Source organism: Diplotaxodon limnothrissa, linkage group LG8 (genome assembly GCF_057381915.1).
Source record: "Diplotaxodon limnothrissa isolate DT_005_m linkage group LG8, D_limnothrissa_male_GT1.1, whole genome shotgun sequence".
In the NCBI taxonomy this organism is placed as follows: Eukaryota; Metazoa; Chordata; class Actinopteri; order Cichliformes; family Cichlidae; genus Diplotaxodon; species Diplotaxodon limnothrissa.
In genome coordinates this window covers 20565269-20770158 of record NC_140603.1, presented here as the reverse complement: position 1 = coordinate 20770158, position 204890 = coordinate 20565269, and the positions used below count along the sequence as shown (strand labels likewise).

The window sequence follows — 204890 nt, the reverse complement described above, 5'->3', positions numbered from 1 at the left end:
CAACTCCTTCCATCAGCTCTGCATGAGCCATCGTGTTTCTCTTGTCAGGAGTTTTACTGAATTACATCTCTCTTCCCGGTTAAATGATGTTGTTTAAGTAATCTACAAAGTGCATGTGTGCCAAGCCCTTGTCTAGTGCTGTTCCAAGTGGTGATAACAAAAGATAGTGTGGTTTTTATCAGTTGCTGTTTCCACAGACCTTGTTTGTTTGCTTGTTTTATGATTTTCTGTCAGGTTTAGTATGATTTTATTTAACACTAACATTGAAGGGATGATGTTGATGTCAGCAGTACATTTATCATGTATTTGCTGCATATACTGTGTTATGTTTATTATGTTTTTTTTATTGTTGCTGCACAATTAAACTATACATAAACCTTTTGGGAAACTGCTCAACATCACCAAAGTTAGAGGGATGAGAATGGAAATGTTTGTGCTTGCTTGGTCCTGTAAAGACTGAAAGTGTGTGAGTGTGTGTGTGTCAGTGTGATTGGATGTAATATTGGTTTTAAAGATAAAGGAGAGGACAGTTTATCCATCACTGCTGTTCAAGAAGTGGTTTTCAAAGCAGTATTGGTGCAGATTTCTTTCTTTTTGCCACATTTGTTTTCATTTTAATGTTAAAAAAAGAGTGCTGTTCTGTATGCAAATGTATTATTTTTTAAGAAATGCTATCGTACTGTAAATATCATTGTGAATATTTTTGTATCATCTTGATAATGTTTGTCCTTCGATCATTAGTCGTCCAACTTAACCACATATGCTCCCAAACCAGCATACGGCTGTCTCGTCTCCACGCCGGGGCGTAGCCAGCCCAAGCATTTCATAAGCTATCGCAGGTCATCGTCGTTTCCCCCGAGTCGCTTTCCCACCTGTTCATGTCCTAATATTCGTTGTCCCCTTCCTTGCATCAGCTCAAAGTGCTTGTGTATCATCGTTTCAGTTTTCAGACGTTGCACTCAGTTCGAAGCAATATTTTCCCTCATGCTACGATGTATTGATTCAAAATGATCAATGTTGTCTGCTCATGAATTTATGTTGACCTTTGTCAGTGATGCTGAACAGTAATGGGTTTCGAATTATGTGGTGTCAGCTGGCTTTCAGTGTAATTAGTGAGCTATGTGAATATCATAATTGTTGCTAATTGTCAGTGGTATTTTAAAGATATATCACAACCATATTTTAAAGAAATTCATGATATTGTTTATATTTTTGTTATAGAAAAAATGTGGCTTTTTTAAAAAAGCATGAGACCATATACATTTTTATCCCCTTTGTTCTTGGTAAATTATTTTGTACTGGTTTTCTTATTAATCTGTAAGGCTAGAAATCCAATTTCTTTCAATTGTAGCATTGTGCTGAATCGACCATCCTGATTTCATGTACGCATTATTTTTAAATGTTATAAAAGGAATTTGTTTTTTCCTATTCAGAGCCCTAACTTGTTTCATATTTTAGTCACAAGGAAACATCAAATCAAAAGTCTGTGCTTTCAACAGTTCACTGGTGTGTTTTCATTCTTCGCGATCTGAATTGAAACTTTTAAACAATCCCACGGAAGTCTTTATCATTTCAATCTTTTTCTTCTTCTTTTCAAATTGGTGAAAAAGGCAGCACCCCTAATTTGTAGTTGCACAATCACAATAAAGGGACATTTCTCTGGGGGGGGGATGTTGTTTTAAAAGAAAAAACAGTTGAAAAAAGAAAACGAGTTAATAAAAAATTTAAAAATTTAAAAACAAAAAAAACAAAAAGGAAGGGCACGTTCGCTAGTTTGACCTGGAAAGGATTTTAAGACCAGGTCAAACATCCCAAGGATGCCTGTATATATGTAAATTAATATAGAGACATGTGAACAGAAATGTATTCATTTTCCCTGGGAATGTGCATTGTTTCTTCAGAATAATAAAAAGCTTGCAACCCCTCTACTGGAAGTGGCTGAATATGGAAAATGAAACTTGTTAGTTAGTGTCTGTGGGTATCGCTCAGCATTTTGTTCCCACTCTGTATTATACTTTCACCTCTTTTGTTACGGGAACTGGGACAGCAATGTTTTACATGTAATATTTAGCCTAAATGTTCTAGTCTGTCACCTGCATACTCTGAGGTGCTAAAGCTAAAAACTTAAAAAACAAATACATTTAAAAAATTAAAAAATACATAAAGCAAAACAAACAATAAAAAAAAAACGGTTACAAAGAAAACTGCTCGGAGATGAGGGAGAAGCACGGTGGGAGGGACGGGTCCAGAAGATTGTAACCAATCCATAGTTTGTACAATTTTTGATATCATGAACAGTTGGAAAAATTATACAACCTAAGGTGATTCATGCAATGTGGCCATTGTCTCTCTGTTTGTACATTGTATGTACAATCATTTCATATTCTAAACTGGTGAGAAAATAAAGGAACTAATTGTGATTTTTAGTCTTGCAGAACTGTATGTAGTTAGATGATGTGACAACCTAATATTTATCTAATAAATATGTATTCAGATGATACCTGTATGTCACTGTGATTTTGTCTTTTGTGCACTTGTGATGCAGTCTGCGAGACCTGTCTGACTCGTGTGCTGTTTACAAAAGCACGAGGTGTAAATTATGGATTTTTACTCAGATTTTCATTGAGTTGGCTCAAGGTCGCCTTGCCATTGAGTGAAAAGTTGACAAACTAATAATTACTGACACATCAAAGTAAGGCTCTCATGAATTGCAATCGCCAACTGAACATTTTTTGAGAATCAGTCAACAAAGTAATGGAATTATTTTAGAAAATATCATTATTGAACACTCTGTTACAGTCCTTTTTTTAAAAGTACTGTACATTTTATTATACTTACAAGATTGAAAAAGGAAAGTGAGAAGTTCAATTTCCAGTTCTACTGTATGTTGATACCAATTAGATGCCTTGTCATAGTTCTCCAGTGTGCAACTTCAGACCATACAGGTTTCAGTTTTTCAGACACAACTATTGGTTCAGTAGCTAATGTTGATTTGAATGTTATGCAACCATGCATAGGTCGATAGAAGTCACTCCCTAAACAATTATGATTCATAAGCTGCCAAAACTGGTTTTATCTAAACATACAACCAGTGACTGAATGTTCAAGAAATATACCAGGTGGGAAAAAGACCGTTGGCGTTAATGTGTAATTCCAGTCTCTTTTTACTGTGAATGTAACTAAATAATAACATTAACACACTACAAGCTAACATTTAGCATTTAAAAACTTCATTTAAAATGAAAAAGTCTTGAGGAGTTTATGTTTTATGTTTATGTTGCGTGCATAAACGGTTGTTCTGTCCTGTATGTAAACATGATAGCTCGAAAAGTTTAGAATTAATTATGTACAGAGGGTGTACACAGGGGGCAAGTCAACAATCCATTAAAATCCATTAAAAAAATTAAAGTTGACGAGAAAAAAAAAAAAAAAAAAAAACCCTTACAACCTTATAATTTTAACTAAACAATAATTCTTCTGAGGATGGTGTGTAATATCAACACAGATCAGGTATAACATCGAGACCACTAAAAAGGAGATGTGAATAACACTCATCTTTTCATCATGGCACCTGTCAGTAGATGGGATCTATTAAAGAACAAGTTGATGTGTTGGATGCAGGAAAAATGTGCAAGCGCAAGTATTTGAGTGAGTTTGAAAAGGTCCAGATTGTGATGAGAGGACTGGGTGAGAGCATCTCCTATAGTGCAGCTGTTTTGGGGTGTTCTTGATTTTCAGTCACGAAAGGGTCACGTACATGTGCTACCTATCTAAGCAGTGTTGCGGACAATACAAACCCTTCATGATTCCCTGACGGCTGTGGCCTCTTTCAGCAGGATAACCTGCCCTTGCCACAAAGAAAAAATAGTTCAGGAATGGTTTGAGGAACACAACAACGAGGCTGCCTCCTAGACGTCAATCCAGTTGAACATCATTGGGATGTGCTGGACAAACAAGTCCAATCCATGGAAGCCACACCTCACAACTTAGAGGACTTAAAGGATCTTGGTGCAAAGCACACCTTCAGGGGTGTAGTGGAGTACATGTCTTGACAGCTCAGGGCTGTTTTGGTAGCAAAACGGAGATCAACACAATATTAGGCAGGTGGCCATAATGTTACACCCAATCAGTGTATGTTTGTATTAGGGGGGCAACAATACTCGTATCGCTATTGAACCGTTCGATACAGTGCTTTCGGTTCGGTATGCATATATATCAAACAATACATAATGTTTTATTTATTTTATCAACTTTTCTTCTGACGATGCTGTCTATGTTGAGCGCTCAGTGGATCTGCGTTCGACTACTCCGCCTAGGCTGCACTGTCGAGTGCAGATCCACTGAGCGCAGCGCAAGCTAGCAAGACAGAAGCTAAGCTCGTTGCAACATGGCAACTGCCTTAACGCTACCCGAAAATGAACCTCCCCCACCCTCATTCAGATCTGGCGTTTGGCCAGTGTTGCCAACTTAGCGAGTTTGTCACTATATTTAGCGAGTTTTCACACCCCCTTAGCGACTTTTTTTCTAAAAAGCGACTAGCGACAAATCTGGCGACTTTTTCTGGTGTTATTGGAGACTTATTTATGACGACTTTTTGACGTGAAAGCGGGTATCGCTTTTACTCTCAACAAGCAGCGGGTGCTGCCGTGGGCACCTCGCCCGTTCCAAAGCGCTCACGGGCGGAGGATAGTCCTCCCCCAGCTGCTATCAGGGCAGAAGATGTTCACACCTATTCGTCCAAACTGCAAATGAATCGCGCATGAGCGAAGCTGCTGCTCCTGCACTGATTGTAACGCAGTCAGTTCTTCTTTTACTGTTATGCTGTTTTGTGGATCACGAGGTTTAAAACTACTTATAAACACATACACACACACACAAAGTAACTCCACCAGAGTGCCTATTTCGGGTCACAAAGGAGCAGGGTTGGAATTGTGACATTTAAAAAAACAATAATTGCTAAAATAAATGTAATCTGTAGTTCTAAATAAATTCTAAATGCATTTAGGACGTTTCTCTCTCCAACAACGTAGGTTACAATTATATTAGCATGACCAATTATGCAAATGATGACGTCATTTAGCAACTTCTAGCGACTTTTAATAGCGATTTTCCTTACTGAGGAGTTGGCAACACTGTTTGGAACTATCTTGGTTTTTATGTGAAGTATGACCCTGAAGGTAAGCGCGTCATGGACAAAAGTAAAACAGTATGTTGGATGTGCCACGCAATGCTCAATTGGTGGGAACTAGTGCGCTAGCGCAGTTAGCTTGTTAACGTGTTGACGCCGTCCAGCCCCACGCACGGGGCGATCCGCGGTAACTCGTTAACGGAGATTTGCGGCGTTATGGCGTTAATGTCATTTTAACGAGATTAACGCTGACAGCATTAGCGGGAACACAACGAATATGACTGCACATTTACACCGACATCATCCTAGTGCAAAGACAAGTGGAAGCAGACAAAAACAACAAGCACGCATGCTACAAACTTTACCCGAGTCATTTAGACAGCCGTTAGCACATGATTCTTCTTATGGGGACCTGATATGTTTAATGTGCTGCTGAGAATATAGCCCAGAAGAAGCGTATAGTATAGCTTTTATTTTGGAAAGAGCCATTCCTCTGTAATAAACTCTCTTTTCCAAAGATGAGTGCTTTCTCGATCAGATATATATATATATATATATATATTTATTTTTTAGTTGTTGTTTCAGCAACATTAAATTTAAAAACTGTACTTTTGAGTTAAAATATATATTTATAATTTTAATAAATGATAAATTAAAAAGGCATGCACATTTTTTTGTATCGAAAAAATATCGAACCGTGACACCAAAGTATCGAACCGAACCGTGAATTTTGTGTATCGTTGCACCCCTAGTTTGTATGTATGTATCAGTTTGCTAGTGTAATCAAGGTCAAAACAGGTACAGTTCAAACAGATATCAGGGATTTTAGAAAGCTGTATCCGTCTTTAGATTACAAACAGAATGCTGTCTTAGAGCAGCCACATACGGTCTCTAAGAGCAAGTGGATAATCGCTGGAAAACACCCACTGATCGTCTGAGAGGAGCAACTGACCAGCCAACAGGAGCAGCTACTTGTGGGGAAAATACACTTGAAGAACCACATTATGACAATTTACAACAAAATAATCTACAACATGTCTGATTTTCCATTCATTTTTTTATGTTTCATCAGTAAAAGAAATGGTGTGAGAAAACAGCAGCGTTATTAAGTGTTAAGAAAAATTCAACTGCCCACATAGTCTGTCCTTTATTAACATCGATTAGAAAACCTTGGTAAAAGTAACTTTAACAACATTATATTGCACAAGAAAGCAAACTTTAAATGCTTCTGATATTTGTGTAGCCCTAAATCTTGTGCAGTGGAATAACAGATACTTTTTTTTAGCTGTGAATGTTTAGATCTGAGTGTCTTTCTGCAGCTCAATAACACTGGGATTTTAAAGAAACAGCAGAACTGAACATTGTATTTTTGGTGGAACATTACTAGTGGAATATTCCATTCTGACAACTCCCTTGAGCAATGGCACAGTCTGACAGGCATAAAATAGTATTTTTGGCCCAATGAGGGGATTCCCAAAGAACTGTTAGCAAAAAGGTTGATGCATATCGGCATGGTGTGTAATGTGTAATTAAAATGTTTTAGGAATCTACAAAAACAGAGGACAGAATAAGAAGAAGTGCCAAGGCCTAAAAAAATATCTACAGCGGATGAATAGTATCTGAAAGACGGGTCCTTAAGAAATGGAGAGAACAAAATCAGCAGTGACCTGACACGAGACCTGAGAGATGCACATAGTCTACTGAAGAGCCATCGATCAGTCATTGCCTGATCTCTCCAAAAACCAGACTTCAATATTATTGAGAAAGAGCAGAACAAAAGGAAAAGAAGAGCCTTGGATGTCCTTCAAGAACTATTAATGAAGACCAGCTAAAGAAATTAACAGAAAGCTTGCCTACACTGTAAAAAAAAACATGCTGTTTTTACAGGAAAACCCTGGCAGCTGGGGTTACCAGGGACTTCCTGTAAAAACGCTTTACAGATGCAACTTGTAAATTGATTTACAGTGAATGAATCTCAGATTAAAACTGTTAAATCTACAGGAAAAAGAAGTTAATTTCACACATAGATGTAAAAGATACAGGAAATAGTGTATTTATATATCACAAGTAATAAATGCTTTTTGTGGATCCATAAACTGCAAAATTAACAGGGAAATATCGTACAAAGAACTAATTTAAAATGGTAGAACTACAGTGAAACTGTGCATATTAAATGGAGCTGCTCTGTAAATTATACATAAAATCTATGCTGAATATTATATGTTTTAATGTAAAATTTTAACCATAACCCAGCAAATTTCTTACTGCTACGCCTACACCCAAACATGCAAAAATACATCTTGAGAAAACACAAGAGAGGAAAATATCACTTTTGGGAAATTTATTTTGCAGCCACATTAGCAAAATGACAGCAAATGGATCCATTTTTCCAACTAACACAATATGCAAGGCACACAGCAACTACACAATTCAATCAAAATATAGGCTATAAAAGCTGTGGAACATTCCTGCAAAGCAAGAACCATGTTCATGAAACAAGCATTTGTTAGACCCTCCACCAGAAAAAGTTAACTAACCTGTTAAGACTTTAAAACAAAAAACACATATTGTGTCAAAAATGATCATAATCACCGTGCAACGCAACACGCACCCTGCTGTCACCACAACCATGGCCCTGGTCAGAAAACATCAGCAAAACCACGTGGTGAAACAAACCTACACATGTGGTCTAGAAACACTGCAGTAGCAGCATGTTGTTTTTTTCTTTTCTTATGTAAATAAAGAACATTCCTACAAAGAAAGAACATCTTCATGAATTGGCTTCATGCATTCGACCAGTAAAAGGTTCCAGTACACATTGTGGAACAAAATTAACAAAGTAAAACTAACAGTCCACAGAGAGTCAAGATTTAGGCTTAGCGCCACTCGTGGTCGGCGAGATCCTGAATCAGGGTGAGGACTCGAGGGTTCACACTGAGACGACGCTTTGAGTTTTTGTTCTCTACTTTGGTTCCTTTTTCTGGGTTTATGGAGAAGAAACACCTGTAGAATAACAATCATATAAAAGTTTATTAAGCATTTTTATAATTGATCAGTTAAAATACACGTACAAAGTAAGTAAAAATTAAGTATATACATATATATACACAGTCATGGCCATGACCACGTTCAAGACAAAGTATAACCAAAATGCTGTGGGGAAGTGAACAATGCATGGTCAAAAGTATTGGCACCCTTCACGAGTGTCTTCTGCAGTGATATGTCACACTTTAGCATTGTTAAAATCCAAAGCAAAGGTTATAGGTAGTCAGACGTCAGTTGACGCTTGGTCTAGCCCTGAGTCTCGGCCAGGCTTGGACCCGGATTCAGACTGTTAATGTATTTAAAAAAAACAAACAAACAAAAAAAAAACAACAACAAAAAACAGAAAAAAAACAACTGAAACCGGCTCCAAAGCCGACCGAGACTCAGAGCCAGACCTGGACTCGAACCACATCAAAGCCAGACTCCAGATCCCAGAGTCTCAGTTATGAGAAATAACAAAGCCATATTTGTTCACCTCTGAAGAAACTCTAAAGTGGAAGCCAGCTCAGATGGATAATGGATGTTGAAATTGTAGTAGCTCCCGAACATGAGGCACAGTGCAGAAATGAAGGAGGATATGTTTGTGCTGACGAGGTTCCGATCAACACTCAGCATGTATCTTCTTGAGGAATAGCAGGACTGTCCTGTGAACAAATTATTTAACAGGTTATATCAATAAACACGGCAGTCACATGACATTCTATAAAAAGTGCACTTAAAAAAAAAAAAGAAGAGAGAGCTATGAAACAGACTTACCACACACGATAATAGTGGGTGTCAGAGGCACTTGCTCCAGTTGTACCTCATCTGCCAGACATGTATCTTCAACACAGAGAAGCATGGACTCCTCCTTCTCTTCAAAGTAGCTGAGCAGAAGCAGGACCATCTCTTTCACATCATCTGAGCAGCCACTCTGCGGTCCCCGCATCCTCTGAAGCCTTGCATAAGTCTGAAGGAACACCTTGCTTTTGCTGACAGCAACTGTGGTCAAGTAGTCCAGTAGCCTTTTCCCCTTCAAATCCAAATTACGTGTGAATGTCTCTTTGAGGTCAATCCCAGTAAGTTCCTTGAAGTGGACAGACATGCCAAGTTCATCAAACCAAAACGGCCACTCCTCCCTAAGGCATTTGATACTTTTCCCCTGATTGACATGCAGACGTTGTGTGTAGTAAGTGGACTTCATTAGACTTTTTACCTCTTCTGGATTGGTGTCAGCTTGCTGGAACATCACCTTGAGTTTTTCCATCTTTTGCTGTTGGCTCTCTGGAGTTTCTTCAAGAGGCAGAAATTCTACATTCCATTTAATGCACCCGTATGTATCCTGCATGGCTGCTCTTTCTTCTAAAGGGATCTCGTCTGTGTGGTCTGAGTCAGTCTGATGTTTTCTTTTTCTTATTTTGGGTGTTGAAGTGCGCCTTACATTTTCAATTCTGTTCTGCAACTGTTTGACAAGTGAAAGGTAGCCTGCGCCAACAATCTCACCCTCTATTAAATCTTGCAGAGAATTGGGATATTTTGCCACCATTTTTCTTGCAACGTCAATTGAATGTTTTCTACCTACATGAGGGCATTTTTCCATCATCTCAGTCACAACAATCCGGACCATTTGCCTCCTCAGTTTTGGGCGAGGCCTTTTCCCCCTCTCAAGAAAATGCATCACTTCTGCAGGAAGTTTACTCCATGGAATTTCAAAGTTGTCATCCCATTGTGTGTCACATCCTGGGCTGCTGGAAGAGGTCGACGATAGACTTTGGGGTGAAAGTGAGAGCAATGACAGCGACTGGGTTGATGAGGCTTCCACAGATGATAGCGAGCTGTTCTCTGGAGTTTGGTCTTTAAATTACAAAACAAATACAATTATGATTCACACTGTATGTCTGTTCATGACCATCTCTGCTTTTGAGTTTGAATAGTTGTTTGTTGTTTTTACTTACATTTCTGTTTCCAAGCAGAAAGAAGCTTTCTTGCTTGTACAGGTCTTAATGCTGTCATCAAATCTGCCTCCGTTACGAAGCGTAGATCATCACTTGTCTCAACTCCAATGGACTGCAAGTGCTCCTCCAGGATGTTTTTGTTCACAGCTTGAAGTTCTGGTAGGACTTCCGTGATGGCGACATCTAGGAAGGTTCGCTCTGAGTCACTCATACTTGCACTGAAGAAGAAATGCCACATCCAAACAAAATAGAAAATCACATACAGTTCATACACTTGATGGAGCAGGGTGTGGATTACGTGACACTTATATTAATGTTAAACTATTTACAGTGAGAAGTGAGCTATTAGTTGGACATTATTTTGCCACAATACTATGCTTTAGTGGAATGACTCTGTATTCTTGAAGAATGTATGATACCAAAGGATAGAAATCAGGCAGGTCATTAATGTTGATACACTGTAACCCAAGACTGTCCTTTGTCACAGAATACAGATGGTATTCTGAGAGGAAGATGCCTTTGTGGATATCCATTAGAACATACACAGATGTGTCATTTTGAATCAAGATGAGTAGAAGTTCACCAAACTCCATACACTCGTCATTTCTGTACACAAGAAACTGTCCCTTTTTATATGCAGTGCCCTTGTACTGAATGTCTGTGGTAACTGTGGTATTGCTTTCTGAAAAAGCTAACTCCCTGACCGCATGCTGAATAGTGTCACTGTAGAGGTTGGGATAAAATGCACAGCTCTCCTTGACTTGCAGCAGTTCACGGCATTCTTGCCCTGCTAAAAGATAAGCCTGATACATCTGATGACGTGTTGACAAAGTTTGACAAATATTTTTGAAGCTTTTCAAGTGTCTGGCACATCTTTTGAAGTAACTGTGTTTACATTCAAACCTAAGCGTCCATAACCTCATCAATGGACCAAATTTCAACAACAGTGCTGAATAATGGCGCAAATAGTGGTGCTTGGGTTTTAGTTTAATTCCAGGAAACAACATCTCTCTCATCTCCAAATATTCTTGGATCAAAATGTCAGCGAATGCTATCTGGGACAAGGAAATGCTCTGAGCACAAATAAGATCCACAATGTCTTTCAACTGGAGAGCTAACTGCCATACTTCATCCTCATGGTTTTGTACTTTGTCACCAATCAAAACTGGCAGCAATCTCAAAAGGTTCCAGTTTTGAACGGCTTGCCCTGATAATTTGGATCCGTCAGGTTTGACAGTACATGGCTTTGTAAGTGCTTCGGATCCTTTATATTTAAACTGTTTAATGCGTCTGTTTAAAAGGGAGTATGTGAACCATTTTTTATTTTTTATAATGTTCTTCAGGTACAGTGCTAGATCATATGACACAACTCCTTCAAAGAGGTCATGACCTAGACAAGGTGGGAGACCAGGCTGGGATACGTGAAAAGACTGAAGGGTATTGAAGATGGAGTTTACCTTTATTCCTCTGACGTCTTGGATAGTTTCAGACTGGAGATCAGCAACAGCCGCGTCATATGTCTCTGGAGTGCGTGGAGGACCACAGGCATTCGGATCAGCATAAAACTCACTTCGTGTTACTTCACAGTACCTGCAAAAATATTGAGAGCAGCTGAAGTTTTCTGTAAATCCTCCTATGCAATGAGAACCCAAGTTGTCCCCAGCAATACAGTAAAGACCCCCTTTTACAGTTTCTCCATCTACATCTATTCCATCTGTCTCCAAAGATTTCAGATCTGCCAACAACTCTGAGAAAACTTTGGCTATTCCAAAACGCTTGAAGTCATTCTCAACACACAACAAGACTAAAAACATGTTATCTGTATTTGAACGCAAATGAATGGGTAAATTTGCTAATGACAGATAGACTGCAAGAAGTTTGTGCGTCTTTTTAGCAGAACCCAGGGGATTCACTACCTCAAATGAATCTTGGTACAAAATCAGTTTGAGGCTTTCAGGGTTTTCATTAAAGAACTGGTGACATTTGAAAATTTTGCCATCATATAAATCCTTAAAAATTTCTACATCAGGACCCCCAAACTGTTGTGACTGTGTATTCCTCCATAACTGTGACTCTAAAAAGCTCTTCAGGGTTTCTCCAACTGGTATGTAGTAAGCACATTTTTCTGTCATGTTTTCATCCATTCCCAATGGCACTTTCTTGGGTTCTGTGTATTTAAACATTTTTTTGAATGTTTGATTTCTGGTGTGTGTTGTTCCTAGTTGTCCCTGATGGCAAGCAGAGAACAAATCTGACTCTTTAATGCAGTCACAGATTTTAGTGACTGCTTCATCTGATAGGTTCATTTCATTTTTTAGTAAACAACTTACCTTATTAATTGTGTAGGCTTGACCCAATTCGTGCACATTCTGCATTTCCTCAGCAATACTCTGTATAGTAGAGGCAAGAATTAGCAGCTGTCCTTGCAGTTTAAGGTAAAAGAGACACATGTTTCTGAGATAAGAATGACTATCCTTCTCTGGCATATCCCTGGCTGAACTAGCAGATGCCATGGTTTCATGTGTGTTTTCTGAATATTCTGTACTGTCATTTGGGGGCTGAGGACGAGATTCCTTGTACATGTCATCAATACCATCTGGAGAACAAGCTTTATGCTTCCTACACATGTGAGAAGTAAATGATGACTTTTTTGTAAACATATGCTTACAACCACTTACTGGACATGACACAGACCTGCCCTCTGCAATATGATCGTTTAAGTGAGACACTAGCTCTTTCACTGTTTGAAAATGGCGGGCACATAATGAAACCGCACATTTTAAATCTGCAACAAGAGCTTTAGGAGTAGCTTGAAGTGCAGGTGCATTGTGCACACGATAAAAATGCCCCTTGAAAGCAGAGTACGTGGTGAATGTTTGGCTGCAATTGGCGCCAACACATTTAAAAATACAACAAGGCTCATTCTTATGCACTCTGCAATGTAGTACATAGCCTCTTAATGTGACCAATACCTTTTTACAAAAGACGCAGATGATCATTTTTAGTATTTCAAAAGTTTGCCTGTGCTTTTCAGCTGAACTAGCATGCTAGCGCTAGGTTATGAGCATTGGTCTAAATATCAACTGGTGCTTTTATCTCGAAAAAACGTCGCCAAGATATTGAACTTACCGTGCAGACTTTCTGACGAACAAACACAGATCCTCAAAAAACACTTGAAATCGTATGTTTGTAATTTGTCCTAACAACGTAGTTGCTGAAAGTTCGACGTTTTCTTCTCTAGTGCTGGCTCGTTAGCTAAGTTCGTGAACTAGGCGCTCTTCTCCTCCCGCCCTCACGTCATTATCCAATCAGAGACGAGCTTCAGATGCACATTCAAAATTAGGCGCGCTCAGTGCAACTGTGAGTGGCCTGAAGTAGCTTACAGCTCTGTGGAGATGAGGCACCATAGAGATCCTATGGGAGGCACTGTAAGTTTGTTTAGCCTTTAATAATGAGACATTGCTGACCTAACCCAAAAAAGTATTCTAGTCTAAGTATCACATTGCAATTAAAAGAAACATAAAGAATACAAGCATTATGACAGAAGCATTACTTAGTCGTTAAATAATAATTTCTTATTGGTTACCCTACAATAGGCTGCAAATAGCCCGAATGATTTAAGAAAAAAACATGATGTAAACAATTTTAATTGTATATTTTTATATAGCCTATAAATGGAGAGGCAACCTCTCAGGTTCACAATGACATCTTCTGTGAAAACATTTTTATTAGTCCTATCCATGACTTTGCATCATTTCATGAATCATGTTAAAAGTAGGCCCAGTACATCCATGCAGTTGTAAAGTGACTTATAGGTCATGTGTTTTTAAGAAAAACTGACTAAAACTGTGATTTTTACAGTATTTGCATGTCAAATTAACATGATTGTTTGGTTATGAGTATTACGGTGTTTCACTGTTTTTATTCACAGTATTTGTAGTTTTAACCAATAAATTTGATTATAATCACACATTCATGTTGTAAATATAACAGGAACATTCTGTTTAAAGGTTTACAATAATTCACTGTGATCGAAACAGGAAAGTTGTGTTTTGGGGTTTACTATACATTTCTGTAGGGGTTTTACATGGTTTTTATGTCAATTTCACTGCCCTTTTTTACAGTGTAGGGTAGTTCAGGCTGTGTTGACTAAAGGTGTTCATACCAAATATTGACTCTCAAGTTCAATAGAATTGTGCAAACTATGTTTTGCTTTATGTACAGTATTTCCATGCATGTTAGCAGTTTTGACTAAATTGCTGCTCCTGCTTTCCCATTTTACTTAAAAAATATAAAGAAGTGAGGGTTTGGTTGAGACTTTTGCAAAGTACTATATAAATAACTTATATTACTAATACTGATCAATTGATATCTGAGTAGAAGCTTACTGGTAGCTGGTATTTAAGTTCCCAAACCAGGCATACAGCACCTCTCAGTAGGTCACAAGATAAGTCTGACGTAATATGAGATGAATAATGAGGAGAGTAAAACAGTTTCTTTAAGAATAATTTGTTAAATTACAGTTATTTACTTGGATCAGTGTCAGATAAGTAAGCAACAGTCCTTTTTGGGTTATACCCAGTGTTGGTCAAGTTACTTGAAAAAAGTAAAAACACGATTTAGAACCTGAATAGGTGATAAAGCGATAGATCTTTCAGCCCTACTTTTTACTTCCCTACTTTTCTACTTTTTCTGCATAATCCATCATACAAAATGTAATCAAATGGAAAAGTCTCTTTTTAAAACTTGTTTTATTAGTTTTAATCTTTTAACTTTATGCATCAAGCAAAAATTTCATTATATGCAACATTCTCTGACTGGAAGAAATTTGTTTAATATTTAAACCTATTTTCTGCACATTCCAGCACATAAAATTAAATATTTTTTTGTGTTTACACTCAGTCTTTCAAATAAATGCAAGTGAAACACAGCAGAAAATAAATAAAATCAGACTCAGTGGTCCTGTTGCTCTATTTTCACCTGTAAAGCAGGAGTGGGGTAGGCGGAGGTTTGCCCATGCTCTCTCTGCACTGATATATTATCCATTGTTGATCTGCACACAGCTGTTGCCACGAACGTCGCACTCGCTTAAATTAGTTGGTAAGCCATTGTATTGTATTTAAAAGTCACATCATGTGTATAAGCTAACTCACAATTGTGCTGAATTACTTTGACTGCTGCAAACACCAATGAGATGTCCAAAAATGTCGCACAGGCTGGGTGGGCAGAAAGTCAATAACATTTTACTGAAACGCAACAAACAGGTTTTAAAGTAACTTAAAGTCTCTAATGAGCTAATGTTTAAAGTATATGTTCTGGATAATTCTAGCCATGGTCACGTGGCTTTTTGACACAGCAGCCATTTTGACACAACACAGTAAAACAGGTGTTCTAAGGGACGTTAATTAAGCCTCTCAACATCATTAGAGTAGACTATCCGGTTCTCTAAGCAAACGTCCCACTTCGTATTTGTAAGCTGGCTCTGGGTGGTTGCTGACATACTTGAAGGCAGTAGCTGCACAATATGACTTTTATTAGGATGCTGCATTTACCAAACAGGAAGAAATTCTGTTCTGTGGTGTTTACGGCCGCACGTTTGTGCAGCAGCTGCCCACCAGCTGCGTGCAAAAACCCGGTGGTTTACTTTGATATTGCTGCTGACAACGAACCGCTTGGCAGAATTAGCTTTGAGGTGAGTAGGTTTAAAAAAACAAAAACAAACAACTTTTACTTTGAAAATATGCGTTAAATCGCTGTGAGCCGTTTTCTTTTTATTTTGCAGCTTAATGCAGACGTAGTGCCAAAAACAGCAGGTAACTACTGTTTTCATCATTTGTTTATTTGTTTTAATCACAAATCACAGCAAAATGTCAAGAAAGTGCTGTTATCAGAGCTGAGGAATGGATGAGATGTTTTGTTTTGTTGGCTTCATAATTGTTTGGTCTATAAAGCAGCTGTCACAAATCCATTCAGGAGGACCTAAACTAACAGTAACAAGTCACTGTTCAAACATGAAAAATTACCGAAAGCTTTGTGTGTGTGTGTGTTTCGTCACCCGTGAGAAGGAAAAAATTTACATTTAGTCTATCCTGCAGAAAACTTCCGAGCGCTCTGTACAGGAGAACATGGCTTTGGCTACAAGGGATCCGTTTTCTTCAGGGTGATCCCTCAGTTTATATGTCAGGTAGGTTTGTTTTGTTTTGGGGGTAATTAATTTTCCCCCAATGGACTGTTGTGATATTACTACAGTGATGCGTTTTGTTTTTTAGGGTGGAGATATTATTTATAACTTTGGAGGTGGTGATAAGTCTATCTATGGAAAGAATTTTCCCGATGAGAACTTCAAGCTGAAGCACACTGGACCAGGTAATTATCCCCCTCTGTACACTGTTGCAAGTGAAAATGAAAACAATGCAGTGCTACTTATTGGTTTTCAGAAATTTCCAACTCTATAGTGCAAGTCACTTTGTCAGATTCAAATTTAACTTGGGCCATTTGTGTGCTTTTCTCACTCAAATACTTGAAAGCATATCAATATATAAGAAATGTCCATAACTTGAAGTCAAACAGATGGAGCCAACAGATTATGTGCATTTTCATTTAAATTGTAGGAATGTCCTGAGTTTCTTGCACATTTTTTTGTAAGGATTACACACGTTAGTCCTTCACTGTAACATTCACTGTCAATCTTTTTTCTTTTTTTAAACCAGTTTGCATTTTGAAAACTATTCACATAATATTGTTCCATTCTTCGTTTTTGTCTTGAGATTTCAAGGTCATGTTTATTTTTGTTTGTCACGCTTCAATTTACCTCATTGCTCAAAGTTACTGCCTAGTGAAATCTATAAAGAAGCCTTGTCTGCACAAGAAATTTTGCTCCCATCACTCTGGGAGGTCCCCACAAAGTTTGCCACCAGATGGCAACATTTTAACACTTTTTTCTAACATTGATACTTGAGTGTGCTAAATAATATAAGCTGTTGTGTGCACCTGTGCCACAAGTGGAAATACTTAGTATATTCAAGGGTACTTATTTTAATTAACTGGATATGAGTTTGTTAAATTTTAAGGTATCCTGTCCATGGCCAATGCCGGACCGAACACCAATGGATCCCAGTTCTTTATCTGCACCACTAAAACAGATTGGTACGTACTGACAAACGGAAACATATTTATAACAGCTGATACCAATGAAGCTGTGTATTTCATCCAAACTGGCTTTAATTCATATCACAGTGATATTCAGTAATGGCTTGAAGCCATTAATTGTAAGCAGTTTCTTTTTCTTTTAGGTTGGATGGCAAGTATGTTGTCTTTGGAAAAGTAAAGGAGGGAATGGATGTGGTCAAGAAAATGGAGTCTTTTGGTTCCAAGATTGGGTACACTTCAAAGAAGATCACGATCACGGACTGTGGAGAGCTCAAGTAGATTTAATGTGGATATGGTCATTGTGTAATTTCATTTCCTGGTGAATTTCAATAAAATGACCAAAGTGAAAGAGGTTGGCCTAGAGTGCTTCCTCTTTTGCTGAGTGTAGATAAATGTCACAAGTACTGTGAAAAGATTGGGGTAAAATGTAATTTTTGCCAGTGAGAGACTACTTCCAGCTGCAAATTAAAATTTGCATGGGCATAAAACTGAATGCACCTGCAGTCCAATCAGTTTGTGAGGTGTTCAGCTGCATGGTTCTCAGTTTGAGAACAGGGTGGGATGCACATTCTGGGGGGGTTTACATCAGGAATGGGCATCTGGTGTTTAAAAAAAAGTCTGCCATATCAGATATTGGCACTATGGCATCAACTGAGAGAAGCTTTTTATCTCTCTGCCTATAAAATGACCAGCTTTATCACGCTTTTGTACTTGGTAATATTCTGGTGGCTGCTCTTTGAAATTGAGAAGAAAAAAAAAAGAGCAAGAGAGAGACTGTGCATCTGCCCTATTCCACAGCCCCGCATTGCTGCAGGTTGCAAAACAATCTATAAACCAAAATCTAGCTTTTACAAACTCACTGTCCAAAGCTTTGCTGCTCCCCAGCTCTACTGCTGATATCGTCGAATATTTGCAGGTTTGCAGTTTCATGCACATGGCCAGAGGTCCGTGAATTAGCTAAAGACCTCTACTCTGACATTTGTGTGTATATTCTGCTTATAGCATGATGCATGTATAACATTTGGTTACATTACAGTGACAGCAACACACTCATTTCAAACAGTTTATTTTTTATGATTGGGGTTTTAATAATAAAATAGACTTTTTATCCTGGTGATGGGTGGGGATTGTTTATGGTAAGGCATTATACAAAAAAATAAAATAATTGACATGCAAAACTGATTAAATACTGTCTGCTTCACTTTACGAACTGATTGTCTCCAGTTTCAAATTTTAAAGTTTCACGTGGTGTAGATGTTTTAGATTTTGAATTTTCAAAACGTTGTTTTTGATTGGGCTGTAGCAATAGCGCATCTTGAATGATTCATTTTCATTTTAGACGAACTCGATATGGTGATCAGATGAACCATACAGACTACACAAACCTTTCTTTTACGTATGACATTAATGAAATGAGCAGCACGCAGCATAACACTACTACAACAACAACAACAATAATAATTTGAGTGCATAAAAAATCTCGCGTAATCTCGCGAGAAACGTAGCAGAGCTTCCGGTTGCGTAGTCAGCTTCCTCCTCTCGCGCATGTAAGCGTGATTGTAGGTCACTGTTGGTCCACCTGCGTTGAGTTATTGCATCACAGTGAGTTTATAAAGATGTTGCTTCTGTCAAACAGGATAAAGTTTTGCTCTTTAGCGTTTACAGCCGCGCGTCTGTACAGCAGCGGCCCAGCGGCAGCGAACAAAAACCCGCTGGTGTACTTTGACATTGCCGCTGACAAAGAGCCTCTTGGCAGAGTTACCTTCGAGGTGAGTAGGTTAAAAATAAGTGTTGACACTGCTTGTATTAGTTTGCATGTTAATGTTTCAGTTCGATGTCCTCACACAGTCGCTGATTTACTCTCCCCAGATTTAAAAATTTAAAAAAAAATGCCTTCTGGCTGCTTCTTTTTCTTTTGCAGCTCAACGCAGAAGTCGTGCCCAAAACTGCAGGTATCTGATGTTCTCTTCCTCCTTAAACACCAAACAAGCTGGAACGAGTATCTGATCTACTCAGACTTAAAGAAAAGATGATGGTGTACCTGAACTTGACTAAGTTTAACTTGACACACCAAATGTGTGTGTGAATCGACAGGTTGTCACTTTGATTATGTTAGAACAGTTTTTTTTTTTACTTTCTGCCAAAGCTTGCCTATTTGGTTTGTAAATCAGAAGAAACATTCTAAGAGAATAACAATGTGTTGTCACAACAGAAGATAAAAGATTGTTATTCACTTTTTTTATGTTAAACCTGAAAAACAGGAGATTGCCACATTTAAACTAGAACCACAAATTTAAAAGGTGAGACTCATGATCATCAAAAAGGCTGCAAATTTTATTCTGTTCTGTTGATAACTGAGCAGTTTGTGGCATTCTTACACTGTTACAGGCACACTTTTTCATCTTTTAGGAAGATTTCATCAGAAATATTTCAGGGTTGCTAATAAATATCGAAAAGTCTAAGAAAAAATAACTCTGCTGTTTAGGATTTTGCTTGTGCTTTATTCTAACGTAACTGTTCTGTCTACTGTGTGGATTCAAACATAAGAAGGCAGACACTGACATGAAGGCTCTCTTGCAGAAAACTTCCGAGCGCTGTGCACAGGAGAGCATGGCTTTGGTTATAAGGGTTCAATTTTCCACAGAGTGATCCCTCAGTTCATGTGCCAGGTAGGCTTTAATGTTTCTCTCCTTTTGTTTTCCTGTGTCCTATGAGGGTCCAATTACAGTCACACGTTTTGTGTTTTCAGGGTGGAGACTTCACGAACCACAACGGAACTGGAGGAAAATCGATCTACGGAAGGACGTTTCCCGACGAGAACTTCCAACTGAAGCACACTGGGCCAGGCAAGTATTTACATCATTTCAGTTTTTCCTTGGGAACCAAAAGGACGATGGGGTTGTACAAAACCAAATACACTCTTACAGGTTATAATACATTGCATCTAATATAATGCATACACAGCACAATGTGATATACTACACATGATGGTACAATCTCAGGCTACAGTGTTTGTGACTGGTGTTTTGCTGGTAGTAAATGGAGTAAATTGTAATTTTCCAGAGCAAAAATGAGATGGGCCATGACCAGATTAAATATGCATGCATCTCAAGTTAAATTTAGCAATTCTGTAAATATTATGGGTACTGTGATTGTTATTTATTTATTTATTTATTTATTTTTTTGTATCAATTTACTGGAAAATTACCCAATGCTGTCCTCCATTGTAATGTGGGATAGTCACATTTGTCTTCTGCCACCAGGTGGCAACATTTTAAATGGTGGATTTTCTGACGGTGATATTTGAGTGTGCTATATAATCAGTGTTGGGAAGGTTACTTTTAAAATGTATTCCGTTACAGAATACAGAATACATGCCCCAAAATGTATTCTGTAACGTATTCCGTTACGTTACTCAATGAGAGTAACGTATTCTGAATACTTTGGATTACTTAATATATTATCGTGCTTTTTACAACAACGTGAATGTACTATTGCTGTGTGATTTATTACTATTACTGAAGGTCCGTGACTCCGAACTGTAGTAAAGGGACCTCTGACTAATACGGCGGGGTCCCTGTCGGCTCATAGCCGAAAAATAGCTTTACTTTGTTGTGTGGGTCAATTTTTCTTGCGAGAGACAGAGAGAGGCGTTGAAAGACTGCTCCAGCGGAACTTATTGTTTTCGGAGGAAAACACGAACACAGCGTACAGTCGAGTCTTAATAGCTTACTTACAACTGGGCTCGTCAGGCACTCTTCTTGGCTGCAGTGGTTATTATTATATTTACATGTTTCCAGCTCCCGTTTTTCCTCGACGACAACTCGTACCTTTCCACTCGCCTTTTTCTCCCTCCTCGCGCTCACAGACACATAACGTGTATGGCAGTCCATTCTCCCTGCAACACGGACTACACTGCCCATGATGCTACATTCTTTAGAGCTATGCTTGTAGCATTCTGCCTGTTAGCTTAGCACAACAACAACAACGAAAAGGCGCTCTCTCACCCAGGAAACACACAGTCGCAGAAAGAGAGAGAGAGCGTCGCCCTGTAACCATGGCAACCGTAACGCTGCCGCCTGGAACGAAAGAACGTAGCTGTCAAACAAAACCCAAACAGTCCTGACCCGCGACAAAATGAAACAGGAAAAAACCGCAGTGTAATCCATTTATTTCAACAAAGTAACTGTATTCTGAATACCACCTTTTTAAACGGTAACTGTAACGGAATACAGTTACTCATATTTTGTATTCTAAATACGTAACGGCGGTACATGTATTCCATTACTCCCCAACACTGTATATAATATAATATAATATGTTGTGTAGATGTGTGGCTTAAGTGAAAATACGTACTTTAATGAATGAATTTGTTCAATTGTAAGGTATCTTGTCTATGGCCAATGCTGGACCAAACACCAATGGATCCCAGTTCTTCATCTGCACAGCTAAAACACAATGGTACGTACTGATAAACATAAAATGTAGGAGATGAAGCTAGTGAAGTTCTTCTTCATCAGTCTGTGCCTCCACCTAATAAAATGTGAGTCGATCAGACTCCTTAGGTGCTTCATGGATCATGTCATTATCCAGGGCAGCTATATTAAAATAAGCGTCTTCTTCATTTAGGCTGGATGGCAAGCATGTTGTCTTTGGCAGCGTGAAGGAGGGAATGGATGTAGTCAAGAGAGCGGAGTCTTACGGTTCACGGACTGGGCGAACCTCCAAGAAGATCACTATCACAGACTGTGGACAGCTCGACTAGACTCCGTGTGGACGTGTCCGTAGTCTCATCTCCTGCTGTAATTTCAATAAATGCAAGAGTGAAAGAGGGTCTTTCTTCAGTCAGCGAACAGGGTGCTATCTCTGTTTGCTGACAGATCATTTCAGAACATTTTTTGTTTAGGTTTTTGTGTTTATATGCTGTATTACTCAAGTAATGGCCAACACACGTGTTTGCTTTAAATGTGAACTTGATGGATCAAAAATAATGAATGATCCTAATATGTGACAAAGCTTGTGAATTTAGCAATATAAACTTGAACTAATTTTGCAAAAAAGGGGCATACATTTGTAAAAACAAAACCCTTTTCTAAACGTGATTTTTAACAAAGGTGTAAAAATTTAAAATTTCCTTAAAAATGAAATTTTGCACGTCAGCAAACTGGCTGAAATAAAACTTATTTCAGTAGTGCCTACATTTTATTGGAGATGTTGGGAAAATATTCTTTCTGAACTATCCTGAGGAGAAGTTCAGAAGCAGGTACAATTTGTATATGTAAAAAAAAAAAAAAAAAAAATACAATGAGGTACAAAGAGAGGAGCTATGGTATTGTATGAAGAAAAAAAGAGTGGCAGAAAGTGTATGTGGGCAACAAAGTGACTGAGATGTGATAGGAATGACATGAGTTTAACGTGAAGTTAGGATTCACTTCACTCTACATTGATCTCTTGTATATAGTGTAATGGACAGGCTGACAGATGTTCACAGAATGTGGAAATTTAGAGTTGTTAGGCAGGAGGAAAAGAGGAAGAACACACAGGCTTGGTGTGACAAAAGAGGATGCGATGGATGGATGGAGGCAGATCATTTTATTTTTTTAATTATAAGATTACCTGTGATTGTATTTGATGATACTGAAGCCATATATCAGTAAGTTATTCTCTGTAGTCCCCCCTCATGATATGATGTGCTTACATCCTTACTTGAGATGTAGAGATGAGATCAGAAACCGATCACGTTTAAATCAATTTTAATGCAAATATTTCAATAGAGAAGCATCCATCTCATGGGTTATACAAATGAAGGCACATTAAATTTAACACAGTTTACAAGTTAAAGGGTATTTCTGTTCCATACTCATTTATTAGCAAGTCCAGTGAAAAACACCCTGAAAAGCACCACTCACATGCAACCCTTCACTTATCACCGTTTGTTACATTCACTTTTTTTTTACTGTCACATGTTATATACTACATTATGACCATAAGCACTTTGGCGAGTCTTTTAGCACTGGGTGCCAAAATACAGTTGCTGTAAGTTACTATTAGAAAAATTTCTACACTGCATATTTAAAACTTTGGAGCCACAAACTACCTGACGAGTGTTTTCCCCATAAACTGTAGCACGTAGTATAAAAGAACTTAATGTTAGTTGACTAATATATTCCTTCACAAAGAGTAATATTCAACAAAATAGTATGGCTTAAAACATATATTAGAAAAATGATGTACCCACCAATACTAATAATACAGAGGACAAGGCAGATATACATTATTACTGCATAACCGTCTTGGTAGACTTGCATATTTTATACAAAAACATTTAAGTTATTTCTGAAATATACACACATGTAAAAGAACCTCTATATGAAAGCTGTTCCAAGAAGTTGCTCACAAGTGAAGAAAGTAAAGTTTCTTAATTCACAGTTGGCTCAAAGTTCAGACTTCAAATGAATATTCACATAATGAAAACCGAGTATCTTACAAGAACCCAGCAAACACAATCTCCACTGATACTACTGAAACCATAGTCAGAGGGTATTTCATGAAAGCGTGAGATGCATTACTGCACTATAGATGTTGTAGCTTTAGTAACTAAAATATAGCTGTCGTAGCTATGTGTGTTTCATGAAGCTTTGGAGCAGTGTGTTAGGCAAACTGAATGTGTTATTGCACTCGGCGGCAGTAGTAGCCAAGGACTTTGCATTTTTCACACAGGTGCTGCGGATGCTCTTTACTCTGGTCAGACACATCCAACCCATCCGGCTTCTCCAGAGGTCTCTGGAACAAAGAAACTGGAAATTAATGACCTGCATACACAGAAATTGCCAATTAGTCCTAGGTCCAAGAAAGACATGAGAAACAGACAAGCTATGCCATTTGTAAGCTTATATAAGGATAAGACAGAGGTATCTGCAGCTAATGTATCCAAAATTTGAACAATTCACCTTTTTAAAGTCAGTCCTGGCCTCAATGGTCAAGCTACAAAAAAGTGGATTTGATTGCATAGATTGAATACATGTAAAGATTTGATGTGCAGGACCAATGAGCTGTCCCAGTCTCCTGATGCCCTGTGTTCTGATGCATTACCTGCTTGTGAGGGTAAACGTTGATGTGGCACTTGATACATTCTTGTCCCATGTTGGCCCAGGAGTTCCCGCTCATCCACTTCCTCTTGCATTTTGGACATTTATACTCTCCAAAACACCTCTTTTTTCCCTGATAAGGGGTCAGGCCCTCGCCTTTGGGTCGAGCCTGAAAAGAAGAAAAATTATACATGTCTATCACCGCTTTTAACGGGGGAAACCTATGCAATGACCCATTTTTTCTTTGCATGGCAGCCAGTTCAAAGCTTCATGTAATTATAAAACATCCTGATAGCAGAACTGTTGGTGGTCAGGAGAATTTATCGAGAGGGTTTTTTTTTTTTTCAGCAATGGGATGATTATGTTTTGTCAAATGATTTGCTTTGGTGCTTTAACAATCCTAAAAGGATTGACTTATATTACAAAGTAATCTAATCAAAGGAAACTTATTTTAGAGGGATATTGTAGGAAATTACAAGACTCTTGGTTCTATGAAAGCAAACAGAAAAGTTTCAGTGGTTAATTCCAAAGATGTTAGATGATATTGTATGTTGTAATTTATTTGCTGGACACAAAAAGAATCTCAGCTTTCCCATTAGAAATGAACTCCCTCCCTCCAGCTGTGTTCCCAGGAGACTGTAAAGGAGGCCCTAGCCTGCGGAGGGACCAATTGGAGAGGGCTTACTTCTATAGGACAAATACCTTAGGCTATCAGTCATCCCTCCCAGCTGGCCACAATCCTCCAATCAGAACACAAAGACCTTAGCAGGGAGGAAATAAAACCCAGATGAACTCTGCACTGGTGTAACATGACAAAATTCTAAGCCCATCACCGAAAAGAAAAAAGAAAATCCTCTCGACAAGACTGGTTTGAATTAAAAGCATCTTGGATGAAAAGTAGGGCAAGTCAAAATTAAGATCGAATCAGGCCTGAATCCACAACAACAGAGAAGTTCACATAATGCTTTGCTTTTATTTCACCGCAGAAACATATGTCAGGTTCAAAGCTTCTCACTGATCATTTCCAATTTTATTCATTTCCAGGCCTTAATATGTGAAAACAGGTTGTGAAGTTCCATCAGCCAAATCTCTAACTGCTAAATGCGCTGTGAATCATTTTGAAGCATGTGTTTGCCTCATTCGGCCACCAAGGGGCACTGTAGGAGATCGCTTTTGATGCTTGCCCTTGTTCTCAAGCATACAGAGACAGCAGACAGATTATCGTTTTCCTGAAGAAGGAAACAGCTTTCACTCTTCAAAACAAGCAAAACAAACTCTACCTAAAGTCTGGAGCCCACAGGGCAGCGAGGGGCACTGCACACGCTGTAGTTTCCACTGCCCTGATCAAAGATGTCACACTGACAGCCAACAAATGAAAACACACTTTTGACCTGGAAGTGAATGGACACTCTCAATGGAAAGCAGGAAAGATTGACTGAATCCATCAGATCAGTGGGCCATTTTCGCATACATATGACACTGTATATACACACATCAGGCTGAACTCTCTTAGTAAGACTTTATTCTTTCTTGTAATTTCTTTAAGTAGGCTTCAGGAATACTTCTCCAGGCTATTTGAAGGACATTCAAAGCTCTTCTTTAGATGTTGGCTGCCTTTTGCTCTGTTCTCTGTGAAGATGATTGCACACTGCTTCAAAAATGTTAAGGTCTGGGCTCTGGGGAGGCCAATCCATGACTTACACTATCCCACTGTGTTTTTTTCTATCCAGATAAGCTTTTACTTTATTGGTAGCGTGTTTGGGATCACTGTCATCCTCAAAAATGAAGCCACTGACAAACAGATGCTTTCCAGATGGTTTTGCATGGTGGATAAATCTTTGAAAATACATTTCTGCGCTCTTCATTTCATCAGTTCTGACACAATCTCTAACACCACTGACTGAAATACAGCCCAAAACCAGAGTCTCCACCATGTTTTATAGATTACTGTTGACACTCACTGTTCCACCTCCTCCTTACATACTGATGCTGTTTTGAATCAGACATTTCAAATTTAAATTCATCACTCCACAAGACCTGTTGCAACTGATTTTCAGTCCAGTTCTTGTGTAATTTGGCATATCTCATCCTTTTCCGCCTGTTTCCCTTCCTTAAGAATGGCTTCTTGACAGCCCCCCTCCCACTGAGACCATTACTGATGAGGCTTAAGATTTTCAGTAAAAAGCCTGTACACAGTTGTGTCCATGTGTAAATAGTACGTGTAATTAAGTTACGCCTTCTTATGCCTTTCATTTCATTTAGGCAGCATTTTTACAGCAAGTTACAAGCCATTTGAAGTAATTGCCTTTGAAGCAGTTCCTGATATAGCACACAGCAGAAGCTATCTTCTCCTTCTGCTGTGTGCTATATCAAAATCTGCATTCCTGATATGTAGAAATGTTAAGGACTGCAGCACTACTAATATCAGCTAAGGCAGCTGGGTTTGGTCTTTGTTTGCAGAGGTTACTTTACTTCCATTGCCTGTGTTTTTTAGACTTGGTGCAGTTTCTGAGAACAATTTTCATTCAATTCAATTTTCTTTGTCATACACAGAAAATAAAACACATAGAAACAAACAGCAGGCCTAAAACCCCAAAACCTTTCAGTCTGAAACCACATGTGAGAAACTCTTTTAAGATAAATAAGTTGTGAAATTCATTTATTATGTGAATTATAACATATTCAGTTTCACAGCCAATACTTATGTTGTCTTATTTAAATTAGCCCCAGACTGCATAGAGGGATGTAAAGCCAGATTTGTAGGCTGCAGCAGATAAGCTTGGCCCAGATCCTTGTAGCCTGGTGAGAGAGACCCAGGAGGTGGCTGCCTCCCTCTGCCATCATCTGGAAACCATCAGGATAAACAATGGACTACTCCAAATCCCCCCCCCCCCCCCCTCCCCCGTCTCCATTCGCCAGTCCCTCATTCACTCTCCCCTACTCCCATACCCCCACGAGAGAATTCATCCTGGAGAACTCAGCACAGCTAAGCCGACTGGATACCATGTGGTCAATTACTCCACACTAACAAACCCACCACACTCTGTCCCTCACTGGGTTTAATTTGTGTCAGACCCCCACAGCATCCATGGAGAAGTCCAGCTGTTAAGCAAAGCAAAACAACACAATCATGCCTGGGCTGACCACCGCAGCAAAAGGTCGCCTGTGTTTTAAAGACTCTTGTGCTGATTTAAGAGATAGTTTTCATTATCTTGTGAAATCAACTCTCCAGGAGGGTTAAGAGCAACAAATGCCTCAATTCCCACGAGCCCCAAAGAGAGACTATTAAAACAGCTGCGTTTTTAAGAGGACAAATTTGATGGCAGCAGTAAACCAAAATTCAACTGGTTATGGCTTCTCAAATATGACGATGTGCTGCTTTTTAGTTTTATGTGATTATCAAACAAATATTTAGGGCTTTAGCAGCATTTGTCAAACAAAACTAATTAGAAGACATCATCTTAGGCTGGATTCTAGTTTGTTGAGCAGCTGCTTATTTTAAAAGTGATAACATTACGACGTGCCTACTTTTAAACCTGAGCAACTTTTACAAGGCTGTCTTTTTCACCATAGTGCATATTTTAAAAACTGAAACAAATGTTCCAATTCATAAATAATCAACACATCTGAGTAAGTTTGGATGCCCTAGGGGTTCACAGCTGTTATGAAGAAATAATGAAATAATAATTTAACATCTGATACATCAGCTTTAGTCCATCTAAATTAAAAAAAAAGGATAAAAACTCCATATAACAAACAAATATGCCACAGTCTTTTGCAAACCTAGTGGCGTGCCTACCACTTAAAATATAGGATGTGTCGACTTATGCACTGTTCTCTGAAGAATTGCTCTAACTTGCTTTACTTTGACTCGTTTTGAATAGATGAAGCTGTTTGGTTCGTGCGCTGCTGCTCTCACTGTGTCATAGGTCCTCAACTCAAAACTTCTATTCTCATCCCGAGTTTAATAAAGTTTTTCTAGCAGCTTCACCACGACCGTGGGCTCAAACCACAGAGCAGTGATTCGAGGAAATAAGATATCAGTCTCTTCCTGGCCAGTAGATGCTGACTTATGTCTTACACAATGGTGTTTCCTCTTTTCCAGAGCAAATCAAGGCCAAATGTTCCACTTACGGAAACATCAAGATGTCAAAAGATTCTTTTATGCAGATACAGCCCGAAGCTGTGATCTTTCTGCAAAGCTTTTCTACAAATGTTGCACATTTGAAACACAGAGTGGATGAACTTTTCTTTAATCCAACATGAATATGATTAGATACAAACATCTGGAGGCCAAAGAGCAGATGACTGGTTCTGTAGTGCTGTAGAGTTTTAATCAATCAGACCCAGTGTTGAAAGCACACAGAGCAAGGAGAATGATTATCACACAGACATATGGACATTTTCTATGCATCTTTCTCAAATGCAGGAGTCTGGGGGGGACCAAGCCATTTGATTGGTCCAGAATCTGACTGAGCTCCACTGAACTATAGGTATTATGTTTCTCAAAAGACTGAATGACAGGAACAGATGGTGGGTTGGAACAGCAAAATATGTCCAATTTCAGTTCAATATGTGTTTGAGTAACATTTAGGAAAATATTAAAAACATGGAACCATAATAAAAGTGATCTCTACAGCATTTTTCCTATATGTGTTCCTTAGCCTTGAGCCGACGATACTCTTTATCATATGAAGGCTATCTATCCTGAATTCCAGGGTTTCCCCTATCTTTTGCATCATCCTCAGCAGATGTTTAACCAGAAGTGCCAGGCAGGATATTGTGTGTAGATAAGACAGTTATCACCAGTGAAAACAAAAGGACCACAGCAACAGTAATCAGACAGGGTTACATGAGATTGTCCAGTTCAGCGTCGTTCACTTTATCCAGCCCAAAACGAATCTGATACTCACCTAATTTCAGTCAATTAAAAACTTTGTAAATATTGAGATCATCCTCCTGTAATTTCATTTTATAGTACATTTCTCAGAAGTACCAAATACAGTTGAATACTGTTTTATGTTTAAACTTTTGGTTTTTTGGTAAATGCATCATTGCCAAGATCAGAATGCTGACTGGCCTGTATGCCTGTATGCAAACATATAGATCTACGTCTAGCTAAAAGACTTTAAACACAAGCAAACAGCTGGACTGTGTTGATCCAAAAATAAAAATAAAACATCTGCCTATCATTAGCTTGCATGATAATTATTAACACTGTGTATCTTGTCTTACATCTAAAACTAGAAAGTGCAAACACAACAAATTAACATTATGTTAAATGTTGGACATATAAGTGGCGCAGCACAGACTAAAAAGACTGAGAACTAAAAATATGTTTATGTTCAAAGGCCAATGATCAGATCAAGAAGTTTCTTTTGTAATCTCTGCAACTAATTTTCAAAGCAGACTTTTCCCCTCCATTCAAGTGTGATTAAACTGTAACAGTAAAGACCTACATGCACTTCCTATGTTACCCAGAAGTTTGCAAAAACGGATGCAGTCATCTCAGTGTAGCTAGAGTTCGTTTGCCACTGCCCTGCACTGACAGAAAGGCGAGAGAGACAGAGATGACTCCAGCCAAGCAGCACTGTGCGAACAATACAGCCTGACTTCCTGACCTTTGGTTCCACAGCCCCTCTGCAGAAACAATGCTCTCCTTATTTATCACAGGCCCTTCCCACCATGCACCCATTTACTGTCAGCACTCTGTCACTTGTGTACTTTCTTTACTGTAAGCAGGTCGAGCTACTTAACTGGGATGAGGACATTAAAATGTGACCCTAAGTTAAAGGGAAAAACCACGTAAACCCTCGATGAGTACCTGTCGTTTGCTTGGAAATGTGAATCTTAAAGACAATATAGTATGAAGGATTTTTAACTTTTTTAAAACTATTTTTCTGCAATCCTAAGACATCAAAAGCATACTAAAAGCATACTAAACTTCAGTTGGCTAAAAATGCCTCAGATTCCAACCAGCGAGAACAAAAAGCAGTTTGTTGATTAGGCACAGCTTCAGACGAACGTTCATCACAACTTCAACTAAAGAGACCTTTTGTCATGGCGACAGCTCCGTAATCATCCCTTTGGGTCTGAAATACTAGCAACACATGATAAAATCTGACATCATTTTTCTAAAGCAGAGCAAGAGTGGCAAAAAGCCAGGAGGAAAAATGGTTTCCAGATTTTGCATAATTTAAAGAGTATAGCAATAAAGCAGAATCGTAAATATCTCTGACAATTCCTTTGACGTTTCAATCGTCTCATGAAGCAAGTAACCCAACGCTCCACAGTGCTGTCAGCACGATGTTAACTATTGAAATGCCAAATGGCAGCATTAGCATTTTCTCTTATACCTAAAACTTTTTATTTTTTTTCATTACCTGCCATGTATTTGTCGTATAATTTTAGACTTGATGTTCCAGAAAATGCTTTTAAGGCTTCAGGCACAGACTTCCTGTGTGGATCCTTCTCTCATCTTACTGAGCCATGACATCCTTTGATTCCTATCCACTGCAGCTCCACAAAATGTTCCCTGTCTCCTAGCGTCAGACTCAGCCTAAAGACTTACTCACAATACACCAAGGTACAAACAGATAATCACAACTTACAGATGAAGATTGTGACGCAGCTTATCTCATAAAAATTCTAAACCTCAAGTTGTGTAAAGCACAACGGCACAATAGTTACTGCTGCTTCGTTAGAGCTCCACTCGTAGCCTGTTGTGTTAAGTTTCTACATTTACCCACTTTCACTGGTTGCTACAGCTTCGTCCACAGTCCAAACACATTCCTGATTTGTATTTGTGGATCTGATAATGTATAGTTATCTTAATTTCTGTGTTAGCCCATGCTTTAGCATAACAGGAAGTGTTGTCAATATTTCTACCAAGTGTCTGTGGCTTTAAAGTGTGTGATTAGGACCTTCTTTGATACACTTAGATGAAGATGTGATTCATGACACCAAAGAAAAATACAGAATATACACCTACTTTTCATAGCAATTGGCAGGTGTTCACAGATGTGAATGTGCGAAGAGCTATAAAGTCACTGCACATGTGCTGTCAGCATTCCTTACATTCCTATATGGGCTGTATTCTGTGCTAGAGTACACTAATCTACCATGTGTTGGCAGAGTCAAGACTTTAGGAGAGAACGATCAAACTCGAGGGAGAAAAAAGAGATTCGTACTCATTGTTTTTGAGTGAAAGAATTGTTTGGAGAATGTGTTTGTTCCTTATATATTAAGAAATAGATAAGAAGTTTGATATCACTCTCACATTAAAACATGTAGGTCATCTGGAATGATAGCTTAATTTAGCTTAGCATAAAAAGAGCAACAATTGGTGTAGGGTAGAATCACTAGATTCCCTACCAGCTCCTCTAAAGCATAGTAATGCTATCTACAATGTTTGGTTTTTGCAAAAAGCATAAAACCAGTAATTATAAGCAGTTGTGTTCTTTTTGACAGCTAAACTGGCTCTCCCCATTTCCCGTCTTTATGCTAACACTGGCTCACAGTCTATAGTATTTCTATGCTACTAGCTTTACAGACATAAAGCTAGCAGCATTCCCATTCACAAGAAAGCAAATGGGTTTAAGCACACACCTAACAGGTATTTGTCACACAGTTTAAAAAAAAGGCTACCTTGTGTTATTAATAACATGCTTTAAATGTTTTATCTAATTAACTGTGATTTAGCATCGGTTAGCATAGTCTTGGTTCAGTGCAAAATCTCAGCCTAAAATCTTGGTAGCTGTTAAAAGGTGATCACATTGGGTTTACTATTTAATTAACTTTAACCTGCTTATAACTACTTCAAACCAACTTTTAACCCATTTTTATTTTTCCATGCTGTTTGTGCTTGAGGGTCTGCTGTTGCTCTCCTCATACTGGACTTTCCATGCACATGGAAAGGTGGGAAACTCCCAGAACGGAGCCAAATATGATTTGCTGCAAATGGAATAGCAATCTTCTTTTGACTTTTTCTGAAAGTCTCAAACTGCTATTGTTATATGTCGCCCCCAAAAAGAGATTGATATTCTTAAAAATATGTTTAACTTGGCTTTTCTGATAGATGGAACTTGACAAACACTAAAATAACTGAAACTGATCACCCAGTATTATAGTCTGTGGTATTATAAAAGGAGGTTGCTGCTTTCAGATTTTGCAAAAAAAAGCAATTTCTACTTTAAAAAAAAAAAAAAAAAAAGCTACCTAATCACTAGCCATGTTTGGAGAGGGATATCCTGTGTGACATGGTATTACAAGATATCTATCTATATATCGCTAGACAGAGAGTGTGTGTGTGTGTGTGATTCAGTTGGATAAGCAGAAAAAAGGATGGATGGGTGGATGGATGGATATATAGATACATTTGATTAGTAAAAGTTGACCTGCTATTTTAAATTCAAGTTTTTGCTTCTTTGTTTCTTGGACACATCCTGTCCATCAGTCATTTTATTATTTCTATTACACCTAACAAATGTCAAGCATTTCCTTCAGAACATGATCAATGGGGAACCACAGCTGCACATAAAGCACTGGTAATATTTCTTTCATGTTTGGAGTGGAGGTCGTGCCTAGTTCCACAGAAAAACCTATCATCTTTCATTAAGGCCAGCACTGAGATCCAATCTGGCATCTGCTGCTCATTACCAACCTGTGGTGGTACACCTAATTCAAATATGTGCTGAGGACTGTATTTCACACTAAAAAAAAAAGAATAATACAAACATAATACTCTAACTTGGAATGTAGAGTTTAAATTGAGTGCAGTACAATTGTGAAAGAATACCTAGAAATGTGACGAAGAAACTGGATGTGATTTGTTGGATTTGTCATCACATTTACTTTACAAATGTATTATTCATGCAGCACGTCACATGCGTTTGATAGACAGCTCAAATGAGCCACATATTGTGCAGCTGTTTGATGTAAAGTGTCACTGTGTGTCTCACCTGAGGGCAGTCTTTGATGTAGTGTCCTTTGTTGAAACAAAGGTGGCATAGGTAGTTGGGTGGCGGCCTTTTGCTGGGCTTCCGTGTCTCAGGAGACAGGGAAAGGTCTGAGAAATGGTCTGCCAGTGAGCTCAGGCCATCCACAATATTGTTGAGAGATCCATAAGGTGAAGTCCTCTTGTAGAAATTATTGTTCAAGCTCTGTCAGAGAAAAGCAACGCCCCCCACCCAAACAAATCATAATTATTTTTCCATTGATATGCGCTCTTAACTATGTCTACAAATGTCCGAAGCTCATAAGTAATGCCCAACATAACTTCCAAAAGGCCAAGGTAGTGTATTCAAATAGCTTCAAAATCAATCAAAACACAGAAATACTCAACTATCAGAGGTAAAAACTGTAAGATTTTTACTTTGGAGTTAGCAGATTTTGGCTTTTTTGTTTGACAGATGGTTGTTTAATTTTTGATTTTACTCATTTCATCAGTTTTAGCTCTACACAAGAGTGTTTGCCATATCCCCAAAACACAGAAAGTTACAGAAGGTTATTGTTGTGACTCTGCTATAAAAGAACATTTCACGGGGTCTGTCAGTCCATCACCCTGATTGATTCTCCTGTTTGTCTCCCTGACAGTAGCCAACCTTATTTGATTTCTGCAGATGTGCAGTCCTTACTGTGTGAACCAATAGTGTCCATTTCCTCATTAGAACAAAATGCCTTTGTCATGCATTCTTACAAATGGTTCTTCTGGCACGACATAATCAGCATCATTGTGCTTCTAGAGGAGATGGGTGCTATGGCACTGCAGGGCCAACCAACATGAAGAACAGCCTGCGGACACTGTTTACTCTGAAGGCATCGCACAATAACGAATTGTGGTCAGATGCACATGTGCTTTAGAGCAGTGAGATCTTATGCAAGAGACAGCAAACCACTAGATATCTTGGCATGCGTGAAGTTAAAGCACACACGCCAGATATGTGGAAATGTCTCATGTCTCAAGTAAAAACTTGTGGATTTAGATGTCAAAATTTAAAGAAAACATCACAAAGTACTCAGTTTGTTTAAAAAAAATCCTTATCTCTTTCTTCAATTAGTCAGTAGTTTATTAAGCACTGAATTAACACTGTATACCGCTCTAACCATGCAGAGGCCAAGGGGCTGGGGTGGCTAACTCTAACATTTTTGAAAGCTTGTGAGAGGTCTTTCTCAACCTACCATTCCCCCGTCTGGCTGACACCAGAACAGTCTGAACACACTCAGGCACTATATCTGGGTACAAAACGCATATTCATATGCTACCCAGCCACCGCAGGGCAACCCAAATGAAGGCATGCAGGTGAGGTTTGCAGTATGGGCAGCAAAGTAACCAAGGCTGAAATATCTGAGAAGAACATTCAGGGAGAGACTTGCAGCAAATAAATAAATAAATAAAGAATAACATTAAAGATAAAGATTTAATCCAAATACGGAGATAATAACCTGCCATCGCAACTTAATGATTGAGACAGCATCACATGCGTTCTACCTCACTGCTCAGATGGAAGAAGTTGTTGAGATAGTTGGAGCTCAGATCAGCTGCGCTGCGCTTGGAGGTGCTCACGTCCAGAGGAGAGGAGTCCGACTCGACTTTGAAGCCGTCAAAAGCGCTACTCGGCGTGTCTTGTAAGGACATGTAGACCCAGCTGAGAAGCTGCGCGGGCTGGTACACACCAGTCTCTACGGCAGACATCATGGTGTCTTCTGGAGGTCTGCGCCTCTCCTCTTAAAACAGCACCGTCAGAACCGCCGGTTTCTCTGGACAACCCAACTTCTTCCAGTCATCCCCCTGCAGCGCCTGACTGGGCGTAATCTCTGCGTGTGTTCACCTGGGGGAAGCCCTGGGAGGAGGACTCCACTAACAGGAGAGAAGTCACGGGAGGGGCTCGGTGTAAGTTTGAAATGGAAAGGCTGTATGGCAGCTGGAGGACTGGAGCAGCAAACAGGCAAGGACTCTGCGTTGCGTCACAGAGAATAGGAGGGCCAACATGAGTTTGCATCTCTTTCTGATTACCTTCGCTGGCATCTGTATTAAGAAGGGAACTTCTTTGTACTTGTTTAATCGTCTAAATATAACGCAAGTGATGATGATAATTTTTTTTAAAAAGCCACATTAAACTTATATGAGATTTCACATATTTACAAAAGTGCTTTATATTTCTTTTGTTTAATATCTAAACTTCATGTCGAGTTTTCAATTCCTTCATTCGTGAGAGTGTCGATAAACTTCTTCATGTTTACTATAATTAATGATTTCCAGATATAAAACGCACACAAAATTGCTTTGGTGTCAGCTCAAAGTGGATTTGAGCTGATGAAAAGCCCAGTGGATTATAATGAGGAAGTGGGCTGCTGCCATCTAGTGCTTCATACTGACTAATTCAGTAAGAAAGCTAAAATGTCGTGCTAAAACATGTAATAACCCCATGACTTGTAAAATAGTGTTGTTTTTTTATTGCCCACGCGTGTTTTTTTTTTTTAAATAATGTGTTTAACCATTCATTTTGGAGGCTCAAAATAATCTAAATTACGATCCAAATGAAAGGTCTGGGGATGTCCTACCCGCTATGATTCATGCTTTTTTAAATAACAATTTGTATTATACAAGAGGTCGTGTGGCCCAGAGACATGAAAATGGAAATTTAAAAAGTAAAAGTAAAAGTGTGATGTGGAAGCTTGGGGCATTTGCAGTGCATACACAGAAAACCCCTGTTTGCATAGATACACAGGTTTCATTGGGGGGGGTAGATTCATTATAAAACACTTTTTATTTACAATTAAAGCCAAACAATGTTCCAGTGCTCAGTGTGGAGAGAATGACACATCACAGCCCTCTGACTCAACAGTGGTCTCTATCTCCAGCGGTAACAACAAGCAAAGCAAAGGTTATTACTGCTAGACCCACCCACATTCAGGCTGGTCTCTCCCTGCCTGGCTCTTCCTGGATCTGACGCCCGCATCTGCCAAGTAAGTAACTCTAATCTATAGTTTTTTCCACTGCAATATATTTAAAACAAATATTTCTTTACGTTGCAATAAACAACAGCGAGGAACTTGCAGAAATGTAGCGGCTCATTTTGGCTGTTGACTTTTTTTTGTTTCGTTTAGCTTTGCCTGATCAAACAAACAGCCGTTTAATGGTGACGTTACCAGATAGCAACTAGCAATTAACTTTCTGCTTTGGGGACGTCACAGCGGCACGCTAGCGCTTGTAAAATGTATGTAAGGAATTAAAATAAATATTTTATTAGTCGCCCAGGCCGGATGCTACATGCTAAAGCAGTAACTCGGTTTGAAAGTGTTGTGTAACGTTAACGGACGGCTGGGTCGTTTCTGCTCTTCTGCGTCAGGGCACACGGTTAAATCACTTAATGCTTCTTACCATCACGAACGGGCCAAGGTTTTTATTATTATGCGTTTATCATTGAACAGTAAAATCATAGCTGGTTAGTTGAGAAAATGCAGGCCTGTGATGCTCTCACGAGTATAAGGACTTTGATTTTACTGCTTTTGACGTTAAAAGAGCTTTTCGACGTTCAAAGTCGAAACATGTACTACACATACAACAGTTAGTTGTTTTTAATTACTGTAGGAATTTATGTGAGTTCCCCCTCGCTTACGTATTTTTTCTGTTGCCTAACTGGTGGTATTTACTACGAGTGCCCGTAGCATTGTTTCAAAATACTGAGAAAATAAAACCTGAAAAGCAAGGGAGTGTCAGCAACCAAATGTTTTCCAAGAACTCATTTGTAACACACCCTTGGTCTTTCTGTTCAAACTAAAATCAGTAATTTCGAAAAATCGTCTTTTGTTTGGCTGTCGTTAACTTTTTAAGTTGTGTTTACGCACTTGTTCTTGCAAAATACATGCATTCCTTTTTAAGGAAGGAAGGTCTTTTATCGACACATTGCAAAATATGAACAGATAAAGAATAACAACGTAGTAAATAGGTACATTCATTGAAATTCAAGCATTTTTGTCTTCGTTTTAACTCACGAAAATCATATCTTTAGACATCTTTTTAAACTGTATGGACATTGCTTCAACTTCACACTCAAACTGTTTGATAGTTTCACTTCACAAACACAAACCCAAAATATTTTCCTGCTGGTATGCACAATGACAGTTTTGAAGTTACAGAAAGCATGCTTTGCATATAGCTCAGCAGCTCATTATCTTTTGCCCTGAACAAAATTTGTTCTGTTTAGAATTTCTTTGACATGCAGACTATAAGATTCAGGTATTAAACCACTCACCTTTCACTTAGCAGAATCTAATCAGCTTTGTCCAAATAACATTATTACTTATTAAGATTTGGCAACTGTTGCTTGTTCGCATTATTGAGGGTTTATATTATATTGTTTTCTGAGAATGGGGAAGCAAAAGTTGCACAGTTTGATAAACAGTGAACACATTGCAATGTCATTATCATATGACAGGGATACGGATCAGTGGAAGTGGTGAGAGACATTTAAACAATTTCCTATTGTCTTGGGGAAAATGTTTGTTTTGTTTCTGCTCTATATGAGATTTAACGAGCCCATTCAGTAAACATTCTTTAGACAAAAACATAAATTCCCTGAAAAAGTTTTACATAAAAACAAATATTTACACAGTGATAGTCTCCAGCTTTATTTCACCTCCAGGTTTTGAAGATGAGCTACCCAGGATACCCTCCTCAGTCTGGAGGATACCCACAACAGGCGGGAGGCTACCCACAACAGGCGGGAGGCTACCCGCCTCAACCAGGGGCATATCCTCCCCAAGCAGGTGGCTATCCACCAGCAGCAGGTGGCTACCCTCCTGCAGCAGGTGGCTACCCCCCTGCAGCAGGTGGCTATCCACCTGCAGCAGGAGGCTTCCCCCCACAGGCAGGCGGATACCCACCCCAGGCAGGTGGTTACCCACCAGCAGCAGGGGGTTATCCACCCCAGGGGGGTGGTTACCCCGCTCCAGCTGGAGGCTTCCCTCCCCAAGCTGGTGGATACCCTGCTCAGCCTGGAGCAGGAGGTTATCCATCCATGCCTCCAGCAGGTGAGGCTCCAAGAAGAAGGCATGACAGATTACATTTGTGAGGTACTATTCTTTCTTTAAGCCAATATTTTCTTTCAGGTGGAGGCTGGGGTGCAGCACCAGGTGGCTATGGAGCGGTATGTAAATTCTTATCTCACTCTTCACCTCTTACGTGTCAGCTCGCTAATACTATATGGACTGGCTCAGGCTAAATCTCATTTGTTTAAGTTTCCTTATCTTTACCATTCCCATCTGAACCTTATTTGTTTAATATGCATTTGTCACCATGTACTTAGCTGTCCCTTCATTTGCAGCCAGGAGGAGCTCCGCAGGGATATCCAGGAGGCCCTTCCCCAGGCCAACCCATGCCAGGTTACCCAGGAGCACCTGCCACTAACCCTTCAATGCCTGGATATGGAAGTGGGGGTCCCTCCAACCCTCAGGGCCCTGCCATGCCTGTAAGATGTGGCAGGTGCATGCTGTGGTATTTAACACAAATAGAATTACCACAGCATACACACTTGTTACTGTGTTGAATTTTATCATGTCAGATATATGTATAATTTATTTATATATGTGTTTATCATTTCTTATGCTTTTTAGACAGGGTACAGGGGTTCTATTAAAGACTTTCCAGGGGCTGATCCACTGAAGGATGTTGAAGTTCTTCGAAAGGCAATGAAGGGTTTTGGTCAGTAAAATATGCATTTGAGTATGCTAAACCCATCAGATATAATATTGTTTCCCATTAGCAGTTCATTTGCTCCTTCTCCTTTTACACATCATAAATTGATTCTAACAAAATAACATCTTGACAGGCACCGATGAAAATGCCATTATTGAACTTCTGGGAAATCGTTCAAAAAAGCAGAGGGTTCCATTGATAGCAGCTTATAAAACTACTTACGGAAAGGTACTTTCATAAATAATAATGCTTTTGTGACAGTTTTATCTTAGCTGACTTTGCAGTCAGATGTTTCTGTTTTTCTGCTTAGGATTTAACCAAGGATCTGAAGTCTGAGCTAACTGGAAACTTTGAAGATCTGGTTCTTGCCATGCTGAAGACTCCAGCACAATTTGATGCATCTGAACTCAGAGAGGCTATAAAGGTTGGAAGCTCATGCGGTTGTCTCAGTAAATGGTTTCAGTTTTGGTTTTCCTGCCCAAACCACAATATCTCGCTCATCGTGCATTAGGAAAATAAGTGAATGTGAAATGGCTGGCTGCAAATGAATGTTGATCGCATTCGCTATGCTTTTCTGTAATTGTTTTAGGGTGCAGGAACTGATGAGGCTTGTCTCATTGAGATTTTGTCATCACGCTCCAATTCAGAGATTCAGGAAATTGCCAGAATCTACAAAGCTGGTGAGTTTTAATGTTGTCTTTTCTACTTTTTATTCAAATTCTTGTTGGAAGACATTATTAAGACCTGTTTTTTTTTTATTTTTTTTATTAATGTAAGGGTATATTTTGCTTTAAGCTGAGCAGGCTTATTTGATCAACAGGTAAATAATGAATTCTGAAAAAGTCAGTGTCTGAAATGTCCTATGCAAATATTATGGAAATGAATATATTTTCCTAAAAAGCCCCTCCTTCCTTCCAGAGTACGGGAAGAGCCTGGAGGATTCTATTAGCAGCGACACGTCTGGACACTTTCGCAGACTCCTGGTGTCTCTCTGTCAGGTAGCATCAGCACATTTTGCTGGACTTACAAAGAGCTTTCTCATAAAGGGAAGTTCTGACCTAACTTCTGCACTGTGCCACATAATGTTTTTCTGCTCTCAATGCTACTTCCTTCTATTCTCTCTAGGGAAATCGTGATGAAAGGCCAAATGTTGACATCTCTTTGGCCAAACAGGATGCTCAGGTACTTGTTTAAAGATGGCTTCGTGTCCTCAACGCTCTCTGAAAGCAAATGCAAGCCATAATTATCCTTCTCCTTCTTTCCTCAGAAACTGTATGCAGCAGGAGAAAATAAGGTGGGAACTGATGAGTCTCAGTTTAATGCCATCCTGTGTGCTCGCAGCAAGCCTCACCTTAGGGCAGGTGTGTAGCTCAGGAAGTTTACTATTTTGTTTTCAGTGTCATAAATAGAATCGCTTTAGCACATATGCTTTTAAACCTTTAAAGAATTACATTGTAACTGTCATGCTTGTGTATCTTGTCTTTGAATAGTCTTTCAGGAGTACCAGCATATGTGCGGGAAGGACATTGAGAAGAGCATCTGCGGGGAAATGTCTGGCAATCTTGAGTCTGGCATGGTGGCTGTGGGTACGTTCTTTGGATCTCTTTTTTCCAAGCCTGGACCAAACTGAAGCGACTTTCCAAAGACATGCAAAAGCTTTAAGTATATATTAAAGCCACTGGTTGAGGTTGTTCTGCAAGACTTTCCTATAAATACTATGCAGGTGCAATACAGGCAGCTGTTTGACCTAAATACATGATTGAAAGCAAATGGTGGCAAGACAGACTGAAGACTACACATTGGTTTTTATGAGGCATTTTAAAATTAGAAACTGATTCTTCAATCTGTTAAATGTCAGCAAACACTTCTTGAGGGCTTTGTAGAATCAACTAAGTTATATTTCCAGCTGTATATTAAAGCTAGAAATATAAATGAGGTAAAGACTTAAACTGAGGAAGAGGATACGACACCCTCATTCACTGGCGACTTTCATCATAAGTGTTGAAAGTGTTTGACTGGCACCATAAGCTCGCCAAGCAAGCTCACAAGTGAAGTAAAGCGTAGTTTGTTAAATGTATATAGCAACTACAACATGCACTTACATTTCTAGGTAGGTATACGTCAGGGATCTACACCAGGTTAGACTTGACAGACCTGACACATTGCAACATTTAAACAGTGCTCGGTTGGTACTGTGGAGCCCACAGTCTGCTAAGAAAACGTCCTTCAAAGCCTTCACCAGCCTGAACCGTTTATGCAAGGCCCGATTGGTCTACACTTTTATGTTATTTACCTTAAATTCAGAACCTGCCATTTGAGTACTGCAGCAGAATCGAGACTCAGACGTGAGCCTGCGCAAACTGTAGCCTTAGTTTCCTGTTCTTAGCTGACAGGAATGGTCTTCTGCTGCTGTAGACCTGTAGATGCTGGAGATCTCATGTTGTTTGTGCTCTGCATTCATTAAAAATAACCAAGGTAGTAAAACCACAAATTGGGTCAGTTACACAACCTTATTGGCGGACACAATATAGTGCCAACTAAATATGTACAGAAGTGTCTCATGTTCCATCCATTCAATTTTCACGGTCTTTTCTTTTTAAGCGTGCTATGTCTTCTTGGTTTATATGTACAACAGCATCTTCTGCTCCTTTATTTATCTTTCATTTGACTTTTTTAGTGAAGTGCATCAAGAACACCCCCGGTTACTTTGCAGAGAGGCTCAATAAGGCCATGAAGGTACATCTGTTGTCTGTCATCCCTCGGATAATTAGTTTAGTGCTCTGATTTTGTGAAGAGAGAATGGAGAAGACATAAACGAGGTATTACATTGTGCTCACAGGGAGCAGGGACAAAGGACAGAACCCTCATCCGTATCATGGTGTCCCGCTCCGAGGTAGATATGTTGGACATCAGGCAGGAGTATCTGAAGACCTACGGAAAATCACTGTACACTGATATCTCAGTAAGTCCCACTGTTTTTGTCATTTTGACGATCAAAGCTTAATCACCGTGTGCTTGTTATGTGATGCGTTTTCTCTGGATTTCTCAGGGTGATACCTCTGGGGATTACAAGAAGCTGCTGTTGAAGCTGTGTGGAGGTAGTGACTAAAAAGCACCAAGACCCCAAAGGAGCGTGTCTCAAAAGGACATCATATACATCCACACTGAAACAATGTTATATGACCTTATATTCCGTTTGTTGCATGCATTTAGTGCCATTTTTCTGATTATTACATCAAATCAACATATATATTTTTGATTCTCTTAAATTACATAGTTTTTGCTACTGTATTGCATTTATTCATATTTTAAAGGTGCATTAATATATTTCTTTTTACACAAAAGGTTGAGTGGTAGCCAACAAAATGTGTGTGTGCCTGAAATTAACTAAATTACTGCAATGACTATATTACACAATAATATTTAAAATGTACTTTAGTTTGTAGGAAACCTATTTTGGGGTAACAGTAGAACTTCACAAAGTAAAAAGAAAGTAAGATCTGAAAAAGAGCTAGTGTGCCATATGACAAATTTTTGCAATCCATATAGAAAGAAATATTTAGTACAGCGCTTTGTGAATGTATTGCCAAGCATTGCAACTGTGTGTACCTACTTACAAAGGTGTATGTTATTATTGTATATGCATATGATCATATCCCAATCAATCAATCATTCTCTGAATGTAAGAAATAATATTTGCATCTCTCCTGTAATGGGTGTTTGTTTTAGTTAACTGAAATTTAACTCTTGCTTCCAAGTCTATGCAAATTAGTTTATTGCCAATCAACATTTATTTGCCTTTCACTCAGTGCTGAAACGCCAAAGCCTAAAGACAGATCATATTGTGCCGTTCGAGTAAGCCTGTGGACCTACGCAATTATTTTCTTTTGTTTTGTCTAGCAAACATTCGATAATCTTAGTTGTATGGCTACAGGAAGTTATCCATATTCTGTTTCTCAATATTTTGTTTAGTCTTTCAACAGTGTCCTTTGCTGATTTGTATGCTTTACTGCCAGCAGAGGGCTCTTAGTTCACACAAACAATTCACCTCTGTAGAATTGATCTGCCTGAACTAACTTTTGCTGAGTATTTCCTGCACTAACTACTTTGCTTTGTAACATAATAATTGTCAAAATTCAGTGGATGCCTTAAGAAAAAAAAAAGGAAAAACAACCACCTTTGATTTCAATAAAAAAAAATTTGGCACATTTTCTTTGTGAAATGGGATTGTGTGTTTTGCATGAAAAATGACTGCGTGTGGATTTTGTGCTCTAAGCAGATGCACAATGAACGATTTGCATGTCAAAGCCAGTCTCATTTGCACCACCTAGGTCTGTATTACAGCGAGTGGGTAAGCCCCCTCCACCTCTGAGCATCATGAGCGGCAGCCTCTTGTCAAAAGGTGTGAATAATGTGGCTTACATAAGTTCTGTTTGTGCGTGCGTGTTTGCTTTATAATCTGAGAAGGGGAGAGAAATTCATTCAGGTGTGCTTTGAAGCTCAAGTGATATGGAGTGGAGCTTCATAGAGCTTTTCTCAAGGCTATAAATAGTGTCCATATTGGAGACACGGGTGTCCTAAAGTTGTCTTTCTGTTGTGTTCAGTGGCCTCGAAGTGCAGCCTCAGAGGGGATGTGTTCGTGAGACAAATAGCTTCTTTGCAAACCTTGCTTCTTGTACACTTTCTAACTTTTCATATACACCCGAAATGAAAACAGTCCACCAGCCTGAGGACAAAGAATGATAAATATTTGATGTTGGCATTTGTGTATTTTCTCTCTAGCTAAGATTTTGCACTGATATCTCGTGAAAGATATAGGTCAAAGTGAAATCAAACGGGGGAGAGAGGAGGGCTTCCATTTAGCTTGCTTTTACTTTAAGAGGAGGACAGAACACTTCCGTGATCCTGATTTCTAGACAAAGTGCTTTAATTATTAACTTGTCGATGTGATGGCATAGTGGATGATGCACTCTTTATGGAGCTTGGGACACAAAGACGTCTGTCCACGTCACTGGGCCAAGTGGAAGGTGCAATAGCTGTGAAGAGCAGCCTGAACTAGGCCTTAGCCTGAGGCTTTTTTTCTTATATTACTTGTAATGAAATTTTAAGAGCTTCTCTTAAAACTTGTAATATCACAAAACAAAGGTCTCAATAAAGGTTTATTTCAGACGCAGTAAATCTGCAGTTCATCACCAGCCTTTTAATACTATCATATAAACAATCAGTGTGAGTAAGTATTGAGCAATTTCTTTTTTTATTTGCAGTGGATTTTCTCCAGCCATCCAGTGAGGATTGTGCAGCTAAGTGACATTTGGTTGCCAGGGACCTAATCCTGCTTTAAACTTCATGAGTGCATATAAGCAAATTACAAACCCAAGGATTAGATGAACAACACATAATGAGATGTAGCAGCAGATATCACTATCCAGCATGCAGAGTGGCAGCCTGTGGGGCTTGAGGCTCTTCCTCTGATTTTTGACAGAGTGAGAAAATAAATCCTGTCCAACCATATGCTTTTATTTGTGTGTCAGGAGAAGCAATATACCAGAAGACAGCGTAGAACTCTATAAATTGCTCCCACTTAATGTTAAAAGCAAATGCAAGATTTCAGTGTTTTGAATCTGTTTGATGCTTTTAGGAATTTACATAATTCCTAAACATTGCAACTTGTTTTCTTGGTAAGCGGTGAATAGATTTCCCTGCAGGGAAAAGAAATTAGTGCTGTTGTTACATAATTGTTAAAGCTGTTTCGAATTTAAGAGGGGAAATGTATAGGCACACTGTGTACCACGTTAAGCTTTAGCAAGCTCTAGCTAAGAGTGAAAATCCTCATAAAGGGAATACGCTCTAGCTCTATGTTTAAAAAGTACTAGCAATTATCATAAACAAGCTTTAAGTAGATTTCCACACATCTCCAGTTTAGCTGTGAACACATATAGATATAGACATATAATCTTACATTTAATATTGCTGTCTGATTCTAAACAATTTCGTTTTCGTAAGGATTTTATCTTTTTGTGACGTCTCCCTCCTTTGAGACCTGATGGATTATGTGGAGCAGAATAAAGCTTGCAGAGCGGGGCAGTTGTGTCAGGGGACAATCCAGATGAGAAACAGGCAACTACAATCTGGAGGTATAATCTCCTCACAAAAAAGAGAGATCAAATCATGAAATAAGAGCTGCTAGATTTCCCTTGTAATCAAATAATAGCCTATTCAGATGCCCACAATGTATGTGTGGGATTTTCTGAGCAGACTGGGTTTTAAGAAGTCAAGCAATGTCCGATTTGTAATCTAGTAATATTTACATTTAAAACTGCTTAAGTGTTAAATGTGTTTGAATTTGCATCCATAAAATTGCTACCTAATCATTAGCTGTGTTTTGGAGAGTGAATCACTGTATTACATGGTATGACTTGATGTGATAGTAGAAACATATGATAAACTCTTATAAAATGTACAACAAAGTCATAATAAGTGTCATCCACTGTATCTAATACAATGTGTGTACTGGCATATAGTTATTTTATTTTATTAAAACCTTCAGCCAGTTAGTAATTATCATTAGAATAAATAATAATAAGAAAATTCGGAGGAGAAGATCATCTGGTAATTTTGTGATTTTAGAGCAGTGCACAACCTTTCATCAGTAGGTTTTACTGTAGAGATGACCTGTGATCAGTGACTGTTTCACCAAAAGTACATTTGTCGGCCAGAAACAGTATTTCACTAGAAAAACTGAGAAGTGAAAAATGATCTTGTTCAACAGAATATATATGATTTTATTTTATCACCCTTCATATTCTTCTTGCTGCACAAGAGGGTTAAGGAACCACCAGTCACAGAAATATCTCTGACTTTTTGTCACCTATGAAGACAAATTTCATTAGACCCTGAGAACCTCATGTTATCTTTTGTAAAGGATGCTGAAAGAGTCATCAAAGCTTCCCAACTAAGGTTTTAAACAGTTTATATACTTCACTTAATACAATTACACTCTGGAAATGTTTACGGTTGATTCTGTTATTTCTAGACTTGATATACAACACTTTATGAAACCACTGGGTGGATGAGGAAATGGTTCATCTAAAGCTGGAAAAGAATAAATGCTTACCCAGCGCTCAGTTAATAATTTAATAGTAACACTTTGTCATATAATCACTGCTATATAGATCTCTATATAGCAAAAAAAATTAAGCTAAATGCCTGATATTGCAACTGTGTAGACTATAAAGGTGACTTCTTAATTTAACTATGAGGTCTCCAATATCATCAATCACATCCGAAAACACTAGGGGAAGTAATTCAGGAAGTCTCTGGTACATAATGAGCTACATAAAAGGTCAAAAACCAACAATGAATGACCCTTGAACAGCGCTGTATTCAAAACAGACTGAAAGCACGTCACTGGTTCAGAAATACTTCTCATTCTTAGCAAACGTTTTTCTTGGTGGACGTAGTACGTCCACCAAGAAAAAATATCTAAACTAGATTTTTAATTGTTTACATTTTTAAATATTATGGATAAGATGTAAAAGAGTGACCAATACAAAGGTTTGTAGCAATACAAAAGCCAACATCTTCCATGGGTGTGCATTAGTGCACATGATATGAGTTACCTGCAAATCTGTGCAGGTTTTGCTGCCCTACTGGCACTGTGGTCTTTTTCAGGGAAGACCTTGGTTATTCCACTACACTGTGCATGTACTACAGAAGCATGATCAGCAGTTAAAGTCTACACCAGTCTGCTAGTATTCCAACAAACACTGAACATATTTGGCACACTGGGAAACTAGTTATACAACAAGGGAAGTACAACGCATTTTTTTCTTTAAAATAAAGCAAGAGTTTTCAAACATTTTCTTTCTTAACAAGAAATGATGCAACACAGGAGTAAAAGTCCAACACTCTCGAAAGATTTTGGCCCCAAAAAGTAAAAGCTTAAACCTAATACGTTATATTATTACACTTATTTTGCAATTAATTGTGGGGTTTATATAATTTGCATCATTTTAGCTTTTTGGGAAGGGTGTGTAAACTTTCAAAAACTGGGCATAATAATGAAAATTAAATCGTCCTCAGCTAAAAAAATAAATAAATACTTGTGAGTGAAAACAAGCCCGTCAGTATTGTTTTAGTGTGTTTTTATTGGCATTCTTGAATGCCTTCCACATAACTAACTCACACAGAAAGCGCAAAACCAGTATTACATAAGTTGTGGTAATAATTACAGCGGTAATTATAGCGGCGGGAAGCCAGGTGCGTCTAAAAAAAAAAGCCCCGCCCACGTTTACCTTAAATGTCCATTGCACGGAAATATGATTGGCACAGGGTTACAGCTGCTCGAACGGTGAGACATGGCGGAGTTTGTAGTCTGACTGAGAGCGCTCCTGGAGAGTTTCCACACTTTTCAACATGACTAAAGAACTTGATTTGACGCCGAGGTTGTTTCCGTAGCGCAGGCAAAGCGGGGCTTAAAGAGGCAGAGGCGTCATTTTTCCGAAAAGGATAGAGAGCGGCGGTTGGGAAAATGTGTTGTCATCTTCATGCAGTCAACAGCCTTGGGCAACAAATATGGCTACTTCTTGTGTATCCGTCAATTCGGGTTGAAAACCGTCCTGACTGGGTCGAGCGGGGTAGTTTCGCAGAGTCACGGCAGTAGCCCGAAGTTAAGTTGACTACCAGAAAGATTAAAAGGCTGGGTTTGTCCCGAGCTGGTAAACAGCGGACGAGCGAAGCGGAGAGGAGATGGAGCCCAAGCACAAAGAGTTGTTGGAGAAATGTTACCAGAACTTGGTGGAGTCAATAACAGATGCGGACAGAGTTGTGGACGCGTTGGCTCACTGCGGGACCCTAAGCCAGCCAGAGCGCTACGAGCTGGAGCACAACTGCACCTCCAACTCGGAAAAAGTGGACCTTCTGCTGAAGCTACTAATGAGTAAAGACGGGGACCATTTCGCAGAGTTTTGCACTGCTCTGGAGACAACACACCCTCACCTGCAATCTTTATTGCTGGATGGCATTGGACCAGTGGATCATACGAGTGGTGAGAAACAATTAAAGTGTTAACGACCTCCTAATTAAATTGTTATAAGAGTATAGTGTTTATGAAGAAGGGGCGACGTGTCAGAAGTTAGGGCTTTATCTAAAATACAGTGAAACGGTGTGTTTGGGCCCCTTGCTTTTGATATTGCTTATGATCCAAACTGTTTTCGATCCTCTCCTGAGCATGATCTAACAAACATTAGTGCTATTGACCTTATGACAATTTGATGAAGGGCATGACTTTTCCTTTGGGCAAGACTTTTCAGGGCACAATCATGTGACCTGATGCCTATTTACACTCTCACTACTGTGCTTGTTTCATTTAGCATGTCACCAAAAGTACAGCCTGCTAGCTTTTTTTGTGAAAGCATTTAATGGACCTAAAAAGACTCAATCAATGTAGGGAGGGACTGACTGTGTGTGGGAATCAATAACCCACTATCATAGTCAAACGAATGAGAGATGAATCAAATGCGTTTTAGTGCGCACTGTGCAATGAATTACTCGAGGGGGATATAAACTGGAGAATAAAGGGCATCAGTTTGATTTGTTTTTGGTGTAAAACTAACTACAGTTAAGATTATGTCAGCACCGGTAAGTAAATTACCTTTTTAAATAACTAATTGTACGGTCTTTACAATGTTGCAACTTAAAGGCATTCAGCAAACTATTGTTTTATTATAAACTTGTGAATGGATTCAAAATTGCCTTTGTCCACCTACTGTAATACTCCACAGCAGATGTATAGAAAATTAGTTTCTCTGTGGATTTGTCAGTATAGTATAGTTTTACTACTAACACGATACTGTATAGTGTAATGGTATAGTGCTTGTGGAACTGAAATTATTTCAGAAGTATGACCCCTGGCAAGGAGTTTCTGATTGATTCAGTTCGTCTGGTTTAGTGGCAGGTTTATTTAAACATTATGGATGGATTGGGACTTTTAAGTGATAAATTTTTGGATTTGATACACGTATGACACCAGATGTTGCAAGATACTGCAACATTGGATTTGGGATGCACTGTCTTGATATTCTTAAATATCTCAACCTAATTCAGATGCAGTTGTCCTTCCGAATCTGAATTAGCTGGATGATAGAGTAACTTTTAAGCATTACCAGAAACACAGGATCTCAAAACTCTTTTATTTATCAGTGATCAGATACACTTTTTAGAGAATATTCATCCTGCCTGCTCGGGATACATTAATATATGGACTGTTGGCTTGTCTTAAGAGGTGAACTAAAACTGCATCTTACACAACATTTAATGTTCCAAGGTATTGGGGGTTCCACCTTCGACCCTTATTATTTAACCCTTAAGTTTATCTAATGGTTACTAAATATATCTTGAAGTAAGGATAAGCCTCTGAGATAATATGGTCTCATAATGGCACAAATCGCAGATTAGTTTATAATAACTTTGTAATAGTTCTGTTTTCTATGTGGATAATCACCCTTTTTCTAACTAAGTGATAAATACATGCATGTGATTTTATTCACAGATAAATCCACAAACTATAGATATACTCTCTATTTTTTGTGTTCATCATAAATCTCTTATTGCATTCTTTGTATGCTGAAACAGTAATGATGTATTCTCTGGACTTTACCTGACATCTTATGCAATAGCATAATGCATGCACTCTGACATATGACCCTTACTCAGCACTTCTGTTGCACTTTGACATTTGAAAAACAAACAAACAAAAAAAGGAACATCCATCCAGTTGCTTTCTTGTTTGCTATCGCGTCATACTCAGTTAGCTACCAGGTGTTAATTATGCATTATTTTGGCATAATTCATAAGAGAACGCAAGCTGGACACTTCTGTTAGTTTTTCTGAGCCTTCTCATTTTTGCGCTGCATTTCACAATTGTGCATTGGGTCTAGAACTGAGTACTGATAGGCACTCTAGTTCCAAAGAGCTTTGTACATGAGCATGTTCTGGGCTAGTCATAGTAGTGTGCAAATCCCCGTTGGTAGTCACACAGGACACAAATGGGCTGAGCTGTCTTCTGCTACTGGGCAGACAGGTTCCTCCACTGTGTGGCCAAAAGACGGGCCTTTCCAGAGAAAAGCAACCTATGTTTTTACATAATATGCACCATCAGGAGCCAGTTGCAGTAATTGACAAGTCACCCCAAAAAAATATGAGAGCCACATGTTGGTAAACCCTGCCTGTTCAAATGCTTATAACATGAATGCTAAATATATCCTTTAATCACTGACCTACAAAAAGTTCCACATGATGTAAATATGATGCCTATAGTACCGAACAGGGTGTGTATCGCCCAGGGCTTGGTTGTTTGTTTGTTTTTATTTTTTTGTTTTTTATTTTTTTAAATAAAGATACTTTGTAGTTTCACATAACTATAGCTCTAAGGCCTGCCAGCGGAGACCTTTCTGTTTAGATTGTTCTCATCGTTTCTTAAGGAAGAATAACACAATGGCTGTACATTATAAGGGTGTGTATCATGGGAAGTTTTGCTTTGTCACTGCAAAACAAGAGCAGGTGTTTTGCAGTTAGCGATTAACGAGTGTTATGTAGCTCGATTTCTTGGTTTCGTTCTAGATTTTATTAGGCGGAAAGAAGAGAATCTAGTTGTCTCCAGTGGTTTTGAACTGTTGACACAGAGGGTAGTTATTGCAGAATCGGTGACTCATTAACTTTATACCACAGTACATATCAGAGTGTACTTATTTATAGAAGTAGACTGTAGAAGAAAACTGATGTCTGTGTTCGGCATGCTTTTCAGTCTTCTAACATCTATCTCGCGTAGCAGACTTCTACTTTAATTAGAATAGCTTCTCCGCAGGGACATATGTCATTGTTGCAGTACCATCATAAATGCATATTGTGGTATTTCAAATAATTTCTTTCCAAGTCTTTCACATGTATCTCCAGAGATGAAGTTAAGTGGGATCAAGTAAAATTTCATCTGTTGCTTTGCTACTGACAGAAATGTCTTTTTTTTTTCTTTTTTTTAAGTTGAATGCTAATTGGTTTATTTGTCCAGTTAAAAGTTTGTTTACAAAGTATTAAATCAACTGAAAGGTTGTTTGGACAGAGTGATAATAATCTGTGTTCATGTATGCAGAGGAGCGCTGAGTTTTCATGGTGAAAGTTTAATGTCTGAGTTTATTTTAGAATAGAGTGTGAACAATTTAGTTATGAGAAACTCCACTGATATGAAGGGAATTTAGATAAAGTCAAATTTTTACTTAATTAATATATTTTGTATTGTTTAAGGATGTGTTGTTGGCTCATTTGTTTACTGGTAACATTTTAAAATCAGGTCAAAGACTTGGTGGGCATACTGGGATATTGAACAAAGCAGAGTGACTACAACATTAAAACCTGTGCTTTTAGTGCTATATAACTGTACCATGACTGTGCTATGATACTGGAGTAAATAAGTAAGCCCAACTTAACCATTCTGTTGACAAAAAAAGGGCCTGAATTATATCCCTCATTAAAAGCTGTATTTTATGGTTTTCTGAAATTCAATGTTGATGGACAACACTCTGATCTATTGCTTAGAAAGTAATCTTCCCCCTTTTGTCAATTAATTACTCATTATATACAATATTTAAGTTAGAGCTTTAAGATGCAAGTAGAAAAATGCATAATTCTTTTAATGGAAAGGGGTAGCATTCAGAATATCTTTCATTTATTGTTAGTGGCACATAGTACCAGATGTGATTTAAGATCAGCACTTTACGTTTGAGCGACTGTTCTCACGTTTAAAAGAAATGTTCAAGTTGAGAGTAAACTCCTACTAAAGACAGTCTTCCCACTTTCCGTTTGTTCTTGAGAAGTGGTCTTCTTATACCATAAAATTGTGTACAGATGATCAAGTGGCTGTGACCGTAACTACGAGATCAACCTAAATGAAATGCTTAAGTGGGCAGGGTCAGACCTCAGGTCACATGACTTCCACGGAGCAGAAAAGTAAGTGAGTTATGACATTCTGCACCTTGCCTATTGAGGCACTCTCTGCTCAGAGTCATGGGAAACTTAAGCTAGAGTGAGAACAAAGAGAGCTCAAAGAGAGATCGGTCTCTCCTTTTTCTTTCTTTCTTTTTTTTGTCCTTCAGTGGGAAATAGAGGGTTGAGCCATGTTAGCTGGGCTCCTCATAGTCTCAACTCATTTAGTTAGTGGGAACACGGCCAGTCAGGGGTTGATTTAGAGTAATGGGACGTGGGTAAATAGAATCGTTTGTCATGCTCTAAGTCTACACTAGACTTTACATCAGGAGTGGAAGCTGCTGATGTAACTGAACTATAAGCTGGTCACTCCATAGCAGCGCAGTAAGATCTCAGGAAAGGTGCACTGCTGGCTGTTTGATCAAGCAGTGTGCAGTCAGGCATCAATAAAATTCTAATCCTTCTTGTAGAGGATAAATAACCACGTTTGAAACAACTTGATTAACAAAATATAGTCAATGAAAAAACCTATTGCTAAACAATTCCTTGCTCTACTTTTACTGTAATTTATACAGTCAATGCCCTCTTATATTTTATCAATGTGTGCTTTGTGAGGGATATGACAATTTCTAGCTAAAGATTAATATTTATTGGCTGATTTTCATATGTTTGCATTTTAATACAGATCCCTATTACCATAGTTTTTCCATCTTTATCCAAATATACTGTCATAAACTTGAGCATTTAACATGCTAACTGAGGCCTGTAGAGTCGGAGATGTACCTCAGCATTGCACGCTCTGACCTTGGGCTGAATTTGCTGAGAAGTCCACTTCTGGGAAGAATTAAAATGTTTTCATTTTTAAAAGTGTACCAGTTCTTCATCTCACTGCTTTAGAACTGTTGGTAGTGAAAACATGATGTACTGTAGCAGATAAATATTGGCCACTCCCACTGATAAATGGCATCTTATTTGGCAATATACTGAAGGCAGTCAACACATCTTTTGTTTTTGCTTGTTTTCTTAGAAAAGGTGACAGACCAGATAGTAACTTAATGACAACATTTCTAATTGACTTGACCATTTGTGTAACCATTTGTTCCTCTGTTGTTGTAAAAAGCTAATTGTTTCTTCTGAATCTGTTGTGAAAATTGCACACTCTGGTAGATCGTGACACACACAGATTGCATCAGTTATTTCCCTTTTAAATACTTTTCTCTTTTAAAATCTACTGAAGAATTACTTTTACATTGGTGTGTGTGAAATAACATCATCTTCTTCATATTGTTCAGTGGTGTACATAAAGCTTCCTTTCTGTAACGTTAATTATGAATCACTGTAAGCTATAAAAGAGGGCCTTTCACAAGGGGGGGACTGTGTGATGTTGTCAGAGGAGATAAAAGGAGAAGCTCTAAGGCTGCAGCCTCTTTGGGGCCCTGGCTAGTATGTATTCAAGCTCCCTGCCCAACTGGTAATTAGCTACACTCTGTCAGCCCACAGGCCCGTCATCCCAAGTTGGGGAAAGTCCCACCTTATTATTCCTCCAGCTGGCTTTTTTCAGTAAAGGCTCCCGAATGTAACCCAAGCTGCACTGCCTTGATGTACCATACAATGCTGGAGATGATCATCTGACCATAAAGCAGACACGGTCGAGTACGCTTAGACCTGACTTTAATGTTTCTGTTCATGCTGCAGGGTCCACTTACAGCGTCTTGTCCACCATGCCATCGGACTCAGAAAGCAGCAGCTCTCTCAGCAGCTTAGGTGAGTGTGGTACTCATGATGACTAACGATTTAAGGTAAAGATGGGTCCAAAAAATCTTCTTTGGAAAAGGGGGGGGGGAGAAAAAAACAGTTGTTCTGAGGAACCAGACGGCTTCTAATTGTTTAGACTCTAAGCACATGCAAGTGATTACACAGATGTGACAAGGATTTAAAAATACACACACGAGAGAGAGATCTGTTTCTACTCTAGAAGAGAGGATTGGTCTGTGCTGTTGAAGCTGAACCAGTGTTTATCACTACGTTTATTTTTGTGGTATATTCAAAACTGAATGAGTAGATCAATGATGACAGACAATATTTAAGTGACTTTGGCTAAACGATTATATAGATTAAATAAAATAATGGTCAAGCTCTTTACCCATAACATAATCATGAACTTGTATGTTTGTAATTTATTTCTTTAGCCAAGTTTGCAGCTCAGATGAACATAGACTACATTTTTACTGAAATATAGCTATACACTCTAGCTGACATAAATAAAACTGCACTGAACCCCGTCACTCGCATCATTTGAACTTTGCGATCGGCACAAGCCACCAGTGACATGCTGACTCACACAGGTACTCCTGCTCAAGCGTCCTCCCCTCCACCTGCCCACATGGACAGCCACCAAGTGAATGAGAAAATGGAGACCATTCTGTTAGAGTTGAGACAGGTGACGCGTGAAAGGGATGAGCTACGCAAACGTCTCGCCCTCTCTTCACCTGGAACCACCTTTGATGACTGCAGGTAGTGTTTTAGTCTCATTCTACAGCCTGTTTTCCAACACATTTGCAGAAAAGCAGAGCAATCTTGTTTCTACCTGCACTCTTTAGATAGAGGTATTTTGCATTCTTGAGAATTTAAAAGCCCTGCCAAAAAAAGCAAGAGCTATTTGACGTAAACTTGTGCTCGTTTTGTTTTAGAGTTGAGCATAAGATGTGAGGATACAGTTGAACTTTCTCTCTTTCCTTACGCTCCCAAAAGTACAAAGTTTGCATGTTTATCTCACTTATGGCTCTCACATTGTCCCATGTGGCATCTCAGAACTTGGTTTTTGATGCAAGTGTGTTTCCCTGTTTCCTGCTCTGTGAAATAGACCGAATGCAAAAGCAGGTCATGACTATGAGCGTCTGAAGCTGCAGTGTATGAAGGCAATGGCAGACCTGCAATCCCTGCAGAACCAGCATAGCACCACCCTGAAGAGGTGCGAGGAGGCTGTGAAGAAAGCAGACTTCTACCAGTAAGTGGAAAGCCTACTAGGGGACTTTGTAAATTTTTTAACAGCCGGTGCATTTGTGCTGTATGCATTCAAGCTCAGCCTGCAGCATTTTTAGCCAGTATTCTGTTCTTCCTCACATATTCACAGCAGATTGAGTAGAACAGATTTTATTTTTGCAAGTGTGATAGGGATGAAGCCTTTATATCAGTTCAAAATCTCAGTTAAGCTATAAAAATCCCAACAGGTCTTCTTCAATTTGATTTAATCTTTGGGATTGTTTGAGGGCGGGGGGACTATTTGTATTATTTAGTAGCAGGGCAAATCATACATTTCTGGCTAAAGGTTGAGGGAAGAGACTAGAATATGCTCTATAAGTATTATCCTTTTGTAAAGAGTTCACCATAAGCATGCTCTGTAATCAGTATGTGAATCCTGTGTATGCGGCACAGCATCTTTGCCGTGAGGATAATGCTGCGAACGGAGCATTTGGTGTCTAGTGAAATAAGCTGTACTGAGTTGACATGAAGGGAAGGCTAGTCCATTTGTATGATTTTTAATGATGCCATACAGCCTCTGAAGTGTAGGGAACCAACATCTGGCCCCCAATGCAAACAGACAGATGAAGGATTATGTCCGTGTTTAAGCCTGTACTTTTGCGTCCTGTTTGCACATCAGAGAGAGTCTTTATTTATCAATGTCCTCTCTGCCTCTGTACTCAACCATTCACTCTAAGCAGCATGTTTTTGTCAATGGAAAATCACATTCATGTCTAGCAGTTTTAACATTGTACTTAAATTAGTAAGTCGCTAAACACTTAACCATTAACCCTTAGTAATTCTGAAGAATTTTAATTAGTCCTATTAGTGATTCATGTTTTAGAAAATTTCAAGTTAAAGCTTTATTACATAAGAGGTGCGGTTTTTGTTTTTTTTTTTCCTATTAATGTTAATATAGTGACAGGAAGACCACAACAGCCCTGTGGCTTTAAATGAATGAATTAATTGTTTTTAGTGACAGCACGGTGGTGTGATGGTTAGCACTGTTGGTGCTCAGCAAGAAGGTCTTGAGTTTGACTCCACCTCCTGTCTGAAGGGCATGTTCTCCCATGTTTGCATGGGTTCTCTCCGGGTACTCCGGCTTCCTCCCACAGTACAAGAACAGGATTAGGTTAATTAGTGATTCTTAATTGCCTGTAGGTAGAACACAGTAAAACCATCTGTGAAAGTTAACACACAAAAAACAGTTTGTGAATGTGAAATTATGTCAACACGGGGTACTTCGTGTAATTTAATTTTTAGGTAGTTCTGAAATGATTAGTTTGACCACAAACTGCAGCAGTTAATCATTTCCAGTTGCAACAAAAGATTTGTATGCAAACTGTTGTGCTGGCTACTTCAAAACCTGCTTCGAGTTGGGTGTTCCAGTTAAGGAGATAAGACTGACGTGATTGTGCTGGAAAGATGACACCAGAAGAACAATATGTAATGAAATCCTGAAAGAAGAGGGCAAACAACACAAGAGGAAGTGGAAAGCACCCACAGAAATCTCATCAACATGATGTATCAATGGAAGAAGGCCAAAAAGGAGACTAAATTGCTCTTGACTAATAAAATATTTTTTTTAAAAAGAATCATAAAAAACAAAAAGATGGTGCTTACGTCTGTGAGAATAATCTGTAGACCAGCAGTAAGGCATGGCAGAAGAAGCGTCATAGTTTGGGACTGATGTTCTGCTTCAGGGCTAATATACCTTGCAATCATTAATTTATGCAGTTTACTTTGAAACTGCACCGAGAAATTGTTCCAGGAGAATGTCAAGGCAGCAGTTTATGACCTGAAGTTTGTAAGAGTTTCGGTGATTCAGCAAAACAATGGCCTAAAGCAAATCAACAACAACAGTAAATCATGTCCCAGTGGCCAAGTTAGAGTCCTGACCACAAATCAGCAGAGCTGCAGTGACATAACTGGCTACAGCAAACATTTCAGATGTTTTTAAGAAGCTGCTTTTAGCTACTACATTCAAGTATTAACTTACTTTCTTCATCCTACACTGTGGCTAACTGGTGCGATCCAAATGACGTACGTGTGTGTGTGTGTGTGTGTGTGTGTGTGTGTGTGTGTGTGTGTCCCCAAATATTTTTTGATTTATGATTTACTAGCTGAATATATGTTGCCAGAGACACAGTAGATGGAGATGTATATATTCAGTGCTGTAAATGCTGATTTTAAAAATCGCTGGCAGCACCCATGGTTTGATTGTACCCATTCTGCTATCTCCACAGTACACTGCACAGCCGTCTGGTGAGCGAGCACACCCAGCTGAAAGAGGAGCTCGAGGTGCTGAGACAGGACAACATCCAGCTGGTCAGGGAGCACAACCATGTGAAACAGGCCTGCGAGGAGCTCAGGAGGCTGCATGATGATGATCAGAGGGAAGTAGCTGATATGAAGATGCTACACCAGCAGGTGCCTGTGTAATTTTTCAGTTCTGTCACCATTCATGCTTAAAAATGGGACACAAACAACATACAGACACAAAAATATAAATGGGTATATACTATCTAGACACTTGCAGACACCCCTTTCCATCTCTAGTTGGCCGCTGACATAAAATCAGTTGGATCTTGACATTTGAGATGGACATTAATTTGCTCTTGTCTCGGTGACCATTATGTCCAAAAGGACAATGTTGTTCAGACAAATGGGGTCAGACAAGCTCTGTCCTCTCCATGTCTCCATCCATCAAAACATTCTTTCAGATTACAAAAATGACTTGACCTGAGTCTCTCACCATTACTCAGTCTGACATTCACCGTGACTGCAGTCACAAGACCATATCATTAAATGTTAGCAATGCCTTATATAACCATGGAGAATGTGTATAACAGGGCTAGTTGATAGCAAGGATACGTTCCCCATTGTCTCTAGAAGTCATGTCATCATTGCATAAACTACTGTTCAGCCTCAGTCAAATTAGGAGTCAAATTAGTTTTAAGTGATGCCAGCCCAGAGAAGACATTTATTGTACAGTTGTTAGATTCCAATTACATACTATAATTTTTCATGTCTAAATGTGTCCTGGTTTGTCCGTTTTTGGCACTCTGTTCATGATTTGGATTAGATTCAATAGTAATTTAAACGTTACAAACAAAATATTTGTAAACATGAAGCCAGACTGAGTCCATTGGATCTCATCAGTGCTTAATTAACTAAATTAACTTAATTAACTTACTGGTAGCAAGTCAAAAAGTTTATTCAGCTGATTTGACAGCAATTCTGTCTGTCAGGTCGACTGTACTTATTGTACATTTGAGCGTCTTCATCTTTTAGCTGTGGTTGCTAATTGGTGAAACTGTGGTAACATTAATCACTGTTTCGACCACAGTCTCCTGCGATTGCTTCCTGTACAGTTCCCACAGAACTAGTAAAATTGAATGGCAATACATTTTTAATGGTAGTTAAGCTTATCCATTCATGCTAAAAGCATGTAGTATACCCCAGTTGCTGCTTGCATCAGAAGCAGACTGCCCTATAGGATGTTAAGAAGCTAGACAGAAGCTAGATACAAGTTATCATCTGGTTCACTACAGTTCAAGTGATATTTCAACAGTTTAAAGTAACATTTTGTTTAATCTCCACTGAAACGGGTAATTAAATGATTTAGGCACTTCACTTTAGATTTATATCAAACAGCACAACATTTCAGCATCTACAGAGTTGAAAAGTATTCCGGATAACTTTTTCCAAGTGACTGCATCAGCTCTTATCTTGATATAGTCCCATTATTGCCCTCTAATTCGTTAAATAACCCGACTTAATGCTATTTGCAGGTAATGAGAGAGGGCTCCTCTGATGTCCTTAACAAACTCTACGACACAGCTGTGGACAAGTTGGAGGCCGTGAAGAGTGACTATGAGACTCTGAGGAAGTGCTACAATGACAAGTTGGCCAGTCACAATGCCGATTTGAGTCGTTTGGACCAGGCTGAGGAAGAGAACCACCGGCTGCAGAAGCAACTCGACATGCTGCTGAAACAAAGAGATGCTGCCATCCACTATCAGCAGCAATACTCTTCTTCAATAAGAAGGTAAAGCTGGAATTATTAGGTCTACAAAGCCAGCAGGGCTACAAACTTCACACAAAAACTGAGCAACTGTTAAAAAACTAAAAAGCAGTTGCAGCAAATTATACTACAAACTGAGTACTTGAGTACAGAGCCAAAGTCAGATCTGCACAGTGCTTAAAATGTGCTTAATCCAAGGCAGATGAAGCTTTGCGGATGTCCTCCCATTTATAGTTTTCTTTTTAGATGCTTAAATTCCACATTTGATCAGTCTATGATCTTATTGTTCATGATTTTAATGTTTTAAGCACAAGACAGAGTAGAAATGTTTACCCTTTGGAAATTAATAGAGGCATTGAATCCACTGCATTCCTTAATCCCTGCCTGATGCAGGTTTGACAACACCCACCAAGAACTATCCAAGGCCACAGCCCACAATAAGGAGCTACAGCGAGAGATGGAACGGCTGCAGTCTGAGGTGACGCGGCTCAAGACCCAGCAGCTCAAGGCGGCAAAGGACAGCGAGAAGTACAAGGAGGAGCGGGACTCTGTGATCAGTGAATATCGCTTGATCATGAGTGAGCGGGATCAGGTGATCAAAGAGGTGGACAGGCTCCAGACGGGTCTGGAGATGGCAGAGGCGAAGCTAAAGAGCACTTCGTCAGAGAGACGGGTGGCCAGTGAGGAGCTGGAGGCTCTCCGACAGGTAAAAGCTAAAATGAGGGATCATCAGTGAGAACTGAAAACGGTTAACCATTTCACAGACGGGATCAGAAAGCACTGGAGGAATAACTATTGTGATAAGAGACATTTGGAATTATACATGCACTATAAAGAAATTAATTTCTTCAGATTTACAGGGCTCCTTTTAATTTAAGTGAAACTGTTAATGAAGAATGACCATTTGCGTAACATCTGTGTCTTAAATATCTCTTGTCGTTAAACTGCTGAAGTCATTCTTTTTGGCAACAGTCAAAGGTTTAGGGTGGCTAAAAAGTAACCACGTCATGATCACTGCTATTAAAACCCACAGTTCAGGAAGAGAAATTTGGTTATGCTTTTTAACTCTTCTGTGTAAAATGAACTTGAGAAGCTCTCCAAAATAAATACATAAAAAATCCTTTTAAGAGGAGCAAAATTCTTTAGTTCTTCATCTAATAGGAAGTTTGTCTGGCAGCATATCTTTGTGCTGAGATAAGAATGTATTCCTCCCCAAGGAGGGAATTCCAGAATCACAGCGATGTAAGAAACACGTCGGCATAAAAGGAAATGTACAACAATATGCAAATCATATTAAAATATTCCAAAATTCTCAAGGTAAAAATTTAAAAAGATATAGAAATTTACTTTTTTTTTTCTTTATTTTCTTTATTATTATTATTATTATTATTTTTTTTTTTTTTTTTTTGATGAAGGAGCTGGCCTCAGCGCTGGTGGACAGGGACCGAGCAATCTGTGAAAAGAATGAGCTGCTGGAGAAATTCTGTCATGAGGTCAAGGACAAAGCTGAGGCCCAAAAGGAGCTGAACCAGGCCTGCAAAGACATCGAAACAGTGCGTGAGGAAAGAGATGTGGCCCGGAAGGAGAGGACAGAGGCCATCATCCAGAGGGACCAGCTGTTGCAAGAGTATTACCAGGCCAGACAGGTAGCCAGACGGACAGATGATTTATCATCACAAATGGAGGGATTGGTTTATTTCTCTGACAGTAATCCCTTCATCCCATCTCACATAGTAGTAGTTTTTTATTTTATTTTATTTTTTCTTCAATCGGCTGGCTGGTTTCTACATATTGATTTCTGTTGAGAAATGTGTACTCACCCATCATTCTGTTTGCAGTGATTGTCAGATTAATTATAAAAGTCAGGGATGCCTACATTAGGAAATTACCAATAATTGTAGTGACAGGCCTCACCCTCACTTCCAAGTACACCAGAAATCTGCACTGCGTCAGAAATGGATTGTTAAGCAAAACTGTAGACTGAAATGGAATTAATGCGACAGTGTATCTAGTGCAAGCGCTCTAGATACACCATCAGACTGAGTTTTACATTTGTTTTATTATATCTGGTTTATATACCTAATCCAGTCTATGGCTGTTTTATACATCATAGATGGAAACTACATCTTAGTTTACAGAAATTTGTTTTTGGATGGATGGAGTCAGCTAAGTTGAAAGTTTTGTTTCTTAAAAAAAGCAACAAAATGTCTTCATAGCTTGTAATTAATACCTTGTATTTAAAAAAACCAAAAAAAACCAACAAAGCACTTTATTTAGTCTATTGATTAGTGTACAAGCAGAAAAAATAAATGATCTATTCAAACAAACCTTTCTCACAGCAGCCATTCTGGCTGCTGCTAGAGGTAAACACAGGTGATACTAATCACATTAAAGCTTCACCTCAATAGAGGACAAGATTCATTATTCTAATTTGTAACATCTGTGTTTGTGCCATGTCAAGTCAAAATGACTGCTGTCAAACGGGTATTTGCATCAATGAGCTTTCAAGCTTAACTCGCACCAAAATTATGTAAAGCTGATAATTAAAAACATGTGTTGAGTATAATATTACTGCAAAGTTAGTGTACAGAGTGGGTGAAAGATGAAAATACTTTCTTATGACACACATTTAGAGGAATTTGCCACATGTTATCAAATACCATATTGGACTAAAAGCACCTTCACTTCTCCGGTGACATTTATCACCCATCAATTTGATCTACTCCTGCAGGAACAGGACTCTGCCACCATGAACATGGAACGAGCCACCAAGGAGATCGAGATGCTGAGGAAGCAGTATGAGGCCATTTCGCAGGAGCTGAAGGAGGCCTTGCAGGAGGCTGAGGTCGCCAAGTGTCGGCGGGACTGGGCCTTCCAGGAGAGGGACAAGATTGTAGCAGAAAGAGAGAGCATTCGGTAAGAATTTTTAAAAAAAAAATATAGATGTAGATGCATGTCATTGCGAGGAGGCTTGGGCAAAAATAGTTTGCGTGTATTTTATGTGACACCTGATGACAATATGTGCATCACTCAGTACACTGTGTGACAACCTGAGACGAGAAAGGGATAGAGCTGTGAGTGATCTGGCAGACGCTCTGAGGAATCTGGATGACATGAGAAAGCAGAAGAACGATGCGACGCGGGAACTCAAAGAACTAAAGTGCGTCATTTCTCCCAAAAGTTGTTTTTGAGACAGATAAATGTCTTGTGTTCTATTTTAGGTAAACTTGAATATTATTCATTGATTTATATTTGTGTTAAAAGTGCTTCTCTTCCTTAATGATCTTTTGTGCCACCCAGTGGATGAATTTTATTTACACAGGACAGTTCAAATTACTTTGAAATACTTACTGAAGAGCTACATATTTCATGTTTCCTGCAGAGAAAAGTTGGAAGATGAGCTGGAAAAGGAAGCAAGATATCGTCAGCTGATGGCCCACAGTTCACATGATTCAGCCATAGACACTGACTCAATGGAGTGGGAGACAGAAGTTGTAGAATTTGAGAAGCACAGAGTAAGGATCATTTAGAGTTTTCTTTTTTGTTTTTTAAGAAATGTGATTTGCCTTTAGAGAATTGCACTTAATGAATGAACTAATTCAGAATCAAAAAATCATAATATTCCTCGTGATTTTTCATTTTTGCAGGACATGGATTTGAAAGCACTTGGATTTGATCTTGCTGAAGGGGTAAATGATCCCTATTTACCAGGGGACTGTGGTGTATTTGTAACTAAGGTGGATAAAGGAAGTATTGCTGAGGGAAGATTAAGGTAACTGTCACTTTCCTCCTCAGTGTATATAAATGTTTTGATTTCCCTTTGTCATTTGACACCTGAGTTTTGGTTCTAATAATAAGCTTTATTTGGAGAATAGAAACACATTTTCATATTTTCACTTGTAAAATTTAGTATGCAGCACTCAGAAAATCAGATTTTTGATACATGTCAATTTACACAACACATCATAGTTGGCTTCTCTTTCATTATTATTATATTCTCTCTTATTTCTGTTCAGGGTAAATGACTGGTTGCTTAAAATAAATGACGTGGACCTGACCAATAAAGACAGGAAGCAGGTGATCAAAGCTGTGTTGAGTGGTGAGGGCATGATTAATATGGTGGTTCGTAGAAGAAAGTCACTAGGAGGACGGATCATCACTCCAATCCAGATAAACTTAGCTGGACACAAAGGTCAGCTTCAATTTCCAAATAAGTAATAAACTTCACCGTTATAATGTCTGCCTGACAAGCTAGTAATGACATTAAAGTGCAAAGTATTTGCGTTTAATTATCTGTATATGTGATGGTAATTGGGGTGTGTTTTTTCTAATTGTTTTTCCTCATAGACAGTGGACTAGGTTTGGAAAGTGGAGTGTTTGTTGCCACATTGGCTGCTGGCAGCCCAGCTGCTAAAGACTGCAATCTCACTATTGGTGACAGACTGTTAGCTGTAAGTATGATCACTGAAAAGTTTATCATTTGTTTGATAAAAGCCTGTTTGTTATCAAGAGATGGCTGTGGTCTCTAGTGCCCTCTACTGACCACATTCAAGTTGTTTTAAGACAAGCACAACTGCAGCATGTTCCAACTACTTGCCTTCAAAGTACAGTGTTGAAACAGAGGAAATTTGTTGTGTATATGTATACATTTCATAACTTCAATGAACATGAAGTAATGCAGCCAGTTTCACTGTTATATAGAGAGGATATAATGGAGACTGTGGGCTTCCAGTGAGGCTGACCTCCGAGATGAAGTAAAATCTGACATTACTAAAAATTCACTGGAGGTACCAAAATATCAGCTACAATACAAAGATGCTCACAGTACACTGCTGCACACTATTAACATAGTTTTGTAATTTTCATATGTCAGATAATATAAAATCTGTCAGTTAAACTAGGATTAAATGTTAGTGAAAGTAAGCTAGCACATTCCCAAACTTGCCCTTGTCACACAAACCATACATACAGGCCATAACACAATTATATAGTCTACTTATCTTTTGATTTCAGCACTCTTATGTTGGATAAAAAAAAATAAATAAAAATAAAAAAGTCATGACTGGGAATCATTTTTGGCTTGACTATATTTAAGTTTTAGACCACCATATATGTTACACTTTATTGGTCTGGAATATGCCGGTTATTCCAAACGGCTTCCATTATGATCTGAATCTGTCTTTTATATTGTAATTTGTCCTTATGCTATAATTTTATCCCTGGCAGCTTTAACACTGCCCAGGACCCAAAATTCATTAATAGACCATCATTTGCTGATAGTCTTACATCATGCACTCTATCATAGCTGGCTGCTTTGATATCAGTATCAGTAACTGTACTGAATATGCGTCTAAGCTTCGTTTTTGGGAGGTCTCACAATCCTACTTAAGTCCTGAATTGTCTTGATGTCCTACCTACATGTTTGAGACAGGGAATTCAGTATGATCTCACTTTATTATTAAAAAAGGCTTGCATTATTTACAGGAATCTGATATTTTAAAAAATTAAAGTACCTCCATAATCCTAATCAAGGAATTTTTGGGACTTGATTACTTTTAAGGGCAGGTGGCCACTATTTTTGTACCCAAGTACACATCAGCCATCATTTTAATGGTTAATGTTGTGTAATGAGGATGCGCACACCTCAGATACCGGTAATCTAAATTCTAACCATAACTAGCACATTTGCAGACGCCATTTCAAGATGGAGTACGATGATGATGATGTCTAGGTAAGTAGGCTCTTATTTATGGGACTTTTTTTTTTTTTTTTTTTTTTTTTTTTTCCTCAGATCAATGGAATTGCGCTCGATAACAAGTCGCTCTCTGAATGTGAGTCTCTGCTGAGAAACTGCCGAAATTCTCTCAGCCTCTCCCTCATGAAGGTAAAAACTCCGTAACCCAAACACATACAGATTCTCACAACTGTAAAATCACATACTGCTGTTTCTTCTAATAGACTCCCAATAGTCAGGCTTTATGCTAGTTGTACAATGCTTACTTCGTGCAAATGCTCATTGGGTTAATAGACAATGCAAAGTCTTCTTAAACCTTAATTGCTACCAGTATCTTTAATTTTTAAATGCTATCTCAAGTTTGTGGTTAAAAATGTCAGCGATCGTCCATTTCATCGGAAGCTATTTATTGCATTTAAACTATTTTAATGTATATTTATCAACATTTCTTCCTGCACAGTTCTTTCCCCAAAGCTGTTCTGGGCAGAGTTTATATGAAACTTTGAGAGACTCTGAAAAGAACCCGCGACTCCAGTCCTGTGAGGGCCACACGAGAAACTGCAGAAACTCTAAGCACAATTGCTCCACACAAACTGACATTTGTAGCTGTGACTTTGGCAGCAGAGGGGAGGAAGCCTGCAAGGATACCGGTGACTCCCTGAATAGCAGCAGTGGCAGCACTCACTCCCACCACAAACCCTTTTCCAATGGTTCCCCGCATTCCCGTTCCTTTTCTGCCTCACATAGTCCTTCGGAACCCCACCCAGAATTCTGCTACCGGAGGCAGGACCTCCAGCATCGGCCTTTTACCTTCACCCCTCTTCTGTCCGACTGCAGCTCACCACAGGCTGCTGTGGACCGAGTGCAGAGCTCGCCAGTCAAGCCCAGTGGAGGCACATGGCCTAAAGTCATAGTGGGAACTGTTTCAGAGTACACCCAACTGTCCATCTATAAGAAGCCCAAACAGAGGAAGTCTATTTTTGACATGAATGCTTTCAGGAGACCTGATGCAGCCCAAAAACTGGACTACATGTCCCTGTCTCACTCACCGCAGAGCTCAGTGTCTGAATCTGCTCAGACACCCCCCACCCCACCAGCAAGGAGCGACTCGTTTAGGTTCAAGCATCGGCAGCAGAACAGCTCCGCGTCGGACTCCACCATTACCACCGGCACACCACCAGCATCCCCTGCCCAAGCTACGAATCCTAAGGACAAGGGAGAGGTGGGAAACCAATGCTATTTCAATGATGGCCCTCCAGGAGAGGCCAAGGGCAGCTCCAAGAAACCTGCTGAGGAGGAAGAAGAGGAGGAGAACCGGTACAGGACAGAAGTGCAAGGAAAAAAGAGATACCGGCCAAAATCAGCACCAGCACTACGTCGAAATGTGACTCCATTGCACATTCCTGTTCCTATTCAGGTAACTGAGTATTTAAAGAACATGTTGAGGAATTTACTATTTGACATTTTTATAGATGCTATGGTTTGTGTTATTTTGTGTCCCTTATTTCCTCAAAAATTAAAAGGCTTACAAGCTGTACGTTTGCTCCTTGCAGGTACAGAGTTTCTCTAACGATGAACACTCCCCAGAGCCAGTGGACTTGTTACGTTTCTCTCCTATACGAACCAATCGGTACAGCGTACAATATGCACCCAAAAGCTACAGTAGTATTGCATCACGTAAGTTATGGGAACAGCTTAATGTGTTCATTTTTTTCCATTTTTTTTTCACATTTCCAAACACTGCATGGATCACTAATAATAAAAATAGAAAGTTGATTTCGATTTGTTGGGGTTTTTTCTATTGAACTAATAAAGGCTTGATATTTATAGGATGGAAGTGTCACATAACTACTACTTGTTGATGTCTAATCCCACTATTTGTCCTCCAGACCCTGCACAACGAAGTTTTGCCCCTTGCCCTGCTGTGACGGCTGTCATGAGGAACCCTGTCTACACAGCCTGGAGCCATGAGGTCCAGGCCAACAACCCTCCTCCAGCTCCCAGCTCGAGCAGTCATCCTCATACACACACAAGGTGTTCTGTCAGTCTTTTCAACATGCACGAGTCCAACTCTTCTTCACGAGCCTTTTTACTGTTGTGAATCCTAAAAATAAATCTTGTCATTTTGCCATGTGAATATATGAATTAATGAGTATACTTATTTTGCATATAGTGTCAAGTAAAATTTTCTGTTTCAATCACACCTCATTCACTGCAGACATTTAATAGGAAGAAGGTAGCTGAGTCGACTAAACCACTACAATTTGTCGGTGAAACAGAACTCTCAATTCCAGGTCTTTGAATTGACTTAATAGAGTTCACCCATGATTAATTGAATTATTCGACAGGTAGAGTATCTTCAGTGCTGTTTTTGTCTGTTAGACAGATAATGCAGCAACTAGTCAAATACAACTTGGTGGAAATGTGGAGCAGGGACAAAGAAAGCCACCAGATTTTGGGACAGAACCAGGTCAAGTCGTTAAGAAATTCTGAGCTAGGTCATCGGCCTCGTTGGAGAAAAGTGTTCTCCAAATGCTTTTTAAGTTTACTTTTTTCCTTGTTACAACATCTTGAAATATCTATATCTGTTAGAAAACTGATATTTTATCTCAACTGTTAGACTGTCTCTTTTGAAGCAGAGAGAGAGATTAATTAATAATTATTCTGTATTCTTTTTTTTGCTGTGATTGTATTCTGCATACTTCTGGTTTTTGGTGCATTAGTTAGAAATAAAAGACAATTTCAGATGTTGTTTTTATATATATATATATATATATATATATATATATATATATATATATATATATATATATATATATATATATATATATATATATATATATATATATATATATATATATATATATATATTTTTAACAGTTTATTTTGATGCTTACTGCAAAGTAGACATTAGTTCTAGTAGTACTGTTTTTCATTTTAACCACAGATTTGCTAAATCCTGAATGGTGTATTTATAGCAGCGAAACAACTGTGCCCCAGATCTCATGGACAGATGGCATGTAGCAAATTATATCTTGCCCTGGATTGAATAATTGACTGCCGGGGGACTTACGCAGGCCTTTTCTTTTTCCTCCCCCCCCCTCTACTCTAGCCCCCAGCATCAAGGTCGCCTCAGTCTGGACCTCAGCCACAAGCGCACTGGAAACCCGACTGAGCGGAGCTGCAGCCAACCACCACACAGTACGAACTCCTTGCCCTGCAGCAACAGAATGAGTATGTATGGTGCCCTAGTTTTATGGTAATCACGACATGTTTGAATAATGTTGTTTACATTTTTCTTAATTCAGTCCGCACTTATTTAGCCCACTATTTATCACTGCTAGCAAAACACCTAACTGGCGTCGAGTTGCATTGTTAGCAAACACTGACTTCTGTGACACAAAATTATTTAACTTTAATTTTACTCTTAAACTCATTATATTTATGCAATGTCAGTTTTAAATGCAACTCTCCTGTAATGAGTTAGAAAGTCTTGTAGCAGTTTAATTGGCTCAGGAGACGATGGTGATTAACTGGCTACTTCAAACATTTGCTCTGTGGTAAATATTTAGATTAGCAGTGTCGGGGAAAGGGGCTTATCACAGTTGTTCATATATTTCCTGGGGAATTCCCATATCAACATGGTTGGATACCCTCAGTTGTGTGAGAAAATGTTTCTTGTTTTCTTTTTTTTCCATTATGGGTCAACTGACCCTTTTAATAAATTTCCTGTTTTTTTTCTTAGGCACCTCTGGTACTCAATTTAGAGCAGAACGGATTAAGATCCCTCCAATTCGTTATCCTCGCGCCACTGGATCTGACAAAGGTACTGTTCAGTCTGGGAGCAACATCTACTGGTACCAAATGTTACTTCAATTTTTTAATATCCTCTGTCACTCCAGGCTCGCTTACACATTCGGAGGGTAGCAGCCCAACACCTCCAATGTCCCCTGTCAACCTGGACACGTCGTCTTTCACTAGCAGCCAATCGCAGAGCTCCATTTCCACCCAACCTAGGATATCAGTCAGCCCTGCTTCAATTGGTGACAGGCGAAAGGAAGGGTAGGCCAACCGAATCCTCGTCATTGTCCGAATCTTTATCCCACCATGATTCAGCACCACAAGACATGTTTTCCACCATTTGTCTGTACTTTTTGTCTGGTTCATTGTGATTAAATGCTTGCAAAGCAGTAAACAAAGCCTCAAGCCTCCATCCAACACTGTCACCACAATCGATCATTTTATTATCTTCACTTTCTTCTCTGCTGCTGAGCCTTGTAACTTGAAATCTTTCTGTCTTTGTCTGTTTTTATTTTTTCCCTGTCATTCTGCTTCTCAGATTTGTCTCTTACTGCACTTCCTCTGTTAGACCTCCACTTGGAATTAAGCCCAAGTTCTTCTCTTTAAGAAGCTCGAGGTTTGTCTTGTGCTGGTAGCACATACAGTATAAGCACTGTCTGCAGGACTGTTGGAGCACAGATCTTATCATTCTGCCTACACTCTGCATATATAAATGTTACAGTCTAGACTCACTTTGCAGCAGCGGTGCTAGATTCTTTTGAATGTTTAATAATGGCAGTAATGAAATGGATGTGTATCCTTAGGTCGTCATCTTCTCTGCTCATTATTTATTCAGAATGCTGTTAAATGTTGTATGATTGCATGACATGAAGTGGGATTTGAAAATGCACGCTTGCCACATCAGCCACAACATTAAAACCTTGTTCTTGGTACAGTGTGCTACAAAAACAGCTTGGACCATTAGGTGCACAAACATAAGACCTTTGGGCGTGTCTGGTATTGTCAGACATGAGGCTACAGGCTCAAGCATCAGATGCTTGATCAGATTGGGATTTTGAGAGGTTGGAGGCCCTGACATTGTCCAGTTGGGGACTGTCATTGCCTTCATATGGTGCTGCTGTTTTTGTGGGTGGTATCAGCCACATACCAGGATTGTGATTACTGTTATTTACTTTACCTGCAAGGGGTTTTTAATGTTGTGGCTGGTACGTGCATATTATTGTTTGAACAATACACATTTGTGTGAAAAATGTCACATGATTCGGTGATTATTTGCATACATGACATGCATGATAGCATGCAGACTCATATTGTGTAGGAAAACATTAGATTGAAGGGAAGAGCTTATTCTAATTTTTTTTTTTTTTTTTTTTTTTTTTTTTTTTTTTTTTTTTTTTTTTTTCCCTTCCCCAAAGTTGCATGCTTGCAACTTTTCTATAAGATGTCAAAACACATAAATGTTCTTTCTTTTTTTTTTCTCCTGAAGTCCGTACCTGGGGGAGCCACGAAATGTGACGGTACAGAAGGGAGCAGAACCGCTTGGTATCTCCATTGTGAGTGGAGAGAATGGCGGAGTGTTTGTGTCCAAAGTGACAGCAGGTAGCATTGCTCATCAAGCTCGATTAGAGTACGGAGATCAACTTCTTGAGGTACATTAGCTACTTTACTGCATATCCATGATTTATCTTTTTTTTTTTTTTTTTTTTTTTTTTTTTTTTTTTTTTCCTGCCTCTAATGAATCCCTTCTGTTTCCAGTTTAATGGAATCAACCTTCGCAATGCCAATGAGCAGCAGGCACGGCTGGTGATCGGGCAGCAATGTGACACGGTCACCATTTTGGCTCAGTATAATCCACACATGTTTCAGCTGGGGATTCACTCTCGTTCAGGGTAAGAGGGAGACGAGAGCTTAGCAGTGCCCTTTTCTGTATAAAGCACAGTATGTGCAAAGCAAACGCATGAGTACACAATCGTAAAGACTTCATACTGTAGCACAGGAATAAGAAATGGGTTATGTAATTATGATTAACAAATATTAACACTAAAAAGGAGATGGCACGAATGTGCTATAACAGTAAACAAACCCTAAAGTGTATTCTCTAAAAAACAGTTATTTGGACTTTAGGGTAAAATATTAAATGATTAGAAAAGATTCTGACTTTGTTTCTCATCTTTTTAGTTCTCGGATGGAATCCATCAGCAACCAGCCGTCACCCCATGACAGCGGAGCCACCACACCGGACAATCACTCCACTGTAGATTTACTGAGTGAGCAGGATGAAGGCACGATTACTCCTGCATCCAAACAAACGACTCCTGCCACTAGTCCACACATCTCCTCCAGGTAGTAGCTTTATATCTGCTTTTATGTTCGCTGGGTTGATATGGTGTTTTAATACAGCCCTTTAAAATAGACTTTGAATCTACTGGTCGAACTTCTTAAAATGTATTTTTCTTTCAGGCTTCCTGGTTCAAATCCACGCAGGGTTCCAGAGTATCGGTTGGTGAGGCTGAAGAGGATCCACGTGGAGCTGGGAGTTCAGATCTGTGGAGGGAACCTTTATGGCATCTTTGTGGAGAGTTTAGATGATGACAGCCCTGCTAGGGGTCCTGATGGTTTACTGCCTGGAGATTTGATGCTGGAGGTATCTTTCATATTTGTCAATAACTGTGACGCACCAAAGTTGTCATGTGTTCAATAAAAAGTAAGTTGCAGTAGCTGTAGTGAAAACAATACTGGACATAATTGTGTGATTTGTGTACCTGTATTATAATGCTCTGAGGCTAGAAGAAAAGCACATTAAAGCAGGTTTAGACATAGAATCTGACTGCTTTCTGTCTTATAGATGATTGTCTTTATAGTTTTAATTTATTTATTTATTTTTTAAACAGTACAATGGTGTCAGCATGAAGAACAAAACTAAAGAAGATGCTTACCTGGAATTGTTGAAACCAGCTGAAACGATCACCTTCAAGGTCCAGAACTATGCAGACAACCTTGATGCAGTAAGAGAGAGTACCGGAGATGGATTTTTCATAAGGTACCCTGAATATTTATCAGGCCACTGAAATTAAACTGCTGAGATGACATGAATATTGTGCCTCTTAATTTTATGTTAAACAAAATCCAAAATGGAACCTAACCACCGGGAAATGGGCAGTAAAGTTTGGGAACATTGAGCTAACAGAACAGACATGTTTTGGTGATTTGAGTGTCAGGTCAATAACTCGTTGAAGCTTGTAGAGTATAGCTTGTAAGACTTGTTTTTCCATTATAGTCTGCAAAGTTTTGTTTATCATGCCATTGACATCTTCCCCAACTACTTTATTCATATTTGGCAGAGCACTTTATGAGAGAGTGGCAGAAATGGAGCAGGAGCTAAGCTTTAAGAAAGATGACATCCTTTATGTTGAAGACACACTACCAAATGGTAATTTTGGCTTCTGGATGGCCTGGCAGCTTGATGAGAGTGCACAGAAACTAGAGAAAGGACAGATTCCAAGTAAATACATGTAAGTACAGTGTAAGAATTTGTGGTTTTCTGATTTAGAAAATCTGTTGAGAAATTCTACATTCATCAAACTTTAATGTTAAAGAACATTAGTTTGATAGCATGTTGATATGGATTGAAATATTATCTCCATAAGGATGGACCAGGAATTCTACAGAAGGCACAGCATGGCTGATATGAAGGATGAAAACGGCACTAGCAGGACGCTGTCTGCTGCTGCTCGGAGGTCATTCTTTCGCCGGAGGCTAAAGCACAAACGGAGTGGATCCAAGGATGGAAAGGACATGACGGCTTTGGACGCCATTAGCACAGATTCTTTACCCATCACAGAGGGTGAGAAACTCTCTTCTAAACACAACTTTATTTAAAAATGCACAAAAGACACATAATTGTATAAGAAAGGTTGATTCTGGAATAAGCACATATTTGGATTTTCTTGAGCGCTTACTTCACCAGCATTGCATTATACTGTCGTCACATTGTTAAACTTACAAAGGACTGTTTGAAATCAAAAAGTTCACAGTGAATACAGCAGAATCTGATTATTGTATTTCACACACTCCTTCACAAGAGTTGGACGTAAAATTACCCACAAATCTGTTCAACCACAGGCAGATTTGTCAGAGGTTTGAATGTGGAGCACGCTGCAGAGGCTTGCTCACTTTCTAAGCATCCAAGATTTAATTTACTGGATATAGTCTTGACTTCAGTCAATTTATCAGACTTCACACAGCTGCATCTGGAGGTGCAACAAACATAATTACATTTCATCACAGACACCACAGTTTTACCAAATAAATTTTAGTCTTTGGTGTTTAAAATAGTTACCTTTAAGTGTTTAAAGAAAAGTTCATACATTTATTTTTTTTTTTAATGAAAACCTTTTCCCAATTAAGCCTAATCTCTAAGACTTAATAATGCTCTCAAGTTTGAAAAGTTCAGATTTTATTCTTTAGGCTTGATACTAGATAGAAACTGCTACTTTGAATGTCCCTATTAACCTTACGTGATGATTTGTGAGGCAGATCTCAGGCATGAAGATGTGTTTATATAGCTGGATTTTTCTTGAAAGAAACTGAAGCTTTCACATAACACAGAAACCACGGTTAAAATGAGCAGCAGTGTCTCTCTCCTGTTATGCCTTTGGAATAAATTGCTTTGGTTTATTCCCTGCACAGACGGCGTGAGCCTCATGTACCAGCGGGTTCAGAAGGTGGAGTACTCTTCGCCTCGTCCAGTGCTGATCTTGGGTCCATTAGTGGAGGCCTGTAAGGACATGTTGGAGAAGGAGGCTCCTACCAAGTTCTGTCGCTGTTTGCCTGGTGAGCTTCTGATTTGTGTGAATTTATACATGAAGGATGTGTGTGTCCATCAGACTTGTGTTATTGCGCAAGGGAGATTTCACTGAGAGCTACCTAACATGAAACTCAAAGATCAGAGAACTTGACGTGTATATTAAAATAAAAAATGTTGCTTTTTTTTCTTTACTTTTAGAAATTATGAAGGCATCTCAGCAGGCAATAGAGCGTGGAGTAAAGGATTGTGTGTTCATTGATTACAAACGGAGGAGTGGGCATTTTGACGTGACAACAGTCGCCTCAATAAAAGAAATCACAGAAAAGGTAAATTTAAAATAACCTTAATCTGCACTATTTATTGATTTGCTTGTCCAGAAATGACACATTTATGACCCTGCACCAATAGCAGTTGTATCTTGAAGTTTATGCACTGCTGTCTTTCCAACTTTTCTTACAATCTTCAGAGGACTTTCAGCTGAATTCCAAATAATGCAATACAGCCAAACTTCCAAACTGATTAAAATAACTTGATTGGCTACATATTTTCAAAGAACCTTTATTTTTTTTATGTTGACATTTATGTTGTTGTTGATATCCCATAAACTGCTAGAAGTCTTTAAACACACAGAGCGTGAAAATAAATATTTTCTGCAGTTTTTTTTTTTGTTTTTTTTTTTTTTAAACATCTCCCATTTCTCATGTTGTCTTCTCTCATAGGACTGTCACTGCTTACTTGACATTGCCCCTCACGCCATTGAACGTCTTCACATGGTTCACATCTACCCAATCATCATATTCATCCGCTACAAAAATGCCAAGCAGATAAAGTGAGTAATTTCATGCCTGCTTTGACTTTTAAAATATTTTTTTTATTTCTACCTGTCAGACATGTTGAGCATGCTTTGTGTTGTGGTACCAGTTTTGTTTACCCAGTTATTTGTCAAGCTCCAAACCTTGAACAACATACAGAGAGAACTCATCCAAAGCTTTTGCCTCTGGAGGCTGTTTCTGAGAAGAAAGGGGAAAATGTGGGCCATAGCATTTTCAAATAAAGCCACATTCATGAACAAAACTCATCCGTATATTCTGAACTAAAGTAATAATCTGTTTCTATTTTGCAAATAACTACTTGGGCATTAAATCAATATGTAATCTAAAAATGTCAGGTCATAAAGAATTATTTAAAGATTACTTAAAGTTCCCCCATTTTAAAGCCATTCTCGCTTGAAGGACTGATTATTCCTGATTATGCTTAATTTTATCTGGCTTGAGACAGTTGCTTGGGAAATTGGCATCCGCAGAAGTCTTGCTGGTTTTATAATCACATTTGCCCTCCATCCATAACAAAACGAATTGATCAACCAAAATTTGATCAGCATCATTAGTTGCGAAGACACGACGTGCTCTCTTCCACCACCTGTTTTCATCGACTGATGGTGATGGCTCACAGATCCTCTGCTTTTTCATTTGTAATCCGTGGGAAGATTAAATCTGCTGAACCTTCGGCATGGTGCTTCATGCACATGCGCACACAAACGCATGCAAATCAGGGCAAACTCGGGTCGGGCAGGAACAGGCTTTTTCCACCACGCACGTACACACACGCGTCCATAAATCTATGAAACGGTGCAGCAGGCAAACATGGTTCAGATTGATTCCTGCTAAGCCTTCGCTGTCATCAGCTGAGTGCCAGCTGTCCTGGGAGGGGCTCACGAGGCCTGTGGCTCCGCTTCGTGGTGTGGGTGGCTAAAAACACACGATGCCCTGCCGGCCTCAGCTTCCATGTACACAAAAACACACCTCCCACTGCCTGCTGCAGCAACTGACAGGAGCCCAAGGTTTTTCATGGGTTTCTATCCTCTGAGAAGCATCAGCAGACCAAAATGTTGACTGCATAATGAGTGAAAGGAGAGAGACAGTGGTATTCTAGGTTAAGTCAGAGGTAAAAGATGAAGACTGGTAAACACATGAATTCTCAAGGCTTTGTGCGGTCATGGGTACTGAGTGGGATGGATGGGTTTAAAGTAGGGAGATTTCACTGAAGCTAAGCTGTTAGATTTCTTGGCAGAAATGAGAAGTTTTGCTGTAAAAACTAGTAGATATCTCCTTTAAATTGCATCTATAGTTACTTTAGTCAACATCTGAGTATTTTTTATTTTATTTCGATAAAATGCTAATAAGGGTAGTTGATCCTTGTTAACTTTGCTGATTTATCCAAAAAGACTTTCTTGTCTATTACTGCCAGTAGAATTTCCAGGAAAATGGTTTTCATTTAAGTTAATGTTGGCAGTAGCAGCCCAGAAACATGAATAATTTATATGCAGTTGAATTGGGATAAATGTATTCACATTTTTGTATAAAAGAAATTCACTCTAAATTTGTATTTAGCAATGTTCAAGATGTATTAAAATATCCACACACTATTATTACTGTTTATAAACATGTCTGCAGATTTTTAGTAATACAAAATATGGAAATTGTGACTGTTTTGTTGACATCAAGAATCTGACACTTTGAGTGTTTGAAATGAGGTTTTGTAGCAGGCTGACAGGGCTGATGTTTCCTCAGAGAGCAGAAGGACCCTTTGTACCTGCGGGATAAACTGTCTCAGAAACATTCCAGGGAGCAGTTTGAGGCAGCGCAGAAAATAGAGCAGGACTACAGCCGCTTCTTCACAGGTTGGTGGGATAGGCTTATGTTCACTCGATGTTAATTTGTATACAGGCGTTATAATTCTAATTATTGTAACCTTAACCACACCTACAGTACACAGAAATGTGTAACTGCAAACTGAATCCCAGTTTACAAAGAAAGGTGTATTTTTGTAACCATTTTTTCACCTCGGGCTTAAAAGTCAGTTCATCAATAATCAGACACAAACTGTTTAATGGCATTTATCGCTGTATGTCCAAAATTTTTGGTGATAGTCTCTGAGATTTGTTTTTAACTGTATTTATTTCATGTTATTTAGAGTTTAGTCTTAAAGAGGAGGTATTGGGAGCACTGTATGTGTGTTCTTTAAGAAGAGTTAAAGTTCTGGTAACTGGAGCAGCAGACAGTCTGACACCCAACTGTCTGCCTGATTAATGACTAGAAAAGGAGGCGACTTATACACAAGGGCTTTTGCAATGAACACATACCACAACTGATCCCATCTATTAGGGAGAGTTGGCCGGCCAACTTCTGCACACATGCCACGATTGTGATTATATTTATCAGCACTTTCATTAAAAGTATCTGTTGATAGACAGCTTATACCAGTTTGTCTTCACAGTTTACAACTGTAAGTCTTTTATTTCCACAGTCCTGTTGGTTGGTGTCAACATTAGTCTCATTACATGCTTGATATAATTGAAAATGAGTAGTGCTTGGATTATGCAAAAATAAGAAAAAATCACATTGGTCTGGGAGCTGAGTGACTGAATGGGGAAAAAATGAAAGAACTTTCAATGGGATGTGTTAACCACAAAAATACCACCCTCCTCCCAACTGTATTGCAGGTATTGTCCAGGGAGGCAGCGTCTCCTACATTTGCACTCAGATCATGACCATCGTGGAGCAGGAACAGAGTAAAGTACTGTGGATTCCAGATGGAGCCCTGTAAAAGTATCTCCCCTTGTTCATGTCAACCAGAAACATTCCAGGATGTAGCGAAGATGTTCAAATCCAGCAGTTCACAGCCGACTCGATGGTTAACATCCAATACTTCTCACTTACAGCAATATCAGCACACATGATTTGCAATATTCCTACTACAGTAATTATGTAGTACAGAGACTTGTTTACACTAGTCTTCAATACTTGAATTGTGTATTCCCTCATATTCAGTAGCACTCCTTTAATCCCTTGAATTGTCAGACCACAGGGACTCTGCATCAACTCCAAACTGAAGATGGACCACTGTGTTCCCTCCTTGATATTTATGTCTTCTCTTGCCATTTAATTTATCTAATCAAGTCAAAGATGTTGGTTATGATCCTTTGTTATACAACTGTAGCTCTCTAGTGAATAATGTTCTTATTTATAGAGGAGAAATTGCTTCCTTCACATTATGTCAGTCTTTATTTGGATCATTTCACTCCTCTCATATAATATTGTGCCAAGCTAAATATATTTAATACACCACACTTATTAACACTGCAATTTTCCTTGTAAATCACGCAGCAGGTTTGCTAGTTTCTGCCAATATTCTTTGTCAGGTGGATTTTTATTTTTTTATTTTTTTTTGTTTTTAAATTTAAGAAGGGATTTTATTTTATTTTTTTCATCTGTTGGCTAAACACATGTACGTGTTCCTCCTTGAATTTTCACGTCAATCACGTTGAGAGCATTTCATCTGGATGTCAGATAAAACACTTTACATCAGGCTTTCTCCAAATGAAGGTTATTGTTTCTATAAAATATTAAACATTCAGTTAATGGAGTGCAAGTTGTCTGTGTTTTCTTTGCACATCTGAATGCTAACATCAGCTCACAAATAGCGGGCTGGTTATTTGTCAAGAAAAACTGGACTCAAGTTGGACCTCAATCAGTGCACAGTTTGTCCTCGAGGGGGAGTAATTTACCACTAGACGAGAGAAAACAAGATGTCCTGTTTAGTACTTTTCCTTACCATGTTTTATAACTGCCCATATAAATACTCTTATTCCAATATTTGGAAACTTTTTACATTTTGGGTTTTCTAAGCCTTTAATGCGTGGTGGCGTGGAAACAATGAAAATGTATGGTGTATTCTCTGCTGCAATGTGTTTTTTAAACCCGTATTTCCATCACTGCTGGAGAAAACGTTTTCTCGTTTAAAGGCTCCAGACATCCTTAGATTGATGTTAAAGCTCCATATAAAGATGTAGGACACCAATAAGAGAATTTCATTTTCGTCACTTTGCCCCACCTTATTATAGAAATACAGTTTGAAATGTGATTATAGTTTAGGAACATAGATCTAATGTACAAAACTAAAACGTCCGTACAAAATTAAGGGTTTAAAAGCACGGTGGCTCTAACCATAAAGTTACAACCATCAAAAATTGATGAAGCGGTCACTATAAATAACCAGACATCAAGATAAGCATCGACGTCTGCTATTGATGGCTCCTCCCCCGCTACCTGTAAATCTGCGATGCCATCTTCCAACAAATGGATGTGACAGAGGGAGTCGGAGAACGAGAATTGCGTACAAGAATAAAACGGTCATTTTTTTTCCAACCCAAACGATATATCCGTAAAGGAAACGACAAACTGCGGCCTTTGACGCGAGGACGGCATTCAACAGTGCGCGGTGCTGACTTCAAGTAGCGGACCTGCTGAAGGCTACGCTGTAAAAAAACAAGGTGGGGGAGTGAGTGAATCGACTGGCGACGACAGCACGCCTCTTCAGTGTTATCATAACGCCGCTGCAGTTTCATCCATCGGATCTGTGAGAAAACCGTGAGTTTTGAGGAGTTTGAACAAGAAATTTGATTTTTACGCACACGTCTAACGGATGACGCGCAATCCCGGCAACGAACACGCGTCGTGAGGCGCACGACTGAGATCTTAATTTCAAAAGAAGTTTGGGGGTTTTTTTTGGTTTTTTTTTTTTTTTAATTGCGAGTGTGGCTCTTGTGGACTTTAACTTTTACATCTTTGCTTAGAGTGAAGCCAGATGAGATGGAAGAGGAGCGGAAGGTGGTTGGCTGAACATGCCTGAGCCGTTGTGGCATCAGGGGGCGCTGGCTGGAGCTCCCCAAAGGCCCTGAATCCCAGTTGAGTTGATTGTTTGTTTTTAGGGGCTGGCAGGTGACCAGAAGTCGGTAATGCCGAAAAACAGGGAGAGATTCAACCCGGACCCATCCATCCACATATCCAAGATGAATGTGATCATCCCGTTCTCACCAGATGTGCCCTGTGATAACAACGGCCAGCGGATGTGGTGGGCTTTCCTCGCCTCTTCCATGGTCACTTTCTTTGGGGGTCTCTTCATAATCCTGCTGTGGAGAACTCTCAAATACCTGTGGACCGTATGCTGCCACTGTAACGCCAAAAAGAAGGTACGCCAGCTCATTTCATAACGCAGCACTCCTCCATGAAATCATCATAGAGGGGTTTTTGTGTAGCAGCCAGTTTGATTTGGGCTTGTAATTAAATCTGTAGTAGGTCCAATCAAAGTGCATGACTCTGAATAATGAACTCTGCTATTCTTGGCTTAATGTCACATACAATGCGAGCCTGTTATAATAAAACCTCTTTGATCTTGGACTGTAGGCTGTTAACGAGGAAAGTTGGTCCTCGTTAACAGCAGGTTTGCAGTTGGAGCTACAGCTGACACTTGTTGGTGCACCGCATTCAGTTTGTTCTTAGTTGATTTGAAGGTGATCCAGCGCACAAGTAGCCTACAAGTATTGTAAAAAGCTTAACTATCATACGAATTTAACATGTTGAGGAGCTTAATTCCCACACAATAAGAAAACAATTTGTGGGAATATTATGAAGATAGTTTGACATTTGTACAATGTACAACCAATGCTTGTGGTCATACATTGAAGGTTAGTGGAAGTTAAATTGTGCTGCTAAAAATAGGGGGGGGGCAAAACTAAAACCTGGTGTTTCCAGATATCATGTCCCGCTTAATGTGGATAATCCACCGGCCTCAAGCGCAGTACATTTTGAATTGGAGCTACATTCTGTTGAAGAATTTCTCACTGGATAATTTACAGAACAAACAGAGTAGCAGAGGCAAAATGTGCTGCTGAATCTTATTTTTACAAACAAAAATCCATCCAGCTGCATTTTATTGAGGACAAGGGATTTTTAATCTTCTGTAAACAGCAACTTAGCTTAGGTTCCCCCCTTTTGAGTTCTTGTCAACATAATCTGAAGTCAGCATCATTTTCTTTCAACTGTCCAGCTGAACATGCTGCCCAGTTTGTTTAGTGTATTTCATAAAGTCTGGAATACTCTAACCTGTTGAGGACACGTGGAGCTATCAGGGGCTGCTACATGGGTCAGATATGTTCATGCGTGTCTTTGTGTAATCTCCAGAGACAGCAGCAGCAGTAGTATTTAATTCAACTGCTACTACATTTTCAGCCTCACAGTAATGACATCATCTGCGCCAGGCCGTCTGCAGTCGTGTGTTAGAAAAATGAAAAATCTTTCTGTTGTGTTTTTCCATAAAGTCTCATTTTAGAGTTTCCGCCATTACGCATATGCTTAAGGACAAAGATGGACTAGCTGATAAAAGTGCAAGAGATGGAGCAGTTTGTCTTAATGCATGTGCATTCATTTCTCAGACAGGCAGTCAGGGTGGAAGAGAATCGCTAAAGGCTGCATGCAGGGTGGTGCTGACCTTTTGAAGGGAAACGTCTGTATCATTTCCATGGTTGGGTTGAAGCTGCTTACAATTAAGGCTGCACATAACAATTAGAGTCATGGGTTATTTAATATGTCGATGTATCTTCTTTCTTAAAATACAGAATATACATCTTCCCAGCACCCAAATATTAACTACCAAGAATTCAGCTATATTAGTTGTCATGATACAAAGGGACAACTTACAAATATTTCAGGTTTTTGCTTCATAAATGAATAAACCTGAAAGACCGACACATTTTTCCGACTAATATTTAAGAGGATCCGTTTGTTTGGTTTGGTTTTTGGCCAAGATTTATTTATAGATGTAGAAAATTGGAACAGAAATGCTTTCCTGAAAACGGATCATGCCGAGGTTTTTCGTTTTAGGGTCCACAGCTGAACACTGTTTATGTGCGCATATAAGAGAGCAGTCAGGTCTTTTTGTGTGTTTTTGTGGAGCTGCCGAGCTCCACCAACCTGTTGTGCTACTCTGTGGGAGTCAGCCAGAGACGGGTCATCCTTTCACTTCCAATCTCTCCCTCTCTGCCTTTTGCTCTCCTGGCATTCATTTCATAACTCCTGCCCTGTTTTCTTCTCACCCTCTCTTCCTCATCCAAGAAGCAACCTTCCTCCAAAGTGTCAGAAATGCAGTGTCAGGCGCATACCGTATGTGCCATATGAATCAGTACTTTTGTTGCTAAGCAACTGGCAAGCAAAGGATTTCATTAGAAGAGTAAATCTCTGTTATGCAGTGGCTGTGAGATGTGGCAGGTTGTGTTGGAGGAACACCTCCCCACCCCCTCCCAGTCTGTGCATGTCATTAGCAGCCCAAACATGGAGCGTTAAGTGCATTGTTCATAGATGGGAGTTGATAATCTGTTTCCTTCTATTCTGATTTTTTTTAAAACTTTGTTTTCCCCTCTGTGGGGCTTTCACTGCCCAACTCTGCTCTGATCTGACAGCTCTTATGTCTCTGAGCCTCCATCTCTGTGGCTCTGTTCTCCCAGACTGATGGAAATCGATGAAACACGTCATTTGCGAGGTTCTGATGAATGGCTGCTATTATCCGTCTAGGAAAGAGGAAGAAATTGCTTTCATTGTAAATGGCACTGTACTCACAATGGGAGGATGACAAGTTGTGGCAGCTCCTCCGTCATGGTGCAGACTTTGTGAAACTTGCGCACACTTCTTTATTAGCTTGCGTTGAGTTTTGAGAGACCACATCTCCACTTATCCACGAACTGACTAGTGTTCAGTGATAATGTTTCATTGGACAATAAGAATTCCTGATTCCCCAAAGTGTCCAGAAGTTTATTACGGCAGTATTTCTGCTGGTTTTGATCCAGATACAAAAAACAGCAATGGATGGATTGTGATGAAATTTTTCTGGAGACGTTCATGTTCCCCTTTGTTATGGATTTTTTCATCAAGTAAGGTCTGAAATGTCGTGCTCAGTGGAGCCTTTTTGGGACACGATGACGTAACATCTCTGCTCACTCTTCATCAGTCTTGTATCTATAGGGGCCATAAGGCCAAACAGCATTTTTTTTTTCTTGTTTTTTTTAATCATTTGACTCTTATTTGGACCAAAGAGTAAACGCAGAAGGAAGCATAGAAACTCTCTTGAATGATGTATTTCAAAATCTCTCTGGCTTATAGGTCTGTTCATTTTTGCTCTGATGAGACCAAGATGCAGTAAGGTGTTACTCCTGCATACATTTAAACCTGGTATCACAAGAACCACATTACCTCTCACAGACACACCTTCTATAACATAAATGGTGAGGGAGCAGTCTTGATATAGATTTAAAGGAGTGCTGTGAAAACTTAAATGTATTATACATCAGTAGAAAGTAGACAGGAAAGCAGGGAATGACATGTACCAAAGGGTCAGATCGCCTGCTCACCTATGAGATCTGTAGTGGTGTCAAAGTATGACATCTTTGCTAGAGATGTTACATTTGTTTTGTTATGAATCATTTTTGTTGCATCATACTTTTAGAACAGGTCCAATCACATTGGTGTTAATAACTCTAGTTTTAATTTGGCTAATTGGGCGGTTGTCTGCCAAGGTGCCTCAGTGATTATCACTGTGACCTCACAGCAAGAAGGTCCTGGCTTTAAAGCTGCAAGCTGATTGGGGCCTTTGTATGTGGGTTTTGTTTCTGTGTGGGTTTTCTCTGGGTGCTCTGGCACATTAGGTTAAAATTTGCCATAGAGAGTTTGTCTCTCTATGTTACCCCTGTGATAGACGGGTGACCTGTCCAAGATGGCCTTTGGACTTGTGACAAGTAGAATATTTTAAAATTGTTCCACGTGTCTCTTATCATTGAGCTCAAATGTTGCAATTTTGCTGTATGTTTTGCAGCTGTTGGTGACAATATTTGCGGAGTTTGTTGAGGTGGAAATGTCAAACAGCAGCCTTGGGCTTCAGGGGTTCAGTGTGATTTTAATACTTAATGCTTGCAGGCTACAGAAGGACACTGAACATCAGCATGCTGGTGCTGTCCTTGCATTAAATCTGAAGTACCTACAGCTGGGTTTTATCTGTTATTAAAATTTGATTACATTTAAATGCATGTTGTCTTGTTAGCAATAGTCCTTTTCAATCTTTAACGTACCTAATTTGTGATGTTTTATTGGCTAAAAAGGATTTAAAGGATTGTTGTTCTTCTTACCGCCTCTCTTACGCAGGCAGTTCAACATGACACCTTAGATGTGTCAGGCATGGAAGGGTGTGGTTGCGGGGGTGTTGAGTGGAGGACTCAGGTAAAGAGTCGTGCTCATGGTGCGTTCAAGTGCTGTCTGAAACATTGTAATTATCAGCTGAGGGCTCGTGATCAAACAGTAGCAATTAATAATAATAATAATAATGGATTGGATTTATATAGCGCTTTTCAAGGCACCCAAAGCGCTTTACAATGCCACTATTCATTCACTCTAGCATTCATACACTGGTGGAGGCAAGCTACGGTTGTAGCCACAGCTGCCCTGGGGCAGACTGACAGAAGCGAGGCTGCCATTTCGCGCCATCGGCCCCTCTGGCCAACACCAGTAGGCGGTAGGGTAAAGTGTCTTGCCCAAGGACACAACGACCAGGACAGAGAGCCCAGGGATCGAACCGGCGACCTTCCGGTTACAGATACGCTTCCCAACCCCCTGAGCCACGGTCAGTAAGTCGGAACAGCTGAGTGGCAATTTTCTGTTGTCATCTTCACACACAAAGACATAAAGACTTGCATATGCACACACAAAAAGCTAGATAGTCAGCCAGGCAATACAACACAGTATCAATATCAGGGTTCATAAATTACTTTGAAAATAATCAGTTTTTGCTCTCTGTCGCTGAATCATAACTTTGTTTTCTGCAGCAGGATTTGGTTGGTGTCCATTTCACTTTTTCCTTGGCTAAGAACTCTTGAGCACATCTCGCACATCCCAGTAATAAGAAGTAGCACCTAATGGCAGCATAATTTAACAACTAGACCCTAAATCCTCTGACAATGTCCTCTGCAATTTAGCCTGTCGGTCTCGTTTTTAACTAAAGGAAATGTATTCATTCAAATGTCTGTTTAATTGGCCGTGTAATTAGTTGGTTAAGTATAAGCTTGCTCACATTGCATAATATAAGCAGCAAGGTGGAGCTTGGCTGTCACTGCACCATCTGGGATCCAACAGGTCTCAGATGAACACTGTTGTTAAACATCTCAACTGTCCTGTAGCCTGCTGGCTTTTTTCTGTTCACAAAGACAGTAGAAGGTGTTTGGTTTCCACACATGTTATTTTTGCATATCAAATTTAAAGCTAGCATTCTGATCTTAAGTATTATCTTAATCATTTGAACTAAATGTCCTTGCTACATTTCAGTGCATCTTTATCCATTTTAAATACTGCAGTTTCTGTTAAATAACAAATGCATTCAAAGTCCTGTTTTAGCCTGTAACTCCTGGACAAATTTCCTCACACTTTGTATATACAATCATGTAGAAAATAAATACAAATTGAGTCCAAAATACTTTACACTGTGTAAAAATCTAAATAAAAACAGAATGCAATGATTTGAAATTCTCAAACTCTGTTATAACCTTGCTCAAAACCATAATGTGGAGTTGAGACTGACACCAGAGTTTTTAGAAAGATTCATTTTATTTTAAATTACAAGTTTATCTCAGTTGTAGACAATTGACACTTTAGACTCTTGCACTGCTCTGTAGGTTGGGTAGAGGTTGCAAAAAGCTGTAACACGACCCCAGTTTCCTCCAGGGGCCTTAAAATACTAAAAAATGTCAGTCAGTCTTCTTCCAGACCTGAAAGATCAATGCTGAAAGGACATGTGTGGCTGGCAACAGGAACAAGTATGTGTCTGACCAGTGCCCATCAAATGCTTTCGCATAAGTAGACTTCGCTAAACATACATGAATGCCCTTACAAGAGGATCATACAAGTTGTCAAATTGAACGAACACACACACACACACACACACACACACACACACACACACACACACACACACACAGAAGAATTAGTCCACACACAAACCAAAGTAGGAACCAATAATCCCAACCAAAAGTGATCTGTTGTCTCCACAGCACAAATGGTTACATGCAACCTGTTCCTATACAACACATTACTATATCCAAAAAAGTGAGTAAAGCAAGTGTACTGGTGACCAACCACAAATGGGGAATCATGCCCATGACACAATCTCAACAAATGTGGCTCAACCGGGCAGCAACATTCACAAGTGATCCACCAGAAGTGGGCCAATCTCTTTACAACACTAGAGGTCAAAGCACAAAACACTCATGTCATCATTAGGCATCCATAACCAAAGCTGAAGCTGAACACGACATGCCTGCGCAGCTAAATGCTTCCCAGTGGGCCATAACTAATAAAACTGCCTCAACCTTCTCACAAAATTTCCTACAAAAGTCAGTGTTACTGTTTTAACTTTGAGCAACTCTCAAGCAAATATACAATAATAAAACTGAAAACCCCAAACTAATTTCACCTAGCTAACCTTCAGTGGTGTACCAAGCGTAAAGGAACTTTAAACATAAAAATCATGAGCAGGCAGCAGACCAAAGATGCCATTCACTGCTGAACACTGAGGCTTAGCTCCACTCAGGACAACCATCAAACATAATAAACTAAGACAGCAAAGCAAAAATAAACACCTGCTTTAATAGAAGGGCAGTACAGCCACCTAGCTGAAACACACCTGCTAAAGAGTATTTGCTCAGTTCTAGTGAAATCCTAGAATCCTCAGTTCTAGTGAAAGTAAACCATCACTCATCTCACCAAAAACAACTAACAGAAACACACCTGTGTTTAGTCTCGCACGAAAACCCCATTTATGTTACCACCTGGCTCAAAAGCAGCAACATAGAGTGGAGACTGACAGTAGAGTCTGTAGAATTACCTAACTAGTTAGTTAGCTTAAAAAACAACCAAAAAAATGGTCGATAATTAAGCCTTGGCAACACCTACACTCTTGCCCTGCCACTGCAAGGTGGGTAGGGGTCACATAGGGGTGTAACACGATAGAACGAGAAATCAAAGGTTTAAACTGAGAAAATATACCATTTACATTTATACAATCGAAAGATTCAGAGAATCTGGATAAATGAACATTGGAAGCTCGTGATCTTTGGGATCTACGACAGCGTGGCTTTATTGCAGAAGAGTGCACTGAACTGGCCTGCTTGCACTCCAGACTTTTCAGCCACTCAAAATATTCGGAGCATCATGAAATGAAAAATGCAACAAAGAAGATCCAGGTCTGTTGATCAGGTAGAATCCTGTCAGACAAGATCGGAGGAAAAATCCATCAGCTGCTCTCCTCAGCTCCCAGAACTTTTTTGAAATCAAAACTGCCATCAAATTCAAATGCAGCTTATATTTTTTCCTATATGGTCCATTTTCTCAGTTTAAACATTTGATATGGTTTCTATGTTATATTATGAATACAATTTGGGTTTATGGAATTTGTAACTTAGTAGTTTTTATTTGGATTTAACACAGCATCCCAACATTTCCAGAACTCATTTTCTAATTGTGAGGAAGAACTTTGGTCTACACATAATCTTTCATTACCCCAACATATTTCAGGAAGGCTTTCTCTCTTGGTTCATTATTAACGTGATTTAAATGAATGTATGTCTAAATAATTTAGTCATTTTTTGGAGAAATCGTGTCCCCCACCACATGTTCTATTCTAGTTTAATACTCTCACTTTGAGAAATGATCATGGTGCATCCTGAGAATAGGCCAGCCGTTTTGATTAATGACGTTCGGCGTCAGGAAGACTAGATTTAGGTGAGATAGTGAAACCTAAATTTGGAGGCTCTGACTACTGATCAAAGTGATAAAGAGGAGCTGTGCTCTCTGAGCTGCTGTAATGACTGCATGTGCTTTTCTGCTGCTATTAAAAATGGATCTAAGCTATTTTCGTTACATTAAAGTGAAGTCTAGTGAACGATTGTTTTCACCCTCTGGTGTTTGGATAGCCATAACGCTTAAAATATTGCACTTAGAATAGTAAACGTGGCATGGACTGTACATGTTAACGCTTGCTGTATCTGGTTTTTTTTTCATGCAGGAAGGATTTAAATGTCAAAAACACTGCGCTTTAGTTTATCATTGACGGTATCTTCCTGTGTGTGACCTTAAGATAAAGTCACTCATCTGACCCTTTTAAAGAATAATTGGACAGTCATGAATCGCAACTCCATAATCTTTGAACTCTGCTTTTAGTGTCATGACGACGTGTTTTCAGCTTACATTTTTAGATTTGGTCATTAAACTGGTGGGGAATAGCAGCGTGATGCCAATTAAACCTACTTAACGGCTATCACTTTCCCCCACTGAAGCCTGCGCCACTTTATTCATTAAAGCAGAAAAGTGCGGTGTCAGAGAAATGCATTAAACGTTCACATAACTGTGCCATTATTCCAAACGGTTCTGGAAAGAAAACAAAAGTGATGCACCGTCCATCACTATTACTCACTTTCAGTACAGACACTTTGTTCCCCCTCAAAAAATTTGTATTGTATACAATGTGCTGTATATGAAAAGCATGATTTCAATGATATCACGCTCTTCTTCTTTTGGCTGCTCCTTTAAGGGGTCGCCTGCATCTTACTCTACCTGTTGCATCGTCTGCTGTGACACCAAACCTCTGCATGTCATCCTTCACTACATCCATGAGTCTCTGTAGTCTTCCTCTTTTCCTCCTGCCTGGCATCTTCACATTCACCATCCTTTGTCCAATATATCCAGTATCCCTTCCTCTGCACATGTCCAAAGGTCTCAGGCTTTCCTCTCTAACTTTGTCTCCAAACCGCATAACCTGAGCTGTCCCCCTGATGTACTCGTTTCTCTGATATACTCATTTCTAATCCTGTGACAAGCGATGAGGCAGGGTTAATCTTCTAAACCAAAATCCATGATACTTGAGTAGAGAGGTGAGTATGAAATGAGACAGGAATTCAAGACAAAAATTAAATTTCTCCTGGTGGAGAACAGAGCTCTCTGAGTGATTTTCTTGTTTTCCTTTTTCTATTTCTTTCCTTTTTTGTATATGTGCTTGTTTCAAATAAAAAAAGTTAGAAATAAGTATTTCCTTAAAATCTGAAAAATTGCAGGAGATCAGGAGACAAAGTTAAGCCTTTTTGCAAAGATTGGCCAGGAAAAAATGTAAACGGATAAAATTTGTAATCATCTGTGAAACTTTACACTTCCAGTTTATAAAGCAAGCTGCATTAGCCTCGTGGTTAAATCAAGAGAAGGTCACTGAGCTGCATAGGGACATTTCTTTCCTCAGCCTTGTTGGCTCAGTTGCAAAACCATTTTTACAGGCTGAGTGTTATTCTCCATAACAATATGCCGTTTTTGTGCAAAGAATTTTTCCTTTCATATACAGTTTATGGGAACACTCTGTGTAGATGTTTTAGTTGTTTTTATAGACAAATGACATGTTTAGACTTGGCCAATAAACGAGGCTCACGCTCTTAACGTTTAGTCAGACTGCCGTTAGCTTTGATGATAGCTTGCATTTGCTGTGTCACATTTATTTATGTGCAGAGCTGCATTAACTTTTTTGCCAAGATGTCATATTGATGATGGGAGAGTCAGACCGTTACGTAAAGCATTAAACTGCACATCGCAGTGGTTCACAATGGGATTAAGGTCTGGACTCTGCGGTGGCCAATCCATGTGTGAAAATGGTGTCTCATACTCCCTGGAGCGCTCTTTGACAATTTGAGCCCAAAAAATCCTGGCATTGTCATCTTGTAATATGCCTGTGCCATCAGAGAAGCAAAAGGCATTGATGGGAAACCTGATCATTTAGTATGTTCAGATAGACAGCTGACCTCCGTTTTGAGCACATAACATTGCTGAACATAGAGCTGACTGATTGAAGCAACCTCAGATCATAACACTGCCTCCACACGCTCGTAGGGTAGGCATTAGGCATGGGCGCATCACTTTATCTGGCTCTCTTTTTACCCTGATACGCCCATCACTCTGGAACATAGTAAATTTGGACCACACGACTTATTTTTCATTGCTACGAGTCCAATTTTTATACTTACAATCAAGTTGAAGTGTTTCTTCTAATCCAGTTAGGCTCACTGATAAATGGTTTTCTGAAGGCTACACAGCTGTTTAGTCCACATTGCTTGTGAGATGATGGCTCACCACTATCGTTCCAGTATGTCTGCGAAGGTTCTCAGTCATCCAGGTCATCGAAGTCTAAGGAGCTTGGAAAAGAAAAGCGTCTGGACTTCTTTAAGTTTCCTTAAAGACGTTTCACCTCTCATCCAAGAGGCTTTTTCAGTTCTAAGAGCAATTGGTGGAGAGTCCCAGATTTTAAGCCCTATGGGAATGCCCCCAAGAGGGTCATGGACCCCCTATTGAGCCTCTACCTAATCACACAAGCCAAGGAACGGGTGTGGGTCATAATCAGCCAAGGTTTCAGGTAAACTCACTGAGCCCACTATCCTTCCAGGTTTTAATAATTAGCATATTGGAGAGTTCTAACCAAATTTTTAGCTTCAGAAGTCTCTTTAGTTGTTTTCTTTGCTTGATGCAGGCCAATAGTTCGACTCTTCTAAAAGGGAAGCCATTGGGTGACAGTGGGTTGTCTTCCAACATGGAATCATGCAGTGATTATCCAATGCAAAGTTCTTATCTCTTTGATTAGTTAAATCCAGGTAGTAACGTTTTTAGCCAGTAAGCATATGTTTCATATATTTACATACACTTACACTTAGATATACTTAAACATGACTGTTGCTAACTGGGAAGCTAGGATGCTGTTTTACAATATTAATGAGCTACTTGTACTATCAGTTGTTGTGGCTTGGAGGTAAAGTATCTGAAGATAAGTAAACTGTGTGGCAGACTAAAGTAATAGTTCCTTTAAATAACTACCATTTCTATAAATAATAATTCTTATTTCGCGCCACATTAAACTTTAGACTGTGATGTGACACATTGTGTTTCATACATCCTAGAGACTCATAGCTATTGTGACCCTTGGTAACCCTTGGTGCTTACAGCTTGCGTCCAATCAAAGTCAGCCTTTAACTCTGACGAAACCAATAAAATCTATACCTATTCCAGAGTTTTCATTTAAACTAATAAATCACAGGTTGCAGTCAGGGATACCTGGGTGTTTTAGCATTTCCTAGCCAAACAATTTAGACTACACCCCATTTTTCAGTTTACTGCCATGGCCTTAGATCTCCATAGCTTTGTTGCTTAACACTTTACTGTAACACTAATTGAAGAGGCTGCTGACTGACAAGTGAAACAGCTTTTTCTTTTCCCTTTCAGTCCCTTACCCAAGTCTTATCCACTCACCGTGATCTCCTTAAGGCGATTCAGAAGTGAGATTCAACTTAAATTCCCCTAAAGTCTCTGTATCAAGACCAATCTGATAAGATTTTTTTTTTAAATAAATTATGTAACCTTGGAAAGTGTTGGAAGCTTGGCTTACAATGCAAGACCCTGCTGCAGAAGCGCCTCTGTAAGAAACTGTCCACAGATAGAGCAGAATGAGACTCGGTATCTGTATGAAAACAGCTGATACCTTTTGGCTGAAATTTCTAAACTGGAGTTTCACAGAATTGGTTGCTGGCTGCATTAGCTGCTAAGTGAAGTGGACATGTTGTTGTGGCGTTATCAGGTTAGCTGCAGGGCTCTGGACAGGCTGCAGGAAGTCTAACATGGGCTGACGGCGGTTTAATGGCTGTGTACATGATCGAATTTCTTTGTTGAGCAAACTATTCAGTTACGATAAGAAGGTTGATTGAAATGTGTGGTCTGAATATAGGCAGAAATTATGTAAACTGTACACGTTAACAAAATTAATACACTGCAGATGTTTGAAGTATCAGTACTTGACTTTTTGGTTATTTTTTATGACTTAACTTGCTTGAGATTTATTTCTAGGGGCACTTGTGCTACTTATTTCTCCCTTTTCCTCAGTATCTCACAGTTACGTGGGCCCGATGACACCTCCTATACCAGGAACTATCACATAGGCTGTTTTCACTTCTTTAGTAGGTGTTCATAACAGAAAACAGTGATTTACTAATGAATTGCCATTTAAAATGAAAAAAAAAAAGTATATTAAATGTTTATAGTGACTGTTTTTACAAAAATAAATGCTTTGTTACTTTGATGACAGCCACAGATTTCAATGTGAAGGACAGGGCCAGTTGTAGGGCTGCACGATTTTGCATAAAATGAGAATCACGATTTTTTTGGCTTAGAATTGAGATCACGATTCTCTCACGATTTTCCTTTCCAGTATAAATATTTATTGCACTTATTAACTGCACATCAACTTCGTAACAGTTGAGACTGAACATAAAAAACAATAAATAAACATAAAAACAACAAATGTCTCACGTTTTGTTGTTGCTGCAAAATGTTGTACTGCTTGAAATTCCGTCTCCACCGTTGCTCGACGCTGCGTGTATAGAGCAGGTAGTGCAACAATAGAAAAATAGTTGCGGGACGGCACTGTGTAGCGTTTGTCTAGGGTGTTGATCATTTTCCTAAATCCCTCGTTTTGCACAGTGTTGATGGGAGCCATATCTTTGGTCAGGTGATAAGTAATAGCCTCCGTAATTTCTTTGTGCCTGCGGGAGTTCGACGTGTATAGGGAAGCGCTGTATGAGGTTCCCGTTATTGATGTTTGACCGGGACGGATTTTCTCCTGTCACTTTCTCGTCATCCCTGAAGTGCTCTCCGTTGTTTTTTCCCTGCTAATTTTAGCATCACACGGCACAGCTTCTGTACCACGTGGTATAAGGCTCCGCCCTTGTCATTTGTTGAGCAGGAAGAGTGAGCGCTTGTTTTCATGCAGATTACGTCCCGGATCAAAATGCGGTACAATCGTTGTTGTTGTTGTTGTTGTTGTTGTTGTGGTTTTTTTTTTTTTTTTTTTTTAAATCGTTGTCATTTGGAAATGAGATCGCACATAAGTATGAATCGAGATCGCGATTTTCTAACGATTAATCGTGCAGCCCTAGCCAGTTGTATCATCTCCTGCAAGAATTGCCTGCATACAGCCTGCGTTTAAGCTGAAGACCTCCAATTTATTCTGTTAAAGGATAAGTCAGGGTAACTCACTCTTTTACATTTTCAATCAATCCAAACAAAAGACGAACAACAAAGCCTAAATGATTCTTGATTAATATCCTACCCTCTCTGCGACACTGACTCACGATGACTGAATTCTAAGGATGTAAATCTTTTTAAAAAGGCCTCAGTAATTGCAGCTGGGGTTTTATCCCCAGGCAACATTACTCAAATTGAATTTACAGAATGGCTGTTTGGGACTATTTCCAATCGTTGATTAATATACATCCGTGCTCCGCTGAGTATTTATGGCAGCAGTGCAGTGGTGATCATAACGGTGGCGGGGTGTGCACCTACTTGTCGTGCGCCTCGTTTTCCGTGTTTCTGGACCACCAGTGAAGCTTGACGTCAGGAAGGTACACAGCATACTTGTTAATGGAATGAGCTCATTGTTAGTTTTGGTCTTTACTCGGGATTTGTGGCCAATTTAAAAAATGTCAGTGGATTTTATCCCCTGAAGAGACATGCCTCATCAGTACGCTGAGCAGGGACTTTGTGGTTTATTTTTAGTCAAATGCTTGAGTCATAAGGTGTGATTTGAAAACTCTTATTAAAAAAAAGGCCCTTAATGAGGTAGTCATTTGTTGATTTGAGAAGTGTGCAGCTCTAAGCTGATACATGTAGAGTATTAATGATTGGCTTTAACCATTTAATTACTTATTTTTATCCACATACCTCAAACCTAGAGACTCTGCTGCTCATAACAATACATTTTTTGTTCTCTTTTTCTCTTTTTAAGATTATTATGTGAATCTTAAATAATAGCAGACAGTTTCCACTTAATTAGTTTTTTAACTGTAATGTAAAAATGTCGTGCCCATTTGCCCACAAGAACAATGAATAGTTAACTCTCCCCAACTCCCGTACATGCGCGGCATCAGCAAATTGTATTTGATGAGAACAGCTGAAGGGAACGGGCCTCAGAGAGTGCGATGTGTGACACCATTAAGGTGGAAGAGGAGTAGGATGTCATGAGGTAAAGAGTCTGTGGGGTGTTTCATCAGGGAGCATGGCTAACCTCTGCATCCTGTCTCGATTTCCTGCTCTGTGAATCATGCCAGTCCCAGCAGACAAACAGACAGATGGACAGGCAGGCAGGCAGGCAGCCCACTCAGTGAAGCAGAAACACCAGGAGCTCAGTGGCTGCCATGGATACACTCCTGGAGTCTCTTTACTGCTGTCTGTGTATGTTTACTGTATGCATGTGTGCTTAGCTTTGTTCTGAAGGCCTCGCACCTTGTCCCTAGATTAGAAATGATGTATTTTACTTTTTGTAACCAAATTCTGTTAATAAATTTCAGGGCTCTGTAGGTGGTAAGAGTTAATGTTAACGTAATATCTAATGTTATCCTATTAATAATCAGTGTATATTGTAAAAACTTGCCATCACAACACACGATGCATTGGTGTGGTTTGGTTTCCATAGAGGCTTCTTCCTGTTAAAAATTAGTTTTTCCTTCCTACTGTTGCCAAGTGCTTGCTCCTGTGAGGTCATCTGATTGTTGGGGTTTTCTCTGTGCTTTTGTATTATTTATTTATTTATTTACAGATTTTACAGTTAATCTAATTAATGGCAGCAGCTAGAAATTGTATATCAAAGTTGGATGTAGCCTCCTGGTATTTTAAAGCCCAGCAGGATGTGACCCCTCTAGTTGCAAAAAGTTTGATTTTACAAGTGTAAGAAAAATAACTTCTCAGCTGATTTACTGGCTCTGTAAATCTAATCACTGGATTCTTTCTTCTCAACTCAAACAGCATAAGTTAATATGCAAATTATTGTCACAATTATTGTAAAATAAACAGCAGGGTATGCTTAAATGTGTGGCTACCTTATGAGCACGCAGTGTCCTTGGTTTTCCATTGACATATATGTGTTTTCTTTTCCTGATTGACACCCAAAAGAGTCCAAAGCTACACTTGTTATAGGTCAGAGCATTGACCTACAGGGCTCAAGGGCTCAATTACTGTATTGCAGCAATTGATAACCAATACTGGGGTTTGTTTTTGTCTTTTTATTTCTTCAGGAGGTCCATCGGATCACCACAGGCGATGGTATTAAACGCACAGACAAGGATGATGCCGCAGCCAGCGAGGTGGGCTGGATGACCTCGGTCAAAGATTGGGCCGGAGTCATGATATCTGCTCAGACGCTGACAGGAAGAGTCCTGGTAAGCTCATTCTCAGCCATCATCCTTTGTTCAGTTTTTGATTGACATCTTCAGCTACTTAGGCTTACACGTAGCAGGCCGCTGGTTAAGATGTCGGTGAGATGAAGCGTGACAGCCCATCATAATCATTCCCAGACTTACTGATGACAGCAATTCACTTGGTTGAGCTCCCTTGTAGTATTTTTGTCTTGTGAAAAACATTTGTTATTATAGGACAAGCCAGAGGAACCTGCGTCAGACCAGGCACAAACTGGGCATGTGTGAATATTCCTTGCTTTTATTTTTGCTTGTCAAACCCATAAACGCATCATTGGGTGTATCTCCTGGTAGGTTTTCTCTCAGACAGTGAGGCTTACACATCCAAACAAAGCCTGGGCAACAAAGCAGAGAGATTTAAGGCATGTATTATGGTCATACACCCCATAATAACCTCGGACAGCAGAGAGAAACAGATGCCAAAGAAAGGAAGGAGGGAGGGACATGTGCAGTTTTACAATAGCTTTTGGTCATGCAATGGTGCCTGGTGTGTCTGCTCACAGGGTTAGATGGAGAACACATCCCTTAAACACCTGTTATCATCTTGTGTACTGAACTATGTTGCCACACGATATCCAATCAGGGAAATTTTTGCTGTGGTGTTTTTTATAGGTTTATTCTTATTATTTCTCAACACTGTATAATGATTTGGCTGTAAATGTTCAGCATTTAAAGTACTGCGACTGTGGAGTGATGAAACGAGATGATATGAGTGGGAGCACTGTGCCAGAGCTTGACGCAGTGCTTCGGGCTTGATCCCACTTTCAACTACCTCCTTAAATGCGATGCAGCATCTCCAGTTGGCTCCACGTGTGGAGGTTGTTAATCTTGAACGCCGGGCGAGCTGTACACTAAACTGTTATGTGGAATATTAATGATCCGCCTAGTTCATATTTGTGGGCTAAAACTAAACTGCTGATCATGTTGGAAGGCTAAGAAGATGGAATACATCTTTATTTGGACACTTATCTGAAGTTGTTCACTTATTCACAAATATTTCAGTTGATTCAGAACACTTTGTCAAGTCTTTTTGTTTTAAAGTGTGCTTCAAATGTGTCGTGCTTACAAGAAAATGTTCCTTTAAATCTAAATAAAAATATAGACCCTGGATTTGAGTTGATGTACACGCCCATCAAGTGGCAACATCTGGAAAAAGATGCCAAATCAGAAGAACCCAAGAAGAACTACTTAGAATTGAGACTTGAGGCTGGGGCCACAAGCAAGTCATTCCTATAGACTCCCATGTTTAAATATACGGCTACAGCCTTGAAATTACCTCCCTCCCTTTTACAAATCACCTGTTTATAATTGTTTAAGACATAAATGTCTGCAATATTAGTGGTGTCAAAATGGGACTTCACGAACAAGTGGATGATGTCACGGTGGCTTTATCCCTCTTTTACATACAGTCTGTGTGAGTGTGTGACAGCTGATAAAATCACGTTTTTTTGCTCCCGGCTGGAGCAACAAGGGGCACATTTTGTTCATCTTCCGCCAAACATTATGAAACTCAAATTGTCCCCAGAGTGGACTGAGTGCAGAGACTAGTGGTGGTGTATGTTGACAGCAGCATTTTGCTAACAACATCTCCCCGTTCTCTGTTTCCTTGTTTTTCACTTTAAAACACCAACGCTTCCCTCTGCTTGCTTCTTTGTGTGTGTGTGTGCGCGTGTGTGTGTGCGTGTGTGTGTGTGTGTGTGTGTGTGTGCGTGCACAGCTCAAGTGCTCTGTCTCAATGATGGCTTGACACAACTGTTTAGCAAGTGCTCGTCTGTAACCATGGCAACTGCAGCTTACCTAAACAGGGCAGATGTGTGTTTTCTATTTCAGCCTTTTCAGGGAGCGCATTAAAGCTTATTTCCAGGCCATCTGAGAGCAGTTTTACTGGGGAGTAAGAGCAAGGAATAGCTTAAATAAAAGTGAGTGCTTCTGTGTATTTATTTGTCGTATAAAGATCCTACATTTACATGTATCTTGAGCTGCTATTTCCAGCTGTTTTCTATTTGCAGTCTTGTTTAATAAAAGCCAGCAAAGAGTAAATCCGCCAATTTTAAACTTGAACCTCTCCAAAAAAATAAAATAAATAAATAAATAAAAAAAATCAATTAGTGGTTGTGCATATGAATCCAAATGAACAATCCAGTTTGCTGTTCCTAATTAAACCTGACTACATTATTAAGTGTAAATGTGGCTGAAGTTGAAGTGGATAAATTGAGACAGTTGAGGCATGGATTATGCAAAAAAGAAGGCTCAGCTGCAGGATGCCTGCAGTGTTTTGCAATTTTAATTTAACTTTCTGAATCTCAGTTTAGCAGATTGATACCCGCTGCATGAAGATTCAGTTGCTTGTGCCGTATAGCTCTCCAAAGCCTTTTTACAAAATGTACAGAAGAAGAACTAAAAGACAAATAAGCAATCCAAAAAATTAAAAACATGGACACGAAAATACACAAACATGCGGACCACAAGTTAAAAGTTAAAAGACCAAAAAATTGATTGCTGAATTATATTTGATAAGCCCAAGGCCAAAAAAATAAACACATAAATCATACATTTCAGTTGAGGGCTTCTGTTCAATTAGTTCTACAGTACAAACACAGAGTATGTCAGAGCACAAAGGTTACAAAGCTGGTTAATGTTTAAAGTACATGACAAGACATTTGGTTTTCTGAGTGACTGAGTTTGATGGTTGTGGCTTTTTTCCCTCACTATCTATAATCGGGCATTTCAACTAAGGGGCCTTGACATCTGTAGCATGACACATTTTAGGTAAATGTAACAGATTACACAGAGGAGACGAGATCACTGTAGACTTAGCTGAATGTTTACCTCTGACTGTGACTGTTGAGTGACAGACAGGTGCAAGCTGCCCTGCGGAAGCTGAGGAAGCCCAGTGTTCATTTGCCCAACTGGCCTCAGCAGATTGTAAAAGATCAAACCTTGCCATTAGGGCTGTTTGATTAGCAGAGAGGACACTTCCTGGTGACCTTTAAGTCTGTAAAGTTTTTTCTGCAGGAGATCTAGTCTCTGATCTTTAAGCGCTTTAAGGTGAACTCTCTTGTTTAGTTTTCAAAATTCAGGTCAGCAAACATGTATGTAAAGCCGTGGGTTTCTTCTAGATTGGATCCCATCTGTCAGTTTATTTTTATTGGATTTTCCCTCACCATATCCATTTTTGCATCACACAAGACCACCCTCCCTATTCATGATAAATGTCATCACGTTGCTGCTTGCAAACGTCAAAACAAACGCCCCTCGGGGCCTGAACAGTTGGCTGCAGTTTATACTTATACCAAAGAAAACCCCAAAAAGGATAAAGAAGCAGGTTATGGATGTATTTCTTATTTGTGTTTCCCTTGAGACTACAATTTTCAAGAAAGTTCAGATAGAAAGTATGCACCACAGCCAGGCCCAAGTTTGTGTATTCTGAAGGAAAATCTGATTTCTCTTAAATGACAGGACCCTGCTGAGTGACATTTAGCCCATGTGTGTTTGCCTCTAGAAGTCCACAGGGGGGGCTTGGATGTCACAAAGCTATTATTCTGGCCAGAGAAAGGTTTTCTATTATTGGACGCCCAAAAATGACCTCTGGTGCTTTTAAGTTTTCAATCTTTGCGCTTTAACCCCAGTCACAGGTTGAACAGAGTCGAAGGCATTTAAGTTAGACTTGAATGAATTCTCTGACTATAAAGTACTGCAGGTAAACACCAGCTGTTTTTGTTTATTTATAACTCCTTTTTTTGGAAAAGTTTCTTACATACAGTAGCTACAAGTCTCTGTTTGGCATGCCATATGTTGTTACAGTCCAATAAGCTGAGCTGCCGAGACATACCAACATTTGGCATGTGAGTACTACTGTACTTCTTGCACATTTAAAAAAAAAAACCAAAACACACACACAGACAAACCACACTCGACTCGTGCATTTTAAAACTCTTTAAACAGTCATTATTGGAAGTCCTCTTTGAGTTTAGCATATTTTTCGTTTTCGTGAGCATGCCTGTGCTCTGTTGACAAAGGGTGGAACTTGGTGAGCTAAGAGGTGAGGGGGAGAGACCGATGGGGGTAGTAGCTATACTCAAGTGTGCTGGCATAGACTGCGCAGTATGTAAAAGATTTCCATGGCTAAAAAGGGAAGCCAGTGTGAAAACTTCTTTCTGTCACCCAGCAGGGGGCAACCCCTTCGCAAAACACATCTGGTTAAAAGACTTTTCTAATGATATAATGGGCTCAGTCACTAGTTTCAGGTTTTATTCAATACAACATATTCATTTTGTAAATTACTGCTCCTATTAGTGTCAGTTACTGTCCACATTACTAATAAACCGAAGTATGGCTTTTGGTATGATTGGCAAGTAGCTAGCATATGTATCACTGGGTTCCTCAGTCAGCTCCACCCCTCTCGGATACCTAAGTTGTGGCTGGCAAGCGGAAGTGTATGATGGCCAATTTTTCCCCATCTTAAACCTCTACAAGTTAAGCCGTGAGCAAAAGGTGCTAGCTTCAGCTAGGTCACTTCTAATTTTAACATCACCAGCTGTCAGACAAAAAGTTCTCACAATTTGGAGTCGTCTAGGTTTTCTGGGGTCAGCGTGTGTGTAGAGGAAGTCATATTGGGTGACAGGGTGAAAGAGTTATTTTCTGGCTCGACCGCTAGATTTGATATCGCAACCGCAAGGGGAGAAAGCAGCACTGAACGAAATTACAGGTGGGCCAGAAGGGCATTTTCATCAGGCGGACACTTACCTCCTCCTCCTCTGAGAGGGTCGTGAGCTGCAGCAATTGAGCCGCTACATGGAAAAGCTTTTTGTCTGATGGGAGTGAAAAAGGGGAAAGAGAGAGAGAGAGAAAGACTAAACACTTTCGTGTGGACTTGCTCTTTTCTCTCATTGCCGATTATGGTGCCGCTTCAGCAGAAATATTCAGAGTGCCTTTCAGAAGTCATGGGCGCGCTTATCCTTTACATGACTGAGAATTCATTGTTAGCGCTGATTTATTGTTACACATTTTCCACGGCTCAGCACGAAAGGAGTCAGCATTCACTCTTCGTGCCCTTTTCTTGACATTCCCAGTTGACTCTCGGCTTTAGGTTAGGATGTTGGTATCGTTGTATGTAACAGATATTCTTTCAACACGCCCATGGCCTTGTAGCAAAGACAGGACGCTGTTTGCCACCTGTGGACTCTGGTGCCAACGGGATCATGTGTGACTTTCACCGCACCCAGTACAACAGAGTGAACAACGTGGCAGCGTCACTCGGCTCTCTGCCCGTCTCTAAGCCTGCCGCTATTTTCGGGTGACAGCAGCTGCCAGGCCTGTTTTGTCAGGCCCCTACAGAAAGAAACAATGCCATGTGAGACTGAAGTTATTTTGTTTCATTCCTAGTTAAAACCAAGAACATCTTGGTAAGTCATTATTGTATATAAATGAAGTCAAACTAACACGCCACACTTTGCACTAGTACCATCTTGATTCGAGTAAAATCTTCTTTTTTTTTTTTTAAAGAATTTCCTAGAAATTATGGACTAAACTCTTGCACACACAAACATAATTGGGTACACCTTGCTAGTCCTCGGTTGGACCTTTTATCGCCTTCAGAACTGCTTCTATTATTTGTGGCATACATTCAACAAGCTGCTGGAAACATTCCTCAGAGATCTTGGTCCATATTGACATGATAGCATCACACAGATGCTGCAGATTTGTTGGCTGCACATCCATGATGTGACTCTCCTGTTCCACCACATCCCAAAGATGCTGTGTTTGATTGAGATCTGGCAACTGTGGAGGTCATTTGGTATATAAAGTTGTTCTCAAGAATACAGTTTGATATTATTTGATGTTTGTAATATGGTACATTATCCTGCTTTAAGTAGACATAAGAAGATGGATCATGTGGTCATAAAGGGTCAACAACATGGTCAACAACAATACTGTGGTAGACTTTGCCTAAGGATCTCAAAGTGTGCTAATGATCCCCTACGCCATTACACCACAACAGCTTGCCTGAACCTTTGATACAAGGCAGGATGGATCCATGCTTTCATGTTCGCACCAGATTCTGATTCGAATGGACCAGCAGAATTCAACACTCATCAGACTGGGCCATGTTTTTCCAGTCTTCTGTTATGCCGGTTGGGTTACCCTCTGCAAATTGTATCCTTAGTTTCCTGTTTCTAGCTCTCAGGTGTATTCTGCTGCTGTAGTCTATCTCATGTTTTGCATTCAGAGATGCTCTTCCACATAGGTTGGTTTGATTTACTGTTGCTTTCCTATCAGGTCGAAGCAGTCTTACAATTTTCCTCTGACATCAATAAGTCATGTTTACAACGACTCACTGCTCACTTGATATTTTCTGTTATTCTTTTGTTGTTTCCTTCTGGCCATTCTCTGCTCGGAAATAGTCAGACCAACCAGTCTGAAACCAACAATCATGCCACTTTCAAAGTCCTGTAAATCACCTTTTTTCTATGTTCTCATTATCGTTTTGAACATCAGCAGGTCATCTTGACCATGTCTACATACTTAAATGCATTAAATTACTTTCATGTGTTCTCACATAGCAGAAATCAAACCCTGTCATTGCTGATATTTTTGGATTGCTTCAGATTAAAACAAACACAAAAAAGCAGTGAATCTCCTGTGTTCTGTATTCAAACACTGACTATGGAATATTAGCTACATTTATGCAGGTTACGAATTTGCTCTGGGTGGTGTTTTGAGTGTCTGTGTAGATAATAATGTCATTAATATTTGCCTTCAGTGCAGCACACAGACAGATCTGAGTGGTCCTTAGACATGCTTAGTTGAGGTCATCTTGACCTGTGGCCATCTGTGCTTGCAGAGTCTACAGATTGAGAGTTGCTTGATCCTTAACCCTCTGCGATCGTGAGGCCAAATTCTTGCAGCAATCACACCATTAGTTTTGGGCACCAGCAAGTATCAGGTGTGATAATTACCATTCCTCCAGGGGGTGGGGGTGGCGCAAGCGTTTCTAATTTGGAACCTGTCTATGTTTGGGCACCACATTTTCAGCAGGCTCTCATTAGGCACAATCAGTCAAGTATAATGAGTTTAGTGAAGTGGCGTGGTATTTAAAATAGTCGAGAAGGGTTTTATGATAACATTCTTCCCCCCAATCCCTAGAATCCATTCAGCGAGCGGTTTCATGATGAGAAATTCTCAATTTGGCCGGCAGATTCCATTAAAAGTCATTAGCTACACAATGACTAAGCAGCTGCTTGTTGAGCTCACTACGTCTCCATCACTAATCACAGTCCTCTCTTTCCTGTCTCTGGAAAGCCAGGTGTAAAAGAGGCATGAAACTCTTGATTGATACTTCAAGTAGTTTTTCCCTCGGCGAGTTCAGTTTAATTTACTACCGTGGCCACTTAAAGAAAATGAGTTGCCTACTGATCATACAACATGTTGGAACTTTAAATGTTCACTTTAAGATCAGCTCCTTCAACCTTTAAAACACAGGACTGCTGCAGTTATTGTATGTCCAGCCTTTCGGCTGCAGCACAGGCCATGATTTACATTTTAACACGTGAGAGGAATTTTCTCAGTGAGGACCCCTCCTCTCTGAAGTGCTGCCTGAGAGTTGAGTCATCACTTGTGCTCAGCAGCAAGATTTTTTTCTCTTACACCCACAGCAGCAAAGACTATTTGGTTATTCTTTTTTTTTTTTCTTTTTTTTTCTCGTTGTCATTTTCTCACAATTTTAAAGCAACAAACTAATATTTCAGCTGAGACAGACAGCAAGAAGCTGGGAGGGGGGGAGATACATCCATCCACGCCTACCCTAAGCTCTTTACGCCTCACTGTGAGAGTGGTTGGGCTGCTTCCAAGATGGCTTAAATCATGGCTAAGCCACTGTGGGATTTGGGGTTCCACGCTGCATGTTTTGATTGTGGGCATTTAATATCTGAATAATGGTGCAAAAATCTCTTATTCATTACAGGACAGAACATGCCGTTTCTGTCTAACAGGAGCAGATCAATTTGTTGTCACATCAGAGAATCATGAAATGCAAAATAAGTGCAAATAGATGAGCAGGATGGCAGAGGGAGATGTTCCCGAGTGGCTTGACCCAAAATGCTCAAGGATGGAAGCATTGTTTTCAAAGCTCAGAAAGGACATTGTCAGTGCGCTCAGATCAGATGCACTCCCTATATACAGGGACCAGTGTCAGGCAAACAGAGGATCAGGTTTCACGCCGCTGGTAGTTACAGGGCAATGTATACAACACGAAACACAAACTGAGCACTTGTGTGTAGCTGCCAAGGGTTTAGGAGAAGATCCAGTTTCTATGTGCTTTAACCTCCATTATTATTTTAACATCTGTGCAATACAGCAGTGGGCAGAAGCCAAAAAACTGAGCTACTGCCTTATAGCTTCAAGGATGCTATGACCTATATTCTTTAATCTCTGCTGGGAAACACATGCCACTTCTAAAACTACTACTTTTGCTGTTTTACTGTAGTCTTGCCAACATCACCAATCCTGCAAACATAATACAGATTGTCTGTTTACAGATTTAGAAACAAAGTGCTTCATGAGATGGAATAAAAGTGAAATTGTGTTGAGGAAACAGCAAACAATATATTTAATTAATTAAAATTAAAATGTGATGATTAAACTAAAAAGTAAAAAAATAAATGCAATAGTAGGAGATGAGGAATAATCAGTAACCCCCAGGGCTGGAAGATTTGGCCCAAAACTGAACTTCCCCCAAAAGCTTCTTGAGATAAACTCCAGTCAGTCTCCCAGAGGCTGCTTGTTAAACTGTCCAATTTTAGAGTAAAGATGTTTTTTTGAGAATGAATTAAAAAATGTACTAATTTACCAACAACTGTGCAGTGGATGGATTTTTATATAATTCACTCATTTAATTGTATTTCGGGCTAAATGTACATATTAGTTAAATTATTACTACAGCCTGAATGATACACTACTTTTAAGCCCGATACTGATATCGGGTGTTTTTAAAAATCCGATATTCTGGAGTCCGTTCTTCGTACCTCGCTTACTACATCCAAGATCAAATCATCGCGCCAACTTTGAGCTCGCTATTCCGGTTCTCCGAACACACCTGTTGTTGACGATTAGTATAGCTGGATGAAGTAATGTGAGATCACTGGGTGGCTTAACAGGGGCTACGCATCGATAGTAGAAACATTGATCGGCAACCCTTTGATTGGTCGACGAAAATGTCGAAGGAGCGCGCTCAGTATTTTTCGGCAGCAGAGCAAGAACTCTTGATTGAGGGATTTCAGGAGTTTCAGAGTTTAATTAAAACGCAAGGGAACACTGCAAAGGCTGCAAAAGCAAGGAGAGAGGGCTGGCAGAAAGTTGCTGACAAATTAAACTCGTAAGTAATTTAATAATAATAATAATGGATTGGATTGGATTTATATAGCGCTTTTCAAGGCACCCAAAGCGCTTTACAATGCCACTATTCATTCACTCTCACATTCACACACTGGTGGAGGCAGCTACGGTTGTAGCCACAGCTGCCCTGGGGCAGACTGACAGAAGCCAGGCTGCCATATCGCACCATCGGCCCCTCTGGCCAACACCAGTAGGCAGTAGGGTAAATTTATTATATTATATTACATTATATCCTCTTTCACATTAGAGCCACGACAGGACCCACTAGAACATGGGAACAAGTAAAAGTGAAATATAAGAATATTCTACAGCATGGTAATATTTATCACTTATATTGCTTTTAGTCTCTTGAAAAGAGACCCTGAAATAATCTGTTTGTTTGTTTATAACAGCAACCAAGAAAAGGGCAGAGCAACAAAAGACAGGTGGTGGTCCTGCACCCCCTCGTCAACAAGTTGGTTAAGTAAATAATATCCTCACGGGAAAATCGATATCTCTCTATGCACACACTGTCGCGCTGAGCTAAAGGATCCTGTGTATCCCGCAATATACGCTGAATTCTGAAAACTCTCCTTATCAATCTTGCACCTTCCGCAATGGGTGGCTCGCGTATACGGACAGGACATGGCTGCGACAGACTTCCCAAATCCACCTTCGCTTTTATAGCCGTGGTCTCTCATCTTGATTACACGAAGTAATTTACTATTACTACTCTGAAATATGAATTACATCTGAAATAATCAAATACATGAAATAGAATGATTAATAGTACATTTCCCTTTTTTTAGGAAATGACCTGTATGTATCTGTGTGACATCAATGAAAGGATCAAGTACTGCATTATCTTTAGTTACATTGATAATATTTATTTATGGAATAACAGTGGAAAAATATCGCTGTTGCTTTCGTATAAATGAAGCGGACATACCTGAGTGGCCACGATCTAATCTTGTTTACATAAAGTAAACCTGCTCCCGAGCAGGTTTACGCTTACGGGTCTGTTGCTATGACAGCAAGTCCCGGATGAGCTTCGGAGAACCGAACGATCCAAGATCACGCGAAATCGTCAACAATCAAATCCAGCTAACCTACTTAGCGAGGTACGAAGAACGGACCCCTGGTCTATCAGTCGATATTTTTGTTTCACGTGAAACATAAACGGAGTACTCTAACATTTGTTATGTGTAGTGATTTATTTACTCAGATGTGGTCTGCCTGACTCTGGTCAGATCAGCTGGTTGATCTTCAAAGCACATTTGTTGATGACAGTGAAGTTGCAGAAGGTCCTCTGGTGGACAAACAATACCACCTCAACGCGTGTTTATCCGCTATTAATTTTCATCAGTCATCATAAATGCATATATATATATATATATATATATATATATATATATATATATATATATATATATATATATATATATATATATATATATATATATATAAGCAAATAGCTGATGTCGGCTCACACATAATAAATATGAGCTTGCTAACATTATGTGATAACTTTACGTTCATTTCTTGCTCCAAAAAACACAAACATGACAACGCCCATAATTCTAACTTTAAAATGACAGTGCAGAAACTAATGTCACAGTCTCCATGTTTAGATACAGTCTGTGGTGTATATATTTTAATCATTAAAAAAATAACACGCCACCTATTTATAATAAAATTACTTATTAAATGTAATAATGGCTCTTCTCCCTCTTTTCCTTCAATAACTGCTAAACGTTGCTTCTGTTTTTTTAATTAATGATTGATTAGTTTAGAACATTTTACAAGTTCTCTTAAATAACTGTAACTCTGTTACTGTTTCTGTTCGAGGCAAAATTCAATTTTTTTTCAGAAAGACAAGAAGACAAGCTTTACTATGATATTCAAAGTATAATATCCAATGTGAAGAGATTCAGAAGGTGCAAGCAAAACTGGGAAACACTAAGTTATAGCAAATGTAAAAATCTTTCTCTGTGTTACAAGAAAAACATTCACATTCAAAGCATTTAAAAATATTTTCTACTAGTTATTTATAGTAGGTCCTAGATGATTATTACAGTGTTAAATTCCAGAAGAAAATCAGGATCACATTTTGTTTATTGAACTTTATAGAAATCAGATGAGCTGCAACATTTTCTATTTCTGAGACAGATTTGAACGCAAATGTGCACCTCTGAAAAAAAATTGCAGACTCTTTAGTAAATATTCTCCCTTAGAAAAATGTTACTTGAATCCTGACTGAAGGATGATTTTCGAGAGAAATAAAGCACTTAAATGCTTGGGAAAGTAACTTGGGTTGTGGCCTTCAAGTATCTTTTGTAACCTTTCATGTTGTTGGTGATTTTTTTTTTTTCCAGTGGGAGGCTGGAAAAATGTTTTATCAACACAGCTATTTCAACAATATTTGGTGCCATGAATTTTTCATTCAAAGAGAAAATGGTTACTTATCACAAAGTTCGCACAGTGTATGAAGAGTTTAAAGGTGATCTAAAAGATAGATTTAAAAAGATCAATTTATCCACTCATTTTAAGTGCAACACTATTTAGGCCTCCCCAGGAGAACTCTGTGATTCCCTGCTTTCATGGATTACTGCACATCTCTATACTTGCGCTGCTGCTGCTGGACATCTACATTTAGTTTTTAAAACAACCAACACATTTCACAGCACAGCAGGCATGTTCTTGACCCATTACACCTGACTGAGGAGCCTTAAAATTTCTATTTCTTAATACACTCTGATAATACACTCACAAACCATCCATATATCCATTTTCTGCTGCTTATCTGGGCATGGGTCACAGAGGGAGCAGTCTAAGTACTCCTAACTCCTCTCACCCCAGAGACCTCCAGCTTATTCGGGGAGGGGGAGGGGGGGGGGGGGGGGACACTGAGACATTCCTAAACCAGCCGAGAGATATAATCTCTCCACCGATTCCTGGGTCTACTGCTGGACCTACTCCTGGTAGGACATGCCCAGAATACCTAACCTAGGATGTGTCCAGGAGGCATCCTAGTCAGATGGCCAAACTACCTGTCTCCTTTTGACGTGGAGGAGCAGCAGTTTTACTCCCAGTCCCTCTCGAATAACCGAGCCCCTCACCCTGTCTCTAAGGGAGAGCCCAGCTGCTCTTCGAAGGAGCAGCTCTTTTTGCTACTTGTGTCCATAGCCTCACTCTTTTAGTCGGTACCCAAAGCTCGTGACCATATTTGGTTAGAGTAGGAACGTATATTGATCGTTAAATCGACAGCTTCACTTTTATGCTCAGCTCTAATTTCGATACAACAGAGAGCTGAGCATAAAAGTACCACTCTCCCCTCACTCGTTAACAAGACCCCAAGACACTTGAACTCCTCCACTTGGGGCAGTAACTCGTCCCTGACCAACAGTGGGCAGTCCACCCTTTCCAGCTAGCAACCATGGTCTCGGACTTGGAGGTGCTAATTCTCATTCCCACCGCTTCACACTTGGCTGAAAGATGAAATCCTGAGACCACTAAAGCGGAGACCTTCCATCACTTGGCTACACATAAGTACTCTATCCATAAAAACTATGAACAAATGGCAGCCCTGGTAGCGTCTAACACTCACTGGAAACAAGTCTGACTTACTGCCACCAATATGCTACTTCCAGATCAACAGAAACAACCAAGTCCAACCAACAATCAAGACAATATGTTTGGATACACCAGCTTTGTCCAACATCTTTCCCTGCCACCTGATCCAGCTCAGCACCTCTCTTCACTAGTGTCCAAAACATGCGGCCGCAGATCTGATAGCATGATTACAAAATCGATCATCCGCCTACGACCAAGGGTGTCCTAGTGCCATGTGCACTTATGAACACCCTTACGCTCGAACGTGGTGTTTGTTATGGACAAACTGTGATAAGCACAAAAGCCCAATGATAGGACACCACTCGGGTTCAAATCCAGCAGGCCGTTCCTCCAAGTCCCTCCCAGCCACGTCAGCGTTGAAGTCTTCCAACAGAACAATAGAGTTCCTTGGGTGCAGCACTCTCCAGGAGCCCATGAGACTCTGAGCTGTCATTTGGCCTATAGGCACAAACGACAGTCAGGACCCGAAGGCGCAGGGAAGCAACGCTCTCGTCCACTGGGAAAACCCCCCAAAATACCGGCAGTGAACCGGTGGGATACAAGTATACCCACCCCTGCCTGGCGCCTGTCACTGAGGGCACCTACAGAGTGGAACAGCCTCTCTGTTTGTTTTCCTGTCTCTGAAAAACAAACAGAGAATCTAAAAAGTTAAGTTCACTCACAAACCATTGAACCTGGTTTTCAGCCTCTCTGTCTTTGTTTTATTCATTTTTTGGATGTTGCATGTTTTGAAGTTCACTGAGCAGCACACAGCTGTACTGATGTGTGTTGATGCTGGGTTGTGGAGTGAAACAGGAAGTGTTAGCGACTGAAGAAACACCGCAGGCTCTTCCCCAGGCAAGCTTTAATTCTCAAGAGAATATTGCTTATTGCCGACAACAACAACAAGCATTTTCCTCTCTGGTGTTCCCTGCACGATATAGTGCTGATGCTCCTTTGATTTTCTGTTTCTATACAACACAAAAAAGATCTTAATTTATTTCTGTTCCCGCAGTTGGAGTTTGTTTGCAGCATGTTGCATTAAGTGAAAGTATTATTTATAATAAGACATAAATCAGTGGGTATCAAGCTGCCACATACTGTAATTTGGACAGCAGCTGGTGCGAAGGTTCACTGGTTATTTTTGACCTGCTGTTTTCAACACCAGAGTGTTTGCTAAAATGGTGTTAATAATTATAATGCCATCATCATACACACTCTATTACTATTTGTGTACGCATGTGGTTGTATGTGTGTGGAGAATATGACACGCTATAATTGACACATGATCATAAAAAAGGCTTTTAAAATATTGTAAATGACTTCAAGTGTAAATCTAAAAATACGCGTTTCACGTCTGTGCGCTCAGATGTAACAGGTTATGACTCAGAAATGAGTACAGCTAAGACTGTAAACTGTTGTGGTTGATGGCACAGCTGCTGTATGTGAAGCGCACACACTTCCTGTGGTTCCGGTTCATGACTTGGAAAATGTTGCATTCGTTAAATCAGTGTTTGGGACACACATGTATGTATAGTTTAGTATGTTTGGGTCAGATGAAATAGTGAAGCATGTAGCAAGCATATGTTGATTCTGAGAAAACTTTTCTAATTTTCCATCCTGGCATTGTTCAGCTCCCTCTTGGGGTCTCTCGTGCTGTCATCGCCATGAGTGGCTGTTAATTTCCCTCTGCTTTGTCCCTCTGCAGTGAAGTTGCAGTGCTTTGCAGGAGCTCTTTGTTTCCCAGCAGGAATGACAACTTTTAATGAGCTACCAACGGACCAGGAACTTTGTACCAGGAATCGATGTCTTGTACCTCCCATAATTTCCAAAAACAATTTTCAAATTCTCCACACAGTGTAAAGTTGTTTATATCAACTGTGGAAACCAGAGGATGTGTCATATGTAACAACAAGATCTGCAGCTACAGATTGGATACACAGTGGCTGTAAATTAGGTACTTTTTGACTGGATAGTTGAATCTTGTTAAATAGACACAAAAACCTGTGTCTATTTAACAATTAGCTCCTGAAAATAACCACAGTGTGTATAACAGAAATTTAAATAACACATAAAGACAAAAATCCTTTGTTTTAGCATCAAAAACATTTTCTAGACCTATTCCTAAAGTTTGTAAGTTAGGTTGCTAATTTCATCTTGATGAAAACTGCATTTTTTTTGCATTTGTAATGCAGATATCTGACAAATTACTATTTGCGTTGTACATTGTACTAAAGATTCTTTCAAAAAATGCGTGATCCGCTTTTGCTTTCTTGCATTTTATTTTTGTTTCTTCTCAATCATTAACAAGGCTGTATATTAGCTCAGCGGTACCGGTCTGTGAGTCGTTTGGTACCGGGCGGCGAGAATTGAAGCTCGGGTGTGAAATTTATGGTTTTCAGGGTATGTATCAGTTTTTATCTTAATTTTTTTTATCGTTTTTATCGGTTTCCCTGGGTCTTTTCCCGTGCATTTTGAATAACTCTTCCTTTTTTTGGGTACGGTTTTATTTTGTTGTATTTATTCGCAACACCTTAAAGGCCGGTCTGTGAAAATATTGTCAGACATAAACTGGTCCGTGCCGCAAAAAAGGTTGGGGACCGCTGTATTAGCTGGCTGCTAGCTTTAGCTGGTCACTTGGGACTCCCCCTCCTTGTCCATATATGGTCATTTCTGTATCTAAAGTGAATCCACAAACTAGTCGGTGATATCCTGGTGGTTATGTCTAGGGCTGGGCCATATTATACCGTTCACCGTAATACCGGTACAATGTTAGGCAATGATAAGAAAATGAAATATTGCGATAGAATATGGGTAAACGCGCATGCGCAGTGCCTTTGTTTTCATACGCACATGCCGGAAAAAGCATGGCAGCGACGGAGAATGAGAAGGACAAAAGCGGATCGTTGAATGAAACGGATGAACCAGAACTGATTTGTAAAAACATGCAACTTCAGTGATGTGGAACTGGTTTGGTTTTTGTCTGACCGATAGCCACCAAAGCATTTTATTATTATTTTTTTTAGAACATACAAACGGGTCGTCGTTATTACCGTATTTTTCGGACTATAAGGCGCTCTTAAAAGCCTTTAATTTTCTCAAAAATCGACAATGCACCTTATAATCCAGTGCGCCTTATGTATGAATTCTGGTTGTGCTTACTGACCTCAAACTGATTTTACGTGGTATATGGCGCTCAAAAATCTGTCAAAAAATGTTTTAGTATGACTTAAGCGACGAAGCTGCATTACAGCTACCGTAGTCAGGAGCCTGGCGGAGTGATACGTACTGTGCTTCAACATAATATTACCGTATTGTGTGTGTATAAGGACCCCAAAATGGAACCTGTTAAGAAACATGCTTATGAAGTGGATTTTAAACTCAAGGCGTCACGCAGTAGAACAGAGCAGCTGCAAGAGAATTCAGCAACAGCTGCTTGTTAAAGTGAAAATAAATTGATGGGGTTTTTTGCACTAATAAAGTTGTGGAGTTGTAAAGTAGTTAATTATTGCACAATTTCTGTAAATCCAATAAACTTCATTTCACTTCTCAAATATCACTGTGTGCGTCTCCTATATGATATATTTAACTGACATTTTTTTTATTGTAACAACCAACTATTTATACGGGAAAATAATGACTATTAACAAGGTTGCCCAAACTTTCAAAAAATCTTTGGGCCTTTCACTTTGGATGCAATGTCTTGGATCCATAGATAAGTCAAATGAAAAGACTGTCTTAGTCTGGGGTTTATGACTTAGTAGTAAAGGTCTCTTGACAGCCAAGATATTTATTCATCAGCCCAGGAAACTCAAAAAAGCTAAAAGTAAAATATTTTGAATACAGATGTTTTGTATATGTTGTTGCATGTTTTGGATACGTTGCAAAGTAGTGCTAACCTGTAAACTCTGCTGCTTTTCAGTGTACGGGCCGGGGCACATTCGGATTTGGCAAAGATGATGTTATAATAATAATAACAGCAGGTCTATCCCTCAGGATCTGCTGTAATGTGCGTAGCGATCCCCGATGTGGAAGCAGCTGAATGCAGCACGGCAGGAAGCCTAGAGGACAAAGGAATAATCTGCTTTTATTGACAAGATGAGAGAGAAATCCCTTAAACCCTCTGGTTTTACTCATGAGTGCGAACATCGCAGGCACAAAAGAAACTGATGAAATCCTGCTCTGAATACTGTGCTGTCTGTACCTTGTACTCATACTGGGAAAGGTTTCCGAGTGATGCAGTACAAGTCTGAGTATTACATTCAGCCACTCCAGACACCCACTGCATCTGTAAGAGTTTCCAGGTATTCCCAGTAAATTTAAAGAGCTGTACATTGCTATTCTGTTTTTAGTGCAATGCCCCGTAACATGTCAGAATTTGAAGTGTAACCAGTATACAGTTCAGTGGTTATGGCGGACTCATTTTTGGTTCTAACTTCATTAAACATATCTAGTAGAAAAATATCTGAAACAAACCATTTAGAGCACAGTTTTTCCCACTGTCGGGATTGCTTGTACATGTGCGGATCTCATTATTTGCATTTTTGATCGTGTTTAATATGAGCAACTACCTCTGTAACAGTATAAATTGTTACAGTGAGAACGGATCCATGATAATCAAAAGCTCCCAGCGTAGCTGCTGCTTTAGCTTGTTTCCTGGAAGTCCCGTTCTGACCTCTGGCACAGTGTGTTCTGCAATTTCTCGAACATGTGGAGAGTGCAAACATCAATTCCTCTTTCAAACCCTCCCAGGTTGTGTGTGGGGGATCATCACTGGTGATGCGAGCAGTTTACACCATAGCTCCAGCATGCCATAGCTCAGGAACAGAAGGGACATTGTGACCATAGTTCACATTCAGATACTGAGTTGGGGACACTAATCTTAGAGTGCATTGTCTACAAATTGCAGGATTGGAGGGTCAATCCCCTCCACAAGAACCTCAAGTTTCTCTCGATGACAGACTGATCACTGGTGATCTAGCTGTTGCAAAAATCCCAGTTTTCAAGCCCAAAGGCAACCCGTCAGGTTCAGGACTGAGACCCGGAGCATGATTGTCATTTTGTCAGCATTCATTGAGTTCTGAATTGTAAACTGCTACAGCATGTGGGACTGTCAGAGTAGACATGATTCTACTGTACCGTCCCAAGGATCTGAGGGAGATTATTCATAGGGAACAATCTGAACCGTCGCTATTATGTCAACTCAAAGCACACTGAAAACACTGACCTTTTTGGCTACTTAAACAAAATGTTCATTTACTGCTTTTGGCCTCTTACCAAATTTGACTCTCTGAAACTTTCTACAATTCCTTGAAAATAATATCAAACTGAAGGATTGCTTTTTTTTTAACACACTGGAGGAGATCCAACACAAACGGCAAGATTGCAGCTAAGGTTGGGGTCACTGTAACCACGCAACACGTTTTTTTGTATTTTACCATAAATAAAACATTTACCTGCAAACTATGGAGAAAAAAAAATCTCACAACTATTGAAAGCCTTAAACTTATGAAGTGATTTAGTATCTTAAAGGTCAATTTCCCTGCTCTTATTCAGTGTCGTAAGTAAGGAACAGAAGGAGACACTGACACCATATTTCACATTTAGTCAGATGCTGAATTGGTGACGCTAATCTTAGATTGTCTTGTCTACAAATTGCAGGGTTGGTGGTTTAATCCCTGGCCACTCCACATGCCAAGTGTTCTTGGGCAAGACACTGAACCACAAGTTGTTCCAAGTAGCAGATAAGCGCCTTTCATGGCAGCACAGCCCCAGCTGGTATATGATGAGTGTCTTTGAATGGGTGGAGGAGAAAGTCATGCCAAGGTTCAAAGACACTGCAGTGTATACGTGCAGACCATTTAATCTGTGGCTGCTATCTAATAAATGACTATCTTTACTACATGTATTGAGTCTGGACAGGTGTGGATTTAAACTGCAACTTGTTGGCAGAGGTGTACAGTACAACAGCAAGGCGTTAAGTGTAGTCGTTCATTGCTCTGCAATGGCTAAGCAGTAAATTTACAATTTCACAGTATAAAGTGTGGAGGAATATGTGTTTGCATGTACCGGATTTGCATGCACCATCATTTTTCTTGGTGAGTTGGATTATTTTTCTTTATCCCTCTTGCTTTGTTTTTTCTAGTATTCCGTTCTTTTATACAGTTCTGTGGAAAAAGTCTTGAGCTAGCTCTCGTTTCTTCATATTTTTCTTGCTTGGTTCCACCATCATGGAGTTTGCATGTTCTCCCCGTGTCTTTGTGGGTTCTCTCCTGGTACTCCGGCTTCCTCCCACAGTCCAAAGGCATTTGGTTAAGTGGTGATTCTAAATTGCCCTTAGGTGTGAATGTGAGTGTGAATAGTTGTTTGTCTCTGCGTTGGCCCTGGGACCTGTCCAGTGTAACCTGTTTCTTGCCCTATGGCAGCTGGGATAGGCTCCAAGTGGTCTTGAGTAATAGTAATCCAGGCGTTATCCAGACGTTTTTCTTTGGCTGCTTTTTCACTAATTTCCAGTTCTTGTACCTATCTACTTTCAGGGGAAATGTTAGTTGTTTTCTTGCTAGGTACTTAACACCAGCCTATGAATCATTAAATTGTATCTTTAGGCACTTTGTTACTAGCAGCCTGTTACAAAAAAACATGATTTCTTTCAGTGAGTCTATGAAAAATTGAAAAAGAGAACACAGCTTGGCAGTTTTTGCACTAACGAGGTAATTTGGAGAGAGATATTAAGAAGGATAAGAGAAAAAAAAGCATAGGGAGCATAGTGTGTCTTCTCTCTCCAACAGAATGTTGCCAAAGTTGCTAAATGTGATTTGACGTTAGATAAGCTGGACTTACAGCAACAGGAAGAAACCACCGGGGGTTGTATTTATCTCTGGATGGGAAGATGACCTACAGTAAAATTAACTTAATGTATTTAATTTTTATGCTAAAGACTAAGCAAGGTGGTTTTATGTACCATCCTTCCTGTTTTTTAGAACATTTGAAATACTCTTATGAGACAAAAACCCCATGTTTTAGTCATTTTGCTCCTACTGATCAGTCTGTCATAAGCAAGTCCAGAGGGGGGAAGAATACCTTTGGCAGAGCCACTGATCTCAGGACACTGAACCTGTCCAGCTCTGTGTCCTTGAGCCTTGCCTTAGTCATGAATCACCGGACTGACAAAGCTCAAGGCATGATCAGAATGACACATGATGAGCTAATTTCTTACCCCACACAGGCGTCTGGGGATCGTCTGTGCAGCATCCTTCTGCTGATGTCGTCAGTGGCTTTAACCCGTTATATAAATCCGATTGTTTTCTTGTCACAACCTTATGCCAAACGCAGGATTCAGGTTTTCAATTAGATGTGATGCTGCGCATATCTCGGCACATTACTGCGAATGAAGTGACCGACAGTGTTGACGCTAATGAAGGCAGCCCACTCAGGCTTCACTTTGTCTTCATTATTTCTTCAAATTGAAAACTGAATGTAATCAAGTTCTTATTATTTGAGAGAAAATCTTTAAAAAAAGGGACTGAGTAATATGAAAATTAACAACGCATTGCGCATAATGGAAGATTGTAGACTCTTATGTCGTTAATGGTTAGGATGCTGTCAAAATGTTACAGTCCAAATGTGGGTTTCCTGCTTGAGTGACACAAAACACAGGAGAGCGACTTTCTTCCACTGCTGTAATTTAACCTCCTAAGACCCGAACTCTTCCACAGCATGCATTTTTAATTCCTCTTTGATATTTGGGATGATTGGGGCCTGATGAATGTAAAAACAAAGAATTACCTGATTTTTTTTTTTTTTTTTTTTTACTTATTTTTGTTTTTAAGAAAAATGAGAGCCACATATGAGGATATTTTTTAAAAATTTCGATAGAACAGAAGCAGTATAATGTCCTCGTAAGTGGATATCAGGCCCTTGTAGAGCAAAATTGAGTATTTTGGTCTAAATAACCCAAAATGCGATGTCCACATATGTGGACGCCAGGTCCTTGGAGGTTAAACAGTTTCATCATAAATTCAGGCAGATGGGGCAGTGGACTGTTTATGAAACACATGCTGGATAGGTTATATTAAGATCATGCTAGAGGAGGGTGCTGGGCTTCAGGAGCACTATCCAAGACCACATCAGTATGCATGTTGTGTTTTTGCCTGTCACCACAAGCATGGGGCACGTGCAGGCATAGGCAGTGAATACAAGGGCAGAGTTGTCTCTTCAAGGCCCTATCTGTGATTCTTTTATATGCATTATTTCCAGGTAGAGGTGACTTTTTCTTATTTAGGAACTATTTTGATGGGTTGATGGAAAGTATTCTATTTATGAGCAGATCATCCTTGCTGTGTACAGGCGTAAAGATTCTCTAAGTCCATGATTTGCTTCGTACCTCAATGAAGCATACCTTGGTTCATGTCTGTTAGTGGGGTTGAAGAGCATGAATGAAAAAAAAAAGGGAAAAAATAAAACCTTTTGATCACAGGTATCGCCTATTTGATTGTGATTGGTTTTCCAACTCTCATGCTTCTGAGGTGTAGCGTGCCTTTTCCTGCATTCACATGCTCTCATGCTTCCCCTAAAAATAGCATGCTAAGTTAGGAGAAGTATTTTTATCGATGTACAGTGGTTCTAATGGTCAGTATGGAAAATGCATTTTATATGGATAAGATTAATAAGATACATGGTGTGCATCTCCAAATGAGAATTGTCCACATTTACGGAGATGGCATCACAGTGGAGGCTAAATCTACTGAGCTTTGCTGTTCATGACACACAGAGAGAGAACAGGGATCAGGAGCTTGTGGTAAATCACAGTCTAATTTTGTAAAACTAAGACAGTTGAGCTCCCATTGGTCACAGTTTAGTGGTCAATGTAGACCTCTGCGATGAATCTTTGCACAGCCTATGACTTAACCTACACCTATGTCATTGTTAATGTGTTTATTACCTTGTGGTTGTAGCCCAGTGTTTTAAAAGCAGTGCCAAATAAAAACAATACATAGAACCAATTTCACCTTTTGTATCCCCAATCTTCATTTTTTGGCAAAAAAACATATTTTTCCAGTTTTTGTAAATTTGTTTATGTCCATTGCGATCATTTCAACAGTCTGCATTCAGGAATGTGCTGAAATCTGTGAGTCCGTATGTTGAGGCTATGGTTATCGTTGCTTATATTGATGTCGTGTTTGTTATTCTCTCACTGATAAATTCCAAATAAAAAGTCAATTGACCTTTTCACAATGATTGCAGGCGGCGTTGAGGCGACATGTTTTACATATTTCCAAGGAGGTGCATGTGAGGTTGTAGCGTAGGTTACAGTGTAGGGTTTCAAAGGGGTTTGCAGTTATGGCATTCGTGCAGTGTTCATTTGACAGAGACGTACAAACGTTACTGTTGTAATAAATCATTTGTTACACAGGATCAGAAGTGCAGAGCTCCACACAGCTGTCAGACTTTCTTACATTTTTTTAATAAGGCGTTTTTGCTCTTATTAAGCATTGCTATCTGTTTTCTGAAGTCAAAAATATTTTTTAAGTTTATTATTTTTTAAAGTCAATATTTGTGGTAACAATTTGGCCTTACACTCTAAGGAGCCATGGTTCGAGACCGGGAAAAGAGATAAATTCCTGGGATGTTTGCACCTGAAAGGGCATCCTATATAAAAATCCATCTACTGTGACGACCCCATTGCTCTAAACCAAAAGAAGCTTGCTATTTGCAGTAGTGCATATTGTATTACACACGTGGGTGTTCACTTTAACTACACTTTGACTATATTGGTATTGAAATGCTTTATTTCTTTAAACAATTAAAGTTTAAATCAATATTGCCAGAATGATGAATGTGACATTAAGACTGCTGAAGTGTGTGTGTGTGTGTGTGTGTGTGTGTCCTAGAACCTAAAAAAATAAAACAGCAGTTAACAGCCTGGCAACAAAATTTAAATATATTTAATTGTGTCTGCTGATGCTCGGAAAGTTATAACTACTCATTGACAAAATTTTAATTGTAAATCACTAAAATACTAATAAAACCTTTTTATTAGTCTGTTAGTGATGAACACGTACAGCAGATTTAGGGTGATTTCGCGTATTATTCGGTTTATTATTGTTGTTGTAAGAGTTTATTTTCCCTTCCCATTTGCAGTGTCACCTCTAGACTATTCAAATGGCCATTTCAACCAGATTCAGCAATAACAAAGATGTCCTTAATAGAAGATAGAACATATCAGCTACTTGCTGTAATGAAAATACAAGATAGAACTAAAACTGCAGATGTGGCCGTGGTTTCTAAACTGTTGCTGGGTACAAACATTACTCAGAAATCATTTACAGCTACGAGTTGATCATCAATCAGGTGGCCAGTTATAACATCTCTCTAATCTTGGGTTTTCCTACTGCATGCGCTGCCCATTGAAACAGCACCGTGTCAGCAATGACACTGCAAATGTCTAAGATGTTCATCCATTGTCTGTGTTTGTCAAGGCTGCACTCAATCACGTTTACAGCTGTTGTTGTAAACATGCTAATTTGCTGTTATCACCTCGGGAAAAGGATGAAGCGTAGTTATTGAGAACAGTCATAAAGACTCTACAGCATTGTTCACAGACCAAGGCCGATCTCACAGACGTTTACAGCTGCTCTAAAACTACAGAAACTCTGTATTTTCCCATCTCAGACAGAAATCCCAAATCAGTTTTCAGTGAAGTAAAAAAATATAAATATATATTTATATATATGAGACTGCAGCAATTTAAATTTTGTACTTTGTCCTTTAAAAAAACGAATCTGAAGTTTAAAGTTATCTTACCTTGTGGATTACAAATACTTTTCAGCTCAATGATAGCACATCAACTTATTCAGTCTCTCTTGTGCGTTTCTGTATTTTTGTGGTATACACGAGATACCTCATGAATCAATGTAGCATTTGAGGTCAGACAGATGGGCTGGCTGGAGTTTCCCGGGGTAGTCCTTAGGTCATTTTATTTTGGAAAGCATCACCGTGTGGTGGTTGAAGCTGCTGTGGGACAGTCATCCATAAGGAACATTAGGTCAGAGATTTCTGCTCCCATGAACAAATGGGATTAAGCAGTGCCGTACCCAACTCTCAATGCATCTACTGTTTATCAAGATCCTATATTTACTACACGCTTTAAGAGAACGTGGGGCAAACTGGTTACTGGTTCTCCCTCTCCTATCGGGGGAAGAGAGACTTCTATTGCAGAATTAGCACATTTCTTCCCCAACAAAAATCTTAATGAGCATTCAAAAGATCCAGATCCTTTATTTGAAAAAGGTATTTATGGGGAAAAATAAATTTATCGGATTCTCATCAAACTGCTACTGTCAGTCTTCACCTCTTTCATTTCCTTTTACCAATTTTTACAACGTTTAACTATTATTAAAATAGAAGTTTTTATGTTAGATGCTGGCTCTCGTATGTACATGATGATGGTGAGTCACACTTCAGGAAGAGTGGAGGAGAATGAGTGGGTTTTTTGATGTTTGCAGGTTGCCTTCTGAAGGCTTGAGACCTGCTTGTGCACTCTGCAGCCCTGCACACCATACACAGCATCACTGATGATATTGGAGTCAAAAATTAAATTTGTTCTTTTCTATCTATTTATCTCTTATTGAATTGGTCAATTATTTATGCAGATTGCTTCACAGATAGTTAAGCTTTCTCTTGTGAGTTTTCTTTCAGATTAAATTCCAAGTTTTAGTATTTTTTCTTAAAAGCCTTAGACATACAAGTGATAAAATCTTAAAAGCAACCCTACTTAAAACCTTTTTCACATTTAAATCAAGAAACACTTGATAACCATTAGTCATGGGTACAGCGCAAAAGCCAAACCTTATCCAAAGACACATTTACCACAAAGGTTAATGTTTTTTAATTCACTTTTTATGCCAGGTATTCAAAAACTAAATAAGTAAGAGGTTTAAAGATTCCCACCTCTTTATCACAGTCATTACACTCTGCTGATTCAATCCAAGGTAGCTGTGGGGGCACTGGAGTCTATTCCTGCTGTCGTAGTGTGAAAGGTGGGGTACACCCTGGACAACACGTAGACTAATAACTATTCATGCCCACATTCACACCTACGGCTAATTTAGGTTGGCTAATTAGCATAACCCACCCACTTCTTTGGACTGCACCCAGAGAGAAACCACTGAAGCACGGAGAGAACGCGCAGACTTCACACAGGAAGGCTCCAGCTGGTTGTAGCCGTAACACCGTGCTGCCCGTTCATCATACCGTCTCTGACAATGTAACCATTTACAGCTGATGCGACTCAGTGAATAAATATCAACCAGTGACAGCGGTGAATGTCATCTCATTTGAAAATAGGCCGATAATAGTCACCGAGGACAATGTTTAGATAATATATCTGTGCGTCATCAAGTGCAACATGAAGACCCGACTGAAAAATCTAACACCAAGAGATCAAAAGTGCTTCCTTTCAGCTGTGTAACAAAATACTGATTTAAAAAGGATCATTTTTAAATTCAAAAGTTCTTGGATTTGCCTCCAGTGACTTGTCTCATGACTTGAAACCTGCCCGTAAAGATGCAAAGTTTTTCATCCTGGCAGTGAACAGTTGTTTAAATTTCTGGGGAAAAGATTTCTTTTAATGCAAATTTCTTCTTGACGTGCAGTCTACGCTGGCATTAAGTAAGAGTATGTTGTCAAAAAATAAATGCAAATTTGAGTTGAGTATATCTTGGCAGCTCCCTTGGTTATCATGCAGGAGTGGTCAGTCCTCTCTGTGAGCTCTGTGCCCCCTTGTGGGTGGAGCCATCTGCCAGCAAACATCCGAGGGAGGCTGAATATACAGATGTGATGCATCATTATGGGATGACAGAGATGAATGATGAACGCTGGCACTGCCTGATGTCGCTTCATTGACAAACTGAGTCATGACTGCCCAGTCATTGTAACGGCCCGAGTGTGTTATTTACTGCTGTTGCTGAGTCGTCGTCTTCTGTTGGGATTAGCATTTCTAGGGTTGCAGTAACATTGTTTCCAGTTTCTAAACTGGGACAGTCAGAGGCATAAAGAGATTTCCTGGCTTTGAAAGAAGAGGGGATGATTAAAAATGCATGCGGGTGCTTTTTGTCATTACAGAGCCATCAGTGGTTGCAGGTTGACAAGACAATTTCACATCATGGAAATGAATTAACCGGGGTTCATTCATTATGCATGCCCATTGGTTTCTTGTTCAGGATGGCCATTGTGTCATTTCTAAATAGATGAAAGCCAGGTAGGCTTGCAGATAACCTGCTAGTGTATTTCGGGATGTAGAACATTTGTTCTGCTGTCTGGCAGAAACCTTTCTGTTCTTATTTGTGTCTCTCGGGGTCGCGCCCTCGTCTACATTAGCGCTGGCTGTAAAAGGGAAAATTAGGACACTTGTTTCACAACGGTTTTAATAAGCTGCTGTGCTTTTTGACTTATAAATGTCAATTGATGATGCTGTAGCATTAACATTATGTTTAAAGGATTAAAAATCTAGGTCTTCCCCATCCCAAATGGCAGAAAACTGATTGTGCAACAGCTGCATTGCAAAATGTAAGATGTATAAACTGGTTTATCTGCTTTTTAGCCTACTTTCCTTTTTTTTTTTTTTAAATGTGCTGTAGTTAGAGATTTTAGAGGTTTTTATCTTCTGGCCCGTATTTCTGATCATCTTCAGCTGCCTTTTTTGGTTGGACAAATACAAGGAGTACTCCCTGGTTTTCACTGTTAGTAGTTTTGTCAGGTGAGAACACGGGTAGACTGAAACGAAGGTGGATCAGCTGAATCTTGGTTTCTCCATCACCAGATATGCTGTTGATATAACTCCTGTGGGGCTGGCAGAAGTGATTAAGTTTCACCTAAGCTCACTCCGTGGCAGAGCTGGCGGCTCACCATCACTGACAGTCATATTTATTGCCCCGCAACCTGCTTCCCTCCTGGCCTGGGATTCTATTGGTCACTTCCAGACTTGGATCTATTCATCAGTGTCTTCTCCCTGCAGAAGAAGGCAACGTGAACAGAGTAAAAGCGACACCCTGGTTTTTATTATCGTGCTGCTTCACTGTCAACGTCGAAGCTTCAGGCTCAGCTGCATCTCCGAAAGCTGAAGCCACGTTCTGTCACTTCGCCCACACCTCCACTGCCAATTTACATGATGAGGCAAGCTCTTGCGTATTTATTTATGCTGTCAGATATACAGTAACACTGTAGTCTGTTTGTGACACTGTGACTCTTTCTTTTTGGTTTATATAACACAATAATAACAGGCTGGCAAGATGCATCAAGGTCTGCTGATTAATAGCCATCTAATATTTGCTATGTAAAACATTTGTTACGTACATGCTGCGTTTCAGGGTTTTCTGATGTCGTGGAATTAAACAATCGGGAGATATTTTCGGTTTGTTTTGACATGACTCTGAAACCCAGATGATGATCAGTTTATGGTGAAGCTGTGACCAAAAAAGAAACGTTTGGGGATTTTTGTTTTTTCTTTGTTGGGCAAAGACAAATATCCATATGGTGTAAACTGTACAGTTTTTAAATGTATTTGATTTTTTTTAAGCTTGCTAATATGTCATCGTATTTCAACCTAATCCAGTTGTTTTTCTCATTTTCTAAAAGTTGTTAAATCAGTTAAAATAGTGAAATAAATGAAATAATTAGAGACAAATGTGGCTCGTGTCCATTTACCAATACATCTTAAAGATTAAAAAACTGCTGTCTAGTCCAGTGTGCATGTGTATATACTGTACTGTACCACTTCAACTTAAAGTAAAAATATATATTTTTTCCCATTCTCTGCAGGTGGTGCTCGTTTTTGCACTCAGCATCGGAGCCCTTGTGATATACTTCATAGATTCCTCTGAGTAAGTAATTAGCTTTAAACTTACTCTGTAATTTTTTCTTTTCCCCTGTAGCTCACAGGTTTTTGAGAGTTTAACTGATATGACTCACTTTAAGATCAGTAACCTCATAGCTAGACACAGTCTTCATGGAAATGTAACCTCATAGCAGCTCTACCAATCAGAGCATGTCTGTAGATGGAAACTGAAACTGATATCAGAAGTTTGTTCTTCAGTTTTGCTGTCCTTGGCCTCAAAACCTGTTTTCCAGTCATGAGCTCCAGGAAATTTTCAGGTCACCGTCTGAAGTCGTCTTGTTGCCAGCCTCATCCTTCCTTCTGGAAGCACTCCTCGGTGTAGTGTGCAGAAGGCAGGACATGTAATGGTCACTCACCAGCTGTGAATTCACCTGAGAAATACCCGCGTCACTCGCATATGGGTACAAACTGGTGCTGTCAGACATTATGTTGACTTTGGAGCAGGTTAATGACTGTTTAACGTCTGATCCAACTAGCTAATGGTGGAAAATTTGTAGGGGAGCGCAGTGCAATTAGAAAAAGTCAGTCAGGTTTGAATTAGCTTAATTCACTTTACAAAGAACTGCAGTTTAGTTCCAGGGAAATGAATATAAAGTGTAGTAATAACGCTGCTGATGTTTCTGTTACATTACAGTCTAAATTGCTAAAATCTATTGTAGTTCTATTTGTAGTAGTGCAGACACATGAATGTGAAGTTCATGTAAGGTAGCCTTAATACCACTGAGTGCTTTGTCATGGTTATATGGCATTTAGAACACGGGCTTGCTATTTTTTGCTTGTTTGTTGTTTAATCCAATCATTTTCCAGGTAAACTGCTCCGGTCCTCCTTTGCGATCTCCGCTGACGACCAGCTAGAGCTCACAGATGAAATTTGCTTAATCTCTGTAAGGATCAGACTTTCAAAGAGGCAGGAAAGTCCAAAATTTCCTGTTCAAAACAATCGCCATCGGTAATCAGACTAGAGGAAGCGGAAGGCTCTTTAAGCTACATGTGAGGCAGTATACTGTTACTGCGGCCTTGTGGTGTTTGGACACAGTGTCATTAAGAAAGTGGGGTAAAACACGCCAGGATAAAAGCTTCTATCAAGCCCACAGTGAGTCTCCACTGGGAGTAATGTTAAAGCAGAGAAGGGAAAATGAGCTGTAAACTCATATAATCAGCCTCCTGCAGGCACACGTTCAGCTTATTTGTTATTGCATAAGAAGACGTACAGCTGAGGGCTTGGCTTGCTCTGATGTGGTTTGCAAGCATGATCTCATTTCATTATCTGGACAAGCTCAGATAGAGTTACATCCTTACCGATGCCATCTGTGGCCTCCTGTTCTCAGAACTTGCCTGTAGTGTCTCCGAGTGCCTTTTCACCTGATGGAGGATGACGTTCAACCCCTCTCTCTTTAAACTCATCATGCATAAGAAGAGACATTGTTAAATGTAGAAGGACTGATGCCCTAGCACCTGCTTGCTGACTTATATCCATATTAGTTCAATGAGGCTCTCTGCCTGAGTTTTCAGTCAGTATTATCCAGGTCTTTCTATTATTCAGACACCATTTTTTCACTACTTGGAGCCAAAGAGCAGCCAGTTAGCTGCTCTCTCGCAAGTGGCAGCAGACTGTAACAGATATAGCCTTTCCTGTAATTAGTGCAAGCCTTGCTGAGGCTGTTATATGATGGACAGGCTGACCTAACTTAAAGTGACATGGAGAGAGATGTCAACATAGCAGACCCACTTATATTCAGAGAAGAGCTGTGAGCTGCACAGAGGAGGTTTAGGTCTGTACATGGAGCTCTAATTCATAAATCTTGAGTTTTGTCTTACTGTGGACGTCATGGTTCTATGTAACTGTCATTTTTAAGTCTGGATCACCTGATCAGCTGGAGAGATGTCCCATACTAACAAACTATTACATGTTTTCATTTTATCTTCTTAGTTTTAAATAGTTTGGTTGTTTATTTCAATAATGACTTTAAACACTCAAAGATTCTAGACTTCATATACAGCTAACAAACTTAGACTGTATATAGAAGATGGGCATAGCTATCGTGCTGTCAAATCATATCCTGCTTTTCCTCCTTTTTGACTATATTTACAAAATGGACAACCTTTTTTTATTCAGTTCACACCATAAACTCACCAACAGGCTCTTTAATGATGAATTTATTAGAAAGAATGCAAATCCAAGTCCCAGTCACATAGCCCTAGAGACCAGTTGGCAACCACCTTGCAACCACTGTTCACTAGGGAAAAATGTGTGTTTCCCAAATAAAAGTTGCCAGTGGTTACCAGTGATGAAACTGAATTGCAATCAAAGGATGCTGCACCAAAAGCCTTCTCGTGATTGTTTATGACATTGAGGTACTGACATCACACATAGTTTGCATAGAAGATGCGGACTTATCTGAAAACACTCTGCAACTAATCGCTAAGTTTTTGTAAAACCGTAAAAGTGCAACACAAACTGGAAACAGAAAAACTTTGAAAATCAAAGCTGTACTTTTTGAAACATGTTGGTTTCAGTGGTACGGCACAACTTGTAGGTTTGTGTCGCAATTTTTCAAGCTTCACTAGAGTTCGTGGATAATTAGTGAGTGTTTGCAGACAAGTGGACATCTTCCATGCAGACTATGGGAAACTATGCCAATCTGTTAGCAACCAAAGCAATCAGAAGGAGGTCTTTGATGCATCACCATCTTAGACTGATTTTAACTAGCTCGCAAACCTGTTGAGGAATACACATTTCCCTGTAGCACCCAGTGGATACTATGTGGTTGCCGGCCGGGTGACTGCGTGACTGAGGCCTGTGCACCTGAACACTGACTTGGCTTTTTTAGACCTGGAATCTACGTCCATCTTTTATATACAGTACATGTGACAAAGCAAAACCCAGAGTTACCTTTAACAGGCAGTAGCTGATTTTTTTCACCACTTGTGAAGAGAACATTAACACTGACAAAAAGAAATGATGTTGGATTTGAAACAAGTGGTTATGTATACATCCAGAATCTCCTCTTAGCTCTACTTTTGAGCCTTTTTGAGCTGGTAGAAACAATAAGTCTTAAATATTCTCAGAATTTGTATGAAAATATTCCTTTACTTTGCAAAATATATGCACATACAGTATCATCAGACAGCATTAACCCAGTTACATGCGAGCTGGTCCATCTTGATTGATCTGAGCCTGAATTGAATGAAGGTGGGAGAGACCAGATCTGCTGTGGGCAGGGACTGTTTCATGATCCATAACACTCCTAGACATCTTCCAAACCAGGCCTGCTGGAACTCAATTATTTAGCTCTGCAGATCTGCCTGTGTGTGGTCTGTCATCCTGCAATGATGGGGATTTACTGGACCGATGTGTCATTACGGTGAACGAGGGCAGAACCATCCAGCATGGGCTATTCTTAGAGATGCCATGGAGAAGATGAGTTAGGATTTTATTTTTCACCACCTTCTCTGTAAATTTTGAATACATAAAAAGAGCAATGCAGACATTAAGTACTGTATTGTTGTACACTGAGGATGTAAACCATTCTAGGTTTACTAAGTCTTATTTTAATTAGAATTACTAAATATCTTAGAGAGTCGTTGAAGGTTGTAAAAAAAAATTAAGCGTTAAAATTTAACAGAACTATAATGAAGCCTCTATATAGCTAACGTTTAGAGAATAGATCCTCGAATAGAACTGGGATGAAACCTGCCGACTATCAGTCATCATCACATCAGTGATGCTAAAGCTAAAGATCAAATGGAAGTCACTGCTCTGTATCGGATTGGTTCAAAAAAATAATCACTTTGTGTACTCCACAGGGATAGTGTTTTATCACAGGGAGGCTATTAGTTGTTTTTTTTTTTTCACGTAACAAAAGCAATTTGCTTTAATCCGAGTGGTATTAAACAGCACAGGGGAGAACTGCAGCTGCTGAGCAGTGTGCATTAGCGAAGCTTGTGAATTCAAGTGTAGGGGCCCTGCAGGTAAAGAGAGCCAACAAGCTAAATCCATGAGAGATACCTGCTTGGAGCTAATGTGATTCAAAAGATCTCTACGTGCAGTCTCTGCTTGCAGGAAAAAAACCCAAAAGTTTATCAGCCAATTTTGTGGATAAAATCAAAAATAATCAAAAATCATAATAAAAAAGTTCTTTGGGCTTAGATAGACAAATATGATTTGTATGATGAATGGCCTAAAAATCAAAAGTGTTCATCTGTGTCTAAAAGCAGAAAAATTGTCGTACATGAACTTGCTCTAGATTGACTAACCGATTCATTACTACAGTGCAGATTCCCACTTTAACACAACTAACAGTCACTGTTTACATAAATGATCAGCTGTTCATTAAAACATTTATTAATCAGTTAATGCTTTAACTGCTTACTGTTTCTCAGTCTTGTTCTATTTTAAATGTGCACTAAGCCTGTGTTTTCATTTTAGGTGTTAGTAATAATAATTAAGGCTTTTTTTTTTTCACTTTCAGGACATGAATATTGGTACGCAATCATACTAACCTATTACATTTACATTTACTTGGTTAATTATTTCTCTTTATTTGAATTCTTTGTGCCAGATACAAGCTTATTAAGGGTGAGACTTCACTACATTGCTAGCATTTGCTATGGCTGCTTGATTTCATTAAACAAAAAAAAGAGACATGAACCCTGCATGCATTTAACCCTTAAACTACTGCTTTGCCTCTGCATTTCCATCATGTTTGATCTAATATTTATGCGAAATGTTTGCATATGAGATGGGAAATGCAAGACTCATGGGAACGGAGCACCGTTTCAATGTGAAATATTGCTCTGGGAATTCAACATATTCTTCAGATACATTGCTTTGCAGTTATTTAAGGGTTAATCAGGTACAGCAACAAGTTACTGCTTGTGTGACAATAAATGCATGCCCTTTCTCAACAGAAAAAAACATTGGAAAACACTTACTATTGCACTTTTTTGAGCACTTATTTTTCTCTTCTTTTTGGAAATCTTAAAAATGCATTTTCAGGAAAAGAAGAATGCATCTTTTATGTTTTATTTTTCATGAAACATTTTGATTTCAAAGAAATGACCTTGTGTTTTCACACTCCATTGTCAGTACCTGCCTTTGGACATGAGCATCTTTTGTTTTTGTCTCTGTCTAACAGTCCCATCGAGTCCTGTCAGAACTTCTACAAAGACTTCACGTTGCAGATTGACATGGCATTCAACGTCTTCTTCTTGCTCTACTTTGGCCTCCGTGTAAGTAGAACTCAGAGTCCCCATCTCAGTTAACTCTTTCCCCCTTGGACGCCTACTAGATGTAGCCCTTGTTTCTCTTTTCCAAACTGAGCAGTTTGTGTCATGTTTGCTTCCAGAACAAACTGACTGTGCGTGCATCAGAAGTTAGTGAGGGTGATCTTTGCCTATACAGCTTAACTGGAGCTACCCTGGGAAAAACCCAGGAACCTATTCTAATGGTCATCAAACCACATCTTTGCTGATATATATTAAGGTGTCAAAACTTGTCAATAAGGGTAAAGAAGAAGTCGTGATTACGTCCTTATTGGGGAAAGCGTTAAGGGAAGATTTATGAATTTTCCTCTGTGATTTTTCTCTTGTGTTTTCATTTGAAAGTAGCAAATTTCTCTCTTTTTAAAATTTTTACTCTACTCTTTGTATTCGCAGTTTATTGCGGCCAATGACAAGCTGTGGTTCTGGCTGGAGGTGAACTCTGTGGTGGACTTCTTCACCGTTCCTCCAGTGTTTGTGTCAGTGTACCTGAACAGGAGCTGGCTTGGTAAGAAGGCTCTCTTTACTGGCAGTGAATCAATGAGCATTTATTTACCAGCGGCCTGCAGTGCCCCCTGGTGGATTTAACAAGTCTAACAGCTGTCGTTTGCACACCAGATAATCTCAGCACATCACTAAAGCTGCAAAGACAGACATTGGTGCGCCCCTATTGTTAGCCATATAAGTTTGATGCTTTTGTCATGAAATTAACTTCAAGCTGACACATTGCATGACGTGCATGAAGAATACGATTCTCACTATCATGATGGAATTGTGCATCATTTTCAAAAACCTCTGGTACAGCACAGCATGTAAGTTGATTAGCAATAATGACTCAAACGCTTTGTTATCTTTGTTCACTGAACTCATGCTGGCTTGCTTTAATGTAGGATCAAATGTTGTATGACTGAAAAGGTGTGCCACTTGAGTCCATGTCTTTGGCCCGGTCTTGTGCTTAGCAGGCTTTATACTGCAGTTGTCATTCACATACCCTTCACCTCTCCAGCAGAGCTCTCTACGGCACCGTTAATAACACTCAAATGAAATCACGGTGTGGCTGAAAAGTACACGAAAGGATAAAAAAAGGTAACAGGCTTTGTTGGGGGCTTGAGCGCAAGAATACAAGTCAATCTTCTAAATGTCTGAAGCTCATCACTCGGAGAGGTCTGTGAGAAATTAGGGGATTAAGTTGAGGGGTTGAAGAACAAACCTTCCATATAACCAACAGCAGCTATGCTTTCAGCAAGAAACACTCCTGCCCTCTTAAGTCAGTAGAACAGCCTGATTACTACACTTCAATAATGTGCCTGTGCATTTTCACTGAGCAGATTTATTGTGACTTGCGGTGTCAAAACAGGAAACAGTAGAATGTATTGATGCTGGTTGCTGCTGCCATCTGGTGGACACATGGGAGTATAGCTTGCATTTTAGCTGATCGGCTGTCTTTTGGATATCAGATTGTTATTTTGTTTATACATGTTGTAGACTGTCTATAGTGTTATATACATTTACACATAGTTATTGTGTTATTCATCAACTCCTTAATGGTATTTGTACTTGTACTTGATGTCTGGTCCAATTTCTGTGTTTTTGTTGGATTATTTAATCTGCAAAATTTCACAATGTGTGCAGACTGGTTGTTGCTTTGCTTTTGGCACTGAGTTAGCATTTATGGACAGTGCATCAAAAGAGAAGAATATTTCTTTAGAGATGATGTAAAAGTCATTCATCCACGTAGCAGAGCAGAATGACACCGTAGGAACACTTCTGTTCAGTTTCAGCGTTGGTTTTCCATCTATCATAGCAGTCTAAGGCTTACTAACACAACAAATATGTCTGCTTGTCGTCAAGAAACACAACAGCCATGTCACAGTGATTAAATCACTATTATCCACATAATGTTAGAGCGATATTGTGGTTCGGACACACAGTTTGTTTTATTATTAGTCGATCGCTTCTAATATCTTTATGTCTAAGAAGCTCAGATTAGCAAACGACTCAAATCATGGTCATAATATCAACATATATTTTGATACACCTCTAATAGTTTACATTATATGACAACATTTCTCTTGTCAGTACTCATATAGCCAACAGTAGCCTTCTGAGAATCTGCCTATGTACATAGGTTTGTTCGGTTAAGGCTGCATTTTCTAAATTGTCAAACAGCGTGAGCAGCACTGAGATTCGGTTATTACGGTTAGCACCCCGTTGTTCCGCTGTTACTGTTTGTGTAGGTGTTGTTGCTTTTGTTGTTCGCTCAGCCCCGCGTGACTCATTTCACTGTATTTCATACAAGCCAAAACAGAGAGCTTCCTGTCACACATCAGGTGCATGGGCAGGAGATAGAAGGCTGTCTAGAGAATGAAATTACACATGCGCAGCCTGTATGCTGGATATTAGTTTTTAATATTGTACTCGTAGGCTACTGTCGAGGGTTTAGAAAAAAAACATTCGGGCATGGTTTGCGAATTAAAAGCAGAGCTGTAAATAATAAAATTGTTGGTAATTCATACTAAATTATTCCATTTACCTGCTTTAGTTTTGAGGGTGTCATCCTGCCCATGCTGGCTCACCGGGACACTTATAGAATAGAGAGGTCTATTTAATTTTACTGATTAAAAAAATGATTTCTGCTGATCGCTCTTAACTCCAAGCATAAAAATGTATTGTTGTTTCTTTTCTTTCTTTCTTTTTCAATGGAAAGCATCTTAATCTCTTTTAGTATGGTCGGTGCAGTTGGTCATGGAGGATTTAGTGTGTGGCTAAACTGAGGTCAAACAAGTGATGAGGTCGCATCCGGCTCAGCTGCTGTCGAATTGCCTCTTCCATTCGAAAGTCCAAATTTCACTGAGTGCTTAGCTGAACTGCCAATCTGCCGGTCCTGCTGTCTGAACGCTTTGACACAAATACATCCAGTTTGCACCAATATTATCGCACATTAACAAGCTCATTGATGCATGACAGGCTTCGGGGTGCGAGCATGACACACATTTTGGATGTTACGGAGAATATGCCTTCAGATATTTCACGCAGAAACAAACTGCAGCAGCTGAAAAGATAATAGTTTTTGGTTCTGGGTTTTTATGCTTCGTATGCAGTCACTGGACAGTTTATTAGGTACACCTTACTAGCACTGGGTTCGGTCCTGTTTTGCTTTAGAACTCCCTTAATTCTTTGTGGCATAGGTTGAACAAGCTGTTGGAAAAATGCTTTAGAGATTTTGTTCCATAGTGACATGACAGCATCATGGAATTGCTGCAGATTTGTCAACTGCACATCCACAATCTCCTATACCACCACATAACAAAGGTGCTCTGTTGTTGTTTGAGATGATTTGAGCTTTGTGACATGGCATGTTATCCTGCTGGAAGCAGCCATGAGGATACGGTTACACTATGGTCATAAAGTAATGAATATCATCACCATCAATACTCAGGTGGGCCATGGCATTTAAATAATACTCAGTTGCTACTAAGGGGCCCACAGTATGTGAAGATAATATTCCCCACAAAAACAACTTAGCCGAGGAGTGGAATCTGGTGTGGTCTTCTCCTGTGGGAGCCCATCTGCTTCAGAGTTTGTCCACAGATGCTTTTCTGCATATCTTGGTCTTTTTATTACTTTGAAGCACTCTGCCATGTGATTGGCTAATCATATATTTGCATTGACAAGCAGTTGAACAGGTGTACCTAAAAAAGTGGCTGGTGAGTGTAAGTTGACAATGCATCTTTGCTCATAGAAAAATGTCATATTTTGCATGTTTAGTTTACTGATCTGTGGTTCCAAGTGTTTTTGGCTTTTGGCGCCTTCACTCACGTCTCTTTGCAACACTTCGTGGACTGATATCTGAGTCATGAATTAGTAAGAACAATGAAGTCCTGAAGTAGTAAAATGAGCCCAGATTATTTTTTACAGCTGTTATTCTTTTATGTACCTTTCTAACTGCACCGATGTGCACCAGTGTAACCGAATTTAAATATTTGTGATATGTGTTAAATAAATAAAGAGGTTGAAGAGCCCAGATACATTTCAGATAATTACAGGACCTGAAAAAAACCCTCTTTTTAAAATTTCACTCTTTTCTCAGTTAGTTCTCTTCAGATTACTCTTAATATCACTTGAATATTAAAACGAGTCCTTTAATTGAACTGCCCAGTCTTCTGAAATGCACTAAAAGGATGAATGAATGAACTTCAGTTCATGTATTTTTTCTGTACGGTGATTTATTTATTTTTTTTGTATAACTACAATAACAGCTATTACATCAGCTACGATTAATTTAGGGATTATTGTTGAAGCACTAAATCCATAGTAAAACACAACAGTGATTGCCAAAGCTTTTCATTTTTCCCTACACAGCTTTACTGTTCACATGACATCTTGTTTCCTGCTCTAAATGTGAGACTACAATACATTCTGTGCCTTTCCAAGATTAGAGAATGAAATTTGGTTTGTCAGCAGCAGTTGCCGTGTTATTGGGATGAGATGTAGGCTACATTGTGAAGCCAGCTGATGGACAGACTTGCTGTCTGGCCTCTTCCTTTCCCTGGATGATTCCTAAAGGAGCTTACACTCTAATATCCTGATGGGAAAAGGGTTTGCTTTAAGCTCGCCACGAGGATACTGTGAAGGTCCGAGGTAAATCAGATAAAAATACTTCTTCGAAAAAAAAGACCTGTTTTTGACGCCAGCCCGTCGGGTGCAAATATGAAACATGAAAGCACCTGACTGTTTTTGTGGATTTTTTAATTTTTTTATATTCTGGAGGAGATTTTAAAAATTTTTTTCATGTGAAATATTTGGTAAGGCAGACGAAGAACAGTGAAGACGTGGATGTGAAGTAGATTTCGGACTAAAGCTGAAGACTTTCACCCAATTTCTAGACATGATTCCTACTAAGATGTTAGTGTACAGGGGGCCTGATGGAGGCACACACTCCCAGAAGGTTTCTAGTACAAGAAGACGGAAAAAATCCACCGGGGAGCTCTTCCAGAATGGCTACAGGGTGAGGATGGGCCACGGCCAGGTGATTGATAAAGAGGACCAGGACAGCATTTGCTACAGCTTCGGTGCATGCTTCCATGTAATCTCCTACTGGGGTAAGATCCTCAGGACGTGAGAGCGGAGGGGAATCTCTTTCTAATGCCCTGTGTTGGATGCTGTGGGTCAGCTGGAGCATGTTCAAAATTTGCTCTGTGCTATGCTCTGCATCTGGCAAACACTCGCTTGGCACGGCATAACACAGTTAGTTGTTATAAAAAAGAAAAAAAAAAGATGATTTATTTTTATTTTCTCTAACTGAATGATTGCCTGTAATGTCTTTGATTTGTGTCACTTGGCATTCACACAAATCCACTCCAGCAGGAGAATTTATCATCCCAATTAATGCAGAGGGATACGGATTTAACTTGATTGCTCTCTCTTGGCTGAGGTGGCGTTTAATTTTTTATGCAGCTCAAACACAGTTTTAGATAAATATAGTATTTTCGACAAATTTCAATCTGGCTTTCGTAAAGTTCATTCCACTGAAACAGCCCTTCTTAGAGTTTCTAATGACATTTTGTTACAAAGCGATGCAGGTAAATGTTCTGTTCTCTTAATGTTGGATCTTACGTCGGCCTTTGATACTGTTGACCACTATATTTTACTTAACAGGCTGAAACACTGGGTTGGTGTCTCTGGGACTGCATTGAAATGGTTCTCCTCGTATCTCTCTGAACGATATTCTTCTGTGGCAGTTTCTAAGTATAGATCATCTTCTGCGTCCCTGTCTTTTGGTGTGCCACAAGGCTCTGTGCTAGGGCCATTACTGTTTTTAGTTTATTTACTCCCTCTTCAGCACATTTTGAGCCCTTTTGAGGATATTTGTTACCATTGTTATGCAGACGATATCCAACTCTATATATCTTTTAAACCGGAAGAGGCTTCTAAGCTGCGGCTTTTAAATGTGTGCTTGGAAACCATTAAAGGCTGGATGGCTGAAAACTTCCTCCAACTAAATGAAAGTAAAACCGAAGTCCTCTTATGTGCCCCAGATAGACATATACCCAGTATAATAAATGCTCTTGGTCCTCTTTCAACGTTTGTAAAACCATCTGTCAGGAACTTAGGGATTATCCTTGATCCTGCTCTTACGTTAGATAGTCATGTTAAATCTCTTGTTCGGTCTTGCTTTTATCATTTAAGAAATATTTCTAAATTGAGCTCTATTATATCCTATACCGAACTGGAGATTGTTATTCATGCTTTTATCTCTTCACGACTGGACTATTGCAATTCCCTGTTTACTTGTTTAAATAAAGGTTCTTTGGAGCGTCTGCAGATCGTTCAGAATGCTGCAGCAAGACTTTTGACGAAAGCTTCTAAATTTTCACATATAACACCGTTGCTCATGCAGTTACATTGGCTTCCTGTTGAATTTAGAGTCCAGTTTAAGATTTTGGTTTTAACTTTCAAGGCTCTTCAACAACAAGCACCACCATATATCATTGAACTTTTACAGCCCTATGCCCCTAGTAGGTCTCTGAGGTCGAGTAGTCAGGGCCTACTTGTCATTCAGTATACGAGACTGAAAACTAGGGGTGATAGAGCTTTTGCTACTGTGGCCGCCAGACTGTGGAATTCCCTTCCTCAGGACTTACGATCCGCTGATTCATTGATTACTTTTAAAAAACAGCTAAAAACACATCTTTTTAAAACTGCCTTTTGCTAACTTTGTTTGTATTTTGTCTTTTTAATCTGTTATATCTTGTAAAGCACTTTGTGATCTCTATCTAGAAATGTGCTATATAAATAAAATTTTACTTACTTACTTACTAATAGTGCAGCTTTTCTTTCTCAAAATGAGTGAGTTCTATGAATCATTTAGATTTCAAGCTCAGATATGAGGCGCCCTTTAGCAGGCTGTTTGCTGCAGTGCGGCGATGAAGCGTAGCGCAAATATTTGACTTTATCAGATGTGATTTTGTGGCAGATCATCTGAGCTTATCGACAGTAACGGCATTAAACACGCGATGACACGGTCGTCATTTAACCTGAACGTGAATACAGCCAAGTGGTGATTATGAGCAGGAGCTCAGGCTGGCGTTTGTTGGTGTTCTGCCGTCCTTGGACTGTTGGCAGCGTGCACCGGCTCCATTTTTTTCTCCCAACAAATAAATACCCTCAAATTTAGGATTTGACGTCACATCTGTTTACTCATTCAATTTGGCGTGGCAGCATCCACCTGTCTTTACTCTAATCCAGGTTTTCATCTCGTCCACGTTCAGTTTTATCCACTGGGAATGACGCACGTATCAGGTAGATGCCGGTGCAGAGCGGGGCTCTTGAGATTAAAACACAGTGTTATGAGTTGATGAAGATCTGGGATGCCGAGCTTGTTTTGTGTTTTTTATTATGCTTTATTTCCCCACAAATATTTCAAATATTTTCTTTTAATATCGTAAGTGCTTAGTACCTGTCGATCTGTTGGACTTTACTTTTTGTCAATATGAATCCAATGAAGCTTGTAAACATGGATGAAAGTATGAAAGGTATGGTTGTTAAATGACGATCAGATATCATTCACGATGCCTGACTTGTTGCTAATCAGTGTTTTATGTTTATTTTCTCACAGGTTTGAGGTTTTTAAGGGCCTTAAGATTGATACAGTTCTCAGAAATTTTACAGTTTTTGAATATACTAAAGACAAGGTAAGTTTATTGATGCTTTTTCTTCTTTTTTGTTCATACAGCTGACAGTTTGTTTTTCATCTGCCTTTTGCTTCACGCGAAGAAAGAATGTAGTTTTATTTTGACAGCAAAATAAACACAAGGTTTCATTTGGCAAACGCTGACATCAAGTGTATTTGTGTGTTGTGCACACTGAACTATATCACCGTACCATATCATGCAGTCGTGAACAAAAGAGATTGCTGCTGTGCCCCTTCTGCTTAGAATTAAAGAGTTTTGCACAGATGTCACGTCAGAAAGAGCTTTGAGTATATCGACATGCTTTAGAATAATCCTCTCACTTGACAGAACAGACAAAGAAGTGGATAGAAGTCAAACAGGGACAGCACTGCAATAACATATACACTGCAATACTTAATAAATCCTGATTATAGTACGCATTAAAGATAACAGACTCTTTTATAATGCATTTGTTTACACTGACATTAGGCTTAACTTTCAGCTGTATATGATGAAAATATCCTGGAGCCTGCTTGGATTTTTTTTTTTTTTTTTTTTGCAAAGCCATATGTAACAAGAATAGCATGGCTAACCACAACACAAGAAAAAGTACAAGCTATAAATTCAAGTAGGAGCTACAGTTTTAAGAGCTTAAATCTCCCATGTTGCATATTCTAATAGTTCAGGTTGAACCTTAATTCTGATTTCACTCTCAGACTTATAATGTGTTTTAAAGCATAGACTGAATTTTTGTGTGAGCTAGGGCTTCCAGTTTGGCTTCTTATCCCGGTGTAACAGCTACAGTTAATACTTCATCTTCTGTTGTCTGGCTCTTTCTAACATAGCAACTCGATTAAGCTGGTGAACCTGTGTTCAATCTTCATAAGCACATGGCTAACTGCAGCAGGGTTCATTCATTTGGTAAGTTAGGTGAAAATGTGGTGGTGCTGTGTAGCAACTGGATGCCTATTATCAGTAATTATTTACTGCTTCATCAAAGACCTGTGTGTTTCCGTGGTCGTTGTGTAAATTCTGACCTTTGTTCCAGGTGGAAAACTCAGGGGATCCTTGGGAAAACTTCCAAAATTCCCAGGCACTTTCCTACTGGGAATGTGTCTACTTACTCATGGTTACAATGTCCACTGTTGGCTATGGAGACGTGTATGCAAAAACCACCCTGGGCCGCCTGTTTATGGTCTTCTTCATCCTTGGTGGTTTGGTAAAAATCCCTCTCATTACTTATTCCCGCTTAAAATCCTCCATCACATAAATGCTGGGACTTAAGTCGAGACGCCCGCTTCACCCGTTGTTCACATTGAAGTGTATTTGTGGCTCACCACTTCACCACAGTATGTTGCATGTCATGTACTGTATGAGTTGTCCACAGTGTTGCAGCATTGATTTTGGTATAATGCTGAAGTTTTGATTTAAATGACATGTAGAATATTTGAGAATTTTTGCATCTGTTATTAACTGTAAAGGTACTACGGTTTCAGGTGGCTCCACCCTCCTGCCTTCCCTCCCTCTTTCCAACAAACACAGTGAGATAGAGTTGATTCATGACAGCCCAGCTTTATATGGATGTAGCAACATTGCTGTCCTCTTTCAGAATAGTCTGGCAGAAAATATCCCGTCGGGGATTTAACACAGACCCGAATTACCTGATAAAGAAAATAGGCAATGACGATTTAGAGGGCACAGTTAACCGGATTATAAAGTATTATTCAGCGTGGACATACAGTACTTTGATATGATCAAATACCTGGATTTAACTGAGGTAAGATTGAGGTATATTAAAGCGACTTTTCAGTCATCTAAATCTGAAATGTTTTCGTTTTGCTCAATACTATGCAAAAAAAACATAATAAAGGTTAATAATAATCTACCGTTAAACTTAAAAGGCATGCTAGGGGGCTCATGTGACTATATAGCTTCTCTGGTGAAGATTTAAAAAAAAAAAAAATTTCAGTTTTCATTCACCTGCACAGTGGCCTGTAAAATCACCAGTGTGAAACAGACATCAAGCCAATTGCAGACCTTCAAAGGGTGTAATCAGGCCCACTTTTCCCTTCGATTGCATTTTGTTTTGTGCTACACGTCATTAAGAATGAGAGTGGTTATCTATACTGTTAGTTAAATTAGAGCCAGAAGTCTTAATCGACATTGTGTAGTTTGCCCACTGGAGGGCACTGTGCAGCTTTATTTCTCTATTATTGTAGGGCAATGAAAAGCAGAGGTATAAATGATGAATTGATTTGTAATTAATTTGAAGGGTCAGAACAACAAAATACAAAATATATTTTATGCTGATAGATTTTTCTAAGCTTGAAGGGGAAAGGCTGAGGTGTTTTCTTAAAAACACTGTAAAAAGAAAAACAAATTTTATACTTAGGCTAATTTCTTGGATCTGTTGTAAGCTGGCACGTCTGCCTCCTCCACGCAGGAATATTCAGGTGGTTGGGCAGTGGCGTGCAGCCATAAGTTGTTTGCCATCCATTGAGCTGTGCTACTGAAATCAACCCGACGTGTGTTTGTTGGGCGAAACATGGCACATAAGGTTTTTTCTTAATTTTTCTAATTTTTCTTTTTCTTCAACATGTCGCTCATCTGCTTTCATTTTTCTCCTTTATTCTTTCAGTATTTGAAAATATTAGCCTTTAAACTGGATTCCATTGTCATACTTTTTCTCTATTGTGAATGTAACTGTGACATAACTTCAGCTTACATTCACATGATTTTCTTCAGTCAATTTGAATAATTACACATTTCTTTTTCTCTTTCACCGTTTTCCTGTTAACACATTAAAAAAAACCTACTCCAGCGCGTAGCGCTCCTCTTTCAGACTTCACAGATTTCTCTAAAGTTAAAATAGAGGACCTGCTCTTCTTTGCTTGTCTTTTTTTTTAGTCTCTTCTTCTGTCTCCTATCTTCTCCTTAGGCCATGTTTGCAAGCTACGTCCCTGAAATCATAGAGTTAATAGGAAACCGCAAGAAATATGGTGGTTCCTATAGTGCGGTTAATGGGAGAAAGTAAGTATTCAAGGAGGCTCTACTGCCTCCGCCGCAGTAGAACCTTCTCTGCATGCCCTTTTCTTTTTCTTTTCCATGCATGTAGGCCATGTTTGCTCGCTACGTGCCAGAAATTGCTGCTCTCATCCTTAATCGGAAGAAATATGGAGGGAGTTATAACTCGACCAGAGGCAGAAAGTAAGTCAAACAAATAAATAAAATAGAAAACAAACAGACAGACAGACAAAACAGCAGATTTGTAATGGTGTGGTTTTGTGTGACTCAAGTGGCCCTCTCATAAAGAGGTGACATGATTATGATTTGAATTGTAATGATCTCAATGAGCATTAAAGTCACACTGTGACTGAAGAACTTGGCCATGATAAATGTGTATTTATTTCTGCTGCTTTTAGATGTGTACAAGCTGTCATTGCTGGAGTTTTTTTTTTATTTTGAATAAATGAATGTCTGGTTTTACGCTGGAAAAAAAAATCTCCATTTAAGCAAGTGATTGTCTGTTACGGAGTCCTAAAAGTCATTTTCATAAAATAAGTGACCTGTTTTCAGTAAGTATTTACAGTTATTGTAAAAAGAATGCCCTTTGTCAGTTCTAAGTTTTTAAATACAGGCGATAAAAAAAGGTCCTGAAACTAAGTAAATGTATTACACCATACCAAGTTGCAGAAGCAGTGTGTGAAAAACTCGGTACACTTCTACAGCTTCCATTGGAATTACAAGGTTGCTGATGATCACAAGAACTTCATTAACGGTCAAAAGTGTGAGGCAGAAGTTTTGGCAGTTTGCTGGTCTGGCCCGTTCAGGCGTGGGTAAACACAACGCCAAGAGATCAGCAATGAGAGAGAGAGGAGTTGTTGGTGCCCAACAGTCTGGGGAGGGTTATAAAGCACCTGCTAACAATTTGAAGTCCATTATTCTGCAGTGAGGATGAAGGGGAAACATCCAAGACAGCTGCCAATCTATGAAGGAGGGAACATCCCAGCAAATTCACCCCCAAGTCACACTGTGCAATGCTCAAAATACAAAAAACAAACAGAAGAGCTACTTCTCAGACTCTACAGGCCTTAGTTATCATGGCGAATGTTAAAGTGTGTGATAGTACTATTAGAAAAAGACTTGCATGGCTTCCCTTCTCTCTAAAAAGATTGTGGACGCAAGGCTTGGGTTTGCAAAGTTGCATCTGAACAAACTGCAAGTCTTCTATCGTTTGGACAGAGAGGACCAAAGTGGCCACAATGCACAGCACCACAACTCGCTCCAACTGTCCAGCAAAGGTGGTGGAGGAGTGATGATTTTAGGCATGAACCTGGACACATTGCAGCCTTTGAGTCAGCTATGAACTCCTGTATACCAAAGTTATCTAGAGTCAATTGTAAGGGTAGAAATACATAATGGCATGGTGTTATATGTCACTGTGTCATCCCAGGTTGTATTGGCCTAACTTTAAAACATGTTAAGGGCTAAATATTATTTTTGTTATGCCCTGATATGTAATTCTTTAGAATTGACAGAGGGTGTACTTTCTTTTTGCCTTGACTGTATAATAAAAGGACTTTATAATAATAATGATTTGGTAAAGATTTTCCAAATTTTTTTTTTTTTTAGAAAATATGACTTTAGGAACTAAAATAACAGCCACAAATATCTTGAAAAGGCAGATATTTTTCAGTGTAATCATATCGATGTACTGTTGTCATGCTTAATAGTGGCATTTGTAGGATTCTCTCACTGTGTTATAAACTGTGATTATCCTGTTGGGAATTGTTTCATTGTAACAAAAATGGGGAGAGGCTGTGCAGACTCCATACCAATGACTCAAAAGGTCACGTAGCTTAGCGATCCCTTTTATGGATTGAAGTGTAAATTGCGTCATCGTGGTTCAATACAGTACAGCAGCAATATAACTTCAAAAAAAAGAAAAAAAAAGTAATAATGTAATGTTAATAAGTAGCAGTATCTATGTCAAACTCATAAAGTTCTGGTTACCCCACAACTATAGTCAGTTGAGCCATTTTAATAATATTCAAATAATATGTTTATTCAAAGTTTTAATACATACTTATGTATTTAAAGTAAAATGCAATAGTGTGATGGGTTAAGACTCCGTTATGTGTAAAGTTTATCCCCTAATTCTTGTCTGTCTTGTAGAACATCTAAACTCAAGCATCAACATTTTACATAGAAAAATTCTTAAATGCATAAAAACATTCAGATGGCCCCGCCCCTTCCTGAGCCTGGTTCTGCCGGAGGTTTCTTCCTGTTAAAAGGGAGTTTTTCCTTCCCACTGTCGCCAAAGTGCTTGCTCATAGGGGGTCATATGTGTTGTTTTTTTTCCTCTGCATGTATTATTGTAGGGTCTACCTTACAATATAAAGCGCCTTGAGGCGACTGTTGTTGTGATTTGGCGCTATATAAATAAAATTGAATTGAATTGACATTAACTTAATTTTTGCTTTTTAACTTTTAGTTTATGTAAAAGAGGAAAGAATTAATTTTAAATATTATTTTTTTATGTTAAGAAGTGAAAGACTGTAATGAAAATGGTTACTACCAGTTTTTGATACCTCAAACAGTGATCTGGACGGCTGTAGCCAATCAGAAGTTCATGTTTTCCATAGCTAGGTTAAATAGTGATTAATAAATCAGCCTCAGCCTCCCTGGGAAAGTCTATGCCAAGGTGCTGGAAAGGAGAGTTCGTCCGTTAGTCGAACCTCGGATACAGGAGGAACAATGCGGTTTTCGTCCTGGTCGCGGAACACTGGACCAGCTCTTTATCCTCTCCAGGATACTTGAGGGTGCATGGGAGTTTGCCCAACCAGTCTACATGTGTTTTGTGGACTTGGAGAAGGCATTCGACCGTGTCCCTCGGGGTGTCCTGTGCGAGGTGTTGCGGGAATATGGGGTGTCTGGCCCATTGCTATGGGCCATTCGATCCCTATATAACCGTTGCAAGAGCTTGGTTCGCATTGCCGGCAATAAGTCGGACTCGTTCCCGGTGGGTGATGGGCTTCGCCAGGGCTGCCCTTTGTCTCCGGTTCTGTTCATAATTTTTATGGACAGGATTTCTAGGCGCAGCCAAGTGGCGGAGGGCTTTCGCTTTGGTGGCCTCAGAATCTCATCTCTGATTTTTGCAGATGATGTGGTTCTGTTGGCTTCATCGGGTGAGGGCCTCCAGCTCGCACTGGAACGGTTCGCAGCCGAGTGTGAAGCAGCGGGAATGAGGATCAGCACCTCCAAATCTGAGGCCATGGTTCTCAGCCGGAAAAGGGTGGAGTGCCCACTCCGGGTCGGGGATGAGTTCCTGCCCCAAGTGGAGGAGTTCAAGTATCTCGGGGTCTTGTTCGCGAGTGATGGGAGAAGGGAGCCGGAGATCGACAGACGGATTGGGGCTGCAGCTGCAGTAATGCGGACGCTGCACCGGTCCGTCGTGGTGACGAGGGAGCTGAGTGTAAAAGCGAAGCTCTCAATTTACCGGTCGATCTACGTCCCTACCCTCACCTATGGCCACGAGCTGTGGGTAGTGACCGAAAGAACGAGATCGCGGATACAAGCGGCAGAAATGAGCTTCCTCCGAAGGGTGGCTGGCCTCTCCCTTAGAGATAGGGTGAGAAGTTCGGCCATCCGGGAGGGACTCAGAGTAGAGCAGCTGCTGCTCCACATCGAAAGGAGCCAGCTGAGGTGGTTCGGGCATCTGACAAGGATGCCCCCTGGGCGCCTCCTGGGTGAGGTGTTCCAGGCATGTCCCACTGGGAGGAGGCCCCGGGGCAGACCCAGGACACGCTGGAGAGATTATATCTCTCGGCTGGCCTGGGAACGCCTTGGTATTCCCCCGGATAAGCTGGAGGAGGTGGCTGGGGAGAGGGAAGTCTGGGCCTCTTTGCTTAGGCTGCTGCCCCCGCGACCCGGCCCCGGATAAAGCGGATGAAGATGGATGGATGGAAATCACTATTTTCATCTATTTTCTAAGTTATGCTTTACTTTGAGTAATGTTGCTTAACTAGATTGATATGACTAAAGGTTTTACTGGTATTGTTATGCACAGACTCTCCTCCCCAATACAAATAGTTACTTACATTAGAGGTTGCTAGGGAACAGACTAACTAATATGGTTGCAACCCAGTTAAAAGGAACATTAAAATGTTTTTATTTCTGAACAAAACAGTGGGAACAATTTCCTTCTTTCCAGATTTCACAGTTTTGTCATGATTGATCATTTTACTGTGAGAAAATCCTGGTTATTTTTGATGTAATTAGGCTGCTTACTGTTAGTGTGTGTGCGCCAAATGTGTGTTTGTTAATCAAGTGTTTCCATTATTCTCTCTTTTTTTTTTACATTTTGTTCACCCATCCTCTCCTTCATCACTCAAACTCCAATTCATGTCAGACAAACAGTCTTAATAAGATAAAACGAGAAAAACAAATTACATTGGAGCTAACTTAACATAATACAGAAAGACCAATATGGATGTCAAGGACACACAGTGAGAAATAATTATGATTTTTAAAAGTTCTATCATTATATAATAACATACAGTAATAATATAATTCGGTTGAAGGACAGCCATTTAGGCATCAATGAGTAATTCTGAGAAAATCATATACTTTAGCTCACCTGCATTTTCAGCACTGAAGAAAATGCTAAAGTCATACATTTTGTCGTGTACCATTGCTTCATGCTTCATAGTGATTTTTGCTAAGATCAGTTTTTGTATGCCTGGAAACACTTTGATTGCCCTGCTCCACTTGTGATGTTTCCATGCTTTGCTATTTCAACAGTCTTGGCCTTAATCTTCAGTCTGACCTACACCCTGAAGGCGAAGTTTAAAAGATATGCTTTGGCAGTTTGGGGAACATTCTTATTAGCTTTCTTGCCTCAAGTTAAAAGGGAACTCTTACATTCATTTCTTGTCCCATGTTTTTTATTATTGGACTTTTTGCATGATTCATAGTTCAAATTCTCATTTATGTGGCATTGGTCATTGGTGCAGCTCCGCAGTTGATTTGTTAGCTAAAGTAGACTGTTTTAGCTCTATGTTCACAGCTAGAGCTTTGTGCCCAAGATGACCATATTAAAGATCTCTCAATGACTTCATGCAGAATGAAAAGTAAAAAAAAAAACACTGTGTGAAATATTTGTAATAGTCTGAAAAACTGAGCTTTTGTGTCACATATTACACATACCGGTATGCTGACCTTTGAAACTTTGCCCACCTTTATCATCAGCATCCAACTTTGCAACAATATGACAAATAACTAGGAAAAGCTTAATAAGTCTCCTTTAAATAAATAAAAACATACAGTGCTTTTGTTTTTTTGTCTTAAATATGAAGCTACCCAGGTTGCAAGAAGTATCTGGGCCTATTCTGTGATAGGTCAAGTAGTTTGTGGTGTGCATGAGGCACCCACTGTGTGGCACTCCAGTTTTGCTAATATGATCTGGCCTTGAGTAAGCAGTAGGGCAGCTCATTCCTTTTTCCACTTTGGCCCTGTGTGGATGAGGAAATCCTCATCCAATATAAAGGCCATACACACTTTCAGTCTTATTGCACAGTGGTGTGGAGGGTCCACCACATTAAGTGAAGTTCCAAAACAGCTAGCCTTACATGGCAGTGGGTTATAAAGCCTTCCAGCACTAAGTTTGAATTGATGCAGCTGCACCACGTTTCTTAAGCTGTAGCACCTGTTTGTGCTACAGAGAGGAAATGCCAAAAACAAAACACATTTCCTGATGGTTACTTCAGAAGGACTGCCTCAAGAATAAAGTAAACAAAATAGTTTTCATAAACAAACTAAAAAAATAAAATACATGAAAAAGGATAAATTTATACTTAATAACAATAAATGTAAATGTTCTTACATAGCCAGAAAACCAAGTTATACTTCTGAATTTATAGCCTGCACTTCTGCAGCAGTTTTTATTGTTGCGCTATTGCTTATAATACCAACAAATATGAAAAGAATGAAGACAAGTGAGAGCAACTCGGAAAATGCGTTACTGTCTGAGTGCAGTGGAGATGGAGCCGATGTGCTTTCCAGCAAGTGATACATGGAGGGCGTGGTGCAGTCCATCAGTCCATCTGACAGCAGTATAAATCAGTGCAGTTCCTGTTTCCAAAGGAGAAAGTTTCGGGCACCCCGAGGCTCACCGCTGTGTTTCTGTTCTCCTCCTAATTAAGAGAGGTCGGATTTGAACGGAGCCAAGTACCCCGTGCTTTATTGAAAACCCTGAGCTCTTGTCCTTGCCCACAAAATTCTACATTTGAGCTTGTTTTTTGTTATTTTTTATTAAAACAGAGAATGCTATTGTGTACCACTAACTAATAATACTACGTATTGAATTAAAGAACACAAAATCAAGGCGTCAATTACCAGAATTAAAAACAAATGATGTTATTGCAGCTCAAAAATACACGCAAGTACACAATGCCTTCTGAAAAAAACAAACGAACAAAAAACTACAGCCAGTATGAATTTGTTTAATTAATTAATACATTTTTTTAAGCAGTTTGAGAGGTGCTGATTTCTTCAACTCAAACTAGAGCCAGGGCTGCTGGTTTCCCCAGCTAAGGAGAAGGCAAGCAAATTGTATGATGGCATATTTCTTTTGATATGAAAGTAAATAAGCGTATTCTCCAAAATGCCAAACTACTCCTTCAACACCTTTTTAGCCATAAGATCTAGCCTAAAGACAGGGAGATTCTGCTAGATGCCTCAGAGTTTAAAGTCGTGGTTTCTGGTAGCATGCTTTTGGTACGATTTGAAAGAAACCAGACTTGGTTTGGGAAGTTTTCTTAAACCAAGTATATGCTTCTTGTGCTTTTTTCATTTTTAATTTAAAATCGCAGTTTATAAATTGAGAAGAAAAAGTATCACATCATGCTTATTTTGCATTTATTACAATTTTTTAAAAATATTTTTCTTATTATTGTGGTGATTTTAAAAGCTCGGTAAAATTGTCGGCATCATTGCTTTTTTTGTTTCTTACGGGAAAGTATGTGTTTTTCTTTGAGTTACTTATTGTTACTCTAGATTATTAGAAAATAAGTGATACTGATGCGTATTTTGTACTTTAAGAACCACTGCAGTATTTCCAGCTGTGACTGTTATTGCAAATCGGTGCAAAAGACAAAATAATTTACACAGAATAATTTAATTAATAAAGATATTTTAAGCACAGATGGAAAAAAAATCTGAACTGGGTTCTTTATATAAAGGGTTTATGATATGTAGGGATCGACATAGACTGTGCGCTCATTTCATAATCTTCCTCTAAGTAAACTGATCCTTTATAATCTGATACTGAAATCCAGAGAGCTCTCTGGATTTCATCCCTCCTCTATCGTAGTTTTTATCACAGATTCTAAATCACTGACCTAAATGTCCGTTACAGGCCCCTCGTCTCACATTTACCTTTTGATTTCAGCTCAAAGATGAAGATGGAAAAGATGAAAGATGTGTGCTTTTGTTCTGAGTTTCCTCATGGTTCTGCACTTCCTTTCTCTAGGCACATCGTGGTTTGTGGTCACATAACACTTGAAAGTGTATCCAACTTTCTAAAAGACTTCCTACACAAGGACAGGGATGATGTCAATGTAGAAATTGTTTTTCTCCATAAGTAAGTACAAAACTTTGTGCAAATGTCATTGTTTAAGAGGAAAAAACTAAACTTTAGGAGATTAGAGAGTTCTCTGATTTAAGAGTGTTTGTTTTTTGTCTCTCAGTATTTCCCCTAATCTTGAGCTGGAAGCCTTGTTCAAGCGCCACTTCACCCAGGTAGAGTTTTACCAAGGATCTGTCCTAAATCCACACGACCTGGCCAGAGTCAAGGTACCTGACTGTCAATACTTCTTCCTCTGTAATACTGTTGGTTATCGTCTGACTGAATACTTGATGTGATTGTTCATTTTTGTCTTTGCAATTTGCAATTTTGTTTTAGATTGAATCAGCTGACGCCTGCTTGATCTTAGCCAACAAATACTGCGCTGACCCCGATGCCGAGGATGCATCCAACATCATGAGGTACTGCATAACCAAATTTATGTTTATAATTTATGATTTATGTTTTCCTGCTTGCATTGTTTATTCAATTTGTTTTATGAACAATCACATTCAGCTGGATTCTGAGAGAAAAAGACATTTTCGGAGTGGATTGAGTCGTAGTTTTGGATGTGGAAACTGCACTTATTTTTATGGGTTTAAGGGATTATCAAGTGGATAATATATGAGAGTACAACATATTTTAAAAGTGATGGGAACAGTCTGTTTTAGGGCAAGGCAGATAAAATTTGGTTAATAAAATTGTATTATTAATAGCTCTGTTCGATAATGAAGTCTGAGGATTGGAGGTTTTCCACTGAAGATTAAATTGCTCAGCTATAAAAAGTCGGAGAGTCATTATGTGACATTTCTTTTCCATCTAAAAGGGTTAAGACGTTTAAAATGTGCTGCAGAAATCATCACAGCTTGATTCTAATCTAAACACTGTGTGATTAATACATAATCATTATAGTAGAGCTGTCTTGTCTGTCTGTGCATCTCTCCCATATGTTCTCCTGGACATGAAATTTATTCATTTGTCACAAATGTCCACTAGGACTCAAAGGAAATGATTTGTATTTTGTGGTCAAACAGTCAAAGGTCCCCTTCTCCTTGAACTCTATGGTGACCACTCCGTGTATTAAAATGATGTCTCGTGCCGGACCATGTTTTGGGCACGCAACATTGCTGAATGTAGACGCAACCAAGTGAAGCAACCCCAGATCATAACACTGTCCCCACAGGCGTGTACGGTAGGCATACAGAAGGTGTTGGCAGAAGGACCCAAATGCAGGACTCGATGTGGCTCTTAATAAATAACAAAAATAACTTTTATTTAAGTGGAGTAAGGAAAGTCCATCAAAAATCCAGAACAGAGAATAAACGAATCCAAAAATTCACTGAAAGAATTCTACTGAAAGAAAACAGGAAGACCTAAAACATAGACTTAACAGCAAGAAACAAAAGGACACAGTGACAGTGGGATGATATGACACTTAAGGAATTAAATATAAACTATAACGAGAAACAGAAACTAGATTAAAAGGTATTAAAGATAAAACTAAACTGAGAATCTAGTCATAAAGAAAACAACCAGATATTATGTGCTACTCAAAGGAAAACAACAATGAAAAGAACTCGAAACACAATAAATATATGAATCCAAATATTAATGCAAAAGCTCCAAATTCAAAAGGCAAAAAAACCCTAGGACACTAGGCATGTTGGGATCACCCCAACACAACTTTTGCCACCTCTCTTCTTTCTCTGATGGGCTGATCATCCTGGAACATGGTAAATGACCTTTTTCCATTGCTCCAGCGTCCAACAATCATCCTCACTGATTGTTTTTTAAAGGCTACTCAGCTGTTTAGTCCCAATGTCTCTGAGAGAATTCTCTTCACTTTGCTATTTTCACTATTAAACATACTCGTGAGATTTACTGTTGTTTTCTTACCATTTGATTTCACCAGATGTTTGTTTCCCTTATCAAATTCAAGTAGATAAAGTTTTGGGTTTCTTTTGTTTTCCAACCACATTTCTTCCTTAACGATGATGGTATATTTGATAATGCACTGGACCGTTCTTAACCCACATTTAGTTAGGCTAATAATGCGGTTTAGGAAAAGAGAAACTACTCACAACTGTGGTTAAATAACTTGCTGCCAGCCAAAAACGGACTTTTTTGTGTGCTTGGGCAGAGTATGACTGCACACAAATGTCTAAGAGTGACATTTTATATCCAAAGGTTTAAAGGTCAACTTCCCTATGACTTCAAAAAAAAACCCTCTTGCCGTTATCCAGTGAGAGATTCTGTATGTACGTCTCATTTGGTTGAATAGTAATTTGAAATTGTTGACAATGGTACTTTTTCCAGGTTGATTTATTTATTTTTTGGTAGAAGTTGTAGGTTTGTAAATTCGGAGAACAGGCTGAACTGGTAATGGTCAAATTGACATCAGTTCTTCCCAGACAGAGAGAAAGTCAGCATTTTGTAGCTGGATCTAGGAATATGTTACTATGCAACTCTCTTGTTCTATTTTCTTGAGCCTTTAGTTTAAAATATTAAACTATAAAATAAAATGCAAACTTAAAATTGTTAAAAGCATACAGTCGACTACGATACTTAATTTCTATAAAAAGAGAGTGAATCAGATTTTTTTTTTAAAAATCTGTGTAACTTTTGAAAGCGCTGCAGATATTCTTATATTGCTTTCTTTTTGTCCTTTATCAGAGTAATATCTATCAAGAACTACCACCCAAAGATCAGGATAATCACTCAAATGTTGCAGTACCACAATAAGGTTTGTATTAATCAACTATAAAGCCTGCTGGAGTCACTTAGTTACTCCGTTATAGTTAGTTACGTTTCAGTATATGTTGAAAAGATCTCATCACTGAATCATTTGTCTGTCTTAGTTTCTAACAGCATGCACCTTGTAGCCTGACTTCCTTTTCCTCTTCCCCTCAGGCCCACCTTTTGAACATCCCAAGCTGGAACTGGAAGGAGGGAGATGACGCCATTTGCCTTGCAGAACTCAAGCTCGGATTCATCGCCCAGAGCTGCCTGGCTCAGGGCCTCTCGACCATGCTGGCCAACCTTTTCTCCATGAGGTCCTTCATCAAGGTAGCTGCAACTAACACTGATCCATCTGTGCTCACTGGATTAAGTTCAAAAATAAAGTTGGCCAAGAAACAAAGTCTGAATAGATAATAATGGTTATCCCAGATGAGGCCCGTATGCAGCATCTGGTGAGCGGGTGGTGATGATCTTAAACTTGCACCTTTTTATATTTTTGTATAACCTTCTTTATTTTGTTGTAGATTGAGGAGGATACATGGCAGAAGTATTACCTTGAAGGAGTAGCCAATGAAATGTACACAGAGTACCTGTCCAGTGCCTTTGTGGGTCTGTCCTTCCCAGTAATTTGCGAGTACGTAAAACTAAAACATTTTATTTTACCCCCTTTTTTTGGTACTTTGTCATTCCTGGATGCAAGTAATTTAGATGTTTAAACTGCAGTCATTAGAATTTAAAGATCCAAAGATAATTGTTATGTAAGTATTTATTAACCAGGCTTCTGGAGATGGTAGGTTAAATTAGTTATAGAGAGGAAGCACATGGCGTTCACATAAGGGCTCCATACTTTATAGGCTGTCAAATCCCATATTTATTCCATATTAAAATATTTGAAAGTGTAAACCTAAATCTAAGTGTAAATAATTTAGGGATAAACAGGTTCTCATCCTCTAAAAAGAAAAAAAGAAAGTGGCACCCTAAGCTAAGAAGATTTCAAACTAAAAGTACTTAGTGTGCCTCAGGTCTAATTATATTGTTATTCCCCCTTACAGACTCTGCTATGTGAAGCTAAAGCTGCTGCTGATAGCTATAGAGTACAAGTCTGATCAAGGGGAAAGCAGGTAAGTCGGGGCATTAAAATTCATGCATGCAAAAACTTTAATACGCAGGTGTCAGTATTTGCTTTCAGCTACTGTGAATCAGCTTCCCTGTTTGACTGCAAACACAAGTGCTTTACACAATGTGTCTAAATTGATGTCTAAATGGGTTTATTCACAGACATCACAGGGCTCTCCGATAACATCGTGACAAATTAGTGGGGAAGGTGGCAGTTGGTTTCTTTGAGCACAGCAGAAGCTTTGTTTTAGTAGTTTCTCTAACACGCTGATGCTCATTTATACTCTTTGAAGTGCTATCTGCTTTCATCAACTTAATTAAATAAACAGGGGCTATCCTGCCAAATGAGTTGTGAAAACTAATCCCTGCAGCGTGTGCCAGACGCAGTGATTAGTGCAAAGCCTTGCAAATTCTGTGATATAACTTTCTGCTTTGACATCTTTGGTCTACAAATCCTCACAGCACCCTGATAAACCCTGGAAACCACGTGAAAATGCAGGAGGGGACCTTGGGTTTCTTTATTGCCAGCGATGCCAAAGAAGTAAAGAGGTAATGAATGAGACCTGAGATTCAATCGTTTGATTAAATTCCAGTCTTGTTTCTGCAATAGTGCCTTTGTTGGTCTGCATGTCATACGGTTTCTGTATCTTGAGCTATTACATGTAGGAAAATTGCAAACGCTTGTTTTGTTAGTATTACCTACATGTTGCCAGAGCTTACAAATATACTCATTCACTTTATTAGGAACGCCTTTCTAGTACCAGGTTAGACCCTGTTTTGCCTTCAGAATTCTTCATGGCATAGACTCAACAGGGGACTGGAAACATTCCTCAGAGATTTTGGCTCATGTTGACATGGTTGTTGCAGATTTCTTGGTCACACGTCCATGATGAAATCGTAAGGCAACTTGAGTAGATTGAACTCATTGTCTTGTTCAAGAAAGCAGTTTGAGATGGTTTGAGCTTCTAATGGCTGCTAGATGCACCTTTGCTGTCACCTTCCAGCTTGAAGGAGTCTGGCCACTCTGATATCGGACATCAACAAGGCATTTTCTCTCAGAGAACTGCCATACAGCTTTTTAGACCATTCTCTGTAAACCCTAGACTGTGGGAAAATCCCAGTAGGACAGTAAATCCATCCATCTGGGACCAACACCAAGATTCAAAGTCACATTCTTTCCCATTTCTTATGCTCAGTTTGAACTTTAGCAGGGCCAACCATGTCTTCAGGCCTAAATGCATGCAGTTGCTGATTAGATATTTGCATTAAGGAGAAATTGAACAGGTGCACCTAACAAATCGGCCAGTAAGTGTATATTGGCTTTTGTGTTTGCTCTTAGAAAAAATGCCATATTTTGCATGTTTAATTGACCAGACTGAAGTGATTTATCAGCAGTTCAGGGATCCTTGAGTTGCACTGCTGAGGCCAAAGAGGAATGTTGGCTGTTAGCTTGTATCTGCTCATTGCTTGGACAAAGATAACATTCAAAGACAGATTAAAGGTACATATGGTCGAGGTTGGATGGTGATGTTACCTGCCAGAGGGGATCAGAAGATTTATGAGGGCACAGAATGAGACAAACTGCAGCGCCCTTATGAAATATCAAAGCTTAATTTAAAACTGGTCCTGAACTTCTCATAGAGCTGCACATTCTTTGCTCAACTTTTGGCACATTAAACATTGACAAATGCATTGGATGCTTCATTAATTTTTTGTTAATAAACTGATTGCACACAAATTAAAATGACTTGTTGCAGATGTTGTGCAGCCATAGTAAAGACAAAATATGTGTAAACAATTTATTGAGCACTCATGCTGTTCTTGATTTTCTTCCGCAGGGCACTGTTTTATTGTAAGGCCTGCCACGATGACATAACTGATCCCAAAAGGATAAAGAAATGTGGATGCAAGAAATGTAAGTGTGATTGCATGCAAACACAAGATCTAAGTTAGATTGATCCCATTATTTTTTTGCTCAGATGAAACTGAAATATAATGAGTTAGCATTCGAGTAGCTGAGTGACAGCGTATTTACATGACCTACTATACATAGCCATTTGTCCCAACCACTTATTTCTTACATTAATTATTCCTTGAAATGAAGCCTTGTAAGTTGTGCATGTAGAAAGATCAGATTTCTTTCTGCAGCCAAAACAAACTGAAGCACTCCAGTTTCCCCATGTAGAACTACATGTTTGGATCTCTGTATGAGATGAATACCTGCTCTCATTTAAGGGTCAGTTCCCCCAAATTACATGAAAAAATGCTTTCCAACTTTCTCATCATGCAAATAGTTTTGGTTTTTCCATGCTGAGGTTTCAGATATCCTTCAAAATGTATGTTTTTTGGATGGATTTGGATGAACTGATTCCTTCAGAGTGTTTCAGATTGACGTCTCTTCTAACAGACACACTCTTACATAGTGTTTATAGCATGCTATCTTTTCCATGTGATTCCCAGCTCTTATAAATACACATAGTAGACCTCTTAGTTCAGTCTAAATGTGCATTTTGTTTGTTTTCTGTATAGTAGCTGTGTTCACTGTTGATAACTTTGTGATGTTAACAGGCATTCAGAGAGACTGTTAACACCACAGGTACCTGGACGGATCACGTGTTTCTAAAACCTTATAAACATCGCGTGCTACATGTTCTTCTGCTTGGATAAACCACAGTTTGTCTCTAGTATTAAAGCTAACACCTAACATTGACATGTGATGTATTCTTTTCCTGCTGCTTGGGAACTTGGCACACATTTCTTTAAAAATCTGCTTAATAGTGATATATTGTGAGTAATGTGGATTTGTTTCCCCTTCAAAAACACAGCGTGCTAGTGTACCTCAGATTAAAGTGACCTGTTTGAATGTACTCTAAATGTTGCATGTACAATGGTTGATGCTGCCTGGATCTCTTGTTGTTGTCATGTGCACGTTGTTTTTTGTTCGTTCTTTTGATAGAATTTTATAGCTTTCAAAAGAAATTAGCAACAGTATAGATTTTGCAAAAAAATTCCAGAGCAGAAGTAGATTTTTTTTTTTTTTGCTCACACGTAAACACTGCAGCTTTCATGCCTACTTGAGTTAGTAATTCACCACATCACCACCAGATGGCCCTGCTGCCCTTTATTAAGCACAAGACCCCTGCACAAAGACCACAGTGAGAAACAGACTGGGATGAAGACTGGAAAACCTTTATCCTTATTACTCCTTACCACTTTTTTATATTATGGGAAAAAATTGGCATCCATACTAAAGTGACGTAATCCGCAGAGATGTGTGCATATCTTTTAGGAGAAATATTTCAGGAAAAAATAGCAAATCTGTCATGGAATATGGATCATCTAACTTATGTGTGCTTTTATGCACTATAAACGCTTTCAAGTGTTTTTTTTTTTTCTTTTTGTCTTTTCTGAAGGCACTTGCAGGTTTTTGTAGAAGTGATACTGTTTTTGTAAAATACCAGCACCTTTAGTCTTTTGTTTAGGAGATTTCTGTCATCTCCTGTTCTTAATAAGCATTAGTAACAAATGTAAATATTTAAGAGCTGTAAAATGAAATATTATTGTCCTTATATTTCATATGACTCAGTGGCTCTAAGAGAAGAATCCAGATCCATGACACATAGCCAAGGTTTCTGCAAAAAAAAAAGCTATAAATCATCAAATTGTGCATATATAAATGTTTTATTTATTCCAATTAAACATGCATTATGTGTCTTTAACTTCCACTTATGTTATCCTTGGGCCAAGATTGGCCTTTGTAAGACCAAATTTGCCATTTGATGTTCATGCTTGGCTCATTAGCAAGTTAATTAGTGAACATAGAAAAACATTTCATCACATAGTAAAGTGACACTAAGCCCAAACAAGCTAAATCTGTGTTAGCATTATTAGGATTTTGTTGGGTAAAAGTCTCCAAAAAGTCTGAAAAGGTTAAAGAAACCATATTTGAGGTCACGTGGTCATGTTCACGTGAGGGGAAAGGGTGTCGGTTTACAGGATGCCAATACTAGTGTAAGCGGCACAACAAAGGTTAATCTTGTACATCCCAGCAGCAGCCGTCCTCCATGCCCTGTTCTTCCTCTATCCCCTCTTCCCTCAGAATGACCCTCAACATTAACCTGCTCTTCCTCTCCTCCCATATGAACCCTTGACTGTAGCCAAGAAGCCTGCCTACAAGAAAATGAAACTGGCATGTTGTTTTGATTGCGGTCGCTCAGAGCGGGACTGCTCTTGCATGCCGGTTAATGTGCGTTGTAACATGGACTCCCCTCAACGGGACATCCCACTCTCTGCTGTCTCTGTTAATGATTGCTCAGCCACTTTACGTGCCTGTAAGTTGTCGCCATGACATGTGCTCTTCAGTGTTGTAACATGCACCGTGTGTCTTTACTTCTGTGTGCTTTCAAATTTAAGCACCCATGTTGTCACCGTCACAGATGCTTTGGTGTTTTAGCTTTCTGATTTTTGGCGCTCTTCTCTGTCTGTTGCTACGTTTTGCAGTGAAGCATGCTGGTCTATTGTTTTGCTGGTGTTTTGTCAAGAGAACGTGAATTCAAATTGAAACGTAGTTTAAAATTAGATTGACAGTCACTAATGCAAACCTTTTGCTGCGTACAGCAGTATTTGTTTCCCTCCAGTGACCTCATAAATATATTAGAAAAAAGTCAAAGCCATGAACAATGTACAGCTGTGCATCCCTGCAAAAAATCTCACAATACACAGTTACTGTGCATTTTCCCAAATAATTATTCTGATAGGACTGTCTAAATCTTACAATGATGTCACTGGAGACATAACATAACATTAAAAAAAATAATATCAAATAATATCTCACCACTGTACCCTGGAGAAATGGGTGAACAGGATAGGATTTGAGGTATTTGTAAATGTAGACGTCTCCGACGATTAATTTTTCTTTTCTTTTTTTAGTAAATAATGCTCTTGAGAGCACCTGAGGGGATATTGTGATGATGACTATTACAGTACATATTGAGGTTAACATATGGGTTTTATTAAATTATAATCAACAGCTTGAACAAGAACTGGGGGAAAAATCTGCAAAGCAGACAAAGTTATTGGTTGTTTTTGCTGATTTGTGATTAAATTGAGAACACAAAGCAGTAGAGTTGGAATATAAGAGGAATAAAAGACGGTAGAAGAGTGCTGGATCATATTGGAGTTTAACAAGCGGACTTTAACAGAATTGAACTGCATATGAATTCCTAATTCAAGTGTGATTTCCCTTTTTAAGCCAGGGGGGTATGTTAAATCGTACTGATGTGTCGCAGGAGGCACGAAGAATGTGTCTGAGGTTGCAGAGCATTGATACAATTTGCTGGAAAACATTGCAGACTGTCATAAATTTTTAGTGAATGACTCTTGATCAAAAACCATTCGTATAGCTGAACACGTCTGGGCGTTTTTACCCCTCAGTGTGTCTCCCAGGGTTGTGTGCTGTGAGCGTGGCCTGGCTAGAAAAGCTCGAGCAAGAGCTCCAGAGTTGCTGTCGACACGGTGCGGGAGATGCGTGGAGCGAGGCCTTATGCGGCCTGACGTGGAAATTATGTTTGCATTTTCATTTTTGGAGTGCTACCGGTTGTCATGAAACTCAGCCTGACAGTTTCTAACCACCAGGCAGCCGAGTGCCCCCGCCCCTCTCCTTTTCTCTCGTTGTGGGACAGATGCTAGCCTGTTAGTCCTGTGACTCTGCTCGCGCCCTCCGATTGCAGGCGACAGATGCCAGGACCAGCACAGTCCCTGTTTGAACATTGCTGTCACTGTCCTGCCTTAAGCTCAATGCGTGACCTTTAATGTAAGCAAGGGGTTGAAATAAGTTACTAATGAGCATGTGTGGGACTCACCGAACGTTACACACATCTGTGCAGGTTGTCTCAGGCATGGGTAGGCAAAAATAAGACAGTAACGCTTCTTAAGTTTTGTGCGCTGGTGAGTTTATTGTAGGTGTTTTTGATTGAACATGTCAAGCTGAAAATATATGATATATAAAAACCTGCTTCTCACTTGAGTATTCACTTAATGCTGCTAAACTTACATTTAGCCTTCACTGGAGGGTAAATATGAGCAGCTATAATAACTGATACTAAATAACTGCTAATAATAAATAATTATCAGTCACACAAACGTGGTAATATTTCAGTCTTAAATTCTTAATGGGAGTAAAGAAGCTTTTCATCTAAACTTAAAGGTAGCCAAGATATCTGGTCCTCTTTTGACTTGAAAATAGCCAAATCACTGCTTAGAGTGACACCGTAGATATTTAGCAGATGACTACAAACATAGAGCGAGCTACTCTTAAATTACTGCCCACATCTCTGAAAATCAGATTTCTAACCGACCTGTTTTACTTCTCATTGCTTTGTCCGTGTTGTCTCCACGGCCTCAATTTTTTTTAAGTGCCTTCAAGAGAAATCCCTCAGCTTTCCGTTCACAGTCGTCACTTATAATTTGCTCTCATTACGACCTGTTCTTCTCTGTAACCTCTCATCCGTCTCTGCATTTTTCTCAGCTAAAAATAGCTATAATGGATATATCAAATCAAGTAAGTTTTGATTTCCATTCTCTCTTTCTCTCGACTCACTTGTGTCTAACCCCTCCATTTGTGCATTGTCAGCTATTAATATTTGAGCTGTCCCTGACCTGCTGTATTTCACTGTCCAGTCTATCATCATCATCCATGACTGTGTGTCTTATGCATAGCATTAGGAAACAGTTTTGAGTTGATTCTTTGTGTTAGGTATGAGTTACGGCTCAGCAGCACACTCATGGCATCTTCACCATGACTGTGGATAAACCAAGTCTGGACAAAATCACTTAAAAACATTCAAATTAAATGTATGCAAGAAAAGCATTTCAGCCTCGCATAATTGAGTAAAACATATTAAAATGCAAAAAGCCGATCTTAAACTCTCTCAGCTCTCGTCCAACGCTTACAGGAGTGTGAAACTAGTGGGTAGTCCACTTTAACAGGATCTGTGATAGGCAGCAAATCTGCCACATTGCATTGTCCTGGAGAAGTGCTGTGCATGTTTGACGTGGGGCAGATGAATAGTGGAGGTCTGGAGCAGGAAGGATAATCTGCTAGACAGCTGACTGTTGAAATAATCATCTCTCTTCTCCGGTTTTAGCTCCCAGACATTTTTGAACTAAGGAAAACACAGCTCTTCTGTCTCTTTTTATCTTTACCAGCCTCACCGCTATTATATCGCTAGTATTAAAATGTATATCGAATTCATTCCTCCCTCCTTCATCAGGCATAAACTGCATGTAGCAGCTAGTGGCTGCTGATTCACACTGTCACCTCCTTGTTCTGGTAGCATAACAATTGCTAAAACACCTGAAAGCATATTTATTAATTCATGTTTATTATAAATATCAAAGTAAACGTCAAATCCAGCTTTTCATTGGTGGCTACAGGAAGTGGTTAAGTGGTGTTAAATAAAAATGAGCTTTTTTTTAAATTATTCAGCCATTAGCATTCTTGTGCCAGAAAGAATTACCCCCCTAAACCAGTGACTGTCCTTTAATTATGATAAGAGTCACAAATTCACAAATTAACATACACACTGCTGGTCTTACGGAAGTCAGTTTAAATCAAATCCTACCTTGTGTTTAGCTTCAAGAATTAAAGGATTAGTTTGCTAAAATCATAAAGAAAGTGCCATATTCTGCTTTCTCATTTAGATAACTTTAGCTTTTTTTTCCTATCGTGGTTCTCACGGCATTAAAATAAGATTAGAAAAACGCCAGCTATGTTTCTACAGCATCCACTACGAGCTGTTTCTATTCTTCGGTATGGTATGAAGATTATCCCAGACCACGGTAATATCATTTGTCAGTTTGTTTTTCAGTGTTTCTTAGCATCACAAATGAAATTTTATTCCCTAGTTTTGCACTGTCTCTTCAAACCTTCTGCAAATACTACCCAAAGAGACAGATATCCAAAGAATTAAGAGGGGAACTGTGTTTTCTGTGATTTGAGTGAACTAACACCTGAAGAAAAAAAACATAAGTATTGTATAGCTGCTGACTTTGACTCCTCTTCATTTAGCAGTAAACAACAGTCCCTTAATCCAGCCTTATCGGTACAAGTCAGCTAAACTGAACCACACCTCAGCCAGTGAGGTCTGTAAGGGGCCCCGTAGCGGAGTTGCTGCTTTATCGGTCCGTTTGGTAAACAACCGCAAGGGAAGCCTGCTGCCCCCCGCTGAGCCCTCTGCTCTGAGACTGAGCTTCGTGGGCTCCGAGGACTCAGGCCAGGTAGGCCGCCCGCCAGGGGTGACAGAAGAGGTCAGCCGGCTCCAGCGAGCCCGTAGCCTGCCGGTGAAATACAGATACCACCCCGGTCACTCCAGTAACGCCACACTCAGTCAGAGGCAGTGTAAGGGCCACATCCCCCCACATCCCTCTTACCCTCAGCGTGTTTGGCAGGCCTGCACTCAACAACAGCACAACCAAAGCATGTGCTTGCCAGTCTGGAGTGGTTGCATGTGTAGCATTCCTTACTAATGACCCAGTGTGTGCAGCTGTCAGCTGTGAAACATTAAATATTGAACAGGCCGAGCGAGATGTGAAGGGCCAGTGTGTTGGAGCATCCCTCTCGACTGGAAAGCCCCCTCCCTTCTTCAACGTTTTCCATTATGTTGTCAGTCTTCGACATGCTAGCGGTGCTTGAAATCATGTGTTCGTCGGCGGAGGAGCAAGATCTTTGGGACTTTATTAATTTTAATGAAAGCAATTGCAGTTTCTTTGTATAAAAAAGAAAGAAAGACAGAAAAGACTAAAAAGAAAGAAACAGTTCACAGCTTGAACCATCAGTTATAAGGTACCCGAGTGTATTTTCCATGACCTGTAACAATCTTTTCCCAGTGAACAATGGCTGTTAAAGTGCTATTAGTGAAACACTTTTCTTGCTGCTTGTATTTATTTTACCAGCGACTGCCACAGAGTAGAGTTGTTTTCTGCAGCTGCGATATTAGCTTGTAAAAATATTTGCCTGATTACTTTACTCGGGGGTAAAAGTTATAACTCGTTCCCTATGAAGAGCTCAGTGCAGTTTGCTGAAGTGATAAAGACAATGTCCAAAGGGCATCTCAGCTGTACATAAATCACTCTGGCACAAGGACCAACCTAATTGTATAAGCCAAGGGCACCACTCTCAAGACGAACAAAGACCAGAAATCCAGGATTCAACACTGACTCAAAGCACCTTTGCTTGTAGTCTTAGATGCTTAATATTTATAGGTTATTACCTTAATTAAATGAGAACATGAGTGATTAGTGTGAGCAACAGTGATGCGAGTCTAGGTCTATCTGTAGTACAGTAATCTATGATTACGAAATCACAGCCCTCTTAACAGCCCTCAACTTATTTGTGGTGCTACATTATCTGAATGATAAAACTGTTGACAGGTGGATTACAGCAGTTCAATGGATTAGTGCGTATGGTAAATAAAGCTTCCCAGATTAAACTTCAGCAAATGGCATGATGGTTGATAATGGCACTACTGCATGTTTGCATCTCCATATACAACCATGCCAATGATGTGCTAATGTATCCTGTCTGCATTATGCTAACATTGGACTGTTTCCTGCTACCCACTGGTTAAATTGTCCTGTCCCACTCCATCTTGTTCACCCGACCTCTTTCCACTCTGTCCCTGTATGTATATTATCTCTTTGAATTCACTGACCTCAAATTGTGCTGTGCTGTTCTTTTGTTGTCCCTGCTGTGTGGATCTTTGCTCGACTTCTGATCATTTCCCGCCATCATGCTGTTTCTTTGGCATTTTGTTGCAGTTCAAGAGGACCAACAATCAGCACTATCACCCAAAAAAAAGCAACGTAATGGAGGCATGAGGAATTCTCCAAACTCCTCACCTAAGATTATGAGGTAGGTACCACAAGGAGCTATCTGTCTTTGGGTTTTTACACATATAAATTCCCTCACCATAAAAATACAGATAGCTTCTTTAATAGCCAAATGTTAAACGGCAACAAAACACAACAAACTGTAATCACCGCTCGGTTTAGTTTAAACACAAAAACTACTTGGTTAGGTTTAGGCTTGGTTTAAACTATGCTTTATCAATTCAATTCAATTTTATTTATATAGCGCCAAATCACAACAAAAGTCGCCTCAAGGCGCTTTATATTGTATAGTAGATACAGAGAAAAGCCCAACCATCATATGACCCCCTATGAGCAAGCACTTTGGCGACAGTGGGGAGGAAAAACTCCCTTTTAACAGGAAGAAACCTCTGGCAGAACCAGGCTCACGGAGGGGCAGCCACCTGATGCATTCAACACAACATTAACCCTACATGTTGAAAATTAATGCCTTCAGGTTTGACACCAAAGGGGTTCTTTAGCGTTGTCTCTACGCTATTGCTTGCTAGATGACAAATGATGACCTTAAATTAAAAGAGCAATTCAAGTCATGTTATCCTCATTGGTTCAAAGAACTATTGTCCAAAATACACCCTTTTGCTTCCTTCACAGATCTTCAGTCCATGCCTCCCCCAGTGTTAAAAGTCTTTATGTCATTAGGGATAATACTCTATTATTTACATCAATAATGTCTCACATTCAGCCTACATAACAATTAGGACAACAAGACGGCCCATACCCTTTCCTTTTTCAACACAACACACAAGTTCTTGTTTATGCCCCGGTCACCTGTCATGTCGTTCTCTCTGGTTTCCTCAATGAACATCTTAATCTGCTCCAAATGGTACCGAATTTGACAGGAAACATCATCACCTGCATCAAGTCCACCAATTATATAACACCCCTCCTCATCCAGCTCCAATGGTTCAGAGTTCTTTACCAATACATTACAAGATTCTGCTCCTCACTTTCAAACCTCTCTCTATGACCCGTGTCCTCCCACATATTGTCCAGATTTCTTTCAACCTTTCTTTCATGTGTTCTATGGTTTTCTGATTAGTTCTAGGTAGTTTTAGACCTAGAACAATGGGTGCCAGAGCTCTCCGCTGAACTGAATCCATTGCATCATTGCGTCAATGCCAAAGGCCATGTTGTGTGCATCTGTGAGACACCAGCAGTTCTGACACAATGGGAATCACAATGACCTGGTTATGATTAAGGAGTAGGAAAATGATTGCCTGTATTCACAACTAGTAAATACAGAGAAACTGTTTGCATTCACTTGATGACTCAAAGAGTTACTCTCCTGTTAGCTGTACTTGGGTCTCTGGGCGAGGGAAATCTTAAGGCTATTTTCCAGCAAACTATTCCAAGATGTTCAGCAGCTAGCTGCTAACTTTGTTGATATTTGCTATAGGGCTGTGCGATATGACCAAAATCTCATATCCCGATATAAGAATTCTATCGTTCGATAACGATATAAATCACAAAGATGTAACATTTTCTGTAAATTCTGTGAATCTCGGGCAGCTCGACTTGCGGGAAGTGTTTCCAGCTGTGCGTCATGTTGCTGGAGTCAAGTGTTTTAACCGATGCATGAAACTATACATTTTTAGACATAAGTTGTAACGGCCGCCGTTTTCTTTGTGAGTATTTATTACACGGCGTGCTGCGGGGAAAAGCCTGTTCTAACGTTTGAGTCTAACGTTTATTTTTTAGCACCTGGCGGCTCTTTTTTAATTCTCATCCGTAAATAATCTGCTCTTTCACGTGATTCAGTTTATTTTGAAAAGTCTCAACAGGATCTTGAGCTTTATTGTGAAAGGTTTATGTGGAACATAAACAAGTGGACACGCGACGCTGTTACCGTCGTTGTTGTTAACCACAACGCATAAGGCAAGGCAAGTTTATTTGTATAGCACAATTCAACAACAAGGTGATTCAAAGTGCTTTACAGAGACATTAGAAACAAAAACAAATAAAAAGCATGATTTAAAATTGATTAAAACAAGCAAACAAACAAACTAATTAACAAACAAACAAAACAGTATATAAAATCAAAACAGATAAAATCAGAACAATAGATAAAATCAGTAGTTAAATGTAAGTTTTGAAATTTAAGCTTAAAAGTGTGGATTTGGTGCTTTATTCAAATGCAGCTGAGAATAGGTGAGTCTTCAACCTGGATTTAAATAAACTGAGTGTTTCAGCTGATCTGAGGCTTTCTGGGAGTTTGTTCCAGATATAAGGAGCATAAAAGCTGAATGCAGCTTCTCCGTGTCTGGTTCTGACTCTGGGAACTGATAAAAGACCAGATCCAGATGACCTGAGGGATCTGGATGGTTCATACTGGGTCAGGAGGTCACTGATGTATTTTGGTCCTAAACCATTCAGAGCTTTATAGACCAGCATAAAAACAGGCGCTTGTCAGTCCGTAGTGTGGTTATATAAGAGAAAGAGAGAACTTTAAGAAATTAATATAGCCACTACAGTGACCATCAAAACGATGAAAAAATATTGCCGTAAACAGTTTATTTTGCGACACCACGAAATGAAACGATAATCTAAAATGAAACGATAGACGTTTTTATATTGTAATCCGATATATATCGTTATATCGAACAGCTATATATTATATTTGTTGCTTAGTGTTGGGAGGGTAACATACAGACTAGCTTCCTGCTCATCATAAGAGTAATGAAACCAAAACAACTTGCCGGACGGTATAAAAATACGCTGCAGGGATCTCCAGTCAGGTGATAATCCTTTGTTGGTTTATAACTATAAGCATAATCAAATAATCTCTTTCACATTACACATATCAATTTAACCTCTTAGGGACATAAATATAGTCATTAATGTAGCTTTAACAAAGCTTTGATGAAGAAAGTACAGATACCTGTGCTTTAGGAAGAAAACCAGTACTTGTTGGATTAAGCAGTGCATTACAAAGAGCATCTGAAAGAACATTTTTCTACGCTCCTTTTTTCATGGAAAATATGTCAGCCTCTGAGATGAGCTCTATGCCACAAGGTTTCATGTGACACCCACAGACTACAGTTCTTAAACAGGCCTGGCACTAATGACAGCACCAGGCAGTCAGAGGGGCTCTAAAGGATAGATAGCCCAAGGCTATTCATCCATTGTCGGATCCCTCTGAGGTCTTTTCAGCACGTAAGGCCACAGATGATATGTATCATCACAATGAAAGGCGAATTCAAATGCTACCTTGCTTTTATCTTGTCTCGTGAAATTAAATCGTAGCGTATTGATCTTGACTGGAGATAACACTGTTATTCAACAAGAACCCATTAGAGGGACGATAATAATAGTAGTCACTGTCATTAAGTGCAATGTTATAAGGAAGCCAGGCAACAGGGAAGACCTGCAGCCTGATGTATACAAAGTGCAACAGCACAAATGAAATTTAATTAAACCTGACAGATGACTTTATGTTCTCACTGCTAATATGGCTGCGATCTGCTTGACATTTGGAATTCAAACCCACATATGTCTGTATTGTTTAATACCATCAGATACAGTACAGATCAGCAACATTCACTATTTCTGGAAAAAAAATATTGCTTTGTATTATAACTAAAAGTGTCAGTATGCATACATTACCATTTCCTTTGATGTCTGGTCTCTGTTTTTTCCAGGTGGGCGTTTGCCCTTTATTTATTTGGTTCAAAGTGGTTTGAAAGTTGAATTGCTCCAGGTGATTTCCAGGCTCTTGGGAAGCAAAACCAGGCTTTTCCAATGCTATCAGCAAAAAATCAACACACCAAACCAATCCATCTACTTGCCATGCTAATACTGTGCAGTACAGGTGGATGTGATATTTCGTGCAGCGTCTGCTGCCTACACGCTAGAGAGGGATTCGCCGTGGTAGCCTAAGGGATACTTCATTGCAACAAGCAGAGAAAAAAACATCTGGGTGTATACTATATCAAATGTGTTTTTACAGGACCCGCGGCCTCAAGGCCTTTGTAAATAAGTAATGATCAACAGATTGGCTGTGGGTTTTGAAGAGCAGGCCTTTGTCAGTTTTCATGATGTGCCGGGTTTTCAAAGACTTTGCCTGCTCTTAGTGCTTGTGTTAGAGAGAACTAGTGCAGTGCTGCCGAATTAGAAGATCGACATAATGTGCATGTCTGCCTTCTTCTTTATGGCTCTCTCAGCTGTCATTACGCTCCTCCAGAAAACACCTGGCCTTATGTTTCGGGGTAATGATGTGTGAAGTCTTGTCAAACGTGTCATCATAAAGCAGTGAATTATGCTGCTGATCAGTTTGAATCTTTAGAAGTACACAGAAGTGACAGTCACGGACACTTCTGCGCTGTTTAACGAAACAAACCACGCAAGAGGAAAAAAAAAAAAGCGATCACGTTTCCACGAGACAGTTCGCTTCTAGTTCCAGCAAACTAACATGACCTGTCTGGAACTTAGCAATGACGACCTCACTGAAATTAACACCATTTCCACGGGCTCCTTGATGGGTCATAAGACACATCTAACTGCGGGATGTCATAACGCGTTTGGTCACATCGGAGTGCCGTGACATACACGTCATGTCTGTTACAGAACTGCTGAGGCAATTGGCAGTGCAGGGTAGTGACAGGCCGTCATGGCTGACAGTGAGCGATAGCTATCCTGGCAGAGCTCTGCCTCACCAGTCATCTTCACAAGGACAAACTGAAGTGACAGCGGCTCCACTGAGTGAGTGGTGAAACATTTGACTTTTGATGGAATATTTAGCCAAGGTGTAAAACCACTAAATGCTTTCACTCTTATTAGAATTTGAATTGCACTCTCACGTGGATTTTAAGCACTGTAATTCCAGTTTTTTATGATCATTTATGATTGTCCTGGCTGTAAACCTGTAAACCTACAGTTTATCAAAGCTGCCGCCTCCGCTTCTTTTGATTACACAGAAAAAAGAAAAGCGGCGATGTCTGATTTCATGCAACCGACAGTCTAGAAGCAGCAAATGGGAGTGAGTGCCATTGTTTTTAGGACCCCCGCTTTCAATATATTGGAGTGTATTTAATTATTTTTTTATTTCACGTTTCTGTTAACATTGTACTTTAAAAAAAAACAAAAAAACATGTGCACGCTTTGACATTGAAATTTTATCGTACACGCGCTTTTCAAAGTGAAGCCGCATCGACAGAGAGGTAGAAAAGACATTTCCCTCTACTGCTACTTATATTCTTGAAAGGACATCCAGGTCTTGCCTGGGGGTATATGAGCCCAAAGGCGGGGGTTTTTTCGGCTTCAGTCTCTTGGAGCCTGAGGGATGGTAGTTTCAGCTGACACTTTCATACATACTTAACATGTTACTTAAGGTGCCCATTCTTTTGAGGTACTTGGATGGATTAAAGAGACGCTCTTGTTACGAGGGGAGGACTTGAACAATTTAAAAGGTTTTGGACAGAGACCGAAGACTGTTGTCTGGATTTTCAGAAGACAGCATCTTTAACTTTGATCTGAATCTGACAAAGTTGATTTAGGGCAAAGGGATTGTGTTGAGCAGTACTGCTAATGTGGCTGGTCACGTATATCGGTTGGCTTCGGACAATCTTTATGTGAGTTTTCTTCCGCAGATAAAAAACTTTTCGTTGGGATCAGCTTGATGAGATGTTAAATTTGGGTAACTTACAAATTTCTGTTAATCTTTTTCATACCATAGATCATGTGTTTGATTATTCTATTACATGCATCAAAACCCTTTATTTAAATTAACTGTATGACTTCATAAGATCATATCCCCCTGACCAGAACAAGCGTGATAGAAATGCAGGTACTCGTGTTGGGAGACAACTTTTAGTGGTCAGCGTTAATGTTCACCAGTGAAATTAGTTTATATAGTTCTGATGGTCTGTTTAAACATTAATACCCTTCACTTTGGAAAGCAAATACGGTTGGGCAAATTGCTGAAATATTTAAAGTCTGGTCTGTTAAAGCTTTTACCACGCAGCGCACTACGTCAAAAGCCGTATGCAGTAAGGGGGCGTAATTGCATCTCCGTGCTCATGCCAGTCAACGCAGTGTGTTGCTGCCATCTTCTTCCGCCTGGCTGCCGCTGCTGATGTCACTCTGCTTGATGACATGGCAGTTTTGTTGGCATTTCTGCAGATGGCCTCTGACAGGAAAACGAAAAGAGGAAGCGGGAAAAACTAGGAAGAAAGCAACCTTTTTTTTTTCTTTTTCATTTTTTAGTAAAAGTGACCTATTTGCAGATTGCCAAATATTCTTATGGTTAATTTATAAAATGTGTTTTTTGTTCAAATCAATGATATAATTTCACTTTCTCCCTCCCATCTTTTTGTTTGATTAGACATGACCCACTCCTCATCCTGGGAAACGAGCAGATTGAGAGCATGGACGAGAACGTAAAGAAATATGACTCCACGGGGATGTTTCACTGGTGCCCGTCCAAAGACATTGAGAAGGTCATCTTGGTGGGTCCTGCTCCTTCACTCGGTACACGTCATTTGTCCCGACACTCTTCTCCCTGGTGACAGATGTGTCATGTCACAAAGCACTATCAGAGGTTGACAGGGCACTTAAACACTCTGTAATGAGGTGTTTGACATGTCATTTGCTACAAGAGTGCCCTGCACTATGGAAAATTTCTTGTACTAATACATATGCCATTTTTCAAATTACTTTCATTGCAGTGCAGAACTGCATGATATATTTTACAGGGGGGGCATGCTCACTGCAAAAGGAGAAAGCGCTAACATTTGTTGGAAATGCCCATTTATGCAAATTCCAGCCAGGAACATATTGATCCCTTATCCCTTTCTTTCCCTCTCAGACACGGAGTGAGGCAGCCATGACTGTTCTGAGCGGTCATGTGGTCGTGTGCATATTTGGAGACGTGAAATCGGCGCTGATCGGTGTCCGAAACTTTGTGATGCCTCTGAGAGCAAGCAACTTTCACTACCATGAGCTGAAGCATATTGTGTTTGTCGGCTCCCTTGAGTATCTGAAGCGGGAATGGGAAACTCTGCATAATTTCCCCAAAGTCTCCATTCTGCCTGTAAGTAGAGAAAAATCACTAATTTCAAATGTTTATCTAGATCACGTCAAAGTGATGCCTTTGTTTTTCTAAACTGGTGTGCATATAATGCTCATTAACAAATGTATTTTGTGGGAAACGTGATATTGTTTCATCAGTATAAAAAGCACATTGTTATTTTGCAAGCTGTCCTGCAAAATGCTCATTGTTAACAAATCTTAAAGCCATCAACAATTTGTGGTTTTCGGTAGAATATTAAATCCTGGACATTACATAATGATTAATATTTATGTGGTTATGCTAGCAAAGGATTTGGCTAGGTTTAGGGGAACATTGTGGATTTGATTATGCGAATTTCTGCCTGGACTTTATTAGGGAAGCTATGCATGACTCCCAGAATAAGGAATCCTTATTTATCTTATATTGGACTTAGTTGCATCCTGTCAGTTCATCTGCTGTGTTAAACAAGCTTCAGCGCTGTTCCTTCACCTTGTAAGCCAGATTTCTACTGATTGGCTACAAATTTCAATCAGACGGATAGCAGGTGGCTCACAGCTAAACCTCTGTACCCGAATTGATTATATGGAGGTTATTCTCTCTTTCTGACATCATACAGTGCCAGAAGGGGAAAAAAAGTCAGAAAGCTGCGCACCAAGGGACAGATTTATAAACACGTTGCATCAGCACAAACTGGGTTTAGGTGTAAAAAATAATAAAAAATTGTATTGTATTGTTAGTATTTACAAAGAGATAGCAGTGAGAAGATTATGCGTAAGAGGTGACAACTTAAAGATGTTTGCATGTATGTTTCTGAGCGGTCCTTCAATAAGATGCAAAATATGGGAGGAGAATCTCCAAAAGTTGATTCTTTTCATCTGGATGTCCACATGAACAGAATCAACTTTTGGAGATTTACTTACCTGGACGATTGAACATGCATCAAGACATGGGAGGAGAATATTTAAATCAACTGCACGAATCAACGTAGAAATTTTTGCAATAGACACTAAGGGCGATCGTGGCTCAAGAGTTGGCAGTTCGACTTGTAATCGGAAGGTTGCCGGTTCGAGCCCCAGCTTGGACAGTTTCGGTTGCTGTGTCCTTGGGCAAGACACTTCACCTACCGCCCACTGGTGATGCCCAGAGGGGCCGACGGCGCGATATGGCAGCCTCGCTTCTGTCAGTCTGCCCCAGGGGAGCTGTGGCTACAACTGCAGCTGCCTCCACCAGTGTGTGAATGTGAGAGTGAATGAATAGTGGAATTGTAAAGCGCTTTGAGGGCCCCGAAAAGCGCTATATAAATGCAATCCATTATTATTATTATTTACTGCTAATTGCGTTGATATTTAACACAGAAACAAACATGTCTTAACTTGTGCACTTTATATGAACTGACTGTGCTTGTGTTTATAGGCACAACCATTAAACTAACCACACCCATGAGCACTATGAGGATTTCGCTCACATGCTTTTTTTGTCCCATTTAGTAAATCTGGCCTGAAAAGTCTTAAGCTCGAGCTTATAGTGAATACTTGCACATTCGCTGACCTCATTATTTGAAACTTTGTTCATGTTTAATATGAGCATCCACAATTTTTTTTTGTTCCACCATTAAAAGACTTTGTGAAAGACATAATTAGCAGTAGCAGCATTTGTCAGGACTCGCCAGCAGCGCGTAGTATAATTTGGAGCATGCACACGAGGCCGACAGAAGTTTCGAGTTTGCCTGCCGTTCAAAACTTTGATTTATTTCTTGTACCTTATAGGTGAGATAACAAATTCTCTCCTTCACTGGTTCTCAAAGGGCACACCGTTGAGTAGGGCAGATCTGAGGGCTGTCAACATCAACCTCTGCGACATGTGTGTCATTCTGTCAGCCAATCAGAACAATATTGACGATGCATCACTGCAGGACAAAGAATGCATCTTGGCGTCACTCAACATCAAATCTATGCAGTTTGATGACAGCATCGGGGTCTTGCAGGCTAATTCTCAAGGTAAGGAGCGCCCTATCATAGTTCACTGCACTGCCTGGAAGGGACAGGGCCCTGGCACAGAGAATATTCCTCAGTGGGTGCTGCTTGGCTGACCTGGTGTCACTGTGTTTGACAGTAAACCCAGCTGACTATTCCTCAGGTTACTGTAACAACTGGTTTCTTCACAAACTTAATTGGTGGCAACAAGCACAGCTCTGGCACAAGAGATTTGCCTGGCTTGCACATTGTTATTTTTCAATATCTGAGACTACTTTCATAAAACTAATGTGTGCAATGTATTAAAATTGCATGTTATAGCTTTCTAAATGACACTTGAAGCACTCAGTTAGCTTCAGATGGTCTTCAGTAAGGGGCCATTATTTGGCACTGAGAGAAATCCTTTTAGAAACCTTTTGGCCTCGCGACGGGTGGAGGGTGTGGTGGTGGTAGGGTCTCCAACAATTTCATTATTCCTCTAATACATGTATGACCTCGCATGGTGCTGCTTAGTCAGCAGTAAGTGATGGATATCACAACATACCCTATGTATTATACATACAGCATCACTGATTTAATGTGCTTACTTGTCAGTCTGAGGAAAGCAAGAAATGTCAAGTCAATTTGGATTCAATCTTGCGTCACTGATTTTCTATTTCATGACTCCATATTGTACATGCTTTTTTTTGCATATGTTTGTAAAATGTTTCTGTCTCCATGCACACACAATCAAAGGGAAACAAAATGAGCTGTTTGTCACATCTATTATATATAAATCAATACTGGTCGTTGTCAAGAATATGGTAACACTGCACTTTACACCTCACCCGTGGCTGCAAATAGATGAAATAGCCCCGACACATTAGTTCTGCTGATGTGCATTATCGTAACCTCTAAAATCAAGTACTGAACCTAGTATTAACTGATGTGCTTTGTGTGACATGTATGTCCATTAAGGCTTCACACCACCAGGAATGGATAGATCATCTCCTGAGAATAGTCCAGTCCATGGACTGGTGAGGCAGACCTCTGTCACCACTGGAGCAAATATCCCCATCATAACAGAACTAGGTATGGTTTGCTGCTACGTGTTGATTGATATGCTAGCTCTGCTGTTTTATGTTCTTTTCAGTGTAGTAGTTGTAAACAAATCTCCGAAAACACAAATTATGCAATTAGAGGCTGTCCATCACTTGATTAACTGTACTAAAAGTGGAATTTGTTTATGCTTTTGTCCCTTGTTGACATGTACCAGTAACTGTTTTTCCTTAACACTTGTCTAGCGCCATTAGCAAAGCCAGGCAAAAAACTGCCTGTGATTTCATTCAGTCAGGATAAAAGCAGTGGGACCAGCATACAAATGATAACTGAGCTGGGTAAGAAGAAGTGCCTCTGTCCTGTACTGCAGTGTCGTAACTGCTGCTGCCTCCATATCAGCTTTCTTTTGATTTCTCGTGCTGCACAAGAGGCTCAGTCCATTCCCATGGCATCACTTTGAGCACATTTTACCCTTGGTTCTGGTTGAAATTGCCTGTCTTGTTTTGGCTCCCTATCTCAAAGCAAAATTTCTCCCTTTTATTTTTCTAAGAATTACAGGGTCTTTGATCCCTCAGAAGTCCTTGTGGCTGTTTTCATAGCATCTTCTGTCGGATCACGTTCTCTGTCCCGTGCCCTTCTTTCATCTCAGCCCTGTCGATATGACTGACATTTATTTCTGTCCTCACAGAAGAAGCAGTTCTCCAACTAAATTTTACATCATTACTTTCTTCCAGCTACTGCATGTGTTTTTGTGCTCAAAGACATCTTTAAAGAAGGTTCTGGGGCAATGAAATACTTTCATTTGACTTGACATGCAAGTACAAGTAATTGGAAGTTCTGTCTTGGATTTACAAGACAAACAATGGCATAATGGTGTTACTGATAGTGACCTCAGGAGGACTTCAAGTTAAGGCCTGGAACTTTGACAATATGCATGGTGTCATGAGTGTGCATGAATGGCCTGGATATGGAATGTGGCAGAGGCAAGTTGGCCACAAGGCTGGATACAAACACCAGACACATATGTCATTTTAGTTCTTTTAAAGAAACTAAAATGTGGTCCAAATTTGGAACTAAGCAAATGAGGAGAATATGCGAAACTATTCACCGATTTCTAATACAGTCCATATCTGCTGCTACTGACTGTTGTGCACAACCGCTGTATTGTTGTGTCCTCCTCTTCACGTGAATCAAGCATTTGCCATGTTGGACTCAGTGTGCAGTAAAAAAAACCCAACAAAAAACAAGCTGAACTGAAATAGCTAATAAAATGAACACGTTTACCCCATAGTGAATGACTCGAATGTTCAGTTCCTGGATCAAGATGATGACGACGACCCAGACACAGAGTTGTACCTCACACAGCCTTTTGCCTGTGGGACAGCATTTGCAGTCAGTGTGCTGGATTCCTTAATGAGTGCGGTAAGTCAAAAAATCGAATTTCTAATAACATCTGCCAATTGCAAAATAGGTCAACTAAATAGTCGCGGTATCGACTGATATTAGCTACTTACTGATAAAGCTGTATCAGCAGTCTTAAGAGCTTGAAAAGAAGAAGATTGGGCTTTTGTTTGTTTCACTTCAGTCCAAGAAGCAAAACGTGGAGAATCCCAGGTATTTAAACCCTAATAGGGCTCTGCTAAGCTCATGTGATGAAACACATGTTCATCTCCAAAGGGGAAACTCCCACTTGGGTTTAAATACCTCCATAACCTTTTGGTTATGGAACTGAAGAACCCTCTTGGATGAGATGAAATAAAAAATATAACCCTTAATAATGACACATAACAAATGTTTTTTTTGTGTCGTGTGTCTAAAAGAAAAAGAATAACCGCTAATATACTGAATTCTTTACTGCCAAATATCGGTATCAGACTGTCCTGCCCCCCTCCCTGGATCCCTTCCAGTTTGCGTATCGGCCCAACCGCTCAACCGATGATGCCATCTCCACTGCACTCCACTCAGCACTCACACACCTGGACAAAAATGACTCATATGTTCGAATGCTGTTCATAGATTTCAGTTCAGCATTCAACACCATAATCCCCCAACAGCTCACTCAAAAACTGGTCCAGCTGGGGCTCAACACCTCACTGTGCAACTGGCTGTTGGATTTCCTCACCGGAAGACCTCAAGCAGTACGGGTCGGCAGTAATACATCCAGCACCATCATTTTAAACACGGGGGCCCCGCAGGGATGTGTGCTGAGCCCCCTCCTCTTCACTCTGCTGACCCATGACTGCACTCCATCATACAGCTCCAACCTCTTCATCAAGTTTGCGGACGACACAACGGTGGTGGGTCTCATTAGCAACAGGGATGAGACCGACTACAGAAGTGAGGTGAGACGCCTGGCCACGTGGTGTGCTGACAACAATCTCTCTCTGAATGTGGAGAAGACGAAGGAGATTGTTGTGGACTTCAGGAGAATGCACACCCAACATGCTCCTCTGACCATTGACGGAGCGTCTGTGGAGAGAGTGAGCAGCACCAAGTTCTTGGGTGTGCACATCACAGAGGATCTCTCCTGGACGTACAACACCACAGCACTGGCCAAGAAATCACAGCAGCGTCTCTTCTTTCTCCGCAAACTAAGAAGAGCAGGAGCACCAGCCCCCATCATGTACACTTTCTACAGAGGCACCATCGAGAGCATCCTGTCGAGCTGCATCACTGTGTGGTTTGGAACCTGCAATGCGTCCTGTCATAGAACCCTCCAACGCATAGTGAGAGCTGCAGAGAGGATCATTGGTGTCTCTCTCCCCTCCCTCCAGGACATTTACAGCACCCATCTCACTAAAAAAGCCCTTTGCATAGCGGCTGATCCCATGCACCCAATGCAAAGCTTCTTCAAGCTGCTGCCGTCGGGGAGGAGACTGCGGAGTCTCCGGGCCAGGACCAGCAGACTGAAGGACAGCTTCATCCATCAGGCTGTCAGGAAGCTTAACTCCCTCCCGATTCTGTCCCCTCTCTCCTCCACGGTCCTACTGAACTCTGTCACACACACACACACACACACACACACACACACACACACACACACACACACTCTCTAACTCACTCACTGGCCTGCACCAGTTACCAGTCACTTTGTGGAGCATTGGACTGCCACTACCTCATAAGACTTTGTTGTTACACTATCTCTTACCGTACATTACCAAATCTCCATTTGCACTATTTGCCCATTTGCACTACTCTGCCTGGTTTGCACTCAATGTCATTTACTCATTATATTGTATATTGTATAGCTTTCTTGTTATATGTAAAAATTGTATTGTATTTATTTATTTAAATTTTACTTTTTAATTATTTTACTTGCATTTTTAATCACTCTTATATTTAAATGTTCATTTGCTATTTTATCTAGGGATTGAGAGTAACGTAGTTTCTATTCTCTGTATGTCCTGTACATGTGGCAGAATTGACAATAAAGCTGACTTTGACTTTGTATCGGTTTTAAAAATCATATATTGGCCGAGCTTTACAACTAAATCTAAAAAAATAATACAAATAATAAAGTAGGCACATTCTGGTCCTCTGTTAAAAGAATGAATGACAAGACTGGAACTTGTACAAGGCATGATGGCTTCATTTGTCTGCCTTTCAGTTTGAGTGAGGTTAGAACAAAGCTGCCTTCAAGTGTGCTCCAGTGTAGACAAAGGTAATGCTACCTAATGGACAGCCCTCATCCATCATCTGAGTCAATAGTGCTGTCAGCAGCCAAGGGAGATGTCACCATGCTGTACAAGCAGGGGGAGACAAGCGACTGCAGTGAAAAGAAAAGGGGAGACATTTGCCCTTGTTAAAATCAGCAAAGCAATAACTGAGGAGGGATTAGAAAGATAACAATTACAGAGAGGAGTATATCTTCAGGTTTTATTGTGTGGTTTATAAAGCGGACTTTTTTTCTTTCTTATATAAAGCTAAGTAATAAATCCTTGTACAAGTGTGAACATGGACTCGCCGCTCTGATGGAAGTAGGTGTGACCTGCAGTAACTGGATTCTCCTGTCTTTTCACTCCATGTTCAGGCCAATGTGATGTGACAGAGCAGGGTTAGATAGCACCATTCAATCTGCCTGGCACGCTGAGAAGGTTCAGTTGTGACTTTGGGAGTGTTTGCTTAAGGACTCACCCCCCTCTAACTTCATTCCTTCAGACATACTTCAATGATAATATCCTCACCTTGATCCGGACGCTGGTAACGGGCGGGGCGACACCGGAGCTGGAGGGGCTGCTGGCAGAGGAGAATGCATTAAGAGGTGGCTACAGCACACCACAGACCCTGGCAAACAGGGACAGGTGTCGCGTGGCACAGCTGGCCTTGTACGATGGGCCCTTTGCCGACCTCGGGGTAAGTGATTGGTCTTGTCACCTGGGGGCTAAGGACATTTTTGTCAGCTTGCTTTGTGGGAGCTGCTGTTACTGAAGGATGCAGAGTAATAGGGATGGGATGGGGATGTAAAACTGTGTTGAGTGATTGTGACATAGCTGAAATTGTATAATGAATAGAAAATAAAGTTATATTTATCTATAGAATGAGCATCAAATAAGTATTTTGGCATTTATTTAAGATGTTAGTTTTAATAGCATATTGTTAATAGCATATTGACTGATTGTTAGCACTTACGTAGATGGATCAACTGAAGAGCCAGATGCATTTCTCAGGTCATGTTTCAGGTCTTTGCTGGATGTTTCCTATTTCTTATGGACACAGCTTTCACACACTGGTCATCTGCTGTAGAAAGATTTTAAAGCCTGCCACTTTTTCTTTTGTCCTCTACTTGTTCAGTTTCCTCAAATTTTTTAAGGACGCACTACACACCATGAGATATACCAAGCTTCAAGCTAATATATTTTGGGAATTTACATTTGTTGGTCCAAAAATACTATGTTTGCTGGTATTTTTCATAAACCCAAATCAACTAAAGACATGGGAACAACTGATGGGTTTTGTGACAGGTTGCTAGTAATGAAGTGACTAAGATTTCAATTTAAAATCTCTTATTTTGTTTTCCTAACTCATCCCGTCTGTTAGGTCCCTTTATTTATGCTTGAATGATTCATATGATTTAAAAAAAAAAAAAAATCCTCTGACAGTGGTCAGGTACAAGAACTGAACTGAAAATGACGGAAAGCAGCCAATGTCCAAAGAAAAACTAAAAGCCTTCAGAAAGCTTGGAAAGCTATTTCCGAAGACAACTTAAAATTTAGTCTGACTCTTAGGAAGCTAAATATAAACAAAGGACGGGTGGCTCAAGACTCCTGTACAGTACTATAAATGGCAGAACAAAGCTAATGAGCCAAGGAGGCTTCTTTTATTTTGTGCTATGGCTCTCTTAATATTCTCTAATATTCCATGAAATCCATCATTGCTTTACCCTGGTGACCGAATCCTCTAATTGTGGCAGTTCCACTTCAACTGGAATGAGTTAACTGTGTGCTGTAAAATGTTGTTGAATGCTTGTGTTTCTTGTCGAGTTTGTAGAGTTATCTGCTTAATTTCCATGACTTTCTGCTTTATTATCCAGCTGTATCAGATAAAGACGTAATGCTATCACTTTTGATGCTAGAGATCTATTTGCTGATTTTATTTGAGTGTGGTCAGGAGACAATTTTGTCCTTCATTTACATAGACAACAGTAAACAAAACAAAGAGCATGCAAGGGAAAAGAAAAGACTACGCTGTGTAACACAGATTCTATTTTTCTATGACGTTAATATGTATTTTTAATGTTGGTTTTACAAAATACAAATTGTGTACTCATCAGTTTTGTGTTGCTCTCTTACAGGATGGTGGTTGTTATGGTGACCTGTTTTGTAAAGCCCTAAAAACTTATAACATGTTGTGTTTTGGCATCTATCGGCTACGAGACGCACATCTAAACACACAGAGCCAGTGTACCAAACGGTATGTGTTCTTGCATTTGACTGAAATCCAAATAATAATGGATTCATGTATTACTTTATTTATAACTGGCCTCACATCTGGTCCCTTTTTCCTCTAGATATGTCATAACCAATCCACCGTATGCATTTGAGCTGGTGCCCTCAGACCTGATATTCTGCCTGATGCAGTTTGACCACAACGCTGGCCAGTCTCGAACCAGCCTCTCCCATTCTTCCCATTCATCCCATTCTTCAAGCAAAAAGAGTTCCTCCGTCCACTCTATCCCCACCACCAACCGCACCAACCGAGCCAAAAGCAGGGACTCGCGAGACAAACAAAAGTATGTGCCCCTCTAAAGCTCTGTGACTGTCTATGTCCGTGACCGGTGCCTGCCGACAGCGTTTGCCTTGTTTGTCCAGACAGACTTTCACACGTCTGAGTGTCAAAGTGTGTATGTCCGTCTGACGGTGTATGTATGTGCCACTTTTGTGTTTAACAAAGCAATTTAGTACAGATTGGGTTTCCACTTTAGCAGGATTGGCTAATATTGCAGGTCAAAGAATAACTGGAACTCCCCTGGACTGAGTTTCATTCCATCCATTAGCTGTTTTTTTCCCACATTCTTGTGCATTTGAAAGCCAAGAACAGTAGTAACATCCTGACTAGTACACTTTGAGTCAAGTGCAAATATACATCAGGGTTTCTACAACTAATTCTGTCCAGTTAACCGCTTACCAACTTTTAATTAACTACGAAAGCCTTACCTATACACACAGACTCCTCTCAACCTCCATCTAATGTGGAAGAAAAGGATATTATTATATATGTGACACTGGCAAACACATCATAGAACATGACAAAGTAATTACCCTCAGGGTAGTAAGTGACAAACATTGTACAACCTCCATCTTTCCTTTTTGTTTTGCTAATATCCAGCACCTCTGTGATTATGGCCACCGTCTCTTTCCACTTGTAGCATTCCAAGTTTTGTTTAATTTCGAATTAAAGCTGAAACTTATTGTACTAAATTGCACTTTTAAAATTACACGTCTTAAAGGTTCATGTCATGTCAATGAATTCTTGCACATCGTGTCCTCTCAATGCCTTTTGATTTGCGTTAGAAAGCTGCGCTTTTAGTTAAATGTTACTTGCCACCATGAACTATTAGTTATGTCAAGACAATTTGCAAGCATAAAATGTTACGGTTGTTAATAAAGTTTGACCCGCACAATGTGAATGTCACATTTCAGTTTTATTCTACAATTGTTAAACTTTGTGAAGAGACATTTTCATGTATTATGATTACCACTTGTATTACCAGTAATTAGACTGGTAAACTGAATCAGAATTTCTATGCACCGCTGCAAATTGGGCCCGTAACTGCTTAAAGTCAAGGTTCAATGAAGCAGTGAGTACTACACTGTCAGCATACGGCAGCAATAGCTAGCATTTTTTTCTCTACAGAGTATTCGACCTGCAACCAAAGGAGCTGGAATCCTTATAATCTTCTTGTTGCCTTTGTCTTGATTTCACAATTTAGGTCTTACTTCAGTTTGAAGCCTTACTACACCTGTGGTCTCCACAGATGACACTATAGTTGGTGTGAATCGCTATAGGAAGGCGTTTCTGCTGTGGAAATGTACATGGCATTCTATCTAACTCTTAGCTAGAAGCAGGGATAGTTATTCAAAGTAGATTTCGTACTTCCAGATTTTATTACTTTGGCTAGACTTTCCCAATTCAACATCATGTTTGGGCTTACCAAGTCCCCGACCACATACACTTTTTTCAAGTGATTGATAAGCTGACAGCTTCAACCATAGTGTATTCAAGACACAAGCAGCTGACTGGATGATACCACTTTGATCAGTCATCAATCTTTTATAATGGTACCACGTATACCTACAAGTTTTTTTTTTTACCAGATGTACAGAAGTCAGAGTTTAGATTGTGTAGATAATTCTTCACAGGTGGCCCCAGCCCATTTTTAACAAAAGCATGTCCTCAAATGTATTTGGCTTTTCTTTCTCTCGATAACTCTAAAAAGGTAAAGAATCCATTTCCTATCCATAAGCTTTCAACTTGCAATTTGCAATATAGAAACATAACAGCTGTAAAGCATTACACTGTACAAGAAGACAGAGCCTCTAAGCTACACTTAGAGTTTCACGACTTATCTGTACACTATGGTTGTTCTCTATAGGCTGTACCAATGTAGTGCAAGCCTACCAGGTCCCATAATGAAATAATGCCTTTGTTAAGATAAGATAAGATAAGATAAGATAACCTGTACTTTTAGTGCAATATACCCTATTATAATTACACTGTGGTGTCTGGCAGGTGTTTGTTATAGAGTGCCTGCAAGTTGGCATAATGAATCAGGTGAATCATTTAATTAAAGACTGTAAGATCGATATATAAAAGGTTGTTGATTTCTTGGACTTTTGAAACCAGAGAGGTTGGAAACCGAAGACACTTCATCGCATTCGCCATCACAAGTCTTTAGATAATGAGCATTCCCTGTAAATCCTCCTTTATGAGTTGAATAACAGTCATAATTTCCCAAATAAACCATATTATCTGAAACTATTGATTAAAGTCACCAGTTGCATATTTACTGAGTTCACAGACTAATGAAGCTTAGAGCTATTTTACCATGTACGTCTATACAACAGGAAGTCTTATTTGGAACCAGGGAAATAATTCCCTGCTGGGCAAAGAACATTGGGGCGCTTCTGTATCGGCTCCACTTGTCAGGCTCAGGACCCACATCCATCTTTTATACTGTCTATAAGTATACCTCTGTGCTTCCGAATAACTCATTTTATGTCTTTACTAATGTATGTTGGACCATAAAGTACAGACTTGTTTGAATCACAAAAGCTTGTTTGTGCCATGTGCAGTATTTGTATTTGCAATCAATTACTAAATGTTGTTAATCAGGCCTGTCCTTAAGTTCATGGGTTCGGTTCATGGGGCCGGTTATATTTATTGAATATATTCCCGGTATGGATGGGGTCTAAGATTGTTTGGTTTAATTGTCTGTCTCTGAGTATATATTGATTACAGGTATCTCAGTATTTTACTGTTATTAACACAGTGAAGGGACTTTGCAGAATTGACAGAGGTATGCATTCTACAAATAATAGCAATATCATAATATTTTCACATTCATTCAAAGGGAATGCTTATGTGTCACAGCTGCTGAATGAACACTACAGGCTTTTTATGGTTAACAATACTGCTCATGCTCAGTTAATACGATGCATTGCACTTTTTTACAGAGATCCATTTAACACACCAGTGTATTCGTTTGATTTAAAAACATCTGAAGTGCAGCTGCATGCTGGTATTTCCATCTGAAACTTGGAGATAATTTTTTAAAACTGCTTTAACAATAGGCATGGGAAGATTATGGCTGTCTGACATGCATTATTATGCTGGATGCATAATAATGGCACTTAAAGATATTTTTACATGACCTATGTTGTTTTTCGTTATCTTTTTTTGTGATTAGTGGCAACCTACTGTTTAACCTACTCCAAATCCATACGCAATGAGATCATCTGCTGGTTTTATGCCTCCGATCTTCCTGCTCTGCCTTTTCTGTTATTAATGGTCGCATTAGTATTTTCCCACTTAGCTTACACGTAGTGTACTACTTTCTCTTTTCAAAGTGCAACAAGGATAAGTAGAGTTGGCCAAGGTATGGAAGTGAATGAATATGCATGATATTACATACTTGCACTGAACACGGTCATGTCCCTGTTGACATGTTGCCTTCTGAATGAAAGCCCAGTAGTTTAGCATTTCCAAATGACTGCTTCAGGAGAGCATGGTCGTGACCTAAGCAGCACAGTTCACAGCGGGTTTGACTGTAGAATGTGTGACTGCAACTGAATGGTTTGATGCTACATTTTACTGTTGTTTAATGTTTTGTTACTGGCAACATGTGTCTGCTGGCACATGTATTAATGCACCACAGTATAACAGCCTTAGGTCATGACCATGGATCACATTGTAGAATGTCAGGTTATCTATTTCCTTCTTAACCAGAAAAAGTTGCATCAAGCCAAAAGTTTGAAGTCTTTTATAAATAAAAGGTTAGAAAATATACAATAATTATGAAGGTGGAAGTCCTGCATTAACTTGTAATTTGGTAAAGAGATTTTGCTTCACTGGAACTTGCATGTCTTTAGACTCAACAAAGCTGCATGCTTCATGGCAGTATATTTTTAAAAAATGGCCATAAGATGAATGGCATTATGCTACAATCGCACTAGGAGACAAAAGTAGAGACAGCAACACAATCAAAATTATTGCAAATGTGCACGATGAACCTGAGATCTGTTGCCTCCGACCACTCGCCGTCACTTGCCCTCTCAAACTGCACCAAGAGTCTGCTCTCAGTTTGCAGTTGAATGGTAATTATGTGGGATAAATTAGTGAAAATCACAAATCTTATGCTACTCTTGTCTACATGCACAGAAACATCTTACATTCTAACCTAAAGCAGAAATTCCACAAATAGTTGCTACGGGATGGAGATTAAAGTGCAAAATTGCACAGGCACTAGGCAACCTTGCTTTCTAGATTAATAAATAGGGCGGCAGTTACTTGCAAACATTCGCCAATCTGTGTGAAAGTGATTACAGTTATTTGAAGACAGTTTGCCTCCCACCAGGCGATCTGTGCAGTGCCATTGCGTGCAACACCCTCAATCCAGAGGTGGAGGGTGTTGCAAGCTCAATCGCTGGGCAACCAGTTGGCGACCATGACTACTTGTAATAGACCCCTGACAGCAAAACAATTAAATCCAATCACTGGGCAAATGCTAATTTCTCCTAATCACAAGGAGGTTGCTGTCCTATTTTTACACTAGCGTGATTGAAATATTAGAGAGGGAGGTAAAAACACAATGAGTGATATTTTCCCACCACTAAAAACTCACCGTGGAGCTTAAAATACCTTCGTAAAGCAACAATTTAGAAAAAACATTTTTTAAAATGTTATTAGTGCATGTAAAAATGCATCATATTAATGCAAAATATTTGACCTCCATGTAGCATTAACTGTCTGATGTCCTCCCTTCTTGTCTTTTTATGATTTTGACTCTTTCTCAGAAAAGACATGGTTTACAGATGAGCAACAGAATACCCACCAGAGGACCATAAAGCTCAAGCCTGTGAATACTCTCGCCGTCAATCACATCAGTCGATATACTGTACATCCGCAAGCAGCTTGATTCCACCCATCAGAGAAGCAGAGCACAAGCGCTGAGTTCTGGACGCGTGCTGGTTATTGGACTCCTAGAAGACTCATCGTGTAGGCGTCCGTCCGGAATCTGAGATATCGCCTCATCTGCAAACGCAAATCATCATTTTTTTCATCGTATAAGGCGAACATGTACTGCTTTCGTCATTCACCTCTGCAGCAAGTTTATTTTACGTAATCTTCATTAAAGACAATCGTTGTCAAATATCACAGTCACTCAGCTATTAGTTTGCACAGCTAACCTTTAGCAGTGGCCAGACTCCATGACTTTTTTGGTTTATTTTGGGGAATGATGGTCACGTCAACAAGAAAAGCAATGTTAAAAAAACAGAATAACTACTTCTAATACTGCTAAAAGGGGTGTTTATTAGGATTAATGGATCAAGTTTTGCAATTGTAAAAGTTGCCTTCTTAGCTGTGTATGAACAACTACTACTACTTCTGCATTTACGTTAACCAATGTTGCAGAGTTAGTCTGTACAGTATGTTTAAAATGTGTATTTTACACCCAGCTGCAACCCCACCACAATGGCATTGTTAGTGACTGACTCTCAGTGATTCCTTTGCCATTTGGAGCTAATTCACAACATTTGTGACAGTTACGACGGCCAGTGTCCATATGTAAATGGCATTTGGGTCCAGCCTTATCTGAATCCATTTATGTTTGTCTTATTTTTTTTGCCTTTTTTCAGGTGTTATAAATGTTTTCACGTTGCTATTTCAAGTTGTCCAAAACCCCGGAAGTGTTAACAAGTATCTGCATCTGCAAAATTTCTTTTTGTTTTTTAATAGCCAAATATGATAGAGCTGTTTTTGTTGGGTTTTTTTAAATTTTGGTTAAATTATAAAACAACCAAAAATCCAAAAGTTTGTTCATTTTACATTTATCCATTTACTTAAGTCACTATAAACAGCTAAGCCAAATGCTATGACCATATATGATAGACTTGTAGGTAAGATGAATGTAAAAGCCACATATCGCATAAAGTGGGCATCATTTAAGTCCTCCTTTGGCTGTAAGCACTGCCTGACACAGGATTGTCTTGGAGGCCATTAAGCAACTTGTATGTTCTCCATGACCAATCTTAATGCCATAAACAGACATGATTTTTGTTGATGCACGAAGAACAGCTCTATCATAAAAAAAACTGAATTTTTGGCTATTTGTTTTTTTTTTGCAATACTTTGTTTTGTTTACCTCCTCAATGACTGATTACATATTTCATTTCCACTTGCTTCTAATAAAGCACCAATCATTTGTTTCTGTTTGGAAGCACAGAATAATGTGTGTGGTGTTATTAATCATGTCTTATTTTAATAATGAATCACAGCTATACTGGCACTGTTGTCACTTTACTTTAGGATCAATGAGGGGGAAGGAAAGGTAAAAAAAAAAAAGCAAAGAAAAGCACATACTGCTCCATGAATTTCTCGATCCATATATGACACATAACAGTCCAGCCTAGGATTCATGTTGGATGTAAAATGAGAGAGGTTGTGACATTTTTACTGGCACAGAGGAAACCCAAGCTGTCCATCCCTCAGTGCCAGTAATGTGCCAGGCAGTGCTGAAGCCAATGGAGGACTCTAGGAAGACCCACTGCTGCGAAAAGAGGCTTCTAGTTTAGTGTTCTTAAAAATTCACTGGAGATAGCTACAACTGTCGCAAACAGTCTGAGAAGTCTTAAAACTTTTTTTCTTCTAAATCAATCCATCATCAAGAGCAGCGCCTGAAAGCAATTCAGTTGTATGTAAATGTGTAAAGCTTAATGTGAAGTATTTTTTTCTAGTGTGTTCCCGTTTGACAGTACCTGTGGGGTTGAGAGACATTCAACATTGCAGTCTAGTCTGTATTATTTTGTGCTTTTTTTTTTTTTTTAGCACATCGTCAATGCCAGTGCTAAGTTGATATTTCTGACTATGTCATCATACACAATAATAAAAACTGTTTATTGTCTTGTACAAATAGCCTTGTATATAAATTGTACATGATTTCATTTTGTATTTTCACAAATTAAAAGCAGATGTATTGTGTTCTATAATATGTCTTGTCTCTTTATTTTCTCAGATTTTAAAAGGATGTTAATGATGTTTTACACACACACGCGCACCCCAAAAAGGAGAAAAATAAATTACACTATCTCTTTGATAACGCTGCACAATTTTAGATCACGTGACACAGAACACCTCGTTGTACCCTCTTGGATAATGGCTGATGTAAAAACACACTCCACATTCTCACCTGAGGGATGGAGAGAGCCCATCATCGTGCTTGTTAACGATTTTTACACACCATGGCTCTGTGGGAGACTGTCAGCATGCCAATAATATTTACAGTCTAACACCTCGCAGAGAGGCCGCTGATTTCCCTTATCCTCCTGCCAACAGCAGTGTCACCTCTTCTTAGTAAACAAACACGCCTAACTATCAAACTAAAAACAGTCTATGACTACTATATATGTGTATTATTTACAAAGCAGTGATTTACTGTGTCAAATTATAAATGAGCTGACACTTTTTTTAAAGGGTTACATTATCAGCTATTATTGCACAGAACATTAAAAAATGTTATAAAAAATATATAAATGCTAAATTTTTGGGTTAAAACTAAAAGTTTTGAGTTTTGTGCCTCTCCTAAATCACATGACATTGCTGGTTTGTGTCACAAAAAGTGAATAGTTGTTACATAGTCAAGTTTGTGACAGAGAGAGGAAAGTAACAAAATTGTACTGTAAAATATTACATTTTTTTATGCACTATTAAAATATTTTTCTTTTCTTTTTTTTAAAAGGGCAAATATTTTGAAAAAATCCAAAATAATAATACATTCTCAGTACCAGTATAGCTGAAATTTTGGTGACTGTGTGTAAATGTCAATTAAAAAATGGTCAGTTGTCTTAAATAGTATAACAGTAATTAGAAATATCCAACATAAATAATAACAACAAAAACAACAATGATTATATTAAGCAGAAGAATAAGAATAAACTTTCTTTATAGGATCTTTTAAATAAAATTACAAAGGGTTTTAAAAGACAAAACAAGACACTGATAAACATTAAAGAATAGAAAAATTTTAAAGTGAAGCTAGTAGAACGAGACACTAAAGGAATAAAAATAACTTAAATAATCTCACAAAAGGAGATGATGTAAAAGTAGCTCCAGCTGGAGGCACTGAGAAAGCCCGCTTACAAAAACATGTCTTTAAGACAGATTTAAAGGACGATGATAGGAAGCTCACCAATCTGACCTCCTGGGGGAGGCTGTTTAAGAGAGGGGGTGCCCTAACAAAAAAAAATCTTGAGATTGTGGGACAGTAAAGCTACTTTTGGCAGATTTTTACACTGGATGCCCTTCCTGTGCAACTCCAAAGGGATTTGTGTCTCCACGTGGAATCGAACCAGGGATCTTGCGCTTGTTATTGGAAGGTGTAAACCATTACTGTAAAAAAAATAAAAATAAAATCCCACTAAAATAAATGAACTACCAAAAAAGCAAATGATCACAGAGATGCAGAGATATGATGTAAAGCTATTCGCATTAAAGAAATACCTTGACTGAAACTTTGCTATGCTGTGAGTGCATAAGCCTATTCACAAACACACACTCGGCAACACAGAAATCCACTGTAGCCTCTGAGGACAACTCTTGTCCAGCTGTACGGGTGATAATAGTTTCCATGACAATGCAGCACTCCAAGTGCATCAATGCCAGCTCGGATAAACAGTGATCCTTTACCAAAACAAGGGGGTCATTACGGCAGCTTGTCAAATCAATGTTGAGAGTGTCCTGCCTGATTAAGGCGTCCCCTCTCAGTCCTGACACAGTGTCAATACTGGCTGGCCTGTGGCGGCACACTCCCATGATTGGACTGAAATGCCTATCAGTCAGGCAGCTGAGCTGGACTAATGATTCCCTGTGCTGCCTATTAGAGGGACATGACAATTTAATCCTGTGGGCCAGGCAAGGAAAAAGTGACCTTGGTGCTTTATATTGAGACTGAGGTAAATTGACAAGAGCAGATAAATCTTTACCTTGGGCTATTAACAGAATTAAAGAACAACAAAGGCAGAAGGTTCTCTCTCTTTTTGTTCTCTTTGCTCCTGACTTTCAAAACCTTCCACTCCTCTAAATTTAAAAATAATCTAGCGAAAACCAATCATGGTTCCGCAACACTTTTCAAATTTGTAGGACTATACCTTTACAATGTATTTCCACTATACAAAGGCGCAATCGAACCAAAGCTTGGAACAACAAAAAGTCAAATAAACGCCACAGTCTGAATTCTTCTATGCTTTGCTGTCAAGCTGGAACATTGAAAGTGGATATTGCTTGAAGCTCAAGGTTTTTCAGATGTTCAAAGCCATTCCAGCATGGCCCCGGGGCAAGGTATATTGCCTTGGACATCTATCTTAAGGCTATGAGAACATTGTCTACATGGTTGGAAAAAAGCCATGTGTTTACACAGATGTTTCAAGCTTTTAGCACACAGATCTTCCTGTACTGAGCCTCACCACCATCCTTTGTTCCAAGGGACATATACATTTTGCATTAGTTTACCCTTTGATACAGAAATGAAAGGGGGCAGGGGAGCTTGCAGACTTAGGCGCAGAGTCAGAAACAAAGTAAAGATTCTCTGCACTGAATTGGCTTTAAATTAAAAAGAAAAAAAAACTTTGCTGTTAACATTACAGGTGGCATTTCTTCATCTGTTCCTCGTTTTTTTAATATAGCTGCTTTGATGTGGCCTGTACACAAAGATAAAACAACATGCCTTTCCACATTTCTCCAGCAAAAATAGAAAACAAAAAGATAAGAATTTCATCCCTGTTGCGAGGATAGATCAACGGCACTGGGAGGCTATTTGCCTGCAAGGCACAGCTGTAACACTGACCCTTTATGTTTCCTCTAAAGGTCAACATTTCCTTTCTTTTGTTTCACTCCATGCATGCATAAATCAAAGCTCTTGGCTATTTTTTAAGTTTGAAGTAGGAAATATCATTGAATAAAAGCAAAATAAATCCTACATAAATATTACAGCTTTAATGAAAGATAAAGGAAAAGACCATCAGGATATTTTGTCAATAAATTACGCATTAATCAATTTTTGTTCTTTGGTTTGAGATATTGCACAAAATCCCCACGTACCAGAGTGAAACGTGCATTAGAGGAAAACACTTTGTAAAGCACCTGAATGGATCTCCTGTACGCTGTAAGCATTTATTAAATCACAATGCCGACCTTCATCAGGGATGTAGGCAGCATCTCTACATACTCCATGCATGTTGCTTGATTTGCAAAATAGGAGCTTGTTGCAAATGTAATTTGTTTCCATATTAGCAATCAAAGTCTCCCATATTTACTGTGCTAAATTATACTTTTGCCCATTTAAATCACCTTCTCTTTTACTTCCATGCAAAGAAATTAGCAATAACAAACAGCAAACAGATGGCAAATCCCATAACATCACTACTCAGCTCAAGTTGTAAACATGATTTACAATTTGTACGATATTATTTACTGTGATTCATGTTTCTGTCAGTTCCACACTGGAGGTTAATAGAAATGCCAGCAAGCTTGCTGATTTACTTAGTAAAATTTTCATCTCAAGGTTCAAGTTCAGAAGATTGGAGTCAGAGAGAGTTACAGGATTCATGCATTATGCAGAAGAAGCACGACCTTCAGCCATCACAGTCTTCTCTATATATCACACTGGGCTTGACCCTCCCAAGGCCAGAAGGAGCATTTGATATATTTAACCACTACAGCCATTAAATTACTCACATTCTTTATAAGCTGAGCCCATTTTATACTGCCAGCAACATGAAGGCAGTATCATTCTGATTAAAACTGGTTTTACACTTTGTATTTGCCTTTTACCGTGGGCGATGCTTCAGCAATGAGGACGACACTGATAAGTCAAAGGCAAACGAATCAACAAATAAATCTCTTGCATGGCCCTTCTGATTTTTATACTTCACATTATGGCTTTGCCATATGTTGGCCATATGTCGAAATAAAGAAGAACTCTGCTCCTGCTATTTGATACAGAACACTTCATGAAATGATAGGAAATAAAGTGCTGTTTTAGAGTATGAGGTCCATTTTAATATAATTGGCTTTAGAATTATTTATAACATTAATTGCCACATTATCGACTTGCTGTCAGCTCCTTGGGCCCGTGGTCCATTCTTCTTCACAGAGAGCGCTAGCTCAGCCTAAAGTAGATTGACAAGCTAATTATACCATCTTTCCTCTCAATGATAAATGCCACTAATGTGAATCTGGCCTAGAAATAAGACTCCTTAGTCACCTCAGCTACAATAGTCTCTCACTATGTCCAGGATCTTTAGATAGGGATACTTCATTCCACTTCATTTCCTCCTGAATCAAGTATCTTAAAGAATGTATGCCCCAAATTGCAATATTGCCCTTGTTAGGTCATTTCTACCTAGTGCTCAAATAGACTGGAATATACACATATTTGTATTTAAGCATCATCATAAAGTTTCAGAAAGAGCTACTGTACCAGCCGTACAACTCAGATATTAGATTTCAGAAGGTGTGTGCTACAAATTTTGGTAAATTCATGGTTAAGTTATGCTAGCCAGCAGTTCAGAAGAGACACACTGTAAATTACATTAAAATACATTTTTGTAAATACAGCTAATGCCTTTTTGGGAAAAATGTTAAGAGCAAGTTACAGTACTGTTTTCTTTAGGGACTTGATTTGAACTATAAATGTTTAAGATCAATTGGAAATTTTGGTCAATTTGGTCATTTTAAGTTATTTTCTGTTTTGTCTTTATTATTGTGGATATGTGATGCGGTTTCCAGTGTTTGTGTGACAACACCATCACTACGACTACTATTGCAATTGTTAAAATGTAATTTTGCTCAGCACAATAGCATTCCTGTAACCCTGTGTAGTGTAAGGAATAGGTAAAATGGCAATGCTAAATCTTTGTAATACATAATTATACAAGAAAAAGCAGATAGTTATATTTTATATTAACTATAACAATAGCAATATTAGATATTGGATGAGTCATATCAGTGCATTGGTAGGTGTTTGCAAAGGATTTTTAGCTCAACTTTTGCAGCTATTGCTAATTGCTAATGCTGTCACAACCTAGCAAAGCAAAAACACTCATAATTTTAGCCCGCTGCTACGTGGCTACCAGTTAGAGTGATAGTGTCATATTACATCATGTATATTTCAGCTTTAGTGGATATAAATTAAATGTTACTGCCATAAAGAAAAAAAATGTAATTTTTAGTTATTAATTTTTTTGTTAATAAAATATATTAACATCTGGCAAAATTGCCACCACTTCAAACAAAGATTCTCTGTGCTGACTTGGATTGAAATTGACTGAATTTAATTAATTAATCAAAATATCAAAGGTTATCTGGGGTAAAAATCAATCAAACAATTTAGACTAAAAAAAACACAACACTGGTAACCTAACATATGCAGTTAAAAAGGGGTTTGGCTCTGTCCCCATTCATTTAGATGAGGACTATAAAGTAAGTGCCTCCATTGTCATCCAGTGGCTTCCAAGCAAGAGGCTGTGATTGTACTGCCATTCATGTTTACATAAGGTTGTCTTAGCTCCATCAGTCAAATAAGTAAATGGTTAACACACTCACAATTAGCACCATGTATTAGCAACAATATATTTTATTGTTGAAATAGTTTATAATTAATAGTATTTAAATAATTTCCCCCATCTAATCTCTAGGTGCTTAAAGAAGAACAAGGGGAAACATCAAACACATCTTCCTGTCACCTCAGTCAAACTGTTTCGTATAATTCCCTCTTTAATGATGCTGTTTACATATTCCGACTTCACATTGAATGTATCCTGACAACAATGAGAGCTGACACATACCAAACTTGGTATGTCCCAGAGCCATCTTCAATGGCTGGGATGCTGTCAGCTCCACCTACATCAGTGGCGGTGTCTCAATACTAGTGCGACACATGTCAGAAACTTTTAAATGTCTGCTCTTTTCAGCACAGTGCTTCAGCATCCGAAAGACGGCATTTCATGTGCAGTAATATGTGTATGAAATTCCAGGAGCAGTTGCTGTAATATTGACATAATGTCAAGTTTGAAGCTTGTATTCAATACATGATACATGATACTACGGCTCTCGACACATGAGCTTTTTGTCTTTGTTTTTTTATATTTGTTAAACTCCAAATAATTTATGACATAATTCCTCTCCAGCTCCATCAGGCAGCTATTAGTTAAATAAAAATTCATGCTCATGCTTGGATATTTTGATAGGAAAAGCCATCTCTTGTAATTTGACATGCCTTCTGCAGCCAGACACACATCTGAACTTTGACCTCCTTTGATCAGCAGTTTTGGCAAGGCAATCCATCATGGTGCTCTTACTGTCAGAAGAGGTGCCTGGCTGCAGCTGTGTGTCACTGGCTAAGAGGGGCTGCTTAAAGGCAATCATGTCAACCTCCACACGACTGCTCAGACTCCCAGATTGAAGGAGGACTTGACAGGGCCACAAGAGTCAGCTGAAGACACTGGAGGGCTGTGTCTGACTGCTCCATGGCCAAAAAATGATGGCTGATTTTATCCTCTGAACAACTGACTGAATAAACTGGGGGGGAAAAAGTAGGAAATTCATCCAATGAATATCCAACCTCTCTGCTAAACTATTGATTTTACCCTGCTTTGCTTTGAGATGAAGGAAAAGTATTGCACTCTTTTTTTCCTCATCTATACACAAAGAAATGCATCGCAGCGATCTAAAGCTGCTCTTTTTAATATTACACAAAAAGCGTGATATGAACGTTTTTCTGCGTCTGACCTTCAAAATATGTTTCTGCCTCAGGACAGTGTCTAGCCAGACAGATTGAGTACTCTTTAAAGGGATTACTGGCTGAACAGAGTATCACGCTGCTGAGCCATGATCTTTGCAATTAGAAGAAATATAAAATGCTTTTTTTTTTTTTTCTGGCATCTCTCCAGCACCATTTCAGGGCGAGCTGACATTAGAAAAACAAACTAAAAACAACAAATCCAGAGGGAGTAAAATACATTTAGTTTCTCTGGAAAAACAAGCAGTTTTTGCAGTTTTTGCCCAGGGCTTGAAACTTGGCTCTCTGGTCTTTTGTGCTGATGTATACATTATAGATAATTTAGATGAAAAGCTCCTATTAAATCCCTGCATGCAAAAAATGCCACTTGTCACGTAAGAGATAACGCACCTACATTTTGGTGTAAATAAGGAGTGATATTCTAGTTGCACTGTCAATGATTTTCTGACAAGGAAATCCACAACACTTTTACGCAGGCACCAAGTGCATTAATGGCAAAAACGGGCCTGACTTTCAGACAAAGGAGCTGAGTGACGGCTTGCTGACTGCACCTCCGAGTGTGCAATAACATGATGTGAAAGGACATTGTCAGGAGCCGAGGAGACGAACCCAGATTGTACATAGTGACAGAAAACAGAGATGAGGACAGAGATACTGGTGCCATATTAGTGGCCAGCATATTCAAACACCATCCTTGAGTCTGAGCAAACTTGACATCACCTCCAATGGCTTCAAACACACACACACACACACCCACTTCTGTCTGCAGCCAGCTTTCCCCTCTGATGTGTCTCCACACTCCGCTCTCTTATGTGGAGAGTTACCAGCAGGCCTGTTCTGTCAGGACAGGAGGATAGGGGTGCAGCGGCCTGCGGATACTCTCAGTCAATCTACATTTGGTCACCGCGGTGGGAAGTGTGCTCATTTTTTCCGATATCTGAGCTACTTGAGGTGATCCGAACACTGAAGTGTGAGGAGCTGTCACCTTGCATGAAACTCTGCACCAGCGGATCCTGATATGTTACGAGGGGGGAGGGGGTGGAGATTTCTCTGTCCTGATAGGCTGTAAGGACACTGGGGACCCTATAAGAGAGAAGGGTGAATGTATTCAACTCTGTCCGCCTGGGGACAAGAGGTCGGCAGGGAAAGAGGCAGCTCATCACCAGGCCCCCCGCACTCTAAGGACAGATTTATGCCGTTACCGGGCCGCTCACGGAGGAATTATTTTAATGCCGTATCAAAACATCAACAAGAGGCCAGCAGAGAGAAGAACCTACATTATGCATCGCTCCTTTTGCAAAAATTTGGAAGACAAAAAGAGCACTGTTAAACTCTGCATGACAGGAACTATGCAGCCGGTACAGCTGTGAATGGCGCTGTTTGTTTTAGTGTAGTTTTTACTGGAAGGTGTGCTGTAAGCCTGCCCAGTGGCAGTGGTGGGCACCACTGTTTGTACTCCACAGGCCATTAACAGTTCACCGTAACTCCACCAGCAGGGCAGCAGCTGGAGAGAAAGAAGCATGTAGCAGCGGTGTGGGATCATCACAAAAAAAAGAAAGAATGAAAAGAAACATGGCTAGAGGCAGGGAGGCTGGAGCATGCTCGGAGTAAAGTTGGCAGCTGTGCGGCTGTGTGTGATAAAGTGCAGCTCAGCGTAAACACACTCTGGGGCTCCCTGCACAGCTGGCGACCATAGGTTACAGTTCTGAAAGATGGAGAGCAGGAAAGGGATAGTGGGAGGAAGAGACAGATGAGGGAGTCGCAGAGCTTGCATCCACGTATCATCTCTCTGAGGTGGAGGAGAAGGATCAGGGCTAAATTTATCATAACATGGAAGATGAGGGGAAGGTAATAAAATGTTATTGTGTCAGAGTAACAAAAGAAAAGTGCACTTGTCTGATATTCACAGGCGTCTGCATACAATCAAGGAGGCATCAGCATGAAAGCAATGCGGGAACAACGCATACTGTACACAGAGTATGTTGGTACCCAAGAGCACAGTTTGCCGTCAGTGCAAGCTTCAGTTTTATAATCTGTTTTTGAAATACACAGAATACACACTGCGCACAGGTGGGACAGACAGATTACCCATGACCTCATGGAAGAAACAACGCCTTTCGATGCGTCAGAATGGAAGCAATCGTCAGCGGCGAGCACATTTGTGAGGTCGTCGTCGTGTCAAAAGATGACACAGCCAAATGAGTCTGAAATATCTAGAGGCTTGTTAACAATCATAAAGACTGCATTACTGTGCAACAGCAGTTACACTTTCCTAATCACTTAAAGCTTCTGAGTTTAAACCACAAAATGTGGAGTTGATTTTAAAAAAATGATGACAGACAAACAGTTCAGACCCTTTTTTATCTTGTACAACAATTAACGTTGCCACGCAGCTCTTCTTTAAATTAGTTTTGTGCTGTAAAATGTTTGTAAAATAATAATTCATAATTTGACATGCGTGTTTGATTAGCTGAAATATAATTAAAATGTCACAACAGAGTACGTTGAGTGCAAGTTCAAATGAAAACTGATTGACATTTAGATGTTTTGTGGACATGTTGTTTTTAATTAAATGTTAGGATATGGAGTGCTCATTTCACCAGTAGGTACATCATTAACACAGACAACCATCATGAGAGGACTTGAGTGGTAGTTTAGATAATAAATCATTCATTTCCACTGTTGTTTTTGCTGATATTCTCCCGAAGGAAACATGGAGTCACAGCTGATAAAGTTATGCAGACATTTATTTTTCACTTCTAATGATTTAGCGTGACTGTGCCTGTCACCATGATTTAAAGGAGGCTGCAGTCTGCATTCTGTTTATTGTGACCAAACAAGTGCAGCGCCCGCACGCTTTCAACGTCAGGGTTATTGATTAAAGTTTTAAATGGTTGCCATATTACCCAGGGACTTCTGGGAGATTAATTTGCACTAATGTTCATCTGTTAGACATTTAGACAGCTCAACCACAAGGCTCTGTCTTGAGAGAAAAGGCCATTTCTCAAACAGTAAAAATATAAAGTCAAACTAAATAATAATGGCATACAACTTGTTTAATGTTGTACACGGGATTTCATGTTTGTAGGACTGCGTACAAAAGTGGAAGCGACTTTGTTTGGAGCTCAAGCGAAAGAGCTGTAATGGGAAAAAAGATCAAAATCTGTTCTTGTACTAATAATAATCTAGCTCGTGTTAAAAACAAATAAATCTGAATATTTTGTATGACAAATCTGCAATTGCAAACCTTTCAAGATTCACACCAAGCATGGAGGTAAAAGCAAAAGATTAGCAACTGCTAACTGGTGAACAAAGTCCAACGTCTAGCAACATAAGAGCTAAAAATAAAGTTTTTGCAAAGTGGTGACCAAAATTTCAGAATCTTTTTCTACCACTGAAAAACCAATAAATATAACAAAATTGCCAAGCAGCACTAAGTCCAATTCCTGGTTGGTTATTATCTCAATGTTTTTTTTAAGTTATTTTTGCGATAATGACCTGAAATTATAACTTATGGATGGTGTTTTTTCCACTGAACAGTTAAGCTTCCATACCAAAATACAGCTGCTATTAACAGAAGGTCAATATTGCAATAACATGACTGCAATTTAATGCTAAAATTGCTCTAAGCAACTGGTTGCTAACTGGTTGCACCATGGTCCTACGCAGAGCCTATGCGCAGCTTTGCAGACAGCTGTGTACATGGTGTTGCTGTTAGCTGTCACCACGGGGCAGTGTTAAAAATTTAACGTTTAATAATATTGATCCCTCTGCCAGCTTTGGAGAAGATCGATGTTATAACACAGAAAGTCTTGAAGTAAAACCAAATGTTAGAAACAATGAAAACTGTCCCACAGCCACTTTCTGCGCTTCTCATTCTGTTGATCAAACATCACTTGATCTTTGATTTAACCTCATCACCAGAGGGAAAATACAGTCAGAATCCCAGTTAATGTGTACTAGATACTGAGCTGCTGTAAAATATGGAAAGAGATTCACAACAACACACAGCATTGTTTCATGACGACAGATGAAGGACAAGCTAAATGTAAGATTTTCATTGAAAAACTGAAGTTACAGAGACTAACTTGAATGTAACATGACATTCTCTAATGCTAAATAGCTGGACAAATGACTTCAGAAGGTAGTATTATAGAATTGGGAAAGCTTTAAATTATTTTCAGAAACAAATTAAAGACAAAAAATGGGCAAAATGGACAAAGCGTTTAGGCTTTAACCTTCACACTTGAAGGTGAAAACAGGAGTAAAATCTTAGTGTTTTTTCTCCTGACATCCTATTGTGTTCTGTTAGATTAAGCAGTATATTAAGGCATTAAGAGCAAAAAGAGCAGATATTTGTATTACACAACTGAAAGTTAAAGCCTCAGCTGTAAGATACTGCATGACTTGTTTTCTTCAAAAAAATAATATATTGCCATTCACGTTTGATGTGACGCTAAATGAAAAATAATAAATAGAACTGCGAACATTAAAACTGAGCTGGCTGCGTAGCTATGAAGGCAAGTTGTGTCCTGAGGCTTTGGGTCAGCAGTCAATTAAATTATCACACCAAACTGAAAGACTTGTAAAATCCCCTTACTGAATAATGGTTGTCAGACACTCCATGATCCTCCATGATGTTCTGCAAAAAAGGTTGCAGCAATGGGATTAGGGCTTGATCCTCAGCTACTGCTGTGCCCAGTCTAAAATGACTATCCTCTTATCTCGAGGCAACAGAGCTACATTATGTTATGTACCGACTTCGTCAAGATAGAATGGATGTCATTGAAATTAATTTAATCTTCCTTAAATTAGCTTCTGACTATGATCTCTCCCAGTCAGAATTTATGTCCTCCAGAATTCAATTTCCTCCACACTGTGATATGCTTTTATCAGTTGGTAACTATTCGGTGGCCTCCAATAATGAGAGCTGGTCCGTGACGGACCAGCAGCAGATAGTATTTGATGGCGACCATCTTGTGACCACTGGATTCGTTGCCCACATCTAGCAGGCATTAAACAGAGAAGAAGAAAAAACACAAACGCTTGTGAGTCCACAGATTGTCCAGCTCTCATCAATACGAAACGAACTTCAGGACGAGATGCAGATGTAATGGAATATCATTTGATATTAATGATCCGATTACTGATCACTTGGCCGTAAAAGTGTTGGTCTGTAGTCCGTCTGATGTCGGGAATGTTTTGAGTTATGACTCTAAGACAACAGCTGCTGGGAAAGATTAGTTTCATTTTCACAATACAGAATTAAGCAAAACATTAGTTAACTGAGTCAACTCTATTGAACTGTAATATTTACATGAATTTAAAGAATGTTATTATGTTGTGACTAATGAATTCAATTAATGTAAAATTGCTGGAAATGCTGAAATAACTGGCTATTAATTGTGAAGTCACCATCACCTCCAATGACTTAAGAATGCTGGTTCTTATTGGCTGTTAACGATTTGTATTGTTTATATAAACCATAAAAACAAACAAAAAAGCTGTAGCTTTACACAGTTACAGACATCCTAAGTTAAATATGGGATGTTAACACTGAAACGTCTGTAATTTGTATTGATAACACAGTAATTTAACATGTAATTAGCTCAGTGCAATTCAGTTTTATTTATACAGTGCCAATTCACAACAAAAGTCACCTCAAGGTACTTGATATTGTAAAGTAAAGAGCCTGCAACCATGTAATGGTGATAAGCGATTGCAGTGATAACTGAAGAGGAACTGCTCAGTCCATCATGGGAAAGCCCCAAAAGCCTAAGACCACTGCAGTATATCCAAAGGAGGGTTCAGGGTCACCTGATCCAGCCTTAACTATGAGCTTTTTCACAAAGGAAGTCTAATCTTAAAAGTAGTGAGGGCGTCTGTCTCCCAAATCCTAACTTGGAGCAAATACGCTCCAGAGAAATATGCTCGTTCTCATTCTAGTCCCTGTCAGTACCTAATAAAAATGTATTAAAATAGTTCAGCCTAGAAGTAATAAATACACAAACTAGCTTTTTACCATCACTCCTAAGAGAAGATGTTTTTGTGATATTACGAAAATGCGAGAAAGCAGCAGCAGCAAGGACACTGAAGGTTACAAATGAAAATGAAGATTCCTCACAGTGTGACTGGAGGCCAAGGTAACGCCATCCAGCAAACAATAACCTCAGTTTTAACTGAATTTAGAAGTACAATTCTCATATTGTTTCAAAAAACCCCAAAATTTACATTTAGTCACCATCCACTTCAAGTGTTCACCGCAGGGCTTCCAGGAAGCTAAATCAGTAGGAGGGCTGAACGTGGTCTAGCACTGCAAAAGAAGGCAACCGTGGCAACAGTGGCTTCTTATAACCAGAACATCTTGAGCACACTTTGTTAATGTTTACCATTGTGTTCATGTTAGCTTGAAATGTGGCAGCAAACATTTAGCAGTGAACTTGATGGAAAGGTCACTACTTGGTTAGCATGCAAAGATGCTAACAATGATAATGACACAGAGGTAATGCACATGGGCATTTAAAAAAAAATGTCCACATGCACGCTGTCTTAAAACATATCTATCAAGCCAATCTGAAACCTAAGCAAATAGCAGTGTGCACAATCTGACTTTATAAAAGAAGATAACAACCCACAACTTTGGCATTGCAAGACAAAATCTTTGCTAGCACATTACTGAACCCTGAAATGTAGCTTTTCCAAACACTAGGAGATACATTCAGAGAAATCGGTTGACACACAGGAACTTCTGTCTGACAACTTGACAACGAAGATGCATTTTGAAGCCACAAACGCTCTGCCACGATTTTCTTCTACCAGTAAAAACTAAAATGTCACTTCCTACCTGGGATGCTAGCTGCCCACCCAGCTGTCTGGCCTCCATTATTACTTTCATCTCATCTCCTGAAGCTTAATAAACTACTACCTGAGGGTTCTGTCTCCATCTCTAAACTCTGATTTGATGTGGCAAGGAGACAGAAAACAGGGAAGAGGGGGGACAGAAATAAAAGAACAAGAGATCAAAATAACTGTGCCTGGGCTGGCTGAGTGGAGTAGGGCCCATCAACACCAATAACCGTTAGCCGTGAACACGTGTGTCGCAGCGAGACAAGTGTCATATCACTCAGCCCAATGCTTCATTTGACTGGAACACATCAATCACTCAGGGAAATCCGCACAGACGTGCCGAGATAGGCCTCACCTCTGGCTTCCTCATTACATTGCGTCAGTGTTAGTGAAACCGCCGCTTGTCAGGAATTCAGTCCTTTAAAAGAGCCTCTCTTGTCCGGTTCTTTCTATCAACCTCAGAGCAAGAAGGGCAGGGCGAGAAGCAACAGTGTATGGGAATTTTACAGCTATTACATATTTGCCAATGTGTTTGGTGTTTCAGCTGACCTCTGTTACTACCCGAAATGCAAAATGTCTGCATGACTGCACACGTCTGTACCCATGGGCAAGAGTTTAGTCTGCACAAATTACTCATGACAAAGAAATGTCAATGTTCGGGAAGAGCTTTATGGTTGCAGCAAATGACTATTATTGACTGCAATATCATGTTTTAATCCAACTTTTAATTTAATGTACAAAATATGTAAAAAAAAAAATATTAAAGGTTCAATTGTCAAGGTCAGAAAATTGCTTATTATTATTACTAGCAAACATTTTCAGGCAGTGTTCATTCTGTATTTAGTGGCAATTGTAGATTTTGACTGTTATGTTATGTTATGTGACACGTGAAAGTAACGCAAAATTAGAATGTAACATTGCATTTGCATGGGGACAATTAAATAGATATAATATATATAAAAATGAAAGGAATTATGTTTTCTTCTAAATCTTTAAGAAAAACCAAATAAATGTTAATACTGAATGTATGTGGGAAAATTGTCCAAAGTTTGATTCCGGGTGGATCAGTCGTTAAAGAGGAGATGGGTTACATACAGATTTATGTGCAACAATCAATATATTACGATTGTTGCTATTTTCAAGCATGCAGACAACTCAGTATGTTAGCTAAAGTTTGTTAGCTAAACCATATCTTCCTGTTAAAAGGGAGTTCTTCTTTCCCACTGTTGCCAAGTGCTTACTCATAGTGGGTGGGGTTTTCTTTCTAACATTGTAGGATCTTGACTTTATAATATAAAGTCCCTTTCAGCAACTCTTCTTGTGGTTTGGCACAATATAAATAAAATTGAATTGAATTGAACTGAACTGATGAAGCTTTATATTCGCCTCCTGCACTTGGTCAGATTTTTAGAAGCATCAATAAATAACAGACTAAATTAAATGACAAAATTTTCACTCAAATGATGACTCGATTTGCGGAAAAGCCCACTTTTCTGGACCATGTCACAAATCCACATCTGTTAGCAGCAAGAATAATCAATTCCAACAGAGTTACTAGTGAGATATCTACAACAATGTAGCACTTTCATAGTAAAACTTGTTACTTCAGCTCCAAATGTACAGAATGAAAATGAGAACGCGTCCCCCGGCGGCGGGCTTTAACGAAGGATTAAAGGCTTATTAACAAAGGCCTCCCTTGAAAGCCCAGCTCTCTTCCCGGCCACCGCCATGCTGCGCCCAGCTGTGTATACTACGCCGACAGGTAGAATAATAACGGTTATACATCACTGCACCTGAGAGCCCAATCATCTAAATCTTCCCCTGCCACTACCTCCCAGACTCCATTACTTTATTGACACGCAATCTTAAGAAGGAGAGAAATATTGCACATGTAAGGTCACTTGGTTATGAAGACATATTATCATATTATCTGCATGAGGGTTGTAGGGCTCAGGCCTGACAAAGCTAATTATAATTGGACATGATACAGAGCTCAGAGCATATTACGTGCTTGGCTGCATGACAAAGTCGCAGCTGAGATATGAGCGAGAGAAAAGGGGAACATGATCTGAAACTCAATGAGAAGAGGGTGAAGCTGTACAATAACAGCAGCTCGCTCTCTGATGATAATTTATGGATACAACTACTATAAGCACCAGGCCAAACCTGTTTCTGCTTGTTCACGAGGCACGAGATGGAAAGAGCCAGTTGTTCAAATCCAAATTTCTTATGCACACTGACTTGAAACAGCTCTAATGCCCAAATGTCACATTTTGTTAGTGACAACAGAAGTGGCCCCATGGCTTCTTATCTCCACTCCCAAGGTTATTTCAGTATCGTGGAACATAAACAACTGCTCCTGTTTTTCGTCTTAAATGACTAAATCTTTGTGCTGCCTTCTTGGAAGCAGCCATTTACCTCCAAACAATGAGGCATTAGTTGTGAAGCTGGCTCACTTAAACTTGAAACAGTAATTGAAAAATCAAATCATACTCTCAGAAAAACAGGCAAGAAAGCAAAGTCAGCTGATACTGTACATCTGCTCTCTTTTAGCTTCCATCCAGCAGCTTCGTAATCTCATCACTGGGTTCATGATCAGTGATGCATCGACAAGCTATATCTTGTGAGCAGACCCATAGGTCAGATTTAAACTTTGTTTTAATGGTATTGGGCACAAAGATAGTTTTTCCTACTCGTCTGTAAGGATTCATTGCTTCAAAGTTCTCTTAATGTAATATGTATTCACTTATTCTCATGCATATGACATTTTCTTTTTTTCTTCTTTTTTTTTTTTTTTTACAACTGCTGAAGTCCATTACTGTAGTAAAAGCACAATTTAACTTCCCACTACTTAAATAGCTGTCGTCTCGGTACTAATGGAAATGTACTGGAATGGAAAAAGTGGTGATCATTTCAAAGAGATGACTTTAAGGTTAATTTTTAAGAGTTAAATCGGCATAATGTATTATCCTCAGTGTAACCCTGATGAATCGAGGCGATGCCCAGTGAGCTTTACCAGCGTTTTTTTTCTTTCTTTTTTTAATTCCAATCCGAGGGTTTATGCAGAGGTTTTGAGATACAGCCACACCACAGTGTCAGCTAACCCATCCATCCATTCATTCTGTTTGTTCGTATCAGGGTCATGGGCATTTGCTGTCCGTAAAACATAAATTTCAGTAAAATGTGTTGACAGAGGTCCTTGTGGATAATCAGAACAGGCAACCAAAAAAATTTAACTACTCTCCCAAATTTAAACAAGTACACATGCTGTTCCTGCTCCTAGAATTCATCATCTGTTTCATATATCATTGTCACTGTAGAAGAATAAACATATTTTGGGTTAAAATTACTTTTTTCATTAAATTACAGGACCTTCATTATCATAGTTAAAAATAGCGAAGGCCTCAGTCACACAGGCTGCAAGACCAGTCGACGACACTCCTGTCAGCCTCTTGCTGGTAGGGAAAAAATGCGTATTCGCCAACTGGTTGGTGAGTGACTGCTGGAGGTTGCTGGTTGTTACTGGGTGAAATCAATGACAAAGAGGGTGCTGCACCAGAAACTTTATTGTGATGGTTTCCATTGTGACCAGTTTGCTGGGAATACCCATAGTATACATGGAAGGTGGTAGTGAAACTTGAAAAAGCGTTATGCAAACTGCCTCGGGCACCTACAAGGGGTAATCCTTGTTATTCGTTTGAGAACTGAGCAGTTTCTGTAATATTTCAGGCCTGCTTCCAAAATAAAATGATTGGGTGTGCATCAAAAGTTAGTGAGGATGATCTCTGCCTTGGAGTAGGGTTCATGGCGTTTACTAGGGCTACCTTTAGAAAAACCCCAAACCTACTGTATTATAATGGTCTCAAACCACGTCTCTACTGATATATATTGAGGTGTCAAACCGCACTATTAATGGTGCAGGGGAGGTCCCCAAATGTTGTCTTTATGGGGGAAAGAGTTAAAGCAAAATTAAGGTTGAACACAATACATTTCCAAAGAACCAAAAACTTTTACTTGGATACTTCGCTGTTTCAAATCAATTTTATTTGTGCAGCGTTAAATGGCAACAACAGTCACCTCCAGGCGCTTTATATTGAAATGTAGACTCTATAATAATACATACAGAGAAAATCTGCTGTGACCGGTTGGGGTGAGAGAAGAAAGACAGGACAAAAGACACGCTTTGGAAGAGAGCCAGTGATTAATAACAGGTATGAGTCAATGGAGAGAGGTCTAATAACACAGAGTGAGTGAGAAAGGTGACTGAAGAAGAAATATTCAGTGCATCATGGGAATCCCCCAGCAGCCTATGCCTATTGCAGCATAACTAAGGGGGAATTCAGGGTCACCTGATCCAGCCCTAAATATATGCTTTAGCAAAAAGGAAAGTTTTAAGCCTAATCTTAAATGTAGAGATAGTGTCTAGGAACTCTAGGAACAACAAGTAAGCCCACAGTGCGAGAGCAAAGTGCTCTAATCGGGTGATACGGTACTATAAGGACATTCAGATAAGATGGGGCCTGATTGTTCAAGACCTTGTATGTGAGGAGCAGGATTTTGAATTCTTTTGGATGCTCTCTCTTTCTAGTCCCTGTCAGTACTCTTGCTGCTGCATTTTGGATAAACTGAAGGCTTTTCAGGGAGTTCTTAGGACATCCTGATAATAATGAATTACAGTAGTCCAGCCTAAAAGTAATAAATGCATGAGCTAGTATTTCACCATAACTCTGAGACAGGATGTTTCTAATTTTAGAGATATTGCACAAATGGAAGAAAGCAGTCCTGCATATTTGTTTAATAAATGCATTGAAGGACATCCTGGATAAAAATGATTCCTCACAGTGTTTCTGGAGGCCAAAGTAATGCCATCCAGAGTAAGGATCTGGTTAGAGACCATATTTCTATGAATTTTAGGGTGGAGTACAATAACCTGAGTTTTATCTGAATTTAGAAGCAGAAAGTTAGACGTCATCCATCCATTTCAGTACAGTTTAGTGAGCCATCGGTAACCAGTGGCAAACCAGCGTCTTCCATAGGAACTACGACTTAGACTGCAGAAAAATGCTTCTTTACGACCAATTTCCCCTGGCAAGCGATCACCTGCAGCTACTCGATGACTGGTCAGGGGAACACAAATTTTTCTGTAGCAACCACTGGTTCCCAGTGTGTAACTGGGCCCTAAAGAAAATGAATGTTTTCTCTAATGTTGGGTGGACTTTTCATCCCAGACTTTTCCATGTGTGGACAGTGTCAAAACACTCGGTTCATTCAGTCACCGCTTGCTATACATTAAACAGTGTTGATATAAGGAGTGATTGCAGACACAGCCATGGTATTTGTTGTTCTATAAAACATCACCTTCAGCTTTTTGCTCCCAGCAAAATTTCTTATGGCTGCTAGAGTTCGTTGCAACTCCACTGTAAACATTTGCTATTTGGGGGCGTTTGCTAAAACAACTGATTTGGTCTTGTTAATATTATGCCTTGCATATCCGGGTGTATGCATGAGCTCACTTGGGTAGGAGTGGCGTTAATATTATCACTGCATTGGAGCCTGTCATGCTTGGGTCCCTGAGACCAAAAATGTTTAATAAAAACAACTACACATCGGTGGTTTTTACAACTGTCGACATGTAAGGACAATATCGAGAGCAGAAGATCCCAAAGCCTGGGAAACTTGCAGCTGTTAGCATGGCGAGGTCCGTAACCACGTTTTGAAATGTGTTTTTGTTATATGGAAAGCATTGCTATTTATCTGAGAGAATTGTAAGTTATTATGTAGAGCAAATGGAGAGAAACTGAAGTTCTGTGCATTTAGCTTAATTAGGACAAAAACTCTCTTTAACAAATACTGCATTCAAAACTAATCAAGCCCATATGTTTCTCCTTAGAAATAAAAATGTCTACAGCACGATTGTGGTCTAACATTTAAAACACAATCTTCTTCTGGAAAAGATTCTCAAAACATCTGGAAGTCCATATGCCAATAAATCTCTCTGATAAACGATGGTGCTTCAGAAATCCGAGGAGAATAATGAGTGGTGCAACGTCTTGGCACAACTAAAAACATACTTGAAATACGAGACTACATCTCAGATGCTCAGCTCAGAGACCACAAATCACCAAGGCTCGGTGTATTAGGAATTTATTTCAAAGCACATCACACACTTTTACAACTGTATATCTTTCCAGATTCTGGCAAAAGTTGCTGGAAATCTGGTAATGCTCATCTTATTCTGCACCATCACATGGCACTATGGCGTGTATTGTTATTAACAAGCACATTGGCTTCTGTATACGCTGAGTTTTCTCAGAAGCGCTCAAGAAACACGAAAAATTAAGCTATAGATCATTTTCCTGCTTGGAGACTGGTCAATATGTCTGAAATTAAGCAAGAATAAACAGGAACAAGCAATCTGCTTATATATTGCTCAACATTTAAGCCATGCTATGTGAGTACGATGATTTTGCTTTAAATGATTACTTTTAATTAACAGCTATTAAGCCCGGTGTTTTTGGCCTCCTCTAGCCATCCAGTTTTGTCATCTGGTTACAGAAACTCGTCATGACAGGCCATTTTTCATGATTTCTCTTACATTGGAAAAACACCAGTGTTTTAATTAAGAGGCCTGAATGTCCAGATGCTTACCTTTTTTTTAAAAAAATGATTACTGATGAGAAAGCCATTAGCAAAGCAGCCAAACATCGATGCTGGTTGTGAAGTGAGAATTCTCTTGTGTGGCTGAAAATTGATGTTTAAAGCATTTGAGGCTGTGAGAGTTTGCTGTTTGCGCTCTCGCAGCTTCTTTCATATTGCTAAGATGCTTGAGTCCCTTAAAACCCAATTAGATAAGATGGTTTCTCTTAGAGTGTAAAAATGTATGAAAGTACTGCATGCACAAGTCAAGATTAGCATAAAATAAATCAAGTTTTGTGAGAAAACGTGGTGATAAAAAGGTCAAACGAGGGTCAGGAACCAGATGAGTACCTGACTGAATGTATGCTGCTATGTGTAAACAATCCAACAGGTGGCATGAGACTCTTGGCCTGCTCTTTCACTTCTGCCTTCAACAGAAAAGGAGACACAGCTGCAGGAGCCTGCATATGCCTTTTGTTCATGGTTGTCCTGGATGGACACTTATTCCAATTTTCACATCTCATGTTTGATTATCTGGGAAAAAAAAAATCTGCATTCTATGTTTTTTTCACTCCAAGAAAACAACGTATTTCACTCAGTGTCATGGGAAATATTTTCCCTTCACAAAGTTTTTGTCTTCCTTGCATTCACATTAGCACAATGAATATTAATAATATTGGCCTCTCAAGAATGTCAACAATTTTCTGCCTACTTATTTCAATATCCTCTTTGCACAAGTCTTTCATTTCCTTAGGTACGCTGGTAAAAGGCAGCTCCAGCCTGCCCTGACTAATTTCCTCTCAGCCTCACAGATCACAGGCCTTTCCCAACCAGTGCTCCCTTTGCTCCCACAAAGACCCTCGTAATCCTGCTGCTTGTCCACAATTAATCTTCCCAGTTGCCACATTATTAACACAACCACCCACGGTCAGAGGATGCAAATGCAAAGGCAGGAACAGGCTTCTCTGCGTGCACCCCCAATCTCCAACCAGCCCTCCTTTGGCCCATAGTGGAGTGGCAAAAGTGTCAATCACTCTGGGGGGTTAAACCACTGCCCACTATCAGCATCAAGGGATTTTCAGCCTCCTCCCCCCCACTTTCTGCTGATCAAACAACACAGCCCCTCCCATTCCCCCTCCCACTTCACCTTTTCTTTCCAGTACCCCCTCTCACTTGTCAGTCTTTCTTTCAGTCTGTTTGTTCTTTATTATTTTTTTCAGTGTTTTGCATCAGTAGCAGTGAATTCACAATTTTTTAAAAGAAATGGTTAGGAAATTTTTTTAAATCTAGTCCTCTATTTGTCAGAGGCATCAAGCACAGCTTCAAAAAATAAAAAATAAATAAATAAAAATAAAAACAGTTGTTGAAGTTTGCCATTTCCTAGCAAAATGAAAACCAAGACTCCAACAAAGTAAATGTAAAAGACCAGAATCTCAAGTGTGTTTGCCTCTGGTTATATACATATATATATACACAGCTTTCTACAGTGAAGATTAAATTAGATTATACAGCAATTAGCTGATTATCATTTCACTTGCAGGCCCATTTCAAAAGCTGCT

General features: G+C 39.4%; 7 protein-coding genes across 13 annotated transcripts; 5 read left to right on the top strand and 2 right to left on the bottom strand.

Annotated features, from left to right (window-relative positions):
• Positions 1–7893: 7893 nt before the first annotated feature.
• LOC146626822 (uncharacterized) lies at positions 7894–9439 on the bottom strand. Its single transcript, XM_085360819.1, has 3 exons — positions 8930–9439; positions 8649–8817; positions 7894–8131 (listed from the first exon to the last, which is right to left on the bottom strand). Exons 1-3 carry the CDS (start codon positions 9417–9419, stop codon positions 8005–8007), a joined length of 786 nt encoding a protein of 261 aa, XP_085216945.1. The 5' UTR covers positions 9420–9439; the 3' UTR covers positions 7894–8004.
• Positions 9440–15631: 6192 nt separating this feature from the next.
• LOC146626821 (peptidyl-prolyl cis-trans isomerase A-like) lies at positions 15632–17535 on the top strand. Its single transcript, XM_085360818.1, has 6 exons — positions 15632–15799; positions 15890–15920; positions 16203–16291; positions 16377–16473; positions 17178–17253; positions 17400–17535. Exons 1-6 carry the CDS (start codon positions 15632–15634, stop codon positions 17533–17535), a joined length of 597 nt encoding a protein of 198 aa, XP_085216944.1.
• Positions 17536–18785: 1250 nt separating this feature from the next.
• Positions 18786–22536, top strand: ppifb (peptidylprolyl isomerase Fb). Its single transcript, XM_085360817.1, has 6 exons — positions 18786–19025; positions 19178–19208; positions 19837–19925; positions 20006–20102; positions 21642–21717; positions 21886–22536. Exons 1-6 carry the CDS (start codon positions 18873–18875, stop codon positions 22019–22021), a joined length of 582 nt encoding a protein of 193 aa, XP_085216943.1. The 5' UTR covers positions 18786–18872; the 3' UTR covers positions 22022–22536.
• A 1218-nt stretch (positions 22537–23754) lies between these two features.
• LOC146626819 (zinc finger CCHC domain-containing protein 24-like) lies at positions 23755–35241 on the bottom strand. Its single transcript, XM_085360816.1, has 4 exons — positions 34834–35241; positions 33305–33505; positions 24349–24513; positions 23755–24039 (listed from the first exon to the last, which is right to left on the bottom strand). Exons 1-4 carry the CDS (start codon positions 35038–35040, stop codon positions 23926–23928), a joined length of 687 nt encoding a protein of 228 aa, XP_085216942.1. The 5' UTR covers positions 35041–35241; the 3' UTR covers positions 23755–23925.
• A 1013-nt stretch (positions 35242–36254) lies between these two features.
• On the top strand, positions 36255–43263 carry anxa11b (annexin A11b). The gene is made up of 15 exons (XM_085360814.1): positions 36255–36311; positions 37991–38378; positions 38457–38494; positions 38672–38815; positions 38961–39048; positions 39176–39270; positions 39353–39466; positions 39632–39722; positions 39961–40040; positions 40168–40224; positions 40310–40403; positions 40533–40628; positions 41720–41778; positions 41882–42004; positions 42092–43263. The coding sequence occupies exons 2-15, from the start codon at positions 38000–38002 to the stop codon at positions 42149–42151; spliced, it is 1518 nt and encodes a 505-aa protein (XP_085216940.1). The 5' UTR covers positions 36255–36311; positions 37991–37999; the 3' UTR covers positions 42152–43263.
• Positions 43264–47385: 4122 nt separating this feature from the next.
• Positions 47386–77645, top strand: LOC146626817 (disks large homolog 5-like). Its single transcript, XM_085361473.1, has 34 exons — positions 47386–48088; positions 53713–53781; positions 54363–54531; positions 54881–55024; positions 57285–57468; positions 58833–59089; positions 59459–59771; positions 60481–60711; positions 61797–61981; positions 62100–62225; positions 62448–62580; positions 62713–62837; positions 63082–63257; positions 63413–63516; positions 64857–64949; positions 65260–66216; positions 66353–66476; positions 66689–66833; positions 67912–68033; positions 68545–68625; positions 68702–68861; positions 69139–69216; positions 70087–70249; positions 70356–70489; positions 70779–70943; positions 71061–71244; positions 71492–71640; positions 71942–72112; positions 72248–72444; positions 73290–73433; positions 73606–73733; positions 74127–74236; positions 75978–76087; positions 76910–77645. Exons 1-34 carry the CDS (start codon positions 47791–47793, stop codon positions 77011–77013), a joined length of 6033 nt encoding a protein of 2010 aa, XP_085217599.1. The 5' UTR covers positions 47386–47790; the 3' UTR covers positions 77014–77645.
• A 1363-nt stretch (positions 77646–79008) lies between these two features.
• On the top strand, positions 79009–181012 carry LOC146626816 (calcium-activated potassium channel subunit alpha-1a). Of its 7 annotated transcripts, none has more exons than XM_085361466.1 (30): positions 79009–79438; positions 94424–94567; positions 122405–122466; positions 127619–127712; positions 128139–128250; positions 135361–135436; positions 136261–136336; positions 136464–136634; positions 138531–138622; positions 145947–146057; positions 146164–146269; positions 146379–146461; positions 148713–148782; positions 148950–149105; positions 149303–149412; positions 149831–149899; positions 150357–150443; positions 151733–151809; positions 154052–154225; positions 156421–156453; positions 159711–159804; positions 166141–166264; positions 166624–166848; positions 168632–168824; positions 169758–169871; positions 171130–171260; positions 173997–174191; positions 175630–175748; positions 175846–176067; positions 180851–181012. In XM_085361466.1, exons 1-30 carry the CDS (start codon positions 79205–79207, stop codon positions 180870–180872), a joined length of 3576 nt encoding a protein of 1191 aa, XP_085217592.1. In that variant the 5' UTR covers positions 79009–79204; the 3' UTR covers positions 180873–181012. The 7 variants fall into 7 exon arrangements, with proteins under 7 accessions (XP_085217592.1, XP_085217591.1, XP_085217594.1 ...); XM_085361465.1 differs by lacking the exon at positions 138531–138622 and adding an exon at positions 138354–138445; XM_085361472.1 differs by lacking the exons at positions 138531–138622; positions 156421–156453 and adding exons at positions 138354–138445; positions 170084–170176 and having other exon boundaries at positions 79197–79438.
• The last annotated feature ends 23878 nt before the right edge of the window (positions 181013–204890 follow it).

Bases quoted from the DNA above. Each gene is read 5' to 3' on its own strand.
- LOC146626822 (XM_085360819.1), bottom strand. From the start codon at position 9,419: ATGGAAAAACTCAAGGTGATGTTCCAGCAAGCTGACACCAATCCAGAA. The intron at 8,818-8,929 runs GTAAGTCTGTTT...ATTTGTTCACAG, and splicing joins ACCCACTATTATCGTGTGTG to GACAGTCCTGCTATTCCTCA. The intron at 8,132-8,648 runs GTGAACAAATAT...GTTATTCTACAG, and splicing joins ACTTTAGAGTTTCTTCAGAG to GTGTTTCTTCTCCATAAACC.
- LOC146626819 (XM_085360816.1), bottom strand. From the start codon at position 35,040: ATGATGTCTGCCGTAGAGACTGGTGTGTACCAGCCCGCGCAGCTTCTC. The intron at 33,506-34,833 runs GTAGAACGCATG...TTTCTCTGACAG, and splicing joins TCTTCCATCTGAGCAGTGAG to AGCTTGAACAATAATTTCTA. The intron at 24,040-24,348 runs GTAATGCATCAG...TCTTTGTTCCAG, and splicing joins ACGTTTACCCTCACAAGCAG to AGACCTCTGGAGAAGCCGGA.
- anxa11b (XM_085360814.1), top strand. From the start codon at position 38,000: ATGAGCTACCCAGGATACCCTCCTCAGTCTGGAGGATACCCACAACAG. The intron at 38,816-38,960 runs GTAAGATGTGGC...TATGCTTTTTAG, and splicing joins CTCAGGGCCCTGCCATGCCT to ACAGGGTACAGGGGTTCTAT. The intron at 40,404-40,532 runs GTGTGTAGCTCA...GTCTTTGAATAG, and splicing joins CAAGCCTCACCTTAGGGCAG to TCTTTCAGGAGTACCAGCAT.
- LOC146626821 (XM_085360818.1), top strand. From the start codon at position 15,632: ATGACTTTTATTAGGATGCTGCATTTACCAAACAGGAAGAAATTCTGT. The intron at 15,921-16,202 runs GTAACTACTGTT...TCTATCCTGCAG, and splicing joins CGTAGTGCCAAAAACAGCAG to AAAACTTCCGAGCGCTCTGT. The intron at 16,474-17,177 runs GTAATTATCCCC...TTAAATTTTAAG, and splicing joins GCTGAAGCACACTGGACCAG to GTATCCTGTCCATGGCCAAT.
- ppifb (XM_085360817.1), top strand. From the start codon at position 18,873: ATGTTGCTTCTGTCAAACAGGATAAAGTTTTGCTCTTTAGCGTTTACA. The intron at 20,103-21,641 runs GCAAGTATTTAC...TTCAATTGTAAG, and splicing joins ACTGAAGCACACTGGGCCAG to GTATCTTGTCTATGGCCAAT. The intron at 21,718-21,885 runs GTACGTACTGAT...TTCTTCATTTAG, and splicing joins TGCACAGCTAAAACACAATG to GCTGGATGGCAAGCATGTTG.
- LOC146626817 (XM_085361473.1), top strand. From the start codon at position 47,791: ATGGAGCCCAAGCACAAAGAGTTGTTGGAGAAATGTTACCAGAACTTG. The intron at 68,034-68,544 runs GTATGTATGGTG...TTTTTTTCTTAG, and splicing joins GCCCTGCAGCAACAGAATGA to GCACCTCTGGTACTCAATTT. The intron at 71,641-71,941 runs GTACCCTGAATA...CATATTTGGCAG, and splicing joins GGAGATGGATTTTTCATAAG to AGCACTTTATGAGAGAGTGG.
- LOC146626816 (XM_085361472.1), top strand. From the start codon at position 79,205: ATGCCGAAAAACAGGGAGAGATTCAACCCGGACCCATCCATCCACATA. The intron at 146,462-148,712 runs GTACTGCATAAC...GTCCTTTATCAG, and splicing joins GATGCATCCAACATCATGAG to AGTAATATCTATCAAGAACT. The intron at 166,849-168,631 runs GTAAGTAGAGAA...TGGTTCTCAAAG, and splicing joins CCAAAGTCTCCATTCTGCCT to GGCACACCGTTGAGTAGGGC.